The sequence below is a fragment of the Microtus pennsylvanicus genome, chromosome 13, assembly GCF_037038515.1.
Source record: "Microtus pennsylvanicus isolate mMicPen1 chromosome 13, mMicPen1.hap1, whole genome shotgun sequence".
Lineage (NCBI taxonomy): Eukaryota > Metazoa > Chordata > Mammalia > Rodentia > Cricetidae > Microtus > Microtus pennsylvanicus.
Genome location: NC_134591.1, coordinates 53,836,307 through 54,124,664, shown reverse-complemented (window position 1 = coordinate 54,124,664; position 288,358 = coordinate 53,836,307). Strand labels below are relative to the sequence as shown.

At 43.5% G+C, this 288,358-nt stretch overlaps 3 protein-coding genes and 1 non-coding gene across 15 annotated transcripts; 2 read left to right on the top strand and 2 right to left on the bottom strand.

The window, feature by feature from the left end:
* The first annotated feature begins 76,637 nt into the window (after nt 1–76,637).
* On the top strand, nt 76,638–105,360 carry Ctps1 (CTP synthase 1). 2 transcript variants are annotated; one of them, XM_075944747.1, is made up of 19 exons: nt 76,638–76,791; nt 79,982–80,160; nt 81,501–81,671; nt 83,811–83,911; nt 84,812–84,928; nt 88,473–88,556; nt 89,159–89,239; nt 91,667–91,818; nt 93,941–94,073; nt 96,298–96,386; nt 97,350–97,444; nt 98,211–98,273; nt 100,666–100,709; nt 101,755–101,851; nt 102,742–102,797; nt 102,881–102,977; nt 103,504–103,648; nt 104,065–104,153; nt 104,591–105,360. In XM_075944747.1, exons 2-18 carry the CDS (start codon nt 79,995–79,997, stop codon nt 104,147–104,149), a joined length of 1,776 nt encoding a protein of 591 aa, XP_075800862.1. In that variant the 5' UTR covers nt 76,638–76,791; nt 79,982–79,994; the 3' UTR covers nt 104,150–104,153; nt 104,591–105,360. The 2 variants fall into 2 exon arrangements, with proteins under 2 accessions (XP_075800862.1, XP_075800863.1); XM_075944748.1 differs by lacking the exon at nt 83,811–83,911 and having other exon boundaries at nt 76,679–76,791.
* LOC142834520 (small Cajal body-specific RNA 4) lies at nt 85,977–86,104 on the top strand. The gene has a single exon (XR_012907611.1).
* Nucleotides 105,361–107,511: 2,151 nt separating the features above from the next.
* Slfnl1 (schlafen like 1) lies at nt 107,512–111,071 on the bottom strand. Of its 5 annotated transcripts, none has more exons than XM_075945053.1 (5): nt 110,544–111,071; nt 109,769–109,782; nt 108,764–109,279; nt 108,423–108,566; nt 107,512–107,646 (listed from the first exon to the last, which is right to left on the bottom strand). In XM_075945053.1, exons 1-5 carry the CDS (start codon nt 110,947–110,949, stop codon nt 107,524–107,526), a joined length of 1,203 nt encoding a protein of 400 aa, XP_075801168.1. In that variant the 5' UTR covers nt 110,950–111,071; the 3' UTR covers nt 107,512–107,523. The 5 variants fall into 5 exon arrangements, with proteins under 5 accessions (XP_075801168.1, XP_075801169.1, XP_075801166.1 ...); XM_075945054.1 differs by lacking the exon at nt 109,769–109,782 and adding an exon at nt 109,658–109,660 and having other exon boundaries at nt 110,548–111,071; XM_075945051.1 differs by lacking the exon at nt 109,769–109,782 and having other exon boundaries at nt 110,527–111,071.
* Nucleotides 111,072–114,250: 3,179 nt separating this feature from the next.
* On the bottom strand, nt 114,251–243,079 carry Scmh1 (Scm polycomb group protein homolog 1). 7 transcript variants are annotated; one of them, XM_075944740.1, is made up of 17 exons: nt 242,988–243,079; nt 212,777–212,906; nt 197,465–197,527; nt 196,741–196,764; nt 189,267–189,409; nt 188,039–188,109; nt 179,941–180,175; nt 174,284–174,372; nt 167,271–167,514; nt 139,372–139,601; nt 135,075–135,201; nt 126,466–126,666; nt 124,659–124,850; nt 120,427–120,621; nt 117,824–117,889; nt 116,162–116,304; nt 114,251–115,315 (listed from the first exon to the last, which is right to left on the bottom strand). In XM_075944740.1, exons 5-17 carry the CDS (start codon nt 189,340–189,342, stop codon nt 115,190–115,192), a joined length of 1,995 nt encoding a protein of 664 aa, XP_075800855.1. In that variant the 5' UTR covers nt 189,343–189,409; nt 196,741–196,764; nt 197,465–197,527; nt 212,777–212,906; nt 242,988–243,079; the 3' UTR covers nt 114,251–115,189. The 7 variants fall into 7 exon arrangements, with proteins under 7 accessions (XP_075800855.1, XP_075800856.1, XP_075800858.1 ...); XM_075944741.1 differs by having other exon boundaries at nt 189,267–189,406; XM_075944745.1 differs by having other exon boundaries at nt 115,174–115,315; nt 117,817–117,889.
* Nucleotides 243,080–288,358: the final 45,279 nt, after the last annotated feature.

The following is a 288,358-nucleotide window of genomic DNA, read 5'->3' as shown; positions in this document are numbered from 1 at the left end:
TTTTTTTCTTTTCTGTTTTAAATTGTTTTTATTGAGCTATATGTTTTTCTTCACTCTCCTCCCTTCCTCCCCCACTTCCCCTTCTAACCTCTCCCTTGGTCCCCGTGCTCCCAATTTACTCAGGAGATCTTGTCTTTTTCTCTTTCCCATGTAGATTAGATCCATCTGTCTCTCTTAGGGTCCTCTTTGTTGTCTAGGTTCTCTGGGGTTGTGAATTGTAGGCTGTTTCAGAAACCTAATTCTAATGTGCAGCATAGTATAGTTTGAGGCAGGAGCATGGTTGACTTTGCAGTCTGAAAAACTGGGGCTAGAATCCAGACTCTAGGGGTTAACAAACTGTGTGACCTTTGAGGATTACTTAACCTCTCTGTGGTGGTTTGAATGAAATGCCCAGGGATGTAGGAATACTTGTTCCCTCTGGTAGGTGTTTATGAAGGATTAGGGGGTGTGGCCTCACGGGAGGAGGTGTGTCCCTGGGGGCTGACTTTCAAGTTTCTTAGGACTCCTGCCCTTTTGAGTTTGCCAGCTCTGACTTTTACTTTTGTTTCTATATGTGAGCTCTCAACTCTGCTGCAGCCACCAGCCCTGCCACCTCTGCCTGCCATCATGGACTCTAGTCCGTGGGAACCATAAGCCCTAAATGCACTGTTCCCTCTGTAAGATGCCTTGGCGGGGGTGTTTTATGACAGGAACAGGAAAGTAGCTGAACCTCAGCTTTCCTGATCCATAAATGGGACTGAAGGTGCCTGTGATCTGTGACATCATGGGAAGAATTATACAGAGAAGGAAACCAGCCCCAGCGTCTGCTGTTTATCTGGTCATGATTTAAAAACAAACAACAACAACAACAAAACATAAAAAGGCTTTATTTGCAGGGGAGCAGGAATTTAATCGAACAAGCCAAATCCCACGTCGGACCCCTCCTTTTTCTCGTCTTCTCCTCTACTGTGGGGGTGGGGGTGAGGTGGGGTGGGAGCAAAATCAGCCTCAGGAGCTATAGACCCAGGGAGAGCAGAAACAGCCACAGCCCCACCAGCAGGCACACTGGCAAGCTTGCCAACACCCTGGGCACTACCATCCTCAATGTTTTTTCCATTCAGCTCACTGATGACCTTGTTGAGCTGGTCATCATCAGCCTTGATGCCCGTGCCGTCCAGTATCTTCCTAGTGTCTTTGGCACTAGGAGAGGAGTTGCCCCCCCCCCCCCCCCCAGGGCAACCAGCAAATAAGAGGCAACATAGCACATACTTGGGCTACATACTCACTCTGCTCTGGGCTAGACACTTTATATATATAAATGTATATATATGTGTATATATATCTATATATGTATGTATCTTAAGGGAGCTGGGAAGATGGCTCAGCAGTTGTGAATACTTGTTACTCTTGTGGAAGACCAGGGGTCACCAGGTTCAGTTCCCAACACATACATGGTAACTCACAACCATCTGTAACTCCAACCTCAGGGGATCTACCTTAAGACAAGGCATGGTCTTAAGACTATGCTGGTTTCTCAGAATGGCTCTTCCCTTGACTGCAGCCACATTGTCACCAGAGTTCTCAGATGTCCCTTCCTGAGTCTGAGGGAAAGGAGAATCCCTAGGCTAGGAAGATGGGGAGAAGACTGCCCCCCCCCAGCGAAGTGCAGTATTGCCTTTGGGGTTTGGGGGTCAGGGCCTGTGAAAGGTCCTGCCTCTGGTCACCTGGGACCCACAGTCAAGATGAGGGACCTTGATTGTCTCGCTACTCCCAGGACACCAAGACTTTGATGGCACCAAAAGGATAAGACCAAAACCTGGTGAGCAGGAAGTAGCAGGGCCCTGAGTCCCTGTTAAGAAACAGAGACTGGAGATAGAAGATAAGCCTATCTTAAGGCTTATCTATAAGTAGGGTTGGGGACCTGAGGGATGCCTCTGGGGGCTCAAAGGTCAGAAGCAAATCACACAGTTTCCTCCAAAGTGGAAGGAGACCCAGGTACTGTAAGCCCCTCCCACGAAGAGAGAAGTGGGAGGCAGGGACAGTAGGACATGGGGTATTGTGTTCCGCACTTGGGTGTATAGTCCCGTACATTTCCCGAGGAATTCAAGAGGCCTCCCCTCAGAGTTGAGTTCAGAAAGGGAAGGTTCCAGGTGGTGCCGTCTGACCTTGAAGAGCAGGTTTCAGCCTGGTGGGTGTGTAGAATGTTGTACGGAGCCCACAGCAGGCCCCAAACAGCAGAATTGTAGGAAAGCCCCTGGCCTAGCTTATTAAAAAAAACAACTTGATAGAAACGTAAACTAATATACATTTAGGAGTACAATGTAGCGGCTCTTCAAGACACTAAAAATAAAGCTGCCATTGGGGCCAGTTATTCCGCTTCCAGGAACATATCCAAAGGAAAGGAAGCCATTGTACGAAGGGGACATGATGTGCCCATGTTTGCTGCAGCCCTTCACATAGCTTGGCATGTATCCGCTGCATGAATGGATAAAGGAAGTGTGTTACACATGAACATGGAATAGTATTCAGTCATAAAAACTCTCAAAGTAAACCAGAGGACATTATGTTATGTGAAATAACTCAGACACGGAAAGACACACATGAAATGTTCTCTTTGATATGTGTAAGAGAGGAAAAAGTTAATCTGGGCCTGGGGAGACGGCTCAGTGAGTAAGAGTGATTTCCGTACAGGTATGAGGACCTGGGTTCAAATCCACAAAATCCATGTAAGAAACGGCGTAGCATGCACCTGTAACCCAGAGCTGTGTATGTGTGTGTGCACGGGGTGGAGACAGGAGAGCCTCTGGGGTTTGCTGGTTGACAGCCTCTCTTCAGATTCCGTGAGAGACCCTGCCTCAAGGGATTAATGCGAAGAGAGATCAAGACACCATGCAATGTCTTCCTTTGGCCTCTTGAGGTATGTCCACAGGTATGCATTCCTGTACATGCATTTACATATATCAGATATGTGTGTGTGTGTGTGTGCGCGCACACACACACACACACACACACACACACATGCACGCGTGCACGCACACCAAACAAATTTAAAGATACAGGCATGCTCTCGACCTCATTAGATCATTTCACACTCACACAGGTCTCAGCTCATTGCACTCTGCCGCAGGCATACATCCAGGGAAGGCAATGGTAGAAACTAAAATACCACACGGGTCTGCTCCACTTTGTCTGTTTCTCCTTCTCTGTGTCTTTGGAAATATGTTACCCGGGATCTTAGGTACTTAACGATTCAGCTCCATTGTATGCTGTGAAGCAGAGGCTTCTAAACGTGACTTTAGCTTGACTTTGGTGTTTGAGTCCTTTAAAAATATTTTCCAATTAGTATTTTGACATTATTTTTCCTCGCAGTGAAGCGGATCACAGTAATTTCTGTTTCAGAGCAAGATGTGTGTGAAGAAAATGAACAATTCTTTGATGAAAATTATTTTCTACTTAATAACTTTGAATATTTCACAAGAAAAAGGATTCTATGTTAAAAATCAAGCAGGTTTCTTGTGGGATTATATTCTCTATATTAAAAACTTTATGCATCCAAACGATAGATTTTCTAGGTTTTGATGAATGTATTGTCGCCTATAGAACCAGCACCACACCCAGGAATATGCACAAACCTGTGTTGACTAGTTTTATGTCAACTTGACACAAGCTAGAGTCCCTTGAGAAGAAGGACCTCAGTTGAGAGATGTCCCCACCAGACAGGCCTGTGGGCAAGCCCCGGGGTGCTTTTTCTTGACTGATGATTGATTTGGAGTGTTCTGCTCACTGGCGGTGATGCCATACCTGGTCTGGTGGACCTGTCCTGGACGTTATAATAGTCAGGTTGCTGCTCTGCATAGCAAGATCCAAACCAGCCAAGGCTACAGAGTGAGACCCTGTCTTAAAAGGGGGGGGGGGGTGTCACTTACTGGATGGTAGGCAGTTCTCAAGCACCACCCAGCCTGCCACTCTTTCTTAGCTGCGAAAAGAGATTTAAAAAAAAAGTTACACATTTAAACAATTGAAACAAGTCTCATTTATCCCAGGTTGGCCTCAAACTTGCTATTGTAGCAAAGAATGGCCTTGAACTCTGTTTCTCTAACTTCCACTTCCAGAAGGTTAGAATTACAGGCACACACCACTACACCTGGTTATCTAGGGAATCCAGGGAGTCGTGTACACAAGGCAAGGAAACTCTGCCAGATAAAAAAAGAAATATGCGTTTTATGAAAAATTTCTTACTTGGTAGCCTCGGGTTCTGCCCTACTGTCCTATTTATAAATCTTTCCATCAGTTTGGCCCCGCCCAGATATCTGCAGCTTATTTTACACCCAGATATGGTACAACCTGTGAGAGAGAGGAGAAAGGGCCGTCTGTATCTCATTTTTTTGTTCACATAAGCACACTTGTCAGGAACAAAATTTTATTTTCCTTGAAAAACTGAGAGGTTTTGAACCAGGAGTAGTGGCGTGCCTTTCATCTCAGCACTTAGGAGGCAGAGGCAGGGGGATTTCTGTGAGTCTGAGGCTAACCTGGTCTACATATTGAGCTCCAGGACAGCCAGGGCGTCATAGGTAGAGAGACCGTGTCTCAAAATACAAAACCAAGCAACAATGAAGAATGAAAGAATAAGAAAGAAAGTCCTCTTTCCAGGCCCTGTGCCTTCCTGTTTCTTCTCTAGATATTATCTGATTGGGGATGAGCAGGCACTGAGGCCCCCACCTCCTGTCTTCTAGAAACACTGTTTTTCTTACTATGGCTTGAGATCTCACTAGCTTTGTGCAGGTTACTGTTGATTCACTCAAAGCTTGCAATGGCTAAGACTCCTTTGTTTCACACATAATCCTGCTAGCTGTATCCAGCCAAACCCTCTCCACTCACCCTTGTGCACCAATTTATAACACAAACCTTTTTTATTAGTAATTATGTATCTGGCCTCATGCTGGGTATTTTACGTGGTAAATTATTATTCCGGCCGCCACCCACTGAGCACTTTTACTGCGGACCGCCACTGTACTAAGCACTCCCTGCGTACTTCATTCAGGCCTTCTAACCACCACTTAAAACAGGCTTTATTGGCCCCACTGCAGTTGTGAGGCATTGAGGTTTGCAGAAGTGATGCCATTTCTTAAGTCCATCAGTCAAGGTGGTAGAGCCAGAAGCTGACCTGAGGGCCACTCTATCCTGCCTTTCAGTCAGCAGAAATGAGGAAGGAAAGCCAGGCATGATGCCGCACATCTGTAAAGTTGATATTCAGGAAGCAAAGGCAGGAGGATGGGGGGTCCGAGGCTAGCCTGGGATATTTGAGACTCACTGTCTCAGGGAAAAAAAAAGTGACTGAGCATATGGCTTAGTTGGCAGAGTGCTTGCCTAGCATGCACAAAAATTTAGGTTCAATGCCCAGCGCAGAATAATATATATTCAGGCATGGTAGCAAGCATGCCTATAACTCAGGAGTTTGAGGCAAGTCTGGGCTATATGAGGCCCTGCCAGAAGGAAATCAATCATCCAGTATCCGTCAAGCAGTCAATCAGGGGGCTGGAGAAAAGGGAAACTAGACAAGAGGAAGCAAGTGTCAGAGAGGTCAAACACCTTACAGGTCATCCTGACAGGAAGGGGTGGATGTGTGAAGACTCAGGTTTGCCTGGCAGGAAGCTGGACCAGCGCCTATGAGCACTTGGGAGACGGTGCCCCTAGGTGGATCATCCCAGGCTGGACTGAACTCTCAGAACTCCTGCCTAACTCGCCTAAGCTCTGAGATTGCCAGGACCTCTGTGCTGGGCTCAGTGAGAGCAGGTGGTTCTCAACCTCCCTGATGCTGTGACCCTTTAATACAGTTCCTCACGGTGTGGTGACCCCCACCATAAAATTATTTTCATTGCTACTTCATACCTGTACTTTCGCTACTGTTGTGGATTACAATGTAAAATATCTGTGTTTTCCAGGGGTCGTAGGTGACCCCCGTGAAAGGGTTGTTCAATCTCAGGTTGAGAACGTTGTGTTAGATGCTTTTGAATCGTACAGCCCTAGTCAGTCTAAGAAGGTGGCGTTGCTGTCATCAGGCCGGGTTAACTTGCCAAGTCTAATTTGGGAGGCTGAAGGATGGATGGCCTTCACTGTATCTGCCATTGATTTGCTTACGCGAAGCAGACGTCCACCCCAGCCGATCTCAGCAAAGCGTCATTCAATACTTGAGTCAAGGCCATCTTACAGAGCTCAAGGGCAGGCGGGTTACACAGAATCCTACTGGGGAGGAGGGGCGGGGATCCGCAGCCCTCAGAGCAGCTGTTTTTGCGCAAATGCCCGCCTTCCCTGCACTTCTCTAGCACACCAGATCCTTCCTCTCTTTAACTGGGGGTCCTAAGTGGACGTTCCAAGCAAGTCCACATGCGCTGCCTGGATCCACAGCTGGCTGGGCTCTGCTAGTCCTAATCGGAAGTTCAGAAGTCCCATGGCAAGCATGGCTGCTGCTGTGGCCCCTCAAAGCCAGATGAGCAAGCTCTGTCATTTGAGCAAGAGGGCTTGGGTCACAGCGGACAAGACAGGGTCCCAGAAGTTTTCCTCAGGGAGGAAAACAGAAGCTTGTGGGCTGAGCAGGGACCCAAGAAGGAAGTACTTGAGTGATGCAAGCTTGGGTGCTCGGAGGCCATTACCGGTTTTAACTGGTCCGGTTCCTTCTCAGTGCAGTTTCTTTGGGAATAAAATGTTTTTAGCTGAAATTTTAGCCCAGCTAGAAAAGCTGGAAGATTCTGAGAGTCCAATGGAGAGTGTGTGGCTCCTGCTTAAAGGGCTATCTACACCCCTGGGGTCACGTTTCCTTGGTTGTTGTGATGCCTGCAGGGTGCTTCAACAGACCAACCCTAGATGTGGGCTTTGAAGCCAGGGGTTGAGGAGTCACTAACTCCAGCCAGAAGTTATATCCACTGCACCTCTGTTCCTTATCAAAGAAGAATCAGGCCTCAGGCTCCCAGTACTTATGAGGGTTCTACAAGGTCCACAGTGTCCAGAGCTTGGCATTGTGTGGGTCCGCTTGTCTCCCTCGGCTGGCCTATGCTTGCTGAGGGGCTTTGCACCTAAGAAATCTTGCCTCAGCCCTTTTGAGTGGGCTTGTGTTCTTCCAGATCAAAGCCCTCTTCAGAGGGCATCTCTGACCTTAAACTTGTTACTCAGAGAGACAGACAGGAGTAATGGGCTGGAGCCACAGGTGGGAGTCTGAGGAAACCTACAGGGTTGAGAGGCAGCGCTGGAGCTGACCTCTCTTGCCTAAAAACTTGCCCAGGACTAGGTGAAATCCTTCCTCCCTTCTTGGAGACAGGACTGAGTGGCTTCCAAGAAGGTTGGCATTGTTCACCATTAGATATACTGACTCGCAGAATGGCCTCGGCAAGGGTGACAGGGCAGGAAGGCGAGGGCTGGATCCTGGAGCAGCAGTGGAGGGAACAGGTTTGCTCACATTCTTGCCAGGCCAGGATTCCAAGACACCTTTCTGTTTGTGTCACCATCCCATCCGTCACAAGTGTGTGCAGACAGCTCTGCTGTGGGCCCTTCTTAGCCCCAAGCCCCTCTCCTGTTCTCCTCTCTCCTCACAACAACCCCCAGTGGCCATCACTCGCTGCCTTTTGCAGATGAAGAAGCAAGCTTAGAGAGGAAGACCTGAGTGCCAAGAAGGACTGAGAGGAAGGAGTGTATCCTGAAATGAGAACCTGCTATGTGTGCAAGGCCCGGTTTCTGTAAACACACCTCTGCTCCATAGCCTAGCAAGGTCCACTTCACATCAAGGAACTAAAGCCTCTGGAAGCTCCAGCTCAGGGCCCGGAGTGTCACAGAGCCAAGGTGTGAGTGAGCTGAGCAGTGTTGGGTTCAGGACTTGCTGTGCTGAGTTCTCAGTCATGGGAAAGGCGAGAAAGAGACGCAGAGATGCTCAGACTCCTAAGAGTGGCCACCACCAGCACATAGCAAAGCTGGGTTTCCATCTAACTGGAAAACAACTGCCTTTCCCATTGGACTTCCTTTTCTTCATCTTTTCTGGTATGGCTGGCTGATAGGGAATGACTAAACAGAATTCGAAAAGAGATAAAGGGGCCTGAGCTAGCTAGCATTAACAGTCCTTCTGGTTTTGTTTGTTTTTAAGATAGATAATGTCTCTAACAGTCAGACTGACCTCCAACTTGCTGCTTTGCCAAGCGTAGCCTTGAACTTCCCATCCTCTTCCCTCTTCCTCCCAGTGCCTCCAGGAGTGGCGAGTTTATGTGGTGATGAGGATGGAACCCAGGGTAGGGTGTGCTAAGTGGGCACCCTATGGATGAAGCTAGATCCCAGCCCTGGTACTGATACTATTGTTCATGCTTGTGCAGTGAGTTAGCCCCTACACTGCAGGATTTGTGTTTGCAGAGATAAAATGCCATCACAACTCCTCCCCCTGCTCTATTTGAGAGTCAAAATTTATTGTTTGTGGCAATTAAATGCAGCAGATGATCTTGCATTTATTTTTTGTTTGTTTTGTTTTAAAGCATATAAGAGGATTATTGGAAACTTTTAAATAAATTTGTAAGCCGGGCGGTGGTGGCGCACGCCTTTAATCCCAGCACTCGGGAGGCAGAGGCAGGTGGATCTCTGTGAGTTCGAGACCAGCCTGGTCTACAAGAGCTAGTTCCAGGACAGGCTCCAAAACCACAGAGAAACCCTGTCTCGAAAAATCAAAAAAAATAAATAAATAAATTTGTATATTTATTATATTACATAACTCCAAATATATATATACACACACACACACACATATATATATACACAATACACACACACACACACACACACACACAAACGCTCTCTATGTAGAGTCTCAGAGTCTCTCTGGTTGTCCTAGAACTCACTATGTAGACCAGCCTGGCCTGGTCCAAAGTTCAGGACTAGAATGGCAAGAATGGCTTTTGCCTCTGCTTCCTGATTGCTGGGATTAAAGGCATTCACCACTACACTTGGCTAATTCTTATTTTTTTCAAATTTATTTATTATTATTAGTGTGTGTGTGTGTGTGTGTGTGTGTGTGTGTGTGTGTGTGTGTGTGATGTGTGATTGCAGGTGAGGAGAGGCTTCAACATGGAAGCAGAGGTCAGGGGACAATTCTGTGGAAGTGGTTCTTTCCTTCCACCTTACTTGGGTGAACTCAGGTCAGCCTTGGCTGCAAGTACTTCACCAGCTGGCCAGATGTTCCAGTTTTTGATGGTTGGATTGTGGTTATGTCTTTTGGGGGCAATACCTACAGAACTATCTTTTTAATAAAAAAATTTTTAGATTTATTCATTATATGTGTATGAATGTCTTCCACAATGTATACGTGTGCACCATCTCTGTTCCTGGTGCCCTGGAAAGTCAGAAGAGGACCAAGGGGCCCCTGGAACTGCAGTTACTGATGGCTGTGAACCACCATTCAGGTGCTGGGATCTGAACCTGGCTCCTCTGCAGGAGCAGCAAGTGTTCTTAACTGCCAAGCCATCTCTCCAGCCCCCCATATTGAGTTCTTTCATGATAAAGACATACTATGCTAACGACTTTAACTGTTTCAGGAAAGGCTGGCAGGATGGCTAAGCAAGGCAAAAGAGCTTGCTGTCAAACCCGATGACCTGAGTTTGATCCTCAGGATGGATTCACATGGAGGAGGGAGAGAACCAGTTCTGACAAGTTGTCTTCTGACCTCCACATGCATGTGGTAGCACCTGTGCTCCCCACCACAACAAACATAATAAAATACATATTTCTGGAAAATCTGCACTCATACACAGGAATGATACAAAGGCAACATAACAACACTTCGGAGGAACTGGGAGGAAGGGCAGCTTGGAATTCTTCGCACTATTCTTACAATTCTGCTAGCAATCTGAAATTACATCAGAAGAACAAAAATTAAATGGCAATATTTACTTTGGATTAGGACAAGCAGAGCCCACATTCATCTGTGGATCCAGGCAGGGAAGGAGCATGTGGACTTGCTTAGTACATCCACTTAGGACCCCCATTTAAAGAGAGGAAGGATCTGGTGTGCCAGAGAAATGTAAGGGAAGCAGGGCATTTGCAGAGAGCTGGCTGTTCTGAGGATTGCTGATTACTGCCCTCGGTCCCCAGGAAGATACTGTGTAACCCTTTATTTGGAGGTCATCACTAGGCTGTTCATCTGTCAGTGGTGGCTACCCCTACTCCAGTGTGACATCTGGTGTCTGAGGGGTCTGACACATTGTGGATAGTCTGGCCACAAACCAGGCTTCTGGCTCCAAGGCCCTGCTGGCTGCCTCCCCTTATTCTGTCTTTTGTATCAGCTTTTCCCAATGTTGCTTTTCTGCTGGTATAACTGGTCCAAGCCCGCTTTGGACCCTAGTATGTGTCACAGCTGAAGATGACAACAGGGTCACATTGTCAAGGCTTTATCTAAGCCTGCGTCATGACCCTAGGTCTCTCATGGCCATGCCTTATCTGGCTATGACTCCCTGCTAGAACATCTTGTATGTAATCCTGACCCACCAAGGTCTCAGGAGAACCTGGCACTTGAGCAGGTCACAAAAACATTACACTGGTTGTTTTTGCTGCTGCTGCTGTTGTTGTTGTTTGAGAAAGGGTTTCTCTGTAGTTTGGAGCCTGTCCTGGAACTAGCTCTGTAGACCAGGCTGGCCTCACTCACAGAGATCTACCTGTCTCTGCCTCCCGAGTGCTTGGATTAAAGGCGTGTGCCACTATCACCCGGTCACACTGGTTGTCTTTTTGTCTTTGTTTATTGAAGCAGGTTCTCCCTATGTAACCCACGCTGGACCCCAACTTGGGATCCGTCTGCATCAGGTGTCCATGTTTTGGATTATAAGAGTTTGCTACCATGGCCAGCTAAGACAGGATTTACCATAAGGAACTGGTCTAATGGCACTTGGCAAATGGAAAATGGTGAGGTCGCCAGGAGACATGCCACTCCAAGGGATGGGAATCCAGAGAAGCAGCCAGAGACTCAGGGCCCTGAGGGCCTTTACCAGGTTGAGTTGGCATTGTGGAAAGAAACCTGGCACAGAAACCAATGCGTCATGGAATCAATTGCCATAGGCAGGACAGAGGGCTGCTGCTCACAGGAACCGGAGAGCAAACTAATGGTACAGAGGCCTCCCTTCCTCCTCTAGCCTGACCAGCTCTAGTGCCCACTGGGGACAGAGGCTAGTAATGACTTGGCTGGCAAATGGAGGCAAGCTTGATTGAATGCCTGCTTCAGTGTTGTCTGAGAGAATAGAGAAGGGTTTTGGGACTGAGGGCTAATAGTTAATAGGGTCGGGCCCAGAGATGAGAACTTTTCTCTCCCTAATTTAGCCTCATTGCCTTTCGGTCTCTGTGGCCCCCTTCCAGGTCAGGGCCTCTTGGAGGTGTTATCTTTCCATGGTCCAGGCCCAAACCTCTTTTCTTTGGGGTCCTTTTTCTGCTTCCTCTGGGTATTCTGAACCAGCGGATTAGGAGAGAGGCAACCTCAAAGCCATAGCTTCACACCTAGGCTCTTTCTCCCATGCCTTAGTTCTCAAGAACTCCTTGTCTGACAGGAACAGCCTCTTCTTTGTCTTCAGCTGAACTTTGTCTCCATGGGTCACCAAATTTCATTTCCTGATATTTAAAGAGAAGATCAAAATACCTGATGCTCTCTACCTCTTGATTCTTATATTTGAACGATTCTTCAAAAATAATTCTGGCGTCCCTGAAGAGTCTAATTTAATCACCACAAATAATTGGTAACACACGTCTTTAATCCCAGCACTGGGGAGACAGAGGCAGGTGATCTCTGGGAGTTAGAGGCCAGCCCGGTCTACAGAGCGAGTTCCAGGAGAGGCTCCAAAGCTACAGAGAAACCCTGTCTCGAAAAACAAAACAAAGACAAGTGTGTAAGTACAGTGAGGCAGAAGCAGGTAGATCTCTGAGTTCAAGGCCAGCCTGGGTTCACATAGTGAATTCTAGGTTAGCCAGGGCTTAATATGAAAACCCTGACTCAAACAAACAAAACAAAAACAAGCATGTGAGAGAACAGATTTTCTTCTGTGAGCCTGATTTAATCATTCCGCATCATAAGTGTTCAAACAGGGCATTGTAGCCCATGAGTGTATACAGTTATTTATCCATTAAAAATAAAATTTGCGGGGGGGGGTGGCTAGAGAGATGCTCAGCGATTAAGAGCATTGCCTGCTCTTCCAAAGGTCCTGAGTTCAATTCCCAGCAACCACATGGTGGCTCACAACCATTTGTAATGAGGTCTGGTGCCCTCTTCTGGCCTGCAGGCATACACACAGACAGAACATTGAACACATAATAAATAAATAAATATTTTAAAAAAATAAAATAAAATTTGCGGTTGTTAATTTTGTTGACTTTTTTTAAATAAAACTTTTTTTTTGTTTTTTTATTGCTGGGTGGTAGTGGCACATGCCTTTAATTCCAGAACTCTAAAGTCAAAGGCAGGTGGATTTTTGTGAGTTCGAGGCCAGTCTGGTCTACAAAGTGAGTTCCAGTACAGTTAGGATTACACAGAGAAACCCTGTCTCCAAAAAAAATTTGATTAGTTAATTAATTAAAATAAAATTTAAAGGGTTGGTGGTGCAAGTTCTTAATCTCAGCACTTGGGAGGCAGAAGCAGGCAGATCTTTGTGAGTTTGAGGCTAGCCTGGTTTACATAGTGAATTTCAGGATAACCAGGATGACCTAGAGAGACTTTATAAAATAAATGAATGAAATTGAACAAGGGGGCTGGAGAGATGGCTCTCTGTGTATAGAATTTGCTATCTCCCATGAGGACCTGGGTTTTGATTCCCCACGTCCATGGAAAGATCTCGCATGTAATCTCCGGGCTAGGGGTGGAGACAGCAGATTTCAGGGCCCTCACAATCTTGCTGCAGTTACAGTGAGAGACATCGTCTCAGGAAATAAGGTAGAGTTCAACAGGAGGACTCCCGACACCAACTTCTGTCCTTCACACATGCTCTCATAGGCGCACACACTGGCGCACACACACACACACACGCACACACTGGTGCACACACACATACACACACACACGCACACACGCACACACATGCACGTACACATGCACCCCAAAATGAGATTTAACAAAAAGAAACAAAAAATAAAGAAGAGAATTGTCAGTGGGTGCTGAGGTTCTCCCCAGTGAAGGACCACTCAATAGCAGAAACCTTTTGGTCAAAGCTGTCATGGTGTCTCACGCAGGTAAACCCAAGTGGGAGGAAGAGACAGGAGACCAAGGCATAAGCGGATCAGCCTTGGCTGCAGGAGACCACGTCTCAGTTTCCTTCCTTATTTTCTTAGTTTTATTTTTAAATTTTGTTTATTTATGTGTATGTTTGTCTGTATATGTATGCCACCAAGGGTCTGTTGATCCCTTTGGCCAAAAGAGGGTGCTGGACTCCCCCCTAGGACTGGAGTTACTGGTGGTTGTGAGCCTGGAGACCTAGGTGTTGGGAATCCAACTCAGGCCCTGTGAAAGAACAGCAAGACCCCTTTAACTATCTAGTGACCTCCCTCCCTCCCTCCCTCCCTCCCTCCCTCCCTCCCTTCCTCCCTCCCTCTCTCCCTCCGTTCCTTCTTCTCTCCCCCCCATCTTGTTTCCTTCTTTTCTTTCTTGTGAATGAAAAGAAAAGTAAAACCAAGGGGTAGGGAGTCGTGGAGACATGTGATAAGGCACTAAATCATATGGTTAGATAAGAGAAGTGAGTGCAGGTGCTCAGCTGCAGTGGGGTTATTGTAGATAATAACGTGCTTCTATTTCAAAAGCCAAGAAGACATGTGATGTATGAGGCCCTGGGCTTTGTCCCCTTGTCAGGGGGATAAACTAGATAAAAGGGTTTTGAATGTTTTCACCTCAAATAAACGATACTCTAATGGTGAGTGAGAGTTCCCTGTGACAGCTACAAAAATCTAAAACTAGGGGCTGAGAGTGAAGCACAGGGCAGCACACTCTGCCCTGGGTTTGATCCCAGCACCAAAAGCTTAAAAGAAGAGGAAGACTCTACACAGTGTCCTGCTGTGTCAGCATGAGCTGAGTACTTGGCTCATGCCACGTTTGGGTTCCAGTTCTAGCCTTTACTATTTTTTTTTACTACATTTATTTGGTGTGTGTATGTGTGTGTGTGTGCTTATATGTGTGAGCACACATTTTATTGTGTGTATGTGTGGAGGTCAGAGGACAACTTGAGGAACTCAGGTCTCTGCTGTAACTCCAGTGTCAGGGCTCCCTTCTGGCCTCCAAGAGTGCCAAGCATATACATGGTATACATACCTAGGTACGGGCACTTACACATACACATAAAACTAAATAAACATTTTAACATACTACTAACTGACTATGAACTTCATCTGGATTTTACTAACTTCTTCACTGTTGTGTGTGTGTGGGTGTCTGTTCAAGATTCCTCCTAGGCGCCATACACATTGTACCCAGCTGTCAGGCCTCCTTGGTCTTCCTATCTGTGATAATTTCTCAGACTTGTTTTTTTTGTTGTTGTTGTTTTTGTTTTGTTTTGGTTTGGTTTTATTTTTTTTGGTTTTTCGAGACAGGGTTTCTCTGTGGTTTTGGAGCCTGTCCTGGAACTAGCTCTTGTAGACCAGGCTGGTCGCGAACTCACAGAGATCCGCCTGCCTCTGCCTCCCGAGTGCTGGGATTAAAGGCATGTGCCACCACCGCCCGACCTCAGACTTGTTTTGCATGGTCCTGGCACTTCCATTTATCTCTTGAGAAGAGGGTCACACTGTGCAGATCAGGTTAGCTTTAAACTCATAGCCATCTGTCTGGCTTAGCGTCCCAAGTGCTGGGATTGCAGGTTGTGAGCCACCAGGCCCAGCAACCTTGGCCCTGTGAAGACTGCTGCTTAGGTATTTTTTTTTTTGTAAAATGTCCCCCGAGGCCTTATCTAATGTTTCTCAGAATCGGACTGCGGTTACTGGTTTGGAGGAAGAAGGTCACATAGATGACGTGCCCCTCTCCTTGAGTGTGTTGTTGGTACGTGATAGCAGTGTCCCTGGTGGCTGTGACGTTAACCTCGGTCACGTGGTTCCAAGGTCGTGTCTGCTGCCAGGCTTCTTTACTGTAAAGTTATGCTTCTTTTCCTTACTTGAGAATTGAGCCTCAGAGTCCAGTCCTCCTTCAAGGGTAAGAGAATTGACGTCTGCTTCCCAGGAGAGGGGCATCAAAGTGGGGCAACTATTAACTCCACTGTGGCAATTAAGGTCTCCAAGAAGATACTTTGAGGCTGTATTCTGTTTCTCGGTAACATTTCATTCTCTTTTTGAGTATTGGTCAGTGGATCCCGCCTATGGCAATTCTTCAAGTACAAGAGAACACTTTTCAGCTTTAAACATTCATTAGCCATTGTTTGAGAAAGCACGCAAGGTCAATAAGCTATTGTGAAACCAGCCTTTGTGTTGTGGTAACCACAATCAAATCTACACGCTCTAGATGAGCTTAAAGTGTATTCAGAACTGGGACTGGCCGCTGTGACTCTGAATGAGTGAAATCTTGCTTCTTTGCTAAAAAGTTCTCACTCCTGCCTTGCTCAGAAGCCCATGCCACCCTCGGGCTTTGCAACCCTCTTCCCATCACTCCACAGCCGAAACAAAACAGTTAAAAAAGAAGGAAAGAAAGAAAAAGAAAAAGCTTTAGATCTTTCGTTTGTGACTACATTACCATCTAGCTGAAAATGACAAGGTCCCCAGCAGGCCAGCCATTCAGACTCTCTCCCAGAAGGGACATTTTATGGGAAAATGGAATGGCTTGAAAAGTTAATGTGTGTGTATGTATGTGCACCATGGCATGCTTGTGAAGGTCAGAAGACATCGGAGGAATTGGTTCTTTGCTAAGTAGGTTCTGGGGACTGAATTTAGGTTGTAAGGTTTTGTGGCAGCTGCCTTTGCACACTGTGATGTATCTTTAGCACAAAAACTTAATTTTAGCTAGTAGAAAAAAGAATTTTGTGTTATTTCTCAGAGGTGAGGTCATAGGCTTTGGGATATTGTGCTTCTAGGCACTAAAGAACAGCCTTCCTCGCCCCTCCCAGCTTGGGGAAAAGGGGTCGTCTACCCTGAGAGCAGCCATGTGTGGGCATGGTGGTAAATTACTTTAGATAGTATCCAAGCTTTGTGTGAAACACACGGCATGTTAAGTAGTCAGCTGACAGGTGGATCCAGGTATGGATGGGTCAGTTTTAAGAAAGCAGCTCTAGCCGGGCAGTGATGGCACAAGTCTTTAATCCCAGCACTCGGGAGGCAGAGGCAGGTGGATCTCTGTGAGTTCAAGTTCAGCCTGGTCTATATAGCAAGCACCTGGACAGCCAGGGCTACACAGAAAAACCCTGTCTCAAAAAAACAATAAATAAATAAATAAAACAAAAAAACAAACAAGCAAACAACAAAAAAAAAACAGCTCTAAGAGCCATAAAGAGCTGGGGGTTTTTTCTTCACGGTAAAGAGTTGGTTTTGAAACCATATTAGATACAAGTTTTCTTATAGTCTAGTTCACTTTAGACAAGCCAGAAATGTTTTGATGACTTGAAATGATGGTGTAATGTTTTGAAATAGTATCTATCTGGAAAGTAACATGTATTCATAAATAGTAATAACAACCACATAATAATAGTAAAAAATAAACCAGGCATAAAGGAATACCTTTAATTCCAGCATTCTGGCAGTAGAGGCAGGAGTATCTTTGTGAGTTTCAGGTCAGACAGGGTTACATAGTAAGACTGTTTTCAAATAAACAAAGAAACAAGTAATAAATAAAGTAACATCTCAGGCTAGAGAGACTGCTCAACAGGCAAGAGCACTGGCTACTCTTCCAGAGGACCTGGGTTTGACTCCTAGCACCTACAACCGCAGGGACTCCAGTTCAAGAGGATTCAACACCCTCTTCTGACCTCCATAGGCTTTGTGATGCTCAGGTGGTACACAGATGTATATTCAGGCAAAGTGTCTGTACACATAAAACCCAGTACATAAATCATTATAAGAATAGTAGCATCGGGGCTGGAGAGATGGCTCAGCGGTTAAGAGCATTGCCTGCTCTTCCAAAGGTCCTGAGTTCAATCCCCAGCAACTACATGGTGGCTCACAACCATCTGAAATGATATTTGATGCCCTCTTCTGGCCTGCAGGCAGACACACAGACAGAATATTGTATACATAAGGAAGGAAGGAAGGAAGGAAGGAAGGAAGGAAGGAAGGAAGGAAGGAAGGAAGGAAGGAAGGAAGGAAGGAAGGAAGGAAGAAAGAATAGTAGTATCTATTGGCTGGTTACTGTATTGGGCACAGAAGTAGGCATCTTATGCATTTATTTTCCTGTTTGTTTTAGCTATGGCTCTGTGTTGCTCAGGCTCCTCTTCAGCTCATTCGCAGCTGAGGAAGACTTTCAGCTCCTGGAGATGCTCCAGCCCTCACCCTCCAAACATCACAGGCCTTCACCACGCTTGGTTTACCTGTGATAATTATTTTAATCCTCACCTAAATACTGTGAGATAGGTGTCCCTGCATTGCCCTCACTCTGCAATAATGACATTGAGGCTCAGAGTTCAATAACACGCTTCAAGCTCACACAACATGGGTGGGGCTGAGATCTGGACATGGGGAGCTGGACAGCGACAGCTTGCTGATAAACACTGTGCATGCGATCCCCTGCGCTGTTTGAAACCAGCATTGTGGTGCTCACCTACAATTCCAGTGTTTCGGAGGGGGAGACAAAAGGTCAGAAGTTAAAGTCAAGGCCAGTCTTTAAAAGCCAGTCAAAAAAAGGGTCATAGCCTTCTGGGATACTAGGGTCCATGCATGACCTGCAGATCAGCCCAGAGACTTCAGCCAGCTCTGCCTCACTGTTTGGTGAAATATTTGTGATGTCAATGCCATTGAGAGCTATGGGAACAAATGTCAGGTGGGTTCCCATCTCTCGGAGTTTAGAAGGCTTGACTGCACTTGACTGTACATGGTTTAAATGAGAGCCGATTAGGCACTACTCATAAAGGTGGGCTGCTCAAACACCTCACAAGTTCTTTCCCAGGGTCTGGAGAGATGGCTCCGTGGTTAAGAGTCCCTTCAGAGGACCCAAGTTAGGATCACAGCACCCACATCAGGTAGCTCCAGGTCCAAGGGGATTCAGCACCCCTGGCCTCTGTGGGCATCTGCATTCATATGCACTTGTGACCACTGATGCCTGCACATGCTCACACATGCACACACACACACGCACACACACACATGCACACACACATGCACACGTACATACACCCACTTAAAAATGATAAAAAAATAAAATTTAAAGTTTTTTCTATCATTGAAATTAACAATAGTTTCCTGCCACATCATGTCCTGCAGGGGATAGCAGTTGCTGGAATTGCACATATAATCGTCTCTCCATCATCTTTCCACGGGGAACCCACAAAGCCCCTTTGTGTGTGCCAGGCTGGAGTTGTTTGACAGTTGGAAGGACCTAGGAAGGACTGTGTTGTCCTTGGAGGGCCCAGTGAGAGCTGCTTCCATCACTGAGGCAAGAGCCAGGACAAACAGAGCCAAGAGGAAAACTAACCTTGTCACCACAAAGCTCCAGTCTTTTGGAAAGGCAGTGTCACACCTGACCGTCGCTCCTGCTGAACAACGGAGTGTCCATTATTCATTGTGTTTCCAGACACAAGGGCTTTCTGTTTCCATCTTAAGCCAGGCTATTGTACACTACCTGAGGATGGAAATCAACGTGGAGAGCCCCAAACTCTGTCAGCCACCTGCACCCACCCTATAGATGACCTAACACTTCATCCCAGACCCCGGGAGCTAGTGGAGACCAGAAGGAATCCGAGAGCAAAGCCCGTTTCACAGAAGCTCTCGGAGCAGGTGAAAGTCAGCAACTGTACCCCACAGACCAAAGCTGAACAAAAGCGCTGTTTTCTCCTGCTGTCCTCCAGCCTTCCTCCTTCCATGGTTCCGTTCACATCTGTGTCCCCCTCCCATCTCACATGCTCTCACACCCCTCCCACAATCCCAAGCTCCTCTCAAGGAACAAAAGGACAAGCCTGGAAACTGGTTGCATCTAGAGGGATAAGGCAGGGGCAGATGGGACCCTGGATAGAGTGTGTGGAAGGTGTTTCTGAGGAATTTGCTTTTGGTTCTGGTGTGGTGACTTGGGGTACGCCTTGGGTCTGGCCTCCCTGAGCTGGTAGCTGATCAGATGTCAGCAAATGGCTGAGAGAGGAATGTCTCTAGGCAGGCCACCTGGCTGCCTCTCAGCCTCGGTTTCTTCACTTGTGGAATGGGGATAGTAATCTCTTTCCACGCAGTTCTTGAGTCTCAGGTGGAGAAGGGCAGCCCTGGCAAGACTGAAAGCCAGCCAGCTTGGATGTAACTGCCTTCCCCTCTTCTTACCTGCAGAGTTTGCATGTATGTGCGTATGTAAGTATATATGTGTGTATTTTGAGGCAGGGTTTTCTATGCAGCCCTTAAACTCCCAGCCTCAGCCTTTCCAGTGCTGATTATGACTGTATACTACCATACCCATCTCGTGAGTAATTTTTCCCAGTCTTCTCTCTTTTCTGCCACCCCCCCCCCACACTTTCCCTAACAAGATCTGATTTGGTAAAGGACCACTTAGCACTCACTTACACCTGAGTGTGAACTTAAACCCCCACCCCTCAGCCTCAGGTGTCCCACCCTTGTCTCTGACTGATGGGAAAGGCTTTACACTCATGAACCCCGGACTTCAGTAGTCTTCCCATGACAGGTTTTCCTACTGGGTTGTTAGGTTGTGTCTTGTGTCAAGGACTAGAAATCTGCCTCTTCAAACAAGCAGGGTAACTGGGGTTCAGGCGCTCTGCTCATGGAACGTAGGAGAACACTAAGGTCTAGAGCTGGGAGCTTTAGGAAGGTGCAGAGGGGCAAGCAGGGCCCAGTGAACTTGTTCCAACGCCAAAGCCTACCTTCTCTGGAGGGGCTTCATTACATGCCAGAGAGAACTGCTATTTTTTTCCAAAGATGGGATCCTTGATGCCGCTTCACAAAACCCTTCATCCCAACCCTTTCTGAAACCTGTCCAGGAGGGAGACGGAGGAGGTCCCCAAATGCTGAGTGATTGGCCTCAAGCCTTCCCAAGAGACCGCGGCAGAGAAGAACCTGGGCTCAGTCCCCAGAACAGTGTCTCTCTACTGTGTTCCTGCCCAGGGCCAGAGCTGTCCGGTGGCTCTTCCTGGGGCCTCCCTTTTCCTCAGCTGTTCTGGTCTGGTCAGGCATTGTTGAGAAGTGTGTGACAGGAACTCCTCATTCCCCACGGAGTCCTGTCATGTCCGTTTTTCTAGTCTTCATCGCTCCCATTCACATTCTGGGCCAGGGGCCAATCCTGTTCTTGTAGTCTCTCCTGCCCAGGCAATGGCCTCTGGTGCCTACGACCCCTACCCCTGCAAGAACAGGATTGTGTGTGTGTGTGTGTGTGTGTGTGTGTGTGTGTGTGTGCGTGCCAGTACCTACAGAGGTCAGAAGGGATGCCGGATCTCACGGAGTTAGAGGAAGCTCTGAGTCATTCCCTTGTAGTGGGCGCTGGGACCTGCGCTCCCGTCCTCTGGAAGAGCTGTACCAACTCTTACCCGCTGAGCCCCCTCTGCTGAACACATGCCTTTTAAAAATAAGATACTGGAGTGACAATGTGTCATTCTATGCCTTCAGCTCTGGTCGAATCTGTAAACAATGTTCTCCAATCACCTATGGGCTCTCAGGAAGGCCCTGAAGCAGAGTAGCCAGATGTGGCCAGTTCTTCCCGAGCAGCCTGAAGCCACCAGCTTGCCTTCTCCAGGCCGCAGGTGTGGCTCTCCTGGAGTCAAAACATTGCTTCAGGCTTACCTAGCCCAGGACTCTGTGTTCCCACCTGCTGCCCAGGTCCCCACCCTGGCATGCCTGGCTGCTCCCCAGGAAACAGGGCAAACAAGCGGCTATTGATTCCCGTCACGGCTGGGAGAATGCTCCTTTGTTGAGCTCCACACCTCTTCCCTCTAGTGTCCGTGCCCACAGGACAGGTGCTCAGGTAAACAGCAGCCAGGCCATAGCCTTTCCTAGGTATCCAAGAGGGATGCAAAGGACTAGAATGTCCCACCCCCAAGAGTGGCATCTGTGTCCTCCTGTGCTCTCTTCTCTCCTGCCTGCCATCTCTCAAACCTGGCACCCTTCCGTACCTGCTCGTAGGCAGTGCAGCCCCAAGCTGTCCAGCATTAAAACCCTCCCCACATCCTCTAAGCTGTATCAGGACAGAAGCTCACGCAGTGAGGAATCACTGTTATACTCTTGTCTACAGCCCTGTGCCCAGCCAGGGGCTAGATTCAGAGAGACAGGGCAGTCTCAGAGAACAAATCAAGTCCCACGTAGATCTTGAAAGCTACCCTGGTCTGTTATCCACCTCCCAATCCCCACTTGCTCCCTCTCTCTCACTGTACAGCCTAGGCTGGCCTTGAACTCCTAGACTCCAGCCATCCTTCCCTCCCCAGCCTTCTAAAAGCTGGGACTACAGGCACAAAGCACCGGGCCTAGGTTTTCAGGGGTTTTGCTTGGTTTTGTTTTAGGGAGGTGCACATGTGGAGGTCAGAGACAACCGTATGTGGTCAGTTCTTTCCTTCTACTTTTATGTCAATTGTGGGGATGAACTCAGGTCATCAGGCTTCCCAGAGAGTCCTTTCCTCTTTGAGCACCTCATGGCCCTCATGAGATCTTTACTTAGAAGTCACTCAAGCCCCTTAGCTTGGACTTTGAAGCACTCCCTAACTTGAGCATAATCCGTCTCTCATGTGCCCCCTCCCGCCGGTCTTGATTCTCTATAGCCCAGCCACACACTGCTTTACCCCTGCTTACAGAGCTGCTTCAGGGAGCCGGGCCCAGTCCCGTCCCTCAGGGGCTCACAGACCATAAACTCCAGCGTGAAGACTAAGTGATGCAGGGTCAGAATATATGCAGAGTGCCAGGGGTCAGGGACTGAGCAGGAGTGTGTGCAGGGTAAAGGGAGGAGACACTGCAAGGGGTGGTTAACTGCTCATCTGTGACTCCATGTGTAAGGAGTAGCTGGATGGGATCTGATAGGAAGTGTATGATCTGACCCTGGAGCCTAGCTCCATTAAAATCAAAATAAAAAAAATACATCATTTTTCTCCTTTCTTTTCTTCCCCATGTACCTTCTTTCTTCTTCCTCTTCTTCTTCTTCTTGTTTTTGCTTTTTGAGACAGGATTTTCCTGTGAAGTTCTAGCTGTCCTGGAACTCACTACACAGTCCAGACTGGCCTTGAACCCAGAGATTCACCTGCCTTTGCCCCCAGAGTGCTGGGATTAAAGGCATGCACCCTCATCCAGCTCCATGTACCCTCTTGTTCTATCTAAAATTAATAGCCTCTTTTCTTTAATTATTGATATATATATGTGCACAAATATACATACATACACATACACACATCCTAAATATATAAATAAATACAACCTTCTTAGTCTGTAGAATGTTACTTGTGTGTATGTAATTTTAGGGCTGATCATTTGATATTGGATCACCAGTTGGGGGAGTTTTTCCCTAGGGACGACTCTATCCCCCACTCTTGGCATTTGCTTAGTGCTGTAGTTTCTTGTTTACTTTTGGGGCCTCATAAGATTTCCTCCTTCCTTGTTAGCGAGCTAGTGGCATCCCGTTTGTTTGTCTCGTTTAGGCAGCCGTGTTGATGAGACTTCATGGGTAGAGCTTCTCTGGTGGTTATAGCAGAGGTAACCTCACAGCCAATTTCCTGTCCTTTGGCCCTTGCTAGCCTTTGGATCTTTCTTCCACCACGAGGCTTAGGTGAGGGAGCTGTGCTGTAGACGTAGCCACTGGGGCTGGCAGCTACATAGTCACTGTTTCTCTGCAACTTGATCTGCTATGGTTTCCTGTGATGGCCTCGTCTGTCTTTGACGAGGGGTGAGATCTACACTTTTCTGTGGGTATAAGGACAGATATTTAGAACGAAGTTAGGAATTACGCTGACTTGGTAAAGTGGCAGTTATAGGTGCTCCTCCAAGATCAATGTTTTCACTGGACCTGGGTAGTTAGCTTTGTTATCAGTACTGGGCATGACTTCCCTTTGTTGAGCAGGCTTAAACCCAATTAGAGAACTGTTGGTTATCACCAAAGTGTGTGAGCCACTATTGCACCCTTAGGGTTATTGTGCTGCACTGGTCACTATTGTGATTCATGGGCCTTGTAGCTGGGTGAAACTATTGCTTGGTTTACTCCCTTGGAAGACTGCATGGGGCCATCTGGTACCCTGAAACTAGTCCTTTCAAGTCAGATACAGCTCAGGTCCCCCGGATCCTGTGTCCAGAGTGCATGGCGTCATCAGCAATAGGGAATTACCTTCCACCTTTGGGAGGCAACCCAGAGCAGCAGCAATAACCTGCAGTGATTAGAATTCTCTTGGAAAACATCAACCAACAACTCAAAGCAGGGCTTCTCATGCTCGGTGTTGGGGGTTTTGCTGGATGATAGTCTATGGCTCTTGGGGGAAGCACTGTCAGTCCAGATGGGAAATTTTTAAATTATATATGTATGCACACACTTTTATGTAATTTTAGGTAGATAGCTAATGATATTATTTTTATGATTTTCAGCATCCTTCCTGTTACTTACCCTACTTCCTTCTCCTCCTGTGTTGATTCCCTCCCCTCTCCCTAATTAAGGCCTACCTTTCCCATTTCTTCTGCTTTCTCCCTCTCTGTTGCTCTTCCCTCCCACGCATGGTATCCTTGTAGTTTTCTGTTTTCTTCAGGGACTGCAGGTTGTATGTTCATATCTGAAGATTTGGTTTGCTCCATTTTTTAAAAATTATCTGTTTTGCTGGGTGGTGCACACGTTTAATCCCAGCACTCGGGAGGCAGAGGCAGGTGGATCTCTGTGAGTTCGAGGCCAGCCTGGTCTACAGAGCAAGTTCCAGGACTGGCTCCATAGCTACTGAGAAACCCTGTTTCAAAACAACAACAACAAAAAATTATCTGTTTCATTTTGTTTTTGAGGTGGAGTCTCCTGTAACCCATGTTGGCCTTGAACTCACTCTATAGCCCTTTACTTCTAATGCCCCTGCCTCCGTCTCCCGGACACTGGGTCATAGGTGTGTACAGCACACCCAGGTTATTCAGTGCTGGGGACTGAACCCAGGCCTTCATGGATGTACTCTTCCAACTGAGCCACATCTCACGCCAGCAAAGTCTCGGTGACCAGTAGTCACTTCTTTAGGCCATGAGATTCTGGCCTTTGGCTGCCAGTCTGACCCTAATCTCCTTGCCTGTCTTCTCTTCTATGCGACACTCTGCTCCCAGGGCATCATCAATGGCATCATTCTGCCCTTTGCGTTCCTGCCTGTGTAGATGAACATGCCCACGGGAGCCCATCTGGGACAAGGACGTACAAGCGTGGACATTTCCTTCTATTGCAATGGTTTCCCGCCGTTAGAATCCAGAAGGACATTGCTGCGACACTAACTTCCGTGAGCCAGCAGTCATCAAGCCCATCCAGGGACCAGTGCTCATCCCAGGGCTGTGTGCTGTAGATTTCCCTGTTTCCATGGACACATGATGTCATGGAATCAGAAGTGCTGCAGAGGCCTTGGCTACAGTGATCCCTTGCTGGCCCCAGCCAGTTGGAAACCTTCTCCTTTCAGGTTAAATTTGGGGTGTCAGCAGAATTAACAAACAACAGTAGCACTTCATCAGTTACAGATAACGTGAGACCGTCTCTCATCTTCCTACTGATGCCCCGAGGATGCCAGTGTGATTCAGAGACAGGTGACACAGCAGGTGAGAGGTCACCAGGTGATTCTTACTGCCAATCAAGCCCCAGCTCCCAGGCTAGTGGGTAACCAAGGCCTTGATTGCTACTAGCTTGGCCGCTGGGTGCTGCTGGGCTTCATGACCACAGACAGCAGGTGGGTAGGAAGATTGAGGAAACTCAGCCCCTCCGAGAGGAGTCTTTGCCCTCAGGAAACTCAAGGCACAGCGAAGTCATTGGTCTCAGTATTAGGAGTTTTGGTATTTGATGCCCTTCTGAATATGTGTTGTTTTTATTGGTTAATGAATAAAGCTGTTTCGGTCAATAGCTCGGCAGAATATAGTCAAGTGGGAAATTCGAACAGAGATATATAGAGAGAGTAGGTGGAGTCAGGGAGATGCCATGTAGCTGTTGAAGGAGAAAGATGCCAGCCAGAACTTTACCGGTAGGCCACAGCCTCGTGGCGATACACAGAATAATAGAGATGGGTTAATTCAAGATGTAAGAGTTAGCTAGAAATATGCCTAAGCTATTGGTCAAACAGTGTTGTAATTAATATAGTTTCTGTGTGATTATTCGGGTCAGGGCAGCCGGGAAACAAAAGAACAGTTGCCGTCAACAGAACTTGACTCCTGTGTGGGGTCTGCCTTACCTGCTGTGCACCTTTGCTCACATTGCTTACCCTCTCTGTGTCACCACGGAGTCAACCGTGTAACGGAGCAGTAAGTGCCTTCTCTTGGGCCTGCTCTGACAAGGATGCACAGTGACGTCTGTGGACGTGCTTTGATGTTACAGGGTATTCTTATCTGTTCCTGGAATAGCACGGGAACCAGAAACCCTGTGGTGGGGGAATGCTGGACTGGTCTTGTTCTAGGTAGAGGGAGGCAAGTAAACCTACTGCCCAGCCAAACTCAGATGACAAGACAGACCTGCTAAGTAGGTCAGCTTTTGGTAGGAAGAGCTATTCCTGGACCTGCCTGTCAGCGCAGTGCAGGGGCTGGGAGCAGAGCCCAGCTATTTCAGGGCCGCCAGAGAACACTGCTCAACAGCTTTCTCTTGGCTCCTGGCCCTGCCTTTGTGGCTTGGGCCTGAAGGCCAGGAGGCCTCTAGGGTAGAGGCGGTCACCTAGGATTAGTCCAGCATAGCTTTTCATCCCCTAGGCACCACTGCCTAAGCAATGTGGTGAGGCTGAATGACTGCCCTGCAGCCTAACGACTACTTGTATAGGCCTGACTTAGTCACTTAAAGTGTGGTGTGTGAGTCTGGGGGGGGGGTGTTATGTATATGGTACTTACTGTGTGTGGATATGTATGATGTATGTGGGTGGTATGTATATGGTGTGTGTGTATAATGTGATGTGCATGTGGTGTGTGGTATATGGTGTGTATATATGTCAATATAGTGTGTATGTATATTGTGTGTTTTATGTTGTGTCTTTGGGGGTGTAGGAGTGTGTGTGTGTATATATATATATATATTACATATGTATCATGTGCTAATACTTGTGTCCTAGCAGTGTTTATATTATTTATTTATTTATTTTGAAACAGGGTTTCTCTGTAGCTTTGGAGCCTGTCCTGGAACTAGCTCTTGTAGACCAGGCTGGACTTGAACTCACAGAGATCCGCCTGCCTCTGCCTCCCTAGATTAATGGCGTGCGCCACCACTGGCAATTATTTATTTTGAGACAAGGTTTCACTGTGTAACGCTGGTTGACCTGGAACTCACTACGTTCTTTGAGTTGTCTTTGAGTTTTGGAGATCCACCCAGCTCTGCCTCCCTAGTTCTGGGGTTAAAAGTGTGCCCCACCATTCCCTCGCAGTGTCTTGGGATGCGGGAGGTGTTGATACCACCATGTGTGGTGGTGCCTGCTCTCACCTGAACTTCTAGGGCCTCTAGGATGCAATGGTGCCTGTGGGGAGGACCGGAGCACTCGCATAGGGGTGGCAGGGGAGGCATCACTGTGGAAGCTGAGCTTTAGCCCGGTGAGGAGTACTCGGGAGTGTCCCATCCGAGCAGGGTGGCACACTTCTGTGATCCCGGCACTGAGAGTGGAGCTAGCGTGGGCTCTGTGTGAGAAGTGCTCTCCAAACAAAAACAAAACCAAACCAAACCGAAGAATCCCTTCAGGCCCACAGTGACCTCAGGTCAGCCTGACCGCAGGAGTCCAGGAGTGAGCTCCACTCTTCAGCGTTGGAGCTGGCAGGTGGCCCCAGGTGCTGTGTCTGCACAATGCCCCAGTGAGAAGTGAGACAATTAACACCACACCTGATGAGGCTGCTATTGTTACCTGACTTAACCCTAACAGCAACGCAGTGAGGAAAACATAAGGACTCATTTTATAGGCCAGAAAAGGGAGGCTCAGAGGGGCTAAGAAATGCATGCATGGTCTTATAGACAGAAAGTATTTTTACTGAGATTTAAGTTCAATTTGATGTTTTAACCCCTTCTCACTATGCTTGGTGTGTGTGTGCACTCAAGTGCATGCATGTGTGTGTGTGTGTGTGTGTGTGTGTGTACAGCTACATGAAATGTGCCCAGCACAGCCTGTTACACAGTCGATGGTGAGTAGCTTCTGTGTAACTGTACTCATTTTTCTCACACCTATTTCTCAGAATGTAACGGGAAGTGATAAAACTTCAGCACGGCTGATAAAAGTCATAGGTCTTTTAAGATATTAGAAAAATGCAGCAATCTTATTTCCAAGTGAACTGTCAAAAAGAGGAGGCTACCACCTCTTTAATTCCTGGTAGATTTCCCTATAATTATGAAACTTGCCGAAATGTATATATCAAACCATAAAGGAGTGGTTATATAAATTATGGTTGATTTCTTTGCTGGAAAATTACACACCTGCTTAGAACAATGATAATATGACTTAACACGGAAAGTGTTTGTTATATAATTACTGTTACAGAAAAGATGCTGGATATAAAATTTCTATTTTTGTTCTAATTACACCTCTATTAAAAATATCATCTGCATGGCAAGGGGAGCAGAGAGGGAATATGTAGACAGCTGATGTGTTAAATGCTGGATTGAGGGTTTCTCTTTTTGTAATTGATTCAATAATTCGACCATAACTTATTGAGAACTTACAAAGTGTCAGTCATCGAGTTAGGCATAATTATTAGTGCGGGTTATACTAGGCTGCAGGAAGCCTCGAAGAGACAAGAAGGCTTTATTGCCTCCTGAAAGTAGCTCAGAACTGATATGGCATCCTTAGAGTAAGGCTGTCAGCTCTCTACCGGAGACTCTGGAGGGCCACGCCCACTTTCCTGATGGGCAGGCCATGCTCCTTCCCCCTTTCCAGGGAAGGTCTGATGAAAAGTTGTCTTTGCAGGCCGATGCAGTCAGTTCTTGGTTATGTAGTCACCCCAGATGCAAGTTAGAGCAGGACATTTCATTTCTTCTTCTTTTTTTAAAGATTTATTTATTTATTTATTATATATACAGTGTTCTGTATGCATGTATGTCTGCAGACCAGAAGAAGGCGCCGTATCTCATTATAGATGGTAGTGAGCCACCATGTAGTTACTGGGAATTGAACTCACGACCTCTGGAAGAGCAGCCAGTGCCCTTAACCTCTGAGCCATCTCTCCAGCCCAACATTTCATTTCTTTAGCCATCCTAAAGAGCAGGACTTCGCTGATGTGGGAGAGAGGGCAGGGCAGCAATGGGGTACCACATTGGTGTGTGGTTTTTCCTGGGAGAGACGTGAACAGAGGTCTCTTCACCCCAGAAAGGACACTGCTAACAAAGAAACCCTTCCACTCAAGTCCAGCTTGGTGAACCTCTGAGTTCCCTGGTGTTTTCGTGCTGGAGCAGGAGTGAGGAGCGTGGCCAACTGAAACCTACCCCAGCATGGCGGACAACTCACAGAGACTGATGTATCTCTAAAGTGTCCACAGTTCCACCAAAGACAGTCTCCTCCTGCCACTCAGCGGTGGTCTAATGCTTTTACAGCCTTGAGCATCTGGTGGTGTCCTGAGTTTTAAAACAATCATCATTGTGTGCGGGGGGGGGGGGGGGGGGGGGGGGCTGGGGAGTCAATTCTCTTTTCACTGTGGGCTCCAGGCCGTTAGGTTTATGTGATCTCACCCACTAAGACATCTCACAGGCCTGAGTTTCCTGAGTTATGGTGCTCCCTATCCCTCCAAGAGAGAGGCTTTGGAGAAAATAGCTATATAACAAAACACTCTGGGGGCCAAATGTCTCTGAAGAGCCCTGCACTGAGGAAAGGCTTTGTGTGTTAAGGAGTAACTGTGACCACCTCTGGAGAGCTGTGCTGGGGTTGTGGGACCCCAGGGTGTGGGGTAGGGAACCCTGCCTGGAAGGCCTTAGCCTCTCCACCTTTGGGAAGGTTCTGCTTTTACGGAGGGTCGCCATGTCTGAGCCCCTCCCACCCTGCTCATGCCCGGTGGCTGCATGCTCTTTAGGACCTGCCTGACCTCATGCAGGCAGGGGTGAGAGGTCCCTCTTAGCCCAGCTTCTGGGGGCTGAGTGGAGGGGCGACTTCTCGAGCCATGTTTGACTGGCCCATCATACTGACTCTTCATCCAACCCCCCACCTTCTATCTACCTGTTGTGCCCCACAAATCCATAGCTAGCACTCCACCCCCCACCACCTATTTTTGGCTTACGGTAGCTAGTAAGACCAAAATAAACTGAGCTAATTCAAGGGCTGAGGTTAACAAGGCTTCGATTTTCCCAGGGTGATGAGAAGCCAGGAGGGTTTGAAGGAGGGCAGGGTAGGGTTTCCAGGCAGGGAGTCAGCAGTGTATAAATCTGGAAATCTTTTATTTCTGTGAGTGGTTTATTGATTGGACAACAAAATGACCACCGAGAGGAGAAAATACTTAACAAGGCATCAGAAGGCAGGGAGCAGGAGGCTGCTGATGGCTCCTGGGGGAAGCTGGGAGGCCTGCCATCCAAGGTTGGCTGTGTGGTCCTGGGCACACCAGCAACCTCTCTGACCTGTGTCTTCAATTCAGTGAGAAAACTGAGACAAAACACAGCTGGCGGTGGTGGCGCACATCTATAATCTGAGCACTCAAGAGGTAGAGGCAAGAGGATCAGGAGCTGAAAGTTATCTTTGGTTGTTGAGTTCCAAGATAGCTTGGGTTATATGAGATGTTGTCTCACACAAACACACACATACACACACACACACACACACACACACACACACACCACTACAACTGAGCTGGGCATGGTGATATACACCTTTAGTCCCAGTACTCGTGAGGCAGAAACAGGCAGATCTCTGTGAGTTCAAAGCCTACCTGATCCACATAGTGAGTTCCAGGCCAGCCAGGGCTATATAGTGAGTCTCTGTTTCAAAACAAACAAACAAACAAACAACAAACAAATACAAAACAAACTTTGTGGAAATATCTAGGGAGACTTTACTATACTGTCCTCTCCAGGCCTGGCTCAATCCCAGGCCACACTGACCCACCACACACACTCTGTCATGATCTCTCTGCAATCTACCCACCAGCAGCTCCCAGAAGCTCAGCCTGAAGCATCCTCCTCATTCTTCCCACTAATCTGCCCAAGCACATTGAGTCCCTGGAGGCTGCTTCAGTCCTCACCAGCCTTCCTGCCATCATCTCTGCCTCCTTTCATTTGTTCTCTCCAGAACAGATACCAGGACCTTCGAAAAATCCAGAGCAAGCCAGGCAGTGGGGGCATATGCCTTTAATCCCAGCACTTAGGAGGCAGAGGCAGGCAGATCTCTGTGAGTGAGGCCAGCCTGGTCTACAGAGCTAGTTCCAGGACAGGCTCCAAAGCTACAGAGAAACCCTGTCTCAAAAAAAAAAAAACCAGAGGGGAAAAAAACCAATCAGTGTCCTGAACCCTGGCAATCCCCTCATCCCAACCTTTACTATGATAAACACCTTACCCCAACTGGGCTTTGCACTCTCTGCTCTCAACCACTGCGTCAGACAGGCAGAAAGTCCAAACTTAAGCTTCACTGAAGGCTCTTTTCCTTTGCATATAAGTGTGGACTTCGTGGTGTTTGGGGGGATCCCGTGATCTGGGCGTTACACCAACCACAGACCAAGTGTTCAAATGCCTGATCTGTGCAGGATGTTTTTCGGTCAAACCACCATAATACCTTTGTGATTCTATCTATTGGTTGTTCTGGAAAAAGCGATGGAGCTGGCTAAAGGGTTGACAGCTGCCAGGAGCTGGAGGAGAGGTGATAGAGAGAGCATAGGAAGTTTGTAGGGCAGTGAAACTTATTGTCTCACACTGTCTCCTGGAAATGTTGCCAGGAGGAGCCTGTGTTGCTCAGTGACGGCCTCTCGGCATCTCTGTGGAACGTTCTGGAAACTGCTCAAAGCCAGCATAGAGCTAAGAGCTTCTCCTTATCTGGATCCTCTTTACCCCAGGGTCCCTGCCCCAAACAAGCCACTCCCAATCTCTAACTGGATCTAATAATTGGATCTGCATCTTGCAAGGTGGAGACTAGTAACCATTTACCTTATGAGCCTCGGGTCTCCCAACTTTAGAGTAGGAGAAACCATCTGGGTACTGCAGAGCCCTTGTATAAAATGGATGTTATTAAAAGAGGGTTTCTTAGATCAGCTTACAGGGTGCAGAGTGACTAACCCGACAATACTTGTCTCACACTCGAGGGGCTGAGAACCAGTAGTTGCTCAGTCTACAAAACCGGCTGTCTCAGTAGTCCTAATCGGGTCCTGGAGACCTGCCTGGAGGAGTCCCGGAGGGCTGCTCGTATTCAGTCTATGTTGGAACCCCAAAGAAGCTGGCTGTGATATCGGTGAAGGGACGCTGCAGTAGCAGGAGAGGTGGACTTGCAAGCAAGAGTGAAAGCAAGCAAAAAGTAAAAGTCTTTTTTTCCATGCCTTTTTATCTAAGCTGCCACCAACAGTGCCACCCACATTCATTGTGGCTCTTCCGGCTTCAAATAATCTGATCAAGAAAAACCCTCATAGGAGTGTCCACTGGCTTGTGTTTTAGCTGATTACAGATCCAATGGGATTGACAACTGATGATTGAGGAAGGTCATTGGTTAAATAAAGAAACTACCTTGGCCCTGATAGGACAGAAAATTAGGTAGGCGGAGTAAACAGAACAGAATGCTGGGAGGAAGAGGAAGTGAGCTCAGACTTGATAGCTCTCCTCTTTGGGGCACATGCGATGAAGCTCCGACCCAGGATGGACGGAGGCTAGAGTCTTCCTGGTAAGCATACCTCGGTGCTACACACATTAATAGAAATGGGCCAGGCAGTGTTTAAATGAATACAGTTTGTGTGTTGTTATTTTGGGGTATAAGCTAGCCAGGTGGCTGGGAGCAGGGCAGCAGGAATGCAACCCGCAGCTCCGTCAATAAACTGAGATTAGCCATCATAGCCCCCAAAGTACACGTGTATGCGCACAGGTCTAGTTGGGCCAGGGTCTGAAAGCTGGCAAGAACCATCATTCTTCATCCTTATGTCCTTGGGTCCAATCTTGGGTCCTTGCTCACATGGAAGACAGCCTTGCAGACTCAGTCCTGTCACTATCTTGCTTAGGATTGTCTTAGTTAGGGTTTCCATTGCTGTGAAGAGACACCATGACCACAGCAACACTTATAAAGGAAAACATTTAATTGCTGTGACTGGCTTATAGTTCAGAGGTTCAGTCGATTATCCTCATGGCGGGAATGGTGGTGTGCAGATGTACTTGGTGCTAGGGAAGGAGCTGGGAGTCCTACATCTTGCAGTCAACAGGAAATGGTCTGAGACGCTGGATGGTATCGAGCACAGGAGACTTCAAAGCCCACCTCCACGGTGACACACTTCCTCCAACGAGACCATGCCTACACCAACAAGGTCACACCTCCACTCCTAATAATGTCACTCTCTTTGGGGGCCATTTTCTTTCAAACTGCCACAGGAACCTCCCAGCTTTCCAGCTGCTCCGAGGAGAACATGGGGACTCCACAGCCACTGAGACTTCCCTCCTCTGCTCCAAGCCATTTGCCCACCTGCTTTCCCCTTTGTGACAAATATGTGGTCAGGCTAATAAACCATGTCAGAAATATGCTCATAAATCCTTAGGACCCAAGGCATTTCGCCACACCAAGGCTCTAAGCAACTGTGCAGAAGAGTAGCCCAGCCCTGTTAGCCTATTATTATTATTATTAATTATTATTATTTTAGTTTCTTATTTGACTTTTCTAGACAGGGCTTCTCTGTGTAGCCCTGGCTGTCCTGGAACTAGCTCTGTAGACCCGGCTGGCCTTAAACTTGAAAATCCATCTGAGCCACCACAGCTGGCATGGTTAGCCTTTTCAAGCCAGAATTTCCCAAATGGTTTTGATCATAGGGCCTGATTCCTAGACTCCCCCAGCAGCACCTGCTCTTGCCTTCATAGTTCCCTGCCCTACTCCATCTGTCTCTCTCTTCACACAGCCTGGCTTCCTCACTATACAAGTCTCAGAGTTCAGAATTCCAGCTTCCTTAGTGGTACTCACGGCCCCAGTCTGTCCCATTGCCATGAGCACCCTGCCTCCCCTGAACCTCCTTCTCACCCACCTCAGCGCCTTCTGCTCCTGGTCCATGTCAAAGAGCACGTTCCCTAAGAATCTTTTCTGCATCCTTGGGTGGAAAGAAAACCCTTTCCCCTCAAGATGTTAGAGAGAAACCTTGGTAGTGGAGGACAGGACCCAAGTGTTTTCCCACTCCACAGCATCGGGTTCTTAGAAAGCACTGACTACAAAATACAAGGAGACAGATTCATGAGTCCAGCGCACCCTGAGACCCCGTCATGGTCCAGTGCTGAGGACAGGGGCACAACAGGAAGCAGAGAGTGAGACAGAAAGCCAGAAGGGCAGTGAGAAAAGAAAGGACCAGAATCAAGGACTCCTCACTTAAGAGCTGAACATCCCTTGGCAGGACTCTCACCCGTCTCCAAAGGTGGAGTATGTCTTACAGGGTTCCTCTGAGGAGCAGTGCCTAGCCCGTGGCATGGGCTATCAGTGAGTTAGACGTTATGGTTATGGTAGACGGCTTCATCTCATGGAGAAGACAGACATTGAGTTGATGAAGTAATTAGTTCACTATGTTTCCACTAAGTGTCAAAGGGGAAAAGCCAGGGTTGGATGTGGTGCTGTAAGCCTGTCTGAGCCGTCCAGAGGTCAAGGTCAGACGAGGAACTCAAGGCCAGCCTGAGCTACATTAGGAGACCTTATCCTACAATGTTGTACCATGGGAGCATAAAGCAGATGAGCCAGGCTTGGCCAGGGGTTCAAAGAAAGATTCTTAAAGGATACGGTAACTAGGTCAAGATGGGAATGAGCAACTGTGGCTTGGTCAAGGGGCATGCAAGTCATTGCCTACAGTAGGAACAGCATGAGCAGAGATACTGGGCTCCATGATGAGAACATGGAGTGGGGGCGGAGAGCAGGACAGGAGGTGAGTTTGCAGGAAGGCAGAGGGGGAAGGGCATGGTGAGGACTGGGGTCTGCACCCCAGCGTGGGGAAGGAGAAGGGACTCCTGGAGTGTGCAGGGAGGAGAAAGGAGCAGTGATGGGGTGCATTCCGCACGCACACACCACAGTCAGAGCACACACCACAGTCAGAGCTCCCTAGGGTCTGGCGAGGTGCAGCTGCTCCACACAGCGGGTGTTGTCTTCCATCTGGGACATCTGAGTCTGGGGTTGCAGATGGGTTAATCATTTAAGGGAAGTAAAAATAACACACAGAGCCAGATCACACTATATTAAGGATGTCAAAGTGAGCGACGTAATTATAGGTTGAATGGAGACTTTGGGTTGTTTGGGGGAGGGGATATTACCTGAGTAACATCAAAAAGGGCTGGGGTGGGGGATGGGTTATCCCTCTTTTTTTTTTTAAAAAAGAGATTCAAGTAGAGACCAGTTTTAGTACAAAGGAGATAGAGGCCACAGTGGATCTTTTCATGGATCCTGGCAGGCGGTGCAATGAATTGACAGAAGTCACAGGCCAGACATTTTGATGTCACGCAAGATTCATCCACCCACACAAAAATAAACAAATATTTCCTGGTCACTGTCCTTCAGTGACATGCTAATGATCTGAATCCAAGTCCTTTTGTCTTCCTCTGGAAGTAAAAGTGTCAGCGTGAATCTGACAACAGATCAATTCCATCAGTAAATGATTAAAGAGTCTAGACTGAGCAGTGGTAAGGGGACTCTGCTTGGAGTGGTCCTTTGAAGGAGACGTTTGACTCGTGTGTGTCACATGCATGTGTCTATCTATGCATGCATACCTGTGAGGTAGCATGGAATGTGTGTGTCTATGCATGCATCCTCATGAAGTAGCATGGTACATGTGTGTCGTGTGTGTCTATGTGTGCATCTTCATGAGGTAGCATGATACATGTGTGTTGTGTGTGTCTATGCATGCATCCTCATGAGGTAGCATGGTACATGTGTGTCGTGTGTGTCTATGCATGCATCCTCATGAAGTAGCATGGTACATGTGTGTTGTGTGTGTCTATGTGTGCATCTTCATGAGGTAGCATGGTACATGTGTGTTGTGTGTGTCTATGGATGCATACTCATGAGGTAGATGATATTCATGTAAACCAGAAGTCAACTTCAAGCATGACTTCTCAGGTGTTGTCTACCTTGGTTTTAAAACTATATTTGAGGGATATGTGTACGCGTGTGCACCAGTGCAGACCTGCTATAGTCCATGTATCAGAGGACAGCTGTAGGTCTCTGCCTTCCAGCTTGCTTGAGACCGTTTCTTGTTTGCTGATATTAGCTGGCCAGCGAGTTTCTGGGAATTCTCCCGGCTCCGTTCCCCTTTTCACACCGGAGCACTGGATTACATGTGAGCTACGTTCCTGGCTTTGCATGGCTCCTGCGATCTGAATCCAGCCCCGAATGTCCACGCAGCAAGCACATTATCCACGGAGCCAGCTCCCCAGCTCTCCATGTTGTTTTTGATAGACTTTCTTACTGTCCTGGAGCTCATGAGCTAGGCTAGGCTGTCAAAGAGCCCGTGGGTTCTCTTCTCTCTGCCTCTGCAGTGCTGGTTTGCCAGTGTGCGCTCCCAGGCCTGGACTTTTGTATGGGTCTTGGGGGCTGAACTTGAGTCTTCTTGTTTGTACAGGAGACTTTGCCGACTGAGTCGTCTCCCCAGCCCGAAGGAAACTTGATTTTCAATAAGACAATTAATAAATCGTTTTTCTTTGGGAGTGCTAGTTTGTTTTTTCTCTTTCTTCCTTTTTTTTTCTTTTTGTTTTGTTTTGTTTTTGAGAGACAGGTACAGCCTTGAACTTGCTATGTAACTGAACTCCTGATCTCCTTGCCTCCATTTCCCAAGTGTTGGGAATGACAAGAGTATGTCCCCAGGAGGTTTACAGATTTCTGGCTTGGGAATGTATGCAGGGTTACTTTACTATTTGTTAGATTTTATTTTGTTTCAGTGTGTGTGGTGTGTGTGTGTATGTGGTGTGTGTGTGTATGTGTATGGTGTGTGTATGTGTGTGGTGTGTGTGTATGTGGTGTATGTGTATGTGTGTATGGTATATATGTGTGTGTACTGTGTGTGCGTGCGTGTGTGTGTATGTGGTGTGTGTGTGTGCATGTGTATATGGTATATATGTACGTGTACTCTGTGTGTGAGTGTGTGTGTGTGTGTGTATGCCACAGTACCAACTTTCAGGAGTCCGTACTCTCCTGCACACTGGGTTCTGGGGCTCAAACTCAGGTCATCAGGCTTGAGTAGCTATAGTTTTTATCCACTGAGCCATCTCCCTGGCCCCACCTTCCTATTTTTGTGTTTACATGTTAAATACTTGACATTAAGTATTTAAGGCAATAGAAGAGGAAATAAAAGCCATACAGATGAACAATGAGACCATTAAGAATCAAGCGAAAATAAAGAAAGAAAATAGCATTGGAGGGGGAGGGGGAGGGAAATGGGAGGCGGTTGCGGGGAGGAGGCAGAAATCCTTAATAAATAAATAAATTAAAAAAAAATAGCATTGGAAGCACCTCCACTCCACACAGCCTGGGGGCAGAAGTTTCTGAGAGCTTCTGAGGGCTGGGGGTCAGCTCAGTGGGAAAGTGCCTGCCCCAGGAAGGAGCATGGGGACCCAAGTTCAATCCCCACACCCATATAAAAATGCTGCCTATAGGGCGTGTGCTCATAATTGGGGCTCTGGGAAGGCAGAGACAAGAGGGTCCCTGGGACTTGCTGACCGGCCAGTCTAGCCATCAAGATGAGCTCCAGGCCAGCAAGGGGCCCTGCCTCAAAGAAGGTGGGCGGTGTTCCTGAGGGTGACACGTGAGGCTGTTCTTTGGCTGCCATGAACATGCATGCACACACCTACACATTTAGAAAAGAAAAAGGAAAATGGTATGTTTGAAAAAACAGGTATGAGCCAGGTAGTAGTGGCACACACCTTTAATCCCAGCACTCAGGAGGCAGAGGCAGGCGGATCTCTGAATCTGAGGCCAGCCTGGTCTACAGAGTGAGTTCCAGGACAGTCAGGGCTACACAGACAAACGCGGTTTCAAAACAAACAAACAAAACAAAACAACAACAGCAACCAGAAAAACAAAACAAAACAAAGAAGAAAGAAAAAGAACTGCAGGCGTGAGGCGCTTCTGGGAACCTTGATGAAAATAACAGAGACTCTGGTAAGACAAAACTTCAGTATCTTACCCGTTTGCACAAACTACGGAACTGACTAAGAAAGCAAAGAACTCAGGATACACCACTTCAGAAGGACGCTAATGACAAGCTGCGTAATGAGTTCAATTAGAAGAGGATTCAGGCTTAGTCATTGTGCAAGGACACTGGAGGTGTCCTGAGAGAAACTTGGAGGCTTTCCCAAGATCAGCAACAATCCAAAGAGGTTTTTTGTTTGCTTGCTTTGTTTTTTTTTTTCTTTTTCAGACAGGGTTTCTCTGTGTAGCCCTGGCTGTCCTGGATTCCTGGATTCACTCTGTAGACCAGGCTGGCTTCAAACTCAGAGATCTACCTGCCTCTGCCTTCTGAGTGCTGGGATTACAGGCATGTACTACCACTGCCCGGCTATCCTAAGAATTTTTTTTTTTTAAAATATTTATTTATTTATTATGTATACAATATTCTGTGTGTATGCCTGAAAGCCAGAAGAGGGCGCCAGACCTCTTTACAGATGGTTGTGAGCCACCATGTGGTTGCTGGGAATTGAACTCAGGACCTTTGGAAGAGCAGGCAATGCTCTTAACCACTGAGCCATCTCTCCAGCCCCCTATCCTAAGAATTTTTATAACATGACTAGAATGTGCTTTGACGCTAGAAGAAACTTCTGGGAGTTTTCAAGAAAAGAAATTTAAATAAGATATGCCCATAGAGAAGGCAGAGCCATTTTTTTCTGTCTTCAGAAATAAAGAATCACAAAATTGTCATGGAGGAAAAGGCAATCAATAACAGCAGAGTCAAACATGTAAGAAATTATGAGGAAATCAGACAAGCAGTTAATAAGAAGATAATGTATTTTTTAAGTCTGTTCCTGATTGCCAAGCTATTGGTCAACTGTTAAAAATTGTGGTTTATCTCATTGTGATTTCTTCCCTCATTGCCATGGGTCTTCACATTTATCCCTGCGTTTGTCACCTGTTGCACAACCCTTCTGTGTAGCACACTACCCCAGGGTACACGCTCCTAACCCCTAACCACAGTTAAGCATTTGCATAGATCGCAGATTCTCCTCTGGAGGCTGCAGTAGCTGGGGGTTAGGTTATCTGGACCAGGCCACTGGATGGCTCTTCTCCAAGTGTTATTCAGTGTCCGGCAGGGACCAGTGTGCTCAGTAGGTAGGAGATAAGACCTAGCTGTAAGCTATCACTTCTGCCCAATTCCATTGCCCAGAGGAGGAAGTCAATGGCCAAGCCTGGTGTCGAGGAGGTGGAACTGAGCTCTTGATGCTTTAGTGGCCAGAACTGCGGGCTCTACAGTAAAGATTACACAGGTGAGGAAGACCTTGGGGGAGGAGGAGAAGGAGAAGGAAAGGGGAAAGAGAAGGAGGGAGGAGGAAGGAGGAGGAAGAAAAGACCCTTGTTATTTTGAAGTTCCCTTCTCTCCCTCTCTCCTTTCCTCCTTCTCTGCCTCCCCATTTTCTTTCCTCTACACAACACAATATGACCAATAGCATGTTGTGAGGCTAGAAGAACGTTTCCAAAAATTACCCAGAGCCGGGCGGTGATGGTGCATGCCTTTAATCCCGGCACTCGGGAGGCAGAGGCAGAGGCAGGCGGATCTCTGTGAGTTCGAGGCCAGCCTGGTTTACAGAGTTAGTTCTAGGGCAGGCTCCAAAGCTACAGAGAAACACTGTCTCAAAAAAAATTACCCAGAAAAATATTTTGAATAAACTGTGTTGTAAAGAAGATAAATTTCTCTCTAAAAGCATAAAATTCTATCCCTCTCTCCCTCCCCCTTCCTACCTTCCTTCCTTTTGTGTGTGTGTGTGTGTGTGTGTGTGTGTGTGTATGTGTGTTTGAAACAGTCTTGCTATGTAGCCAAGGCTGGCCCTCACCTCACTCCCATCTTAGCCTCCTGAGTCCTGGCGTTACAAGCACAGACCACCACTCACCCTCCTCAGCCTTTTTCTCACAGCACCCCTCTATCCTTCAGATATACGAACCCCAGCTGTCCACACGACTTGGGTCTCTGCCTGGCTGCTCTGTTCTGTTAACGGATGGTACCCGAGGTAGCTGAAGGCTGACTTCCCTAACCATGGACTTCTCTCAAATACACGCTTTATTTATCAGTATTTTAAAATACTTAGTAAACAAAGTTCTATTGAAGTTCACAATCCTTTATATCTTTTCAAGGAATTTCATTCCTTGAAGGCAGATAAGGAATTGCTGTTGGAGTCTGAGAAAAACTTCAATTGTCCTAGTGGCTTAAATGGTTGCAAAAATATGGTGATTCGTAGGTAAGTTACTTTTTAGAGTAAATTTGATGAAGAATTTAGTGCAATCATTTAAGATACAAAATCTGATTTAAAGGTGTATAGTCGAAGGAGCCAACTAGAGGCACACACAAATATACCTTTACAATATATGATTTATGGCAACTCTCTGTTGGCTCATGTAATTTATGCTTATAGCTATTTATGGTAATATACCACCTAAAAACAAAGCTAGAGCCTTGCCCATAGCCATCCCATGCTGGTAATGACTACAGATTCCTGCATCCCGTCACCTGCTCCCCATCCCCAATACCACATTTTTATTTTACTTTATTTTTTTCACTTTTTATTTATTCTTTGTGGCTTTTCGTTCATGCACCTCAATCCCATTCATCTCCCTATCCCTTCGTATCTACCCTCCCTTGCAACACTCCCCCAAAATAAAATAAAATTTAAGAGAAAAGAAAAATAAATGTAAATAAAAATCTCCTCGTGGAAGCTGTAGTGTGACAGTGTGCACACCCTTTAGCCCGTGTATCTTTTCCTGCAAGTGTTCATTGCAAAGGGGCATTGGTCTGGCTCAGGCCTCTGCGTTCTGCTACACTATCAATACCGGTCTCTCATTGGACTCCTCTTGGATATCCTGTCGTTGCCCTGTGTCATGAAGAGCCTGTAGCTTTGGATCTGCAGGACCAGTCCCTTCACGTGATCCAGCAGGTCATAGATGAGGTGGATGCTGGGGTGGGCCAGCTCCTAGCCCTGGTTTCTGGGGCCTCTTTGGTTTCCGGGTTGGTCAATCCGCCTGTTCTTCCCCATCTTCACCACAAGGGGGAGCTCTCCAGCACCGTACCAGCTAGTTCAGCTATGCAACAAGGAGCAAGGGACTGGCGGCTTCTGCTTTCACACGCACTCGGGGCTGGCTCATCCACACCTTCCTTCACCACTAGTACCAGCGCTTCCGTGTTGCCCAGGCGAGGTGCAGGGGCTACTCTCCCAAGTGCCACAACGGACGAGGGGCAGGGCCTGTCCTGCTGTCACGACTTCAGGGCCAGCTCTCCCACCTACCTAACAGGCAGTGGAGGGGGTCGTCTCTCCTTTGTCCACACCTCCTCATTGCAGCAGAATAATGGGGCCAGCTCCCCAGGTTCATGCTCTCAGGGCCCGCTCATCCTTGCCCCTGTTACAGGGTCAGCTCTACTGTGTTGTCCAGGAGGGGTGCAGGCCCCACTCTCCTGAGTCGGTCAGTCCTCCTGCTTGTGGATGGTGGGGAGGGGTCAAGGGGATAGGGCATCTTTCCCTCATCCACGCCACCATATGGCAGACGAGGGGGTCAGGACCAGCTCTCCCACTCTCGTGTCCTCAAAGTCAGCTAACCTGCATCCCCATGAACAGCTCTATTGTAGTGCCCAGGTGAGGTGCAGGTCCTGCTCTCCCCAGTGCTGCAGCCAGTGAGAGACAGGGCCAGTTGTCCCTCGTGTTGCAGCCAGTGAGGGGCAGAACCAACCTGCCTATCCTCCCATGGACATCAACACAGACCGCAGCTGTTGCAGGACCACAGCTCAGGCCCAGACATCACCATGGCCCCAGGTGGTGAGTGAGCCAACCACCTTGGCTCATTCCACACTGCCTTCACCTCTTCCTGGCCATGGCAGATACCATTCTGTTTCTCTCTCTCTCCCATAGCCCATCCCACATTTACTTACCATAATAGTGCCTTATCTGCGCCGGGTGGGTTCACCTGGGTCAGGCCACCCTGAGCAGGAGTGTGGGTCTCCTTCTTCCGCTTAGTCTTAATGGCACTGGGCAAGGTCATGTTTTCTCCTTGCTGCCCAGGACAGGCTGCCCTGAGCAGGCGTCTTTATTTTATTTTTCTTTTTATGTGTATGGGCCCTAGAAAGTATGAAAGGCCCCAGCATGGTGCCCCCTGTGCCCTGTGGGTGAATCGGTCCTTCCAGCCCTTCACCCGTGGGGCCATCGCTCTGGAACCCGTGGTCATCACTCTTGCTTGCCTCTTCACATCATAGTTTACTAAGCCACATGTATTCCTTAGACAGGCATGTCCAAGGTTAGTAACTCTGAACTTCACAAAAGGGCACCATAGAAGCTATTGCATATAATCTTTTGGGACCTGCTTTCTCAATCATTGTGAAATTGGCAAGATAAATTCATGTCCTTTTAATTCTTTGACAAATAATGTATTTTGGTAATTTTCACACCCCATTGTCTTTCCCAACCCCTCTCATTCCCACTCAACCACTTTGTTTGACCAACAAGTTCCCTCCTATTTTCATGTCTTTGCTTGTTTGCGTGTGTGTGTGCGTGTGTGTCCCTATCTGAGGCATGTCTCCGCAGTTGGTACATCTGACTGCTGTCTACTGTGCTACACATGGGAGCACATCACAACCTATTCATCAAGCTCCTCTTAAAAATATTTTTCAGGGCTGGAGAGATGGCTCAGTGGTTAAGAGCATTGTCTGCTCTTCCAAAGGTCCTGAGTTCAATTCCTGACAACCACATGGTGGCTCACAACCATCTGTAAAGAGGTCTGGTGCCCTCTTCTGGCCTGCAGACATACATACAGACAGAATATTGTATACATAATAAATAAATATTAAAAAAATATATTTTTCATTCTTTTTTTAAATATTTAATTATTTCTTAAGCATACAATGTACTGCTGGCATGGAAGGCACCAGATCTCATTACAGATGGCTGTGAGCCACCATGTGGTTGCTGGGAATTGAACTCAGGACCTCTGGAAGAGCAGCCAGTGCTCTTACCCTCTGAGCCACCTCTCCAGCCCTATTTTTCATTCTTCTGTATTGGGACAAACGACCTCACAAGTTTTATGACTTAAAGCACCAAATATGTATATCTACTTTCTTGTTTTGTTCAGGTTGTATGCTTGTGCGCCGTGTATGTACCTGAGGCTACAGAGGACATCAGATCCCCTAGAACTGGAGCTACAGATGGTTTAAGCCACCATGTGGGGTGCTGGGAACTGAACCCAGATCCTCTATAAGAGCGGCCAGTGTTCTTAACGACTGAGCCATCTCTCCAGCCTCATGCCTTTTAATTCTTTTGTCTTTAGAGAAAATGAATCTGACCCGGATCCCTAGGCAGCAACACTTTTGGAGTATTGGGGTCTCACACACACACACACACACACACACACACACACACACACTGGCTCACCTAGCATACGCATTGTTTTCTGTTGAGTTATTTATAAGTTCTCCATAGACCTTGTTGCCCCTTGCTGACATTCTCTCCTTTCTCTTACCATTTCACTTTCTTTGAGGTGTCTTTAGTTTAACATTAATTCTTGGGGGGGGGTGGGAGTGGGGCAGTGGAAGGGTGGGTGTGAGGGTACGGATTGGGGGTGGATGGGTATGGATGTGGGAAGTGGGGGTGGGAGTGTAGGTGGGGGTACGGGGTGGGAGGATAGGGGTGTACACACTCTTATGTGTATCGATGAGTGCCGGTGTGAGAAAGTCTGAAAAGGATTCTAGTGTCCTGCTGTCTTATTCCCTTCGAGACTGTGTCTCTCTCTGAAGCTGGAGCTAGGTGGGGGCCAGCAAGCCCCCGCAATCCTCCTGTCTCTCCTCCTTCACTGCACTGGGGTCACAGTATGGGCGTGGCCATGCCGGGCTGTGGATTTGAGTTTGGGTCTGATTGTGCAGCGTTCTGTACAGTCCAGACTTTCTGTTTAAACCGGTGAGTTTATAAGAACATTGCAAGCAAAAGTAAGAAAAAAAATAAGTAGCAAGTGACAGAGACAAGTGGCAGATAAATAGCAAAACATCCAGCAGATATTCCAGGGGAGCCCAGTTGAGAAGACAAACAAGAGGAGCATCACTTCTGGGGCTTCCCGGCATCCAGCAGAAATGACTGGGGAAACTGGGGCTCTCAGCTGAAGCTCTTGATGGAGAGTCTGAACCAGTGGGTCTTCCTTGTCCCCTCTGGCGATGAACGTCCGGCTTCCTGTTCCACTGACCGCATTATGTTATGGGATAAACAATAATGGTAAACTTGATTGGGAACGGTTTGCCTTCTCGTTGTTCTCTCAGAAACACTGCTTTTAATTTCCTTCTCTTTTGTCATTTTCCTTTCTCCTTGTGTCAGAGCTAGAGGGCCAGCCTGACCCTCAGGAAGTTTTGGGAGAGACAAAGGAGGGTCTCCTTGCTCCCAGAGTCCACTTTTGACAAGATAAACAGCACGGGACAGTTTACCAATAGGATACACTTTATACAGAGCAAGCACTTCGCCCCAGACCCAAACATAAATGCCTAACTTCAGTTCGGTCCAGTTTATCAATTTTGTATTTGATTGTAAATGACTTTTAGGCTTTGCTCAAAAAATATTTCTCTATCTCTACACCTAAAAGCCCCTTTTCTATATCCTGTTATGGTTTTAAAAGTTTTTTCTTAATGTAAGTCTTTGCTGCCAGATGTGATATCATACTCTTGTAATCCCAGCACTTGGGAGTTGGAGGCAGAAGGGTTGGGGAAGTCCTCTGTCATCTGAAGGAGATTTTTTTAATATGTCGGGAAATATATTTTCAGTTGCTCCATACTCTCCCCTTCCTTTGCTATAACATACCACCTCACCCATGCAGCAATACCTGCGTGTGTGGATCGGATTCAGGTCTCTAGTCCTTCTCACAGGCTGATCTATGTGCCGCTATTTCAGATTCCCTGCTATCTTAGCGTGCCTTCACAGTGGCCCAAGGTGCCCTAAGCCACCGCAGGGCTGTAGCTCACATACAAATGCCTGTAAGGAAGGGGAAAGGGTGAGGGATGGGAGATCCTGGCGGCACGCCAGCTCTGCCCCTTCTAAACTAGTGGCTTCGGGCCCCACAGTTTCCTCTTGGCATCTTGGCTCTTGTGGACAAATCAGGAGGAACGGCACAACTTTTGAGGTTCGAGAAAAAGGGTCTGTGAGAGCCGCCCCTGGCGCCATGCCTGTCTGTCGGATCTGCGCTCTCGGGATGGAACCCAGAGTGCTTAGGCCGCACGCTCAAGCTCGCATAACTGGCTGCTCTTTGCTGCTGGAATCCAGAGAATTTCTTGGTGTTTTTCTGTTTCCCAAAGTTATTTCTGCGTTGAATTTCTCGGATCTGGTGGGAACAGGATGAGTCAGACAAGGGTTTCTCCAACACTGTTGGAGATGAAGTCAGCTTTGTTTAAAATTCGCCTTCTTTTGGCTCTGTTAACCCTGGCCCAGCCAACCCATAGCTCAATAAAGTCCAACAGCTGCTGGGTCTGAGTATGGGTTCTAGGAGAGCCCCCGGGAGTGACGGGAAATTGTTCCTGTGTTCACAGAACTCACAGTGGCCTTGAGAGCCACTTTCTAGAATCAGCTTGTGAAGCAAGGCCATGCCTGTGCTCTCCCAGTATCTTCTGAGTCCACGTGGTCCCAAGTCAGGGCAGGTTCTCAGTAAAGAGTTACTGAATGAATGAATGAATGAATGAATGAATGAACAAGATCAGAGATGCCGTTCTCCTTGAGGAGACATTCTGACCTCATTCTAAAGGTGTTAACAGGGAGCTGGAGAGGTGGCCCAGCAGGTAAGAGTAATCGCTGTGCAAGTATGAGGTCCTGAGTTAGGATCCCAGGACTCACACGGGAAAAGTAAAAGCCTAGCCTGGCTGTGTGCTCCTAGACACCTGGCGGGGTGGGGGTGGGGCTCAGGCAGGAGGATTGCTGGGCCTTGCAGGTGGTCAGTCCAGTTCCATATCCATTGGGAGACCCTGTCTCAAGAAATAAAGCTGTGAATAACAGAGCAGGGACCAAGGCCGTCCTCTGGTCTCTTCCCACAACACACGCAGGCTCACATGTCTGCACATGAAAGCGTTCATGTGCACTCACACACACACACACACAGAGACACACACAGGATGAAATATAAAGGTATTCGCAAAGCCAGAGAAGGCTGTGCAGGTCACCAGACAATCCTCTGGCCTATGGTGAGAAAGGCTTGGAAAAGGCAAGAGAAAGGAGAAACAGGAAGGATGCTGATGGCCAACATTCATCTCCCTCCTCTTTCCGACTATGGATATGGGACCAGCCACCTCCTCTTCCCTTCTCTTCCCGACCTTGGATACAGGACCAGCCACCTCCTCTTCCCGACTATAGGTACCAGACCAGCCACCTCCTCTTCCCTTCTCTTCCCGACTATGGATACAGGACCAGCCACCTCCTCTTCCCGACTATAGGTACCAGACCAGCCACCTCCTCTTCCCTTCTCTTCCCGACTATGGATACAGGACCAGCCACCTCCTCTTCCCGACTATAGGTACCAGACCAGCCACCTCCTCTTCCCTTCTCTTCCCGACTATGGATACAGGACCAGCCACCTCCTCTTCCCGACTATAGGTACCAGACCAGCCACCTCCTCTTCCCGACTATAGGTACCAGACCAGCCACCTCCTCTTCCCTTCTCTTCCCGACTATGGATACAGGACCAGCCACCTCCTCTTCCCGACTATAGGTACCAGACCAGCCACCTCCTCTTCTCGCTGCCATGCCATTCTTGCCATGACAGATGAAATGAGGCAAAATAAACCTTTTCTCAAGTTACTTTTGTGATTTTTTTTTTGTGACAACAAGGAAAAAAGCAACTAAGACATATGGGAAAATACATTTTACAGAGATGAAAATAATTTATCCAGATGGCAGTAACTGCATCTGAAAAATGTTCAAATATAATAACATATTCCTTCCTTCCTTTCTTCCTTCCTTCCTTTCCTCTCCCTTCCTTCATCTCTCTCCCTTCCTTTCTTTCTTCCTCCTCTTCACATTCCTTCTCTTCCTTTCTTCAGCACTGGGGATAGAACCTAGGGACTCTGGCTTGTTAAGCAAGCACTCTACCACAAAACTGTATCCCCAACCATATATATACATATGTTTTTCGAGATAGGGTTTCTCTGTTGCTTTGGAGTCTGTCCTGGAACTAGCTCTTGTAGACCAGCCTGGTCTCGAACACACAGAGATCTGCCTGTCTCTGCCTCCCAAGTGTGGGATTAAAGGTGGGTGCCACCGCTGCTCAGCCATCTTTTTACTTTTAAAAAATTAATTTAGGGAGCTGGAGAGATGGCTCAGTGGTTAAGAGCATTGCCTGCTCTTCCAAAGGTTCTGAGTTCAATTCCCAGCAACCACATGGTGGCTCACAACCATCTGTAATGAGGTCTGGTGCCCTCTTCTGGCCTGCAGACATACACACAGACAGAATATTGTATATATAATAAATAAATAAATATAAAAAAATAAAAAATAAATAAAAAATTAATTTAGGTGTGGTGGTATACACCTTTAATTCCAGCTCTCAGCGGGCAGAAGGAGGTGGCTCTCTGAATTTGAAGCCAGCCTGGTCTACACAGCGAGTTCCAGGACAGCCAGGGCTACACAGTTTTGTTTTGTTTCTGAGACCGTCTTTCAGAGGCCTGAACTTCCGGAGATCCATCTGCCTCTGCCTCCTGGGATTAAAGGCGTGAGCCACCACACCAGGCATGGTCTACATTTGTAATCCCAGTACTTGGGAAGCCTGTTGCAGGAGGACTACTATGAGTTCAAGGCTAGTCTAGAGCTACATGGTAAATTCCAGGTTAACCTAGAGTAAGATACTGTCTCAAGCAAAGCACACACACACACACACGACCTTCAGTAAAACTAGTTTATGAACACAAACATAGACCACATGAGCATGCCTGCCAGATTGATGGAGAAAACTTCCTAGAGGAAGACAGAGCGCTGGTTAGCAGGGATTAGCGAGAGCAGGGCAGGAGAAAGGGCAGGTTCGGCACACCAGTTTGCCAGACGGTCTCCTCTGTTTCTTATTAATTCCGTATGTATGATTTGTGGGTATTTGTTTTTATTTGTTTGTTCATCGAGACACGGTTTCCCTCTGTAGCCCTGGCTGTTCTGGAACTCACTCTTTGGAACAGGATGGCCTCAAACTCAGAGATCTACCTGCTTGTGCCTCTCAAGTGCTCAGATAAAGGTGTGCACCACAGCCACCCCATCTGTTCATGGGTTTGTTTGTATGTATGTCAACTGTGCGCCTTGTGTGTGCCCGGTGCCTGTGGAGGCCACAAGAGGGCATTGGATCCACTAAGACTGTATAGGCATCTGTGAGCTGCCTTGTGGGTGCCCGGACTTGAACCCCAGTCCTGGGAGAGCAGCCAGTGTTCTTCCCTCCAGCACCCTTACCAGATGGTGTCTTTGACGAAGAGAGGGGCTAATGGGGCCATAGCCTTCCATCTTCGGAGGAGAGGACAAAGGGGAGTGGGAAGGGAAGACGGGTGCAGGGACATATGTGCCACTCCACCCTGGTTAGTGTTGCGGCTGACACCTGCTGGAATTTGCTTCTTGGTGGAGATAACAAGAGACAGAAAACGCAGGGTGACGAACTCATGTGCTTCTGTTCTCAGCACCATGGGTCAGGCACAGAATAGGAGCTCAGTGAATCCTTGAGAAAGAAAAAAGCAAGAAGGCAGAAGAGGGAGAGGGAAGGGAGGAGACAGGGATGGTGCCCCAAGGACCCTGGTGTCAGGGTGCTTTTGAAGGGCTGTTTCTACTACAGTGGCCTCTTCAGGTTTCCACACTCCTGTGTGTTCGGCAGGTGGGGGAGGGTGCAGAGCGAAGGTTGCACCAGTTCAGTGGTTCTGACCTGGAATCCCAGAACTCTAGGGAGCTCCTAACATAGGCATGTGTCCCAGGAGCTGTTTCAGTATTTCTAAGTGCATGGAATGAACCACGCATTTGTACAGGGGATGATAGCTGGGTGTCCTTCTCTGGGGCCAGGATTCTATCACTCCTGGGACACGGGGAGACATGTGGCTACTGTTTGCTAGCAGCGAGGGCTGCCTTGGGGTAGACAACATCTAGAGATGTGATTTTGGCAAATGGATTTAGCCTCTTTTGGTGAAGGTTTCTTCTTCAGTAAAATGAGGGCTATTAGTGCACCCCATTTATGGTGGTCCCTGGAGCGGTTTGTCCGCACAAGCTTGGCGGTGAGCCCAGCAGGCCAAAGCAGCTGGCAGTTACAATCATTATTAATTCAGAATAGGAAGTCTGGACATCCCGTGCTAATAAAAAACTCTGATTGGAGCTTCGTAAGTATTGATTAATAAGTGGTGGAAATGAATGAATTATTAACTATTGAGAGCTTGTTTGGAAGACAGTTTTCAAAGCCGGAGAGCTGCCTAGAGAAAGCTCCAGAGCTGGCAGGAAGAAGGTTAGGCCCCATGGAGCTGGTGTTTGTCAGGGTCGAATCTCGCTCCATCTTGGAACAGTATCTTCTACGCTTGGAGGAGCCATCTCTTGCCTTTCCGTTGGTGCCCAGGCCTCAGGAAGCTTTCCCTGGCCCTTGTTTGGCTGCATAGGCCTTGCAGGACTCTGCTGCCGCACTTGCTGCGTGGTGCGGTGCTACCAGCGACTCATAACCTCTCGCGCGTGTGCATCACGCTGAGCCTCCACCCGGTACCCGAGATCAGGGCCTGCGTCTGCTTTTCTCATACAAGCGTGAGAATCCCTGATGACTCCAGAAAACACTCTGAAAACCACTGGTCTAGACCCTGGCAGTCATCAATTTCCCGTGTTTCCCAGTGCACCCACCTGCCCAGCCCCAAGAACTCCCTGTCTCAAAGGTTATTTAGAAAAAGTAGCTCAGCTGAGCCAATGCAAATCTGTACAAAGATTGCCCGAGGGCCTGTGCGCTGAATTCCTGTTGGATCACCTTTCCCTCTCCTGACCTCTAAAGAGTCCCCAGCAGGATTTTTAGAGCCAAGAGAGCCCAAGAAGCTGCCTGGTTTGTCGGAGCTCCCGGGAGGCGTAATTAATAAGCCCTAAAGGTGTCTGGCAGTTATAACCAGCCTAGAAAAAAACCAGACTATAAGCCGGATCTGCGTGTGCCCGGGGGGTGCCGTGTCCTAGGCTATAGCGCCCTCTGGTGTCTAGAGCTCAGCTCAGCACTTGACACTAAGTGAGTGAGGCTTGGTAAGGGAACCCCTCGTTAACCTCCCAGCCTCTGATTCCCTCCCCTTTTCTTTTGGTTTTTCCAGACAAGGTTTCTCTGTGTAGCTCTGACTGTCCTGGAACTAATTTTGTAGACCAGGCTGGCCTCGAACTCAGAGATTCACCTGCCTCTGCCTCGAGGATTGGGATTACAGTGCCTGTGTCACCACCGCTGCCTGGCTGGTTTTCTCCTCTTGACCTCACCTATGTCGTTACCCTGACCACGCTCCATCTGCCCCTCCCTCATCTTAAGCCCTACCTGTGACTTTCCAACGCCTCTGAGACAAAAGTGCGTCTGTCAACGTCGCTAGCTATTTCCTGGCTGGGGACACTCCAGTTTGCGTCCTCAGTGGCACAAAAAGAACCTGTTTGAAGAGTCAGAGTCCTCCCTGAGGTAATGAGATTTTGGGAGGTCCTGAATCAACCTGGGTGTCTCTATATGTATGTGGTTTACAGACTCTGAAAATGCTACTTAGCCTCGGTAACACAAAAACAAATACCTCTTGTGCTCTGCCTTGGCTCTCTTTCAAAGCAAGAAAACCACAGTCAAGTACCCAAGCCTTACAGAGTCTCCAGTACCATTCATTTGAAAGACCCTCGACGAGGACCTCTTTTCGGGAGGAGACCTCCCCAACGCCAAGGAACAGGCCGAGACCGCACGGATGCAAATCGCAAGAGGTTTATTGAGTAGACACAGGTACCTGTGGGCAGCAAGATCTCTCGGAAGATTTGTGCACCTGCCAACTGGAGGGCGGGCTTTTTATAGGGAAGAGCAAAAAGCAAGTTTACAGAAGTAAAAGCGTGGTTATCGAACGACCGGAATGAGGCGGGGGCATGAATGGTTTCCCCTCTCAGTATGGGTGTCAGCAAGAAGCAAGTTTACAGAAGCAAAAGCGTGGTTATCGGAATGCGGCGGGGGGCATGAAAGGTTTCCTCTCTCAGCATGGATGCCTGGCAACAATCATCCTGTTCCTATCTTATAGCTAACCTGCTTTGTTGACATCCTATCTTATTGACATCTTGCCTTGCAGTCTTCCTATCTCTATCTCCTGTTCTCTCAGGCACCTGGGATGTTCTAACGGGAGCAGGCTGGCTGCTGATCCGGAGATTTGTTTAAAACAAACAGGACGTTCCCCCGGGAGCATGCTAGCTGCGGGTTTTGAGGAGGGGGTCTGTAGGGTCTTTCACATTAACGTAGGCAATCAAGCTGGGTGGTGGTGGTGCACACCTTTAATCCCAGCACTCAGGAGGCAGAGGCAGGCGGATCTCTGTGAGTCTGAAGCCAGCCTGGTCTACAAGAGCGAGTTCCAGGACAGCTAGGGTTGTTGTACAGAGAAACCCTGTCTCGAAAACAACAACAAAACAACAAAAGATTATACACTCAGCAAAAATACTTGAGACAGACACTAGCCCCAGTGTAGGGTGTACAGGAGAAGATAAATGAGACAAAGGTCTCAGCCTCTGAGCACATGCTCTGGTGTCTGGTGGATGGGGTGGGGTGGAGCGCTGGTAATAAACAGAATACATTAAAAGTTGTTAAGCAGTGGTAAGAGTAGGCAAAGACTAGAGACCAGTGGAGGGGACTCCTCTCAGGAGAAGTCATATCAGAGTAAAGACTTGAGCAAAGATTGGGTTTACATGTGCATATAGGAAAGCCATTGCAAAAACCCTGCAAGGCCAGGAAAGGGAGATGCAGGAGCGGAAGTGAGGAATCTAAATCGAGTACTCCTTTAGGGATGGCTGTCGGGGCTTTGGGGAAGGCAAGCAAACTGTAGTGTGATTTGAGACAAAATCCAGCTGAGGGTGTGTCTCAGACCGATCCCGCAGGGCAGTTTGGGAATTTAAGTTCACGGAAGGGTTCGTCCCACCCCAAAGCAGGCTAAGTGGACTCGCTAATTCCTCCCCATCTGCCCCTAGTGTGGGGCCATCCTAAGAGGCAGTGCGTGTGGGCTTAGTGGGAACCAGGGTTGCAACTAACAAGAACAGTGGCCTCCTCATAGGCAGAACAGGCCCAGGAAGCTGGGACACACACAGAAGGGAAAGGGGAGTGGAGGCTCCTGGTTAACACCCTGCTCTAGGCAAAGAAGTGAAGAAAGATCAAAGGCAGATTCACCACAGTAGGGAAGGTCAGAGGTCTCAGAGGCCCGCTCTGGGGCCAAAGTCTGACTTTTCTCTAAGAGGCACCAGTCTGCTGAGAAAGCGTCTCTTTTCGTCTTCTTCCTTGCTGTTCCTTTCTTAGCTGGAGTTTGAACCTGAGGTTGGAGATCATGCAGCCATCTTGTAACCAGGAGGCCATGAGGAAGTGAATGTGAAAACCGAAGCTTTCGTGCTAAGCCTAGCAAAGCAGAAAGAAGGGGCCAGAGACCCTCGTGAACTTAAGTGGCAGCACCAGGGATGCCTAGCTCCAGGCTTCTTTTGTGGAAAAAACAATAAATTCCTATTAAGGCATTGACTCTGGGGCATACTCCCACCAAAGTGTCTGTCTGTCCACAAGATTCCTACCTGAAATATTTGAGCCTCTGGTTATTATAAATCTTCCTCAAGTTTGCCAATCCTCTGTGTGGCAGGGTCTATTTTGCTTTATTGTGCAATTATTTAGTTATGAGTGCCATTGAGCATTTTACTTTATGTTTTTATTGTGACAGTGTCTAATGTAGATCAAGTTGGCCTCACATTCAGCACACACTGCCAGGGATAACCTTGAACTTCTGCTCTTCCTGCCTCTACCTCTCCAGGACTGGGAAGTCTGCATCCCCACACCCCCTTCACAGGACACCAGAGATCTAACCAAGAGATCCAGGCTGGGGATCAGGTTGGCGTCTATTCCATCAACTGAACTACATTCCCAGCTTCCCACTGAATTTTATTCATTTGTTAACTCAAGATAGCATTTTGGAGGGGGCAGGTGTGGTGGTGTAGTCCTTAACTGGGGCACTTGGGAGGTAGAGACAGGTGGGGGCCTCTGAACGCAAGGCCAGTCTGGTCACAGAGTGAGTTCTGGGACAGCCTTGGTATACAGAGAGACCTTGTTCCAAAACAAACAAACACACACACACACACACACACAAAAAAAAAAAAAACAAACAAGCAAACTGAAAACAGCATCTTGCTACATTTGAATTCAGTATACAGCCCAGTCTGGCTTTAACAAGCCGGTGACTCCCCTGCCTCAGCCTCCAGAGTGGCAGGATTACAACTGTTCATCTCTACCCCTGGCTCCGTGAATATTTGAATACTTGTTGGATATCTGTGTATGTGAACTGTGTGTTTCTGGGCTCTGCCCACTGTTATGTGTAGGTTAAAAAAAGAGAAAGAATTAGCAGGCATTGGCCTCTTAGAGTCTGTGGACATTCCTGCAGAACTGAACCTGCAGTTTTAACTTTGCACCAAGTCTTCAGTCACGTGATCACAATGCGTGTCTTGTTCTGGAATCCCTGTTTCCATTCATTAGGATATAGCTTTCCCCTGAGTGGGCCATGAATGAGCCGGAGGTACGCCGGCCTGTTCAACTATGGGATAGTTACCACAGCAGAGAATATATTTAAGCTCTAAGAGATCGCTCCCTCTCTTCCTGAGTCCAGTGGTAATTATTTTAGCATCTTGGTTTTACTCAAAACCGGCTGCTGGGTAGCCTTCGGGGTGGTCGTGGTCACACTGTTACCCTCGGTCACACTGTTACCCTCGGTCACACAGCAGACAGTTCAAGATGTCGCCTGCAGCAGTTTGGTTTTTTTTTTGCTTTTTGTGTTTTTTTTGTTTTTTTCGAGACAGGGTTTCTCTGTGGCTTTGGAGCCTGTCCTAGAACTAGCTCTGTAGACCAGGCTGGTCTCGAACTCACAGAGATCCACCTGCCTCTGCCTCCCTAGTGCTGGGATTAAAGGCGTGAGCCACCATCGCCTGGGTTTGTGAGGTGATGTAAAATAGAGGCATTTCAAGTTGTCCGTGGTGGCTCACACAGAAAGTTCCGGGCCAGCCAGGCCTACAAAGAGAAATCCTGTCTCAAAATAACGACAACAATAAAAGGCTCAACTTTCAGAGATTTTGCCAGTACTGGGTTTAATATTTAATATTAATTTTTTTTATTTTTGTGGTCATTCTAGAAACACCATAGAATTTAATTAATTGCAGAATTCTCTTTTGTTACATTATAGTCTGTAATAGCCTGCCTGCCTTTCAAATGCGTTGCAAGACTTTGTTGAAATATTGAGCAGTTAGAAAGACTTAAAACTAAACAGCGCTCAATCTCACCACCCTGGCTGTCACCAGCAGAAGAGACAGAACAGGGGCACCCTCCACTGTTCATCCCTAAAGGGAGTGACTATCCAAAGAATGGTTATGTCACATACTTGTTAGCTTAAAAAAAAAAGGTAAAAGTTGAAAATTAGGAATCATTCCCACTTCACAGTATTCTGAAGCCTCAAAATCTGACTTGACATTTTTGATCAAAAATTCCAAGAACCCTGTGAGCAGAGGCGTTTAGTGAAAGGTGAACTTGGGGAGTGGGGGCGTGGGTCTTTACCCCTTCCAGGTGGCCCAGCCCTTGACCAGTTTCCAGAACACAGCCCTGGCAGCTGTGGGCTATCCTGAGGGTGGGAGAGCTTCCCTGTGCCTGCGGCAGTGGACGGCACTGTGTCACTGACCTTTGTGGGTGGTGCTGGGCTGGGGGCTGAGTGGCCCCTGCAGGCCCTGCGTTCCTGTGTGACAGTCCTTGATTAAACCTCCTGACACTGAGGTACTCCTCCGGTTTATAACACATTGTCCATGTTTTTATGTCCGCATTGGGAGAATCCACTGGAGTACGATGGGAACTTGAGCCTGGTTTCCTCTGAACTTATCCAGGCATTTCTCCTTTTCTGACTTTAATCTGTGTCCATTCTCTATTGATGGAGGAAGGTCATTGGTTAAGTAATAAAGAAACTGCTTGGCCTCATAGGTTAAAACATAGGTGGGAGGAGTAAACAGAACAGAATGCTGGGAGGAAGAGGAAGTGAGCTCAGACTCGACAGCTCTGCTCTCTGGAGCAGAGACGCCATGTTCCTCTCTCCCGGGCAGACGCACGCGATGAAGCTCTGACCCAGGATGGACTTAGCCTAGAATCTTCCTGGTAAGCGCACCCAGCGGTGCTATGCAGATGATTAGAAATGGGCTAAATTAATATGTGAGAATTAGCCTAGAAGAGGCTAGATAGAAATGGGCCAAGCAGTGTTTAAATGAATACAGTTTGTGTGTTGTTATTTTGGGCATAAGCTAGCAGGCAGCTGGGGTGCTGGGGACGCAGCCCCACCGCTCATATTACAACACTCTGTGACATCCATAACCATACGGAGTCACGACTATTCTGATCTCTGCCATTCAGCCAATCACTGGGTCCAGAGATAATCTTGGGAGCCCCCCTCCCACCTCACAATGTGAATGTGTGTTAGCAACAGTTACAGATTCGGAGAAAAAGATGCTTTGATAAGGATGAAACTGCAAATGCTTATCTGTGAATCAGCTGGGATTATCTGAAACCTAAAGAAAAATTATGGCAACTACAGAGAGCCGTGTCTGTGTCTGAAGAAAATGTCAGCACGACTGGAAGACATGGAGCCAAAATGCCATTGCAGTCGGAGGCCTTTTGTAGTGTTTCAAGCAATACAGCATTGCGTGTTGTCCATGAAAGACAAGGCAGAGCCATTAGATCAGAGAACAATTACACCAGGCAGGGGAGCTCCTAAGAACCCTAATTCTATTAAGAGCAAGAAAGCCATTTCTGACAAGGGCGGGATGTGATGGATGTTGCTGCCTTCTGCGGGTTCCACACGCGCAGTTTCTTGTCAATGCTCACGGTGACTGGGAATCTGAAGAAAGGATAATTAGAAAAGCAAACTCAAGGATTTTTGTAGCCATCTCAAGCATAAAATCTAATATAGAAAACATATTTAGGGAAGAAAGCTCATTCCTCATAAAAAAAATTGAAAAGCTATTACTTGGACATTTTATCCTAATTAAATATTTACTGAGTTCTGAAATGCTTTTTGGTTTTTTTTTCTTTTTATGTGTACTATAAAGAAAATGTGAGTGGGAAAGTCCTTTGCTGACTTTGAGAAGTCTAGGGTTTCTCTGATGTGTCATAAAATGCTTCCATAGTCCACGCATCCCACCCACGGTGTGAGAAACACCGGGGAGTACTTGTCCTGCCATAAGAAGATTCAAAATAACGATGGCTTAGAACGAGAATTTTCTTTTCCTCTCCATTGACAGCTATACAAGAGGAATCCCAGGATGATGGAGGGACTCCTTAGGACAGTGTTCTGATGACCCCACCAGCAGGGAGGCTGCAGAGCGTCTTCTGTGTAGTTTTCCTTACTGCAGCCAGCACGCATTGCCAGGCATTCCCTAGCTGCCCAGTACTCCACGTTTCCCAAAAGAGCAGCACTCTTAGAGCCAAGTAGACATGTATTGCACCCCATCTCTGGTCACCAAAGCCGGGGATCTGTCAAGGGGCCTATCTATCCTTTCTAAGACTCGGTTTCCACATCTGTGAAATGAGAAGAGAGTCAACAATCTAGCAGGCTTCTGTGAGAACCAAATGAGGAACTGGGGTAAAGCACAAGCAGAGGGGAGCGTGGGCTTTTCCTCATGGTCTAGTGCAGTGTCCACACCAGGGGGGCAGCATTAGTGTCAGTGGAACTGAAAGGAATGGGGTGTTAGTCTCTGGCCCAGTGGCCTCTGGGGTACGCAGGCTCCAGGAATTAACACACACACACACACACAAAAAAAAAAACAACCAGAGGAGTGCTTCAGATCCTGATTTGGAGAGCACCCTGGTGGGCTAAAGGCCTTAACAGGGAATTCACAGCATCTGCCCCACCCACTAATGTTATTTTTTCACATCGTTAGTGAAAACCTCTGGGCAGTTTCTACAGGAGCCTGTGGATGGAAGCAGGGTGGAAACGGACCCTAGTGAGGAGTACTTGCTTCTAGGCCTGAAATGGTAGCCAGGCTGCTGGGAACTTCTGCAATCTGTAGAAACAGAGTTTATCTGGGGCTTGACTGCTTAGCCAGCAACTTTATTTCCCAGTCTCTCTTGAAGCTTAACTTACTGTAAGTGTTTGTGTGTGTGTCTCTATGTGTGTTGGGGGGTTGCCAAGGTGCACAGGCTACAGCAGGCCTGTGGAGGGCAGAAGACAATTCTGTGGCCTTGAGTCTCTCCTTCCACCTTTATGAGGGTTCTCGAGACTGAACTCAGTTTGCTAGGCTTGCAAGGCCTTTATCCTCTTAGCCATCTGCCTAGCTCTGTGACTGCTTGTCCAAACCTGAGCAGTTCAGGTCTGGTATGTCTGGCCGGAAGAGAGACAGACGCGAGGGAGTTGTTGCTGTTGTTCTCTGAAGGGGAGAGACAGTGATAGGACCAGTGGGTGTTGTGGGACAATGGTCTGTACCCTGCCACTTGTATTTTAAATAAACGCTGATTGACCAGTAGCCAGGCAGGAAGTATAGGCAGGGAGACCAGGCAGGAAGTGGAGGCAGGGCAACGAGAATTCTGGGAAGAGGGAAGTTTCAGTCTGGGGTCATCACCCAGACAGAGAGGAAGGCAGACACAGAGCAAGCAAGATGCGACTGCCTCGCCGAAAAAGGTATCAAGCCACGTGGCTGACACAGACAAGAATTATGGACTGATATAAATTATGAGAATTAATTAATAAGAAGCCTGAACTACTGGACCAATCAGTTTATAATTAATATAGACCTCTGTGTGTTTCTATGGAACTGAACTACTGAAGAACCGGGTGGGACAGAAACCTCAGACAATCAATGAGAGGTACCTGGTGGTTCCAGCTTGTCCTGCCACTCAGAATGCTCCTCTTCTCACCCTGGCTCTGCAGGCTACACAGGTCTCAACCAGGCCCACCCTCACACAGGTTACAGCCAGACAGTCTCCCCAGTGGTGCCCTTTGCTGAGGCTGTGCTCATCTGGACAGGGCTCCCTCTCAGCTCCAGTGTCTGCCGTGACAGCTCCTTGGAGAACTGTAGCCAGCCCCTTCTTCACTTCCCCAGCTCTGCTTCATCGTGTGAGGCCTAATTCCAACACCTCCCTAAACCCATCCATGCAAATGGGTCTCATTTCCTGTCGGGGACTAGACTCGACAAAAATACCTCTTGCCTGGGTAGAGATGTGGGGATTTAAAAATATAGTAAAGAATATGAAGATGCAAATGAAAATAATAGTCATAGTCAGAACCTGGAAACAACCTAAATGCCCCTCGATCGAAGAATGGATAAAAAAAAATGTGGTACTACACAGCAGAAAAAAATAACGACAGCTTGAATTTTGCAGGAAAATGGATGGAACTAGAAAACATTATTTTGAGTGAGGTAACCCAGACACAAAAAGACAATTATCACATGTACTCACTCATAGGTGGTTTTTAAACATAAAGCAAAGAAGGCCAGCCTACAAACCACAATCCCAGAGAACTTAGACAACAATGCAGACCCTAAGAGAGACTTACATAGATCTAATCTACATGGGAAGTAGAAAGTAGAAAAAGACAAGATCTCCTGAGTAAATTGGGAACATGGGGACCTTGGGGGAGGGTTGAAGGGAGAAGAGGAGAGGCAGGGAGGGGAGCAGAGAAAAATGTAGAGCTCAATAAATATCATGGAAAAAAAAGAAAATAATAAAACAGAGAAACATATAGGACCACACCACAGGTCTCCGAGCAGTGGCGACAGGCAGCAGGCAGCAGGCAGCAGGCAGCGGGTCTGAGACCACTGTGACCATGGCAGCCATGATGGCAGCTGGGTCCCAGGCAGGAAGCGGTGTTGCAGGTAAGAGACCCAGACAATGACCTTGAGGGAGCAGAACTCTCCCTCAATCTAGGTGGGGCCTTTGAGGTAGGGCCACAACAATCTCGAAGGAACTAGAGGTAAATTCTGACTCTCTGACCTTTGGTCAACAGGGGAAAAGCTCACATTTCCCAGCCTCCACTTCCCTCATTTGTCCTTGGATTTTTTTGTTTCGATTTCTTGCTTCTTGAAACTTTCTCTTACAGGCTCTGCTCTCCTGTCCTCCCTGACTATGAATTTCACTATGACAACAATGAGGTTTCTATGTGAAGAAAATCCCCATTTGTTCAGTCCACCATCTTAATCAGCAGGCTACCTGTCCTCATTCAGTGAAGCGTTTGTTCCGTGAATGCCCTGGGCCTCCTGCCTCTGTGCCGGAGAGCACAGCCACCTCCCTTCATCATACCCTCATTCCCCACTGCACTGGTCGCTCTCTGAGATGACCTTTGCCCCTCACTGGAGACTGCCCTGGGAAGGTGAGGTACATTCCTGTGGATTCCAAGGTCTTCCACCTCCCCACCAATGCCCTGACCTCTGGACCCCAAGCTGTCTTTGTAACTTTGGTGACATAGGCAGTGCCTGGCACAGGGAAGATGCCAAAAAAAAAAATGCTTGTTCAATGAATAAACAAAATAGACACCCATTCTACTGACTCCTTTGAATTGTTTGCATAGTGACCTTCGAAGGAAGATGATTTGTTTACTGAAAAAGGAAGAGAAAAGCTGGGGCTGGTGGTGCTGGTAGTTGGGAGAAGAGGATCAGGACCTCAAGGAAATCTTCAGTTAAGTTGCAAGTTGGAAACCTGCCTGAAAAACACAAAAACTAACTAACCAACTAGCTAACCAGCTAACTAGTAACTAACTAATTAACTAACTAGTAAGTGAGAGAGAGGGAGACAGAACAAGAGCAGGGAAGCCTGAGACTGAGTACACAGGTACCGCTTACAGGCACGCAATAAAATGTGAATATCACTGTGCTTAGCAAATGCTTTTTCAGGGGCTGGAGAGATGGCTCAGAGGTTGAGAGCACTGGCTGCTCTTCCAGAGGACTAGGGTTCAATTCCCAGCACCCACATGGCAGCTCACACCTGTCTCCAGTTCTAAGGCTTTTGGCACCATCTCACTAACACACATGCAGACAAACACCAATGAACATAAAATAAAAATAAACTATTAAGAAATGATTTCTGGGTCTTTAATAACATTATTCTAAGTTCTGCTTTAAAATGAGACCTGATGAGTGCACCCCCCACAAGCACCTGAACCCCCAGGAACTCCTCATCCATACCCACACCTCCTCCCCACGACAAAAGAGCACTGAGAGGTCAAACCTATGGCCTTGGAGGTCAAGGTTGTGGTTATGTTGGAGAGGACTAAGGCAACTTCTAGCTTCTGTTTGTGTTTTCTTCATGACCTGATGTTCTAGTTACACAAGTGGGACAAATACAGAGAATTTATCGAGTTGTGTAGTTAGAATTTTTACATTTGTTTAAAAATTTTAAAATTGGAATACTTTAAGCTTATAATAAATTTTAATCTTTTAACATTTATTTATGTGTTTGTTTGTTTACTCATTTGTTGGTCACGTGTGGTACACACATTCTTTACCTGATGAGCCATCTCACCAGCCCTCCAAATATAATATAACATTAGATTAAAAAACCCCAGCTCTAGACTTCCTTCTTTAGACTCTGTTTAGTCTTCAAAGGAATTCAAACTCACAAACAGATGGGAGCTTTTCCTGTGTCCCTTAGAGCTCAGATCAGTTAAATACACATTGAATGCAGTTATTTTAAAAGGTTGAATCATTTAAAAACTCTTCCATGCAATAGGAACTCAAGTGCTTATTATGTAAACGTGAGGGTTGTTGGACGCCCTGTTTTCTACCAGGTTTCAACAACGCGCCTTTCTTTCATTGTGCTAATGACAGGAGTGTGAGCTGTTGCTCCTGGAGACAGAATACGTCTCTTAGACAGATCCTGGGTACAGATGTCTGGAGCCTGGCCCAGAATTCGAAATTACAACTATTGAGTTTTATACACATATAATAGCTCCAGTGAGTGCTTGGTGGATGCGAAATCTCGATTGTCTCTCCGCTCTGCGTCATTAGATTAGGTCACTCGATGCTGTGACAGCTGGGAGCACGCTGGGTGTGTAGTGAGTACCCAGAGTGTATTGACGTACTGACCCATCACAATCCCCAGGCCACAAACCACCCTTGGGAAACATTGCCTGGCAACACTCAAGACCCTCAGATTATTGACCTCAACTGATGTAAAGATGGTTTTGTGGTGTTTTCCCAGCAACTGGAATACAATAATTGGTTTGCTTTCAAGAATGCTTGTTTGTCTTGGTCAGATAAGTGGATAAAAGCCAGACCACGAAGTTTACAGTCACGAGATAATTTCAGAGCTTTAATTTAGTTCACAATTGAGGGGCTGATATGTGCCCAGCTCTGTGCTGGGAACGGTGGACAGAATGCTATTTCTAAGGCTGAAAGGCTTGGTTAGTACTGAGTTAGTTAGTGCCTAGCACCCAGAAGTCCTGAGGTTTGATCCCCACCACACTCTTGTAATCTCAACACTTGGGAGATAGAGGCAAGAGGATCAGGAGTACCAGGCCATCCTTGGCTACCTAGGAAGTTAGAGACAAGCCTGGGCTACAAGGAATCTAACTTAACAAAAGCAAACAAACAAATGGACTGGAGAAATGGCTCAGCAGTTAAGAGCACTCCTTTTTCTTGCAGAGGACCCAGATTCAGTTCCCAGAACCCATTTGGTGGCTTACAACAAGGGAATCCAACATTCCTTTCTGATCTTTGTGGGCACCAAGGATATCTGTGGTGTACATACATACATACATGCATGCATGCAGGCAAAACACCAAATACATAAAATTAAATAAATATTAAAAAATTAAAACAAAAAACCAAAACACACAAAATACCCCAAAACACAAGCAAAAAGAATGTTGTTTCCAGAGCTGCCATATTGGAAGTGGGGACTGCACACTTGGGGTGGTTCTGGAGGATTTGTGAAGGTTGCAGGGTGGCGTTACCTAGCCCTCCTGCAGCTAAGGAGTCAAAAGGAAGGATTCCCATCCCTTGGTCTAGAAATCCATCTGTAATCTTTTGTGTTGTAGGTGCTGGGATGGAAGCATCGAGAGGTCCTGCAGGTCAGAGCAGCAGGCTACCTACTGCCTCCAATACCTGCTGTCAGGGCGAGAGGTGGTAGGATGGACTTACAGAGGAAGGGTAACTAAGTGGCCTAGGCTTGTGGGTTGACCCAAGCAAGGACGGTCTTCTTTCTCGTATATTTTATCCCAAGTCTGAACATATGAGGCAAAATAATCATGATTGTGTTTACCATTTCTTTTCACGAAGTCTCATCAATTGGTAGCGATACTTCCACTAAAAATAATGGTTCCAAGAAGTTAGAACTGCCTCCCCATGCTTGGGATGTAATAGCACTACCTATGGAATATTTGTCAACTAAGAATCCATTATTGACATTTTTTTTAAAAGTGAGGTGATGTGGGATTCCCTTCTGTATGCTGTGAATACCATTGGTTAATAATGAAACTGTCTTGGGCCTGAGCAGGGAGTAGAGGTAGGCGGGGAAAACTAAACTGAACGCTGGGAGAAAGAAGGAGGAGTTAGAGAAAAGACAAAACTTCTTTTGGAGCCAGACAAAACTTTACCCAGTAAGCCACAGCCATGTGACGATACGCAGATGACTAGAAATGGGTTAAATGAAGATGTGAGAGCTAGCTGGCAATACACTTAAGTAATTGGCCAAGCAGTGATTTAAATAATATGGTTTCTGTGTGATTATTTCAGGGCTAAGCAGCTGGGAATGAAACAAGTGGCCTCCTTACAACAGTGAGGGGCTACTGCTGCCAAGGTTGTGAACTCGTTACGTATCCAACAATGATATCACATTCTAATCCTTCTGCCTCTATCTCCTGAGTGTGGGGTTACAGCTGTGTACCCACCACACCCAGTTTTATGTATGTTATCAGAGATCTCTGCCAGATTATTCTCACACTTGATTGATGTAGGGAGCATCAATTAACTTGAGGTGATATAAAGTCCACCCACATGACTAACTGCTGGTTACAGGCCATCTGCATTTAAGGGGGTATAGAACAGCTTCCTCCCTGTATCTCCAGAGATAACCCTGGATCCACTGCCCTCAGTAACCCAGCATCTAGGAAGAAGCTCCATAGAGGAATAGCAGTGGATACGTTACGCCCGTCCCCAGCAAGCCCGCAGCAGAGTGTGTGCCACCCCTACTTCCTGAGAAGTTGTTTAGTCACATCTTCACTTGGTGGCATGGCCACCAGCTTTAATTCGGAGCCATTATGAGGAGCAGGTCAGAGACTCCTTCCTGTGTGTCCTCTTCATGAAGACTAGAGATCAGTGGCAGGAATGATGGTCTTTTGTTTATTCAGTAACCGTTTACTGAGCACCTACCATATACAGACACCGTGAGGTGCTGTGGACAGACTTACAAATGCAGTAATGAAGACTACTCAATTTACCAATTATTCCATCAAGTGTTACAATTTTGATAACTGTTACTAGAAAGAATAGGAGGGACTCAAGGATGATAGAAAGGGAACCCGAGAGGATGTTTCTCCTGAGCAATTACTGAATGCTTGTTACTCGTTTAAACTGGTTGTCTTCACTTTGACTTACAGAAAGCTTGGGGCTGGAGAGATGGCTCAGAGGTTAAGAGCATTGCCTGTTCTTCCAAAGGTCCTGAGTTCAATTCCCAGCAACCACATGGTGGCTCACAACCATCTGTAATGAGGTCTGGTGTCCTCTTCTGGCCTTCAGACAGAATATTGTATACATAATATATAAATAAATATTTAAAAAAAATAAAAGTTGAAGAGAGAACAGTTAAGAGCCCTGAAAAAGTCTATGATCTAATTTCTTTTCTGGACTTCCTCATTTGTGAAATAACTACTTATTAAAAGCCTACTGTGTGCTGAGACCAGAGGGACTCTGGGCAAACGAAAGAAACAGTACTTGGGAGGCAGAGACAGGCAGATCTCTATGAGTTCGAGGCCAGCCTGGTCTACAAGAGCTAGTTCTAGTACAGACTCCACAGCTACAGAGAAACCCGGTCTTGAAAAGAAATTTAAAGCCGTGTGTGTGTGTGTGTGTGTGTGTGTGTGTGTGTGTGTGTGTGTGTGTGTGTGGGCATGTTTGTGCACAGGCACAGGTCAGAGGACAGCAGGTGTCTTCCTCAGAAACACTGTCCACCTCCTTTGAAGCACAGTCTCTCATTGGCCTAGAGCTCATCAGTGAGTAGACTGGCTGGCCAATGAGCCCAGGATCTTCTTGTCTCTGTCTCTGCAGTGCTAGGGCTGCATACACACATCACCACACTGGGCATTTTTACATGGGCTCTGGGGATTGAACTTGGGTCCTTATGTTTGCAAGGCAAGCATTTTTACCTACTGAGCCATCTCCCTAGACCTACAGTGCGCTTTTTAAAATTTTATCTTGAAGGCAATGGGCTGTTGTTGAAAAGTAAAGTTTGTGGCTTTTTGGAGCCCATTCCCTGTGGCAGGATACCTTGTTCAGCCTTGATGGGGCAGGGTGGGAGGAAGGGCTTGGTCCTGCCTCAAGCTGGTGTGTCAGACCTTGTTGACTCCTCAAGGAAGGCCTTACTCCTTCTGAGAAGTGGATGGGGGATGGGAAAGGGGTGGGGGAGGTGGGAGAAGAGGAGGAAGGGGAACTAGAGTTGGTATGTAAAATGAAAAATAAATTTTTTAAATAAAAAATATGAAAAAAAGAAAAGTTCTTTGGAAGGCGGAGGCAGGTACACCTCTGTGATTTCAAGGCTAAGCTGGTTTACCCAGCAAGTTTATATATATACAAACCATATATACATAAATGATATATATATATATATATATATATATATATATATATATATATATATATTACCACCTTTTGGGGGAATTTATTGGTAAATGCTGATGGCAGATACTATCCAAGAGATCAGATGGGAAAGCTGTTGTGACAAGGGAGCCCGGGAAGTTTCTGGGGCCAGAGCAATCTCCTACTGGGCAAAGCATGGCCTCTGGGCTCTGGGGATCCTGGCAACCTCTGCCACTCACCACCATCCAGATAAGCTTGTCATGGTGGGTGCATCCACTGAGGTCCTCATACTCTTGACACCAACATCTCCTCTTACCCCTCTTCCCACAAAGGGTAACAAGGACAGGACAGACTTCAGGGCCCATGAACGTACCATTCCATTTCTTGTCAGACACCTGAAGGCCTACAACATAACCCTCATGGTTCCTAGCCCTGATTCTTTGCTATAGCCCACAGCATGGGCAGTGGGTGCTCAAAGTCCAGAATCATCTTTTTCGTCTCCTTGCTCTTTGGGCTCATAGGACCTTGAGTACCTGGCATTGGTGTGCTTCTGGCCCAGAGCCCTCATCAAGTCCCCACAGTGGGGGTAGAGGATCTTGTTGTTGTCTCCTCAGTTCAGAAGCTGGAAAACCGCCTTGAATTCTACAGTTTGATCCTTTATGAAGTCACAAATTTTACTGTTCATAGTAGGACTTTTGCTGCTTAAGTTTTCTCTCATATTTTGCATACATTTACACACAGAGTACTTTAAATTCTTTGTGATCAAAGACATTATAAATTGTGATTATAAATTCACTAAATAACGTAAGTAAACAAGTGAACTTAGATGAGGAGACCTGATTTGACAGTCATGTTATGGACAGCATGCAGCCAACAAGAAAGGCTACATATGCATTCACAGGTATCCCTTCAATGGATAAACAAGAATCTGGGAATAGTGGTTGTCTCTGAGCAGAAACTGGGGACCAGGGCACAGGTGTGGCCTTTCCAGGCTTGCCTTCCTTTTGGGCTTCTGAATCTTGTGTCATGCATATGTTTTTTTTAAGTGTATTATAATTTTAGAATATTCTCAGTCTGTGAAAACGGACAACATATTTGATAATAGTTGTCTCTCTCCTGCCCCGTCTCTCACTGAGTTAACCTGTGAGACTGCTAGACAGACTGACAACATGGTGATATGAAGTCAAGGACAGGTTCCAGGCTGGGCAGAAAGAGGGGGACAGCACAGAAGGATGGTTCAAAGAGAATGGCACACTGCCTTGGGAGGCCATTTGCATTCACTGCAGTTTGGTCTTCATAATCTGTACCAGTGGTTCTCAGTTTTCCTAATGCTAACCCTTTCATACAGTTCTTCATGTGATGACCCCCAGCCATAAAATTATATTCGTTGCTACAACACAGCTGTAATTGTGCTACTGCTATGAACTGTAACGGAAATATCTGTGTTTCCTAATGGTCTTAGGTGACCCCTGTAGGTTGCTCACCCCAAAGGGGTAGAGGCCCACAGGTTGAGAACCAATGATCTCTAAGATGGTGGTAATGGTGGTGTTTTTATTTGCATTCATTCACTCCATTCCGGTCTTCATCATCTTTAAGATAGTGATAATGGTGGTGTTTTCATGGGAGGGTACTAGTGAGAAAGATGTTAGATCCTGCTTATTAAAAGGTGAACCAGATGGTACCTGATAAAGAATTGGAGGCAAAGGAAAGTTAAGTAACCTCAAAGAGATTCCAATCTGGGTGGAGGAGCCAGACAAGAAAATAAGCAATGTCAACACACTGCGACCAACACCTCGGGCAGCATCCAGTAAGCTGAGCATGTGTGGGAGGGGTGCTGTCTTAATCCAGTCCCCTGGGAACATGGCCTGAGGTGGGGCTCTTGAGTCAGTGAATGACTGAAGAGTGCTGGAGGGCTCAGCACCTTTAAGCCATGACTGGAAACCTCAGGTGGAGTTGTGTAACTGGATGTGTGTGCTGTTGTAAAACCACCCAAAGGAATTCAACATCAAACATGCGATGAACCTAAGATAACTTTGGGCAGTGCTCAACCTGGGTTGTATCTTGTGATTTTACCACAGCCTTGGTTCAAGGCGTACAACATGTACACACTTTGCACTGTACATGCAAAGCCAGTGACTGTTGCCTGAAACACCTCGGTTCAGTTTTAAATCTGTTGCATGCTATAAACTGCAGAGGACATGCTAAGTCTTCTGCTCTTACAGAAGCCTAGTAGTTTGACGACAGAAAACAAAGACTTTCCATATTTTCCTGCCATCATTCCTTAGCATCAAATCTGTATATATTTGAATTGCATTGTATTAGAACGGGATGCATCTGAGTTGGCAGAGTACATTTCTGTTCTGGAGGAAGCCTTGGGTTCAGGCAAAACAAGCACGGTGGTCCATGTCTGTCATCCTCACCTTTGGGAGGAGAACTAAAAGTTCAAGGTTACCCTTGTACTAAGAAAAGGAAAAGAATGTTTGATTAAGAAATTATTGTTTGGTGAGGTAACCCAGACACAGAAAGACAATTATCACATGAACTCACTCATAGGTGGTTTTTAAACATAAAGCAAAGAAAATCAGCCTACAAACCACAATCCCAGAGAACTTAGACAACAATGCAGACACTAAGAGAGACTTACATAGATATAATCTACATGGGAAGTAAAAAGTAGAAAAAAACAAGCTCTCCTGAGTAAATTGGGAGCATGGGGACCTTGGGAGAGGATTGAAGGGGGGAGGGAAGAGACAGGGAGGGGAGCAGAGAAAAATGTAGAGCTCAATAAATATCAATAAAAAAAGTATGAAGAAAAAGAAATTGTTGTTTGGGGTAGGGGTTGGAGAGACAGCTCAGTGGTTAAGAGCACTGGCTTAGAGGACCTGAGTTTAATTCCCAGCAACTCATAATCATCTATAGTGAGATCTGCTGGGAATCTATGAGCATATCCTCACGCCTGCACAGCAAGCTCTTACCCTCTGAGCCATCTCTCCAGCACCAACCTCAAACCCTTGATCCTCCTGCCTCCACCTCCAAGTGCCAGGATTACAGGCATGCACGTTCATGTTCATATTTGTGTATTGTTTCTTTACTGACTTCTCCCAAGTTCCTCTTTTAGTCTGCCATCTGTTTCCTGCAGAGTGTCCCCAGGACACTTCCTCATTCTGTTCCCCACTGCCATTATGGTCCTCTTGGATTCCCGCTCTCATAGCCAGCCAACTACCTTAACTGTTTTTAAGTGTACAGTCTACACTATAAAGTATAGTCTATGGTTATGAGGAAAAAAAAACAAAAAAGAAACAAAAAAGAAATTATTGTTTGGTGAGGTAACCCAGACACAGAAAGACAATTATCACATGAACTCACTCATAGGTGGTTTTTAAACATAAAGCAAAGAAAATCAGCCTACAAACCACAATCCCAGAGAACTTAGACAACAATGCAGACACTAAGAGAGACTTACATAGATATAATCTACATGGGAAGTAAAAAGTAGAAAAAAACAAGCTCTCCTGAGTAAATTGGGAGCATGGGGACCTTGGGAGAGGATTGAAGGGGGGAGGGAAGAGACAGGGAGGGGAGCAGAGAAAAATGTAGAGCTCAATAAATATCAATAAAAAAAGTATGAAGAAAAAGAAATTGTTGTTTGGGGTAGGGGTTGGAGAGACAGCTCAGTGGTTAAGAGCACTGGCTCAGAGGACCTGAGTTTAATTCCCAGCAACTCATAATCATCTATAGTGAGATCTGATGCCTTCTTCTGGCATGCAGACACACCTGTAGAGCACTCATACATAAAATATAAATAAAAATTATTAAAAATTTTGTTTGGATTGCTGATTTGATTTTAACTTTTTAAAGAATCATTAAATGAATTGGCTTGGGATTAGGATGGATTTACAGCAATTTCTGAAGCAGCTATAAACATAGTCCTGACATTTCACGTTACATACTTATTTAGTCTTCTCACTACTGATGATTATAAAATAAAATCTATCAACTCAGGTAAACCTTGAAGATACCCTATGTCCTGCAGTATCAAGTATTCAACCAAGATGTGGTGTGTGTGTGTGCGCGTGCGCGCGTTCATGTGCATGGGCATATGAAGTGGCTGAGAGGACAAAGGTTGATGCTAGACTGTCTTCCTCAAATGTTTCTCCAGCTTAATTTTTGAGACAAGGTCTCTCACTGAACCTGGAGCTTACCTTTTTGGCTAGACTTGCTGACCTGGCCAGTAAGCCCTAAGATCTACCTGTCTCTGCCTCCTGTCACTGAGATTACAAGTGTGTGCTGCCGTGTTCATCTTTTCATGTGGGTGCTGGGGGTTCAAGCTCAGGTTGGTCCTCATGCATGTGCAGGAAGTACTTTGCTCACGGAACCATCTTCCCAGTGACTTCATTCTTCATGTAAAAATAAGCAAGCTGTCCATTTCAGTAGTATGCAAATGGTTTTCATGTTTCAAATATATATTTTGATATGTTATACATATAATTACCTTAAGTTTCTTTTTTAAAATATTTATTTATTTATTATGGACACACTATTCTGTTTGCATATATGTCTGTAGGCCAGAAGAGGACACCAGACCTCATTACAGATGGTTGTGAGCCACCATGTGGTTGCTGGGAATCGAACTCAGGTCCTTTGGAAGAGCACGCAATGCTCTTAACCACTGAGCCATCTCTCCAGCCTCTTAAGTTTCTTCATGACGTATTATCATTAAATGTTTATTTTATACACCTATGTAACCCAGAGTTCCTTCTAGGGTGAAAAGAGGTTGTGAGTGGAAAATACTTCCTGCTCTAGGCTAGCACCCATGAAGGAGTAAGGGGAACCAACAGGGCAAGGAAGAAGCTAGGAATATGTATGTTTCATTTAGGGACTGCCAAGTTTTGGTCTTCATACTAATTCTGTACTTCTGTAAAGAAAGTTTTATTTAAACACAGTTTTCTTGGGACAAGCCACATTTATTTCATTATGTGTAGTGGAATAGTTCTGTACACTATGTGAAGATGTGTCATTATGATTGGTATTAATTAAAAGCTAAACGGCCAATAGTTGGGCAGGAGGTTTATCAGGGACTTCTGGACAGAGAGAGCACTGGGAAGAAGAAAAGAAGTGTCACCGGGCGGTGGTGGCGCATGCCTTTAATCCCAGCACTCGGGAGGCAGAGGCAGGCGGATCTCTGTGAGTTCGAGACCAGCCTGGTCTACAGAGCTAGTTCCAGGACAGGCTCCAAAGCCACAGAGAAACCCTGTCTCGAAAAACCAAAAAAAAAAAAAAAAAAAAAAAGAAGTGTTACCAGCCAGACTCAGAGAAAGAAAGATGCGCAAAATGGAGATAATCACTGTGTGGAAGAATGTAGATTTAAAAATGTGGGTTAATTTAAGTTATAAGAGCTAATGGGCTTTTTCCATCTCTCTCCCAAAGAGGCAGCTTCTGCCATGCTCCCTTCTCTCCACTTCTCCCCTTTCCCCCTCTGTCTCTATTTCTCTTTCTCTGCTCTTCCCCCTTCTCTCCTTACCCCCTCTCCCTTTCCCTTCCATAACCCACAAAATAAATATCCATCCTTAAAAAAAAAGCTTATAGGGCAAGCCTAAGCTATAGGCCAAGTTTTTATAGTGACTAATAAGTCTCTATGTCATTACTGGGGAGTTGATGGTCCCTACAAAAAAGTCCAGCAACAAATGGCATCCAAAGTGGGGGCATGTATCTCCATGTTTAAGACCTGAGAAGGATTAAAAAAGGGTTCCAAACACACAAAAATGAAGACAAATGTGGATTCCTTGTCCTGTAGTCTCTCATGCAGGCATCGGCATAGAGACTCCTGGCCACTGCCTGTGGGCTTGAGCCAGTGCCAGCTGGTTTAAGGTTTTGCTCATGTAGACATAAAAGGTTACAGATATGATATAAAGACAGATTCAGATAGAAAAACAAAAACCTCTAAATAAGTTACAATGTGTTTAAAAATGTGCATAAGTTTAAAAAAAGAAAAGAAATGGGTATAGACAGTCATAGAAAAAGTAGTTTATAAATAATAAGACCAAGTCTTTAAATAGAGAACAAAGTAATATAAAAAATAAGTTATAGAAAGATGGAAAGTACGTGGAGAGCCTGGATCCTACATGGTGTCTGGTTGATTTTGACTTTTTGAATGCTAATAAACAGGGAACAACAGCTGCTGAGACACATTGGATTGTGGAAGGAACTGCTGAATTAAACTTTAGGAATGCCTTAACTTTAAAATGGAAGTCAGAAAATGAATTGCTTTGAAAAATAAATTACGCTTTTGCTTACACAGAAAATGAAAGGTTGTGAATTTGTTCAAGTTTAAGAAGATCAGGTTTAGTTAGTCATGTATAATGTTTTAGAGTAAAAATGAGTAAAATTCATGCCTAAAGAAAAAAAGAAAAAGAAGAAGATCAGGTTTGATTGGGGAAGACCCCCTGGAAATCCTGGCAACCGGCATACGGAAATAAACATAGAAAAATTACAGGACAGGTGATGTATACTTTACCTGCTCAAACATAAAATAAAAAAAATCATCTTTGGCTGGTTTGTGTACAACACACAGTCTGTACTTGCACTAATGCAGGTATGTATGTGTGTATGTTACCTTTGAAAGTTTGTGTGTTTCCGGAGTAAGGGGACCAGACCCCAAAGAAACAAAGAAGCCCAGGTGCTCCAGCCTCTCGGAGTGCCTTTGTTGCCGTTTCCTCAGGGTTCTACATCCAGAACAGCTGTAAGGCTGCTGGTTGAGATGGTCCAGCCAGGACTACAGATAAGCCTTGCACTTTCCCATTGCACAGAGACTGGACAACAAACATTACAGCTAGTTATTCTAGGACTTGACCATTATCCCAGTTTCCTTAGGGTTCCCCAAAGACGTCATTGCCCCAGACAACAGGAAGTCTAGAGGACACAACACCTATACTCCCAGAAGGTGGAATAGGTGGCTTCTGGTTATTTGATGGGTATGGATATTTGTCATCATTTAGGGGGGGTTGGTTCCAAATTGTTACTGGTCATGGTCAGGGAGAAAGCTAAACAAAGGACCTCTTTCTAAAAGGAAAAAGGGGAAATATAATATAAAAATGATGGGATAAAAGGATGCATTGTTGAGTCTACTTTTGAACAACCACTAGTCTCAAATATTTTACATTGGTATGGAATTTTGTATATTAATACAAATTTAAGGTTATTTTCAATTAGAATATACTGTACATATGTTTCTACTCTCATTTAAGGTTTTGCACCTATGCAGCTCATTTAATAATATAATATAAATTTCTAGTCCTTGAAAGTTATTAAAAATTATTTAGGATAATAAAGAAATGCAGGTTAGTAGGTCCAACATATATTTTTAGATAGACAGGTGGTCTTGAAACACTTCAAAGAACTTTAGAATATGTATTTAAAATGTTATAAGGCTTTTCTTGATAGTGAGACATGTCTGCTCATGGCAACATCAATTTACTACAAAAAAGGATGATGGACATCAAAGAGCCTTCATATGGTGTTTGCTTTCTTTGTGGCAAAGCTAGCCATTTGGGAAAACTGCCCTTGCCTCGACTGCTGATAGTATGCTGTCCAAACTGGATAAACAGAACACAAAAGAAAGCGAACTGCCAAACTTTGCCAAGGCCTAAAAGTAGAGCAGTCTGGTGTGGGACAATGGTCAGTATTCTGTCAATTATATTTCAAATAAATGCAGATTGGCCATTAGCCAGGCAGTAAGTATAGGCGGGACAACCAGACAGGAAGTAGAGGCGGGTCAATGAGAACAGGAGACTTCTGGGGAGAAGGAAGTCTTGGTGGGAGTCCTGATCCAGCCACAGAGCAAGCAAGTTGTGACTGCCTCACCGAAAAAGGTACCAAGCCACGTGGGTAACATAGACATGAATAATGGGCTAATATAAGTTATAAGAGTTAATAAGAAGTCTGAGCTAATGGGCCAATCAGTTTATAGTTAATGTAGACCTCTGTGTGATTTCTTTGGGAACCAGACAGGACAGAAAACCTCAGTCAACGACAGTCCTTCAAAATTCCTGCTTTACGGAAACGTCTATTAGACAGTCTGTAGAGGCCCAAAAATGTGATTCTATTTCCACTTTGTTTGAAAGTCAGAGAGTTGGAACTAACTTCTATTCCTTCAAGGTTATTGTCTGTTTCTACCTCTGACAAAAGCCTAAGGATCCAACTAAGTTCCTACTGCTTAGGGATATGACAATGGATTCTACCCAGGGAGTGTTTTGCCTACAGAATGTTTTTTTTTTTGTTTTGTTTTGTTTTGTTTTTCGAGACAGGGTTTTTCTGTGGCTTTGGAGCCTGTCCTGGAACTAGCTCTGTAGACCAGGCTGGTCTCGAACTCACAGAGATCCGCCTGCCTCTGCCTCCCGAGTGTAGTGCTGAGATTAAAGGCATGCTCCACCATCGCCTGGCTTGCCTACAGAATGTTTTGATCTAGGGTGTGAGCATTTACTTGTCTTGTTCTAGAAAGAGAATGTTTAACTAAGAATGTAGCCCACAACCCTCAACTGATCTGTTCATTTCCTTGTATCATGTTAACGTGTTTTTTTTGTTTTGTTTTTTAAATCTTACTCCTACCTTTTGGGGTCGGGAAATTTTAAGCAAATGGAAATTAAATGTGGGCGATTTCAGTATTCACTGGAACTCCCTCCTAGTACTATCCTATGATTCTGTTTTATTATTTTCACTTATTTTTCTAATCCCCATACCCCTACCATGGTAAGTGGTATACTTGTTGACTCTGGTTTCCAACAACAGTCTAGGCATGTAGGTCAAAGATGGATGCCCCAACACTGCAGAGGAACCTTGGGGTGACTGTCCAGGCAGCCAGATGTCTCTGTTATTTCTACAGTTCTGGAAGTTGTTAGCTCTGTACTTTTTGTTTGCTCAAGTAATATTTTATGCTTCTTGGGTCTCTGGTGGAGATTGAAGACTATGTAGTTATGTTTCCTTGTTACCAAATTCAGATAAGAAACTTACAAGAGAGATGTAAAGTTTATAAGGCTGAGAAACATAAAACCTTAAGTTGTTTATCTAAAAAGATATTTTTAGAATGGTAATACAAGTTATGACAAAAATGGTTTATGTTTACAACTTTGGACTAAGCTAGGATAGATAATGGAATATTTTCTCTAAATTTGCCACATACAAATGGACTGGATATTGTAAATGTAATTCTTACCTGATATTTGTTCTTATTGTATATCGTTTTATTGTGTTAGAGTTAAAACCTTTTTTTTAGACAAAAGGGGGAAATGTTGTGGAACATTCCTTTACACTGTATGAAGATATGTCATTGTGATTGGTCTAATAAAAAACTAAATGGTCAATAGCTAGGCAGGAGTTATACCAAGTACTTCTGGACAGAGAGCGCTCTGGGAAGAAGAGAGGCAGAATCGCCAGCTAGATGGAGAGGAAGCAGGATGGGAAGTGCAGAGTAAAGGTAACCGAGCCATGTAAAAGAATATAGATTAAAGATATGGGTTAATTTAAGTTATAAGAACTAGTTAGGAACAAGCCTAAGCTAAGGCTGAGCTTTCATAATTAATAAGTCTCCATGCCATTTTTTTGTGAGCTGGCAACCCTAAGAAAAATCTGACTACAATTATGTATTATCTGTTTCTGTGCTATGTAGTCAGAGCCCAGTTGTTTGTGCCACACCAAGCCTTGCCCTCTACACAATCTACCTTGATGTCATTCTCTGCTGAGCTGTCAGCTATGAAAGGCGGCACAGAGAGCCAGGCATAGCCAGAGGGCAAGGTGCCTAGCTGACTCAGGACTGCACTAGGAGGGGAATTACTCCTGACGTTCAGAACAAGTTCAGGCTGGGATTAGAAGCCCCAGAGTTGTCATTTTGAAGATGATTTTAGATGGAGACTTTTTGAGTGAGCCCTTTATCAGGTCAGCATTCACAGGTCAAGAAGAGAATCTAGGGAGATCCAGAAGGAGAGGCCTATAAAATTAGAAAAAAATTTGAATGTGGTTTCCTAGAAGCCAAGGGAAGAACATTTTAGGGAGGGATGACCAGCTGGGCCATACAATGTTACAGAAAATGTCAGGTTAGGGGGCTGGTTTTTGGGACACACTATGGCTGAACACAGAAGCTTATAGGAAGACTGGGTCTAAGGTTTGGGAAACAAGCTGTGTGGGTATGTGTGCACACCCTCACTGCACACACGTGCATCCACACCATGCACACATTGTCTTCCTTTGGGGCCTGAGAACAGATGAGATTAGAATCTGCATTCAGGGACTGAGAAAAGGTTTGAGAACATGAACTTGATTTTTGACAAAAACATTTTTGGTAGAATTACAGACCATGAACTGGGCTGGAAAGATGGGTCAGGCCTCAAAGGCTATGGCTCACAACCAAAGAATGTCAAGAGTTCAGTCCACAGAGCATGAACAATGGCTGATTAGAACTCGTACAAGGAAAGGGGCAAAAAAAAATCCAGAGATCTGCAGTGCCAACATTTTCCACAAATTTTTCTGAGAAGTGATAGAAATGGGGGAGGGATTAACCAAAGATGGATGTAGACCCCAAAACCGGGGCTCTGGGTTAACATGGGAGAAATCCTAACATTTATTGCACAGGGGCAATGGAAAGAGAGGGAGACATTCCAGACACTGGTGAGCTGACACTGGAGGGGAGAGGCTGACCTCTCTCTCCAGTGCGGCCGCCTGTCCTCAGGAGGAAAGACAATGCTTGCCTACAAACCAGAAAGCAGGTTAATAGTTCTGGTGGTTTCCATTTTCTTGGTGACCAGCAGCTGGGAGACATTACGGGAAGGAGGCTGGAGAGGAGTGAAGGGGTTCCCCAGAAGGGTGGCTGGGTGAGGGATTCTTTTTTGTGCCTTTGGTAGAGGCTTCCTGGTGTTGAGCAGTTTGGGTGTGCTGGCAGGTTCAGAGTATTGGTTTGGATTTGGAAGAATCCAGAAATCCCCGAGAGCAGTCCCTAGAGAGGTCTCCTAACTGGTTTCTTGGAAATCCACCCGTTTGAGTCATTTTCCTGTAATGCTAGTGTGGGCACGGCGGACATACCTTTTCTTTAACTCTTTCAGTGAAGACAGAAAAAAGTGGTAAATTGCTTCTAAGGAAGGAAACAGGCCCAGCATAGTTCAGGGCATCCTTTGTGTAGTGTTTGCGGTGGAAGGTATTAAAAACTCACATGGGTTTATGTACTTTGCAAAAGACAAAACCCCCACCTTAGAACAGTGGTTCTCAATCTATGGGTCGCAACCTCATGAGGTGTCGCCTAAGACCGTCCATCAGAAAACAGATATTTACATTACAGTTCCTAACAGTGGCAAATCTGCAGTTATGGAGTAGAAATGAAAATATTATGGCTGGAGGTCACCACAACATGAGGTATTAAAGGGTCTCAGCATTAAGGAAGATTGAGAAACACGGCTTTATAAGTTTCTATGGCTTTCCACCCACCTCAGGGGAATGAAACCTTTCGTCTGTAACGCTGTGGCTGGGGCTGCCCTTCCAACCTCTCCAGCCTGCTCTGGCTCTGCTAGGCTCTTCCCGGCCTCGCCTGGAGTCTGCACACAAGCCTTTGCTTTTGCCTCATTTTCTAGTCCTATTTCCCTTCTCTGTTTCAGCCCCCTATACCACACACATGTTCACATCCCCTGGTCCCAAGCATTTCGGGAGGAGGCATTTGTAAAAATCCCGATTAACGGCTAGGAGCCTCCCTGCACTAGTCCCGGTGTCGGGTTCCTGGCTACGGGAGGACACGCCACCGAGTGCGCGCAGCTCAGGGAACAAAGGCGCAGGGCACTCGGCTCGCGACCGTTGTTCCACAGCAGCCACCGTCTGGGCACTCTGGGAGGAAAGGTAGGCTGCCTAGGAGCCGAAGCCGAGCGGCCTGGCCCGATGGGGGAAGACAGGCAGCACCGGGAGGAGGCGACCGCGCGGGGCGAGACCACGAGACGGCCTGGCCCGCAGCACTGGGGGAGGCGGACGGCGAGAGAGTCCACCGGCTACGGCGGGACAAGGCGAAGGCCCTCAGTGTCCTGCTTCGACGTGAGCCACCACGCAGCCGCCACACTCGTGGCGACCAGGCCAGTAAAACCCGGCCGAACCGCGGCGGCCACACAACAAGCCACAAGGGGGTGGGGGACGCGGAGGGAGCCGCCCCGCGCCTGCGCACCATAGCTCCACCCACCGGGCCGCCCCTCCCCGCCCTCTGCGTGCGCACTGCCTCGGATCCGCCTCTCCGAAAGACGGCTGGCGCGTGCGGCCCGGCCGAGCACTGGTTGCCCGAACCTCACCGTGCGCGCGTCCGCCTGCTTGTGGCTGACGTGAGACTCTGAAGCCGGCCTCAGGTAGGCTGACTTCGGGGATCCCGGAGGAATGGCTCCCGGGTGCAGGAGCCCGTGGCGCCGACAGAGCCCCGGCGCGGGCGGCCACGCCACTGGGGTGATAAACGCCTGTCCTCACCAATCAGGGGAGAGACATCCCGGCTCCTGTCCTATGGGCTGCGTCTCTAACGGGAGCGGGGCGGGCAGTCTCGGAACGCGAGGTACCGGCTCCCGCGCGCGGGCCGCGTGGCCCAGCGGAGGGAGAGGGGTCGAGCGGGGAGACCCGGGCAGCCGGGATCGGTGTGGTGGAAAGCGCCAAAGGCCGCCGCCGAGGGGCCTCCCCGGGCCTCAGCCTGCCACCGGTGGGGCCGGCCCGGCGGCCTGGCGAATCCTTCCTGCCCTAGCCCGCGGGAGGAGGGGGTTTGTAGGCTTGCTGGGCCTCACGGGCCTGGCCGCCCAGCCGCTGTCGCTCTTTCCAGTCCTGGGCAAAGATGCTGGCGTTTGGAGCTGGTCTACGTCAGCGTGGCTCACTTACGGCCACGCTCGTCCTTTTGACTCCTCAGCAGCTCGGTGACGCGGCTGCTGCTGCGGGGGTTCTCGTCCCACTTTTTTCTGGCGGCGCAAACCCAGGCAGCGGGCGCCCCGGGGGGCTAGATTGAGATCTCAGCACCAGCGGGTTCTGAGCTTATTTCCTTCCCTCCCTCCCTCCCTCCCTCCCTCCTTTCCTCCCTTCCTCCCTTTTTTCCTTTTTTTTTTCATCTCTTGATCTATATTGCTTTTGTACTTGAAAACCTTTAGTGTCTTGTCATCTTCAGGAAAAAGTTCAGCGTGGACATTCAGCCTTGCCCATCCATGGGCTGGCCCTTTGCCCAACCCATCCCTTTGCCCTCATCCTCTTTCCTTGGTGTATCCCCGGGGCTCACCTGCTTGTTCACGCATTGCTGTTGTTTAGCTTGGTTCGGTCAGACAGCCTTTAAGGCCCATTGCAAGGCAGGTCTTCAAAACGAGTGCCTGGATCCTCCTGACTCCAGGTCATCCCTCCCTGTCCTCTGAAGAGCCCCAAGAGGCTACCTTGCTCCTGTCACTGAAAGATGGGCTTTCTTATTTCCCTTTAAGAGCCTTGGTGTGTTCTCTGTGCTTCCTTCCATCAAACCCTGCTACTCGTTTAATTTTAAGTGTTTTAACCAGCCTGCTAGAAATTTGAAGTGTGGACCCTCATTTGACTTACATTTTTTTGAGGTGCCCCTAGCATGTGAGTAGCTCTCCCATAGTAGGTAGTTTGTAAATGTTAGGGAATGGGCCCTCTCCAACTGGATCTTTGTGGTTGTTTTTTTTTTTCTTCTTGCCAGTCACTGTGGGAAGACTGCCATAGTATTCTCTGGTGGGGGCTAGGTGAGACGATTCTTGCAGTAGCAACTTGTTCTGAACTCATTCAGAGTGGCTGAGGAATCTGTAGGAACATCAAAAATTTTCTCCGTGTGTCTAATAGACTTCGTGAGATATGCCAGGTTAGCACATACCTAAAATAAACCCAAGTTTGGTATTCATGTGCTGATAAGGAACCATTCAGTTATGAGGTGACAGCAAATCTCCCAAATAACATTTAGTGTGAGGAAGAAACTGTGCCATATTTTGGGGTTCACAATCTGCATTAACATATTGAAAACTCCTGAAGATCATGGGTTAAAGATTAGTCAGAATTTCTTTTGATTTTTTTTCCCCCATAAAGTAAGTCTCTTTTCCCTCTTTTGAGATAGGGTCTCCTTATGTTTGTAGAGTGTCTTCAAACTTGGGACAACCCTCCTTCCCAAGAGCACCCTTTTTTTCCCCTCAAGATAGGGTTTCTGTAGCTTTGGTGCCTGTCCTGGAACTCTTATAGATCAGGCTGGCCTCACAGAGATCTGCCTGCCTCTGCCTCCCTAGTGCTGGATTAAAGGCGTGCGCCACCACACCACCCAGCTATGTAACCAGTCTTGAGACCCAAGAAACTAATGGAAAGTCCAGGTCCATAGAGAGCAGACTGCGGGGATGGAAAGGGCTCCTTAATGACCCCAGAGGTCATGTGGAACTCAGATGCTTACTTTTGGCTCATTCCTTACATTTTTTCCAAATGAGATCTTTGGAGACCTGCTCTTCACCACTGTCAATAGATACATCCCCAGAAAGCAGCTGGGCGGAAGGGGTCCAGCTCTTAAATGATGGCTGCCCCACCTCCTGGTGCTGGGACTAAAGGCGTGTGCCACCACCGCCCAGCTGAGTGATCCTTTACAGGCCTTTCTGGAAACCCGATTGCATTTTGCAGAAACATACTTTTGAAACATTGCAGCAGAGAATAGAAAAAGCAGGCTAACATTCCTTGCTGTTTGAGGGGAAAGATATTTCAATCATTATGATTTCCTTGCCAAGTATGTTCCTGGGAGGAGTGGGGCTGGGAAATGCTTCCAGCAAAACTTCCCTGTCCTTGTTCCTTAGCTTTAATTTGGCCTCACACAGCGTTTCTAGAGGGGAAAAAAAGTGTCTTTTTGCTAAAGTGTTTTCCTGCCACAGGGTGACTGAATTTCCTCTTTTTGGTTAAATTTAGGTTTGCTGACCCAGTGGTCTCCCAAGCTGGGGACTGGTGATAAATCTTCTGATGTGTCACTGTCTCCTTGCTTGTTGATGCTGTTTTCCCTGGTCTCTTGATTCTGCTGACCTTGCATCTACAGTACTTGTCTCGAGTGTTTCTTTTACTACGTTATTACTATCTGGGTTTAATGTGATGTCTGTTTGCCTCCTCCTCTGTTCAGTATGGGCTTTGGACTGGATTATTTCACAAGTTCCATTTCCTTCAGCCTGTTTTATCTCTTTAGGGCATACCTGGGAGAGATTGCTGCCAAGAAACATTTATTAAACTACAGATGAGAACTACATGTAATTGAAGGAACTGGAGGTTTTGTATGACTTCTTTTAAACGCTTAACAGTTCTTTCCTGTTGGTCAGTCTTCTAGAACTTAGCAGAGCTTTGTTCTCTGTGTGTTTAGCCAAACATTTTTTTCAAGGAGAATTGGAATGCTCTTTCAAGATTGTGACTTTTTCTCTCACATAGGGGAAATTTTGAGACATTTGCCTGGTACTCAGTGTCTGGCAATGATACTGGCTAACTGGCTGTGAAGGTTTATTTGTAAGATGTATATATAAAAATCTGTGTGTACTTATATGTAAATTTCCCTTCTAGGTTAAAAGGGAAAATGAAGTACATTCTGGTTACTGGTGGTGTTATATCAGGAATTGGAAAAGGAGTCATTGCCAGTAGTGTGGGCACAATACTCAAGTCATGTGGCTTACATGTAACATCAATTAAAATTGACCCCTACATTAACATTGATGCAGGGACATTCTCTCCTTATGAACATGGTAAGCGAACTGCAATTTTCTCTTCTAAATAGTAGCTGTGTCTATGTAAGAACATGCTAGCTCTTGGGGATTAGGTGTACATCTTGCATAATTTCCATTTCCTGCCTTCTAGAATGATCCTTAGTGTAACAGAATGATGATTTTTCTCTCAAAATAAAAGGAGGCAGCTATCTTAATAGATAACTTATTTTCTATAATAGATGTGGAATGTGGGTGGCAGGTGGGTGTGGTGGCAGCGAAATGAAAGTTTTTCATGTCATTTAAAAGAAGACAAAATATGCTGTTTGTGGCCCTGAGTGCTGGGATTAAAGGTGTGCATTACCACTGCCTGGCTGGAGAAGCAGTTTTAAAACCTACCTTAAAAGCTGAGTCCGGTGGCATAGGACTGTAGTAGTTGTCCTAGTACTTAAGGAGGCTGAGACAGGATTGCAAGTCTGAGGCCAGCATGGACTAACTACATAGTGAGCTCAAGGCCAACCTGGGCTACTTGTTCAAGGCTAGTTAGGATTATATAGCAAGACCCTGTGAAAACAGTGAAACTCATTAAGACCCTGTGCCTTCAAGTTTTAAAGTTCCATACTTTTGCTTTTTAGTGTTGAAATAAGAATCTGGAGGTTATATACTGCCGTTTTAACAAGTAGCATCAGAGGATCCATATACTAGAGGAATTTTATTGTTCTCTCAGTTCTAGAGGATTGAACCGAGGGCTTTGTGTGCTAGCATCATCCACCTTTGAAGGGATTTTAATACAAACTTCTTGACCAGAGGTTGGGTTCTCTGAAGGGTGATATAAGATAGTTTCCTGTTTTTGAGCTTGTTCCCTGTGTAGATGGTGGGAATGAGTCATTCTAGGCAGCATTTCCATCATGAAGTTGCGAAGAATAAATGTGAAACAAAGGAATGGGGCAACTAGGACTATTAATAACTGCCCAGAGCTAAAGTGTGCTCCAAAGCTGGCTTTAAAGTCAATGCACCCTTTCTTTATGTCATAGAAGTTTCGAATAGTCCTGCTTCTTTTCTTGAACGTTTGCTGCTTGGGTAGGTCTTTTGTTCAAGATCCTGAGTTACTGCAGCGTCTCTTCACCACAGTCTTCATGACTGGGCTTTCCCCCATTCCATGCTTCCCAGTAGTGAGTGAGTTCAGGTTGGAAGCACGAAGCACTCTTTTGGAGCGTAATTGGCAGTTGTCTTCAGACATTTAGTTTTCTAGAAATAATGTCCTTGTTTTGTAATCTGGTTGTGCAGACTTTGTTCCATCTGAATGTTTATATTTCAAGATTGAAATTGCACATGGCAAATGTGTTTTTCATTTCCTTGAACATGTTCACTCTTCACTGAAGGAGAAGTTTTTGTGCTGGATGATGGTGGAGAAGTTGACCTTGACTTGGGAAATTATGAGCGGTTTCTGGATATCCGCCTCACCAAGGACAATAATCTGACCACGGGGAAGATATACCAGCATGTCATTAACAAAGAGCGCAAAGGAGATTACCTGGGGAAGACTGTCCAAGGTAAGACTGGATTTACCTTTAAGAAAGAAACTATTAACCAATTTAATTTCTTTTGAGTATAAAAATTTATTTTTATGTGATTTTAGTATTTTGTCAAGGTATTATTACCAAAATATCCTTTCGGTTGGAAATTGAGACTTGTCTGGCTATTCCCTCAGAAAATCCTTGGAGAAAGCTGCTATTGGCTCTAGTAATGGCATAGGTGTTGTCAGTCAGCATGGTGACATGGTTGGATTCCGGAGAGCTGCTGCTTTTACATGCTAAGCAGTGAAGGAAGCTTAACTGAGGCATTGTGCTTGGTGGCTTGTGTAAGTGATGGGGAAATGAACTTCCATTGTTTATGTTGGGAAACATACATGTGACACAGGCTTTTCATGTGATGGAAGTCTGAGAAGTGGGCTCCTGGGCCCCTTGGAGTTTTCACCAGCTCAGCTGACATCTCTGTTGGCTGTTCTGAGATTTTCTGTAAGTAGTCATTTAGGAAAAGTGTTCCCTGCTTTGAAATGGTGGCACTGGGACTCCGTTGGTCTGGTGGGATGACAGTAGGCGAGTCTGGGCCATTGCTTTCCTCTGAGTAGAAGAGCATTTTGCTACACTGAGAACCAAGGTTCAGCCTGACTCTGGTCTGGGGCTGCCCTGGCCAGAGTCTGGTCCAATCATTTCATAATTTGGGGCTTAGCTCTGTTACATACTAGCCCTATAAACACAGGAAGGAAAATTCTGTACCCTTTTGAGATGTGGTTTCCTTTTGTGTAAAATGGAGGTGTTAAAGGCTTCTGCTTTTTGAGTTGATAAAGAGTTAAAAGACTGCATCAGGATGCTCTGCTCCACCTTCCTGGCACATAGAGAGATGGTCTGTTGTGAATTAAGATCATGTTGGTTGTGCAGTTTGTTCTGGTGTACTTGTTCCTTTATTTGTCACCATGAAATGTGACTCACTAAGGGTCAGACCATTAGTGGTACACAGGTACACAGGCCCCAGACTACAGGAATCTGTGGGCAAGAACTAGAGGGGAAACTGCTGTGGTTGAGACATTACAGTCTGGGACAGCAGCGCTGTCACCCAGTGGATGTTATGTGAGGCTTTCACTGATTACTAAGGAGTTTAAATGTGGAGTAATGAATTCTGATTAGTGTTTGTAGATCACTTGGCTGCTCTGTGTGACATAGGTAATGGATATTTATGCAAGAGCACTGTTGTTTAACCCCAGATCATTCCAGTCACCTGGGAATTGCATTCTTTTTTTTTTTTTTTTGATTTTTCGAGACAGGGTTTCTCTGTAGCTTTTGGTTCCTGTCCTGGAACTAGCTCTTGTAGACCAGGCTGGCCTCGAACTCACAGAGATCCGCCTGCCTCTGCCTCCCGAGTGCTGGGATTAAAGGCGTGCGCCACCACCGCCCGGCTGGGAATTGCATTCTTGACTCCAACAACTGTGATTCTAAAAAGTGTCCCACAGTAGCTGGTTATTACTGAATCCTGGATGTTCTGCTAGCTTATAAGACATTCTCAGAAGTAGACGTCGTAATTACTTCTACTTGAAGACTCCAAGCTTAAAGATAAAGAGATAATTGACTCTCAGTACAGCTGGTGAGTCGTGAACTGAGATTTGACCCTAGGTGCCGTGCCTTTCACAGCTTTGCTGTGTTATGTCTCTTGCAGTGGATTGCCTACCCTTTGATTTAACTGGAAACATGGCACAGGGTTCTGGTAGTATGTTTGCTCCTGGAAAAACGCTCAGGTGTGATGCACCCACTGCAGCTTCAGCTGAGAGCGGTAGGGGTGGTCACAGGTTTTGTGTCCTTGTGTAGTAGAAGAGTAGACTGCACAGGCCAAGTGTTTGGATCTGCTTAGGGAAGCCACTTTTGGCTTCATTCTTTTCACATGGCTTCCAGCAACAGTCTAGAAGTTTGGAAAGGAGGCCTAGAGAAGTGTGAACCCAAAGATTTATTGGGTAATTTAAGGGCACTTCAAAAATACTATGATCCTATTGCTTGTTTAGGAAGAACTTTTCCTAAGTGCACCCATACCCCATTGCTTGTATATCTAGACAAGAAAGTATATCAATTTGTCTTAACAGTCAATGTATTTGCCTTCATAAATGCTGATTGATAGGTTACAGGTTTCTTTTCTTTTCTTAGTTGTCCCTCACATCACAGATGCAGTCCAAGAGTGGGTGATGAGACAGGCATTAATACCTGTAGATGAAGATGGCTTGGAACCTCAAGTGTGTGTTATTGAGGTTGGTATGATTCTTGCCTGTGTGAACTAGTTCAGTCATTCCTTTCCTTAGCCATCAATAGGACCATGCTCAGTCAAAACCCAGCCTTCCATTTCTGTGCATGCAGTGTGCAGCAACAGATAGAATGGTGCACAGGGGAGACAATATTTTCCCTAACAGTGTTCTCTTTTAGTGTGTGTTGGACAGTCTAACACATACTCAGAGTGACAGGACACATTTTTGTCACTTGTTATTAGTAGCCCTTTGCTTGCCTCTGCTTGCTAGCTTCCTTTGCTTTGTTTCTATTCTACTGTCCGTTCATCCCAGCTCAGGAAGTCCCAGCAGTTTTGTTATAACTGGTGGTTTTTAGTAGAAAGGTTATACTTTTCTAAGGAGATTCATCTAGGTTTGTTTGTTTGTTTGTTTTTCTTTCATTCTCATTCATTCATTCATTCTCTGTGGTTCTCAAGTGAATCAACAATGCCTAAGAATTATAGTCTAGTTTCTGGTTCCCTCCCTCCCTCTTCCTCCTCCTCCTCCTCCTTTTTTTTTTTTTTTTTTTTGAGACAGGGTTTCTCTGTGTAGCCCTGGCTGTCCTTGGAACTCGCTCTGTAGATCAGGCTAGCCTCAGACTCACAGAGATTGGTTTGCTTCTGCCCCCCAAGTGCTGGTATTAAAGGTGTGTGTCACCACTACCTGATTCCAGGTACCTTTCAAGCCCAGTCATTTTCTTAAAATGCTGTGACGATATCTTCAATATTTTTAGGGAAATCAGGAGTTCCTAATAGTATCAACTTTGAGCACAAAGCAGTGTCTGAAGACTGACATTCTGTAAGGCTAGGAGTTTACAGTTAGACTGCAACCTGGGCACTGAAATGATAGAAATTCAATGTTAACCTCTGAGGTGGTGTTTCTTTTCAGCTTGGTGGCACAGTGGGAGACATTGAAAGCATGCCTTTCATTGAGGCCTTCCGCCAGTTCCAGTTCAAGGTCAAGAAGGAGAACTTTTGTAATATCCACGTCAGTCTGGTTCCTCAGGTAAGGTATACAGTTTGGTTCTAAGCTTTCAACACCGGAGGTACAAGAAATAGGAAATAAAGAACTTCTGTGAGTTTATTACAATCACATGCTTTATTTATTTGATGTATGTAGCTGAGTCTTCTTGTTAATCCGTGTTCTGAAAGATTAAATGGAAAAGGTTTGAAAAATGAATCAGGATTCATTGTAATAAAGGTGGTAGATTGAACATGTATGCTTGTCTTTGCTCTCTGTCAAAATCAGAGTGAAGTACTTTTTTTTAAGACAGAAATTCAGAAAAGAGCATGGAGATGAGTTGGCAGTAATAAAAGTAAGGAATTTACAAAGGACACTGACACATAAAAACTGCCTGAGCAATCTTGGGTGTGCACCTGCAGCAGGGGGTGCTGAGAAGCTGTCCTTTTTGCCCTGTGGCCCCTCCAGAGGCTCATGATAGGCAGTGTCAGGCTCTTCTGGGTGTAGGAGGAGTATAGGGCTCACTGCAAAGACTGCTCATACCTGTTTGCTTTTGTGCCCAGCCAGGCATCTGCGTCTCATTTTTTCTATAAGATAGCCCTGGGAAGTGTGTCTGACAAGCAGACACTGGATAGTTGAGAGCAGTGGTGCTGAACCATAAACATGCCATGTTGCTGAGATGCTTACTGTCTTGTACCTATTGGTTCTCAGAGTCTTCAGAGCCAGGCTGGGCCCCTCCACATGGGAAGTCTGAGACTTCTGTTATGTGTGACTAGCCTAGGAGAAGACACTGCTCCTAAGGCTCCCCAGTCACCAGCCTATCTTTTATAGGGAACTTCTAGTTTGCTTTTAGATAGGAGTCAGCAGCCAGTAACTGTATGTGTTCAGCAGGAACTGGATGCCACATGACAGGAACACAGGTAAGAATTGAAGCTAAGAATTAGATAAAACAGAGATGACAGTAAGAAGGAGGGAAGCTGAAGAAAAACCCAGAAGTAGGACAGAGACAGAAAATAGGAGAGAGGAGGTAAGAAAGAGAGGATTGGTCCAGATCTGTTATATATAGCAGGGTATCCTGTAAAGAAATAAGGGAACTGGAGGACCAAGAAGGCTGAGTCTGATGAAGCAGGACTTGGCTGATACACTCCTCCTAGACAAATGGGTGAAGAACGCAGCCCTCACTGGAGAAAACCACAGGGTTGACTGTACTACCCAACATTTTCCAGCACTATCTTTGCTATTCTTTTTTAATTAAATATCAATTGAAGAGAGAAAAAAAAAAGAAATGAAGAGGGAAATGTAGTTTGAATCACAGGTTGTATTTGAGGGCCAAGGGCTATTGATTGGCTTTTTTTTTTTTTAGGTTTATTTACTTATTATATAGAATGTGCTGTGTCTACATGTGCTTACATGCCAGAAGAGGTCATTGGATCTCATTACAGATGGTTATGAGCCACCATGTGGTTCCTGGGAATTGAACTCAAGACTTGGAAGAGCTGTCAGTGCTCTTAACCTTTGAGCCATTTCTCTAGCCCCTAATGGGCAATTTTTTTTTTAAAGGCTTGTTTTATGGAAATAGATCTATATTCCTTGGTTGATGTGTCATCTGTGACTGCTTTTATACTGAAACAAAGTTGAATCTGTATGACAAACTATGGTCCACAAAGCTCAAAATAATAACAGTAGTAATAGTAATGGGCTTTGAGATGGATAATATGCCATGATGTAGCTCAGAGAGGACTGGACTCACTGTAGACTGTTGGCCTTGAACAGCCTGCTAAGTGTTCAAGTAAAGGGCATGAGCCATGATGTAAGACTAAACCCTAAAGTAGTTATTATCTGGCTCTTTACAGAGTTTACTGGCCTCTGATCTGAACAAGAAAACTTTTTAAGACACAGTTTCTAGATTGGAAGAGCCCATTGTGTGCTTACTGTATTGATTCTAAAATGGCCAGACTAAGGTTCAGAGTGATGAGTGTAGCTACAGATATTCCCCGCCTGCTGCGCCCCCTGGACCAGGTTTTCTCTGTCCACCTGTTCCTGAAGCTGCTTATAAATTATAAACCTCTCTGTCTAGGTTGTGGCGGTGCACACCTTTTTCCCAGCGCTCAGGAGGCAGAGGCAGGCGGATCTTTCTGAGTTTGAGACCAACCTAGTCTGTAAGAGCTAGTTCCAGGACAGGCTCCAAAGCTACAGAGAAACCCTGTCTCGAATGAAACCAAAAAACAAAATAAAAACAAACAAAAAAACCTCTGAGGCTTAATATTTATTACATACTCTTTGGTCTGTTAGCTCAGGCTTTTTATTAACTAATTCTTATATCTTAAATTAACTCATTTTTATTATTTTATATTTTATTACAAGGCCTCTACCTTCTTTCTCCCTGCATTCAGTTTAGTTTTCTCGCCTAGCTATATTCTGTCTTGCCATAGGCCAAAGCAGCTTCTTTATTAATCAATAGTAATAGAACATATTCACAACATACAGAGGGAATCCCTTATCAGTGAGAGTATAGAATAATGAAGTAGAAGACTTCAAAGGCCCTACAGAAAAAAATTAAGTCAGTATGACCAAACTGCATTAAACATTCTTTTTTTAAAAAAAAAATATTTATTTATTTATTATGTATACAATATTCTGTCTGTGTGCATATCTGCAGGCCAGAAGAGGGCACCAGATCTCTTTACAGATGGTTGTGAGCCACCATATGGTTGCCGGGAATTGAACTCAGGACCTTTGGAAGAGCAGGCAATGCTCTTAACCACTGAGCCATCTCTCCAGCCCAGCATGAAACATTCTTGAGGCAATGTTTCTTCTCAACCTGCCTAATGGCTGTAGCCCTTTAATGCAGTTCTTAGGTTGACCTAATGTGGTGGTGACCTCCAACTATAAAATAATTTTCGTTGCTACTTCGTAACTGTGATTTTGCTGTTGTTACGATTTGTAATAGAAATAGCTGTTTTCCAGTGGTCTTAGGTGACTGTTGTGAAAAAGTCATATGATTCCACCAAGGGGTCACAGTCCACAGGTTGAGAACCATCATTCTAAGGGAAGGTTCTTTCCAACTGAGAACTCTAAACCTAGCAGATCTGTCTTAAGTGTGGGAAAAGAATAAAGATACTTTATTATAGACAAAGTTTGGCACATGGCCTACCTGAATACTTCATGTACTCAAGAGTGTACACAGCTGAAATAGCATCATGGGTCAGGAGGGAGAGAGCTCAGTAGAGCATGCCTTAGACAAGCTGAGCTGTAGCAGAAAAGCAGGGCAGTAGTTTGGGAGTTGACATGGACTGGGGGCTGTCTTTAGTGTCAGCCAAGCTCTGCTTCAGTTCTGCCCCAAATACAGATATGGAAAAAAGCCCATTATTTGTAGGATTTGGAGAGTGGCAGGGCAAGACCGTGCAATATTGTCTGTTAAGCCAAGCCCCATAGAACCATTTGACCCTAAAATATATGCATGTGTAACTTCAATAAAAATCAAGGCTGAATTGTACAATCAAATTTTCCAATCAGAGGTTTAGAGAAAAGTCCTGCTTGGAAAGCTGTCAGAGAAATGAACCACTTGTTTTTTTATTTTGTAAAACAGCCAAGTTCAACAGGGGAACAGAAGACAAAACCTACCCAAAACAGTGTTCGGGAGCTTAGAGGACTTGGGCTTTCTCCAGATTTGGTAAGGTTTCCTTCAGTGCCTGCTTTTGGTGTTATTGACCACATCTAATTAAAATCTAGCTTCTCGCTGAGAGGCAGGCGGATCTCTGTGAGTTCAAGGTCAGCCTGGTCTACAGAGTGAGTTCCAGGACAGGCTCCAAAGCTACAGAGAAACCCTGTCTTGCACGCCCCCCCCCCCCCCCCCCCAAATCTTGGCCTCTGGTGTGATGGATGTTTGTCAGCAGATATCTAATTGTGGAGAAAACAGGGCTTTGACTGGGATTGGAGTCTGATTTTCTTGCAGGCACATAGGAAGGCTTATACTTCTTCTTGTGTCTTGCGTCTCGCAGTCCTTCACTCCTCCTAAGAACATTGAGGAGGAGGAGAACCAGTTAGCTCTTGTAGTTCACTCTTTCCCCCTTGCTGTCTCTCATGCTCTGCTTGGGATGTAGGAGTTGTGGTTTTGAAAACTAGATAGAGGTGTGTTTGTGGATCATGTGCAGTGTGCTTGGAGCTGACATTTTGGTCCATCTCAGAACATTACCGCTATTTTAATTCCAGTTGCGGAAAGCCCTACTTAGACTCTTCCTTCTGCTCCAAGTTCCTTGTTTTCTTAATTACTAGGTGGTGTGCAGATGCTCAAATCCTCTTGACACATCCGTGAAAGAGAAAATATCTATGTTCTGCCATGTGGAACCTGAACAAGTAAGTACTTTTCACCTCCGGAAATGACTTTACTTCTCTTTACCTTGGGGTAAAGGCATCTGGGTCTGGAGTCACGTTCCTTGTGTGACTCTTAAGCCAGGGACTCCTCAGGTTCTGCTTCACGCTCAACCCATGGAACACAGGATGATTTTCATTTTTTCAGTGATCCTTTATTGTGTACTTTATTTTAGGTACTTCTGTCTTCATAAGTGAAGAAGGGGGAAGATTTTTTTTCTTTAGCAGAATTGATTCTCATAAGAATTACTCTTTGGGCATGGCAGTGCACTGTTTTAATCCCAATATTAAGGAGGCTGAAACAGGTATCTCTGAGTTTGAGGCCAGCCTAGACTACATGGCTAGTTCTAGGACAGCCAGGACTTTTTGTTTCAGAAGAACAAAAACAAAAAAAATAAAAGCTGTGAAAACTCTTTACTGTTACTCACATTTATTGCAGATTTGAATTGCAGGTCTTCTGCCTATTTTAAACATTGGATTGTTTATATCAAGCTATAAGAAGTTAATCTGAATGTAGTCTTTCGTCAGGTATGCAGTGTTTTTTCAGCTTGTGGCTTGCTTTTTATGCTCTTAGTGGAGCATAGAAACTTATAAATGTTCAATGTTTTCTTTTGTGAGTTGTGCTGCTTTCTCTGCTTAATGATGGTCATGAAAATTTTCCTCAGTTTTCTCAAGTTTTATATCATACCAGACCCATTTTGAGTCAGCGTTTGTGTACAGTGTGAGGTAAGTAGTGACAGATTATCTTTCTGTGTATGAATATTCAGGTATCCAGCTCTACTTGTTAAAATCAATTTTTGTATAGTATGTAAGATTTGCTTCATAAACCTTAGATTTATGTATAACTTCATTTTTGTTACTATAGTGAATGATATTTTAAAAAACTGTTTTCTTGATTAGGAATAGCCTACATGCGGGGCACCCTGGTGGTTTCTTTTGATTTATAGTCTAGCAACCTACTGAAATTCTGTTAAGTCTTGTTTTTTATGGGCACATACAGTCAATCATGATGCATGCATGTAGTTCCAGTTGCTTTTATTTTTCAGATCACATTGTATTTCTTGTTTGACTTTAATGGGTGACATTTCCAGGATCTCTGACTAGTGACCAGAGCTATCTTTTCTCTCTCTCTATTTTTAAATTTTATTTATTTTTGTTTGTTTTTGGTACGAATACTCCATCTACATGTATCCCTACATGCCAGAAGAGGGCATCAGGGCATCAGACCCAATTATAGACGGTTGTGAGCTACCATGTAGTTGCTGGGAATTGAACTCAGGACCTCTGGAAGAGCAGTCAGTGTTCTTAGCCACTGAACCAGCTCACCAGCCCTGAGCCATCTTCTCTTATTCTTTTAACAGAAAGCAGGAGTTTTGTTAGACTATGGGTATTTTATATTTTCAAAATTTACCTAGTATTCTTAATTTATCTCAATTTATTTTGAACAGGTTCTGAATTTTTATCGCCTTTATCCACAGAGATCTTACTTCTCTCCTTTTTAATGTGTTCATGTGGCATGTTCCAGTGTTACTCTTATTATTGGCACATACTCATTGTACAGAAGGATCAGTTTCTTTATAACATTTCCATAGTATATATTGTGAATTTTGAATTTACTTACTATTTTTTTATTTTTGGTTTTTTGAGGCAGGGTTTTTCTGTGTAGCCCTGGTTGTCCTGAAACTTGCTTTGTAGACCAGGCTGGCTTTGAACTCAGAGATTTCTGCCTGCCTCTGCCTCCAGAGTGCTGGGATTAAAGGTGTATGCCACCACTGCCCCCCCCCCCCAACTTTTCGTATTTCCCACCTCCTTCTTCTGGTTTTCTACCTTTTACCTACTGTGTGAACCCCCTTCTACTTTCATGTCCTGTATTTGTTTTTAAAAATCTAGATTCCTTATGGGAGAGAAACCAAGGTCCACTTTAAAATGGGCCACTGAGGTAGATTTCAAATTTGACTGCACACTGGGCTGGGAGCCTGCCACTTCCAGACAGTTGGACCTGAGTGATTGTGCAATATAGCATAGACTTAGCAATTCTTACAAACTCCCTCAGAGATTCTTCTGTATAGCTGAGATTGAGAATCACTGATTCTATTAATATATAGGCATATTTTTGTTATTATTTTGAGATAACCTAAGGTGGTGTCTAACTTATGCTTCCTTGCCTTAGCCTCCTGAGTACGGGAATTACAGGTGTGCACCACCACATCTGGCTCTTTTTAAAGGATTTTTCCACCCATGTTCATAGTAGTCTCCATTCACATTTTCTATTCTTGAATCAGTTGCAAGTTTATCTTTCTAGAAAAATCACTTTTTTTGTTCCAAATTAAAGTTTTCCTTCGTTACGATCATGTAGGTGTAACCCTAGTAAATTAGTTGTTTTTATTAACCCTCCCCCTTTTTTTAAAACAGGTGATCTGTGTTCATGATGTTTCATCCATCTACCGGGTACCCTTGTTGTTAGAAGAGCAAGGGGTCGTAGACTATTTTCTTCGGAGACTTGACCTTCCTGTTGAGAGACAGTCACGAAAGATGCTGATTAAATGGAAAGAGATGGCAGACAGGTTTGTCATAAGCAGTTGGGCATGCATATGTCAGTCTTTAGTAGGGCTCCACCATGCTGTCATAATGGGTAGAAAAGGTGCTCATAGAAAGATGTTCAGAAGGCTAACAAAGCATTTTATACCCAGAATGTGGTCACAACACAGAGGAGGATCTAGGTAGTCTAGGCCTGTTCCGAGGACTTCAGGCAGTGAGTTCAGATCACTACATTGTGCTGTACTATCTCATTAGCTCAACAGCACCAACAGCAGCCTGGTGGCAGAGGGGTACATGTATTCCCAGAGCCTACAGGAATGCTGGCCTTGGCGGCAGCACTCTTAATACCTAAGCTGTGTTTGGGAACATGCCATACTCTCAGCTAGAAAATGCTGAGCAGGGATGAACTGCTGCCCCTTGTCCTTAAGCTCCGAGGTTGTCTCATTTCTGAGATACTAACTCCTGGCCTAGAGCAGGGTGAGTCAAACTGACAGGGTAAGCACACACGGATGGAGTGGAGTGCTCGTTGTCTTGTCTGTGATAACTGCTTTCACTTGGACAGTTTCTTTTCTGTTTTTTGACCATTTATGTGGATATCTTTTGTAAGTCTATTTGCATGTAGCTATAAAAATAGTCTATAGTTTTTTAATGACCTTTTTTCATAAAACTTGAAACATTGTTAGTCTTTTAATTGTCTTAGGGTCTCTATTGCTGTGAAGAGACATGACCACAGCAACTCTTATAAAGGAATCGTTTAATTGGGGCTGGCCTACAGTTCAGAGGTTTAGTTTATTGTCATCACGGTGGCAAGCATGGTGGCTTGCAGGACATGGGTACTAGAAAGTTCTACATCTGTATCTGAAGGCAGCAGGAAGAGACTGAGACGCTGAGCCTTAAAGCCTGCCCTCAGTGACACACTTACTCTAACAAGACTTGCTACACCTACTCCAACAATGCCCTATCTCCTAATAGTGCCACTCTCTATAAGCGTATGGGGACCATTTTCTTTCAAACCACCACATTTAATTATGTTTTAAAATAGAAATTTTTGATGATTATGGACAGGCATCCTTTGTGACTGTACCATAATTTATTTGACTTATGTTAACTCTCACGAATTGTTTAGTTTTTTTGCCTTTTTGGGTTGATTTTTTTTTATTTTTAATGACATTTATTTATTTTGGTTGTTTGTGTGCTTGAGCATTTGCATGCCACAGTGTATATGTGGAGATCAAAGGACAACTTGTAGGGGTCTGATTTTTCTTTCCACCGAGTTCTGGGATGGATCTCAGATCATTGGGCTTGTGTGGCAAGCCCACCGAATTTCACCTACTGAGTCATCTCATTTACTCCAATCCTATTCTTTTTTTTTTTTTATGTATTTTTTTATTGATAAAAGGAGAATAAAGAAAAGAAAGAAAAAAAAAAACAAATTTCCACCTCCTCCCAGCCTCCCATTTCCCTCCCCCTCCTCCCATTCTTCTCCCCCTCCTCCCACCCCTCTCCCCTTCCCCCCACTTTTCTCCCCCTCCCTCTCCAGTCCAAAGAGCAGTCAGGGTTCCCTGCCCTGTGGTAAGTCCTAGGTCCTCCCCCCTCCGTCCATATCTAGGAAGGTGAACATCCAAACTGGCTAGGCTCCCACCAAGCCAGCACATTGCATTGGATCAAAACCACGTGCCATTGTCCTTGGCGTCTCATCAGCCCTCATTGTTCGTCATGTTCAGAGAGTCCAGTTTTATCCCATGCTTTTTTTGGTAACAGTCCAGCTGGCCTTGGTGAGCTCCCAGTAGATCAGCTCCACTGTCTCAGTGGGTGGGTGCACCCCTCGTGGTCCCGACTTCTTTGCTCATGTTCTCCCTCCTTCTGCTCCTCCTTGGGACCTTGGGAGCTCTATCCAGTGTTCCAGTGTGGGTCTCTGTCTCTATCTCCATCCATCGCCAGATGAAAATTCCGTCCTGATGAGATTCCTCTCCAATCCTATTCTTTTTCTGAGACTGCCCTTTTGATATAAGGGTTCTTTTTGTTCTGTGCACAGTACTGAGGTGATACTCTGTCGTCTTCCTGGGCGTGTTTCCTCCTTGCAGAAGTAATTTCAGTCTCATAATGGTGTGGATGTTGCAAGTAACTGTCTTGATCCTTATTTGCTAGATATGATCGCTTGCTGGAGACCTGCTCTATTGCTCTTGTGGGGAAATACACCAAATTCTCAGACTCGTATGCCTCTGTCATTAAAGCTTTAGAACATTCTGCATTGGCTATTAACCACAAGTTGGAGATCAAGGTAAGGAAGGGTGGGGTGGGTACAACTAAGGAGTAAATGAAAACAGCTTGTGTGTGTGTTTTATACATTAAAAAATTGGTTGGGTGCAGGTATATGTGGGTACATGTGTATGTGCCATGGTACACATGTAGAGTTCAGAAAATAATTAATACAAGTCATTTTTTTTCTTTCATAATGTGGGTCCTAGGGATTAAACTAGGTTGTCAAACTTGACAACAAATGCCTTTACCCACTGAGTCATCTTGAAGACTCAAGCCTTGTGATCTTGTAGATACTCCATACCTACCTGCTTTATGGTTTTTGGACCTCTGCATTTATTTTTAGGGATAAGAGAGATTCATGTTGGTTTTGGGTTCCAAGGAGACACCAGAGTATTTCTCAGAAATAATGAAGGGGCCTTAGTGCATGGTTCTGAGTGTCAGTCTCTATGGAATGGGAGGGCTGTTGTAATAGGAGCGTTGGGGCTGCATCCCCAGCACCCTGGCCGCCTGGCTAGCTTATGCCCCGAAATAACACACAAATTGTATTCATTTAAACACTGCTTGGCCCATTTCTATCTAGCCTCTTCTAGGCTAATTCTCACATTAATTTAGCCCATTTCTAATCATCTGCATAGCACCGCTAGGTGCGCTTACCGGGAAGATTCTAGCCTAAGTCCATCCTGGGTCGGAGCTTCACCGCGTGTGTCTGCCCGGGAGTGGGGAGCATGGCGTCTCTGAGCTCACTTCCTCTTCCTCCCAGCATTCTGTTCTGTTTACTCCTCCCACCTATGTTTTAACCTATCAGGGCCAAGCAGTTTCTTTATTGCTTAACCAATGAAATCAACAGATTGATATATGACACTCCCACATCAGAGGGCTTGGTGGACATAGGTATAGTGCACAGCTGATGGTGCCACCAAAGACTTTGCCAGTAGCTGCTCTGCTCCCATCAAGTGTCATGATTAAAGGCACAGACTACAGAGCAGGTGGCCAGTCTTGGAGTGCTGGATCTGCTGCCCAAGTGCTCTGAGCTTGGATGTCTTAATCTTCTGCCTGGGTTTCCTTTAAAAGGGGATTGTGATAGTGGTTTCTCCTGTGGTTAAGAACTAAATGGTGCCGGGTGGTGGTGGCGCACGCCTTTAATCCCAGGACTCGGGAGGCAGAGGCAGGCGGATCTCTGTGAGTTCGAGACCAGCCTGGTCTACAAGAGCTGGTTCCAGGGCAGGCTCCAAAGCCACAGAGAAACCCTGTCTCGAAAAACCAAAAAAAAAAAAAAAAAAAAAGAACTAAATGGTTTACTTGGAACTGTAACTGCTGGATGTAGTTGCTTCCTTTGGAAGGTGACTGGTCCATTTAGAGTTCTTGTTCCTGTTACACTGGCTGGGACTTTTCAGGAGGTTGAGGAGAGAAGTGAGAGCTTGGAGCCTAGTGGTCCATGAATACAGGTTCCCACAGAATGGTAACATAGACCTAGATGACCCCATTTTACTATCTGGACTTTTTTTTTTTTTTTTTGCTAGTTCTTTACATCACTGATTAATTTTATCTATTTGAAATTAGTTTGTGGCCACCTTGTGTTCAGTGAATGGAGGCTGAGAGAAGAATAAAGAATTAAAAGCCCCAGTTTTTTAGGAACAGTGAGGCTGTCAGACATAGAACAGCTAGGAAAGATCACTTGCCTTGGTAGATATATGAGAGAGGAAGGCCCTAAGGAGGTTGAGAGGGCTTGGGAAGGCAGAGGGAAGGAAGGGTGTCTGATATTCAGGAAGCATTTTCTCAACTGAGGCTCCCTCCTCTGTGATGACTCTAGCTTGTGTCAGCTTGTCATAAAACCAGCCAGTACAGGGTACTATTCCTAAAATGGTTATATCTTATTTTTTATAAGTCATACTTTGATTCAGGTGGGAGAAAAATGGAAAAACCAGCTAGCAAATAAACCAAAAACCTATGTGGGATGGCCTGTGGAGAGTGTCATTTGAACAAAGGACAGAGCCTTTTCCAGTGACTTACTTGCAAAATCTAAATACTCCAAGTGGAGTGGGTAGAATTCTTGACGGTTAAATAATCTTAAGGGGGACCCTTAATTAAAATATTATTTTTTATTAAATACTAAATTATTGAATTTAATTATGTTCACTTTAAACTGAAATTAAGGGAGATGGAACATTGATAATGTTATTTGAAAGTTGAGAGGTATGGTTGGATTCATAAGCTTCTGTTTTTCTCTCTGCGTGGTGCCCCAGTACATTGATTCCACAGATCTGGAGCCCAGCACCCTGCAGGAGGACCCTGTGCGTTACCATGAGGCATGGCAGAAGCTCTGCAGTGCTCAGTAAGTAGCCTTCTCTGCCAATCCACATAGACCTGTGCTTCCAGTGCTGAGGGAGGTCTTTTGCCCGTTAAAATGTCTTTTAATGATTAGACAGCCTAGTAAATGGAATAATTTGTTTAAAAAAAATGCGACGTTATAGTTGGATCTAAAGAAATAAACTCTCATTTTACTGATGCTTCATGGGGCTTAAATATTGTTTTCATCTGGATCATTTGATGAGTAGCCATCAGTTGAGTCTCATAAATTGTTTTTGATAGCTGCTGCTAATACTAATGTAGGGCAAGTGCTCTGTCACTAAACCACATCCCCAGGTCCTCTTAAGAGAAGGTTTCTCTGCTTAGCCCTGTTCGCCCTAGAACTTTAGTCTGGCCTTGAACTCAGAGATCTGTCTGCCTCCGCCTCCCAATCATTGGTATTAAAGGTGTGTTCCACTATGCCCAGTTAGATTTTTCTTAAAATATAAAAAATAGGACGTTTGAATGCACTAGAGCAGTCAGTGTTAAGAGGCTCTGAACTACTGCTGATTTGCTTGGTCAGTGTGGTGCACTGCAGAGGCCCCTCATGGAAACTGAGAGGAGCACTGGAATCCAGAGGAAACGTGCGCTGACTGCACTTTGAACATACCTATAGTCTGGTACTTAGGAGGCTGAGGCAAGGGGGATTTGTGAGTTTGGAGCCAGGCTGGGCTATACTGAAAGACCTATCAGAAAAGAAATACGAATTAGGGTCAAGGACAGTAGCAGCAGCATCCTGATAGCCCATGTTTCTGTTTGCACTAAGTTATTGTGTTTACATTCACAGAATGTGTACCCACAGTCTTCCAGCTGTAGTCTCAGACCCCCTGGGGGCTTAGATATATGGGAAGTTAGTTCATGGCTCAGTATTTTGGAAGTGGCTTCTTTGGTATGATTACGGGCTGGATTAGTGGAAAAGGGAAGTTGCTTTGTGTTCTTCTCTCTGCAGTGGAGTGTTGGTTCCAGGAGGATTTGGTGTTCGGGGAACAGAAGGAAAAATTCAAGCAATTGCCTGGGCTAGGAAACAGAAGAAGCCTTTTTTGGGTAAGGAGCCCTGCTGTGCCCTCTTCACTCTGGAGAGAGAAGAATGAGGAAGATGCCAGTTTTTGTTTTTTTTTCCTTTTTTTTTCTAGAGAGGAGAGGAATTTTCTGGGGGAAATTCAATTATATTTTCTTATGTGTATGTGTGTAAGAACATGTCATGGCATACATGTAGAAGGCAGAAAACAACTTGTCATGGTTCTCTCCTTCCACTATTTTGTCCCAGGAATTGAGCTTAGGTTATCAGGCTTAGGTTAGCACTTTTATCTACTGAGCCATCTCATTGGCCCTCAGATTCGTAGTATGGAAAGTTTTTGAGCTACATGTAAATGACAAGGAATTTTGAGAAAGTGAACTGAGATAGGAAATGTTTGCAGTGCATGTAAGGCTGGGTTTTGTGTTATCCTCACTTGGCAAAACAGCCAGTAACTGGGCCGAGTGATTTCTGGATGCTTCCTGTTGCTGCACAGTTAAGTGGTTTTCAACCTGACCAACCTGGAAATGAGCACATAATGAGAAAGAATTGGGAGCGTGGATTTTAAGGTGCCGAGTGGAGTTTCATTTCTTTAACTGAGTAGCTTTGCAGAACCCTGAATCTTCATGTGTATATAAGTCCTGGTTTAATTCAGCAGGTAAAGCTTTTGGGTGTTTCAGACATGATGTTAAGCATATGATTTCCACTCAAGACACAAAGACACTGACAGGCTGGGGGGAATGGAGGAGTTGCCCTCTCAGTGGAGATTGACATTATTTTTCCTTCTCTTGGAAGGTGTGTGCTTAGGAATGCAGCTAGCAGTGGTAGAATTTTCAAGAAATGTGCTGGGATGGCAAGGTAAGTGTCTTGTTTAGCAACTCATTCCTGGCCTGAAAGCCATTGTATGCTGGTGGTTGAGAGCTGTGAATATGATGCCTGTTTTCTCAGCAAGTCTCAGTGTTCAGGGAAGAAGGCACCTTAGTCATAGTGGTGCAAGAATCCCTCTACATATGCATGAAGGAGCACTTGAGCGAACAGGTCTTTGGCTGTTGCCCTGCATGTTTTGTCTCAAGATTCTCACTTTGAACACAGTGACCACCACCCAGATGTTGTCCAGCAAGAAGCCACTGATGTACGGAAGGATTGTGTAGTTATAGACTTGGGCTCAAGTTCTGGCTTTATCACTAAATATATAGGTAGTTTTAGGCAACTTAGTCTTTCTGATTTCTGTTGCCTATAGAATAGGCATCACTTCACACAGTTGAAAAAAATGAGGTGAAGCTGAGTGGTGATGGTGGCATATGCCTTTAATTCTAGCACCCAGGAAACAAAGGCAGGTGGATTTCTGTTATTTCAAGGCCAGTCTGGTCTACAAAATAAGTTCCAGGACAGGCAGGGCTACCCAGAGAAACCAGGTCTTGAAAAAAATAACAGCAAAAGTATGTGAAATGCCGGGCGGTGGTGGCGCTCGCCTTTAATCCCAGCACTCGGGAGGCAGAGGCAGGCGGATCTCTGTGAGTTCGAGACCAGCCTGGTCTACAAGAGCTAGTTCCAGGACAGGCTCCAAAACCACAGAGAAACCCTGTCTCGAAAAACCAAAAAAAAAAAAAAAAAAAAAAAAAAGTATGTGAAACACTATAAACAAATAGTCACTATCAGTTCCTGTCAGAAAGTGTAAGATCTACTTGTAACTGGATGACTATGAGAGACTAGACTTCTCACAGTGCTGGCTTTTGAGCTTGCTACAAAATGAAGCATGTAGGTATGAAAAAGCTGTCTGTAGTGTGAGAGCCTCTGGGCAGCTGGCTTGTGGCCAAGGCTGGGTTCCACCTCACAACCCTGGGGACCATGGCTCAGTGGGCATAAGCAGCTTGTCCTTTATTTCTGGTGTCTGAGTCTTCACAAGGACTGTCTGCTCATCACCCAGAGCTGGCATCTAGGATTCTTGGATGCTTTTACACTCAAGCTCAAGTTCCTCTCTCCCCCTGGGGTTCCCAGTTGGGCAAGTGGCCTTATGATATGCTTAGCCTGATTTGGGCCCAGGCAGGAAACAGTACCTTACATTCACACAGAAAGGGATTTGATCCTTTGCCTTTTTGCCTAGTGCAACCTATAGAAAGGTAGTTTATGTTGAAATCAGTTAACTTCCCACCTTTTTCAGAGACTGAGACGGTGAGTTTCATGACGACCTGGACTGTACAACAAGACCTTGTCTCAAATTAAAAATGAAAAAGGGCTGGACATTTTGCAAGGCCCTGGATTCATTCCCAGTGCTGCAAAGAAAAGTAACAGCTCAGCTAATTCCTAACTTAACTGAGGATGACAGCATATTAGATGCTGAGGACGGAAGGCAGAGGGAACAGTTCTTACTCATCTTAGAGAATCTATAACAAAATGAAAAATTAATGTAAAAACTGTTATCAGAGAAACAATCTAAGATGATTTTTATCCACCTTGCAGTTTGACTTCCCAGAAAGATAAAGATTTGATAGGGCGAGTTCACGGGTGTTTAGTCCTATTTTACTGTCCCCTGAAGGGATAAAACTATGTGATTATATTTTAATTATTATAGCCGGGCAGTGGTGCGTCCTCCTTTAATCCCAGCACTCAAGAGGCAGAGGCAGGGAAATCTGTGAGTTTGAGGCCAGCCTGATATACAAAAGCTAGCTAGTTCCTGGACTGCTAGGACTGTTACACAGTGAAACCCTGTCTCGAAAAAAAAAAGCAGACAAGACAAAAAAATTTACTAGTTCTCTCTCTCTCTTTTTGGGGGGTCTTGTTTTTTGCTTTTTGTATTTTGAGACGGAGTCTCACTGTGTAGCTCTAGTTGGTCTTAAACTCTCTGTAGATCAGGACTTTAACTCACAATATCTACCTGCCTTTGTATCTTGAGTTCTAGAATTAAAGACATGTGCCACCACACCTGGCTATTGGTGTTCCATAATTTTGTAATAATTTATTTTTATTTTTTTACTTTGTGCATATGAATGTTTGTAAGTGCATCCTATTTGCCTGGTGTCCATGGAGGTCAGATGGCACTGGATCCCCTGGAACTGAAATTATGGATGGTTGTCAATAGCTGTGTGGGCACTAGGAACCAAATCTAGGTCATCTGGAAGAGCCGAATGCTCTTAATTATTTGGCCATTGACTTTAAACAGAGAAAGAGATCGTGATTTGTTGCTTAGCATGAAACTATAACAGGTTTTGTTTATAGCTATTTTCATAACTCAAGTATTTTAACTTTTCAGATGCTAATTCTACAGAATTTGACCCTAAGACTAACCATCCTGTGGTGAGTCAAGCATTTGAACCTCTCAGGGCTTAGAAAGGGTGGAAGGACATCTCTGAAGCAGGGGATGGCAGACAGGCAGTGACGTCACTGCGTCCCCAAAACCCTCAGATCTCATGATAAGGACTTTCTGAGTTTTCACTTAATTCCTTACCAGTCTTTTCAGGTAACCACAGGAAATCTGTAATAGACAGGTATGGTCCTTGATAGCAAGGAGACAGCTCTCCTGTCCCCTCAGTTCCTGGTGGGAAGTGTGTGGGGGTGGAGGCTTGTTGATGGTAACCATTGTTCTCAGAGTTCCATAAAGCAGTTCATGTTCTCTTGGGTACCAATCCTGAAAGGTAGACAGGCTCAGGGTTGACAAGCTCGGAGTGGTGATTTCTTTAGTGGTAAGCAAGGCTTTTTCCAGACTGCAATACTGCTCCTGTCGATCACCTAGATATGTGGCCTAGACAGCCTGTGATGGTACTGAGTTCACTGGGGAGGAGCTTTGTCTTTGAATCCCTAGCCCATGAGTGACAGGCATACTTAAGCATTTTCTTTTTCAGTATTCAGCAAATGCTAATCATTGGTTGTGTACAAGGGACTGTTTTGTCACTGAGAAGATGGACAGGTTTTTGATCTCAGTGACTTAGCATCTGTATATTAGGTGATCTGAAGTTGGAGTTTTGTTAATGTAAGAACAGTGGGAAGAGGGAGTGGTGCATAGGGAAGCCTGGAGGAGTTTGTAAGGTGCTCAGGCATGCTGGGCCAAGAGGCAAGCCATTTCAGCCCCCTTTGGGGTGCCACAGTCTCCCTGTTCATAAACTTATTAGTGGCTGTTGGTCTTTTGTACCCTTTTTTCAGACCCAGAGGACAGCCATGTCTGACTAGTTAGTCTTGTGGCCATATTAGTGTGGTGCCACAGCACAGAGCCTTTGACCTCCCAAGGGGACAGCATCATGAGGCAGGCTGAAGCACCTTTCTTGGAGTGCTTCACTTGGGGAAGGAGGTCTGACTTTAACAGCAGCAGATGTGGAAGTCAGATTTGTTTTCTGAACATCTCTAGGTCATAGACATGCCAGAACATAATCCTGGGCAGATGGGTGGAACCATGAGGCTGGGCAAGAGGAGAACCCTGTTCCAGACCAAGAACTCAGTCATGAGTAAGTTGTTTCACATGAGTCTGGCTTTTGTCCTGGTTTATACAGGGCACATGGGCTAGGTGGTGCTGTAGCTCCAAAGAGCCAGGCCAACTTTTTCTTGGCCTTGTTCCTGTTTTTGCAATTTTTTCTTCCTCCTTTTCATGCTTGTTTAGGATGTTCTGTGTTAGCTAGATGGTCTCTGGTAATGCAGACAAGCCATTAGGTTAAATCCATTGCAATCTATGGTTACTTTCTTATACTAGTAAATAAAACTATGCAGAATTTGGTGGTTAAAGAAAAAAAATCACAATTTCATATAGTTTAAATACATTTTATTCTAACAAATAATCATGGTTAAAAACTTAGGAGAATTGGAGGAGGAAAATATCGAAGAAAATTAGTAGACATTGCCTTGCCCAGTGGAAACATTGCTTTCTATATCTTGTGGGAGTTCCAGTGGCAGACTAGTTTGAGAATCACTTGTACCATTTTCCAGTTTTTCCAGCTGTGCTGTTATATGGATTTGGGGCCTCAGTAGGCAGTGAGGAGCGAGTCAGTAAGCACCCCATTTCCTCACACTGCTTGTTTATCCACAATCACCAGGCACCAGCCAGCTTTTCATTTCCCTTCCAGACACTGTTCTGAGGGCCTGTCCTGTCCCTGTGGTTCCAGCACCACAGTGCTTTGCATTTAGCAGTGATTGTTCAAGGGACCCCGTGAAAGTTTGTTCCTGTTCTGGTACTTAGTTTGGCCAGAGGAGTCAGAGCCCTAGGAATTGTCTGAATTACATAAATCTAGAGCAGATGGCTAGCAGAATTTTTGGTTGCCTGGTTTACTACCTACATGATGGAGTGAATTGGGAAGTTAGTAGTTTACATAGATTGTCTTACAAATTGCCTGGTTTTCTGTAGGGAAACTCTATGGAGACATAGACTACTTGGAAGAGAGGCACCGCCACCGATTTGAGGTGAGGATGTGAGCCTGCTCCTTCTGTTACTCTGCAAAGAAGGGAATGGAGAGGCCAGCATAATGAGTTTTCCTGCCCCCCAGGTGAATCCAGTCTTGAAGAAGTGCTTGGAAGAGCAAGGCTTGAAGTTTGTTGGCCAAGATGTTGAAGGCGAAAGGATGGAGATTTTGGAGTTGGAAGGTGACTGGGTAGTGATAACTCCTCGGTGTGTGGGAAAATAGAAAAATGAGTTTCCCAGGTGAGGCGGTGTCACACACTGCAGTTCCAGCCCTTAAAGAGTTGAGGGAGGAGGATGAGTTCAGGTTAGCTGGGGCCAGAGCCAGACAGACCTTGTCTAAAGAAAAACGAGGAGGCAGCAGTTTCTGTCACAGTTCTGGAGAGGGGAGGTGCATCCCTAAGCCTGGCTTCCAGAGCAACCATGTAGCCCTGGGCTCTCCCAGCAGGCTCTCCCAGCATGAAGAGCTGGACTTGGTGCTAAATTCCTTTCACATTTCATGTGAACTGTAGGCAGGTCACAAGATACTCAGGACTCTGGAGAGCAGGAGCCTCAGCCCTGAGGTATATGGTATTGAGGAACGTGTCAGCTCCCTCCTGCTTTGGAATTCCTTTTGCCTTGAATTTTCTTTCAAACACTCTTAGGGTTTATTTGTCTCATCTTTGTATGCACAGAATACTAATTTTTCCTTCTGAATTTGTTGTGTTGCAGATCACCCATTCTTTGTTGGGGTGCAGTATCACCCCGAGTTCCTGTCCAGGCCTATCAAGCCCTCCCCACCCTACTTTGGCCTCCTTCTGGCCTCTGTTGGGAGGCTCCCACACTACCTGCAGAAAGGTTGCCGGCTCTCACCCAGGTAGAGATATTAATCACAGTGAGGCTCTAAGAAAAAGCCATTTGGCAGGTCCTTGCTATGCTGTGAAGGTTGAAGGTTCCCGTCCTTTTCCTGGGGGTTTTGTTAGGCTTCCCCTGTCTTACTGGCCAGGCCTCATTTCTATGATTTCTGGTTGTGGGAATGCTGCTGAGCAGATCCTGTCCATGGCAGGTGGGTCACAGCCAGGTGGGCTTACGCCTGATTACTTTTATCTGAAACCAGTTTCTCTCAGTAGGTGGCAACCATATCAGTATTGAAGTACTCAGAAGGAAATCCCTCCACAGCCTCACATGTGTGGTAGAGATTGTTGCCATGTGTGGACATACTATTGTATAACGGGTTACAGAGATGGGGAAGTAAATTGTTAGCTGGGAGATGAGTAAACCTGTATTTCACAGGGACACTTACAGTGACAGAAGTGGGAGCAGCTCCCCCGACTCTGAAATCACTGAACTGAAGTTTCCATCAATAAATCAGGACTGATCTGGTAAGTGACGTTTTTAATGTCTATTTAAAATAGACGGTCTCTAAGAGCTCACTGGCTGCAGAGACTGAGTTGTCTCATAAAGTAAACTGAAAAGTGACAGGAAGACGCCTGCCAGCCTGTCCTCCACGTAGAAGGCACACACAGGTGCATACACCCACACTCCCCTCCACACACACAGACATTTGTTAGTCATTGGGAGTGCCTGTCCCTCAGCAGCCTTGAAACAGGCTGCCACTTTAGACAGAGTGCTTGTATCTGGCTGAGCATAGCACAGAGGGTTGCTGCACATCAAGGTGTGTGGTTCTGTGGAATTGCAAATGCAGGCTTCTGCCATTTTCCCCACAGGAACAGGCCTCGTTCCCTGTGGTGGCTGGCAGCTGACCAAGTTCTGACACTTCTCTAATCATGTAATTCTAGCTTTTTTTTTTTTTAAACAGGATGATTCTTCAAGAAAGCCTTTGACCTGATAGTTTACAACTATGATTTTACACTCTGCTTTTGACACTTCCTTTAAATTATGTTTTTATTAAGATTATTTTATTATGGGGAAAAAGTACTTGGAAAACTTTGCCACTTGCATGTCCTATCATTTATATTGCCTCCTGCGACATACCTGTTTGTGAGACAATTCCTTTGCAGTTGTGTTTCTGGCATGGGAAGTAGGACTCTGGATGGGACCTGATGGTGGCCAGCGGCTGGTTGAAGGCCATCAACCACTCGAGTTACTGCCACTCAAGTGCGTTGCTATTATTTCCCTGGGATGCCAGCTCTTCCAGTGCTGGGCTTCTGACTGTAGGTATTGCTGGAATCTCGGTGCTGCTGAGTTGTGGGGGACTTGGTGCCAGTTGTGGCCCCTGTCATCCAGAGGGATGTTTGGTTCTTAGGCACATCAGACAAGCTCTATGAAGTGTCACATAAAAACCTTGGGGCTCTGGCCGCACTTCCTGTTTGTGCAGCTCAGAACACTCCTTGCATCAAGGGGTCAAGAAATGAGCAATCTTGGGAACTAGTTATGAGCCCTCTCTTATGTATGCAGCATTGGTTTGGGGGTATTTTTTTCTTCCAGAATGGTGTTATTGCAGCAGAAATGCAATTCGAAAAGTTATTTTCTTAATGTGACATAGTAGCAGTGGGTGTGGCCATGTGCCCACACTATGGTGGCTGACTCAATGTATACTCCTAACTTAATAAATAATGAGGAACCATTGATGTGCGTTCTCATTCTGTCACTGGTTGGTGTGTTTTTCCTTGGGCACTGAGCTTCAATGCTGGGCTGTTCCTAAGCCAGCAGTCTGATGCTTTGTATCAAAGTAAGATGCAAGCCTTAGTAGCAACCAGGATTTCTCAGCAAGGCTTCAGTTTGTCATATCATGTACCAAGGGATTCAAAGCCAACTGCTGCTGTGTGTTACTCAGCTGGGGAAAAGCAGAACCATGGGCTACCTGGACAGGATCATTTGCTCACTGCAGACAGGGCACTTCACACATGGAGCCACACAGCTAACCAAGGGCTATTTTAACCAGCTGGTCTTCTTTCTCTCTGTACTCATTCATGACCTCTAGAGTTGAGGCTCAGAAGTTCAAGGTCACAGGGACTAGATTCTTTTCAAAGTCAATTATGAGGTGATGGTGGCAGCATTCACTCACTCAGGCTGCAGGCGTAGTTGTGTATAGGTGGTAAAAGTAATATTCTTCACTTGCTGTAAGTTGAGACATGGAGCCTTGGGGGGAGGGATATGTGTCTCGCCAGTTAGCCCAGCTCCTACCTCAGACTCAAATTTCCTGGTCCAATGCCACTATCATCCTTGAGGCCTCCTGATCAAAAGCATCCTGTCTTTCCCTCACTTCTCAGTAAGCTTATTTACTTCTATGTAGATCCTGTCTGGGTTGTAGCTGATTGTACTTCTAACTCCCCTTCCCCACCCAGTGGTTTCATTTTTCCCCATGCTGAGGCAGTGTGTCCCAGAGGGCTTGGCTGGGTGTGGAGTGGTTTGGAAGAGCTGTTTGGAATGCTTTTCTGATGGAGAGTGATGAAGATGGCCTCACTATTGACCAGTTGCCACATGCCAGCTACCTGTATAACCTGTCAGCAAAAAGAAAAATCCCTGGAGTTTGCCATGGTGCTGGAGGGCGGCCCTCTGTGTCCAATGACTACCAGACCGCAGGCTTCTCCCTAGCAGGAGGGAACCTGGCAGGCTTCTATGTCCTTAATGTGTTCTCCTCAGACCTAGGGGACAAGGGCAGGTGGCAGCTGTGCTTCCTGTGACTACCTGCCTTAGCAGAAACCAGCTTCCAGAGAAAAATGCTTCTGAGGATGTTGCCTCCTGGACCAAAATCTAACATGGGTTGATGATACCCAAAACATTCTCTGGCTTCTTGAGTAATGACTTAATTTTTACATTCATTTATTTTGATTATCCTGGGGCTCAAGCTAGTGAGTGAAATGTTCTACCACCGGAGCCACAACTCAGCCTTAGGAGCGCATTCTTTTCTCTTTTCTTTTCTCCCCCTTTTTTTATTTTTCCGTTCAAATATTTAGACTTCCTTTCCTCCTCCCTATCCCCTCCCGCTCCCCCACACCCCCTTCTCCCTCTCCCTCCCTGCTTGAGAGAGGGCAGGGAACTCTGCCCTGTGGGAAGTCCAAGCCCTCCCCCCCCATCCAGGCCTAGGGAGCTGTGCATCCATACAGAGTGTGTTCTGGCTTTTTAGGAGCGCGTGGAGCCCTGTGAACACCAGTGTGTGGTAAATGTCTTGAACATTTCTAATGATGTTTGGTCCCTGGCAGCATTGTAAGTCCTGGTGGGGGTTGTATTCTGTTTGCTGCATGGAAAGATCAGGTTTTGAGTGGTGAGTGGTCCAGGGAGTGTCCAATAGCTGGTGAGTGGGGCATGGGAGCTGAAATTTCAAAACTCGTGTGTGCACGTGTTGAGGATACAGTGCCTTTCTCTTTGATGCCTACTCTGAATGTGGCTGAGAACCTCAAGAAAGGGAGAGTGGATAACTACTTTCGTTGTCTTATAAAATGTTATTTGTCAGTACTTTCAAAGTACCCTTGATTGTCTCATTAGGGAATTAGGTACCTACCACATGCCTGTGTTCTGAACACAGACCATATCCCTGGCCTGCAGCATGTACTTCAGTGGGAGAAACTGACATTGCTATGGAGAGGAAAGGAAGCCAGACACAGTTGCTCCTCTTCTAGAATAACTAGCCAAGTTTTCCAAAATCGGGGTTCCTTGGTGGTGTGCCAAGAGCTGATCATCAGCCTGTTCGGAGGTGAAGCCACAGCACCTGCGTGAGCAGTGCTGAGGGAGAGAGGTGGTAGCCCATGTATGTTTTATTCCAGGCCTTAGCCCCCATCTTCCTTAACCTCACAGGACGCAGCAGCTGCAGGACAGGGACCGCCGCTGCTGAAGCTGCTGCTGAAGCTGCTCCTTTTCCACTGTTAGCACCTTCACCTTCTCTTCCAGCTTGCCCAGCTCTATCGTCCACTTCTGAGAGGACAAGTGTGGCAGTGATAATCAGGCTGCCAGTCTTCTTTTCTGGGATGGGCCGTAGCCTGGGGGCCCTGGTTATGCTGATGCCTCTGACCAAGGAGCTTGAGGTGCCTGTATACTCCACTGGGATGGAGCCCCCTTTGCAGCCTCCCAAGGGCTGGCACAGGGACCTGATCACCACCTGACCATGTCTCCAGTGTCAGCTTCCTTGCCCTCTGTTTTTCACTACCTGGTGGTTCTCTCAGAAAGACTGCACCATGGGACTCAGTCTGGCTTTCTGTTACCCCCTCACCAGGCTCTACCCAGGGTTTCCGTATAGCACCTCAGTAGTCCAATCTCCCTGATCCCCTGGTCCTCCAACATAATGGCTCAACTGCTGAGCCAGGGTGGGTGGCGCTTTGTGCTGTGGATTTGGGTATAGGTTTTAAAATGACTGCTGGGCCGGGCGGTGGTGGCGCAGCCTTTAATCCCAGCAGGAGGCAGAGGCAGGCGGATCTCTGTGAGTTCGAGGCCAGCCTGGTCTACAAGAGCTAGTTCCGGGACAGGCACCAAAGCTACAGAGAAACCCTGTCTCGAAAAACCAAAAAATAAAATAAAATAAAATGACCGCTGGGACTTTCCCTTTGGCTACTGAGCTGTGGAATTTGGGAGGAGGCAGAGTTCCTTTCATCCAAGCCCTCCCTTCTCCAAGCTTGCCCAGCCCTTTAGGGTAAGTGGCTGGAGAGGTCTGAGTCTGCTTGACCTCAGCCTTTCCTTGGCCAGAGCCTCCTCACCTGCCTGCACCAGTCCTGGATGGCGCCAACAGACAGTGGGCCCTGGATGCTTCCGTCACGCCGTAGAAATACCTCCCCCTGGTCTGTCTCATAGAGCTGTGGCTCACCCTGGGCCTTGGGGGTGTGTACGGTCAGGCGGAGTACCTTAGCAGGGGCAGCAGCAGCTCAGAAGGTGCCACACCTGATGGTGACAGCCCTAGTTCCACTTTAGCAGCCCCACACTTTACCTCCCAGAAGCAGCCTGGTGGGCTTCTGCTTGCTGCTACCCACCCCTGTGCTGCTCAGCAATGTCCCAGGGCAGTCCCCACTGTTCTGAGTGACCACAGGCACTAGTAGCTCACCTTGAGAGGGGTGTTGGCTGTGGAAATGCTTATGACTGGGATGAAGGTGAGGGTGTAGGCATCAGGGAAGACCTGGGGTTTGAAGCCCTGCAGGATGGAGTCCACCAGCAGGCGTGTGCGGTCCTCATCACGGTGGCTGCAGTGGATGCCCTGTACCAGGCCATTGTCCTCGACACCTACCAGCAGGCTGCCACCCTCACTGTTGAGAAAGGCACACACGTAGCGCCGTACGTGGTGCTTGAAAGCCAGGCTCAGGTACTCACCGCTGCCTCGCTTAAATTCCACATTCCGTGTCTCACTGCCAAGGAAGGCACCCTGGAATAGCTGCTCCCGGCCCAAGATCTCCTGGTGCACAATGGCACTATCAGAGCGCACGCCACTGGGTCGGTTCTGAGAAATCTGTCGACGCCCAGCCCAGCACCAGTTAGGGGAAGGGTCTGGCAGCTGGGGCCGCTGTGGGCGCCTTAAGCCTGGGCTGGGGCCAGGGCTGGGACTTGGGCTTGGGCCGCTGTCCTCCTGTTGGGGTGGGGGTCGAGAGTGGGTGTATAGGCAAAGGTAAAAGACAAGGAGCCCTAACCTAAGAGACTGCTAGACCCCCATCACATTACTGCTAGTGGTCCTCTCCCAGGCTGAGGGCCCATGCTAGCTCGTGGGTTGGGCTCTTAGAGTGGCGCCTGCTCTAGAATGCCTGGGTGGGTAAAGAGATTGTCCCTTTGGAGGTGGGAGCCACCCATGGGCCAGTCTTCCCACTTGGAAGTATGCAATAGGTTCCAGGCTCCGATGTTCCTAGGAGGCATCTTGGTATCCTGTAGTTCTCTGGGCAGAGCTGTAGGGAGGGCCTTGAACTGAGGGACCCTACTCTCTTTGTTGTCCCTGGAATGTCTGCCAGCTAACTTGCTTTCTTCTTTCTGAGTCCCTCTGTGGCTCCTGCTTTGTCTCTGGGGCTCTGAGCATTTTGTTTCTGCATGGTAACTTCCTTAGGGTCTTGACAGCCTATCCATTAGCTTCCTCTTCCCATCCTCTCAGGAGCTCTAAATGCCAATCCAGTGGCCACTCCCATTTCCCAGCAGCCTTCAGCTCCCCAGGGAAGATGAACTTAGCCTCAGAAACGAACAGAACTGGCACAGAAATACAAAAGCAGGTGCTCGGGCATCAGAGGTATCACAGAGCTGCAGAGCCACAGTTCATGCCCCATGAGTTTGCCCCCTGGACAGAAGACCCAAGGATATTGGTAGTATAAACTTTCACCCCTCAAAACTGGCCTGGACCCTGCTTTCCTGAGATCATGACAGCTGTAGTGATCTGGACCCAGCCTCTGCCCCAGCTTCTTCCTCAGGGGTGCCTCTGTGGCCTGCAGCCTCAGCTCCAGAGATACCAAACAGCCTGTTCTGAACATCTTTTCTTGGAGGGCCTTCTGTACTCCCAAGCCTGGCTTTTCAGTCCCCTTTAATTTGTCTTCAGTGAGCCGTGAGGGCTTGCCTGTTCTCCCACTGCCACCCCAACTTTGGGACTGGCAGAGTTGGTTCTGCTCCTGAAGGGCTTGCCTGCCTCAGCCTCGCTCTGGTACTTCTGGTGTTTGTCAACAGAACAAATGAGGTAGGCCGAGGAGAAAACTAGCACTTGGTATGTATGTCGTGGGCCTCCCAAATCTGATTGGAATGCAAACATTAGTCCCTCTGAGAAGAGGGGCCAATCATTTGAGTCACATCCCCTGGGCACGCTTGCAGTTCCTCATCTCTTCCTTAGCAAGCCTTTCAGGGGACACTTGGGTAAATGGCACTTACCTCCCTGTGGTTTAAGGACTCCAAGCCTTCACTCAACACCAGTTCTTTGCCACGGGCTGTGAGCTCTTTGAGGATTAGCTGCTCCTCCATGGCCATCTGCAGACGCCAGGGGAGGGAGGCCAGGGCAGCCTTGGGGGCAGCCACCTGTACCAGTGCATAAGTGTTTCGTGGCCGCCTCACTACTTCAATGTGCTCACGGGCCACTGGCAGCTCCAGCCGCTCTAGGGTGTCTCGTAGCAGGCAGGCAAGCACAGGCACAGAGAACTGGGGGTTCAGGTGGCCCACATAAAGAGTATGTGTGCTGGGAACTGCCTTGAGGCCAGAGTCCTTGGGCAAGGACTCTTTTGGAGGCAGCTTTGGCAGGAGCTGCTTGTCCTGGGACTTCACGGGGGACTCCCACATCTGTCTGTGCTGACCTCTTCCTCTGAAGGGATTTTGGTAGTCCTCACTGCTGAACGCTTTCTGGGCCTGACTTTCAGGCTGTCCAGGACGTCCTCACAGGTGCCGAGGCTTCTGGAGGCATATGGACTGGCAGAGGCTAGGCAGGGTTAGAAAGAAAGGAGGGCAGAAGGCCAGTAAGCCGCCCTCCTCCCTTGGTGCCTAGGAAAGAACCAGGTGGACCTGAGCCCGGCCTCTCTGGGCCTGTGGATAGATGAGGGTTTGCTTGAAGGGTTAGGAGGAGTCTTTGAGGTCTCCTTCACACCCTCTAGCTGCCTTCCTAGGACCTCTTAGCTGACGCTGGGGTTTCCTCACACCTACAAGGGTCTGTCTCCAGGTCCTAGCAAGATGGTTATAGTGGGCCTCAGAGTATATAGGTCAAAGTCCCAAACTCTCAGGGCTGGTCTGGCTCTCTTCCACTTGCTTTAAAACCTGCCAGGAGGCTAGTATGGGTCATTCAAACTAGGATTAGGTTGGCAGGTTCATGGCTCAGCGGTTAAGAGTACTACCTGCTCTTCCAAAGGTGCCGAGTTCAATTCCCAGCAACCACATGGTGGGTCACAACCATCTGTAAAGAGATCTGGTGCCCTCTTGCGGATGGTCAGTTGTCCTCATCAACTTAGACCATGAAACCCAATATGGACAAGTTCAACAGAAGCACCATATATGGGCTGCCCATGCATGCTTCAGTATTGCCAGGGCATAAATTTCAATTTTTCATTTTTGGCAGGTTCTTGGGGTTTTGATATACTGACGAAAGTTATAGTCCCTCTCCATGAAAATGATCTTTGCATATATGCATAGAACTTGAGACCAGGTGATGGTGGCACACACCTTTAAAGCAAGTTCCAGGACAGCCAGGACTATACAAAGAGACCCTGTCTTGAAAAAAACCAACCAACCAACCAACCAACCAAATCCAACTTGAGATGCCTCAGTGTTACGGGAGGTCCTCCCACTCCTCCAGCCTATCGCCACAGAGCGTGTGGTATCTCTGCGGCGATAGGCTGGAGGAGTGGGAGGACCTCCTGTAACACCTCAGGAACTAGAACTGAGCTTGCTTGTCGCCCTAGGCGTGGGAGCTCATTTACAAGTTGTGCCACAGGCCCTCCACTCACCCCCACGCCCCCAGCCTCCAACTTGGGTGGCAGGTGCCACCAGCCCGCATCTTTCCAGATTGGACTTTTGAGGTGGTCGGAATCCGAGAGCCACCACAGCTGCAGTGGGGGCATGCAGGGCAAGCCACAAATGGAGGCAGGAGGAGGCCTATGATCTTCATGTCCTGCTGGCTCCTGCGGGAGGCATGGGAGGTGCTCGCCCTGGGCTCTCACAGCTCCCTGGCCTGGGGTATTAGGACCTGGCATGGAGGCAGAGAGAAGCAGGCTCTAGGAAATGGGCGGGGTCTGCACACGAACCTCTGTGATCTCACGAAGGCCAACAATGCCTTCTGATTGAGCCATAGGCAGCAAGCAGGATTGGGGGATGCTGAGCAAGAATGGTCCTCAACAACCATACTCTTGGCCAGACACTGTAAGCAGACGCAGCTGATCAAGCACCACACAGCTTGGCCATGGCGGCCCTTGGAGCAGCTTCCAGAACTGAGGGTCCAAATCCACTTCTTCCCCCTGCACCACGTCTCCAGATCTCAGTGCTCACACAAGCCAATAGTTGCCACCTTTTTGGCTCTGCCGGCTAAAGTCTTTACCTCCTTGGTCCTCAACCCCAAGCTCCACAGAGTGCTTACAGGACCTAGCTGCTTCCAGGAAGAACAAAAATGTACAGGGTGGGGTCCATGGTTCCCTTGATACAAGACCCCTTTCTGTGCCAAACAGTCATTTCTTGTTAGAGGTTATTATCTAGAAGGACCTACAAATCATCTAAGTGACATGCAGCCTCTGCCAATGAGGCCCTCGAGGGCAGCTTAGCTTAGGTAAGCTTTCTTTTTCTTCCTTTCTTTTTTTTCTCCAAGTCAGGGTTTCTCTGAGTAGTCCTGGCTGTCTTGGAACTTGCTCTGTAGACCAGGCTGGCCTCAAAGAGATCTGATCTGCCTGCCTCTGCCTTCCCAGAGCTGGGATTAAAGGCGTTATCACCACTATCCAGCAGGATTTTTTGTGTGCACTGATGTTTTGCCTGCATGCATGTCTGTGTGAGGGTGTCAGATCACCTGGAACTGGAGTTACAGACAGTTGTGAGCTCCCATGTGGGTGCTGGGTATTGAACCTGGGTCCTTTGGAAGAGCAGTCAGTGCTCTTAACTGCTAGGGCCATCTTTCCAGCCCCAAGTACCTTTTATTATTATTAAAAACTGATGTATTGCTGTGTGTATGATATGGGAGAAGGAACACACGTGTCATGAAGTCAGAGGACAACTCTGGAGCTGATTCTCTCCTTCCTCAGGTCTCCAGGCTTGCACAAAAACACCTTTACAAACTGAGTCATCTTGTTGGCTCCAGGTAAAGACTTCATTACACACTTTCCCACTTCTAGTAGCCCTGATTACTGGGAGCAAGGGGGAGACCTTCAATCAAATAGCTGTTTGCCTTCCTGTGGGCAGCCAATTTGAAGGCATGCCTGAACCTTTTGGTGCATGTAGATTGGAGGCAGAAGCTTGGGCGGGGAACTTGAGGGAATTAAGACAATGGTGTACAGACAGGAAGAGGCCCAGTCCCTCAGAGTGGCTGAATGAGGCTCTGTGAAGACCTGACAGGTGCTAAATGGCTCATCCCTGCAGTCACACCTGCCCCAGCTGTCCCTAGTTGAGTCACTCAGCAACACTAAAGCTTGGTGTGCTTCCTGGCTGTTGTCTCAGGTTGCTCTGTCTTCACTATGGCTCCAGACAGCCTTCTCCTCCTTCTGTAAATCTGTTCCCACCGGAAGCCAACAGGCTGTGTGACCCTGGGCTTGTGCCAGGCCCTGGTCAGTGCAATGGGTACCATGCAGGCCTGCCTGTTCTGCCTCTCTTTTCACCTCACAAGAAGGAGAAAGCAGCCTACTGAGGCTTCTGGGAGTTGCCAGTCCCTGGGCTGCTCCTGGCTTCATGAAGGTGCAATGTTGACAGCTGTCTAAATGACAAAGGGACGCAACTTGGGCAGAGGCTGGGGTCCTCAAGGTGCTGGGTGCTGTGGGCACCTGGACTGCGGGACTAGAAGAGTTCCTAGAGATAATCTGGCTAAGGCTCCTTGTTTTACATGTGTAAACACCAAGATTAAATGAAGAGACAACCTTCTTGCCAAGTAATTTGGATGTCAACTGGTTAACAGGACACGGGCATTTGTATTGGTTTTTATTTATAAACAAACTGACATAAAATAGTTCAGATGGCAGTGGGGGGCAGCAGTGCTGCTGGCTTGCTTAGGAGGAAGCACAGAAGCTAGCAGAGGGCAACCCCTCCAGCCTGGAGGTCTTCCGTCCCACCTTGGGGCCACGGCCTAGAGGCATTAGGCCCCATCTTTTGCAGCAATTCTGAACAGGGCAGGGAGCTATGATGTGGGCAGGGTGGTGGGAAAATACATCAAAGAGAGAGAGACTGGGGCTACAAAGGGCCTAATGTGGGAAGAGGGACCCTCACCTTTCCATGCCCAGTCAGCCATATGCCTCTGTCCATCCCAGAGAGAAAGAGGCCTAGGGCAGTGTCCTCTGGAACAGGGTCATACTTCTCTGGAGAGGCCCTCTCTGGAACACAGAGGGTGGTCTCCTTCCCAAAAATGTCTGGTGCAAGAAAAGCATGAAGTCCAAGTGCCAGAAGCAATAAATTAGCAACAAGAAAGGAGCTTTTAAAAAAAGGTCTGCACCATAAGTTCAGAGTCTGGGGATCTGGTGAGAAGGCATGAGCTGGGGGCCATGGGACCCTCTCCCAAGCCCAGGAGGCGGTGAGGGGCCTGGGTGTCGGGGCCTTTCAAGGCCCTAGAGTTGGCCTTTTCCTCCATCTCTTTGCAAGGTGCTCAGTCTAAACTTGTGGGGAGTGGCTTGGCAAGCCTTGAGAAATAAATAGGAGGGGCCTGGGAGCCACCGCAGGCCAAGGGGAAGAGCAGCACCAGCCCTGGGCCCACACTCTTCCCTCCTCAGTCCTTCATAGAAGGACACATCATGGTAGGAGGGGCAGTAGCGGTGGTTCTCCAGCCTCCTGGAGTCCTGAGATCACCCAGAGCCCTATGGAGGTGCCTGGGAGCTGGCTGGCGGCTTCCGGGGAGAAGAACGCCTCCTGTTCAGAACTTGCCCTGCTTCAGCCGGTCAATGTGAAAGGAGAGCTTGAGGGCGGGCCCCAGCTTCAGGCCCATGTACTTCATCATCATGTCACTGCGCAGCAGGAGCAGGGCCTTGCCATCGATCTCCTGGGGTGGGGAGGAGCCACCATCAGATGCCTGGTTGGTCTGACTGCCTCAGGTGCCAATGATGACCCAGAGCAATGCAAGGCACACAGTGCAGTCAGGCTGTCAGGATCTTGAAGCCTGCCTGCCTTTTCATCTCCCTAGCGCTCTATGCATGTCTCTCCAGGCAGGCACTAAGGGGCTGCTCCTCCCACCTTGCTCTTCACCGCTGCTTTCCTGTCCTAGGCCTCTGAGAGGCGTGCAGTGAGTGCACCTGTGCCTTTTGTTTTGCCATCTACCCTCAAGATACACTCTGCACTGAGCCACAGTAGGCCTCTTGGGGGCAGTGGTGACTTTCAGGCTTGCTCTGGAGCCCTTGCAAACACACTTACCTAAAAGATTTCTGTGGTCAGTGAAGGGGCAGACTTTGTAACCACAGGAAGGCTGGCACTAAGCAGCACAGAAGTAGGGAAATGGATGTGAGCCCTAAAGTTGGGGGTGTGGTCAGAGCAGGAAGAGCAATGCTAGGCATTGGTCTCTGGAAGGGAGCACCAGGCTCACAGGTCAGCAGAGGAGGGGCTCCTTTAACTTAGGCTAAAATCCTTGAATCTTGTAACAAAGCAGATGGAGTAAGGTACTCTTGGGAAAAGAGATAGACCCCTCTAACCTAGAACTGAGCCCCAAACTACAAATCCAGTGGGAATCTGGCTCAATGAAAGCCTATGCTAAGAGACTGAGGTAAACACAGCACCCAGTGGGGTCTGCTTGAGATGGCATCATTTATGTTGTTTCAGTGGACATAGAACACAGCCACACCCTTTAAGATTGAGAGGTTGCCACACATACAGGAGGTCAGACAGAGGCACTTACGTGTTTTCGGAAGAGGTCAGCATGGGGTCCGAGCTGAGGATCTGCTTCCCGGACAAACTGCATCACATCTTCCACTGACCATGAAGAAGGGTCCCGGCCACTCAGGCGAGGGGCATCTCTGCTCTCCAGATACCGATCTGACCCTGAAGGACAGAAGGGCACTTACCATAATGCAAGTAATGACCACTGGTCCATTCCCACTAGCCTCCAGGCACACTCCATAGCCTCAAAGGTAATGCTCACAGTGACATTCAAGTGGTAAGAGATGATTGGAGGTTGCCCATGGAATGAAGACTTTTTCCATAGAGAATTCACAACTTCGTTCTGTAATGCAGGTCTGGTTTTGGAGAATTTTTCACTGGGGCAGTGAATCACACTGAACCCGAGGGAGGTATCAACAGGCTTCCTGGGTTTGGTGGTGGGGCAGGAAAGAGTGGGTACTTATTTTTGTCTTGGCTTTGGGGACCAGATAAATAATGGTTTTTGAGTGAAGCAAGAGCCAGTTCTTTGGGGACTGGAGATAAAACTGACAGAGCAACAGAGCATACTCTGGGTCCTCTCCTAAGCCTGGACTAGACAAAAACTTTTTGCCTTGGCTGCTAGGAATCTGATTCACTGCCATGGCCTCCCATTGTCCAGGGAGGGGAACCTGAATTCCTACAGTGCTGATGGAGCGGAGTGAGGTTCACCTTATGTCACACTCCATACTGATCTGCCCCTACTTTCCCACTCTGGAACAAGTCAACTCGTCTTCTGACTTGTCTAGAATGTCCTTTTCTAACCTGACTCTTCACATCTGCAGCTGTCTCAGTTACCTGCCTTCTCTGATCTTGTCACTCTCGGTCGGTTTACCATGGGCACATGTCACACTATTATACTCTCATGCACTCATTTATTTGGTGTGCATTAACTGTGCCCTATATAGAATATAAGTAGTACCATGTTCCTTACACATGAAAGAGTAACTGATCTGACACACTGATGCCTGAGTATGTTTCTCAGTGAGGTGAGGTGAGGTGACTAGCTAAGATTACCCAGCTAGGAAGGAGAAGAGTTAGTTCTTTATCCTTGATTTGTCTGTTCCTTTTTCTGTAGAGAGCTGACCTCCCTGCAGTGACAAGGGGCCAGGTTAGCACACTTGTATCTGATCCTCTGGATTAAACAAATAAGAAAGGAAAAAGACTCAAATTCTTAATTTTTTTGAAACAAGCAATCTATAGCTTATCAGATTGGATTCTCCAGTCTTAGAGGTTCTTCATGGACAAAAGAGTTTTGAATATGAGCTGGCAGAGATTCATTTTTTTAAAATATATATTTATTTATTTATTTATTTATTTATTTATTTATTTATTTATTTATTTATTTATTTATTATGTATACAATATTCTGTCTGCGTGTATGCCTGCAGGCCAGAAGAGGGCACCAGGTCTCATTACAGATGGTTGTGATCCACCATGTGGTTGCTGGGAATTGAACTTAGGACCTTTGGAAGAGCAGGCAATGCTCTTAACCGCTGAGCCATCTCTCCAGCCCTGGCAGAGATTCATGATGTGCTTGAAGCTGAGAGCCCACAGCTAGTAGGAGAGGCAGCCCATTACTATGATCCCTGCCAGACAGGACATTGCCTTGGTGGAGATGGAAATACAGTAACTCACCACATACCTGGGGAATGACTTCGTTTCCAAAATGATTCCATGTCCCTCCGTTCATTTGTTCCTTTCAGCACTCCTGCGGAAAGACCAGGCTGAGATGAGAAATTCTATTCTTCATGAGGAACACTCTGCAGATGGGAGACCTGAGCTGAGACAACTTACTCAAGCCTCAGGGTGAGGAAGCTGAGGGAGCCGCATCTCAGCTCCACCTCTACTTGACAGTTTTCTACTTCATTTAGCCTCTCTCCAGGGCTGGGGTAGAACACAGGCTTCTTCCTCTGTCTCAGTCCTTATGAAAGCTCTCTTCAAAGTCACCTCTCACTTCTTGTATTGGAATCTTTATTTTTCTACACTTCACATACCCTGGGCTGGGGAAAGCCAGGCTAGGGTTTGAGGATAGTATCCTCCTGGCTTCCTGTTGGTGTTTCTAGACCATCCTTCTCTGAAACTTAGAGGCTAACCCTATATGCAACCACCTGCTCTTTCTGGCCACGATTATCAATAAATCTCTGTGTTGCGTTCCCTTATTAAATGAAGACTTCTGGTGCTTGGCTCACCCCTTTCTGTCCCACCCCAGTTCCCACTGCTCTCTGGGGTCAACCCACTGACCTGTCTACAACAGTCAGTCAGCCCACTGACCTGTCTACAACAGTCAGTCAGCCCACTGACCTGTCTACAACAGTCAGTCAGCCCACTGACCTGTCTCCAACAGTCAGTCAGTCCACTGACCTGTCTACAACAGTCAGTCAGCCCACTGACCTGTCTCCAACAGTCAGTGCTCTCACCGCTCTTCTATGTCAGACACCACTGCTGAGGCCACTGGCTGGTGCTTATCAGCACTTGGAACAAATGCTTCAGAATTTTAAGTACACTCTTCTCTGACACCAACTGCTCGCCTTTCCAGCTTGCTTGAGAGGTACCCCCAGAGCTACTACGTTACAATGCTTAGCTGTCAGTGAGCTTCACTGCTCTCCCTCCAGCCCTACTGATTCTTTTATGTGAAGTTCTACTCTCCTGTACTATTTTCTCTCCTGGCTCTTGTCTTTCTAGCTCACCAGAAAGTTCTGAGTCCCAAACTGTCTTGTCTCACCTCATATAGAAGACGCTAAGAAACAAAAGAAAACCACAGCTCTTGCAAACTAGTTTCTGCCCACTGCTGGCCCCTGAGGTTTCTTGTAAACCTTCTTTTCTTGACCCACCATATCTCATCTTCTGGAGGACTGGTCTAGTCTTTCAGATTCATAAGGTCTTCCCTACGCAGTCTTTCCTCTGTTCACGGACGGCTGCCAGAGAAGGTGTATCTACTAATCCGTCTGCCTGTGCTCTGGACTCTTACTACTTCCCACCATTCCTTTCTCCTTTGCTATCATGCTAACGTCTCAGAAGTTTAAGCTGTCTGTTGACAAACATGCCCAAGTGCTCCATTCTGTACGAATTTCTTCAGAATCACAGCTCTCTCTGTTCTTTATTTTAAGTAAATTCTCCCTCAATATTTCATTAACCCATGGCAATCTGCCTTCCCAATGTCTCTAGATAAGATTATCAAATTCTACCTACCAATTATTGAATCTTGCAGATATTCCTCAGGCCTGATACTACTTGAATACTCTTGGATTGTCCAGTCACCATCCAATTAACTTTCCTTCCTCCTCATACTGAGTGCATTTCCTCCTGTGTCAACTTCTGTCCCTGTTTCTACCTTTCGAACTTTGCCTATTAAGACTTCACCTTTGGTAAGCTGCTCTTTTCATCCTTTATTTCTGGGAATTCGTCCACTGTAAAGTTTCAATACACGGATTACTATTAAACACTTAACTTCAGCTCTGTACTTTTCCTAAGATTACTCACGGTACCCCCTTTCTTCCATTTCTAGGTCTTTCTTAGTGAACGGCACCCCATTTAGCCTCCTGCATCTAGGTAGCTAAACCTGGGAGACAGTTTCCACTTCGTCCGTCCTCACATTTACCTAATGAGTAGTTGCACATATACCACTGCCTGATTTTCAGGCCTTTCTCATGGCTGTCTCTGGTCCATCCTTTTAACTTCCTAACTGGTCTGTTAATCCAGCATTCAGTGATATTCAAACAGAGTTCTGTTTGTACCTTGCTTCTGATTAGATGCCACTGGTAATTTAACTCTGCCAAAATGATCAACTCCAAATTCCTTAGTTTGAAAGTTTTCAATAATATAAGCCCTGACAATTTCATACTATCAATTGTGTATCTTTATTGATTTACAAGTATCTTTTAAAAGTTTGTCTTCTGTATAAGACATTTTGAAAGGTAATTTGTATTCTTCTCATACAAAATACAAATGGTATCCAAATAAATGACTAAGGGCTGGAAGAATAAATCCTTGCCTGTCCGTTTTAGTTCTAGGTATCTGGTTCCCAAGTTATGTTTTTTTGTTTCTTTGTTTTGTTGTTTCAAACCGAGCCCAGAACACCAGTTACATGCCAGATGGTTGGGGAAGGCACAATACTGAGCATAGCTCCAGTCCCAATACCATGCAGTAAGTAGGGCAGCAATGCTCGTTTCGTTTTGAACTCTCTGAGCCCAGGAGCAAGGGAAAGGGAAAGGAGTCATGAGAACCACAGAACCCTGATCAGCTTACCCCTGGAGCAGAGCCTACGCACAGCTGAGGCAGTGCTCAATGGGAGGCCACAAGAGGGAGCCAAGGGCCGATAACCAGGAGTTCGAATGTTCTGGGAGGTGCCGACAAGGCTGGCAGGCTTCAAGGCAGTGTCCATCAAGTCTGAGTGTGTCTCCAAGGACCGGGCCAGGCTATTCCCCAGGGCAAAGGATTCACCTGGAAAATAATAAAACCAGGATTAAAGTGAGGACTAGCAGAGTGCTGCTGGCTACAGGTACTTGCCTGAGTGAAAAAAAAGGCAGCAAGACATAAAGTCCTCTGCTTTGATAAAGACCCCAATGAATGGTTATACTCTTGGGGGATTTTTTAAAAATAATGTTGCCCTTTTTAAAAGATTTTATTTATTTAATTATTTATTTATTAAGTATACAGAAGAGGGCACCAGATCCCATTATAGATGGTTGTGAACCACCACGTGGTTGCTGGGAATTGAACTCAGGACCTCTGGAAGAGCAACCATTGCTCTTAACTTCTGAGCCACTTCTCCGGCCTTTCTCTTGGGGGATTTTTGGTAGTCATTTTATTGAGAGGTCTCATGGATAAAATGTCCTCTTTTTTTTTTTAAAGTTAAAATCTGTCTTCTTACAAATTGGTCCCCATGCTCTACTCTCTGTACTCCAAAAGAACAATTCTGAGTCCTTCCTGTCTTCCCAGACTTCCCTGGGAGTATTTGCTATGGTGATTTTTCTCCATACTCCTTTCCCATCCTCTCCCTTTCTGGCTACCTTTCACTGGAAATGCTTATAGGGAATGCTGTGCACTAAGATGCTGTGAGCCCAGGACAAGGGTCTCATCTCTGCCCACTGACTCTTGGAGAGCAGCAGCACACACTCACTCTCCAGCATCACCACAGAAAGGGTAATTTACATTAACCCGATACGACTAGAGATTTTCCATCTCTTTCTTAATTGATGAGAAAGTTGATGCCCAGGACAAAGCACAATGGAGATGGATAAATGATCCTGCCAGAAACAGAACTCAAGTCTGTGAGTCCTCAAACAATGGCACTATTTCCCCTAGAAGGTAACAGTCAAGAAATTTCAAAATGGCAGACCTAGAAGTTACTCTATGCAGATTTCACCTATAGCTAGTGTTAATATCCACAGCAAGTAGCTGAAAAAAATTTCCTGCCTCATATTACCACCTCTTCAGGGAGTCCCCAGGAGCTCTTTAATGTAGCCCCCACTAGTCTGGCACTTGACTTAGAGCAGCACATGCAGTCCTGTAGAAGAGGCAATACCCTACGCTGCCTCCTCCAGGAATCCTCTCATCCACTCTCTTTCACAAGTGGCTGGGCTGGAGCATCTCTACTCCATGCTCTTAACCATGTCTCTTCCCTCTTAGCTTTCAGGGTGCAGAGGTTCAGTCTGTCTTATCTCAGTCTTCTAAAATCCAGGATAGACTGTAGTAAACAGTGATAATTTAATGACCTTTTTGGTGACCTAAAGCCAAAATGCCTGGATTGGGTCCTTCAAAATGCCAATGCAGTCAGAGAAGACAGAAAGAGTAGAGAATGGCTCTAGATAAAGGAAGCGTAGAGTCAGGACAATGAAATGCACCAAACAATCTTTTATTTGATCCTAAATAAGAGAAAATAAAGCAAAAAACAGCTATAAAAGACAATTTTGAGACAACTTGGGAAATTCTGATCTGGATGGAATAGTAGCTCAGGAGTGTTTTATTTACATTAAATTTATTGAACACAAAAATATTATCCTTTCTGTTTCCCTTCTACCCTTATTCTCATCCATTCTCCTTCCTTCCCTTCTTTCCCCTTCTTCTTTCTCTTTCTGATATAGGGTTTCACTGTGTAGCTCGGCTACCCTTTAATTTGTGAACCTCTTGCCTCAAATTCCTATGGGCTGGAATTACAGGTAAGTGCCTATATATTTTGTGCTCTTTAAAAGTATATATGTCACTCATGTGTGGTGTGTATACATACATACACAAATTATTTTACCTAGCAGTTAACTGTTGTGTGCAAAATAAACAAAAGCCATACACACACACACACACACACACACACACACACATTAAGTATATAGATACAAATATATCTGCAGAGAGACAAAGCTAAAAGCGACTCTTGGTGAAGGACTCATTTTACTTTTGTTGCTGCAATTTTACTGTAGGTTTGAAAGTTTCTAAAATAAAGCAGTGAAAATAGAAATTGTTTCAATTTAGGTAAAGAAGCTTTAAGGGATATGTACTTTTGATGGCTATCTGTTACATTGGAAGTACATGGTCAGCTAGGCAAAGTCCATAGAGGGAGGGAAGTGTGGTGGCAAGGTAGGAAGTGGGGGAAAGGGCTCCAGTAAGCAACTCCGTCAATATAGGTGGGACCCATGGATGACACATCAGTAGAAGTGTGTGACTATGCAGATGGGCAGGAATGGCAAAAAACAGGTTCAAAGAAAAGCAAAAGAGAGCTGATACTGATGGAGTTTTCTGCAGAGGGTAGATGTGTAATCAGGAAAATACAGGTGCTGATGAGATATCAGAGGTAAGACAGCAGGCAGGCAGGGAAGACAAGCTACAGAGCAAAGAGGAGTCAGAAGCCCAGACAAGGCCCTGGCTTGTCCGGGCACAGTTAAAATATTGCTTCTGAGAATCCAACGGAAGACAGGATGAGGTGGTGTGCTGAGAATTTCATGAGCAACTGAGCTAGGTGGGCAGAGGCAGTGTAGTCTGTGTGGAAACAGGGTAGAGAAAGGACACAGAGTCAACAGCTGAACGGGACACCCCTGTTCTTTGTCTTTTCTTATAGCTGGTGAGGCAGGAGCATATCTGGTACTGAATTAGAGAGATACAAACCAGAAGAGAAGTCCCAGGAAAGGCTGTACCATGACTGGAAGCCCATTGTGGGCTTGTTCTCAGTAGCCTCTCAATACTGCTGCCAAAGTACTTTCCTTAGTTCCTGAAGGACAGCGTTTTGTTTAAAAATTCTGAGTTTCTGTTTCTTTGAGCAGCTGCCCCACTGGATATGAACCTTCTCTTTCAGACTTCTAGCAAGGCCTTTCAATAGGAAGCAGAGCCCAGGGCTCCTGAATGACAGTGACTGACAACATTTAACACTTTGTCTTTGTCTGTACCAAACCCATCCTATCCAGTACAACATTTTAACTCAAGGCTGTTTTATGGGTTCTGATGCTGAACAAAGCCATCTACAGCAGGTAGTTTAAGAAGTTTCCTGTGAAGGAAAGAACCAGCGGAGGAGCATGGTACAGCCCCAGGACCACATGTTGGTTGCTTGCCACTGCATATGAGGAATTTAGGTATCTTTTTGCCCCTAAACACACCAGCAGTTCTCATGTGGTCACTTCCCTGAGCACATTCTCCAGAAGCGATACTTTAGTCACAAGTCATGAAAAGATCAAGGAAGGGAGTGTGAGGCTTATGTAGAAGATCCCAGAGCACCTCTCAGACTCAGACTCACCCCCACAGCAAACAGAATAGCCAGTACCTCCTCTCCACCCAGGACACCATCTACAGGTCTCTTTTAAAGGGAAATTCTTTCCTCTTAACAGCAACCTACCTCTCTATGTTTGTGACCAAGCTTGTCCCCCTCCCTCGATTTTGCGTCCTGTACTCCAGATCAGAGATGCCGAGTTCCACTCACTCTTCAAGCTCTCTTGGAAGTGCTTAGTCACCGACCCAGCCACGTGGCATCCGCTTTCTCATTGCGGGTCTGGTATGGTTAACTAAAAAGTTATTTTCCAGCCTAGTTGGAAATAGCAGGAACTTGAACTGACTTGTTAGACTGGCAATGCTAGAAGAGTTAGGGCCATGTGCCAAAGAAAAGAATAGATGGCCAATCAACATGGAGCAACTTTCTCAACCTCTAGCCTAAGACTAAACCTTGTTGCTGGTAAAGGAGAGCTATATGAGGCCTTTGATGCCAGATTCACCCTGGGAGATGTGCTGGGACTTCATGGGCTCCACACTACAGATGGAAATCATAGGGCAACTTCTAGAGATAGGGGTCCAGAGGAAAGAGAAATTCCAGAGTGACAGCAAAATCCTGAAGAGCTAAGATGACTGAAGACTAAAAGCCTTAGATGTGACCCAGATGTGGCAAGGGATCTCTGGACAGTGGGTGCTAGACTCACAGACCTGAGGGCTGCCCCTGAGCCCTTGCAGATGCTACTGATTGCCCAGCCCCCTTGCAGCCCAGGCCCCATCCCAGCTCCTACCTGGTAGGTACCTGTCGTGGCTGTGGCTGTACTCTGTGGCAGTGAGTGGTAAGTGAGTCTTTGTAAAGGGCTGGTTGCCAAACAGATTGTCACTCCGAAGGTTGTGGCAGAGCTTCTCCAGGAAGCGGAGGACATAGGTGATGCTGTTGACTGCTGGGAGGTTGAGGGTGTGCTGTTCCCGGTCAAACATGGCTGTGGAGTTAAGTAAACAAAGCAAGTTAGTTGTGCAGTGCAGTGCTTGCCAGAGAAGCCCAGCTCACTGCTTGTCTTGGGATTGGCTGGTTACACAGAGGCAGTGCCCAGGCTGCTTGCCAGTCTGTCTTCTTCCTGCCGCTCTCCCTTGCTCAAGGGCTTTGATTTTTGCTTCTAGCTCCAAAGGGTGTACAATCATGGGAGTGGCCAGGCCAAGTCTGTTGCACCCTCAGGGCTCTGGAATGATTTCACTCAACTGTGAAAACAACTGTGAACATAATGCTATCTGCTTCATCACCTGGCTGAGCTTCCTTCAGGAAATGTGTTCGCCCAGGGTGCTATTTTCACTAGAAAACTGCCCAAGAACAAGTAAGTTGTACAGAAGGGAATACTGCCATTGGTAGTAAGGGCTTAGGTAAACAATTTCCAACTTATATAAGGACACCAGGTTTGGGTAACACTTAGAAATGTTTCATGCTTTTTTTTTTTTAGTTTATGTCCTATCTAGTTCTATCAAAATATTGGCATAATTTTTTAAAAGCAAAAAAGGTTCATGCAATTGTCTTTGGTGGAAGTGAGGAAACAGAGGTCTGGGGAGAAGATTCACTCTAGGAAAGTTCTGAAAAGGAAGAACTCTAGGTAGGTAAGGAGCTCAGACCCTGCACAGTGCTGCAAGGGAGAGGCCAGGGAGTAGTCTGGGCCTCAGAAGGACAGGCTTAATGTATCCCTAGATCCCATTCTCCATGCAGCCAGTTATTGCCTAGATTTGACTCGGTAACAAATAGTTCTCTGTTGACGCCCTTCCACAGACTATTTAAATTTTCTTTTCTACCAGTGCGAATCTGAGCCTATCATCTTCTGTTTTCCTTTTCCTGGCCAGTGTGTGGCAGAAACCTCTGACATATAGTAAAAGGTCAACAGGTATTTGCTAAAAGAACAGTTTGGCTATTTATGCTCCTTGCCAGCTGTTTTCTGAAGCTAGTTACAACAGCTTGCTAAGGAGGAAAGGCAGGAGGCATTAGAGTCAAGACTGGAAGGCTGCAGGTCAAGCCTCTGTAGGCTTGGTGGGTAAAAATAAGATTTCGAACTTAAGAAAATTGAAACAGAAACGGGCACAGCAAGAAAGTATTTTCAGTTACAACTTTTTTTACAACAAAAAGTACTGCACTATTTAACTCATTTTCCCTCTGGCCTGGGATTCATTTCCCTTGTATGGGTCCTATAAACCCAGAAGCTAAGGAGGCAGAGGAATGAGAGGAGGTCAGAGGTCTTCTGAAACCACTTGGGGAAATTCTCTTGTGGCAACAACACAGCCCATATGTAAAGCCTTCCTCTAGAATGGCTTTAAGCCATATACTCATATATTCTGTAGGGACAGCAGAGGACTCTGTTCAAAGGCTGTGTTAGGCAGTTGGCTATTCTTGGCAGAGATGTATGGCATACACCATCTATGGCACATAGTTCAGAAAGTCTGGAGCAGGAAGTGAGGACTCTTGAGGAAAGGGGTACTTCTGCATTCTCCAGAGTGGATAAATGAACTTGGAACTAGGATGTCTCATCAGAATGAAGGCCTGCCTCTCTGGCTAGGAGGCCAAGCCAACCTGAAAGTGTTTACCTGAGATGACCTCACCGCCGTGGCCCTGTTTGAGGAAGCTGAAGACGGTTTTCTGATGATAAGCACAGTCAATGCAAGCCTGGACAGCCTGCTGTAACACCACGGAGGCACGGGCTGGCCCGAAATGATCAGGAAGTCGTTGGATCTTCTTCTTATCCAAGTGGGGGCCTGTGCTGCCACTCTTGTTCAAGTAGATACAAACTACAGGAAACAAAGAACCCAGGAGCCTTACAGTGTGCCTGGCAGAGAGAAGTCAGAGTGCGGCTCTCTTCTATCTGCTCAACTCTAGACTTGGCTCTCCTGAGTTTTCCCCACAACTACACTGCAAAATACTGAGTGATAAAGGGAGGTTTGGAAAACTGCCACTAGTCTAAGCTGCATGATCAAGGTCTCTGGAGACACAGCCGATTAGGAGAAAAACCCAGAACAGAAACCAAAGCACAGAACTTGTGTTTTGTTTTCTGGGCCCTGAAAAGAAAATATAAACTCTGCTCTTTCCCAGAACTTTCTAAGGTGAATCAGACAACAAGCGAAGAGACAGCCAATAGCATTGTGGAAATTAGCAGATTGGTGAGGTAGCCACTGACTTAGCAGACTCTAAGAAGCTTTGTGTCCCAAAGCAGGAAGGAGACTGACTTAAAGACAGCTGATTGGCAGAATAAAGATGCTATGGAATGGCTATAAGGGTCAGGCTATGAAAAGAAGGATCAATCTAGGTCTTCTAAGAAATAGGGACCTGGGGAATATAGAGATGTCCAGTGGATAAAGTACTTGCTGTACAAGTTTGAGGATTAGATTTAGGACCACAAGAACCCATGTAAATGCTAGGTAGGCATGGTGGACCACCTATAACCCAAACAGTTGCAAGGCAGAGAAAGGAGATTGCTGGAGATAGCTAGCTACACAGACTATCCCATATTGGTGACCTTTGGTTGGTTTCAACTGAGAGACCCCGCATCAGTGAATACGGTAGAAAGAGATCAAAGAGGACTATTGGCCTCTCCACGCACGTGTGCACATGTGTGCACACACATACACACACACAAATATACATGAAAAATAAACAGGACATAGTGGCAAACATTTATAATTCCAGCACTCAGGATGTTAGGCACGATTCTGAGTTCAAATTTAAGAAAAACAAACAACAATAACAAAAAAACAAAAAGTAAAAAAAAAGAACCTGGGTGGTGGTTGCACATGCCTTAATCCCAACACTTGGGAGGCTGAGGCAGGTGGATCTCTGTGAACTGGAGGCCAGCCTGGTCTACAAAGTGAGTTTCAGGACAACCAGGGCTACAAAGAGAAGCCCAGTCTCAAAAAACAAACAAAAAACAAAAGTTAAAAAAAAAGTAAAAAAAGGATTTTCATGTTTGGCGGTGTTGCCCTTGTACTGAAATGGCTAAAAATGGAGGGACTCAGAGACAAGACCCTTAACACAAATGTTCATAGCAGTTAATTTACAACAATCTCAAAACCAGCTCAAGTTCCCATCAGCAGGAGAATGAACACACAAACTATGGTATGTTTGTTTAATGGAATACCACCTGGCAGAAAGAAAACCTTGACCTATAGATAGGTACAACAATATAACTGCCTTTCAAAATTTTTATTTGAGTGAAAGAAATCAGATACAAGGGGGCAAACAGACAGCATGGCTAATTTATATTAAATTCAAGATCTGCAAAATCTAATTTATGATAAAAATATTTCAATCACAGTGGAGACAGAGACAGACTACAAGGAGCCTGACGGAACTTCTGGGGTAACAGAAGTGTCCTATGTCTTGATCACAGGGGGAGGATGGAGGAATTACACAGGTGCTGACATTTATTAAAATTCAGCAAATTGACTGGGTGGTGATGGCACATGGTTTTAATACCAGCACTTGGGCAGCAAAGGCAGGCAGATTCCTATGAGTTCGAGTCTAGTCTGGTCTACAGAGCTAGTTCTAGGACAGTCAAAACTACACAAAGAAACCCTGTCTTAAAAAGAATAAAACAAAAACAAAATTCCACAAATTGTATATGAGTATACAATATATTTGCAACTAAGACTTGTATATTTCACAGATGTAAGTCTTATTTGATTATTCTAATGGTGATTTTGAAATGAATTCTACGTGGGTCATATGGTCAAACACCAAAGGCCAAACTACGCAACCTTCAGAAGACTGTTGATTTTAGACATGCATCTTATTGTTCTCTGTCACACTTGACTAACAGGCAGCAGTAGGCATGACACTGTGCCAGTTTCTGCGTCTAGGATTAAGAAATTAGCAGTTTCTATGTCTTGTTATTGGTATATTTATTTTTCGATCCCAACTATTTATTATGTGTAAGAAAACAAGTCATCTTGCAGAGAGGTTAACATGGAGAAACAGGCAGAACTAATATTCCATGTGGGAAAGTAGATCTCCAAACCTAGTCAGCTCCTCTTCCCACCTGGCACTATATGCAATACATGAGCTGTCTTCACACAGTAAGTTCTTAGTGTTTCAAACTAGAAAGTTTTGTAGTTGTTTGTCATATAGCAAAGGCTTATCAGAACAGATTCTGATACAAGGTGCTTTAGAAACAAATGCCAAACACACGTCACAAGCTTTGGAACCAGATGGCAGAAAGCACCACAAGCAAAGTACCAGTGGGAACTCAAGTCTTGGGGTAGTTATTATTTTTTCTTTAGTGCTGGGGATCAAATCCAGGGCTTCATACAAGCTAAGCAAGTGCTCTACCACTGAGCTACATTCCTAGCCCCTTTAAGAGTTTTAATGGAAGCCTAAAGTTTCCCAGAAGGCTACCCATCCAGGGTTTAGAAAAGTGGAGACAACAGTAACTGGAGAGTGAAGGATGGGGCCCAAGTACTAGGAAGGAACTGAAAGTCTGATATGACTGTTGCCCATAACAGCATAAAACAGGAAATGTACTTAATGAGCTCAATTGAAAGAAGTAAGATTTTAAAAGTCATCAAAATGCTACCTGCCTTCTTGCTGCTTATGAAAAAATGTAAGACGTGCGATAAAATCCTTTATTAAGAGGTAAGAAAGAAGGTGGGGTACGGTGGCATATATCTTTAGTCCCAGCATTCATAACAGAGGCAGGTGAATCTGAGTCTGGTGCCAGTCTGGTCTACATCATGAGTATCAGTGAGACTTTGTCTTCTCAAAAACAAACAAACAAACAAACAATCAGAAAAGGTCTAAGAATATGCTTCATAGACTTCTTTCAGACCAAAGATTTTCTAAGGAATTTGCTAAGGGAAATCCTTGAGGACTATTTTCTTTATACAACAAGATTAATTTTTTTCTCTTTAAAAGTATTTTAATTAAAATACAATTACATAATTAACCCCCTCCCAAAGTTTTCTCTCATGTCCCCTTCCTTCCATTCCCTCTCGAATTCATAGCCTTTTTAAAAAAATATTTATTTATTTATTTATTTATTTATTTATTTATTTATTTATTTATTATGTATACAATATTCTGTCTGTATGCCTGAAGGCCAGATGAGGGTGCCAGATGTCTTTACAGATGGTTGTGAGCCGTCATGTGGTTGCTGGGAATTGAACTCAGGACCTTTGGAAGAGCAGGCAATGCTCTTAGCCACTGAGCCATCTCTCCAGCCCCATAGCCTTTTTCTTTAATTATTAAGATTCTCCAGGGTACTTTTAGTTGTATCTGCAGAGGAAGTAAACCCTGATGTTACTCAGAGAAATCCTCACACTGCTAAGAAAGTCTAAGCTATCATTTTGTTATAATGATCGCCAACATGAACTTTAGAAGGTTCAGAGACATACAAAATGGAGAACATTTGCTCCTCCAGCCCCACTTCTTTTTATTCTTCTCTCATATATTACAACCCAACCACAGTTTCCCCTCCCTCCTCTCGTCTCATCCCCACCCCCACCGCCCCAGATCCACTCCACCTCTGTTTCCCTTCAGAAAAGGGCAAGCCTTCCAGGGATATCAACCAAACATGGCATATCAAATTGCAATAAGACAAGGTGTCTAACTATAGTCCCAGAGGATCTAACACACTCTTCTGGCCTGTATAGGTACCATACACACATGTAATACACAGACACATACTTGCAGGTAAATATTCATATACATAACCTGCCTCCACTGAGAGGTGAGCTCTGATTAGGGATTCCTTATTACTGAATTTAGGATTTGTGGCTGACTGATCAATAGAATATGGTTGAAATGATGCCATCTATGCTAAGTTTGGGGCTTGGGCATTAGTCTCTTTCTAACTATATTCTATTGATAGTGTGTATTGTGGCTAGGACAAGTTGGAGTTCTCTGGGAAGAGGTATCTCAATTGAGAAAATGCCTCGACACAACTGGCCTACAGGCAAGTCTGTAGGGCATTTTCTTGACTGATGATTGGTGTGGTAGGGCCCAACCCATTGTGAGCAGTGCTAACCCTGGGTAGGGTAGGTACTGGATGGTATAAGAAAGCAGGCTCAGTAAGCCCTGAGGAGCAGGCCACTAAGCAGCAGTCCTATATGGCTTCTGCTTCAGTTCCTACCTCCAGGTTGTTGATCTAACTTCCTTTGAGGGTGGACAGTGATGTGAAAGTGTAAACCAAACAAACCCTTTCCTCACCAAGTTTCTTTTCACCAAGCTGTTTTTTTGTTTTGTTTGTTTATTTTTGAGACAAGGTTTCTAAGTACAGCCCAGGCTGTCCTGAAATGTACTTGGTAGACCAGGCTGACCTTGAACTCAGAGATCTGCTCGCCTCCCAGAGTGCTGAGATTAAAGGTGTGTGCCCACTACTACTGGGCTTAGTCAGGCCATTTTATCACAGTAATGGGAAACTTTAAGTTAGGATGATCACAGTATCAGTCAACTCTCTAGACAGAAAGAGTACAAGGCCAACTTGGACAATACTCAAAAGATTGTCTCAAAACAAAGCACCAAAAAATCAAAACAAACTAAACAAAAACCCATCAACGAAACTAAAATAATAAATATTAAAAGAAGTCAGGTGGGGCTGGAGAGGTGGCTCAGCGGTTAAGAGCATTGCCTGCTCTTCCAAAGGTCCTGAGTTCAATTCCCAGCAATCACTTGGTGGCTCACAACCATCTGTAATGAGGTCTAGTGCCCTCTTCTGGCCTGCAGGCATACACACAGACAGAACATTGTATACATAATAAATAAAAAAAATTAAAAGAAGTCAGGTGAAAAAAAATCATCTTACCCATAGGATAATAGAAATTATGCAAGCAGAAAAAATATAAGGAAATATATAAATTATTTTGAGAGACGCCTCTACCAACCTAGACTTCTGAACCCCATGAAATTCTCCTTTAAATGTGAAGGAGAAATAAAGATAAAGAAAAATCAAAATAGTATCTCTCAAGAAATTTTAAGTCCTTTAGTAAGAGATGAAACATCAGAAACCTAGATTATAAAATAATGAAGGGCTAAGGAGTGTAACTCAGTGATCGAATACTTGCTTACTACAAGACCCTAGGTTTGATGACCAAAACTATTGAATAAATAAATAAATAAATGAAGAAAAGAGAGGAAAATAGGAGAAAGACTAATGAAGAAAATGTAAACATTTTTATTCTTAATTTACTAAAATTTATTCTCAATAATAATTATCAATAATATATTTGATTACCTATGCTATTATGTGAATATATATATATATTTAAACATAAGTGAAATGATTAGTACTAATGTCTTAGTAACTGTTCTATTACTGTGAAGAGAAACCATGATCAACACAACTCTTTTTTTGTAAGTGTTTTGTCTCTACAGAGCCCTAGCTGTCCTGGAATTCACAACTAGAGCCAGCTGGCCTTGAACTCATAGAAATTGCCTGTTTCTGCGGCCAGAGTGTTGAGATTAAAGGTGTGTGTCACCACGCCTGGCTACAAAGGTAACTCTGATAAAGTATTTAACTGTGGGCTTCCTTACAATTTCAGAGATTTAATCTACTTTTATCATGGTGGCTCAAATAGTGCTGGAGCCATAGCTGAGAGCTACATCATGATTCACAGGGGATGGGAGGGAAGTGCACACACACACACACAGCCTTAGTTCAGACAACCTGAGTTTAATACCTAGGACCCAAACGGTGGAAAGAGGAAATAGACTTCCTTTCTGCAGAATTGTCCTCTGATCTTCACACATGCACTGTGGCATATGTCAACCCCAAGTATATAAATGAAAAACAAAACAGAACAACCAAAAACCCAAAACCCAGAAAACCAGATAGAACTACAAGGAATCAATTATTGTAGATGGAGACTTCAGCAACCTTCTATCAGAAATGAATAGATACAGCAGGAAAATAAAAATAAAATTAGCAAGAATATAAATGAAATCAATAGTACCATAAATCAACTGGCTATAATTGATATCAAATAACTATTTTATCCAATAACAGTAGCTCAAGCCCACAAAGACCAGTGAGAAAGGCAAACCACATCCTGGGCTACAGAACACTTGAACAAATTTAAAACAGAAACTAAACAGTGTACTCTTTCATGTCACAGTAGAGTTAAGATAAGAAATACCCAAATATGTGGTCGTTAAAACAACATATCCCTAAAAAACACATAAGACAAGTAAATAGTATGAGAAATTAAAAATATTTTATCTTAATCAATATGCAAAAAAAATCTTACTGAAACCTGTGAGAAGCAAAGTACACAATGAAAAGATTTAGAAAAGAAAAATCATAGTCAGTAATACAAATTTACACCCAAAGAAACTAAAAAAAAAAGAGGAATTAAACCCAGACTAAGCAGAAGAGAATAAAAATTAGAGAAACTAATGAAATTTAAAGAAAAAAATTAGAAAAAAAACCCCAAAAACCAAAAGTTGGTTTTGTGAAAAGATAAAGGGCACAACACCAGTAACTTCTATCAGAAGCGGTAAATAAGACATTGCTACATGTCATATATTAGTAAAAGGATAATGATATTATGAATCTCCCTGTTCCCTGGCTTTGGTGTGGATCCAGGGAAAACCTAGTTCTCCATAGCCATTCTCATTCTTTCCATATCTAGTCTATCCCCATCCCTGCTGATGTAGAGAACCACTCTCTACAAGGGACACATAGTTGTCACACTTGGTTGGAATCCAAAACTGCTCTTTACCAGGGACCCCATAGATGCTATACTTGACTAGAACCCAGAATGGGGAAACAGCAATGAAAGAACAAAACACACTTGTAGTTGTTTGAAAGAAAATAGCCCCCAAAGGGAGTGGTAATATTAGGAGTTATGGTTTTATTGGAGTGGATGTGGCCTTGTTGGAGGAAGTGTGTAACTGTGGGGGTGGGCTTTGAGGTCTTATACCCAGTGTTTGGTTCACTTCCTGTTGCCTGCACAAGATATAAAACTCTTACCAGTCTCTCCAGCACCATGTCTGCCCTAATGCCACCATGTCCCAACCTGATGATAATGGACTGAACCTCTGAACTGTATGCCACCCAATTAAATGTTTTCCTTATAAGAGTTGTCATGATTATAATGTCTCTTCACAGCAACAGAAACCCTAACTAAGACAACACCCACCCATCAAAGGTAAGGCTAGATATTTATACCCAGAAGCATCTCAAATGTCATAACACTAGCTGCCTATATCCCAGTGGAAACACAAACATGAACAACCAAGACAATACTTCTCCAGCAGAAGCCATCAGACCTATTGTAGTAGGCTCTGAGGACCTTGAAGTGGACATTACTAAATGCCTTGATGAAAACCATGAAAACAGAAAGAGTTCAATTAAATAATGAAAACAACTTAAGATCTGAAAGTACAATTTAGGAAATAAATAGAATTGCTAAAAAAAAAGTCAAGCTGAAATAAAATTCAAAATGAAAAATTTAGGAAGTTAAACAAAAAAAACCCTCAGCAATGAAGGTTGAAGATGAAGACATAGAAGAGAGAATTTCAGGTCTTGAAGACAAAGGGAAAGAAATGGATATGTATATTCACTAAAGGTTACAGGTATTTTGCAGCTACCTTGATAGGTATTTTATAAAATGGGGACACATATGACTTTTGCATGTGCCAACCAGTGTATAGTGTGTGTGTGCGCTCGCACGCGCGCGCATACACACACACCCCAGATTGATTACCCATTCTCATCAGCTACCAGATTTTACTTTGAATCAATCATTCATTGTCTGGTACCCAAAGTAAAACTCATTTTCACTGTATCAAGGTTTGCCTCCACTAATGATTTTTTTTTTAAAACACAGAAGCTTTTCATCTATATTGAAATGGTGGCAGCCTCATGATACAAGGCTTCTGAAAGGTAAAAGGGACCATTAATAAGGAAATGACCCAACTAAGCAAGATGAGTAATTACTCTAAACGGGGCCAGCAAGCTTTGAATGTTTTCCTATTCTTTGCAACCGGCCCCAGTTTCACAGAACAATTACCCCAGTTTTTGTGTGTGTGTGTGTGTGTTTTCTTACTGCTCTGACAAAATGAAAGTTTTATATTTCAAAAGCTATAAGGAATTTTTCTAAACCTAGGTTTACACATGGACAGGGTGAGTTATTGGTAGAAGACAAGAGGAAATGTAGACACTATACCTCAGGGACAAACTGCAGCTAGTTCCATCCTCTGCTCTTACCTGTGGGGGCCTGCATGGCTGAACTGGGGATGGTGGCAGCATCTTGGGGAACAGTGCTGGTATCCGGTTCAGGGGTGCTGGTTGTTGGTGAGGTGGGTGGTGGGCTCAGCAAAGTCCGAGGTTTCCTCTGTTAAAATGGATGGGAAAAGTTTGCTACCCGTGCATGGTACTTTCTCTTTTCATTTCTCTATTCCTAGCACTCACTACACCCATGAAACAAACATATTTATTAATGGAACCACATTTTATTTGCTACTCAGTAACTGGCCCCAAAGTTGTACATATTGAAAGTACTTAATAAACATTTTCTGTTTAATGCACTTTGTTTGTCAAGACAGGGTTTCTCTGTAGTAATGCACTTTTATGCTAGATTCAGTATCATAAGAACTCTAAATCTTTTGTAAATTGGGCAGATAAAAGCAGAAAGCATGCTATGGCTTAATGTTATTTTGTTTCTTTCTCTAAATGGAATTGGACCTTCTGACTCTACCAGATGTTTTCCTCTGCCCCCCCCCCCCCCTTCAACTCATTACCTGCTATTCCTTCCCAGTCCCCAGTTAGAATTCTCTAAAACTCTGTGGTTTTATCTGGCTCACATCTTACAATCTTAAGCTTTCTCTTCAACAGGAAATGTTCTCTTTTCATGTTATAAATTTATGTCCATCTAGAAAGCTCTCTTACTTTTCCTCTTAGCTCCGTACTTTGTACTGTCCATGTGCTACCATTACCTGCTTGCACACTGATGCTCCCTATTGACCTAGGGCTCCGTGAAGGTCTGAGTGCCATTCCTCACATGGCACCTGACATATAAGTATTAATAAATGTTTATCATGAAGCATACAGTATAGAGTACCAAAAAGGGTGTAATTAAGAAGATCTGAGAGAAACCTATTATTGTTATTATTTTTTGCTGGAACTCCAATGTTTGGAATGTTTCCAAAAACAGTTTCTAAAAGCCTTTAGGTATACAAGGAAAACAACTATTACCAAGATCCAAAAATCATCTTTCACAAAGTATTTGTGTAAGGTACTCTGCCCTCTAAGGACACATAATTTAATCTAGAGAGATCTGCTGATGGCAGTGGCCATACATCAAATGGCTTCACATGAGGAAGTCATCATACAAAACCCTTATTAGAAATGGACATATGCTTACAATATCAGGTATTCCTGAAAGTAGAATTCTATGTAAGTAGGAAGTCATGATAGAAGGTAAATAAATACAAGTTCAATGAGTTGGTACTAGGATTTCAGGTTCTCTCAAAGAGCGGCCTGGTGAGCTGAGTACCAGAATGTTGTAGAAGAAAGCAGAAAGATGGAAGGTATCATTAGCATTTTAGATAGGTGTAATTACATGTATTACACAGATTCATGCATTAACTTTGATGTGGGATTCCCCTCTGTATGCGATGAATATGTTTTATTACCATTAGTTAATAAAGAAACTGCATCGGCCTATGGCAGGGCAGAATATATACAGTCTGGAAGAATACAGAGAGAGAGAGTAGGAGGAGTCAGGGAGACACCATGTAGCTGCCTAAGGAGACAGACACCAGAACTTTACTTGTAGGCCACAACCTTGTGGTGATACACTGATTAATAGAAATGGGTTAATTTAAGATAGTTCATAAGAAGTCTGAGCTAATAGGCCAAACAGTGTTGAAATAATATAGTTTCTCTGTGATTATTCAGGTCTAGTTGGCCAGGAATGAACAAGCAGTCTCCACCTACAAACTTAGTTCCACTTAACAGGGGGTAAGGGGGCTCAACACCTTACTGAAAGAAGTTATTCCAAAGTCACACAGTGACCATAAATGGGGATGAGACAAAACCTAAATGTGTCTGGTTTCTAAGACTTTCTGTTTCAAAAGAAGAGGTGTCACCACATGGAAGGTATATACTTTTATATGATTATGCAAAGAGTAAAAGGGGTCAGATGTTAGGACACAAATCATGATACCATGAGAATATTTACTTTCAAAAGAATGGCTACTATGTTTTTGACTTCCTGAAGGGTGCAGAGCAGAGAAATCATAATAACTGAGTTCTCAGTTTTCAAAGGATATCGAAAGCCCTATAATGTAATCATCTTCAAAAACAAACAAAACCACTTTGCTTCTCCATCTTTCTCACCTTTCCATTTGTCTTAGTGGCACAGGAGCTACTGTGTACCATGTAGTATACCCTTCTGTGCAAACAACTTTACTATGTTCACTATGTAATGTGTTGCTGGCCAGGTTCAAGGCCTCTGGCTTTCAGTACACCATGAACACTGGACCCTCACCAACACTCTTCTAAGAGTGTTACTTCCTTGAGTCAGTTTTCTTGTTTTTTTGGGTCTTTTTAAATTTGTTTTTTAGTTAATACTCTTATTTGTATTTATTTATCTCTATTATATTTTTGTTATTTCTTTTAAGGTTTCCCTTGAGGGGCCGTTACAAGAGTGAAGGGCAGAGGGACTGGGAAATGAGTGGGATTGGAGTGCATAATGTGATATTCTTAAAGAATCAATAATAATTATGATAAAAAACTGAAGATTATAGTAATTTTAATATTTAGCATTCTGATTCTATGGTTTTTTTCCTACTTATTCTGTTTTATTTTGAAGAGAAATTCTAGAATATATTTAAATGGCTTGTACTTTGTTAACTACCAAAATGTATGCTAAAACAAATTTAAAAGGATTTTTTTTGGTGACAGGTAACATATAAAAGATTTTTTCTGAAAAAAAAAAATCATCTTCAATATTTCTGCCTTCTTTTTCGTGAAACAGATCCCTGGCAGTGCACCTAGTCCCTGAGAAAACACTTGTAACTACGGGAGCTTACTACTATTTGAGATAGCTCCTTATATACTGAAACAAAGACTTTCTGTTTTAATTTCAATTTGCTCTCTTATTTTGCTTTTGGAGTCTCTCTGATACACACATTCCCTCTTTTGACTACCCTTGAGATATGACCACGTAATCAAAACCAAGCCTCTCTGGCCTTGCATTCTTAGGGCCTTTATTCAGCCTCTCCTCTACAGCAGAGAAAGAGAAGAGGGGTGAAGTATCGCTGTGTGATACAGTAACAGCAGCAGCAGTAGTCGTCGCCGTAGTAATAACACTGCAGGACCAGGGCTAGGTATTAGCAGTGAATATTATACAGAAAGAGTGAGCAGTGACATTGAGAATTTAAATCCAATAAAAAAGGGACAATTAAGAGAGGTAGCGTCACGACTAAAATCATCCATCCATTCGTCTGTCCATCCACCCATCCATCTTACATATACAGAACATCTCCCATGAGAATGAGAAACAAGGAGGAAAAGAGAAGAAGGTTAGGTACTTGACCTTGAGGGGCTTATACTTTACAAGGACTAATGTTAGCTAGAGTTATTAACAAGCATAGCAAATCAGCCAAATAACCAACTCTAGGGAAAATATGGGACTGCAATGGAGGTCCAGGGAGAACAGGACAGCATTTCCACAGGGTGATTCAAGTAATCAAATTCAGAAGGAGGTTTTGAGAAACCCTTGATCATTAGGAAATAAGTGGAGGAGAGATGATTGAACAAGGGCCCCAGAGGAGTTTTTTTCACACCATTGCTTTTGCTAGGGAAGCTATCCATGGAAACACTGAATGATTTAAGAAGTAGTACATTCATTCAGTAACCATGCTCAGTGAAGCTTGCTTGATCTTTTCCTACATTAGAGGAAAGTATATGACCCTTAGGTGTGTGTGTGTAGCGGCGATCTTGGAACTAGATGTAGAAACCAGTCAATGTAGTCTTTGTCATTCACTTGCTATATGGTCTTAGGAAAATCATTTCACATGTCTAACTTTTAATTTACTTCATAATAAAGTAATGCTAATAGTCTCCCAGAGCATTGTGATGATCGTGATATGAATGTAATAGCATCTAATATAGTCTGACATTAAATAATTAAATGAAGTTTTAAAAAGAAATCTTTGCAATAGCAAATGAAATACATTTAAAGAATTAATATACTCTATTTACATGCTAGGCATCTATTTTGTGAAGGTTAATGAGAAGCAGGATCTTTTATGTATGGAAGACATTGGATTGACTCTCTCAAAAACTAAAATTGGTTTCCTATCCCTACTATCCTATCTCTAACATTAGTAAACTACAGGTAAGCGCTAAACAGAGATGACAATCTAGATTTCTCTTAAAAACCACCAACTAGGTGAACAAGATGGCTAGATGTGCTCCTTTTCAAGATGAAATGTGTGGCTGAATTGCCTCTTTGCTGTTCCATACCTCTTTCTGGGAAGCCCACATTTTTACCTACCTTACTGCCAGGTTTGGGACCCCTCTTCTTTGGGAATTTCAAAGGTTCAGCTGACTTGGATGGGGTAGAGGTGGGATGGGGAATAAGGATCTTGGGTGTTCGGCCCCGCTTCTTTCCTGGTTTGCGCCCCCTCTGCCCTGGTTGATGCTCCAAGACAGTTTTGGTGCTGTGGATGCTGGGCTTCTCAGTATTCACATCAGATGCAGGGGAAGGATTCTTTGGAATCACAACTGTAAGAAAAAGACTCATTCTATTATCCCTCTTCCTGTATTTCCACCTGTCTTAATTAGGGTTTCTATTGTGACAAAACACAATGACCAAAAAGCAATCTGGGGAGGAAAGGGTTTATTGGGCTTATACTTTCATACTGTAGTACATCACTGAAAGAAGCCAGGACAGAATCTCAAACAGGGCAGGAACCTGGAGGCAGAAGCTGATGCAGAGGCCATGGAGGGGTGCTGCTTACTGGCTTGTTTCCCATGGCTTGCTCTGCCTTTCTTATAGAACCCAGGACCACCAGCTAAGGGGTGGAACCACTCACAATGGCTGTGCTCTCCCCCATCAATCACTAATTAAGAAAATGCCTAAGAAAAAGCTGGATCGGGGGCTGGAGAGGATGGCTCAGTGGTTAAGAGCATTGCCTGCTCTTCCAAAGGTCCTGAGTTCAATTCCCAGCAACCACATAGTGGCTCACAACCATCTGTAATGAGGTCTGGTGCCCTCTTCTGGCCTACAGACATACACACAGACAGAATATTGTATACATAATAAATAAATAAATATATATATAAAAAAAGAAAAAGCTGGATCTTATGGAGGCATCTTCTCAATTGAAGTTCCCTCCTTTCAGATGACTCTAGCTTCTATCAAGTTGACATAATATCAGCCAAGACACTATCCCAGACAGAAGGAAAAATAACATTTCTGTCCAGGGAGGTTGTCCTAGTTTCTTGACATTTGACCTAGATGCTTAGAAAATTACAAAATAAATTGAATTTATTTTGGCTACAATAGAAGTTTTTGTTTTAAAAAAAATCATTTCTAGTAGATACAGGAAAATATTAAAGATTTCCCTAAGTATCTTAGGGAAGCATTGTGACCCAAGTTCAAGGTGAATCCTGTGGCTAGAACCAGAGGCTCACAACTGGGACAGATCTCAGGAGTCTATAGTCTTTTTCTGATGAGAATTAAGATATAATAGAAGAGAAGTGGTGCCTCTCCCAGGCTACTCAGTGAGGCAAGAACTTTTGTTTTCAAAGTGAACCCTGACAGCCAAGGTGACATCAATGTGGCTGAGATTTTACCATGATTAGTGCAGTGTGTGTGTGTGAAACATGAAAATGGAAATCATTTCTCCTCAACTTAAAATGTTTGCTCTTAATTTTTTTTTCTTTCAAGACAGGGTTTCTCTGTGGTTTTGGAGCCTGCCCTGGAACTAGCTCTTGTAGACCAGGCTGGTCTCGAACTCACAGAGATCCGCCTGCCTCTGACTCCCAAGTGCTGGGATTAAAGGCGTGCGCCACCACCGCCCGGCTAGGTCAGCACTTCTACAGTATTCTGTGGACTACTTAATTTTATGTCATTCATTCATCTTCTCCTTAAATTTAGACCATTTAGAGATAAGGAATACCTAATTCATTACAAAAATAATTATTGAGCACTTGCTATGGGTTATATACTGTTTTGAGTCCTGGGAATAGAACAGTGAAGAGAGCAGACATAGTTTCTACTCATCAACTCAGTGGGAGAAATGAAAAGTGAACAATATTTATCAGAGTACCAGGTACTGACAAGTGCTATGATTCATGTAGGGTAAGGATACTACATTGTTTGGGAAGCATTCTTTTAAGAGAAGAGATTTAAGCACTGTTCCAAAGAGCAAGCCTACAGAAGAGTTGTCAAAGACTGTTTTGGTAAGTCTAATGTGTAACAAATAGGTATTCTAACGTGGAAACATGTTAGTGTTTGAAGTTAGCATAGCTGGACATGAGTTTGCAATGTGGAGAATAGATTAGAGAAGAAAAGCAGTAGGAATGAACAGATCAAGCTGGGTAGCTAGCTACTAAACGCTTCCTATGCAAGCACAAGGACTTACGTCTAAACCCAGGGTCCTAGTGGTGTGCACCTGTGACACTAGTGGATTCCAGAGACTCATTAGCCACTCAGTCTAGCCTAAAAGGCAAGCTCCACGTTCAGTGAGAATCTGTCTCAAAAGGGGGCAAGTAGAAAGCAATAGAAGAAGACACCCGAAGTTGGCCTCTGGCCTCCACATGTGCATGTATGGGTCAGGTAACCATTATACACATGTAAATACGTGCACACATACCCCACCAAAGTATAATGGTGCATTGAAATCTTGGTATTACTAGAGAAACAGTGATTGGATTCAGAGTACATTTGAAGGAAGAGTTGACTTGACTGGATGTCAGGAAGCAAGAAATTAGCAAGAAAACCACAAAAGCATATTGAACACATCCAATTAAAACCATATCTAATGAAAAAGAGGAGTTATACGTGAAACAATGTTACTAGCTGGGACAGTTGGGAGATTAATGATGCCTTTTATTGAGGTGGAAAACACCAGAGAAAGAGATCCAGAATTGAGATTCTAAAATTGTTTCTTATGAGCTGTCTATTAGATATTAAAATACGGAGATGTTAATTAGGGAGTTATATATCTGAGTCTGGAATCCAAAGGAGATGATAGAATCGAAGATAAAAATTTGAAAATCATCAGTGTGTTTACTGGTATGTAAAATCATTTCACTAAATAAGATTTTGTTGAGTATGAATATATAATCAAGAAAAGAGGGAAAAAAGATAGTTTCTAACTTTAATGTACATCAGTTAGACAGAAGAGCTGGCAAAGAGATTAAAGAGTGGTCCAAAAGTGAATCCAAAAGAAAATGAGTGTGAAGTCCCAGAAATCAAGAGAAGTGTTCTAGCACCTCAACCTGCTAACCAAATATCACTCCACCTGGAACACGTCTAGTCTATCTTCTAACTTGATGGACTGAGAATACCACATATTTATCATCTCAGCTTCAAATCAATTATCTTGAGGTCAGACACACCAAAATTGAGATTCAGTTAACAAAACAACTAGCCTGGTCAATGTAGAGAGAAAAATACAAGAGCTATTCTAGATTCTGAAAGTGAACATGACATACAGTTAATGCAATATATGGTTTGGTTTAGAGCCTGGGGGATATATTTTGAAAAGGAATATTAGATCAATTGATAAGATTTATATACTGATTCTGGTAATATCTGATGTCAAGTGTGGCTTGCTGAGTCACGAGTAGGGCATCATACACATTACTGAATAAATCAGAGGATGTATTTATCCCTATGATTTAGCAATTCCAACCACAGGTATAAATGCCAGGGAGGTTCTTACACACACACACACACACACACACACACACACACACACACATATCAGCATATGTATATTAATGTTCATAGTAGAATTATTTTTAATAAATGGCAAGTTTAAATGATCCAAATACTCACTATTAGTAAGATGGGTCTAGGCCGGGGCACAGCTCCCTGGCAAAGCATGTGCTCATGGGCATCATGAGTCCTGGGTTTAATCTACAGCACACATACATTTAAATAAAGGAAGGGGGAATATTTTGTATGTTATGTAAGCTAAGAATGGTGGCTTATGCCTATAACACAAGCACTTGGGAAGCCAAGGAAGGTAGACTGTGGTGAGGTCAAGGTCAGTCTGAGCTACAGAATGAGACTGTCTCAAAAAGGTTATGAAGATAGTACTCATAGTGTGTGGTCTGGAGACTTCTAGGGAAACAGCTTAATTAGTGAAGTGTTTGCTGCCCAAACATGAGGATCTGAGTTTGATCTCCAGAATGTACATAAAAAGCCAGGCAAGGTGATATATGCTTGTTACCACAGTGTTGAGGAGAAGGAAGCAGATGAATCCCTGGGACTGGCTGAGAAGTCAGCCTAGGTTAATCAGATAAGCCCTAGGCCAGTGAGAGACCTTGTTTCTAAAACCCAAGATAGTGCCTGAAGAGGAATGGTAGCCAAGTTTGTCCTCTGGCCTCCAAAGTCATGAGCACATATGCATGTTCTTATTTGTACATATAAACATGCACACACACAGAGATACAAAAAGAAAAAAATAAAGGAAAAATCCTTGTATAAAGTACAAATGGTTTCTAATGGTGATCAGTGTTATTTTCATAGAAAGAACCTAACCCTCATTAAATTCAGCACTCTACTTATTTTATACCTTAGCTTGAGTAACTAAACCAGCCAAACGGCCTCCCTTTAAACTGGTTTTTATGAGTCCCAAGACAGTGAAAGCCCATGAACCTAAGTGAGGTAGGGAGGTAATGAATCACCTGACAGACAAGGCTCTCAGTGGGTACCTAGTACATGGCTACAGAATAGAAATAAAGCCAGATGGAGACCTTGGGGGAGGGTTGAAGGGGAGGGACGAAGCAGGGAGAGGAGCAGATAAAAATGTAGGGCTCAATAAAAATCTATTAAAAATATTAAAAAATAAAAAAAGAAATGAAGCCAGATAACAAGAGAAGAGCAGTTCCCTGTCTCAGCTCTTTTTAGTAGTACTAATAGTTTGCTTCTCTCTTTCCCTGAGGGTTAAGCATACATAGTGTGGTGCACAACTATGAAACTAGGGAAAAAGTTGCCTTCACTGGACTCAAAGATCTGGACAGAAGAAAACAAATGATTTTATTGGACAGCTCTTAAAAACCATGTTATGCATGTCTTTTGTGAGCAACACTGAGGTGAGGCTTCAGGAGAGTTTAACAGCTTCTTAATAACTAGATTTGAAGAAGCTATCTCGAGGGAAGATGTGGAAGCTCTTCCTATTAGGAAGCCCTGATCTGCCTTGCCACATTCTAACTTAATTATCCTGCTTGAAAAAAAAGAAAGTAAAAAAGGATAGTATCAAAGAATTAGGGATCTAATTTTAGTTCTGTCCCTTATGATGTGACCTTGAATTTGTTATTTTTTCTCACTTTTCTAGATGTAAGTGATTAGTCAATTTATGATTGTCTTTATCAGAGAAAGATGAAACACATGAATATAATCCAACACATTTTGGTGTTACTAAGGTGGAAAGAATTAACTTCCTAATCAACAATACTTAAGTTCTTATACACTTGGGGTTCCACTTGGCCTTCATGACAATCTTGTATCACTGACAGTACCTCCTCTAACAAGTGAGGAAAGCAAGCATCATCAAAGTTGAAGTGGAAGAGCTGGCCATGATTCTAGTTTTTAGTACTGTCATGTAGCCCAGAAGAAAGAAATCTCTCTCTGGGCTGGAGAGATGGCTCAGAGGTTAAGAGCATTGCCTGCTCTTCCAAAGGTCCTGAGTTCAATTCCCAGCAACCACATGATGGCTCACAACCATCTGTAATGGGGTCTGGTGCCCTCTTCAGGCCTGCAGGCATACAAACAGACAGAATATTGTATACATAATAAATAAATAAATAAATAAATAAATAAATAAATATTTAAAAAAAAAAAGAAATCTCTCTCTGAATAAAAGGGAGAGCGCCAGTGAGCACCAGCATTCACCTTTCTGCTCCTGACTGTTGTGGCAATGTACCTCTCACTCCAACTAACAGCTATAACTGCTCTCACCAACACATCTTCCTCATCAAGGAAGCCCTGGGAGCAGCAATTCATGTGCTAATTAACTTGATCATATTAACTTTTGAAAATGTAGTAAAAGCTGTCAAGGATCTACACTGAAAACAAAACAAAACAAAAACCAGCGTGACTCTAAATGATCCAGTTTCAAGAAGACTGGTAGAATTTTGCATAACAGTTTGGTGGGTGTGGAAGATACAAGGTGGCCTGGACATCTAGATCAGAAAGAACACATGAGTACATCACAAGAAGCTTTTACTTACTAAATGGCGGACAGCCTGAACATCTAAACAGTTGACAGTAAAAAATTATGACTAGTTAAGTAAGTAAGAATCCATGAGTTCACACTGATGTAACTAAATAACTAACTAAATAGGGGAAAGGGAAAGCTCTTATTGCGTAATTCAGCTTAGAACTATGGTAATGCCATCCTAGCCTAACTTTACTTCATGCCCGCATGGTCACTTATCAGCCTTCCACCCTTTACAGCCACATTTGCCTGACCTTGACCATGGCCCAAATGTTTTATGTAGTATCTGGAAAGTATCACTGAGCTTTACAATAAAAGATGTTACTAGTCCCCCCGCTACACACACCAATTCCTTCCCCTAGCCCCCACTGATGTAATTGGAGATTTGTCTTTAAAAATGCCGTATCTCTGAGCTTGAGTACTAAGACTTTTCAGAAGTATGAGCCCACTCTTGGTCTGGCCATTGATAAAAACTAAAAATTTTAACTGGCTTAATTAGCATGGTTGTCAATAACTTTCTTGTGGGGATCATTCAGTTAATGAGTACAAATAAAATAAGAAAATTAAAAATTGGGAAATAATTAAGAAATAATTGATTTAAGCAAGATGTACCCATAGATGCTAAAACTTGAAAATTTGATGAAAAAGAAGATATTTGTGGAAAGACAAATACTGCATATCCTCTCATATGTGACATTCAGATTTAAATCTAGGTTTAGAATACAAAAAAAAATATATACATGACAATGTCATAATGGAATCTATTATTCTGTATGATAACTAAAATTAAGAAAAAGTAATGAAAAAGAAAAGCAGGACATTTATAATCTCTAAAAATTTTCTCTCTTTTTTAAACCATTTATTATTTAGTATGTATATAGTGTTCTGCCTGACATCTATGGCTGCAGGCCAGAAGAGGGCGCCAGATCTCATTACAGATGGTTGTGAGCCATCATGTGGTTGCTGGGGACATGAATTTAGAACCTTGAAAGAAGAGCCAGTGCTCTTTACCTCTTAGCCATCTATCTAGCCCTAAGAATTTTCTCATAAGACAATTACAAGGGAAAAACAACTCTGTGGTAAAGAAATGGATAATTACAGCCTGAATCACATAATTAAAGTTATGATATATAGTAATGAAATGGAAATATCAAGAAAAAATATGCATTATATATTGAGAGGTTGATGCAACAGTAATTTGGGGAGAATCTTGGTTAATGATATAGGAAAATTCTTTGTATTTCTGCTGCAAATTTCCTATTAAGACAGAATTATGTTAAAAGATTTTTATACTGAAAATCTAATAGCATCAGTAGGAATCAGAGACTATCAGTAGGAATAGATGGACATATGAGAATCAGAAAAACAGAACTTAGTCTACTCAGTTAAGCAGAAAACTTCTAAAATGAAAAAGGAAGAAAAGTACAGACATTATTCGAACCAACTAAATTATAAGAGCCTGGAAATACCTCTCAACAATAATCTTAAATGTCTTAATTCTTTAATTAAAAGATTCAGGTTAGCTGACTGAAGTAAAAACAAGGCCCAAAGTCTTTGTTGTCTGCATGAAACCTTACAGGAAAAGACAGGCACAGATTGAAAATGAAATAATGTACCAAGTAAATCAGTTTGAAATTAACAAAAAAATGTTAACACATTTCATGAAAGTTGCTGAATTTATTTTTCCTAAGTATTGTTGCATAACAATTCCCTCAGAGATGGAATTAATCCCCCTACAAGGAAGCTTTTTAAGCAGGGAGATAAACAACTCAAAATAGTTTCAGGAAGTCCCTGAAACTGACCAGATTTAGTAGGCTCCTCCCTCCCAGAATAAACAATAGACTGCTGAGAGTAGCTCTCAGAGGAGGCAAGTCATAATAAAGATGCTCAGACAAGCCAAACTGGAAAGAAGATTCTGAGACCAGACCAGTTGCCCCAGTCTGTTGGGCTGTCTGTAGGCTGTGAAGTGTGCTTTAGGTTTGAGCTGTTACCCATGCTGGGGTGGGATTTGGTGATGCTGCTGTCACCTATACTCCTATAAATAACCCCAATAAAACTTATTGGTCAACCAAGCTGGATTTTTAGGGATATCTATACGTTGGACTGTTGTGGGCTCCCTATCTGGAGTGAGTAGACCTGTGTGCTGCATCTCCCCAGGAAAAGTCTTATTGCACAAGTATCAATATATCTGCCCAAACAATACCTTCTAGTAAAAGTTCCCATGACCATTTTATATAGAACAAACCTCTGGCAATAGTTATTTCCCATTCTCCTTTATCCTTTTTTTTTTCCCTAGAAAAAGTATTAGTATGTGCTTATTTCTTTTCTCGTCTTTCTTCTTTTGTGGATTTAAGTCAGGGCTTCACACATACTGGCAAACACTATACAACTGAACTTTTCTTCAGCCTCTTGCGTATTTTTTTTATATTATGAGGAAGATAACTTACTAAGGACAATATTGTTACCTATACTTCCTAAAATTGTACTTCACCCATTGTAGGTGTTAGGTGAATAGCTATGATATATAATCCAGTATTTCACTTCAGGATTTTGCTGTATGTTGGGGGCTTTTTACAGTTCCTTTTCTTTTTCTTTTTTTCTTTTTTTTTTTTTTGAGACAGAGTTTCTCTGTGTAGTAGCCCTAGCTGTCTTAGAACTCACTTTGTAGACCAGGTTGATCTCAAACTCAGAGATCTGCCCGCCTCTGCCTTAGAGTGTTGAGATTAAAGGTGTGTGCCACCATCACCTATATAGTTCTTTGTTTTTAATGTCCTTAGAGGTTAATCTACATTAAATGCAGTTCCTAAAGCATTAGGCACAGGCTTTGGATAGATTACATGCATTCTCTTCCTTAAGGAATACTTTTGAGCTCCAAGTCACAACTCCAGATAAAGTCTGTTTCTGGATAATAGAATACATATAAGAATAGTAGAAAACTGGTAAAGAACAAACAACCTAATTCCCTCTGGTTTACAATAATTCTAGTTAGGAAGGTTATATCTGTATGCTATATAATGCTAGCCTCTTAGATCCCTGGATCTGTGTTTCCCATATAAAAACATGATGGTAGCAGGCAAAATGCCACTTAGATACTTTTTCTTGGCTGGTCTTAATAGAAAGATTCTTGGTTAAATATGAAAGATACATTTTAAAAATGAGAATATTTGGTCTGCAATATTAAGTCAAGGTTCTTATATCTACTTCTTTGACAGTCATGTATTTTTGTGACCCTAACTTAAGCCTCTACAATATGGCATAGAAAAGGATGCCTAAATATGTTTAACATATCATTAATTAAAAAGAAAACATGGAACATAAAACTGAAGGAAGAAAGACCTGAAGGAAGATAAGGAATTAAACATGTCTATTATGTGATAATAAAGAACTTTGGGATTCTATACTTCCTATGTTTTTCTAAATAATCCTTAGTTAGCAGCCATAGCTGTCCCAAAGAAGGAGTTATCATTAGTTTTATTTTCTCTATAGCACCAACAAAGCATATGGAATTAGAAAAAGATGACTAAAATGTAAAACTGTGTGTGTGTGTGTGTGTGTGTGTGTGTGTGTGTGTATGAAATGGGAACAACTGAAGTAGGGAGAAGCTGTCTGGCCTAAAACTGTCTCTCCTCACCCTAAGCATAGTGATTCAGAAGCTGTGTTCTCTCTTAGCTTTGTTCAGCTTGGCTGGGCTCTGATGTATGTTACCAGCTGGGCTTATGACAAGACGGAAACTCTATTACTCTGAACTTCAGTTTTCTTACTAAAGTCTGACTGCCTCCTGCTTCCTGCTAGCTAAGCCTCAACACTCCATGTCCTAGCTTTTTATACAGCTGATTCTCATCCCTGTGGCTTGGGCAGAAGACTTCTGCAACTATAAAGCACCATATTTTCCCAGAGACTTTCAAGTGGGTAAGTAGAAAGATAACTAAAATCATTCATGATGGGGTCACAAGTCAACTTCAAAAGCTCAAGTTACCAAAACTCAAAGGCATGACAGACTTGGCCAAAGCTAAAAGTAAAGAGAGCAACTCAAAAAGAAGAGGGCTGTAGTTTCTTAGCTGGGCTGCTCAACTGTTTGGCCAAGCCCGTTCAGGCTCCTCTGAAAGGTCCTCTGCCAGAACACTGTGAGCAAACGTCTGTGGATCAGCCACTGTCATACAAACACATTCCAGCTTTCCTTAGCCTAAAAACAATTTTTTTTTAAATGTGGATTTAAGGAATCCCAGCCCAGGACTTTTTACATGCTAAGCAGGTGCTTTTCTATGGAGTTGTATCTCCAACCTCAAGGCAATGATATATTAGGCCATTTATTATGGTGCCTTGCATCTACAGACTTGCCTTTCCATTTCAAATTTCAATCTACCTTTACTGCTACTAGGAGATGCGTACTCATGTTGGGGAGATGTGCAAATAAAGGCCAAGGTCAAAGTGACAATGAAGTTCATCTCTGGGTGTGATGATCACAAGGCTGAAGCTAGAATACTGACATATTATGTGTTTTGTGTGAACTGAAGGAGAAAATGGTATATTAGTTCAGGGATACAGTGGAGACAGGTAGTTTATTAGCTATGACGTGTCATGTGCTGGAACTATAAAACGTCAGGGGTAAAAAGAGAAAATCAACTGTTCTCATTAGGGTATAAAAGAATTCACCTTATTCATTAACCAAGATTCACAGACCTTTCCCCCATTTTTTTTTTTTTGGCAAGACTACTGAATGCTTCCTAAAGAGACTCAGAGGAGCATCCTAGCTATTAGAAGTTTCCTGCAGAGAGCTTGTCTTATAGATTATTAGAAATGGAAACACAGTAGAATCAGGAGGTAGTCCACATAGAGAGATGTACAAGTATTTATAAATGTAGAGGTGGTGTGTGTCATTCTTAACGCTGGCCATTGAGTTCCCAATGTTAGAAAAAGAACACTAGTTAAATGGCTTTTAATCTGCTAATACAATGTTAGTAAATAGAAGCAGTACTGACGACTTCACATGAAGATAAACTGAGATGGAATCAGAACATACAGTAGTATAACCTACCTTAGCCCTCCAAATTACTAAGTAATCACGTTGTGGCATATGCAAGGGAAATTTAATTTAACATAGATTCAAGTTTAAACCTATATGATTTCACAGTATACAGGGACAGTTTCTTAAATAAACCACTCTTAAAATAGGTGTGAAAATGTCAAGACTTTACATCTTAGTATCATTAATAAATAGAGAGATGACTTCAGTCTTTCTCTTCCAGTCACCTTTTTCTCCCTGCATTGCTTCTCCTCTGTTGCCTGGAATACTAGTGACTTTAGTGGCTTGCTAGTTGACGCCTCTTGCCGTCAGCCCTTAATACCATCCATTCTTGTGCTGCCAAGATAGTTCTCCTGAACATGAATCTGACCTGTAAGTTTGCCATTTTCAACCATTCAATAATCTTCAAGGCTTATAAGATAAAGACCCAGGTTTGGCAAGTGGAAAACTATGGAAAACTTTGCATTCATGTGCCTTCCTTTTTAGTCTTATCTCTGTCCCTCATCTTTTTTTGTTGTTGTTGTTTTTGTTTTTCGAGACAGGGTTTCTCTGTGGTTTTGGAGCCTGTCCTGGCACTAGCTCTTGTAGACCAGGCTGGCCTCGAACTCACAGAGATCCGCCTGCCTCTGCCTCCGGAGTGCTGGGATTAAAGGCGTGCGCCACCACTGCCCAACCTCTGTCCCTCATCTTACCACCATTGGAGCTGGAAAGATGGCTCAAGAGCTAAGAGCATTGGCTAGTCTTCTAAAGGACCCAGGTTAACTTCTCAGCATTTACATGGAGGCTCACCACAGTCTATAATACCAGTTACACGTGAAGGCAAAATACTTACACAAATAAAAAATAAAATAAAAAACATACTTCACTAAAACAAAATTCTGAGCCTCTACTCATCTGTTTCCACTGCTAGCTAGAATTTGCCTCTATTTTTCCATTGCTCAGGTTTTAGTTTAGTTGTTAATTTGGAACTTTCCTGATCTTCAACCTCCAGTCCTGTAGCCTAGGGATCCTTTGGCAAATTGGTTCTCTAAAGTTATAACAGGTCTATTGACTCACAAAATTGTGACCTCTAAAAGCAGGGTCCCCTTAATCCAGCTAATAACAACTCAAATATGACCTGAAGCTGGCCTTGGCTATGGTGTTCTTGTCTCTATCCTTTCCTATCTATAATCTGGGATTATATTTTAACCAACTCCCTTTGTGTCTCAGAATCTGTAAGTGACTATAGCATTGTATGGTGGTTTGAATAAAAATGGCTCTCATCGTCTCATATATTTGAATGCTTACTCATTAGGGATTGGCACAATTTAGAAGGATTAGGAGGTATGGCCTTGTTAGAGGAAGTGTGTCCCTGGGGATGGGCTTTGAGATTTCAAAGCCCATTTCAGGCCCAGTCTATCTGTCTCAGTCTACGAACAGGGGATCATAATGTCTAGCTCTTAGCTACTTATCTAGCACCACATCTGCCTGCTGCTATTTTCCCTGATGCATATTCCCTGCCATGATGACAATGGACTAAGCCCTGAAAACTGTAAGCAAGCCCCTAATAAAATTCTTTCCTTTGTAAGAATTGCCTTGATCATTATGTCTCTTCACAGCAATAAATATTTACTTGCTATATAGTTTTACAAAAACAACAAAAAGAGAAAACACTTTACAGGAGAAAAAAAGTAAGATATAGTCTGACGAATTGGTATATAAACAACTGCTTACCACCCAGATGAGGGTAATAATGAACCTAACCAAAGTTGAGTCATATTTTTAAGTTTTCTCTTTGCAAAGTGAAACCTGTCACAGGTAGAATAGGTGAAATGATGATGGAAGAAGCCTGGCTAACCATGTATATCAACAGGTATGCTCAAAGGTAATATCTCCACTGGACACTGGACTTGAGTAGACAGTCCCAATAAACTGACTAATGTGTAGTATAATCCAGGATAACAATATATTATTTTTTAAAAATAAATATATGGGTATGATGTAGGATGTATGTGTTTTCTTTATCTTATAAAAGTACTTAGGAAGCCATGCTTTATTGAAACTGGCATCAAATCAAAGCAAGAAGAAGTGAAATGACATGATGACTGAAGCCTGATTACCATCACAGTCTGCTAAGTGGGATGAATTATTTCTTATACCTTTTGCATTTAAAAGTAAAGCATGCACTATTTTAGTTTTGAGTTGTTTAAAAATGATAAACTAGCCAGGTGTGGTGGATCTCTGTGAGTTCAAGGCCAGCCTGTTCCAGGACAGCTAGAGCCACTAACACAGAGAAACCCTGTCTCAAAACAAAACCCTGAAAACCAAAAGATAAGCTAAAAACCAAATAAAGCCTTTGCTTTTTGTTTGGTAGACACCTCCAGCTCTTTCCGTCATGATTTAATTTGGGAAGCCTCATTCCTCACCCCACCCTGTCTCCAAATCCAGAGAACCTTCGAACAAAGGAAAGGTGCCAAAAAGTCCAGTCTGCATTCTTGGTGGCTACTGCAATTTCCTCCCCTGAAGTTGCCAGCTACCCAAGTCCCCACCGAAAGTGCTCAGCTTTAGACCATAGTTGGGCACAAACCCAGCTTGTGGCCAACATGTCATCACGCCTGGCCTTACAACCTATAAAGTCTCCCAGCTTTCATTTGTGGGCTTCTTCAGCCTTGATCACTGGGACTGAAATACTTGCCCCAAAGTTGCTTTGCTCAAATAAACTTGTTATACTTTTTCAAGTCAACTTGACCTGGCTTACTGCATTGGCAGAGAAACTTATTATGGGGGCGGGAGGAGGGCAAAAAACCTATTTCTTTTTATAAGCAAGAACCTTGAATTAGTTGGCTACTTGGTAGCTGTAGTCATGAGTTTAGGAGCTAACAGGCACATTCCTAGCTTAGTAAAGGGGAGAGGAAGAGGTTATGAACAACATGTAGGATTTTCTTTACATAGGCACTAGAGTTGAGCAGTACACGAACTGACTCTCTGGAATCAAGTAGGGGACAAAGTCATGAGTCACTCACTACCTGTTTCCAAGATTGTTAATACATAGAACTTTTAAAAGACTAAGTCTCTTCAAAGTCCTAGTTAAGTCTCCCTCATTTAGGATGATTCCTTCAAAGACAAAACAGGTTTGTGGTCTCACTGAGCATAGAACCTACTTTAGAGCCCTGTTAGTATAAACACTATCTCTTTGCTATTTCCTGCCAGGGCCTGGAAGGCCAAATCTAAGATCTCAAATGAAGCTTTGAAAAATACAGGCCTCAGTTGTCATTAGAGAGGCTTCACCTAGCTATGGATGGAAACAGATATAGAGACCCACAATCAAATCTTAGGTGCACCTCCAGAAATCCTGTGAAAGAGGAGAAGTATTATGGGAGCCAGAGGGGTCAATGACACCATAAGAAAACCCACAGAATCAACTAACCTGGGCTCTTAAGGGCTCATAGAGATTTAACTGCTAACTAGAGAGTCTACGTGGGACTGACCTAGGCTGTCTACATGTATGCTACAATTGTGTAGCTTGGTCTTCTTGTGTGACTCCTAACAGTAGGAACAAGGGCTGTCTCTGATTCTGTTACCTGCTTTTGGGACCCTTCCTTCCTACTAGGTTGTCTCATCCAGCCTTAATAGACGAGAAGGTGCTTAGTCTTACTGCAACTTGATATGCCATGCCTGCACTTTTCTGAAAAGAAGAGTAGTAGATGAGGGAGGGGAAGGGAGGTTATAGGAACAGACTGAGAGGAGAGAAGGGAGAGAGGGAAAACTTATTTGGCTGAGAAAATAATTAATTAATTAGTTAATAATTTTTTTAAAAAGTACAGATGTGTGGAGAACTAGGCATGGGGTAAAGGGTGGGGCTTATGTGTAAGGGGGGTGTAGCTCAGTGTACTGGCCTGACAGTTGTCTTTCCTCACATATCACATCCCAAGTCACTTTAAGTTTCAGTTTTCTCATAAGTAAAATAAAGCTGAAAATAATCATGCCTACTTAGAGTTATAGGAAAATAAAATGAAACAATAAGAAGTGTGAAAGAACATTAGGTAAACATTCCTTTTTCTTACCACAAGAAACATTTCTATTTTGCTTAGAATTTTTAAACATTTGCATATTAATGACTAGTAGGTAGGAAATATGGAGGAGATATTACAATCAGAAAGGGAACAAACAGGCTTACATGCCGGACACATCTTGCTTTCTGAAGTGGATTGCATAAGCGCATTCCTTCCACATGTGTCACTTGCTTCCTAGTCAGGGCAAGAAGCTTGCTAAAACTCTCACGCTGGGACCCACTGAGGCAGGAGACAAAGAAGCATTATTGGAGGGAAGAGGAACGGTAAATGCTGGAAATGCTGTGGAAGGTATTTGCCGTCTTGGTCTTTCTGGCCATCTGCTATTGCAAGGCTATGGCTTTCTGAAAGACACATAAGAGCAGATAGCCCACTCGCCTGGAAGCATCAACTACACAGTGAGTCATGCTTCTTATCAGCATGGATGCAGTCAGGAGATGTGTGGCTTCCAGTGGCTCCCAGCTTGGGGCTCTCTAGTTTGGCTCTGTGGCCTGCCTGGTTGGCCTAGATTTTCCAGTAACAGAACTTTTGAAGGAAGAAGGTATGAAATCAGTCTAACTTCTGAACAAAATCTGGAGAAAAGACATTATCTTGTTCTAGCCTTAAGTAAACAAAAATAATTCCACTACTGTAGGAGCCAGCCATGATAAGCTAAACATGAACAAATCACCCAAAGGAAGTTCTTTATTTCCAACCATTATCACCTGCCAGTGTAGGATCAGCCACCAATAAGTTTAATGGAGGCCTGAGTCTCAGCAGTTTACCCTGAAGCAATACCTGGTTGTAGGAAAGACTACAAACTAAGATTACCTGAGCACCACCCAAGAACAGACCATCCAAAGGAAATGCCTAACGTTCCAACCACTGTAGATAGGATCATCTGCCAGCACACATTCACTAGAATACCCCTAGACAAATGTCAGCCAATCAGGGGTCCTGAACTTCAGAAACCCTTCAAACCCACCTTTACCACTATAAAAACCTGTTGTAATAGGAGCGGTGGGCTGCGTCCCCGGCACCCGGCCGACCGCACGGCTAGCTTTACCTGAAATAATTACATGGAAGCTGTATTCTTTTAAACACTGCTTGGCCCATTTCTATCTAGCCTTTTCTAGGCTAACTCTCACACCTGGACTAGGCCATTTCTAATAATCTACTGTAGCCCACAAGGTGGCTTACCAGGAAGATTCTAGCCTACGTCCATCCTGGGTCGGAGCTTCATCGTGTGTGCCTCAGAAAGCAGAGCTCTCACGTCCGCCCGGGAGCATGGCGTCTCTCTGAGGTGTCAGCTTCCGAGAGGAGAGCTGTGGAGTCTGAGCTCACTTCCTCTTCCTCCCAGCGTTCTGTTCTGTTTACTCCTCCCACCTATCTTCTAACCAATGAGGGCCAAGCAGTTTCTTTTTATTTAACCAATGACCTTCCTCCATCAAAAACCCAATTCTAATTGAGCTCGGGGCTCTCCATTTATTCCAATATGTTGGACATGCGGAGAGACCGAGTGCAAACTTGCATAAAATAAAGGCTCTTGCTTTTACATACAGGACTTGGTCTCCTTGTTGGCTTTTGGGGGACTTCACAGATTTGGGTATAACAACTACCAGTTCTAAGGCACTTGCTGCTTCCCAGAGCCTTGCAGGCAAGTAGGGGGATGGTAATAAATTTCTTACCCTGATCCAGGGCATACATTTCTTGCAGCATATAGAAGAGTGGTACTTTTCTGAGATAAGAAGCCTGTTTCCTCTCACCTCGCTCCAAGATCCTTCTACTTCAGCACTACTGACTGAAACCAAACCATCCTTATCTCACTTAACACGACTGTCTGGTATGGCTCTGCTACAACACAAGCAGCAATTTATTCCTTTTTTGTTGCCAAATAATATCTTATTAAGTAGATATACTGAGTTTTATTTATCTGCTCCTTGGCTGGTGAGTGTTAAGGGTATTTCAACTTTTGAGCTGTAATAAACAGTGCTGCCAAAACACTCATGTTTCATAGGGATGTGTTTTCTGTTTTGCGGGGGTGGGGAGATATATACCTATGAGTGGAAATTCTGGGTCATACAGTAACTACATCCAGCTGTTATAACTTCCAAACTGTTTTCTGATGTGTCTGAAGCATTTTACCCCTTACCAGTAATGTATAAAGAGTCCAATCGTTCTACATCTTCTGTAATATTCATCACTATGTTTTGATTGCAGTTGTATGAGTGGGTGTGAAGTAGCATCACACTGTGATTTAATTAGCATTTCCCTAAAGACAATGACACTGAGCATCTTTCCAAGGCCTTATTGGCTATTTGCATATATTCTCTGGAGAAATATCTACCCAAATAATTTGCCTGTTTATAAGTTAGCATATGCAGTAATAGGTTTCAGTATGGTATTTTCACACATGTGTATAATTATACTTTGTTCTTATTCATCCACCTCCCCTAGATCATCTTTACATCCCCTCTTGCTGGTTTCCTTACCCCTCGCAGCTTCTGTTTTCATGTTGCATGTATTACATTATTGCTACTTTCCCCTTATTCCTTCAGCTTAAGAACTTTTTCTCACCTCTCAACTACACATACACACACAAATCCAGAGTCCACATAAAAAATATGTGCATTTGTCTTTCTGAGTCTGCTTTGCTTAATATCATAAGCTCTGGTTGTATCCATTTTTCTACAAATATCATGATTTCATTTTTTATTATGGAGGAATAAAATTCCATAGTGTGTATATATAATTTTATTTAATATCAAGCATGTGCAATTATAACATTATAACATGTTATAATATTTATATATATTTATATTTAATATATATGTTAGATATAATTCTCTTTATCATTCATTTGTTAATGAAAATTGACTGTTTTAAAATTGGGTTATTTATCTTTTCTATAGCTGAGCTACAAGTGTTCTTTTACATTCTGGAAAATGATTTCAAACAATAAATGTCTTCACTCATTGTAGGCATGTCTGATCGGTGGCCAGGCTGCACGTCTCCCAAGGTAGTTGTGAATGGAACTTAACATATTTTTAGATAAAAATTTGAAAACATTGACATTCCTATGTTGTTCTTCAATTAATTCAGAACAAAGTCCCAAACTGTCACTCTGGCTTACAAAGCCCCACACGATAGGCAGCTGCCTGCTTCTACAGCACCTAGTAATATCACCTTTCCCCTCAGCCTACAAGCTTCTTATATCTTCATTTCGCTCATGCATGGTAGTAGCACAGTGCCAGTGGCTCTGTCTGCATGTTTGTACTCTCTTTCCCTAGCTGGCGCCTTCTTACTCTCCAGGTCTCAATTAAAATAGCAACTTCACAGACAAGTTTTCCTGAAAAGAAATTCTGAGTAAAGAAGCTCTCTTTACACAAAGAAACTTTGGGGGAATGACAGACACAGCCACTATTTTGATTATGGTAATGGTACCATGGATATATATTTAAGTTAAAACTTTTAAAAAATGTACATTTAAAATATGACCTTCTTTGTATGTTTTGAAGACTGAAGCTAGGACCTCGCTTATACTATAGCACATATCCTACCATTGAGCAAGTGGCATCTCTAGCCACTGAAATTACCTCATTACTTATTATAAATATTTATGTCTGTCTCACATCACTAGAACAGAAGTGCCATGAAAGTGAGAAGACTGTCCGTTTGTGTCACTGCTGAATCCTCAGCTTGGCTGAGGCATTCAGTAAATATTTGGTTAATTAATGAATGCATTCTATAAATGATTAGAAAAGAAATTCTGATACAATAGAGAGTAATTTTCCATTCTTTTAGATTCATTGCTATGCTTTAGACTTAGAGAATGGATGGTGGTGGCACATGCCTTTAATCACAGCATTCGGGAGGCAGAGGCAGGTGGATCTCTTGAATCTGAGGCCAGCCTGGTCTACAGAGTGAGTCTACACTGAGAAATTCTGTCTCGAAAAACAAAAAAGAAAAGAAAAAAAAATGTTAAGAGTACCTATTGCAAAATCTCCCTTGGATATGATGAACCAGCCTGCCTCCATCTTGGGTTTGAAAGTCATTTTATAGTAAAGACAAACTAGGCTTATTCCTGCTTATGACTAAATCTCTGTTTCTTAAGGATTGGGCCATGCTGCACCTGTGACCTTCACTACAAATGGTTCTGTACTGTCTCTTCCAGGAAATGGCAACCATGCCTTTGCTTCAGAAAGTTGCTTATAAGCATCTTACAACCCTACTCTTTTTCAAAAAAAAATTGTTATGACCACCTTGCAACCACATTTTTATTTCAGGAGGTTGTTATGACCAACTTGCTATGCTTATGTTCTGCTTCTGTAAGTCTGCCTATTTGCCTGCCAAATCTCCTACTCCTGAACTAAACTCTTATCTTCCCAATGTCCAATACTGATCTCTTAAACTCTACTTTAGGGAGAGACATCTCATGTGCAAGAATTAAAACAAAGCTTGCATTAATTAATCTGGCCATGTGATCTTTCTCCTCACATCTGTGGAATTAACAGAGGATCTCCATTATTGTCATTAGAAATATCATTTATGTTTCATTTAGTCTGTGACACTACTGTAGTATGCTACATATACTCCCCCATTTATAGTGGCTACTTTTATAGTGATAGTATTATAATAATGGCAGTGTACTACAGTAATAGCCTAGTATATCATATATATATAGTAATGATAATATAGCACATTGCTGTATTATAGAATAGTCACAGAAACACAACAGAAATTGTCTTAGAGCTTTCTATTTTCAAGACATGAGCATTTTGTCCATGTGATTTCATTTATTTCTCTCAAGAATTTTTTTGAAGTAGGTATTCTTTTATAAATGGGAATTAGGTAGCAGACAAGTCTCCTAAGGCCAGGCAGCTCTACCACCATCCCCAGCTGCATCAAGGAAACACAGCCCCAAACTGCACTAATTGGATAAAAAGGGGAGTGGTAGCTTTCCCAGTAGGGACAGCCCTGCTCTCTAGGTAGGAGGTCCATGGCATTGTCCCTGCCCCTCCCTGCCACATCCCTGTCCCAGCAGCTGGTCAGCAGACAAGTCTCCTCCAGCCAGGCTGCTTCACCACCATCCCCAGCTGCAGCTGAGGGCACCTGACGCACAGCCCTCACCTGCACCGATTGGAGGGAGAGGGGAGTGGTGGCTCTTTAGGCTGAACAGCCTTGCTCTCTAGGTCCTAGGTCCGGGGTACTGCCTGTGCCCCTCCCCAACCTACCCCTTACCCTGCATCAGGTCAGCAGGCAAGTCTCCTGTGGCCAGGCCACTCCACCACCAGCCCCAGTGGCATCAGAGGCTGCCCTGAGGCACAGGCTCCACCTGAACCAACTGGAGGAAGGGCCAAAGCCTGTACCTTTATTTACTCCAAACCCAGATGAGTAGAAGACAGTGTAAGAACACATTCAACAACATAAAGAGCAATACGGCACCACCAGAACCTACTGGTTCTTCAACAGCAAAACCTGAACCTCTCAAAACAGATAAAACACAAGAAAATGACCTTAAAAATAACTTTATGAAGATGATAGAGGCCTTTAAAGAGGAAATGAAAAATTCCCTTAAAGAAATGGAGGAAAAGACAAGCAAAAAATTGGAAGAAATCAATAAATCCCTTAAAGAAAGCCAGTTAAGTCAAGAAAAAAAAAACAATTAAAGAGTTGAGGGAAACAATTTAAGACTTGAAAACTTAAAAACAGGCAATAAACAAAACACAAACCAAGGGGATTCTGGAAATGAAAAATCCGAGTAAAGGAATAGGAACCATAAATGCAAGCATAACCAAGAGAATACAAGAGATGGAAGAGAGAATTTCAGGCACTGAAGATAAGGTATAGCTAGTTCAAGGACAGTTAGGACTGTTACACAGAGAAACCCTGTCTTGAAAAAAAGATCCAACAAATTCTTAACACAAAACGTCCAGGAAATCTGGGACACCACAATAAGACCAAATCTAAGAATAATAGGGATAGAAGGAGAACTCCAGCTCAAAGACACAGAAAACATATTCAACAAAAAATCATAGAGAAAAACTTTCCCAAACTAAAAAAATCCATCAATGAAACTTACAAAACACCAAATAGATTGATTAGACCCCCCCCAAATCCCTTCACCATATACAATCAAAACACTAAACATCCAGAATAAAGAAAGAATATTAAGAGGTGAAAAAAAAAAAGGCCAGAAGGTCCTGGAAAGACGTTTTTGCAGACACTAAGAGACCATGGATGTCAGCCCAGATTACTATACCCAGCAAAACTTTCAATCATCATAGATAGAAAAAAAAAACCACAAGATATTCCATGACAAAGCCAGATTTAAAAAATACCTAACCACAAACCCAGCTCTATAGAGAGTACTAGAAGGAAAATTCCAACCCAAGGAAGCTAACCGCATCCAGAAAAATACAGGCAATAGATAATCTCACACCAGAAAATCCCAAAGAAGGGAAACACAAACACACTACATTCACCACCAACAAAATCAGAAAATAACAGGAATTAACAATCACCGATCATTAATATCCCTTAATATCAATGGACTCAATTCACCTATAAAAAGACACAGGCTAACAGAATGGATATGAAAACAAGACCCATCCTTCTGTGACATATAAGAAACACACCTCAACTTCAAAGACAGACATTACCTGAGAGTAAAGGGTTGGGAAAATATTTTCCAATCAAATTCACCTAAGAAACAAGCTGGTATAGCTATCCTAATATCTAACAAAATAGACGCCAACTAAAATTAATCAAAAGAGATGGAGAAGGACATTTCATATCCATCAAAGGAAAAAAAATCCAGCAAGATTTTTAAATCTTGCTCAAATCTAAATACAAATACAAGAACATCCACATTTGTAAAAGAAACATTACTAAAACTTAAAGCACAAATCAAACCCCACACACTAATAGTGGGAGACTTCGACACCCCATTCTCACAAACAGATAGGTCTACCAGACAGAAATTTGAGACATGAGGAAACTAATAGATGATGTGACTCAAATGGATTTAACAAACATATAGAACATTTCACCCAAACACAAAATATACCTTCTTCTCAGCACTTCATGGAACCGTCTCTAAAATTGACCACATATTTGGTCACAAAGCAAATCTCAAAAGAGAAAAAAATGGAATAACTCTCTGTATCTTATCAGATCACTGTGGCTTAAAGTTAGAATTCAACAACATTAATTGCAGAAACCTACTGACTCATGGAAACTGAACCATGCTCAACTGAATCACCACTGAGTCAAGGAAGAAATAAAGAAATTAAAGATTTCTTTAATTTAAGTGAAAATGAAGGCATAACGTACCCAAACTTATGGGACACTTTGAAAGCAGTGCAAAGAGGAAAATTCATAGCACTAAGTGCCCACATAAAGAACCTGGAGAAATCCCACACTAGTGACTTAACAGCATACCTGACAGCTCTAGAACAAAAAGAAGCAAACTCACCCAGGAGGAGTGACAGGAAAGAAACTGAGGGCTGAAATCAATAAAATAGAAACAAATAGAACAATAAAAAGAATCAACGAAACAAGGAGTTGGTTCTTTGAGAAAATCAACTAGACAAACCCTTATCCAAACTAACCAAAAGGCAGAGAGAATATCCAAATTAACAAAATCAGAAGTGAAAAGGTGGACATAACAAAAAACACTGAGGAAATTCAGAGAATCATTAGGTCATACTTCAAAAACCTGTTCTCCACAAAATTGGAAAATGTAAAAGAATAAAGGAAGGTTGGATAGGGGAACACTGAAGCACAATTCTTAGTTAAGGGAGCCACCTTAGGGTTGGCAAGAGACTTGAACCTAGAGTGGCTCCCAGGAGCCCAAGCTGAGGTCCCCAGTTAGTTCCTTGGGCAGCTGAGGATAAGGGAACCTGAAATGACCCTAGCCTATAGCAATACTGACGAATATCTTGCATATCATCATAGAATCTTCATCTGGTGATGGATGGAGATAGAGACAGAGACCCACATTGGAGCACTGGACTGAGCTCCCAAGGTCCCAATGAGGAGCAGAAGGAGGGAGAACATGAGCAAAGAAGTAGGGACCACGAGGGGTGCACCCACCCACTGAGACAGTGGAGCTGACCTACTGGGAGCTCACCAAGGCCAGCTGGACTGTGACTGAAAAAGCATGGGATAAAACTGGACTCTCTGAACATGGCTAACAATGAGGGCTGATGAGAAGCCAAGGACAATGGCACGGGGTTTTGATCCTACGTAATATGCTGGCTTTGTAGGAGCCTAGCCAGTTTGGATGTTCACCTTCCTAGATATGGACGGAGGGGGGAGGACCTAGGACTTACCACGGGGCAGGGAACCCTGACTGCTCTTTGGACTGGAGAGGGAGGGGGAGAGGAGTAGGGGGAGGGGGAGAAGGGTGGGAGGAGGGGGAGGGAAATGGGAGGCTGGGAGGAGGTGGAAACTTGTTTTTTTTTTCCTTTTCTCAATAAAAAAATGTATATAAAAAAAAGAAAATGTAAAAGAAATGGACAATTTTCTGGATAGGTATGACTTACAAAATTAAATCGAGACCAGATAAACAACTTAAACAAACCAATAACCCCTAAGGAAATAGAAGCACTCATTAAAAGTTTCACCCCTCCCCAAAAAAGTGAGGGCCAGATGGTGACAGCACAGAATCCTACCAGAACTTCAAAGAAGAATACCAATATGCCTCAAATTGTTCCACATAATAGAAACAGAAGGAATGTTGCTAAACTCTTTTTATGAGACTACAGTTACCTTGATACCAAACCACACAGACACAACTAAGAAAGAGAATTACAGACCAATCTCCCTCATATACATTGATGCAAATATACACAATAAAATATTGGCAAACCGAATCTAAGAACACATCAGACCCATCATCCACCATGATCGAGTTGGCTTCATCCAAGAGATGCAGGGATGGTTAAACATACGAAAATCTGTCAATGAGCCGGGCGGTGGTGGTGCATGCCTTTAATCCCAGCACTCGGAAGGCAGAGGCAGGTGGATCTCTGTGAGTTCGAGACCAGCCTGGTCTACAGAGCTAGTTCCAGGACAGGCTCCAAAGCCACAGAGAAACCCTGTCTCGAAAAACCATAAAAAAAAAAAAAGAAAATCTGTCAATGTAATCCACCATATAAATAAACTGAAAGAAAAAAACCCATATGATCATCTCATTAGATGCTGAAAAAGCATTTGACAAAATCCAACACCCCTTCATGATAAAGGTCTTAGAGAGAGCAGGGATACAAGGAATGTATCTAAACATAATAAAAGCAATATACAGCAAGCCAACAGTCAACATGAAACTAAATGGAGAGAAACTCAAAGTGATTCCACTAAAATCAGGAACAAGACAAGGCTGTCCACCCTCTCCATATCTATTCAATACAGTACTTGAAGTTCTAGCTAGAGCAATAAGACAACAAAAGGAAATTAAGGGGATATATGATGGGGGGGAGAGTCTTCTGTTTTGTGTTAATTTCATTGGTTAAATAAAGAGACTGCCTTGGCCCTTTAATAGGACATAAAATTAGGTAGGCGGAGTAAACAGAACAGAATGCTGGGAGAAAGAAGCTGAGTCAAGGAGTCATCATGATTCTCCCACCCGACACAGTCGCAGGTTAAGATCTTTCCTGGTAAGCCAGCTCGTGGAGCTACACAGATTATTAGAAATGGGTTAGATCGATATGTAAGAGCTAGCCAATAAGAAACTGGAACTAATGGGCCTGGCAGTGTTTAAAAGAATACAGTTTCCGTGTAATTATTTCGGGTAAAGGTAGCCGTGTGGGTGGCTGGGTGCAGGGACGCAGTCCACCGCTCCTATTACAACAGATATAAATTAGAAAGGAAGAAGTAAAACCTTTGCTATTTGCAGATGATATGCTAGTATACATAAATGACCCCAGAAATTCTACCAGGGAATTGGTGATAAACACCTTCAGCAATGTGGTGGGATACAAAATTAACTAAAAAAAAAAAAAGAAAAAAGAAAAAAGAAAAAAAATCAGTTGCCTTCCTATACACAAATGATAAATGAGCTGAAAAAGAAATCAAGGAAACATCACCCTTTACAATAACCTCAAATGACATAAAATATCTTGGGGTAACTCTAACCAAACAAGTGTAAGACCTGTAAGACAAAAACTTTAAGTCTCATAAGAAAGAAATCAAAGAAGATATCATAAAATGGAAAGATTTCCCATGCTCTTAGATAGGTAGGATCAACATAGTAAAAGTGGAAATCTTACCAAAAGTAATCTACAAATTCAATGCAATCCCTATCAAAATTCCATCACAATTCTTCGCAGACCTCAAAAGAATAATACTCAATTTCATATGAAAAACAAACAAACAAAAAACCCAGGATAGTCAAAACAATCCTGTACAATAAAGGAACTTCTAGAGGTGTTACCATCCCTGACTTCAAGCTCTACTATAGAGCTATAGTAATAAAAACAGCCTGGTATTGGCATAAAAACAGACACATGAATCAATGGGATCGAATCAAAGACCCTGACATAAATCTACATACCTATGAACAACTGATTTTTGACAAAGAAGTCAAAATTGTACAATAGAAAAAAGAAAGCATCTTCAGCAATTAGTACCAGCATAACTGGATGTTGATATGTAGAAGAATGAAAATAGATCCATAGCTATCATTACATACAAAACTCAAGTCCAAGAGGATCAAACACCTCAACATAAATCCTGCTACACTGAAACTGATAGAAGAGAAAGTGAGAAGTAGCCTTGAACAAATTGGCACAGGAAACCACTTCCTGAATATAACACTAGTAGCACAGACACTGAGAGCAACAGTTAACAAATGGGACCTCCTGAAACTGAGACGTTTCTGTAAGGCAAAGGGCATGTTCAATAAGACAAAATGAAAGCCTACAGAATAGGAAAATATCTTCGCCAACCCTACATCTGATCTCCAAAATATACAAAGAACTCAAGAAACTAGCCATCAAAACACCAAATGATTCAACTAAAAAAATGGGGTACAAAAATGGGGTACAGATCTAAATACAGAATTCTCAACTGAAGAAACTTAAATGGCCAAAAGACATTTGAGGAATTGCTCAACATCCTTAGCCAGCAGAGAAATGCAAATCAAAACGACTCTGAGATACCATCTTAAACCTGTCAGAATGGCTAGAATCAGAAACACTGATGACAGCTTATGTTGCAGAGGATGTGGGGTAATGAGAACACACTTCCATTGCTGGTGGGAGTGCAAACTTGTACAGGCACTTTGGAAATCAGTATGGTGGTTTCTCAGAAAATTGGGAATCAATCTACTTTGAGACCCAGCAATACCACCCTTGGGCATAAAAGGATGTTCAATCATACCACAAGGACATTTGCCCAGCTATGTTCATAGCAGCATTATTTGTAATAGTCAGAACCAGGAAACAACCTAGATATCCTTCACAGGAAGAATGAATAAAGAAAATAGGTATATTTACACAATGGAGTATTACTTAGCAGTAAAAACAATGACATCTTGGAATTTGCAGGCAAATGGATGGACCTAGAAAAATACCACCCTGAGTGAAGTACGCCAAACCCAGAAAGACAAACAGGGTATGTACTCACTCATAAGTGGATATTAGACATAAAGAAAAGGATAACCGGGAAACAACCTACAACCCCTGAGAAGCTAGCTAACAAGGATACTAGAGAAACATGCATGGATGCCCCTAGGAAGGGAAATTAGGTAAGATCTCCTGACTAAATTTAGAGGTGGGGTGAAGGGAAGGGGAGGAGAACATGAAGGAAAGGGATGGTTGAGTTGGGGGAGGGCCAGAGAAGGGAGATCAAGGAAAGAGATATCTTGATAGAGGGCACCATTATATGGTTAGGGAGAAATCTGGTGCTAGGAAAACTCCCAGGAATCTACAAGGATTACCACAGCTAAGATTCCTAGCAATAGCAGACAGATAGCCTGAATTGGTTTTCCCCTGTAATCAAATTGATGACCACAGTAATTGTCATCATAGAACCTTCACCTAGTAAGTGATGGAAGCAGATGCAGCGATCCACGGTTAGGCACAGAGCAGAGCATCCAGAGTGCAGCTGAAGAGAGGGAGGAGCAATTATATGAGCAAAGGGCCACTGGTAATGGGACCAGGATTTATCCCCAGTGTATGAACTGGCTTTTTGGAGCCCATTCCATATGGTGGAATACCTTGCTAAGCTGCAATTCAGGGGGTGGGGTGGGGAGGGGCATGATCCCGCCTCAACTTGATGTGGCGACTTTGTAGACTTCCTATGGGAGGCCCTACCCTTTCTGAGTAGTACCTGGGATGGTGGGTTGGGGGAAGGTGTGGAGGTAGAATGGGAAGAGGAGAGGGAGGGGAACTAGTTGGTATGTAAATTGAAAAAAACCTTTTAAATAAAAAGATAAAATAAAAACAAATGGGAATTTGAGGTTTAGATAGGTGAATTAACTGCTGTTGAAGAGAAGAACTAACGCCTATCCTCAATTGCCTTATTTCAAAGGCTCTACTTTGTCCACCCTGTTGCAGTATTTCTTAAATGTTCATCAACAGTGTTACCCAGCTCGTTACACTACTCTCAAGGCTTGGGGGAAACATTTGTCCTGAGAATGACACTTCCTAACTTTGAAAAGGGTTAGGTGAAAAAGTAGGAGTCGCCAGAGAATAAGTTGAGATATCTAGAAGAGAGAATGTTGTACTTTATCCCAAACTTCATGCCTGGCTTCATTTGATTTTACTTCTGAAATGTTAGTGATTATTCTCTGGCAGCCCTCAGTGTATACTTAAGGAGCCAGCCCTCATTTTTCCCTGCCGAAAGTGAAGGATGCCAGTAAAACACATGACCACAGCAGACCGGGGCCATTTCTCTCACCGTCTGAGCGCTGGGTTCAGGGGATTAATAGGCTCTTTACCTTTGGTGCCAGGTGGCTGCAGATTATCTCCAGTCAAAGAACACCAGCCCACAGGAAAGATGTCCCGGGAGTCAAAGCGGCACCAATAATCAAATGCACCTCGCCACCCATCAAAAGTGACAAGCACCTCTGAGCCTCGAACTTCTCCAATAGTGGCTGGGCAAATGAAATGAGGGTTCTTTCTGTCTACAGCTTCTAACTTCATTCCCATTTTGAAGAAATTGTGAGAAGGTGATGGTGGCTCCTAGATGAGAAAAAGAAATATTCAGACCTACCTCTAAGTTGTGAGGTGGATACACAAATCAAACTTCAAATAAATTCACTGCCCACTCTATTCTTTTCTCTTAGCAATGAGTACCTGGCTGGAAACAACCCTCTACTTTGCCATCCTTTCAGCATTATTTTGAGGTGTTCTTTCTCTTTCGTCTTCAAATGAATTAATCAGCTTTTCAAGATAGATAGAAAAACTATATTGGATTTGAACTGGAACTGCAATGCATTTAGACTGACTTGGGAAAAAATAACATTCATTACTGATAACATTAAACCTTATCTATGAACATGATAGCCTTTTCCATTTAAAATTTCTTTAATATAGATTTCTCCTTTATATAAAAATTTAAATCTCCTTTGTAAATATGTCACACTTAAAATTTTTTGTTACATTTATTCATTTTGTATGTGGGTGTGTGATGTATGTGCTATGGCACATATGTAGTTAAAATACAACTTAAGGGAGTTGATTTTTTTTCTACCATGTAGGTTCCAGGGATAAGACTCAGGTTATCAGGCTTGGCAGCAAGCACCTTTATCCACTGAATCATCTTGCCATTTCTTTGTGCTTACTAACATTTTTTAGGCATATTAATATTCCATTTTAACCATGAATGGTATTTTGAAAATTTATTATCAAACTATGGAGGCTGGAGAGATGGCTCAGCGGTTAAGAGCACTGGCTGCTCTTTCAAAGGTCTTGAGTTTAATTCCCAGCAACTACATGGTGGCTCGCAACCATCTGTAATGAGATCTGAGGAAGAGACTTGGTCAGTCATCCTCATCAACTTAGACCATGAAATCCAATTTGGACAAGTTCAACAGATCCACCATATACGGGCCGCCCATGCATGCTTCAGCATTGCTAGGGCATAAATTTCATTTTTTTTTCATTCAAAATTTCTAGCCGGGCGGTGGTGGCGCACGCCTTTAATCCCAGCACTTGGGAGGCAGAGGCAGGTGGATCTCTGGAAAGTTCGAGGCCAGCCTGGTCTACAAGAGCTAGTTCCAGGACAGGCACCAAAGCTACAGAGAAACCCTGTCTCGAAAAACCAAAAAAAAAAAAATCTGTAAGGTAGGAATAAATGATGCTTTAAAAGTTGATCAATATACTGATTAATAAATGAAATTCTGTCTGATTTATTTATCAATCACTGAGAGATAAACATAGAAATATTTCCTACTGATTGCAGGTTTTCTAGTTTTGTTGTGTGTTGCAGAATGAGGCCCTCCGAGCAAAACAGCTGCCATCTTCAGAGCAGCTGTGTCTGCTTACAACAGATCAGCACTAACAGCCCGCCGGTGTTCCCTCAGAGAAAAGGTCACTGGGCCCTCTCCTGAGTTGTGGCTGCTCTTTTAGGGTCTAGTGAGGTACTAGAGTACATAGGCTTGGAAGGCTCTCTGGAGAGAGGAGCTCCACCTACTTATGTAGCTACGGGGAAGTCATCATCCATGCTGGATCCAGGGTAGCTGCTGTGAGGTCACGAAAGCAACCCTTCACTGTGCTCTGGAAGTTTGCCCAATGAACTCACTGAGTTCCCTAGGATGAACTTTGCTTTGTCATTGGGCCTTATAAGGAAAGGCTAGACAGTGCCTACAACTTCCTAGTGAAGGAATTCCCACACCTCCATTGATTGTCATTTTTTCACCTTCATGTACTCTGAGGCTATTTTTATGGAGCACATGTACTATGATTGTTTTGTTTTCTTGGTGAATTGTATGTTTTAATCATCACCTAGTGACTTCTTCAGTATTTTTTAGTACCAACATCTGACTTAAGTATATATCAATTTTATCTTTTATGCTCCCCCCTCTTTATATATATGCACATATACACACACCACACACATATACATATATTTGATATAGAGTTTTAAAATGGATCCATGACTTGCCTGGAGCTTGCTACATAGACTACACTGTCCTTGAATGCATAGAGATACACTTGCTGCCTCCTCTACCTCCCAAGAGTTGGAATTTAAGGCATGTGCCACCCTGTCTGGTAACTACTATAAATATTTTTATGTTATTACATTTAAGTAGTGTCTGTTCCAAATGGTATGTTGTAATTAAAAAGTTTCTCATGATAACCAGGGTATCAGAATACTTATTTATTTACTTATTTATTTTTTGAGAGGAGGTCTATATTTTCCAAGTTTGACCCAAATGTCTGGGTTAAAGAGATTTTCCCATTTTAGCCTCCTGAAAACTTGAACTGCATACCAGTAGGTACCACTGAGTCCATTTTCTTTCCTTCTTTCCTTCCTTCTTTCTTTGTAGCATGAATTCTAACTATTCTTAATAAAAGCCTGGAGTCAGATACTAGGGGGTGAAAGCTGAGGGATCAGAGAAGCAGTGCAGCCAGTCACTAGAGAGACCTTTTACCCCTACTGAATCCTCAAACAAAAAGGGTGATCCTGTCCTCAGATTGTGTCCTCTGATGGACTGCTTCAGACTGCATCTCGAGACTGCATCCTCGGATTGCAACAGTGTCCACCAAACCTCAGACTGCATCCGAGCTTGTCTTCTTCAGATTTCTCTCTCTGCCCAGCCATATCTCTTCCTGTCTCCACTTCCCACGTACTGGATTAAAGGTATGAGCCACCACTGCCTGGCCTCTAGTGGCTTAGCTCTGAACTCTGATCTTCAGGCAAGCTTTATTTGTTAAAACACAAACAAAATATCACTGCCTTTATTTATTTATTAATTCATTCATTCTTTTTGGTTTTTCAAGACAGGGTTTCTCTGTTTAGCCCTGACTGTCCTGGAACTTACTTTGTAGAGTAAGCTGGCCTTGAATTCGGAGATCCACCTGCCTCTGTCCTCCAAATGCTGGAATTAAAGGTGTGCGCTACCACCACCCAGCTATATTTATTACAGATATGTTACTGTCTATGTTTATATTTAGCTTGATTTATGGTTTACTTTTAAATTAAGTTTCCTATACTTTTCCTTCACTTACTGAGAAGTTAAACATTCTATTTGTAAGTGTTTTGTGGATCCCTTAAGATTTTAACTATATGGCTGATACACAAATTCTTAAACATCTTTCTTTATTAAAAGTTCTTCCCTTTTTCTCCTTTACTGACTCAGAAGTTATTCTATTATAATTGTTTTGTGGATTCCCTTAAGAATGTAACTGTATAGATGACATACTCTAAACCATCTTTATTTCTAGTCCTAGACAATGGAAGGACTTTAGATAGTTTTAAACTACTCCTGGGTAATACTGTGATAAGTAATTACTTCTTACATTGCTTTTACTCCTGATTAACAACTTTTGTTATTATTATTAGAGTACATAGAATCTACATGTTAACAAACCCATTTCCTCCCCAATTCTTCTTATATCTCATTCCTACTTGTGGTTCAATTGCTTTCTTCTTAAACACACTCAGAAACTATGGTAGGCTCTGCCTACACTGGTCTGTTTGATAGTCTGATTTTTAGCTCCATTCTGAAATGGGAGTGTGGTTAGATATCAACTCCAAGGTAGATGACTTAGTACTTTGTAACATAATGTATCGCCTTTCCTTTGAACTGCTGCTGTGGAGAAATGTGCTGTGGTTAAAGTAACCCCTATGAAGGCATCCTGCTGATTGCTTGCTCAGACCTTATGTTTTGACCTTAGTTTCCTACAGTTTTAAGACTGCCTTATTCTTATAATGCACATTTGCTTTGATTATACATGCTGGGAAACTCATGATCTTTTCAAATGCAACTCCTTTTTACTCTTTCTAACTAGTCTTCCTGGGTTTCATGATCTCCAAGTATGAAGCTTCCTTATATTCTCCTTGTTTTATCTCCTTGGTAAGTACTTCCATTTCTTTATTTCTCATTTTATAGTCTGAGGGGGAAACTCCTTATAGATAGTATATTTTGGTGTATGTCTTTTAAGTTACATATGTGCTATTAATCTTTAATACCAAAGGTTTAAAATGTCTCAAGTTTCATTTTCAGATGTTCAATTTGGTCCTTTTAAAAATGTGGCGTTTAAAAAACTCCCAAGGTCCCAATGAGGAGCAGAAGGAGTGAGAACATGAGCAAAGATGTCGGGACCACGAGGAGTGCACCCACCCACTGAGACAGTGGAGATGATCTACTGGGAGCTCACCAAGGCCAGCTGGACTGTTACCAGAAAAAGCATGGGATAAAACTGGACTCTCGGAACATGGCGAACAATGAGGGCTGATGAGACGCCAAGGACAATGGCACGCGGTTTTGAACCTACGCAATGTGCTGGCTTGGTGGGAGCCTAGCCAGTCTGGATGTTCACCTTCCTAGATATGGATGGAGGGGGGAGGACCTAGGACGTACCACAGGGCAGGGAACCCTGACAGCTCTTTGGACTGGAAAGGGAGGGGGAGAGGAGTGGGGGGAAGGGGAGAGGGGTGGGAGGAGGGGGAGAAGAGTGGGAGGAGGGGGAGAAGAGTGGGAGGAGGGGGAGGGAAATGGGAGGCTGGTGGGAGGAGGTGGAAATTTGTTTTTTTTTCTTTTCTTTATCCTCCTTTTATCAATAAAAAAAATTTAAAAAAAAAATGGTGTTTTGAGCTATTGAGATGGCTCAGAGGTTAAAGGCACTTGTTGACAAGTCTGATAATTCAAGTCCCATCTGCAACATGAGGACTCAAAGAGTGGAAGGAGAGAACCCACTCCTGTAAGTTGTCCTTTGACGTCCATATATGTATGTTATGATAGGTACCCCTCCCTACAAAATAAAATAAATATATAAATATAAGTTAAAAATAAAAATTATTTCATATTTCTTCTAGTTCTTCAGGCATTTTCAAATACTTAGGTTTTACCCTATAGCTGATATTTGTATTGTCTGCAACTACTTGGGGTGTCTCTATCATGTGAAGTCTAGACAATCCAAACACAAGGGAGATGGCTGCACCCCAATTTCTTCACAGTCTCTTCCTGAGAAATGTCACTATCTTTTTCACTAAGGGCTAAAATGTAAGTGATTGGGCCAGGCCCTAAGATCTACTTAAGCTTGCATGGGTCCAAACCTCATCTTGTGTTTTACCAAGATTCTATAAAGTAAGATTGGCAGAGCCCCCATAACAGCTATTCATTTAGCACATATGTTTAACACTGTTGTTTTTCTTATTTTCTAGTAAGCTCCACAAAGCACGAAGGAGAGTATTGATGATTCTTCCCCATACACCCACCTCACAGTTTGAGGTATTTCTCATTCTCAAGTGGCCCAATATATTTGAAAACCAGAATGCTCTTATGATTTAGATTTAATTACCAGCACAGGCAAACTTAACTCAGTCATGTCCACAGTAACTCTCACCCTACTGGAGAACTTAACTACCAACAGACTGACTTTCTTCTTGAGGCACAGAAAGAATAAGCACAGGTTATCCATCCCTGTTCTGTCCCTTACTAGCTATGTGATTTTAAGTAAATTCCTTACTCAGAAGCAGCTAGCTCAGCAGGTAAGAGCACTCACTGCGTACTCTTGCAGAGGACCCAATTTTCACTCCCAGCACCCACATAATGGTTTACAACCTGTATTCCATTTCCTGGGAATCTGACACCCTCTTCTGGCCCTCATGGGCACAGGGCATGCATGTGGTACAAATGCATTAATATGAGCAAAACACCCATACACACGAATAAATAAATGCAATTAAAAACTTTAAAGTATGCTTCCTTAATGATTAAGTGAGTTGAGTAATTCTTCATACATATAAGCTAGATGTGGGTAATAAATATGATAATATGTATAAGGCTACAAACATATTATAGATAATTCACATTTTCCCCTATTTAGAACACAGTCTACAGAACTCTGTAAGAATTATACCTTTAGGTTTACACTATATTTCATAGTTCTAATAAACACATCTTAATTTTTTAGTAACCCTGTTACTAGACATAAAGATATCTATAGATAAAGTCAGAAAAGATCTTACCAGATAGATTATCTTGTTATTGATAGCTAGAACCTCCAAACCAGAAATCCTGTCTCGTTCTTTTTTTTTAATTAAAATCTCTTTTTTAAAAAAAATATTTATTTATTATCTATACAATAGTCTTTCTGTGTGTATGCCTGAAGGCCAGAAGAGGGCACCAGACCTCATTACAGATGGTTGTGAGCCACCATGTGGTTGCTGGGAATTGAACTCAGGACCTTTGGAAGAGGGGACCATCTCTCTAGCCCTCCTATCTCGTTCTTATAGTCTAATACAATTCTCTGAAGATAACATTTGCTTTATAGATTTTTTAAAAATATTTATTTATTATGTATACAGTGTTAGTTTCCATGTCTGCCTACAGGCCAGAAAAGGGCACCAGATCTTATTATAGATGGCTGTGAGCCACCATGTGGTTGCTGGGAATTGAACTCACGACCCATGGAAGAACAGTCAGTGTTCTTAACCTCTGAGTCATCTCTCCAGCCCTGCTTTATAGATTTTTAAATCTTCTGCTGAACTAGTGTCTGAGAAGCATTCTCATGCCATAGAAATAAAAGAGACAGTAGAGGTTCAGTAATTGATAGAAAGCAAAGGCAAGTATTTGATTTTTTGTTTGTTTGTTTTGGTTTTGTTTTTTCAAGACAAGGTTTCTCTGTGTAGCCCTGGCTGTCCTAGAACTTGATCTGTAGACCAGACTGTCCTCAAACTCAGAGATCCACCTGCCTCTGCCTCCTGAGTTCTCACCGCTGCCTGGCTAGTTGTTTGATTTTTAAGAAGCTTGCAGATCGTGATAGCTGAGGGATAGTATACCTTATGGAAAATCTTGATGGGAGCCATCTCTGCTCCATTTAGTGTCTTCAAAAGAAACATGGGCCAAGAGGAGGCATTCAGTCGAAATCCTGCAGTGAATATAATGGAGATCAGGTTAACAAAAAATGTTACCAAAGGGCAAGGTGATATCAAGTTCTCCCTCCAGAATCTTGCTACTCCTGCCACACCTATGCTGTGACACTCATAGGCCCTTGAAAAGGGTTTAAAAATTGGACAAAGGAAATGGCTCATTAGACAGATGAGGAAAAGAGGCCCTTTGGAGAGAATGTAAATTTATCCTAGGTAATGCAACAAGTAAGTGGTACAACAGGGTCTCCAAACCAAAGACAAATATAACCATAATTCCTCAAATGCTTTCTTGCATAAATCCAAGACAGATATAATATAGGAAAAACAGATACTTGGAAGTGATATAAACAGTACACTATAAAATTGGATTTAACAGTCTCTTAATAAAAAACAGTTGATTAAGTAAGTCAGTTTGTTAGTCTAAAAACACAAGTAAGCCAATCAATCACTATAAAACAACTCACTATTTTCCTATGGCTCTCTGAAGACAATCACATATGCACATATACTTTTGAACTTCTTGTCTTCATAAATAACTAAGATCAATGAATGATGAAACAGAAAAATCATTCTACCCTAAATTATTCATTTCGCCAAAAAGAAGCCTAAACATTTAATTGTCCATTGAAATCCACAAAGTCAGTGGGAATGTACCATTGAATTAGTGAGTGGTAAAAATTAAGATCATTATTAAATTTGGTCTTCTGATTTGATTCTCAAGTCCTCCTTTCAATTTGGCTTCAAGCCCCTATACTGAAATGATTTTAAAACTGTCTCCCAACCTCGGCCTTATCATCATAGTCAGAGGACAGTCTGTGTCAATGCTGAACATATGGAACTAACAGCAGAAAGTTGTTAAGTGTGAAGCTCTGTGCCAATCACTTTCCACTGACTGCTGAATATTTAAGCAGCCTCAAAACATAGACAGTATCTTCATTTTACAGATGAGGAAGGAGACAACAATAAATTATTTAAGGTTTCAAATGTGCAAATGACACAATCTGAGTATGCAATCTGATACCTGATCCTATATGCTTATGCACTATGTTGAAATAAATATGAAAGTCAAAATTAAAAATCACCTTTTGGGATTAGCATTAAAAACTAGTTAAATTCATGAGAAAGAGAAAATGAAAGTTAGGAAGGGGCAATACCTTCATATGATTTACATTTTCTGTCCCAATCTAACTCTACTAAGTCAACCTTCCTAAAACAAGTAGGTTCTTGGGAGAGCTCATTCCTATCAACAACAGCAATAGCAAGGTGGGCATTTTATTACTTAATCTGAAACTGCCATCTCTTACTCTTTTGTTGCTTAGCCACTTTGTTCTTTTGAAAAACAAAACAAAAACAATATTCTTAACTCCACATGATTTGGTGGGATCTCAATCAGGTTGCCCTATCTACTTGGCCACAGGATGGAAAATAATTCCATGTTGGAGCATCAGATTCTTTTAGATCAAAATTATATGTGTAAATGTGGGTCAATTATCTTGTGGCATTAAAAGTATGCTAAAAAGGGTCATAGCTGTAAGAATATATATAAATTCAGCATTGATACATAGAAAACATTTCCAAATAAGACCAAAGTAGGGCTGGGATGGAGAGAACTATAGCATTTAAAACAGCCTATTAAAACACAATACTAGATCATTTCTTGGCCTTCTTGGTTATAAGATTAAATAACTCTTGCCTCCTTTTTGTCCTTTTCTAATCTGACTTGAACTAGGTTTTTGACTACTTCATTTGCTTTGGTCATAATTGTTTGTTTGCTTATTTGGTTGGTTTTTAAATTCAAGTCCTCCAGAAACTGAGGACTGGTGTGTGTATGTGTGTATAAAAGATAGGGATAGCATGGATGCACACTCAATTAGATTAGATGCCTGCGCAATTAGGAAATTCAGGTTTCATACCCTCAGTTACCTGTCTGACCAGGTAATTTAAACATTTTTAAAGAAAGGGTCTTCCATTTTGTTTCGAATTTGAGGAGCTAAAAAATCCTCCCTGCCATATATGATACAAGGGTATCAGCACAATAGCTAATGTGCACTGAATGTATTACCCATGTTACATGCCATTTCTTATTTAACATTCTAACTGGTAACATAAGGCAGACACAATTACCTGTACTTTACAGAAGATGAAATGTAGATCAACTAGTAGGTTGTCCAATGTCACATAAGTGTGGTGAGGACAGATTTCAGTATGTGATGGTTTAGCCCTGTATCTCACAGTTCTTTGTTTATTACCTCCTAGCAAGCATCTTTAGAATTAGAAGTGCAAGATACACAAGTTAGAGTGGCAATACTAAGAACTTTAATTCCATGGCCTCCAAGGTGATGTTGATCTCTTTCTCCATCCAAATTCAAGAGAATAAGTAATTTGTATTAATGTTCTTGGAAATCATAGATATGAGTTTCACATTGGAAAGGAGCTTGAAGGTGAACTACCCAAAGATTTCATATTGTAGAAAACAAAGCTAAAGTAAAGAGAAGACAAGAAATTCTTCATGGACAATGAAGCTGCTTGTGGTCAGGCTGGGATCCTGGGACTTATTTTAATATGTGTTTATATGTTTATGTGTATGTGGGTGTGGGTGGTTGCATGTAAAAATGTTGGCTTCATGTGCATATGAAGGCTGGAATTGGGTTTTCTACCTTATTTTTGTCATAAAAAAACACCACGCCCATGCTTTTATTCAACCCAACGAGACTATTTGTGTCACAAATAAATAAGTTAGAGACATTAAAATAGAAGGAGGATTAGTTGGGAAAGAGAAAAGTAGTAATGGAAAGGGCAGAATAGAGGTGAATATAATCAAAATACATAACATGCATGCACGAGTCAGTAAAATCTGGTAATATATATATATATATATATATATATATATATATATATATATATATATATAACTAATACATCCTAATAAAACAAATGACAATAAATTTTAACATATATGTTTTCTTCAACTAGAGTAAGATTGATGGCATTTTACTGAAGGGAAAAGAACTCCAATTGTTAAGTGGGTGTCAAAAATTAATGGGGGGCTGGAGAGATGGCTCAGAGGGTAAGAGCACTGCCTGCTCTTCCAAAGGTCCCGAGTTCAATTCCCAGCAACCACATGGTGGATCACAATCATCTGTACCGAGGTCTGGCGCCCTCTTCTGGCCTGCAGACATACACACAGACAGAATATTGTATACATAATAAATATTAAAAAAAATTAATGGATGGTTCATCATGTTACTCCATTTGTTTGTCACAAAAGCCACAAGAGCTTGTTAATTATGTTTCAGGTGAAGCTCAACTGAAACTCAAGGTTAAAAGCAAGGTAAAGTAAATTATCCTTGGCCACACAATCTTAAATCAGTCCTGGCGCAGTCTTACATGTGCTCTGTGCTCACTTGCTAGGATTGTTTTAAAATCTTCAAAAAGAAGCTGTTCTGAAGAGTTTCTGGGTGTTCCTGGGGTTGTGAGAATCACTGAATAAGCTGTCCAGTGAACTACCAAGCTGTGGATTTAAATGTGGATCAACAGAGCATTATTCCAATCATATTTTGCACCCTCTAGTGGCACAAAATAGAACATCATTCACTGCAGGTAACAGGTGAATCCACCCCAGCTAAGACCCTAAGAAGTAGAGGAGAGGGTGCCCGAACTGGCCTTGCCCTGTGGTCAGACTGATGGCTATCTTAAATATCACCATAGAACCTTCATCTAGCAACTGATGGAAACAGGGGCAGAGACCCACATCGGAGCACTGGACTGAGCTCCCAAAGTCCAGTTGAAGAGTGGGAGCAATGAGAGTGTGAGCAAGGAGGTCAAGACCATGATGGGTACACCCACTGAAACGGTTTACCTGACCCTAATGGGAGCTCACCAACTCTAGCCAGACTGGGAAGGAACAAGCATAGGACCAAACTAGTCCCTCTGAATGTGGCTGACAGTTGCATGGCTGGGGCAGACTGAGGGGTCACTGGCAGTGGCACCAGGATTTATCCCTACTGATTGTACTGGCTTTTGGGGAGTCTTATTCTCTTTGGAGGGATACCTTGCTCAGCCTATATATTGTATGGGGGCCTTGGACCTTCCCCAAAGTAATGTCTCTTACCTTCTCTAAGGAGTGGATGAGGGTGGGGTTGGGAGGTATGTAGAAGGATGAGAGGAGGAGAGGAAATAGGAACTTGGGTTGGTATGTATAATAAAAAATATAGTTCTTTTCTTTTTTTAATTAATTAATTAATTTAAAAATTTCATTTTACATTCCAATCACAGTTCTTTCTCTCCCACCCCTCCTCCTGCCCTTCCTTGCTGCCTCTCCCAGCCCACCCCCCATCTACTCCTCCCAAAGGAGTTGATTTCTCATGCACATTAAGTTGAGGCACATTTGTAGAATTTGCTGAAGGAGGCGGAGGCAGGAAGATCATGAATTTGAGGCCATCCTGGGACACATTCTATTTCATAATAAAGTGGTACTATATTTGTATTTTAAGACAGACACAATCAAGTACATATAAAATAAAATTGAGTACACGATGATAATTATAACAATAGATGACAGACTGCCATAACTGTGTTGTTTACTTTTCTATATATTTGAAATTTTCCCACATAATTTTTATATGGAAAAAAATGTTAAACTGATGGAGGAAGGTCATTGGTTAAATAAAAGAAACTGCTTGGCCCTCATTGGTTAGAGGATAGGTGGGAGGAGTAAACAGAACAGAACGCTGGGAGGAAGAGGAAGTGAGCTCAGACTCCACAGCTCTCCTCTCGGGAGCAGACACCTCAGAGAGACGCCATGCCCCGCTCCCGGGCAGACACACGCGATGAAGCTCCGACCTAGAATCTTCCCGGTAAGATCGGTGCTCACAGATTATTAGAGATGGGTTGATCAGAATTAGCCAGTAAGGACTAAAGCTAAAGGGCCAAGCAGTGTTTAAAAGAATACAGTGTCCGTGTAATTATTTCGGGGCATAAGCTAGAGCCAGCCATGTGGGCGGCCGGGGTGCCGCCCTTATTTCAACATTAAACTCTTTCAAATGATACATATCCCTGAAGCTCAATTAACATAGTTTAGCATCTTGAAGGGAACATGGCCCTGAAACCATAACTTAACACTCACTGCAATCAATAGTAACTGTCAGTAACTGATGAGATGGCCTGATTTCCTCAGGTATTGAAGCAGAAAAAAAAGGAGGAGGATGATCTAAAAAAGGAGTGTGATTATTAGTTTAACTAAAAGAATAGATTTCTTTAATAACAAATTCTTAATAAGAAAATTCCAAGGACCAGGTAAGCACTGGGAAAGAAGAACTGGGGGAGGATACATAAAAGAAAACATAAGTGAAACAGTTGAGGAAGAGTACGGTTTCTTGTTAGGTTAAAATAGAGTGTGTGAGGACCAGACACCCTATACTAATGTAAAGATAACTTACTTTATATTAGGTAGGTCTTTTAGGGAAACTACTCTGAAAAACAAAGGGCAGTCATGTGTTCCTGGGCTTCCCCACAACAGGATGTATAATTTTTGAAAGCCAGGGAGAACAGGGTATATAGCTACTCACCTAGTGGGGGCTGCAGCATGCCACCATTCTTCTCGCAGTTTCCAACTGGCTGTATCTCAGAGGAGTCAACCAGTCTCCAGAAGTCATTCTTGTTGTCACTGCCATCAAGGCGCAGGCGCAGTCGGGCACCTGTCAGTCCAACTACTGTGGCAATACAGGTGGATGTGGTGTTCCTGGGGTCCTGGGCTTCCAGTTTCATGCTGATCTTGAACTCATTGCTTGGAGGTGTGTAGGACTGAGAAGAACAACCCAAGCAAATTAGACAGACTAAGTATAAACTGCATTTCAGTAGAAATATGAAAGAGGTGAGATTTGAAAATGTATGGACTGGATTCAAATTGGTTATAGATGGCCAAGGATAACCAATCTGGCGTATTCCCTAACCTTTAGGAAAGATGTTATGCAAATGAAGCATTAGAAAGTAAAAGGAAGGAAAGGTTCCTTTCCTCTGAAGTAGAAATGCTGACTCAGACCAGTACAAGACAGGGTAGGAGTGTATGATGATGTCCGCTGCTCATTTGCTCTTCTACAGCTAACTCACAGACTACTAGGGGTTGACGTTCTTATTTTAATGTTAATTCATACGTCAACTATCACTGACATACAGTAAACTGTACACTTTGGTAAGTCTTGACATATGCCATTATATATACTCTACCTTTGAAAGCACCATTATGATCAAAACAATGACCATGCCATCAGCCTCAAGTCCTCACATGCTTCTCTGTAATTTCCTTCTCCAGCCCCTCTCCTTCTAGTCTTAGAATCATGGAGGAGTACTGTTTTTTATTGTCTAGATTTTTTAGTCAGTGTAAATATTATGATATTCTCAATATTGTTGACCTTATCGGTACAGTTGGAGTATATCTCATCTGAAATTATGAAATTCAAAATGAGAAGCTTTGTTACTGACATGCTGGTACAAGAAAATTCTGTATTTGGCATTATATGATGTGTTGAAGTAAAAATATCATTAAAAATATTATATAATTACCTTCAGACCATGGGCATAAGGCATGTAAGAAACAATAATAAATTGCATGCTTAGATGGGTCATATCCACAAGATAGTTTACTATATAGGAAAATATTCCAAAATCTGAAATCTAAAACACTTCTGATTTCAACTTAATATCCCTGGATCTGATACGCATTTCTCTTTGTTGCTGAATAGTAGGCCATTTGGTTCAAATCTAGCTTTTGGCTTTTATAAACATGCTATATACATGCACAAACAAATATTTGTATGAAATATACAATAGTACATTGGAAAATACCCTCTATATATGTTAGAACAGGAACCCTTTTACCTACCTACCCATTTTTTTTTTGAGGTAGGTGTTTCAACCATACCTCCAGCTGTACCTAGATCTCACCATGTTGTTCAGTTGGGCTTCTAATACCGCGGTCTTGCCACTCAGTCCCCCAAGTGTTGAGACTAGAGATGTGCATCACCACACCTGGCTTTTCCTAAACATTTCTGGTCTGCTGTTGACTAAATCTACAGATATGGAAGCCAAAGACCCATAGATGGAGGGTCATTTTCTTTTCTCTTGCATAAATTTCTAACAGTAGAATGGCTGGCTGATGTGGGTATGTTTGTGTGTAACTGATACACCAAAACTTTTTAGCATATTCATAGTTGACTAAATACCATATCTATCCATTTCATCATCATCCTTAAAGAAATTCTATCATTGTTAGGAGTTATCTTCCATTTCCCTCTCTGCAGAGACCTCAGACACTATTAGTTAGCCTTGTATGGATGCACTCCATTTTGCTTACTTATCATTGATGGATTATTTGCATTGTTTTTTCTTTGAATATTACACATGACTGATATTAATAAAATTAATTATAATTTTTCCTTAGGAGGTTCATAGCCACACTTCAGTTTGTCTCTCTCATACATTAAGACTAGATTAAACTACATTTAGTAATAAAAATACACACCTGTTTAATAATACTTAATTCTTATTTACTACATCAAAGCCAGGAATCAGTTTGTCTTGAGTCAAGGTCCTTAAAGGACTAGGAGACCTCCTCATGCTGCTAAGAGGAACAGTGTAGTGCCTCTGTCCCTTCACCACTGGCAGAATTACATCATTTTTAAAGAGTGATAATTTGGCTTTTCTTTCTTTCTCTTGCCAAACTGTTCTAGTTAAAATTTGATCTAGTTAAAATTTCTAATATTATACTAAATAAAAACTGTGACAATACAAAATTTCAAGACACACTAAGAGCTATACTAACCACAACAGCAGGATATTTCAATTCTTACCTGGGACAATATGTTTTCAGTTTTCCTCATTCAGTAGGATGCTGCCTAAATGTCTGTCATATACAGGCTTTATTATGTTAAGGCACAATTTTTCTATACCTAATACATTCAGGAATTTTACTATGAATAAATGTTATCACTACTGTTTCTGTATCTATTGAGGCAATCATGATTTCTATAATTCATTCAATTTATGCAAGGTATTATGTATACATTATGTAATATGTAGCTGATTTATATATTCTGAAACATTCTTGTATCCCTGGAATGAAACCAACCTGACAATAATGTATGATCTTTCTGATAAACTCTTGATTTTAATTTGCAAGCATGTTCTTGAGGATATTCCCTTTTTTGCCCAGTAGGATTATTGCTCTGTAGTTTTCTCTTGTTGTTATGCTGTCAGACTTTAGTAACAGATATTTCAGACTGAACAGAATAAGTTGAGAAGGGTCTCCTCCCAACTTTCAGTTGTTTTCTACGTTTTAACGATCAGCACATAACGTTTTAATGATCAGCACATAGGTGCTAGAAAACACTATAACTTTTTCACAGTATGCTTTTGCTCTTCTTCCCATCTCACCCTTGTTCCTCTGTGTAGTCACATCCACATATACCTATGCACTCCTACATACAATGATTCTTGTCTTCTTCTATGATTTGAGAAGCATTAGTACTGGTTCTTTAGAAGTTTGGATAAACTCAGGAGCTTGGGATGTGGTTCAGCTGATAGGGTGCCTGCCTGCTGAGTACAAAGTCCTGGGGTTCAATCCCCAATTCTGCATAAACTGGCATGTGAATGCAAGCAGATCAAAAGTTCAAGGTCATCCCCAGCTATACAGGGTGTTTGAGACTAGACTGGAATATATAAGACCATCTCCACCTCCTCCCCATACACACGCACATGCGCGCGCGCACACACACACACACACACACACACACACACACACACACACACACACACACAAAGAAAGCAAGAGAAAAAGAAGCAAAGAGATAACAGCAATGTAACAATCTGGACCCAGGATCTTTTTAGTAAGACTCTTTATCACTGATTCAATCTTTCAATATTACTATTTCTTGTAGATCTACATGTACAGGTATGCCTGTGGTGCAGGTGCACACGCATAAGTACACATTCATACAGAAGCCAGAAGAGGCCAGTAGGTGTCCTGCTGTGTCATTTTCCAACTTATTTTTTTTGAGACAGAGTCTCTTACTGAAGCTGAGGCTAGGTTGGCAGCCAGAGAGACACAGAGATCCACAATGCAGAGGTTACATGTTGGTGGTCATGCACAACTTTTGAGTACTCGGGTCCTCATACATGTGCTCTTATCCACAGGCCTTAATTTTTTTAAACTGATTTATAGAACTTTTCATTTTCAAGATTCTGACTTATTCTTTTTTGAAATCCCCATCTCTCTGCTAAATTCCTCATTCAGCATTGTCTTACTAATTTCACTTAACTGCTTGTCTAATATTCTTGAGATTTTTAGAAATAATTCTTTTGAATTTTCTAACAGCTATTTCATCTACTTTGATCTCTTTGGAATATCCTACTAGAGTGTTATGAATGGACTTTAGGAGATGTTGTATTAACTTGTTTTTCACAGTTCTTGTATTCCTATATTAAAGCTTACATATCTGGTAGAGTGGATACCCTTATCACTTTTATGGAATGGACTTAACGTTTTCCGAAGATGTACCTTGTTCATTGACTTATTGATATTCAATGCCAATGCAATTTCCAGTTGAACACCATAGTGTAATCTCTCTGAAGCACATTTGTTTATGATCAGTGAGTTTGGATACAGTGTGTTAATACCAGTTATATCTGTATTATATCAGAATCAGAGAGAACTACTATCTCTCTGGGTGATACAAACAAGACTGGAGATACTCAAGCAGTTCAAGCAAATGTGATATAGAAAGCAGTATGTGTGGTTATACTCTGTGCCTACTCCTATAATGAAACTTGTGACTCCTACAAGGTGATTTGTTTCCTTAGGCAATGATGGTATTCATTTTATTACTTGAACCCTCTGGCATTTGCTGTTCCAGTAATGAGGACCCTGAGGTATTTGTCCTCTGATTTGATATTGGCATGGGTCCAGTACTAAACAGAGAGGGTGTAACAGGAATCTCTGTCTGTGGCACTCATACCCTGACTTAAAAGGAGGGTGTGGTAATACAGAGTGATCAATGTAATGATCAGTGAGATGTAGGGAACGTTGGTTGTTCTGTGGTGAGAATGCCTGCCCTAGAGTGTTACTTCAGACCTGAAGATGTATGGGGACCTCCCCCAGTTTTTCAGATACAGTGCCTAAGAAGGATACAGTGGGGATGGATCATGACTGAAATCTGGCAAATTCCTCCCAGAGAGGTGCTAACAGAAGGGAGGGCAGAATGTGGCTGATATTGGCTATAGTTTCCTTGGACTTTGATAGGCATTGTACCTTGAGGCAGGAGTACAGCTGGGACCATGGGGATGCTCAAATATTTCCAGCACATCTCTGTGGCAGGGGAGTAGTAGAGACCCATTAATTGTTTTTCTAAGTTATAGCAACAAGTTACTGTGGGTAGTGGTGGGAAAGAAGTGTCAGGAACAACATGTACAACTATTTCAATCCTGATACCCATGTGAAACATGTCATATGCCACATTTCCAGTTTCAGAAGGTAGTATTAATCTCACGTTTTTGCAAGTGGTAGCCTCCACTTTCCTCCCTGTTATAACATCTGATGCTCAGCTATGTAGGTGATTTGTCTCAGAATCAGTCTAACTAGCCATGTCTGACAATGCAAAATGCACTGAGCCTGTACAGTAGAATGTCTACCAGTCCCCAGAATTAGGATATACAGAGTTTCTGAATCCAAAGCAGTTCTAATTCAGACAATAGGTTTCCTTTCAAGATATTATTTTTAATTATGTGTATTTCTGCATGTAGATATGTGTACATGAGTGCAGGTGCCTGCAGGTCCAGAGGTTTTAGATCCCTTGGAGCTGAAGTTACAGATGGTTATGTTACCTGATTGGAATGCTGGAACTGAACTCAGGTCCTCTGAAAGAACAGTTAGTGCTCTTAACTGTTGAGTCACCTTTTCTTTCTTTCTTTCTTTCTTTCTTTCTTTCTTTCTTTCTTTCTTTTCTTTTCTTTTCTTTTCTTTTTTTTTAAGTTTTGGATGAGTGAGTTTATTCAAAAGCATCAAGCAAAAGAAGTGAATAAGAGACAAGTAGCAAATAGAAGATGCCAATATATAGCAAAATGTCATCAAACCAGGGGGAAAACATCTGGCAGAGAAGCCTGGAGTTGTCCAATTGAGAGAACAAACAAGGTAATTTCATCAAACCAAATATCTTGCAAAAATTAGACAGCAGCCCTCACAAGTATCTTTTGAGGAACAGAAGTTTATAATTCTGAAATTTTCCTTTTTTGTGTGTTTTTGTTTGTTTTCATGTTTGTGCATGTGTATGACCAGAGGTCAGTGTGAGCTGTCTTCAACTGCTCGTTAGTATTGAATGGGTGTGTGCTTGCCTATATGCATGCATGTGGAAGTCAGAGGATGATATCAGGTGTCTTCGTCTGACACTCTCCACCTTAAGTTTTGAGACAGTCTTTCACTGAACCTGGAGCCTAGGGCATAGCATGGGCTGTTGTGCTTGGGTGCTAGGGATCCAAAGTTTGATCCTTGTACTTGAGCAACAAATATTTTATTGACTAAGCCATCTCCTCAGCCCCTCCTTTTATGATTTTTAATTTTATAGAGCATTTTTGGCCTGATAATTTTCTATATGTAAGTTTTGGACATTTATAAGTTCACCTTGCCCCTTCACCTGCTATTTTAAGTCAGAGTTTCACTTCTGTTATATATTGTTGTATTATTTTAAATAATTGACTAGAATGCTAATTTAATACCGAGGCACATTTTCTAGGATTATATTATTCTAGTCTAACAGTTCTTTTTCCTTCAGTATTATGATGTTTTTCTGCCAAGGATAAGACATTGTTTATTTCTGCTAGCAGCTAATAAGAGTCCCTTTTGCTCCATATCTTTTCTCCACTAAATGTGTCTGTCATCTTTTAAATCATAGCCACTAAAAAAATGTATGGTAATATCTTAGTCATCATTACCTCACTTATTCCTTTCTTTCTTCTCTTCAGGAACACCAATTACACATTGATCTGGTAAGCAGAAGCTACGGTTTGATGTTCTCTTTTCACTTGTATCTGAACTGATTCACTCTGGATACTTTCTGTTTCTGTGTCCCAGAGTTTGGTAATATTTTCTTGTAACATTAATATTAACCAGTGTATTTTTAATTTTGCATATTATGAGTTGAGAGTCTTGACATCTTTCATTTCTCTGCTTACATTTTGAACATATCAAATAATTAATAGTTTAAGGTGTATATCTTCTGTTCTGTCTGCTGCATAGGTCCCAAGTCAGTTTGAACCAATTGATTATTCTCCTTACTACTGACTGCACTCTTTGCATGCCTACAATCTTTGACTAGATGTTAGGTATTGCCTATTTTATCATTGGGTACAAGATATTTTTTGCATTTCTATAGATTTTCTTGTGATTTGTTTCTAGATGAAGTTTCCTGGGGGACAGTTTGATTGATCCCTTCAATTATTACCTTTATGAGTTTTTTAAATGCATGTCTGGACTATTTCCCATTATCCAAAGGGCTTTCCAATGTATTCTCCCAATTCTCAATTTATGAAGGGATTTTCCAGGAACTGTGCTCAGTCTTGTGTTAGTATCAAACTCTCTTCTAATATTTTCAGAAGGATTTTTATTGGCCATAAGTAGTTTCCTGTCACTCAACAGCAATACTTTCCCAAATAAAGATGATCCTCTATAGACCTTTTGGGTTTTGTTATGTTAAATGTCCATCTTCTCTGACACAGTGACCTGTAAGTTTTAGCTACTTTAATGCTTCTGAACTCTCAGTTCCATGTCCTTGAATTAGGGAATTTGATGGCTCAACCTAAAGTTAACCTTCCTTGGAATATGATCTGGATCCAAGAGGTAAGCTGCAAATCACACAGGCTTAACTCATTTGTTTCTTATTTCTCAGATCACTGTTTAGTTCCCTGATCTTGGTGATTCGAGAGCTATTGCTTAGTATATTTGACTTAAGAATGTTTTAGGTAAACATATGAACTTAAGACAATATATTTCAAGTAAAGAGAATATGTACTTTTACTTAGAAAGTAGATATAACTTAAAGTGAAATGTTGATTAGGAAATAACTGAGGACCGAAGGAAGAGTGATATAAAGAACCTGTAGCATCCTGCTCTATTTAGCAACAGTGAACTGCTTAGGTTACCAACCTTACTACACATTGACATGGAATCATCACCACACATTGTCTAGAACACTTAATTCTATGCAAGAAGCTATGAATGACTCAAAAAATGTCCCCCAGTAAGACTGGGTTCAGTGTTATTAAAGAAAGGTAAGATTGTGACAGAGGTGTTGAACACAGGAAAAGGCTCCACATTCAAAAACCATCTAAAAACCACAATTCTCTTTCCTATCTCTCTACATTAAGAGCTCCAGGAAAAAAAAATACCCCCCCCCCTCCAGTAACAGAATAACCTTGGAGGAAAGAAGATGTTCTGTGGAATGAAGTTTGGGGGAGGCCTGGTGCTAAAACTCAATGACCAACTTTTACTTGAGCTCCTCTCATACAACTTTATCTTAGGGTCCTCAGGTAAGAAGTCAAAGGCTCCTACCTCATGTTCTGATTACTCAAGCACCAGAAAACACTGTCTCCCACCTACTAACCATGTTGAAAATCAATTACCTGCTTGAAGCAATGGACAGGCGCTGGGACTGAACATGTTTCTTTTAGGTATTTGTCCCAGGTAAAATGACCTGTAAAGGAAATAGAAATCTCTATCACAGTCAACTTCCTAAAAAAAAAAAATGCTTTTAGGATGTACTCTACACTAAATATCAAGCAATTAGTCGAACGGTTTTAACTTTTTTTTCCGTTTGTTCTTGATCAAAGGTAATCTTAGAGGGAAGAATCTGAGTGCCCTGGATGAACCTTTTTAAACTAATGTTTTAAAATCATAGTCTTAGATATGGACGGAGGGGGGAGGACCTAGGACTTACCACAGGGCAGGGAACCCTGACTGCTCTTTGGACTGGAGAGGGAGGGGGAGAGGAATGGGGGGAAGGGGAGAGGGGTGGGAGGAGGGGGAGAAGAGTGGGAGGAGGGGGAGAAGAGTGGGAGGAGGGGGAGAAAAAGGGGAGGCTGGGAGGAGGTGGAAATTTGTTTTTTTTTTCTTTATTCTTCTTTTATCAATAAAAAAAATAGCAAATAAAAAAATAGAAGCTTATGAAAAAAAATCATAGTCTTAAGATGACCAATGCTGTTTTATAAGTTAGTCCCTAGACTGACTAAAAATTCTAGAACAGAGTATATTAGCATTTAAAAGAGATACCAAGAAGCCATGGGAAGCGGAGAAGACTGAAGGTAGTGGAGAAATTGTTCTTGAACAATCTGACTACTCGAGAGGCCCTGCACTGCGGTCAGGGAACATGATTTAGTACCCAATATGGTTTGATCCCACACCTCAACTTAGGAAGTATAAAGCAAAGACTGTCTAGAGAAATGGGCAAGCGGATTTCAGGGGAGGGAAAGCAACAAGAGTGAGATAAATATTCTTCAGTCCTCACCTTTTAAATCGCCACTCCAGGTACAAAATGTTGTACTGAGGTACAGAATGATGGGTATGTGATAGTCTAGCTCAAAGTAGGGTTTGAAAAGCAATTCTGATGACAAGGAAGAACAAACCGGGTTGTCTACAAAATCTTTTAGTCTCTTGATGTTGCCTCAAGTATGTCAAAGTCTAAAGAACAATGAACTAGAAGGGCAGTCTTTAAGGTGGCACTGACACTGTTCTGGGGCTAGGACGACATGGAAAGGCATATGCTGTTTTATACGAGTATCATTAGCCCACAAAAGATTACCAAGTTCTTTATTTCAAAATTAAAGCAATTTACAGTTTTCACCTAATACCCACCTAGAGGTGACCCCATGATGGAGCAGGGAAGGTCCCAGAGACTCTCACAAGCTAAAACACTGTAGCAAACCAGCATTTCTTGAAGTTTCCTCTGTAGTGGACCAGCACAGGGCCCATTTGGGCAATGCAAAAAGCACTAGCTGCTGGAAATAAAATGAATTACTGAATAATGATATCTAAGTCACAACAAATATGATGCCAAGACTTTACACTATTCTGACTTTATAGCTTCTGCTTTAAAATCGGTTCCTTTCCCACCATTCTTAACTAAGCAAATAGGTACGGCCAGAAATCTCAATCAGTTCTGAAGTATTTCAAAAGCCAGTCCATAATTAAATAACATGACCAGACAGTCCATACAGTAAACGAGAGAGTTATGTCCTGGAGTGAAGATTTAAAGAGGTTATCAAAATTTAATAATGAATTTGCTTGCTATTAGTTGAGAAAGTCTTAAGTCAAGGACTGAATAAATGTTATCATTATTTGCTATTAGAAAAAGAAAACATTGAAATTATTACATTTTTACAAATGAAAGATTAAGTAAAATTTTAAGTCTTGGCTTTCACTGGCCTGAGACCCTAGAGCAGCAAATCCAGTTTAACTTTTCTGTGCTGACAGAAATGAATGGTGTATCCATGTTATCCAATAGGCTAGCATATAACTTTTACATATAACTTTTGAAACTTTTAAATGTGACTAGTGTAAGTAAATAAATTTTAAATTTTATTTAACTTTAAATAATTTTACAATGTACATATTACTCACAGCTAATATTCTAGAAAACAAGGTCTAAAAGCTTAGCCAATTCTGAGTAATTTCTTTTATTAACTTGAGTTCTGATCAAAAGTACCCAAGAGACTTCGATTTTAAGAATTATGGCAGCATCAATTACAGTTGTCTATTAGGCATATCAACCATGTTAATCAACTCCTGCGCTATAAGTGTGTTACAAGGTAAAAAGGCCAGAAACCTCAGGCATATACGATGTAGGAAACCTCCTATTACTGATTAAAAAAGAATATGTGAAAAGCAGTCCAAAACATCATAATGACTGATTTGAACCATACCTTTTTTCTTCATCAGGTAAATTTAAAAATAAGATAGTTTTTTATTAAACCAATCAGATTACTTAAACACATTCTTTCATGTTTATCATAAAGTCAGATATCATATGACTTCTGAATCTGCAAGTATTAAAATAATCACAAATTAAACAGTAGAAAGCAAGGTATGGATCAAGAGTTAGTTTGATAATAAAACTATTAAGCTTTATAAGACACATAGTCCATATCATAGCTGTTAAACTCAGTCTTTCTGGTAGTGGACTAGAGGGTACAGACAGTAAAAAGTGAAAAGAGAAGAGAAAGCTTGTGCTCTAGGAAACTGACAAAAGCAGATAGCAGGCTCAGCGTGGCCCTCCAGCAGTAGTTTCACAACACAAGGTCTAAATTGCTGATTCCAAAACCATATTCCTAAGTGTTCTCAGTTCTTCAAAGTTCATGGAATCAGCTTTAAAAGTTTTCACTCAGTAGCTTCAAGTTAAATCTGTGTCTGTAGACTACTGGTATTTTTTAAAGATATACTAAAAATCAAAACATGTTGCTTAAGTCTATTTTTATAGCAAGTATCTTAGGCAAATTCAACCTTCCAAGCCTTGGTTTACTCATCTGAAAGATGGAGATAATTATTTATATAATGAATACAATTTTATCTAAATTCTTCATCTGATAAATGCATAATATCCTTCAAAGTGTAAAGAACTGTATTAATGGTGGACCAAGATAGGCAGAGTTCCTACACCATGACACTTTTCAGTCACTAGACAAGCAGAAATATTAAACTTGCACAATAATATTGTAATTAAAGTAAGTTTAAGTCAGCAAACTGGATATTTTAGGTTCTGACATAATCTGTATTGCTGAAATATCCTCTAGAAAGAATATGACTGATGTAGGTGGGTCTTCTGTCTATGAGTTACTTTCATTTGTTAATAAAGAAATTGCCTTGGCCTTTTGATAGGGCAGAATTTAGATAGGTGGAGTAGACCGAACAGAATGCTGGGAGAAAGAAGCAGAGTCAGGCAGTTGCCATGAAGCTCCGGCCCAAGATGGACGTAGGTTAGAATCTTCCAGGTAAGCCACCACTTCGTGGTGCTACACACATAATTATATATGGGTTAAAGCAAGATATGAGAGATAGCCAAGAAGAGGCTAGATATAATGGGCCAGGCAGTGTTTAAATAAATACAGTTTGTGTGTTGTTATTTTGGGTGTAAAGCTAGCCATGCAGAAGCCGGGTGGGACAAAAAGCAGGCCTGCTCGCCTCATCACTACATATGACAATCTTTATTACTATCAAAAGTACATGAATTAAGAGGAGGTATGACCAAAACACACTGCATACATGTGTGAAAATTTTAAAGAATAGGTGAATGAAATGAAAAATAAAGTATATAAGTATGTATTTCATGCTTTCGTTAAAAGTTATATTTTAACAATTTCTAGATTTTGGTATTTTTTTTTGATATAGGGTTTCATTTATAAAGCCCAGTCTGGCCTGGAACTTGGCTGACATCAAACTAGCAATTGTGCTACCTTAGTTTATCAAGTGCTTGGAAATTTGTTAAGTCTAATAGTAAACAAACAAACAAAACAAAAAACCTTGCTAATATATGTTATGGACAATTCTTTGATCACTATTAAGGTGAAGACTTTCAGAGGCTTATTAACTAGTTCTTATTTTTGCTATCTTTCAGTTAACATAAACTTCCAATTCTTATAGATCCTAAGGTCTTTGAAAATTCATATAAGTCCTTCATGTATATGATTAAGATGCTTGTCTCATTTGGTAGGGTTAGCTCTCATGTTTCTCTGTCACCCTGTTTATGGTTTCTTGATTTTCATACACACTTTCCTCACTTAGATATTATAAAAATATTAACCATATTTTCTTCAAGAATGTCTCTATTTCATTTTTTACATGTAAACATCTGATCTAGCTGCAATTTAATTTATAAAATGAAAGAAGCAAACATCTAGCTTTCTCTTTACACTTTTTTTTTTTCAATAAATGTGCTCCAATACCATCTATTGAATAAAGCATCTTCTCTCTATGGATTTGCAATCACCTTGATCTTGCATTGATTTTTTTTAAATAAATTCTTAGATCTATTTCTGGATTACATTTTTTCTTCTCATTAGTCTGTCTATCTCAGCATCAGGAACACTGTTTCATGTAGTCTCATAAACAATTTAAGTAATTTGTTTGAGTGAGTTCTTTTCATAACTCATATCCTCCACATTATGTGTTCTTGGTATTTTTCAAATGATTAGTAAATGGTAGCATATATAGCGCTTAAAATGCCCAGTTATTTTAAAATATTTAATGTTAAATAGCCCTCTAAAACGTCATCTAGAACCCTTTAAAATCACTAGCTTTATATTTTAATGGATCACTTAAAAATAAAACATCAAGTCAAAAGATAATTTCTGAAAACAAATAAGAGGAACTGAATTATATTATTAGTGTCCTATAGTGTTCTATACCACAAAGAATTCTCTTAGCAAAACACAAAGAGCTCATCAAATACCCTTGCTAAAAAGGGAAGTTTCAAGAGGAAGCTCAGCTCCCAGAATCAATGCAATAAAAATTCATTAATATACATTTAAACCATCTGTTCTGAGGTTTTAAAAAATTCATGCACACAGAATTATGAGTGTTTTAGTATGTACAGTCATCAAATCCCTGAAGACTAGAGCAGAAGATTGGGTAAAATAAAAACCAAACATCCAAAACAACAAAAACCTCAAACAAAATAAAAAAACACAAACAAACAGTTTCAGCTATGATACTAATATTTTTATATAGTTTCTTTACTGAGAAAAAAATGAGAGAGAAGTCACCTAGGTACTTTAGTAATAAAGTATCTAGAGCAACATTATAGTTCTTTTCAGGCAGTGAGGAACAGAGGCTTTTTAGGGCTTTCTGGACAGTTAAGGCAGGCAATCTGCAGTGAAAAAGACCTGGGCTGGGGAGGCTTTACAGGTCCAGAATCATGACACTCACACTAAATGGGATTTCCTCCAACAAACTTTTAGATATTTTGTTTGGCCTGTACCTTTGCCCAAACCTCCCATTGACACTCAACAAAAACACTATTTTCTCTGCAAAGCTTTCTGTTTTTTCCTCTCCCCTTTAAGACCCTTTCACACTCGGCCCATCATATCACTGTGATAAGCTATTTAAACTCTGCATAGCTAGAGACTGTTAATTTCTTTTCAACCTTTGCTGTTTAATTATAGTGCCTTGAAGCTTAGTATAGGCTCAATCAAAGGTTTTGGGTGAATGAAAGCAAGAAGAAGCACACAAGCCCTACTTCTACCTGGACTATTAACATCACATGTGGGCATTAAGTTTGGCCTGACTCTGAGAGAGATACAGCACACAAGAATAGAAATGGTGACTTTGTGGTAAGGAGATCCAAAACCATGTCACCTGTGAACCAACTGAAGGAACAATCCATTAGCATTAATCATGAGTAAGAAAGCAAAACCTCAGAGCCATTTCCTCACCCATTCTTCCAAGAATTATTTACAGTATTGTGCTGGGTACTGGAGACACAACCATTATCAAAATATTGCCCTTGTTCTCGTGAGCTTCAGTCTAGGGAGGGACAGAAACTAAATGATCCATGGCAGAATGGTGTGGTGAGGGCTGCACTTGGAGAGGTGGAGGGTGCTGTAGGAGCACGCAGAAGGTTTGTGGAAGGCTTCCCAGAGGCAATAACATTCGGGTTCCTAAGTATAAAAGGATAAGATAAGCAGGAGTCAAAGCGAAAGCAAACTGTTTCAGAGAAAAGTTTTAAAAGAGGTTGTAGACAGAAAAAGTATCTGGGTATCAAAGCAACCTTTATACCACACTGTTAGTATAGTCAACCCAAAAGGACCTAGAAGCACCTTAGAAACAAATCTCTGGGCCTCTGGGCATGTCTGCAAGGGTTTATCTGGATTAGGATAATTGAGGTGGAAAGACCCACACTAAATGTGAATGGCACCATTCAATGGGTTCCAGACTAGTAAGATGGAGAAAGTTAGCCAAGTACAGGCACTCATCTCCCTCTGCTTCCTGGTTGTGGACATGGCTAGTTGTCTCAGCTCCTGACACCACTGCTGCCCCACTCTCTACATGACCTGCTCATGAGCATTGTCTTAGACTGAAGAAACCCTTCTTTCTTCTTTAAGCTGCTGTTGTCAAGTATTCTGCTACAGCATCAAGACAAGGACCATGTTTACAACTCACCATGTTTATGAGAAATAGAATACTAATAAATTTAGGGTGCAGTCATTCTGACCACAGTGTTAAAAATGGACTGGAGAGGAATAAGGCTGGAGGCTGGAAGAATAGTTAGGGAGCCAAATCTAAAACCTAGGTGGGAGATGACAGTGGCTGCACTATAGAAGTGGCAAAGCAGCAGTGAGAAGGTCGTCCCTGAAAGCGCCATCTAATAGTCAGAGAGCTAAACCTCTTCTGTTGGCCCTAAAAGTTAGGATGTGGCTAGCAGAATACATATTTGGCTCAATATAAACCTGTCTACTAATATGATACAATTTGCCTAAAAAGGCTATTAAATTCCTAAAAATCTAAGGTACTCAAGAATTCAATAGGCAATTTGAAATACCAAATTTTGAAATGCTACATAAAAACAAAAGATTATTACTATTATTATCAGACCCAGGGCCTTGAACATGCTAGGCAAACACTGTATCACTGACTTAGAGCCCCAGACCACCAAAGCAGATTAATTTAGTTCAGAATGAAGGCTCCAGGAGTCTTCTACTCTCAATTCTCATTAGGAAAAATTGAACATGCAGCCTTAATGTATATCAGAGAATATATATGTGTGTGTGTGTGTGTGTGTGTGTGTGTGTGTGTGTGTGTGTGTGTGTGCCACCAATTACTCTCATGAGGAAAATTGTACTTTCAAATTATGAACTCTCTTGATAACTGATATATTTCATGTAAAATGAGTAACTAAACTTCCTATCCACAAACATATTGTTTATAACATGCCCAAGGCTGTCACATGAGCTACAGTTGTTATCATTATTCATATTAGCAACAAGACCAACATCAGCAGCAGCTATAACTATGCCCCCTTTGCCTGTTTGTGTCAGATTAGCTCAGCATCTCAGTTTCATGTTCATTTTAAAGATGAGAAATTATGCCAGAAAGATTAATTTGGTTGAAGTTATAAAACTGATGAGTGGGGAATAGGACTGAACCAAGCCTGTCTGAATCTCTGCCCATGGTTTTCCGCTTACACATTAGTACTATTGCTTAAGGAATATCTATCGTTTGTTACCAAGTCCCAGGTACTTTGCCCTTCATCATTTCACTTCATTCATTTGTTCAGCTCACATTCATAATGCTTCACCTCAAAGGAGGTCAGACTGGACTGAAAGTGTGAGCTCAGCTACCAAGAAGAATGAAAAACATTACAATTCTCCAGTTTTAAGGCAAATGCAAGCTTTATGGTGTTTTCACATTCATTAGTTTTTATGTGAGCTTCCCAACCCTGTGAAGTAAACAGGATGAGATTATTATTCTCATTTAAGTCATGATAAAATTAATGATCAGAATCACAAAGTAACTAAATGGCAAAGCCAGCTCTCCGCAACCCAGGAATTCTGTTGGACTTCTGTAGTTTTCTATTTTGTTATTTTCTGTTTTGGAATTGACAGAAAATAGCTTATAGAAAGAAATGGTAAGAGGAAAGAAGTAGATAATGATTATAGTATCGTTGAACACATGGAATTATGGTAACAAAAGATATCAAAATACTTGAGAAAAATTTGGTAAAAGTATGAGTATGTGAATATGTAATACACAGGCATCACAGGACACTAAGAAACTGACTGGAGTTTATGCAGAAACCACTGACTAAGAACTATGAGTATTAGTTTTATTCCTCAAATCTTATTCCTAAAATAAACTATGGAGGATGAAAACCAAATGTACTATCAGTTTGACTTGTTACTTAAATAGGTATGTTTGCATTTTTCTGTAGTTTATAAATGAAAGAAACCTTTACGTTTAATTTTGGTTCAACCTATCTTATGAATAATTTCTTTTAGAAAAATGCCGCTAAACATATTATGAACAATGGCCAGGTTTGTTTTAGCTAAGACTTGGAAGATTAAGAAGTTACTTCCAGTTTGGTTAGTTTCCTGTTTAACCTATACTCTAGGTGATTAACCACACCTCTTCCCTTTTGTTATCTTGCTCTATGTCCTCCTGATAAGAAGGGCCTGATAGGCCATCTAAGGTAATTACACACTAATTAGGCAAAGAGTGATTTCCTAGATTATGAAATAAAGACATATGGAGTTCTTTTCCTAGTGGATTAAAAACTGCTTACAATCAAATCTCTGGTCTAGTCAGTCCCCTTATTTAACAGAAAAAGAAAAGACCTTACCTATCTCCAGGATGTTAGCAGGTCCTATTCAAGAAAACAAATGTTAAACCATAGGTCATCATGATGATTTTAACAGAATGATAGAAAGGTAAAGTTCAGGCACAAAACAGTGGTTTGAAAACTTATCTACTACAATCATCTCATTTTAAAAGAGTCTCTTGATAACAGTAGAAGTATGTAGAGCATTTGTGGGGGGTTGAAAGAAAATGGCCCCCAAAGGAAGTGGCACTTTGAGGTCTCTTTTTTCTCAAGCATCCCTCAGTGTGATGGTCAGATGTAAGACACTCAGCTATTTCTCCAGCACCATGCAAGTCACTAATCTCCCATCATGATGGACTGAACCTATGAACTGTATGTGAGCTCCCTCGATTAAATGTTTTCTTTATAAGAGTTGCTGTGGTCATGGTGTCTCCTCACAGCAATTCAATTTTGCCCTAGCTAAGACAGCATTCAATTTTGTCTTCCTTCTGAGCCTAAACAAAATAAAAATGCAGAGGCTGAGCAACTGTGCCTAGAGCAGTAACACTAATTTGGGATTATTTATACTCAGAATTTGGGTTTCCAGATCAAAAGAAAATATATTGCTTTTGACAAACACCTCTATAAATGATCATATATTCCTTTGATTTAACCAGTAAATTAATTGTAAATCAGACATTTAAGGATAACTATTTTATGGCAAGAGATTGGATACAATTTTTCATACTAACTAGTTTTTTCTTACCTTGATACTGAGATGCAGACTCTGACAGCTGATCATACTTATGTTTTCTCACATCATTCCAGTCTATTGTTATAGAAAGAGATAAGGATAAGTCATGAGGAAGGAAAATACAAAATTCAATACTTGAGGCAGTATGCATTAATAGTTCTTAATAAAGAATGCACCTTGGAGATTTCATTCTAAGCAAATAATATAAATATAGAAAAAGGTTTTATTTTAAAAGGTTCAGCATTGTTTCTAAGAACAGAAAAAGACACGAGTTTCAGGATTTGGTATCATCCCTTGGTTCAGGTTTGCTTGAGTTGGCTCTTTCTTTTGGTATGCTCCTGTTCCCTCCTTTTGGAAAGGGAGTACTTTGTTGTAGAACACTATTTTAAGGTGTCTTACTTTTGTTTATGCTCTGGTACATTTGCTTAATGATGTAAAGATGTGTTGCTTTTGTTTATGCTGCATTTGTTAACTCTGTGAAGCTGTGATTCTTTGCCTGTCTAAAACACGTGATGGTCTAATAAAGAGCTGAAGAGCCAACAGTGAGGCTGGAGAAAAGATGGGGGGGGGGGGCTGGCAGGCAGGCTATAAATAAAAGGAGAAATCTGAGGAAAGGGAAATAGCAAGAGAATAGGAGAGGAGGATGCCAGGGGTCAGTTACCTAGCTACACAGCAAGCCACAGAGTAAAAGTGCAAGTAAGATATATAGAAGAAAGAAAAGGAAAAAGCCCAGAGGCAAAAGGTAGACCAGATAATTTAAGAAAAACTGGCAAGAAACAAGCCAAGCTAAGGCAGGAGATTCATAAGAAAGAATAAGACTCCAAGTGTGATTTGAGAGCTAGGTGGCATCCCATCCCCTGCCCCCAAAATGCCAAAAGAGTAAAAAGAGTAAAACAACAAACTTTTGGCATTCCAACATGGGCTAGAGTAACAGAACACACTACAGCAGTGTTTACTATGTGCCACCGTATATTGGAAATACATAAGTTCTTTATAGGCATTCACAGTAAGAGATTGCATGAGTCTCAGAAAAGACTGCACTTACTCCTTTGAACAGCTTTAGATCTATCTGTTAAAGACTAGGGGATGTTTTTGAAGTTGGACTAAATGTATTCTGCCTTATCAGATTGCCAAAAGCCTATGGGAAGGCTTAAAGTAATATATTTGGATGTCAAATTGGCAAGGGGTAGACTGTCAATGGTATTATTGTCAACTTTATTAGCTCCAGGGTCACTTAAAATATTAGGAATGTCTTTTGTTTGTTTGTTGTAGATCGGGTTAAGTTGAGAAGACTCTCCATCAACCAGCAACAAATGTGGGTGGTACCATTCTATGGGCTGGTTTCCTAGACTGAATGAAAAGGAGAAAACAAACAATGGCTGGCAGTTCAGGCCACACCAGTCAAAACAGGTATGAGTCCCACCTTTACTTGGAACCCTTCTATTCCCTCGGTTTGGATCTCAAAGACTCACTTCACAGACACCCCTTTCCAACTTTATAGCCTACTGCTGCTGCTGTGCCCCTACCCTAGTCCATCTCTGGCAGATATCTACTACTAAGGTATAGGCCACACCAGCCAGAACAGTTAAGAGCCTAACTGTCATCTAAACCCTTTCACTCCCTGGGTTCTGAACCCAAAGACTGAAGTCACACATGCACGTGCAGACACACGGACGCACATACACACCTGCCACCTCCTATAGGGGCAAATATCCAATGCTCAAGTGAAGGTAACATCAGCCAGAAGAATAGAGATCCCTTTGACTAAAGGCCACACCAGGCTAGCTATCAGAAGTCTAGTCACCTATCTACAGACTTCCTGCTGGATCAGAGGCCATGTTGACTGTCAGAAATACAACCAGAGAGCAGAAGACCAAAGAAGAAACAGAAACCAAGGAACAAAACACCAATCCAACAAAAATAAACTCAGAAATTGGCTCCTAGACCTATATTAATCTCAAACCCAGATGCCTAGACACTAGTGTAAAAACACAATCAATAACAGTCATGACAATGTGGTGCTACCAAAGCCCAGCTATTCCAACACAGCTGAAGCACAAGAAAACAATTTTAAAACCAATTTTATGAAGATGATAGCACAGCAGTCCTTAAAGAGGAAATGAATAAATGCATTAAAGAAATACTGGAAAACACAAACAATTGGAGTTAATGGATAAATCTCTTAAAGACACTCCCCCTTAGAAAAACCCAAACAGGTAAAGGGAATGAAGAAAATTGATCAAGATATGAAAATGGAAACAGAAGCAATAAAGAAAACACAAATTGAGGGAATCCTGGAGAGGAAAAACCTAGGTAAGAGATGGGGAACTACAGATGTGAGCATTACAAACAGAATACAAGAGAGAGAAGAGAGAATCTCAGCCATAAAAGATATGACAGAAGAAACTGATACACTGGTCAAAGAAAACATTACATCTAAAAAGTTCCTGACACAAAACATCCAGGAAATCTGGGACACTATGAAAAGACCAAACCTAAGAATAATAGGAATAGAAGAAGATAACTAGCTCAAAGGCACAGAAAATATTTTCAACAAAATCATAGAAGAAAAATTTCCTAACCTAAAAATGGAGATGCCTAAAAAACACAAAAAGCTTATAGAACACCAAATAGGATCAGGAAAGAAAGTCCCCTAGCCACGTAATAAGACACTAAACATATAGAACAAAGAAAGAATATTAAAAGATGCAAGGGGAAAAGGCCAAGTAATATATAAAGGCAGACCTATTAGAATTATACCTGAATTCTCAATGGAGACTCAAGAAGCCAGAAGAGACTGAGACCACAGATGCTAACCCAGGCTAGTATACTCAGCAAACTTTCAATCACCACAGATTGAGAAAACAAGATATTCCATGACAAAGTCAAATTTAAATAATAGCTATCCACAAATCCACTCCTACAAAAGAAAAACTCTAACCCAAGAAGGTTTACATTCATGAAAACACAAAATAATCTCACACTAGTAAAACCAAAAGGGAAGAGCACACACACACACACACACACACACGCACACACAATCAACATCACTAGACAAATAACAGGAATTAACAATCATTGGTCATAATCTCAGTAACAATGAACTAAAATTCCCAACTAAAAAGACATAGACAGAATGGATGCAAAATTAGGATCCATCCTGCTTCATATAAGAAACACTCCTCAACTTCAAAGATAGACATTACCTACGAGTAAAGGGTAGAAAAAGATTTTCCAAGAAAATGGACCCAAGAAGCAAGCTGGTATAGTCATTCTAATATCTAACAAAATAAACTTCCAATTAAAATTAATCAAAAGAGATGGGGAAAGATTACCTCATATTCATCAAACAAAAAATCCATCAAGATGATGTCTCAATTCTGATTATCTATGCCCCAAATGCAAGGGCACCCATATTTGTAAAAGAAACATTACTAAAGTTTAAATCACACATTGAACCCCATACCTTAATAGTGGGAGACTTCCATACCTGACTTTCACCAATAGACAGATCATCTAGACAAAAACTAAACAGAACTAATGGAGCTAATAGACGTTACAACTTAACGGACCTAACATAACATTTCACCTAAACACAAAAGAATATACTGTCTTCTCAGCAACTTTGCAACTTACTCTAAAACTGACCACATACTTGGTCACAAAACAAGCTTCAACAGATACAAGAAAATTGAAATAACCCTCTGTATCCTACCAGATCACCAAGGATTAAAAGTGGATCTCAACAACAGAAATAACAGAAAGCCTACAAATTCATGAAAACTGAGCAACTGCCTACCGAATGACTACTGGGTCAAGGTAGAAATAAAGAAATGAAAGATTTCCTAGAATTCAATGAAAATAAGTGCACAACCAATCCAAACTTATGGGACACAATGAAATAGGTGCTATAAAAACAAATAGGAGGACCAATGGAACCAAATCGAAGACCACATATCAATCCACATCCCTATGAATACCTGATTTTTTATAAAGAAGCAAAGAATATAAAATGGAAGAAAGAAAGCATCTTCAACAAATGGTGGTTATAACTGAATATCAACACACAGAAGAATGAAAATAGATCCATATTTATCCCCATGCACAAAACTTGAAGTCCAAATGGATTAAAGACCTCAATGTAAATCCGACTACATGTAACCTGATAGAAGAGAAAGTGGGAAGTACACTTGAACTCATTGGCACAGGAGACCACTTCCTAAATATAACCCCAGTAGCACAGGCACTGAGAACAACACTTAATAAATGGGACCTCCTGAAACTGAGAAGCTTCTGTAAAGCAAAGAAAGGACACTTAAGACAAACAACAAGACAAAATGGCACCCTACAGAATGGGAAAAGATCTTCACTAACCACACATTGAACAGAGAACTGATCTCCAAAATATACAAAGAACTCAAGAAAATGGTCATCAAAAGAACAAATAATACAATAAAAAAATGGGGTACAGACCTAAACAGAGAACTCTCAACAGAGGAATCTATAATGGCTGAACGATAGTTAAGGAAATGCTCAACATCCTTAGCCATCAGAGAAATGCAAATCAAAATAACTCTGAGATTCCATCTTACACCTGTCAGAATGACCAAGATCAAAAACATTGATGACAACTTATGCTGAAGGGTAAAGGGAGGGAACACTCCTCCATTGCTGGTGGGAGTGTGTAGACTGGTACAGAAACTTCTGATATCAATATGGCGATTTATCAAAAAATGAGGAAACAACCTACCTCAAGACCCAGTAATACCACTTTGGGTATATATCCAAAGGATACTCAATTGTACCACAAGGACATGTGCTCAGTTATGTTCATAGCAGTATTATTTGTCAGAGCCAGAACCTGGAAACAACCTAAATGTCCCTTGAGTGAAGAATGGATAAGGAAAATGTAGTACATTTACACAATGGAGTACTACACGGTGGGAAAAAATAACAACATCTAGAAATTTGTGGACAAATGGATGGATCTAGAACACATCATATTGAGTGAGGTAACTTAGACCCAGAAAGACAAGTTATCATATGTACTCACTTATAAGTGGCTTTTAGACATAATGCAAAGAAAAAACCAGCCTACAATTCACAATCCCAGAGAACCTAGACAACAATGAGGACCCTAAGACAGATATACATGAATCTAATCTACATGGGAAATAGAAAAAAGACAAGATCTCCTGAGTAAATTGGGAGCATGGGGACCTTGGGAAAGGGTAGAAAGGGAGGGGAGAGGAAGAAAGGGGAGTGGAAAAATATATAGCTCAATAAAAACAATTAAAAAAAAGAAATTGGCGCTAAGAGGAAAATGCATAACACTAAGTGCATTTATAAAGAAATTAGGGAGATCTCCTACTTGCAATTTAACAGCACATCTGAAAGCTCTAGAACAAAAAGAAGCAAACACACCCAAGGAGTAGACAGCAGGAAATAATCACACTGAGGGCTGAAATCAATAAAACAGACATAAAGAGAACAGTAGAAAGAATCAATGAAACAAAGAATTGTTTCTTGAGAGCATCAACAATATAGACAAACCTTTTTTCAAACTAATGAAAAGGCAGAGAGTATACCCAAATTACCAAAGTCAGAAACAAAAAAGGGACATAACAACAGACATTGAGGAAAGTCAAAGAATCATTAGGCCAAACTTCAAAAATCTGTACTAAGATGGGTGGTGGTGGCACATGCCTTTAATCCCAGCACTTGGGAAGCAGAGGCAGGCGGATCTCTGGGTGTTGGAGGTTAGCCTGGTCTACAAGATCTATCCCCAGGAGAGCTAGAACTGTTATACAAAGAAACCCTGTACTCCACAAAATTGGAAAACTTAAAATAAATGGACAATGTTCTTGATAGATACCATTTACCAAAGTTAAATCAAAATCAGATAAATAATTTAAACAGATGTATAACTCCTAAGGAAATAGAAGCAGCCATTAAAAGTCTGCCAATCAAAAAAAGCCCAGGGCTATATATTTTTAGCGCAGAATTCTACCAGTCTTTCAAAGAAGAATTAGTACCAATACTTCTTAAATTATTCTACAAAACAGAAACAGAAGGAGCAATGCCAAATTCATTTCATGAGGCTGCAATCACCCTGATACCCAAACCACATAAAGACTCAACAGAAAAAAAAAGGATATTACAGACCAATATCCCTCATAAACACTGAAGCAAAAATACTCAATAAAACCCTGGCAAACCAAATCTAAGAACACGTCAAAAAGATCATCCACCATGATCAAGTAGATTTTCTTCCAGAGATGCAGGGATGACTCAATATACAAAAATCTGTCAATGTAATCCACATGTAAACAAACTGAAGGAAAAAAAATACATGATCATCTTATTAGATGCCAAAAAAAACCTTAACAAAATCCAACACCCCTTCAATGATTAAAGTCTTGGAGAGATTGGGGATATAAGAGACATACTTAAACATAATAAAGGCAATTTACAGCAAGCTGATAGCCAACATCAAATTAAATGGAGAAAAACTCAAAGCAATTTGGCACAGCCATATCTGATGGGAATGGCAAAAGTCATAAAGCCAGAATAGCTGCTTGACAAAGATCCAGCAAAGCTGAGCCTCACAATGGCCACTATGCCACTTCTGGTTTTGATCTCTGCATCTATCATGCTTGGAGAGGGGCATTTTTAATATTTTTACACTCTCTTTATGAGGCTCTAAGGTATTATTAAAGTGTCTGTCCCTGCACTTACTCAGGAACAAGATAATCAGAACAAAGTAAACTTTAAAAAAGTTAACAAGATTCAGTGGGCTAGTGGAGCTGGCCACAAGATCTCTTCCCCCAATACACTAATGTGATTATGTGGCATATACAGCAACAAAGTTAGATTAACTCTGCCCTACAGGGACATATATTGATAGAAAGAATGGTGTGGAAAGATGATAAAAGAATGAGGTGTCAGGACTTGCTTTCTTAGAAAAGTTAGCTCATGCAGAGTCACTGTGGTGTCATATGAGCAAGGAACAAAAGAATGACAGGATTAGACATATAAATAATTCCTATAAAGATATAAAGTATAAACACTGTATTGTGCCAGAAATTTAATAACTGGAGCAACTTTGGCCTGAGGGATTTTTCTTGGGCATTCTGACCATTAAGAGTTAATAATAGGGCTGGAGAGATGGCTCAGTGGTTAAGAGCATTGCCTGCACTTCCAAAGGTCCTGAGTTCAGTTCCCAGCAACCACATGGTGGCTCACAACCATCTGTAATGAGGTCTGGTGCCCTCTTCTGGCCTGCAGGCAGACACACAGACAGAATATTATATACATAATAAATAAATAAATAAATAAATATTTTTTAAAAAAGAGTTAATAATACAGCTGGGCAGTGGTGAGGCACACCTTTAATCCCAGCACTCGGGGAGGCAGAGGCAGGCGGATCTCTGTGAGGTTGAGGCCAGCCTGGTCCACAAGAGCTAGTTCCAGGACAGGCTCCAAAGCTACAGTGAAACCCTGTCTCGAACTGCCCCCCACACACAGAAAATAAGTTAATAATATACTGCTTGGGACACAGCAATCTGCCTGGGATGGGTTGGAGATTTTCTATCTAGCATCCTCAAAACCGCAAGAGCTAACTAGAAGTTGGGTCATAGGGTTCATGAGTAAAATGATTGTAATAGATAGATCTAGATCCTCCTGCAACCTTGGAGTAACTCTAAAATATCTAACAAAATAGACTTCAAATTAAATCAATCAGAAGAGATGAAGAAAGACACTTTATACTCCTAACAGGAACAACCCATCAAGATGAAGTCTCAATCCTCAACATCTATGCCCCTAATACAAGAACACCAACATATGTAAAAGGAACATTACTAAAACTTAAACTGCACATTAAACCCCACACACTAATAGTAGGAGACTTCAACACTCCACTCTTGCCAATGGACAGGTCAATCAGACAGAAACTTAACAGAGAAAGAAATAAGAGAACTAATAGATGCCATGAATCAAATGGACTTAACAGACATCTATAGAACATTTCACCCAAACACAAAAGAATATACTTTCTTCTCAGCACCTCATGGAAACGTCTCTAAAATTGACCACATACTAGGAAACAAAGCAAACCTCCACAGATACAAAAAATTTGAAGTAACCCCCTATATCTTATTAGATCACCATAGTTTAAAGTTAGAATTTAACAACAACACCACTCTCAGAAAGCCCACCAGCTTATGGAAATTGAACAGTGAGCTACTGAAACACCTCTGGGTCAAGGAAGAAATACAGAAATTAAAGACTTCTTAGAAATCAACGAAAATGAATGCACAATGTACCCAAACCTATAAGACACAATGAAAGCAGTGCTGACAGAAAAGTTCATAGCACTAAGTGCCTACATAAAGAAAGTGGAGAAAGCTCACACTAGTGACTTAACAGTATACCTGAAAGTCTAGAACAAAAAGAAGCAGAGTCATCCAGGAGGAGTAGAAGACAGGAAATAATCAAATTAAGGACTGAAATAAAAAAAATAGAAACAAAGAAAACAATATAAAGAGAGAGAACATCCAAATTAACAAAATCAAAAATGAAAAGAGGACATAACAACAGACACTAAGGGAATTCAGAGAATATTAAGTCATACTACAAAAACCTGTACTCCACAAAATTGGAAAATGTAAAAGAAATGGACAATTTTCTGGATAGATACCATATACCAAAATTAAATCAAGATTAGGTGAACAATTTAAATAGACCTAACAAATGGCAAGGAAATAGAAGCTGTTATCAAAACCCTCCCAACCAAAAAAAAGCCCTGGGCCGGATAGTTTTACTGCAGAATTCTACCAGAACTTCCAAGAAGAGCTAATACCTATACTCCTCAAAGTATTCCACATAATAGAAACAGAAGGAAAATTGCCAAACTCTTTATACAAGGATACAGTTAAGCTGATACCAAAACCACACAAAGACTCAACCAAGAGAATTACAGACCAATCCCGCTCATGAACGTAGAAAATAAAATACTGGGAAACAGAATCCAAGAACACATTAAAAAAAATCATCCACCTTGATCAAGTTGGCTTCATCCCAGAGATTCAGGGATAGTTCAACATATGAAAGTCTATCAATGTATTCCATCATGTAAATAAACTGAAAGAAAAAAGCCATATGATCATCTCATTACATGCTGCAAAAGCATTTGACAAAATCCATCACCCCTTCATGATAAAGGTCTTGGAGAGATCAGGGATACAAGGAACATACCTAAACATAATAGAAGCAATATACAACAAACCAACAGCCAACATCAAATTAAATGGAGAGAGACTCAAAGCAATTCCACTAAAACCAGGAACAAGACAAACTTTCATTATTTGCAGATGATATGATAGTATCTATAAGTGACCCCAAAAATTCTACCAGGGAACTCCTACAGTTGATAAATACCTTCAGTGATGTAGCAGAATATAATATCAATTAAAAAAACAGTAGCCTTCCTATATACAAATGATAAAGAAGCTGAGAAAGAAATCAGAGAAACATCACTTTTGACAATAGCCACAAACAGCATGAAATATCTTGAGGTAACACTAACTGAAGAAGTGAAAGACCTATTCAATAAGAACTTTAAGTCTTTGAAGAAAGAAAGTGAAGAAGATACCAGAAAATAGAAAGATCTCCTGTGTTCTTGGACAGGTAGGATCAACATAATAAAAATGGCAATCTTATCAAAAGCAATCTATAGATTCAATGCAATCCCCATCAAAATCCCAATACAATTCTTCACAGATCTTGAAAGAACAATAATCAACTTCATATGGAAAAACAACCCAGGATAGCCAAAACAATCCTGTACAATAAAAGAATTTCTGGAGGCATCACAATCCCTGACTTCAAACTCTACTAAAGAGCTACAGTACTGAAAACAGCCTGGTATTGGCAGAAGAACAGACAGGAGAACCAATGGAACTGAATAGAAGACCTGGATATTAATCCACACACCTATGAACACCTGATTTTTGACAAAGAAGCTAAAGTTATACAATGGAAGAAAGAAAGCATCTTCAACAAATGGTGCTGGCATAACTGCATGTCAGCATGGAGAAGAATGAAAATAGATCTGTATCTATCCCATGCACAAAACTCAAGTCCGAATGGATTAAAGACCTCAATATAAATCTGACCACATGGAACCTGATAGAAGAAAAAGTAGGAAATAGCCTTCAATACATGGGCATATGAGACCACTTCCTAAATATAACCCTGGCAACACAGACGCCGAGAACACTTAATAAATGGGACTTCGTGAAACTGAGAAGCTTGTGTAAAGCAAAGGGCACGGTCAAAAAGACTAAAAGGCAGCCTACTGAATGGGAAAAGATCTTTACCAACCCCACATCAGACAAAGGACTGAGCTACAAAATATATAAAGAACTCAAGTTATTAGACATCAAAATTCCAAATAACCCAGTTTTAAAAATGGGGGTACAGAACTAAACAGAGAATTCTCAACAGAATTATCTCAAATGGCTGAAAGACATTTGAGGAAATGTTCAACATCCTTAGCCATCAAGGAAATTCAAATCAAAACAACTCTGAGATACCATCTAACACCTGTCAGCATGGCTAAGATCAAAAACACCAATGATAGCTTATGCTGGAAAGGATGTGGAGTAAGGGGAACACTCTTCCATTGCTGGTGGGAATGCAAACTTGTACAACCACTTTGGAAATCAGTATGGTGGTTTCTCTTCAATGTAAATTTTTATAATCAAATTATTTTATGACATATGAAACTAGCTGTAAAGCAATATATTCTTTTTAAAAATGTTGAATACAATAAGATGGATGAAGTGCTGCAGATACTCTCATCCCTGCTGACATGTGGTGGCTGCCAGCAAAACATAGGGGACCACTACTTCCTGAAAGCCATTGACCAATACTGGCATGAGGATTGCCTCAGCTGTGACCTCTGTGGGTGCTGACTGGGAGAGGTGGGGCGGCACCTCTACTACAAGCTGGGACAGAAGTTGAGCAGCAGAGACTATCAGGCTTTTTGGTCAAGATGGTCTCTGCGCTTCCTGTGACAAGCGGATCCATGTCTATGAGATAACAATATGTGTGAAAGACAAAGTGTATCACGTGAAGTGCTTCAAGTGTGCTGCCTGCCAGAAGCATTTCTGTGTCGGCGACAGATACCTCCTCATCAATTCTGACACTGTGTGTGAACAGGACATCTACGAGTGGACTAAGATCAATGGGATCATCTACGCAGAGTCCCCGACACCTTTGGGGAGGTGTTCGGTGAAAACACTGGCTCTGTTGGGTTCATTTTTGGGCACTTTGGTAACCTGAGGGTCGGTGAGGCATGACTTAGGAGACTGGACTCTCCTTGAGCACTAAGACATAGCATCCACATGACAAAATGCAAAGGCCAAGACTTCAGTGACAAAAGGACCAACTCTTAGAGAGAATTTGTGGTCACAGGCTATCCACAGTAACTGACAAGATTAGTGGAGGAAACGTTTGGGGATCAGTATGCACTGCGCCATCAAGATAGGATTTCCCAGATAGGCAGTGTTGGGTAAAGACTAGATGTAACCATGGCATTTATGGACTAGAGATGTGCAATTGACTTCTTCCTGGCTTTGTAACTACCCTATTCTAGTCACTGTCCTTTACACAAAAAAAGGAAAGAGAGAATAGCAGGCATTCTTTTTTTCTTGGTCATCTTCCCATGGCCTAAAGCTTTGGAGCCAAGGGAAATTGCATGGAAATACATTTCTGTTGGGAATGAAATACACACCTTTCAATCAAACAAATATTTAAAGCAAAGTTGATTAATCACAACCTGATAAATCACAGGGAGCATAGCTGGATGAAGGAAGGCTTTAAGGTTTTTATATTAATTTCATTTCAGATTCAACTAATACCTACTATACACAAGTATTAGGCCAGTATAATTGTCCCGTATATATCATATCAGGTATTATCAGTATCTTTTTAAAGGTGAGAAATTAGGATGTAGTAAGGTTAATCATGCCAGAGAGGAGAAAGATTTGTTGGTTGGACCAGAGCAAGAAAAGATAAATATACAATAACATTCTACAAAAAAGTTAATGCACAAATAAATTGAAATAATATCTGGGGGAACCTCCTTACTAGCTGTTGGTCAAAAGACCCCTAAGGTCCCTAGAACAATACAGATATTTGGCCACTGTTCTACAATGCTCATCAGAACTTGATGGGAAGACCATGTAAGTTTAACCACATTTACAGAACACAGAGAAATCAAGCTGGACCTGAGCTGGAAGCTTCCTTTTTGCTGGCTACCTCTCATGCTATCAGAAGGTGCCATGAAGGCTACTGGGGGAAAAATATTCAACAAGTCTTACTCAGCTGTGAACCCTGCAAGCTACAGTAGTGACCTGCCAAGAGTCATGCAGTGGCTTTCTGATTTGAGGCCCAATCCACAGAAGGGAACCCATTCTGGTACTGTAAACCTACTAAAGAACCCATGACTGGGGAGGGTCATAGGCCTTAGTATTGTTTTGCTAAATGGACAAGTTGTCAAACTGCCTTCTAACTGCTAGAGTTTATACCCACAGATTGGTGCTGTTCTCAAATTTTGTCAGAGAAGCTTCTCACTGGTGCTGGAAGCAGTTAATGAAGAGATTCAAAACAAGTCAACACTCCAAGAATAAGTGACAGCGCTCTACCCTAAATAGAACATCTACATAACTCCTTCCAAGACTCAGGGAACATTTTCGGAGAGGGGGGCAGAAAGAATATAAGAGCCAAATAACGGGGAAGTGTGCTGTGAAAAGGGTCTTAAGAATACAACATGGGGCCCACAGCAGCTGTGGTTACATGCACAAGACCAGCCAAGACTGGGCCGGCCAGCATTTCATCATGGATGGAGGGGGGGTTCATACGGCCTCACCTGTCATCTAAGGGACTACTGGCAGTTAGTGGCTGCTGTGAGGGAAGTGTCATTTTCTTCAGTGGAAAGTTGCCCACACTACAGTAAATAACACCCTGCTTATGCTCGTGCAAGCAAGCAGAAAAGACATGAAAGGAGGAGGGGAACTTCTTGGGAAGAAAAAAGGATTCAGCAGAAGATGAAGGGGGAATAAGCAAGGTAAAAGGGGTGAAAATAATTAAAATTAATTATATACATATATGAAATTGTCAAAGAAAAATAGAAATAACACTTGTAACCCTGCTTATGTAGGTTTATTCATTCAACAAATATTTATCATTTACTAGTCACTATTCTAAATATTGAGATTTATCACTGAATAAAGAAGACAGAGACTCCAGATTATATTCTATGGTGTGGTCATCAGGGATTTCAAAAAATCTTTTTTTTTTTTTTAAAAAATTAGAGACATCTTTTCTTGAAGATTTTACTATTTACTTATATGTATGTGTGTGTACATGTGCATGCATGAATATGTGTGTGTGTGTGTGTGGCTTCCTATGGAGGTCAAAAGGGGGCATAAGATCCCTTGGATCTGGAGTTATGGGGTTACTGGAGTTACATATGACATGGGTTTGAAATTCAAACTGGAGTCCTTTGAAGAGTAGCAAGTTTTCTTAACTGTTGAATCATCTCCCCAGATTCTTATCTGAGGCATTTCTTTAATTAATTAATTTTTCATTTATTTTATATACTGACTGCAGTTTCCCCTTCCTCCTCTTACCCCGCCCCCCCGCCCCATCTCCTCTGTTTCTGTTCAGAAAGGGAAAGGCCTATCATGGGTATCAATAAACCATGGCATATCAAGTTGAGGTAGGACTAAGCTTCTCGTTTTGTATTAATGTTGGGCAAGGCAATCCAATATGGGGCATAGGTTCCTAAAAGCCAGCTCAAGTGATCTGAGACATCTTAAAGAATATTCATTGCAAGGAGGTACATGTCAAAAACTTTTAGATAATGGCATGTGCCCTGTGGTTACTCATACCCTAAAATGAGCAAGCTGAGTACTTACAATGTGGCTATGACAGCTGAAGAAGGGAATATACACTTTTGGGTATTTTTATTCATTTAAATTTAAAAAACCATGACTCCCGAGAAAGCTTTATGTATATTTGAAAAAAATTTTAAAGATATTTAGAACAAATCAGTATGTGAACTTACTTTTCCAATTGTGATATCCCCCCCCCCGCTTCTTTTAGATTTAGTTTATATGCACGAGTGTTTGCTTGAACGTTTTTACAATGTGTGTGCCTATAGATGATTGTAAGCCACTATGTGAGTACCAGGAACCATGGCTATGTCCTAGAAGATCAAGTGTTCCCAACTGGTGAGATATCTCTCCAGCCTGTAATTATTTTTAAAATATAAATACAAGTTAAGTATTTCTGATAAAACTTAGGACCTGAATTACAATGTGCTAAATAGATTGTAAACACCTTTTCATTAGACTTTTATGTTGATTGTGTAAAAAAATGTTTTAGATATAAAAAATTAAGTGCATCATTAAATTAGTTTTTCTTGTTTCATGTCTTTTTTAATGTGACTGCTGGAAAATTTGAAATTATATATATGATTGCACTGGTCTTTACTGGCGAATGCCATTTTGGACAGTTATGGTTCAGTTTGGCCAGGGAATAAGACCTATGTGTAAAAGCATGGCTACACATTTTAATGATACTTAAACAAGTTGAAACAAAATGACCAGCATGAAAGGCTGGGAGTGGAGGAGCATCCCTTTAATCCTAGTAATTGGGAGGTAGCAGCAGATGAATCTCTGTGAGTTTAAGGCCAGCCTGGTCGATAAGGCAAGTACCAGGCCACCCAGGGCTACAAAGTGAAACCTTGTCTCAAAAAATAAAAATCATTAGAGTTTAGATCTTTTTTCCATTCTTAATAATCTTCAGTCTGGCCAAAAGACAAATAGTTTCAGCTATTTAAAAATTAAACTTCCAATCTCCTCTCCCAACTTGGAAAATTCATGATAATAACACAAAAAAAATGGCATTATAGGTATAAAGAGAAGGAAAGAGAGCCTAGAGAGATGAGTCAGCCATTAAAAACACATAATACTCTTGTAGGAGACTAGACTTTGGTTCCTAACACCCATGTCAGGTGGCTATACCTCCTGTCACTCCAGTTCCAGGACATCCAATGCCCTCTTCTGAACTCCACAGGCACCTGTACTCATTTTCACAAAACCACATGCAGATAGATATATACACCAAATTTAAAAATAAACTAAATGGAAAAGGATAATGACTTTGGTTAGTAACAAGGAATTTCTTAAATTCACTTTTTGTTGGCCTCCTTAATTCTATTTACTGTTAGAATGCATAATGAACACTTACCACTAGGCTGCATAGTCAATGGACTAAAAACTAAGCAAGCAGAGAAGAGGCTTCAAACTTATTCCTGGATTCACCTATATCTTGCTCTGACCGCTGACAAGTCAGTTTCTCTGTATATTAATTTCTCCATCTGTAAAGAAAGGGTGTGGAGAGAAGACAGTTAAAATTCTATGGTGAGACCTTTAAGCACTAATATTAGGCTGCACTATTAAGAAAAAATATTCAATGCATAGTTTTACTATTAGAGTATCTCAGAGTGGGAAGGTAACTTATAACAAGTACCACAAGTACAACGGAAGCCTTTATATGCATAGAAATAAATATAAATATTTTCTATATTTGTTCATATGCAAATATTGAATATAAACAGTTTCCAACTAAACAAACTGAAAATTCAAAAGTCACAAAAACCATTAATAAGGATTATAAACTAAATTCTACCATACATATTTTGAAATCTTAGCCCTATAATTTGAATGTATTTATAGACACATTTTGTAAGTGGGTAATTACTGTAAAGTAAAATCACAGTAATAATAGGGGTTAGTGTCCACTGTATTGGATAGTGCAGATATACAGAATATAAGGGGAACACTTCCCCATTGCTGGTGGAGTGCAAACTTGTATGGCCACTCTGGAAATCAGTATGGTGGTTTCTCAAAAAATTGGGAATCAATCTACCTCAAGACCCAGCAATACCACTCTTGGACATATACCCAAAGATGCTCAATCATACCACAAGGTATCTTAGCTTCAAAATTTGAGTCTAAGGATATGTTATTTTGGAAAAGAGGTTCTGTTTTTGTTCCACAGAAGATGAGAACCTGTGAATTCCTTCCAGATTAATGTGGTCTGATAGAACAAGAGCCCCTGAAAGGTCTCTATGAACCCTAAAAATACTTTGCCCAACAAATAGTAGGAAGCAGTTTGGAGAAAACTATGCCCAAATTCCCAAAGTGATTGTTTATAAATGTTTGTTTTCATTTAAAAGGGGATATGATATAGAGATGAATACTTTGCATTGATATGGCTCTTGGTCTATTGATACAGATTTAAGGTCAATGCTGTTACACTGTATGTATTTCTGCTCTTGTTTATATGTTGTATTATGTTTATACAGTTCATTTAAAAATGTAATGTATAATTAAATTTAATGGATTAATACATAGCCATTTATAAAAGTCAAACCTGTAGTCATGTATTCATTAGGTTTTTCTAGATATACAGAGATATATTTCAGCTAGACAGATAATCTTCAATGCTTCAAAGACCTCCAGAATATGGCATTTAAAAGGTTTTAAGAACTTAAACTTTTCTCAACAGTGAGACATGTCTGCTTCTGGCAGTACCAATTACTTCAGAGAGGTTGACAGGCATTGAAAAAACTTGTTAAGGAATTTTCCTTCATTGTGATAAGTTAGCCATTTGGGCAAGAAACTGCTCTTGCCTAGACTGCTTGATGATATGCTGTATGAACTGAACATGTAGGACCACAGAAAAGTGACTGCTGAACTTTCCAAAAGATGGGATGGTCCTTCAGGGTTCCTGCTTCACAGAAGAAACTTCCATACATTCTGCAGGACATAGAAAAAAGCAACTAGCCGAGCGATAGTGGCGCACGCCTTTAATCCCAGCACTCGGGAGGCAGAGGCAGGCGGATCTCTGTGAGTTCAAGACCAGCCTGGTCTACAGAGCTAGTTCCAGGACAGACTCCAAAGCCACAGAGAAACCCTGTCTCGAAAAACCAAAAAGAAAGAAAGAAAGAAAGAAAAAAAGAAAGAAAGAAAGCAAGCAACTAATGAACTTTGTTAGTACAAGGAAGAACATCTTTAAATTTCCTGCTTCATGTAAAAATCTGTCAGGCAGCGAGATGCCTCTGTCAACTCCAGAGTTCTGGAAGTTGCTTACAATACACTTCCTGTTTACTTAGGTAATATAATATCCTTCTGAATCTTTGGTGGGGTTAAAGAATAGTTATACTTTTCCTTAGTTATGATAAAATATAAATTAGATATAACACTTTAGACTTACAAAGAAATATTGTAACTGTAATTCTTGTTTGATAACTATTTTATTATATGTAATGTTACTATATTAAGTTAAAAGCATCCTTTTTATTTAAGCAGAAAAGGGGAGATGATGTGGGATGTCTTTCTGTATATGTGTTGCTTTTATTGGCTAATGAATGAATCTACTTTGGCCTATGGCAGGGCAGAATATAGCCAGGCTGGAAGAGATATAGAGAGAAAGTAGGCAGAGGGAATGAGACATTATTATGAGACATTATTTAGTTCCTGAAGGAAAAATCATCAACAAAAATGCACCTTTTCATATTAAGTCTTCAAAATCTGGTATGTGATTGTAATTCGTATCCATTTAAATGAGAAGTTTTAATTAGAAAATCACAAACTGTATTTCAGTATTTTAAAGTTTATAGTTGAAAAGCATCTCACTCAAGTTATTCAAATCATACTTAAATTTTTCCAAGAACTTAAATGAAGATTAGTTTCTGATTTAAAGTTATAGTAAGTTTAAAAAATAGTATTTCAAGTCACACCCAACTGCACATCTTATGGGACAAAAGCTTGAAAGAATAAATATTAATAGACCTCTATTAAGTGTTTATCATGTGCCAAATTTTCTCTAAACATTTCACATGTATTAAGATGTTCAATTCTCCCTATTCTATAAGGTCAAGTATTATTGTTTTCACAGTAGTAATGAAGAGAGCATTGTAAAAAGAGGTCTGAAAATTTGTTCAAGTTTACACATTTAGTTAATGGTACAATTACTCACAAGCAATAGAATCTGCTCAAATTTCTTACCTCTATGGTATGATGGCTTTTTTTTTTTAAAAGAAAACTAGAACACTTCATTTTACTTAGCAGAAAATGCAATCTCTTATATATCCTCTAGTTAGAAGTTCTCAGTATTGACCACCTTATAGTCTTGTCTTGATTATATGTCAATGTAAATTTGACCATGTCATTCTCATTTAAAATCTTTCAAAGGCCTGCAGAGTACCATGTGATCTGGCCCTGAGCTACCTCTCTTCTGCCCCATCTCCTAGCTCTCATCACTCACTCTAAGCTCCAGCCATGGAGTCTTCTCAGCCTCACTTGAGAGGCCAAGAATCTGCATTGCTTGGACTGTTTCATTCTTCTAGTCACACTTGGCAAACTTTTTATTTTCCAGATCTCAGTTTAAATGTAAGCCCCTCAGAGAAACCTTCTTTGGCCTATCACTCAAGCCTTCTATTTTTCTTTAGTTATCTACATAGTAATTAGCACTATTAAATATTTTCTACACCTATTATTTGTCTCTCCCAACAGGGCCTTTGTCTTTGTAATTTATTCAGTCCTAGAGCTCAACCCCTGGAATATGTTAGCATGGAGGAGACAGTATTTATGAATTAAATGAAAGTATGCCAATAACCAAGAAAATAGTATAAATTTTTAAAATATAGGATAAGAAAGAAGAAAGTAATCATGCTTGAAATCTTAAAATATTTTACTTGGAAGGATTGTAATTAGAACCCATGAGTAAATTTCTAAGAGAATCACAGTTAATGAAAACCTCCTAAAATTAAACAAAAAAGCTGAATACTTTAGTATCTATCTGTAAGTCACTGAAATTTGATAGGATCATTATTTAAAGATACATTCATGATGGAAGGAATTGAGAAATATAATTTAATTCACTTTTACAAGAACTTATTAAGGAAATCTACATGACTCAAGACAAATTCTAACTGATTAAGAGTCATTTAAAAGCCATGCATTGAAATGTTGAAAGATTTTAAAAATATATTACATGGTTGCTTAGCACTGGAAACAGGGAAGTGCCACCAAAAAACTGTAAACTTGGAAGAATTTTCGTAATATAAAACACAGATTTCTGGAGAAAATAATTCAAAGCTGATTGTCTCTAAACAAATACAGAAAAGCAAAACAAAACTTGTTTATTACTTGGATACATTAGAAGGTCTAATTTTCCTAAGGAGTGGGGATGGGAAGAACTAAGATTCCAAACCCCATGCTAGCACCCCACTCTACACGCAAGTTCTAGCTGCAGAGTTGGTCATGGGGCTACTAGGTCCAAATCATGCAATATTGTTTTTATTAATTTTAAAAGTTCTTTAAAGGGAAAAGGCAAAAACTAAACTTTAAAACACCTATTCTAAATGTGATGGACTAAAAAGATCAGCTAAAGGTGTTCTACAGAAAGTGCAATAATTTCAGAGCACAGAACCCCCCACAAAATACAAAACAAAACAAAATACCAATGACAACAGCAACAAAACAGGGTTTCTCTGTGTAACCTTTGCCATCCTAGAACTCACTCTGTAGACCAGGCTGGCTCCCAAATCCTAGGATTAAAGGTGAGCGTCACCACCATCAAGCTTCAAAAATATGTTAAACTGAAACAATGAAAGAACACAGCAGAAGCCACTCCCATCTTTCCCATTTCCCTCCTCATCTCTGGTCATAAAACCTGAGGTTTTCTTACTTTCCTCAACACAAAGTCCTAAGACCATGAGAATAAAAGGTGCCTCCTATACCAGAGGTTAAGTTATCAAAGGCAGAAATGCCAGGAAACATTCGAACACTCTGTCAGGGTCTAGTTGCTGAAGCCTCTAGGTTATGTTTATTATACCTCATCCTTTTTGTTCAATTTTATTTCTCCCTGACTACATCACTAAATGTGGCATAAAAATACACAAACCACTAAGTATTATGTCACCATAAAACTTAGCTAAGTTAAATAAATGATCTTATCTTGCCAAAATGTCTTTCATTTTGTAGAGGCTCAGAGTAACTTAACCAAATTATTTGGGTATCTATATTAAGCCTAAGTTGGAGATCAAAATACACACAGAGACTTAAACACATGAACACTTAAATCATCTGTATCATTTACTTTTGATGTTTTGGTTGAGAGTCTAGCCTTCAATGGCTGAGCTCTCTCTTCAACCCTTTTGTCACTTATGTGAAAGGTATCCAACAAAGTAGTAATCGGACATACATGGAGAGGCACTTCAAATAATGAGCATAATTAAATACACTTATAAAACCTAACTATATAAATATATCATCCTTATAATTGTATAAATAAGTGACCCAAAAAATTCTACTAGGGAACTCCTACAGCTGATAAACAGCTTCAGTAATGTGTGACATGGCAGGATACAAGATTAATGCAAGAAAATATCAGTAGCCCTCCTATATATAAAAGATAATCAGGCTGACAAAGAAATCAGAGAAACAACACCCTTGGGTAACTCTAACCAAACAAGTGAAAGACCTGTATGACAAGAAAGTCTTCGGAGATAGAAACTAAAGAAGATATCAGAAGATGGAAAGATCTCCCATGCTCTTGGATAGGTAGGATTAACATAGTAAGAAAGGCAATTTGCAGAAGCAATCTACAGATTCAATACAATCTCCATCAAAATCTCATCACAATTCTTCACAGACCTTGAGAAAACAATACTTAACTTCATATGGGGAAAAAAAAACAACACAGGATAGCTAAAACAATCCTGTATAATAAAGAAACTTAGGAGGCAACACCACTGCCAACTTCAAGCTCTACTATAGAGCTATAGTAATAAAAACAAGTTGGTACTGGCATACAAACAAGACACATGGATCAATAGAATCGAATCAAACACCCTGACATAAATCAACACACCTAAAAACACCTGATCTTTGACAAAGAAGCCAAAATTATACAATAGGGAAAAAAATTTCAACAAATGATGCTGGCATAACTATATGTCAACATGTAGATTCCAGATTCATATTGATGCATATCCATAGCAGTGCACAAAACTCAAGTCCAAGTGGATCAAAGGCCTCAACATAAATTCAGCTTCGCTGAAACTGATAGAAGAGAAAGTGGGAAGCAGCCTTGAACAAACTGGCACAGGAGACCACTTCCTGAATATAACACCAGTAGCACAGACACTGAGATTGACAATTAATAAATGGAAGCTCCTGAAACTGAGAAACTTCTGTAAGGCAAAGGACATGGTCAATAAGATAAAACAGCAGCCTATAAAAAGGAAAAAGATCTTCACCAACCCCACATCTGACAGAGGGCTGATCTCCAAAATATATAAAGAACTCGAGAAACTAGACATCAAAATACCATAATTCAATTTTAAAAAATGGGGTACAGATCTAAGTAGAGAATTTTCAACAGAAGAAAATGGCTGAAAGACATTTAAGAAAATGTTCAACATCCTTAGTCATCAGGAAAATACTAATCAAAATGACTCTGAGATATTATCTTATACTTGTCAGAATGGATAAGATCAAAACCACTGATGATAGCTTATGCTGGAGAAGATGTGGAGTAACGGGAACATTTCTCTATCACTGATAGGAATGCAAATTTGTACAGCCGCTTTGGAGAATCAGTTTGGTGGTTTCTCAGAAAACTGAGAATCAATCTGCCTCAAGACCCAGTGATACTACTCTTTGGCATACACCCAAAGGATGCTCTATCATGTTCATAGCAGCATTATTCATAGTAGCCAGAACATGGAAGCAACCTAGATGCCCCTCAATGGAAGAATGGATAAAGAAAGTGTGATACATTTACACAATGGAGTATTACTCAGTGGTGAAAAACAACAATGGCATCATAAAATTTGCACGCAAATAAGTAGAACTAGGAAAAAAAAATCATCCTGAGAGAGGTAACCAGATCCAGAAAGACACACATGGTATGTACTCACTCATAAGTGAATACTAGATGTAAAGTAAATGATAACCAGGCTATGTTGTGATGCCTCATTCCCTATGTTGGGATGCCTCACTCAGACTTGATGTAGGCGGGAAGAGCCTGGATTTCCCTCAACTTGATAGACCATGCTTTGTTGACTCTCATGGGAGGCCTTACCTTTTCTGAGGAATGTATGAGAGGGGGTAGGAAGGAGGTGGGGAAAAGAGAAAAAGAAAATAGGAAGGAGGGGAAACTGGTTGGTATGTAAATTTAAATAATCCAGTTTCAAAATCCTTTATAATTTTCAGTCATCTAACTCACATATTGACCTATTTGTATTATTTATTTGTATATTGGTACAGGAAAATTGTCTGTATTCTGTCTATCATGTTTTAAATAAGTGCTGATTGGCCAGGCAGGAAATATAGGTGGAAAAACCAGACAGGAAGTAAAAATGATGCAATGAGAACAGGAGAATTCTGGGAAGGAGGAAGTTGATTCCTCCCACTCCTGCCCAGACTCCAGAGAAGCAAGATGTGAGCTGCCCTGCTGAGAAAGGTACTGAGCCATGTGGCTAGCATAGGTAAGAACAATGGGTTAATATAAGCTCCAAGAGCTAATACGTAGCCTGAGCCAATGGGCCAATCAGCTTTATAACTTATAGAGATCTCTGTGTGATTTTTGGGGGGGGGCTTGCTGGCTGTGGGGTACCGGGCAGGACAGAAACCCCAACAAGCAAGACCTACATGTTACAGTATATTTATATGCACCAAACTTAAAGTTTTAAGATTTGCTTCAAGATATTTTCCCAGATCATTTTCTCCCCTTTCTTTTCTTCCTCCAAGTTGTTCTAAAAGATTCACAACACTTTGACTCATCTGCTATAGATGAACTCTAAGTTGCTAACTTACAACTCATCCTTTACAGTTTCACTGAAAAATCACTGAAACCTCTTTTTCAGCCATCCTGACTCTTTTCCCTTGGTAAACAATTCCTCTTCTATACTACATTATAGTGGGTTCAAGCTTAGAACAAATGTAAAATTTTTAAAATAAAATTTCAAATACACTCTTACTAGCACATAGTACTCAAACAGCATTTGGATTTTGCAAAGTATGTGTTCCAAAGGGAATAAAACAGAAACCTCAAACCTTTAAACTAAGTTGTGCACAACAACGGCAGTTGCCATGAAGGTTCCTGTTAGCACTCTGTGCTCCAGCTGGCCTCTAAAGGTTCATTAACTTTCCTATTACCACTGTGGCAATTTATTAATGTGTTCAATGCAAATAAAATAAATTGAAATGACAGTCCCGGCAACCATTTCTTATCGCTAGAGCTTTTTCTCACCAGTAGTGCCATGGATAAGTCTTAATACAAAACAATTTTATATAGTTTAAGAGACTTTCAACATTGATGTTAGTACTAAAAAGAATAAAACAGACACACACACAGTATAGGTCCTCATGAAAACAGACAAAGGAACTAGGCATAGAAGCACATGCCTGTTATCCTAGGACTCAGGAGGTTGAAAGCCCTCTAAACAGACAGCTACTTGGTACCCATTGCCTTGCACTGAAGAATACAGTACCCCAGGTAACAATCCTATTTCCTTTTTCCAGAGCTGCTACACTCTACAGCAGTCACACAGTATATCATGTTACAGAGAGGCTGATGTCTAAGGGCAAGCTGTTGAAAGGCCTGTATACTTTAAAACCTTGCCTTCTTTGCCTTTCAGCTCTAGCAGCCCTAGGGAACTAATAATGATCTTTATACCTAAAATGGAAAGCTGCTCTAATTAAGAGAAAGAATTGGAAGAAATTTAAAGTCCTCAATAGAAAACACCATAACTTAATGGAAGAGGCAGTTAAAAATGTGAGCACTAAAAGTATTTCTGGTGGAATCTTAAAAGGAAATAAAGTATAAGTTTATTGGACACTTTTGAGAAATCTGTTATAATCAAGTGGCAGAAAACTTTGAATTGTGTTCAGCAGCTGAATTTTTCTAGAAAGTAAAAATGACTAACTGGGATGCCTATTTTATATTAGAATTAAAATGTGAAAGGGCCTGGAGTCTTCTTGATGCTTGAAGAAAAATGCAGAAGACAAAGCGAGAGGGCTGGAACTGGCGAAACTCAAGGGATTGCAGCCTGGGCTTTCTAGTCCATGTTCCCAAGAGGTCTCCAGCAACATCCTGGTCCCATGCCATGAGACTGGGGTCGGCAGAACTCAATGGATGGCAGCTCAGGCAGTTGGGCATTATTGTGATCTCTTTGCTATAAGGAAGCATGGTCTTGCCCAGGGCCATGACTCTCTACATGGGGTAAGGACACCCACAGGTGAATCTGGGGCATCTGTCCCAGGTTCTGAGAAGAAAACACTGGCCCACTTGGTACCACTTGGTACTTTGCAGCACCAGGCATATGCTCACTATAGTGAGCAACTGTATGGAACAATATATGTGGGAGGAGAGAAACAAAACGGTTCATGTCCTGTGAACAGAGGCATATCTAAAGAGGGAAAAGAGATGAGCAGTGGGCTGAAGTGGGTGGCTTCATTGCCGTCCAGGTGATATCTGATTGTGGGCTTCTGTCTGGGTTCAGGTTCTGATGCAGTCGCAGTCTCTGTTGATGTTTATGGCTCCTGATACCACCAAAGGCAGAGAGGATAGGGCTGTAAAAAGGTTGGCCCCACCCCTACTGACTGCAACACTAGAGAGAACTGGTTCTGCTCCTCACTAGTTGAAGCACTCAGAAGAGAGCATCCTACACCCCTCCTGGGCTGCACAATAGAGCCGACCCTGTTCACAGGGGCATAGGCAAACTGGCCCTGGGCATTGAGAATGGCAGATCAGGTCACATCCCTCTCATATGCCATGTGGTGGCATGGGTGAGAGAAAGAGATTCCCTCCTCCCCTCACCCCTTGCCAACTACAACAGGTGAGCTGCAGCACTTGAAAGAGCAGGCCCTGCACGGGCCGCACGATAAAGCCAACCCTGTTAGCAGAAGTATAGATGAGCCAGCCCTGAAGTTGTGAGCATGGGAGAACTGTCTCCACTACTCATCTGTCTGTGACAGCATAGTCAGGAATAGATCCCCTACATGCACCCCCCCAAGCCCCTGGGTCCATCAATGCCTGATCGTAAGAGCAGAACAGCTGTCCCTGCCCCTCATCAGCTGCAGCACTCGGGAGAGTGACCCGTACACTGGACAACATAGGAGAGCTGGTCATGAAGATGTGGGTGTGGGAGAACTGACTCTGAGGATGCGAAAGTGGGAGAACCAGCCCCACCCCTTGCTCACAGCTGCATGGGGTGAACTAGTCAGGGCAATGCTGGAGAGCTCACCCTGGTGGCAAAGACAGGTGAGAGCTGGTGGGCTGACCAGCCCCAGAACTAGGGGTATGTGTTGGTCCAACCCAACATCCACCCCATCTGTGATCTGTTGGAGCATGGGAGTGGGGGCAGGGTGAGGGAGGTCAGTCCTATGGACCCAGGGCTGCATAATCTCCACACAACACAAGCAGCAACAGGATGTGAAGGAAGAGTTCCAGTGAAGATCCAGCATCGATGGTACAGCAGAGACCGGGGGCCTAGAACCTGACCAATGACTCTTTCCGATAATACCTGCATGTAAAAATATATGGATAAAGGGGTTAACTGCATGACTCACTGCGTCACAATGCAGCTTCCCTGACAAGACTTCTCCTTTTTCCTCTTAGATGTTATTTTGATTTATTTTGGGGTGAGGCAGGAGATGGGTGGGATTGGAAGGCATGATGTGAAAGACACGAAGAATAAATAAATTTAAAAAAACTGAGGAAACAGTAAGCAAAAAGAAACTTGGAAAATTCTCTGCTAATTCAGGCAGTGTATTCTGAAAACAAGGTAAAAAAAAAAAAGGCTGGATAATCATTTGTGAGTGATTCGTTCAAGCATCTCAGCAAAAGCCAGACACAGGAATACACTACACAGGAAAAATACATGGAGCAATCTCTTATCAGCTGGCTTGGGTACTAGTACATGGCATGGGAAGACTGACAAGGTGCTGGGAGTTTCATACCAGTAGAAATGCCTCCAGACTGGAACAAAGGGACAGAAATAGAACTATATATATGGCAGTTACAGATACAGAGATATAGGGTAATGACATTCTCTTGGGATGGAAAGATAGGGCTATCATAGCAGCTCAGAAAACACAATTTGACTACAAAGGACTATTTTCATATCTTGGAATTAAATAAAATGTCTCCTGCAACTTGCTCTAGACCACTGATACCTTTATCTCCAGGTCCTGGGGAATTAGTCCAGCACCTTGAGTATGTTCTTTTTTTAAAAATTTATTTATTTATTAAAGATTTCTGCCTCCTCCCCGCCACTGCCTCCCATTTCCCTCCCCTCCCCCGATCAAGTCCCCCTCCCTCATCAGCTCGAAGAGCAATCAGGGTTCCCTGACCTGTGGGAAGTCCAAGGACCACCCACCTCCATCCAGGTCTAGTAAGGTGAGCATCCAAACTGCCTAGGCTCCCCCAAAGCCAGTACGTGCAGTAGGATCAAAAACCCATTGCCATTGTTCTTGAGTTCTCAGTAGCCATCATTGTCTGCTATGTTCAGCAAGTCCGGTTTTAACCCATGCTTTTTCAGAAACAGGCCAGCTGGCCTTGGTGAGTTCCCAATAGAACATCCCCATTGTCTCAGTGTGCAAGCGTTCTATCACTGTACAATATATCCCAGTCCCCAAACCAGTGGCTCTTTTATTCTTATAAAATTTTCTCCCCTTTTCATGGAACTCTTTCTCTCCTGTGACTGCCCTATCACTGTGTCTTGGAAGCAGGTAACTTGCCTTCTAGTCTTCACACACATGTCAATTCTGTCTCAGGATTGACCATATCCAGGGGCTTCCTCATACCTGATTCAGATAATTAGAAGAGATTTGCAATTTTATTTAGAAAAGATCCTGTCTCAAAAACAAAACCAAAAAAGATGGAGGAGGGTGGCGGACAGACAGTTCCTGAGAATCCTGAGAAACAACACCTGAGGGTATAGTCTGACCTAAACACACACATACAGATTATGCGTACATGTGCATGCACATACACAATGTGTAGAAAAGAAATTCTACACATGGTTGGGAGGCACATAAATAAGCATAACCATTATAGGCTGTACATAAGTAAAGACAAATGACATAACTTTCTTAATCTTCCCAAATGAAAAATTTCATTATGTATAAATGCCACATTTTCCTTATTCATTTCTCTCTTGACAGACATCACTGCCAGTATCTTAAAATGTTTTCTGTACTTTTTCCTCTAAAAGTTTCAAAGCTTTAAGGTTTACATTAAAGTCTTTAATCATTTGAAGTTGAGAAATGGGAATCTAGCTTCATTTATGTGTGGTTAGCTTTTTTATTTTTGAGACAGAGTCTCACTATGTCCCCCTGGTTGACCTAAATTCTCATCACACTAAGTGAAGTAAGCTAGATACAGAAAGACACATATCATATGCTACCATATACAGATTATAGAGTTTTAAGAAGACATGAAAGTAGGAGGACTGCTTGGGCAGAAGGAGAGGAGGATATAATGGGGAAAGAAATGATCAAAGTATGTAACACACATATGAAAATGGCATAACCAATGCATTATTTCCTACAATAAATGCATACTTGTCAAAGAAAAGTAGATCTAGCATACAAGACAGCTGTCCCAATTCTGGATACACACTGGAAGGAAATGTGATTAGTAAACACGGGGATACTTCCATGTCTATGTTCATTGAGGTGCTATTCAAAATAGCAAACACCGAGAATCAACCTAGGTGCCCATCATGAATGAGTAAAGAAAATATGATATCTGTGCTGGCTAGTTTTTGTCAGTTTTACATAACTAGAATCACCTGAGAAAAGGGAACCTCAACTGAGGAATTAGCTCTATCAGATTTGATCTGCAGGTTAAGTCTGGAGGATATTTGCTTGATTAATGGTTAATGTGGAGAGCCCAATCCACTACAGATGATGCTACTCCTGGACAGGTGGTCTTGAGTTGTGTAAGAAGGAAAGTTACTCAGTGAGCAGCATTCCTCCATGGTCCCTCTGTTTCAGTTCTTATCTTCAAGTTCCGCTCTTGAGCTCCTGACGACCTTGCTTCCTCCAAAGATGGGGGGGGGGCTATAAACTGTAAGTTAAAATAATCCTCTCTTCCCCTAAGTTGCTCTTGATCAGTGTTTTATCACAGCAATAGAGAATCAAACTAGGAAAGCATCTCATTTATCCATCAACCCGTGTGTGTGTGTGTGTGTGTGTATAGATACTTTCAAGCAATGAAAAAGAATGAAATCCTGTCATCGGTAGCAAAATAGATGAAACTAGAAGATATTTATTTAGTGAAGTAAGGCAGGCACAGAGAGACAAGTACCACATGTTCTCTCTCATCTGTGGGAGGGTAAAAAGTAAAGAAAAGGGAAACATGGCAGTCTTGACTATAGAATAGTGATTTCTAGAGGGTGAGAAAGGGGATCAGCTAGATAAAAAGAGCTGGAAATAACATATTGAACATAAAAATGTGTAAAATCAATGCATGCTAGTGAATAAAATAAAGCCAATTATTTTACATTTACATTTAAAAATAAAAATATTCAAAACTTTCACTGAATTAAAAAGAAACTTGTATTGATTTAACTCTTACCTCAACTCTCATTTCAATCACTTATTTACTTATTCATTCATTCTAGAAATTAAACTCATTACCTCACATATACTAAGCAAGTATTCTACTATTAGGCTATACAATCCCTGCCTTGTTTTTAAACAAGTAAAATAAAATAAAGGTAGGAAAAATAAAGATACATTTCAAAAATTCAACTAACAACTCTCAAGAAGTTAGTGGAACAACTAAGTATAAAGATCAACATAAAAACAACCCTACCCATTAGCTCAGCAGTAGGCTTTGCCCCTGCAAATCCTTGCTTGGTCATTAATTGAAGCTGCTTTAAATCAGCTGCAAGTGTGATGAAAATCTGAGTTGAGCTGAAGGATTTGGGGAATGAGTTCTTAAACAAGAAAAATTTCTAGCTCTATAGACATTTGTTTAGCAATAGTTTTCTACAGCAAGAGGTCTTCTGAGGTCATTATATAATATTTACAGAATACACACTGTAAGATAGAGTTCTACAAATAGTTTTCATTATATAATCAGAAATGATGAAAATAATTTTTAGTAGAATACAAACTCTTTTGAGATTTCTCAAAAGATAACAATTCTTTGATGTGTTTGTATGTGCTTGGGTGTGTGGTACATGCATGTGCGTGCACATGTGAACTGGGATGTGTGTATATACACAGGTGAAAGGTAGATGTCAAAAACCTTACTCTGCGGATCTCCACTTTATTTTTTCACACAGGGTCTCTCACTAAACCTGAAGATCATTGTCTGGGCTACTGTCTTCCAGCATGTACAGGCATCAGACACACATGTAAATCACATGTAGGCAAACACCTACACATATAAAAATTAATTTCTTTAAAAGATCTTATTGTAAGCATCCCTGATGCTCACTTTGCTGTAAATGAACAAATATATTAAGGGATAGGGCAATGTGACCCTATAATTGAACTCTCCTTGTTTCCCTGGCTGCTGGAAAAGGCTCAAAGAACCAGACTACTCTTAAAGGAACACTAGCTGTTTCCAACACTCCATGGATACTTTGAAGAAGAAAAAAAAAACCTGTATAAAGAATGCAGCTGATTGCTCTGGCTCCTGAAGGTGCAGACTTAGCCAGGACTATTTCAGTTTGTATCTGTCCTTTAGCTATCCTCACAATCCTCAGTGAACTCCAGATGACCCTGTAACCATTTCCAACAAAGGCAGAACAGGGAGCATTTTTCTTGGTGGGACTGCTGTGACAGGTGCTGAAAAGACAGTGCTGCAATTGGTATAAAACAAACCTTCATCTGAATGCCAGGTTTGCTATGATTGAAGAAAACACCCATTTTCTGGTTATATGAGCAAAGTTTGGTTACTTGGTAAATTGGCTGGGAGACAACTCTTCTGCCAGTGCAAAAATTAGCTTCTTGGGTGGTCTTTCCTTGTCTACTACTAGTGATGGGAGCTGAGCTAGTAACAGAAAGAAAGAAGCAGCAGAGAAAGTACAGCAGCAGTAACAGCAAGGCAGCAAGCAGCAGAGGCACAGCCAGAACTCTGAGACAAAAGCAGGAGATCAGCTGTCTGTATAGACATAGGACCATAAGACTGGTGACCAAGTCAGCAGAAGCAGCAATGGCAACAACAGCAGAGGAAAAGCTGTGGGAATCACCTCCTGAACAGTAGCAACTGGGAAAGGGGTCATAGTAACAAGAGGGAGCTGAAAATTCAAGAGGCCATTTAGGGCAGAAACAAGGAGAATGACAGAGATAGAAAGAGGACAGTCTTGAGGCCGACAAAGAACAGAAGGTTATAAGGAGCCAGAGAGAGAAGTTGTGGATACCTTAGTCACCTTTAGAGTTCTAAGCTGACAAGCCCTTAGGAACAAGCCAGGGATCTTAAACACCCCAGGCCAGGATCTCTAACACTGATGACTGCTAAGGGATAAGGAATCTCAACTTCTGAAGCCTATGCAGGAGCTGTAGCTAAGGGGCTGGTTTCCTGATGCCTGCAGGAAAGCCATAATACTAGAAGGTACTGTCAGCTGCTTCTCCACCTGCCTACTGCCATGCCCTCTGCTGTCAAATGCCAAGAGATACCAAAGTTACCAAAAACTAGAACTTGTGCTTTGCTTTGCCTAACCACTATTTCTATCCTAGTAGAGCATAAGGGCCCCAGTCAGTTAATCAGTAGCAAAGTCACCAAGGGAACAAACCATCTAATCCTCCTTTTTATCATTAGGAAACAGTTTGTAAATGAGTTTGAGGTGATGAAATGGATGCAGACCAAAGGCTGAAAGGGTACAGACATTTTGGAACTTATTAAAACATGAGCACTGACTCTTTTAAAAAGAAACAAATCATACATTTTCTCAAATTCAAAATCAACCTTAAGCTGAAGAAATAACTCAATTGGTATAGTACTTGCCATGAAGCAAGTTCTAATCTCTAGAACCCACATTTTTAAAAAAGCTAGACATGGTAATGTGAACTTTTTTTTGGGGGGGGGGTGTTTCGAGACAGGGTTTCTCTGTGGCTTTGGAGCCTGTCCTGGAACTAGCTCTGTAGACCAGGCTGGTCTCGAACTCACAGAGATCCACCTGCCTCTGCCTCCCGAGTGCTGGGATTAAAGGCGTGCACCACCATCGCCCGGCGGTAATGTGAACTTATAATCATAACACTGGAAGGCAAAGACAGGAGGATCCATTAGGCTTGCCAGCCAGCTGGCCACCCAGCCTAGCCTAATAGGTGCGCTCTGGACCACTGAAAGCTCCTGTTTTGGAAATAAAGTGGACAGTATTCCTGAGGCTTTCCCTCTGGCCTCCACAGGCATGCAGACCGCCTTGCACGGGCATCACCACACAAACACAAACAATCTTGATTGATTCACTGAAGCATTTCATTCTTCTATTTAGATGTTAATCAATTTTCTGTCATTCTAACAGATACCTGAGGCAATCTACTAATGAAGAAAAAATATTTATTTTGACTCAATTTTAGAGAATTCAACCCATATTCAATTGGCCCTGTCATTCTGGGCCTGTGTGTCAGCATAGTGTCAGTGTAAAGCTGTCCACTTCGTGGCAGGAAGCAGGAAAAAATGAAAGATACTGTTTTTGACGGCATGTCCCCAATAGACCAGAGACACCCCCCCCCCCAGTCGGCCCATATCTTAAAGGTTCCAGTAGCTTCAAAAAGCATCAATCCAGGGACCAAGTCTTTAACAAAGGGGCCTTTTGGGGGGACATTTAAGACCCAAACTATATCATCAGGATTCTAGTATGCCTAGACTGATAGATGAAATATGTACTCAATAAACATATATATGATAACACTCACAAATGGACTGATAAAGCCTTAAAATTATAGAACACTGCTGGGGATAGTGTTCATGGTAAATGGAAAAGGCAATGGGGTTAAGTTAGGCTGGCCTGTGTTTGAAACTGTGTCCTACCCATACATTTTAAATTAGGTCTTTGGTCTTTTTGTTGTTGTTTTTACATATAAAATAGAACTAATAATACTTACATGCAGTTAGTGAAAATGTTTTCATGTATCTGGAAGATACTCAAAGGTTCTTCTTCTCAGTATAGCACCTTATATGGAAGAGGTGTCATATAACTACATTCTAGAACAAGGCAAGATATTTGGACAAACACACACAGAGAAGATCTGGTTGCCACTTTGGTACGCTGCATAAATTTTAAAGCAATTTCCTAAGCCTTTTTTCATAGAACTAGCTCATGCCTGATATTTAGCAGTAAATCAAAACTTGATAATTCATTTGTCAAATTTCGGGTCAAGAGTCAATAGAACCAGATTCTAGTTTTCATGCCCTTGCCAAGCTTATCCCTTTCTTTGGGAATAGTTTTGCCATTGAACAACTGATTTAACAGTTCCAGAAACCTGAGTTTGAAGAGATCTTAGATATCACCATTGCAATGTCCTTGCCTAAATCACAGATCCAGCAAATAAAAAACTAGGATTGAAGAAGGACTTTCTAACTACCAGGTCACACAACCATTTCCAGACTGTTTTTGTTTTAATTAGGTATATGGGGGGTGCACACCAGTGTGGGTGTCCTCAGAAGTCAGAGGCATTGGATCCCCTGGAGCTGGAGTTATAGGAGACTGTAATCTACCCAGTAGGTTCTGGAAACTGAATTCAGGTCCTTTGTAAGAGCAATATATACTCTTAATCACTCAATCATCTCTCCAGACCTCAATTTCCAGATTGTTAAACTCTGCTTCTAAGCTCTCTTCCATATTCTCATCTGTGAAGTATTTAAGGCTAAAAAGTTCTTGAGAGTATCTGGAAACCCTGTACTTTGTCTTGAAATACACTAAAAACAACAACAGGATAAGTCCTATTTTTGTTAAAAATCAGAAGGTACCGAGAAAACAAAACTGTCAATATCAATCCTGGTTGATTGAGAAACTAAGATTACAGACTGCAAAGGATAAAAAGTCCTTTCTTCATGTTGACACACCAGGCACTTAAATATAGAGATGTCTTTTGAATAATCTCTAACTCAATCATCTTCTCCATTAAATTGAATTATAGTCACCAATCAAGTGAACTGGTAGGTTGAATAATTAGTATTCTAAAAGATATTAACTCTATTATCTTGGTGTCCTATATTTAAAGCATATGAGTTTTTTTTAAGTCAATGCTGTCTTTTTAATATTTCTGTTTTGACCACCTTGGGTTTTGCACACCAATGACTATTCTCTTTTAAGTTACTGTTGTTCCTTTGACATTCAAAACACCATTTCCTACCAATTTTGCTTATAAGCTTATTGACCATATGCACAGACTCTGGTCCCAAGTTGCAAAAGTTCAAATCTCAGTTTTATCATTAGCCAACCTTGTGACCTTGGGCAGATTGTTTTAAGTTCTACAGCTGTTCAGTGCTACAAATAAGTGCTGTTATACCTGTTCTTCCTCTTAATCCTTCCTCCATGGCATTTCTTTGGCCTCCACTATTCCATTCAAAGGGGTCCTTACCTCTTCCTATCAGAAAAGCTGTCTTTTCATTATCTCTTTCTCAGAGTCCATATTGCTATTCTCACTATAGAGGCTCCAAAGTCCTCTTCCTCTTCTGCCTTGGCAGATTGCTGTTCTCACCTTTGTGCTCATAGTAATTTGAATGTATTTCAACCAAAGCATTTGTTATGTTAGATTCAAATAGTTTAGGTAATTTAAAACAGCCTGTATTAGGCTATTTCAAACCTACAAAATTATATATAATTCAGCTTAATTATATCTTTTTATACTCCTGCTATCTTCTTCCTGTGCTACACTCATAAAAAGGGTTGAATACTGTTATTTAAAACACAAATGGTAAGATCAGATTTTTATAGTGTAATGAATAGATACATATATTCACTACACAGTTGAAATACAACTTTAAGCTTGATATGCTTATTTTCTGAAATTTACTCTATATTCAAACTCTTATGAGGTTTACTTGAGTTCACTCATTTTAATTATCATATGTATTATATTAGGTAAAGTTTCAATATTTTATTTTTTATTGAAAGATATTTGAACTAGTTTTTTGTTTGTGTGCTTTTGAGACAAGATCTCTCTACATAACCCTGGCTGTCCTGGAGCTTTCTATGTAGACCAGGCTGGTCTTGAACTCACAGAGATCCACCTACCTCAAACTCCCAAGTGCTAGAATTAAAGGCACGTGCCACTATGCCTAACCTTAGTTTTATTTTTGCTATAATCATGTGTGAATTTTTTGTATATTTCCTTTTTCTGCTTCTTTAATTATTTTATTTTTTGAGGTTATACTATAATTACCTTCCCAGCCACAAAACTTTTGACCTCCAATTTGTCCTGCCTGCAATATGTGCTGAGGTAAAGGTGAAGCAAAAATTGTGGGAGAGGCCAACCAATGACTACTCCAGATTGAGACCCACGCCACAAGAGGAGCCAGGAACCAAAGGCTAGACAGTCCAGAGATGTAGGATAGAACCAAACACACTGGTGGGGAGAAAGTCAATGAGATGATTCCTAAGAACACTCTGCTATACTTGTAGACAAGAACCTAGCATAATCGTCATCAGAGAGGCTTCATCCAGCAACTAATGGGAGAGGGACCCACATTAGATGGAGCTTGAGGAATGCTGTGGAAAAGGGGGAGGAAGGATTGTAGGAACCAGAGGGATCAAGAAACAAAACAACAACAACAAAAAAACCCAAAGAATCAACTAACCAGGCTCACAGAGATTGAATCAACAATCAGGGAGCCTGTATGGATCTTCTGCATATATATTATGGCTATATAGATTGGCCTTCTTGTGGTGACTCCTAACAGTGGGAGCAGCGGCTGTTTCTGACTCTTTTGCCTGCCTTTAGGACCCCTTTCCTCCTACTGGGTTGCTTTACCCAGCCTAATTTATAAGGGAAGATGCCTAGTCTTATTGCAATCTGATATGCCATTGATGGAGGAAGGTCATTGGTTAAAAAAATAAATAAACTGCTTGGCTGGCCCTCATAGGTTAGAACATAGGTGGGTGGAGTAAACAGAACAGAATGCTGGGAGGAAGAGGAAGTGAGCTCAGACTCGACAGCTCTGCTCTCTGGAGCAGAGACGCCATGCTCCCCTCTCCCGGGCAGACGCATGCGATGAAGCAAGCCGCCAGGTCAGACATGCTGAATCTTTCCCGGTAAGACCAGTGCTACACAGTTTATTAGAGATGGGTTGATCGGGATATCAGAATTAGCCAGTAAGGGCTAGAGCTAATGGGCCAAGCAGTATTTGAATGAATACAGTTTCCATGTAATTATTTCGGGTAAAGCTAGCAGGGTGGTGGGAAGCAAGCCCGCCGCTGCCATTACAACATGCCATGTTTGGTTGAGATCCCTAGGAAGCCTGCTCTTCTCTGAAAGGAAACAAAGGAGAAGTGGTTCTGGGGGAAAGGGGACAAGAGGCTGGAAACTGTAATTAGGATGTAATATATGAGAGAATTTTTAAAAACATTATTTCTCCCTTCCCTTTCCTCCCGCCCATATATACCTCCTTACTCCTTTCAAAGTCATGCCCTTTCTTCATTAATTGTTGTTATGAACAGGCACACACACACACACACACACACACACACGTACATTCCTAAATACATAAATACAACCTGCTTAGTCTATATAATGTTATTCATATATATATGTTTTCAGAACTGATCATTTGATATTGAGTAACTAATTGGTGTCCTCTTCCCTGGGGAAGACTATTTCCCCCACTCTCAGCATCCCTTAGTTGTCTGTAGTTCTTTGAGTAGTGTGGAGGCCTTTTGAACTTCCCTACTCTTTCACCCACCATTCCACCCCTCTGGCCACGTTAGCATGTTTCTTGCTATCCTTGTTCAACTCATGTTAGCCTGCCATGCTGGTGAGACTTCATAGTGAGGCTCCGAGGCTTATTTTACTTTTAACAGGGATTGACAAACTGTTTAATGCTGTGGTTGTGAAATTACTAGTCTCACCAACAGTATCCAAGAGTTCTTTTAGCTCTCCATCACCACTAATTTTTGAGATTGCAAGGCTTCATTTTTTGCCAATTTGATGGGTGTAAAATGGCATCTTATAAAAATTTAATTTGTCCAGATGACTAATAAACAATCTATTTTGTATACTGATTTGTCTTGTTTTAATAGACTAAAAGGGGTTTTATTATTTTATTAATATTGACTATTAAGTGTACCACAAATATATACTTTTTCAACTCTATGACTTATCTTTTTTCTTATGCAAACCAGTTTATTATTCTTAAAATTTCTCTTGTCAACATTTTATTTTATTTTATTTTTTTAGTTGTTGCAAAAAAAATTTCAGCCTCCTCCCCGTTTCCCATTTCCCTCCCCCTCCTCGCACACATCGCTTTCTTCCCCCACTCCTCTATCCCTCTCCCCCCCACTCCATTCTCCCTCCCTCTCGAGAATGAAGAGCAGTCCAGATTCCCTGCCCTGCGGGAGGTCCAAGGTCCTCCCACTTCTATCCAGGACCAGGAAGGTGAGCATCCCAACAGGCTAGGCTCCCACAAAGCCAGTTCATGTATTAGGATCGAAACCTAGTGCCATTGTCCTTGGCTTCTCATCAGCCTTCATCTTTTAATTTTTAAAATTATAGCATCCACCTTTATCATAGTGTACTGGCTAGTTTTATTTAAATTTGACACAAGCTAGAGTCACCAGAGAAGAGGAAGCCTCAATTGAGAAAAGCCCCCATACAATCCTATTATAAGGCATTTTCTTAATTAGTGATCAAGGAAGAAGGCCCAGTCCATTTTGTAGGTGGTGCTAACCCTGGGCTGGTGGTCCTGGGTTCTATAAGAAATCAGGCTGAGCAAACCATTAGAAGCAAGCCAATAAGCAGCATTACTCTATGGCCTCTGCATCAACTCCTGCCTCCAGGTTCTTGTCCTGCCCTCACTGCTTTTGATGATGATATGGAACTGTGAGCGAAATAAACCCTTTTCTCCCAAGCTGCTTTTGGTCATGGTGTTTCATTACAGCAAGAGTAGCCCTACCTAAGACAAATTTTAGACACAAATATTTGTTGGATTAATGAACAAATGTAGCCTGGACAATAAAATTATGTGTCTAAATTAAAATATTCTCTTACTTTGGGATTATTAACCTTTAATTCCTTATAAGTTTTTTTTAAAGATTTATTTGTTTATGATGTGCACAGTGATCTGCCTACATGTACACCTGCAGGACAGAAAAGGGCATCAGATCTCATCACAGATGCTTGTGAACACCATGTGGTTGCTGGGAATTGAACTCAGGACCTCTGGAAGAGCAGCCAGTGCTCTTAACCTCTGAGCCATCTCCAGCCCTATGTAAGTTTTTATACTCCTAATTTTTTGGAGGGACAGTATTTTACTAAGAATTGGAAGCCTAAACTTCTAAATTATCTGTTCAAGAATTAATATATTGGCTCTTCTATTTTCTATTACACTTAACAGAACATCATGGTTAAAATAGTCTATTTCTACTGTGTTAGAATGCTCCAGAGGAAATGTTTATGTAGGTGTCATAGTTAGGATTTCTACTGCTGTGCTAAAACACTGCCCAAAAGCAACTTGGGGAGGTCAGGGTTTAATTCATCCTACACTTTATTATCACTGACCATTATCAAAGAAAGTCAGGGAAGGAACCTGGAGGCAGGAACTGATGGAGAGGCTGTGGAGGGATGCTGCTTGTTGGCTTACTCTCTATAGCTTGCTTAGCTATTCTCTTATACCACCAAGGACTACCTGCTCAGGGATGGCACTGCCCATAGTCTGTTGGGCTCTCCCATATCAGTCATCAATCAAGAAAATGCACCACAGGCTTGCTCACCGATCAATCTGATGGGAGCATTTTCTCAACTGAGGCTCCCTCTTCCCAAATGATTCTAAGTTGTGTCAAGCTGATATAAACTAGCCAGCACAATAAGCATGGTGTAAATCAACTCTAATAAAACAGTCTAAGAACATACCTGGGAATGTTGCTATAATAAGTCAAGCAGCAAAACCATTGGAGATAAAATTATATATATATATATGCTTTTATTTTTAAAAGCAACTAATATTTATAATAAACATGGAGGGTAAAATAATACAACAGACTTTATAGGATCAAAAATTAAGAAAATGAATTTATGGTGACTTTCAGGAGAACCACCATGAGGTTCAATAATACACACCAAGTTTTTAGAAAGAGGTCAAAAGAGGCAATGAGTCACTCTAGACAAAGTGTAGAGTGCAGTAAGGCCTGGTTTTGAGGAGGCATTCTGACACTTCCTAGCTGTTCAAAATTGGGTACATCATTTCCTCCATCTGCACTGTTCCTTATCAGAAAATGCTGACAACGTCTAGCATCCCACTGACAGGATTAATACACACTTTAAATTTAAAAACATGTACACAACATCTATCAATATTTTACAGTTATAATCATCTGTCCTTCTCCACCTTCTTCCTTCCTACTGTGACTGACCCACAGAACCTCTGATACTCCTAGGCAGAATAGGATACTAACTGCTCTGAGGCAGATACTAATTTGCTAGTGCTGTTGTAACAAATGCCAAAAACAAGGTGGCTTACTGACTGAGGGAGAGATATGGCTAACAGGTTTTGTGACGCCAATATGGGTAGCTAAACACAGGCTAACACTCAGAAGAAATATCAAACTGCAGAAGGGTTTGAGTTCTGAGTATGCAGGTGTACTTGGAAACCAAATGAGCAGCTGCTTGTTAGGAGAATGTGGTGCAGGGCAGGCAAGGGAAGAAAAGTTCTCACCAAACACTGCATGCAGTGATGTAGTCAGCAAGGGACCCAAACACTGAAGGGCACTGAAACCCAAGGAGAAAAGAAGATGTTTTAAGGAAGAGGAGATATCACAAAAGTAAAAGTAAGGCCGGAACCTGCTGCTTTTAATACCTTTGCCCACTTCAGCACAAAGGAGGAAACTGATGACCTTGACTGGAGCAGTTCCAGGGCCTTTGCCACTTTACTGTGGTGACTGGGACAAATTCCTAAACCTTTAAATGTGTCTTTTATTTTTGAAGTAAGAAGACCAATATGTCATTTATGTAAGCAGCAATAATTAATATATACACAAATGTAACATGACAGTTCTACAGTGTTTCAGACACTGTACAGAGCTTCTTCATATAGGTTATAAAAAAAAACCTTAAAACTAACAGAAATCTTAAGATGCTATAGCACCTAATAAGTACTCTATTATCCTCATTTTCAGATAAGGAAACTGAACCTTATTAAGTTAAGCTACAGTGAAACATAAAGGTGGAAGGCCTGCAAGATGGCTCAGCATGTAAAGGTACTTGCTGCCAAGATTGATGAGATGAGTTCAAATCCCAGGACCTCTGACCTTCACGGGTGCACTAACACACATACACACATGCACACGGGGGGGGGGGGGGGGGGGGCGGGGAGAAGGAGAGAAGAGAGAAAGAGACCTGAAATAAAATGTAAATAAAGGGTAAAAGTGAGAAAGTTTATATTCCCAGTGTATATAACTTAAGTTTATAAAGCATAAGCATTTTACAAGATTTATTTCACTGATAAGATGTGTGTGTGAAGTCAGATGAGAAAAAGAGGTTAACAACTAGAAAAGACAGGCCTCAGAGATTTAGTTTAGCAAACAGGAGATGCAGGAAAACACATATATAGTTTAAAGCAACTTTGTTAGAAGGATATGAGACAAATACCCCTTCTAAGCAGTTGGTCACAGGTTGAGACTAAGAAGAGGCATTACAGAGGTCAGAAGCCTGAAAAGAGTATTTTTACACACAACATCACAGAATATAGGACAAACAAATATGTACATAGCAAAAGCCCAATGGCAGCAATCAATTTAACAGTGTGGTTTGTCTCATGCTCAGTAAAACTGATACAATGAGAGAGGTTAGTTTGAGTCAACAAGGTTATGACTTCAGCCAGACAGGGTCAGAAAAATGGGGCATGGTACTAGAGGGTAATGGCAAGAGAGTGAATAAAAAAGGCACATGAAGGAACACTGAACTGGAAAGGGAAGGGAATGAAAAGATCAAGGGCCATATCTAGTGAGAATAACCAAAGGCCAGGTAGGGAGAAATTCTGCAGAAAACTGTCCACCTTCATTTATCATTTCAGAGGTGGGCCAGCTCTAGGTGAAATGAATTAGGCATAGAGATGATCTCCTGAGTAGAAGAAAACAGTTTTAGAGGGAAAAAAATCATCCATATAAACACTGAAGTCACTCAGAATGAGGAGAGTAACGGAGATTGTAGGAGACAGTGTGCTCCAGATCCTAAACGATAAAGAAGATCTAACAAGGGTAATATAATACCTATTCTAGAAAGCCATGGGCATTTTAACAAGAGAGAAAAGACATGATCTGGAAACAGTGGAGGAAGAAAAATTAAGTATCTGTGACTCTCCCACTGCGATGTTTGTAGGAGAAAGCACTGTATTTAAAAGGGTTACAGAACAATTAATACCCCCCCCCCAGGATTCCAGGAGGTATACACCACCACCAGCAAAATGGTTAACAATACAAGAAACAGTAGTTAAGGAGAACAAGAAGAAAATACGGCTTAGGAGAGAAAGGAAGTCAGGCCAGACAAGAATAAAAATACCAAAGATGACAAATGATTGAAGAAGCTGGGACACCAAGAGTTCCTGGATTTATCCAACCATGAAGTTATCAGAACAATTAACTCTAGAAAGTCCTTGATAGCTCGAGTTAGCACTAAAGCTTTGACCAAGGTATCAACCATAGATGAGGAAAGAGGAACCCGGCACTTGAGTGCGTTGTGACCAATGACTACCTGCTCTACTACACGAACTCATAGTTCAACCTTAGCATATACCTCCCCTCACTTTATAAAGAGGCTGAGTATATGAGAATCAAAGTAACCTGTATCTATGCAGTTAATATTTAGCAACACTGAGAGCTCTGAGCTTTGTTTTAATTCTAAATCAGTACAGTGGGAAAGAGAATCTTTCATCAAAAAAAATCCAGAGTTTGACTGAGCCTATCTATCAAACAAGGTCATTACAAGGACTAACTACAGCTTCAAAACAAACCACAATAGTTACTTTGCTAACCTAAAATCTGCCTACATGGTAACTTATTTTCAGATGTGGAATTTATTTACTTCAGACAAAAATCTGAATTTCTGAATTAATATCTATAAATGAACACATAGTAAACTGAGGTAGGTAGAGAGGATGAACAACCCATTGCTCACTAATATGTCTAGAAGCAATTCCAAACTCGATAGTCAAGACTTTCACAGACCAAATCCATCACTTTAATCTCATTATTGACTTAAATACCATATTCAAATTTATGTCAAAGCTAATAATTTTAAACAAAATACTTTATACTTGAAATACTGGGTAGCTAGACATAATTATTATTTAATCTACTGAAATTTGATCTCCAGGATCCAAAGAAAATTATTTTGAATGTGAAGACTAAACTTGTTTTCAAGTATTGAAAAATGATCGTTCTCTCCTCTGAACTGCTATACTACTCTACTTTTACCTCCCTAAGGTAAAGGAATACTTACTGTATTCTGTCTAGTAATTTTGGTTAAGTGTGGAGGGAAAAGCTTTATTTCTGTAAGCAGAGTATAAGCCCATTAAAAGTAGGGATAAGAAAATTAGCATTTACTTCACATCTATGAAGAGTCAATTTCTTTTCTAGTGACTGTTTTTCATGCAAACGTTGTGAAACTATGAAATAGTATTTATTTACTTATTCTATAGCTTAGGGTATGTTACAGCCATAAGGCTAGAAACAGAGCCTAAATTTGAATCCTGGTCTTTCTAAAGCCAAAGTCTAGGCGTTTTCTACTAAACTCCCCCCAAACCATAGATTAATTTCACTGCTTTATCTAATTGTTTCTTACTCACCCAACCAATCGTCTGAGAAAAACCCTCTCTCACTATATATGGGCAGAAAGGATTCAATATAGGGCATCTGCCCTTATTTTCAAGACTTAAAACAATCTCTTCAGTGCAAATAACAATTGATGTGAGTCCTGAATGAAAATGAAGAGATCAGAACCCTACCTGTAAGAAGGAAAAAGTAAAAAACCATCACCCACTCCTGTGTTTAAAAACTCCTCCTTTGAGATTTGTACCATCTGGCCATACCACTTTCTGCCTCACGGCTTCACGTGTCATCTACTACCTCAATTAAATCTTTATCCTTATGGCACCTGGGTCACAGTTTTCCTCTCTTCCTCATCCCATCATCCTAAATCACTTTGCTATACACACACACACACACAATGCATTCAATATATACTAGCCTCACAGCTCGTCACACTCCACTTCCCTTTGCTTCTGTTGTATTTTAGTTACACCCCTCCTGTATGTGCATGCATGCGCGCGCGCGCACACACACACACACACACACACACACACACACACACACACACACGCCTACCTTGCTGTCATTTAGAACAGCTCCATATCAGACAACTCTTTTATTATTAATAATAAAGCAATATTTCACTTTTTGACTTCAAACTCTTTTCCCTGTATTTGTTCCCTGTTCTACCTCAAGAAATTGCTAATCTAAAAATAAGCAAATAAACTTAAATTTAAAAATTCTCATCTTCAAATGTTTCCTCTTTCAGTTAATCATTGCCTCATAGATGTAAGATCTCATAGGTTTTCTCAAATTTCTTTCTTTTCATCTCTATTTTTAATGTTACTTAAACTATGTCTAGATTTTTCTGTATGTCTTTCAATGATTAAAAACATCACCCACTAAATTAATTTCACAATGTTTATGTATATAAGGTTCACAACATGGCTTCTGCCTGGCTGATGCCTCATAATTTACTGTTTTATCTTTACTCTTATTGGCACTCATAAAATCCTGTGACTTTTGTGCTGATTGCTCCTTTTCTCACACTTTTCCTTTACTTATGCATATTCTACTCCTCTTGGCCCCCTTATCACAGAGCCCGGACCCACCCCTCCACAAAACATTTCCTCAAAGCCTGGCTAGCTTGAGAGCCCTCACTATCAGGTAACCAGAGCATTCTACGCATAGTTCTTAACTTTTATTGAGATAACCTAAGTAAGCAATGATTAGAAATGTCTCTTATCTCTGTGTAGTCAGTTTAGCTCCACACTTAACACCCTGCCTGACACAGGGTTGTATATAAGTATAAAAGTTAGAATACAGCAAGTTTAAATTTCATTGTAACAGTCAAGCCAGTGTTTTGTTTTTTGAATTCTTACACTGGAGGGTTCAGAGACTTCTGTATCTATGTAGTTCTGAAGAGAATGGTGCCACACAAACTTTTTTTTTTTACTAATTTACACAAAAGTGAAACAGCATTTGTACAAACATTCCTGAAATTAACCCTGGCATTTGCATGGGGCTGGAAAGCCAGCTCAGTGATTAAGATCATGTAGCTCTCTTCCAAAGAACCCAAGCTCAGCTCCTGGCATCCACCTGTCAGTCATCTTACAACTGCCTGCAACTCTGTAACTCCAGCTGTAGGGCACTCTGATCCCTCTGGCCTTTGTGGGCAACTGCACTCGTGTGCATGCGTGTGTGCGCGCACACACACACCTAAAAAAAATCTATTTAAAAATTTTGACATCTCTGCTACAAACTTGAAAGCCACTAACCAAGTCAAGAAACGAAGACGTAAGAGCAATGATAAAGGCAGTACTGACTGCTGAGTGCTTGCCATAGTTATAAAAACAGTGAAACTTTGCTTAGAGCAGGAACAAGGTCCAAGACACAAAAGCATTTTATCTACAAGGCCATCATGCCTCTAATGGGCTTAAGAAATTATTCATTTGCAGGGCTGCTTAGGCAAGTGTTTAAGAAATTGATAAAAGATCCTTTTTAAGTACTTTAACCCTAAGTACCACCAAGGCTAAGTGGCTTAGAAAAAAAAAGAAATGCTTTAAAATGAGCCACAAAAAGTGTTGTTTTTCACAGCAAGTTGGGGCCTTCTGTTGGCAGAAAAAGCACACGGTTCATTGTAATAAGGCAGTTCTCTCTCCAAGCAAATATTAAATTGCAGTTTGGCACCAAATTAGGTCTCACTCCTTTCTAGAGCAAAAATAATAAGCTCTTTTATTTGCATGATATATTACACTGTAAAATCTTTTGATATACATTAGCTCACTTGATGAAGTGTTCACAGACTTTTTTTTTAAAGGAAGAGAAACCACAAAACAGGATGAGAATCTCTTCTAGCTTGGGTGAACACATGCTACTAGACAGCTTTCCCTCATCCCCACCCTCAGCACAGAAATGAGGAAGGGAGAGTACTGTCTATTTAAGAAGGTCAGTCCTTGAGGGTCAAAGAACTTCCTTCAGAAACGACCGAGTTTGGTCTCTCGGCTCACAATAAGTTCTTCTATGAGGGCGACGTGGGCATCAAAGGCGCGGATCAAAGAGTAACGGAGTAAGAGAAACGACTAAAAGAATTGGGAGTTAGCCAAAACAAGACTCGGGGGACGCGATAACTATCTTCACTCTCCACAGCTGCCCACAGGGGAAAAGAAGAAAAGAGACGGGAGACAGCCGGTTCTTCCCACCTCTAACCAAATCCATCCAGGGCCAGACTAAGTTACCTTGGAACGGTATTAGGACAGAAAGCCCTCCTAATAGGTTCGCCAAATTACTGAGGTTTTATTTGGGATATTAAAAGATAACTTCCGTTCCGAATAGGCGGAGAGTGGAAGATCCTGGAGGACTCTCAGTTCTCTTCGCGTCTGAGATGTTAAGGGGGTTCACCCATTTGCCTGCGAACCCCTTTCCCTGCTGTGCTCCCCGGTGGTCCGCCGTCGTCCCCCTCCACCCCGCCCCCGTCTGAGGTTCGAAACCTGCTGCAGCCGCCGGGTGCTAGCCAGGCACGAGCAGGTGACACACGCTGAGATCTCCCCGCCCCGGGACGCCGGCAGACAGACCGCTCCAAGCCTCTGCACCCTCGACCCTCGGTCCTCCGCTGCCGGGACCCCGGAGACTCCCCCGCGACGCGCCTACCAGCCCGAAAAAAGCCTCCGCACCGGGCCCGAGCCAGGCTTCCCGGTTCCGCCCCAGCCCTGCTGTCCCCTCGGAAGGGGGCCCCCGTGCCTGCTGCGCTCGCGCGCCGCGCCCCCAGCCGACCCCTGCGCGTCAGGCCGCCGCCGGACACTGGGCCCGAGCGGATGGCGCGAAGGCCGCCGGGGCTCGGGCCGGGCTGACACAGCCGCCCGAGGGCCGCGGGGTCACCGGGCGGGGGGCTCACTCTGGCCGGGCGCCGTTGGCGGCTCCTCCGGGCACGGGCTCGGCTGGCGGCGGCTCCCAGGCGCTTACCTGAGGGCGACCGCGGCGCGGGGCGCGGGGGCGCGGGCGGCTCACTCCCTTCCAGCCGCCATGTTTCCGCTGCGCAGGGAGCGAGCGAGGACGCCGGCAGGGGCGGGCGGCGGCTCAGGAGAGCGGCGCGGCTGAGGCGGCGACGGGCGGCGAGCCGCGAACGGCGGGGGGCTCCACCGAGGCGGCGGCGGCGGCTGAGGGGCGGGGGCGAGAGCTGCCCAGCCCCGCCCGCCAGAGACTCCTGCCGCGAGGTGGCGCGCGCCGGGGCCGTTGGGCTCGCGCGCGCGGGGCGGCGGGAAGGAGCGACCCCGCTCGCGCCTGGCGCCTCCCGCCTCGCGTCCCGCGCCCGCCGGCCCTAAGCGCCCGGACCCGCTGTATCGCTCCGGTCTCCCAGACCAGGGACGTCCTCTGAAGGCCCGGGTTCGAATCCCGTCGGCCCTCAGCCCCCACCCAGCCGGAGGCCGACGGTGGGGGTGACCTTACAGAGAGTTCCTTCGCACCTTCTCCTGACGCGCTGGTGGGAAAAGGCATGAGGAGAAAATGAGTGTTCCCCGAGAAGGTGCAACAATGCAGCAACGCTAATGAAATCAGGCCTTCTCTTTGCCCTAGAATGGGCTTTGAGCCATCGTGTTCCAGGCCTGATGACCCTTGGGGTCAGTCTTCCAGTGATACTCAGCACACACACTCCCACTTCCACACACCATTGCCTTTCTTGGACATAATGTTTTAGCTGCACGGAAACTAGTCCAAGAAGGTGAAGTTACTCACGCAGCTTCAAAGGTTGTGCTACTGCCTGAGGGCCAGGTATGGGGGAGGGGGGTGTTTTTGTAAATTTGAAACAAACCTAGACATTTCTCGGAAGAAGGAATCTCAATTGAGGATTTATCTCCATCAGATTGTTGGCAGTCTGTGTGGGCATTTTTTTGATAAATGATTGATGTGGGAGGTGCCACTCCTGGACAGCAGACATAATGGACAGGGCTGTGGAAGTGGAGCCGAATAAACCCTTTCCTCCCCGAGTTGCCTTGGGGCCTGGTCTTCATCACAGCAGAGGAACCAGAACTAGAACCGGAAGATTCCAGGAGAGCAGCCCTCCGGCCAAGCTCATTCGAGCTCCTAAAGAAGCTGCAAGGGAAGGCAGCTCAGGAGACAGGCAAAAGTGTCAAGGCGTGGCACGCGTGACTCCAGGAGCACGAGAGGCTCCAGGATTATGGTGGTGATGCTGTTAGAGAGGGAAAGAGAAGCCAAGACGTAGGAGTTCCGTGCACATTTAGATTAGAGCTTCGAACTGGTTTTCTTTGAAGTCTATGGTAATGTATGGTCCCTGAGATCTGAGGGGCCAGTGATCTGAGGTGTCTTTTCCCTACTAATTTAGCTTTCTTGAGAGCACGTGTGAAGGGTCCTTGTGCCCAAGATATTCAGGAAAATCAGAAGTGTTAAGCCAGTGAGCAGCATCCTTCCATAGCCCGTCAGCTCCTGCCTCCAGGTTCCTGCTTTGAACTCCTGCCCTAACTTTCCTCAGTAATGGGCTGTTAAGTGTAAGCAAAAGAAAAACCCTTTCCTCCCCCAGTTGCTTCTGGCCATAGTGTTTCATCACAGCAATAGAAACGTCAACTAAAGTGTAAATAGTCTAAATTTCCCAGAATCTCACCGAATAGCCTCTGGTCTCTGTGAGGTGAAGTGCTGAGGCTATCCCGGGAGGCAGTTAAGAGCTGACCTTACCATCTCTGGCTTCTGTGTTCTTCTCTTTCAAATGTGGTGGCACTTTCAACACTTGAGAGCTTGGGACAGAATATCACCAGCTCAGATCCAGCCTGGGCTACATACTGAGACCCAACGTTTTGCCTCAAAAGCAAAACAAGAAAACAAAGAATAAAGAGCTCTTTAGAATAGGGGATTATCAGGTGCCTGTTGTGGGGAGGATTAACTCAAGGCATTTGGCTTTTCTCACCCGCCCTCTGCTCAGACTTGCTTGTCTGAGGCTCCACTTCTAATACAGTTCCAAGTGGAGCCCTTCAGCCTCCCAGGTTAAGAAGTAAATAGTGACTTCATAAACCTCCTCTGTCTTGGTTCACTGCTGCAAGCAATAGCTCCAGCATGCTGCCAGTCATCCAGGGGTAGAACCATCGTAGCTGCGTTAGTCTGCTCTCTGCACTGTGACAGTGCCTGCGAGAAGACAGAGGAGCAAAGGTTTAGTGGCTGGCGCTTACAGTTCCAGAAGTTTCCCTGCACTGCTGTGTGTTCCATGCATGTGTGTGTTTGTGTGTATGTGTGCCTATAGAGGCCAGAGGTTGAGAGCCAGTGCCTCTGTTGCTTTCCATACTGTCTCTTGAACCTAGAGCTCACTGGTTAGCTAGGCTGGCTAGCCTGTGAAAGGGAGAGATCCGCTTGCCTTCACCCCCAGGTGTTGGGGTTGAGATGCGTGCCCCTGTACCAAGCTTTTACGGGGGTGCTTCATGCTTTCACGGCAAGTGCTTTACCCACCGAGCCAACTCGCTAGCCCCTAGCCATTTGCTTTTATGTGTGTGGTAAGGAAGCAATAAGAGAACTCACTTTTATAGCAAAGCCCTCCTCCCCAGACCCATCAAGTTTTGAATCTGTCCATTGATTTATCCATTCATGAGGTTAGATCCTTCATGGTCCAATCACCTCCCAAAGTCCCACCTCTGAACATTGCTACACCGAGGACCAAGCCTTCCACACGTTAATTTTTAGGAGGCATTTAAGAGCCAGATCATAATCATGGTTTTGAAATGACTTCCTGTACTTATCCAGGTCCAATAAAGTAACTATAGGGGTTGTAACCTAACTCCAGGCTGTGTTCTCTCCAACTTGCCTCCCACAGCTGCCAGATCCTGGCAGCATGTCTCCTAGTTCATAAAACTTAATAAGACCTCATTAGCAACGGGACACAATCCAAACTTCTCAGCCTGGCATTCAAGGCTCTCCATGGTGTAACCACAGGCTTCCCTCCTAATTTATTACCCACTATCCTTTCCTCATCTTTGATTGGCGTGTTTTCTAATTTGCCCTTTGTGTTGTATAGGCTTCCTCATATACTCTCTATCTTAGGATGCTTTTCTCTCGTGTGTCGGGGTCTTCTCTCTCTGGCTTAAACCCCCTACTTAGCACTGCCTCCATGCAGTCTTCCATGATCTTAAGCAGCAAAGCATTTCCAGTCTTTACTATGAGCCAGGCACTCATCAGGTGCGTCACGTGTTCTGTCTTCACCCATTCACAAGACCCTGGCTTTCACAACAAGCCTGTGTGTGCAGTGAGCAGTGCTGTGGTTCATAGTTTAGAGACAAGAAAATTGAAGCACAGAACAAGTGAATTGTCCCAACCCAAGGCCGTTAAGTGGTGGATACCCAAAGGAACCTGAGCAGTCCTGTTAGAGCTCCTTTCTCACCCACTGTTTCAAGGCCAGCTGATCTTTCCCATCCCCATTGGCACTCACGGCCTGCCATGTAATCTCCTCTAAGGTCAAGTTAATACTTTTTCCTTGTTACTGGGTAACATGATTTACTTTACCTACTTAGAAAGTAAGTTTATGTATACGATTACTGGTAGACAATTTATAAGTATTTCTAAATGAACGGATAGATAGTTGTAAGGAAAAAAATGAGTGATCTGGAGCAAGATCAGTTGTCCTTGGGCTAAATCTGGCCCCTCCTATTTGTGTTTGGACAGAAACTAAAAATGGCTTGACATTTGAAATTTTATTATTTATTTATTTATTGTGTACGGAGGAAGAAGAAGAGACAGGGTAAGAGGAGAAGGAGAGAGCGGGCACATATGTGCCATAGTGCACTTGTGGAGGTCAGAGGCCATTTGTAGTGCATTGGTTCTCTCCTTCCACCTTGTTTGAAGTAGACTCTCTGTTTCTGTTGCTGCACCTGCCGCATACTTCCAGCTAGCTGGCTTGAGAGCCTCCAGCTCACTGCCCTGTTCCTGCCTCCCATCTTTTAGTGGGGGTGCTGGGATCGCTGAGGTCACTACCACGTCCAGCATTTTACCTGTGTTTGGGGCCTCAGGTTGTCAGACTCACACAGTAAATACTTTTACCTGTTGATCCACATCCCCAGCTTTGTTTTTATATTTTGAATCATTGAAAGAAAAAAAAATCATGCTGGATATGATAGCACACACCTGTTACCCAGAATTTAGGAGGTGAAGGCAGGAGGATTAGAAGTTCAAGGGTGAATTTAGTTGGCTACATAATGAGGTCTAGGCCAGCCTGTCTCAAAAAACCAACTGAACAGACAGAAGGAATCAAGAGTAGAATCTCACAGCATAGGAAACTCGTGTGACAAAATTTTGACACAGTTCAACTGGGCTTCCTGTGAAGCCTGTGTACTGCAATGGGCTTAGGACCTGCAGAGCCTAAAGAGAGCCCTGATCTTGAACTATAGTACATCCTAACATGGAGACGTCTCAGAAAAGCCTGGACAGATAGGTTAAGCAGTATGATGCTACTGATAGCATACTAAAAGTAAATGCCAGCCTTGTTGAGGGACACACCCATAATAAAAATTCAAAGACATGCATGAATACAAATACGTCCCATCAAATTGAGGTTGTTGGGGGCTTAGGAGTGGGCATGTCCCTGGGAGAACTCCAATGGGATTTTAACTGTTCTAAGCATTTCTAGTGGCTGGCTTGAACAGTTTATGTCAAAAACATTAGAAAATAATTCTTAAGAAATTAATAAATAGAGTTCAAAGACCTTTTAAGCAAAAGATTCTGCTTTAGCCACAAAAGAGTATATGTATAGGTAGTGAGTTATAGGGAAATAAAATCCTGAGACTGCAGCTCTACTGGAGTTGTGATGGATGTAAACATCACTCAGAACTAAATTCTTGTGTGCGGGGTGGAGCATAGGGGGGTGTGTTATGCATGTGGGATGGGAGTGGAGATTAGTGACAACTTTATGAACTTGATTCTCTTCTTCCAGCTGTATATAGCTTCTAGAGATCCTGCAGTATCAAACACTCCCCTGAGATTTAGCTATTTATATAAAAGTGATCTATTTTTGTCTTTGATAAACGATAAGATTATGTTTACAAAGAATTGTTGCAAAATAAATTTCTTTACGATGAAAATGTTTGATTTGTATGCCTGTTTTATAGACCTAGCTATAGCTATCCAAGCTCTCCTAAGACTTTTCAGGCAAAAACAGGTTGCAAGTAGAGAAAGTTTATTGTCACAAGAGGTGTCCTGTGGATGTCCCTGGAGAGCAGAGGGCCTTGGAAGGAAGTCCTTCTGGCCCATGCTTGGGGTCCTTGAGGCTGATTACTTGCTTTACTCCTGGGCCCAGGGCCTGGAATATAGTACTGAAGGGAGTATGGGTGCTAGTCTCTGTCCAGGTATCCTTCTGTGTAAGGTCACTTTCTCTCATCTTCTCTCATCCTCGGGAAAGCAGAGTAGACACAATGTGGCATCCCTGAGCCTAACACTTTAGTTCAGTGGAATTTTATTTAGTACCTAGGGATAGTTACAGCCTGAATCTGTGATGCTCCTCGTCAGGGAAGGAAGTGTATTAATAGCTATGATAGCAGTGCTGTTGCTGCACGAGCAGTTAACACCACCTTGGCAGCTTTAAACAATACCTACTGATCAGCTCTTAGCTCTGGAGGTCAGAGCTCTGGCCGCTGTGATTGTGTTCTCTGCTCAGTGTGTCCAAGGCTGAAATCAAGGCAGCTGGAGCCCCCGTGAGGGAAAGGTGTGCTGCAAGCCCCTTCGGGTTGTTGGCAGAATTCCTTTTGTGTGTGGTTGCAGCGCCAAGGTCCTCCATGTTGTGCGCTGTTAGCTGAGAACTGCGTTAGGGTCCTTGCCATGAGAACCTCTCACACATCAACTTCCCCTCATCTTTCGAATCACTCTGATCTCCAGTCCGAGAACACTCCAGCCTTTCAAAAGACCTGTAGCTGGCTGTTTGTAAACGTTCTTTCTAGGCTGAAGGGTCCTTGAGAACCAGACATGCCATTCACACCTGTAGCTCCAGTGCTTGGATGAGGCTGGTGGGGAGGGGGGGGCGACAACACGGTACTACTTTGCTAAAAGGTAAATAAAGCTACATACTGTTCTTTCACTCCCTGCTTTTCTCTTAGATGCCAGAGCATCTCTGACATGTCTCAGAAGGCTCCCTGCTCCCTCCTCCCGGTGGTCACTCAGTAAATAGCCACATGTGAAATGTATTTCTCTGTAATATTTTTAAGTGAGGCTGGTTTCCTTGGACACAGCAGCTTCATTTATATTCCACACTCACCATCCCAGGATACAGCCATCATAGCTGTCTTTCATTGTTTAATGTTGGTTTTTTTTTTTTTTTAAAGAGGCGATCAATGGGCTTTAAAGCTCAGGAAGCAGCTGGAGGGTGAAATTGGACAGATGCTGTAACCCTTGAGGTCATAAGTAAGAACAGAGGCAGTGGGAGAAGGATAAAAACAGGCAAATTAATCAAGATACAAGCTTTTTTTTTTAAAGGATGCTAGAAAGTCCAGGTCTGATGTTCTGTGTATTACATTAAGGAATTAAACCTGGCAGAGCCTTCCAGCAGGATTAGCAAACAGGAGTGATTGTTATGTCACTGCCAATTGAAAGAACGGTATTTTACTTTTATTGTGTTCTTGATGATCCAGGGCAGAGCTGGTGAAGGCAATGAAAAAGCATGGCTTCTGGTACTTAGAGGGAGGGGGTGGGAAAAGGAGCGGCATGGTTGGTAACCTCCCCCCGCTCACATCTTCCTGTTTGTCTTTCTGCTTCGAGGCTGTCTGGGGTCATTAAATGGGCAGTTTAAACCTATTGTCTGGGGTTGGAGAGATGGCTCAGTGGTTAAGAGTATTGCCTGCTCTTCCAAAGGTCCTGAGTTCAATTCCTGGCAACCACATAGTGGCTCACAACCATTTGTAATGAGGCCTTGTACCCTCTTCTGGCCTGCAGACATACACACAGACAGAATATTGTATAAATAATAAATAAATAAATATTTAAAGAAAAAAACCCTATCATCTTGTGTTCCAAATCTGGATCTGAAGAAGGGTTGGAAGGGTTTTTTTTTTTTGTTTGTTTGTTTTTTTCGAGACAGGGTTTCTCTGTGGCTTTGGAGCCTGTCCTGGAACTAGCTCTGTAGACCAGGCTGGTCTCGAACTCACAGAGATCCGCCTGCCTCGGCCTCTCGAGTGCTGGAATTAAAGGCGTGTGCCACCATCGCCCAGCTCTGGGTTGGAAGGTTTTTAAATCTGATTTGCTGGGAACTCTGGGCCTATTGTCCCCTCACAAGAACTGTGATGTGAACTGCCAGGTACAACACAGTGGAGAAGGCATTAGCCCTCACTCCGTGATATAGCGCGTGACAAGGACTGACAGCTTACTTAGACCTCTCTGAGCCCCAAGCCTCTCCAAGCCTGTTCCTCTGTAAAGGAAGAACAGTGTACCTACATCACAACTTGGTAAATGTTGGCCCAGCAGTGTTCACAAGTTTTCTTTGCAGGACCATTAAGTTAGATGGTTTTGTTTGGAAATAGTCTAACCAGATAGCATTGGATGATGACCTTGAATTCGGGTAGCCTAGGTTGCCTTGAACTAATGATCCTCTTGCCTCTACCTTCCTAGGACTGAGATGATGGGCTTGTGTCACCATAACCCCGATTTTATTTCTTATCTATTCATTAGACTCAAACATGCTCCTTACACTCTGCCTATACCTCTCAGGCAGCTTCATCCTTAGACACCCACCAGATGTGTGTAGGAGGATGTCAAAGTTTAACCACTTCTGATGCTAGAACTGGAGGTGACCTGGCCTGCTAATATGCATGCTTGAGTTGAGGAGGCAATTGCAGGACTAACCAAATAACGATAAAGCAGGAATTCAGGTTGCCCTGAGGTACATTTCAGGAAGTTCACTTAGTCACTCTGTGTGTGCAGAGCCCACATGTTTCCTGAGGAGCTGGTTCTCTCAGTTACTACTGAGTGGTCCCATGCTTAAGACCATTGAGAGAAATGTCAGTATAGCATGGACTTCTCAAGGCTTTTAGAGTCCAGTGGTGACAGACTATGAAATAAGACAGAAAAATGTAAGTACACAAGGGGTATATAATCAACATGCTGTTGTGTGTGGAAAAGACCTAAGAAGGGTTACGAAGGCAAGGTGGGATTTCAAATGGGCCTTCAGAAATGGGAAAGAAAAGGCCATTAGAGGCTTGAGGTGGGGTTAAGGGAGTGGGGCCTCGTGTGGATAGGTATAATAAGGATAGATATAATATATATAACACAAATATATGTACAAATATATAATACACACAGATATATGTAAAAACTAAGGGAATCAATTAGAAGATGGCAAGTGGTTTTGTGTGGCCAAAACAGAGGGTCCATGTAGAGGAGATCTAGAACCATGAGCTAGTTGTGAAGAATCTCAAATATCAGCTGAGAATTTCAAAGGTAGAGCAAGTGAGCAGAGAAGGGGTAGGTGCAGGGAACGGATGGAGAGTTTCTGGTAAACTTTGCTAGGCTCTTAATGTTGCCTTTAACTGGAATGCCCCTGATCAATCTCTGGCAATACTCTGCACAATGTGGCCTACCACAACACAGTCTCTTTCAAGAAGCCTTACCCTGTCCTCCAAGCCAGCTAGGCAGGCTCTGCTCTAGCTCTGTGACCACAACTCACCATCTGGCTCTTTCCAATGGCATTAATCACAATGCACCTGCCAGGCAGGGATTGTAATCTACTTCTTTCCGAGTTCTACACGTGTTGTGTGCTTAACAAATGGTGTTAAGCTTTAACAGAGACCTCGAATACTCTGCCTGCAACTTCTGGGTACAAGACCACCATGATGCCCAAATATCACTTCAGTTAACCTGAGACATGGTAGATAGATCACAGGCTTGGATGTCTTTACTCAGAAATACCATATGTTAAATGGTGCCTTAGATTTCCCTAGTCCTCATTGTTTGCCTGGGAGTTGCCTCAGTCCAAACTCCACCTCTGGGAAAGCCCACCCAGGGAGGGTCAAGAAAGCCTGCCAAATGGTAACCCCTCCCCAGAGAAGGTCAAGACCACTCCCATAGGCTACTTAAACTTCCCCCCCAGAGAATGAACGCGTGGTCTCGGGGTTTCTTGGGTTCTCCCCTTCTCTCTCTTCCCCTCTCCATGTTTTCCCAGGTCCAGGAGCACTCCGTTAAACATGGACATCTCTAATTCAGTCTGATTCAGTCTGATTGGGATTACTTACATCTGCGGAGAGCTTCATTCTTAAGAAAATACTTAACACTCATTTTACCAGAGAGGCCCAGAGAGGTGCAGTAAGATCACGTGGTAAGTTGAAGTTTAGAAATAAAGCACGTGTTTGCCACAAGGTCTAACACTCACCAGACACTTAAACCTGTCACAAGGTCTACCTCCCCAGACTCTTGAACTTTCAGCCTTGAGCTGCTTGTAATTCCTCCCACACTTAAGCAAAACTTCATTCTGTTCCTGGTTTTGCCATACCTGGAAGTTTTCTTCTTTCTGCTTTCTTCACCAGGTTAACGCCTACTCGTGACCGAGGAGTGCCTTCCCTGGGAATGCTGAACGTCTCTTGCATCCTCACCTGGGGGTGTGTAGGTCTCCTCTTGCTGTCCTGGTAGCCAGCACACACACTTTCATTCCTTAACTAAAATGGGTGTCTGCTATGCTCTAGAGGGTGGGAGCTTCACGGTCACCACGGCCCCACGTGGAACTTCTGCTCAGTAGATGTTTATAAAAGGAGATAAACAGCAGGACCCTCTCTCTCCCAAGCCACAGGCTAGAGAAGCAGTTTCCTTATCGCCTCCCAGGCACAATTTGATAAGCACACTCCGATAACACAAGTGCTTTCCAGAGATGAGCCCAGCCCTGGACCTCACTGTTTATCTAAAACACTTCTCTCTCCCCCTTCTTGTAAAATACCAAATAAAAATAGTTCCAGGAAGCTACGTGGTTGAGAAACTCCAGGCTCTGCCTAAGCTCTTAGATCAAGGCTGTTATTGTTGGGCAGCTGGTCATTAATCCAACATGCCTTTTCTCTGTGCTTTGGTTTCGTACCCTTCTAAAGACACTGATCCTTTTTGTCCTTGGTTGCCCTGAAGTCTGCCACTAGCTGGTAACTGGAAAAAACAATAGCTTGACATCAGTTGATGTTGAAATGATTTACAGGTATCAGTTGGCCACAGGCTCATTGTGCTCTGGGCTTGTGATGCTAACCAGATGGCTAGGATCCTAAGTTTTAAAGCAGGAGAAAGAACACATACCTTATCAGATTATTGTGGGGCCAGCAGGGAGTGGGTAAAGCCGGAACTGGTTCCCACACAGGCCAGTGTGTATAGGGAGCACTCCTTCCACATACAGATCAGAGTCCTAAATCAAACTTTGCTCTTCTTGGCTGTACTATGTCTAGGCTGCTGACTGTTGCCCCACGTGTCATATATAAAAAGAGGAACATATATATATACCAGTTGATACCTGGAAGCAGATAATCAGCTAAGGAATCTGGACATGAGACTATCTAAGAAATAAATGAAATATTTGAGACTATTCATCCTGCATAATCAAGAGTAGAGTGTGGGTAAGACCTTAGGTCTTCAAAAAACTGAAAACAACTATGGAAAAGGATTAAGTCTGTTCAGCTTTAAAATGTTGGTGCTAGGAACTGAAGATGCAAAGTAAAATAGGATGCCTGTCCTTGAGGCTTGCTTGTAGACCTCAAAAGACCAAGAGACAAGGCCAAAAAGGCTCCTGCAGAAGCCCACAGAATATACTAGAGAAAGTAGAGAAAGGGATATTTTGCTAGAAGAGAATGAGCAAGCTTCTTTGGGAAAGTGACATTTGAAGGATCTTAAAGGACAATCATGAATTCTTTAGGCAGAAAAAGAGGGCCAGGGCAGGATGGCAGCAAGCACAATCCATACAAAGACACAAAAGCATCCTCTTGGGAAACCTCAGGGCACTGGAAGAGTGGCAGAAAGTGGGCCTAGGAAGTCTTCTTAGAGTCAGATTGTCAAGGGTCTTAGTTGTTCAGCTAAACAGTTTGGATTGTTTACCTCAAGTGGGCGTTGAAGAGCCATCGGAGGTGTTCAGCAGGGTATTTGATTCTAAAAGTGAAGCTTTAGCACAGGCTGCTGTCACGGCTGCACAAAAAAGCTGCATAGCAGAGGCAGGAAAGACAGAAAGCACACACATCGAATCTTCTGCTTGTCACAGTTGAACTTGAGTGTGTTCCTTAAACTCTTAGAACCTTTCGGGGTTTTTGGCTTATGAACTGGGATGTGGGTAGAACACCCCTGAACTGAAAACCTGAAATACAAGCCTTCTCTGAACACCAACATGCTATTCAAGAAGTTTTACATTTTAGAGCTTTTGTAGCAGGCTTTCTTAGACAGTCAGCCCCTAAGTCATGACATGGAGATTTATTATTAATTATGAATGCTTGGCTTTATCTTATGCTTGTCCCACTAGCTTTTATAACTTAATTTAATGTTTCTCTTCATCTACATTTTTCCCTCAGGACCTTTTACCTTTCTTTCATCTTGTATGTCCTACTTTCCTGCTTCCTCCATGTCTGTCTGTCTGTCTGGTCCCCAGCTGGCTGGCTCCTGGCTCTCTCCCCACCAGGCCTACCTATCCCTCCTATGCCTAGCTATTGGCCATTCAGCCTTTTATTAGACCAATCAGATGCCTTAAACAGTCAAGGTGAAATAGCAAGACATCTTTACATAGTTAAACAAATGTAGCATAAACAAAAGCAACCCATCTTTACATAGTTAAACAACTATGTTGCAACACAAATAAATGTAACACATCTTTACATAGTTGAACAAACATTCTATTCCACAACAGTTTCGGGTTAAGGATACCCAACCAGGAAAGTCCATACAAATATTCTAAAATGCAAGTGTAGTGATGAGGCGAACAGGACCTGCTTTTCGTCTTGCCTGGCTCCCACATAGCTAGCTTTACACCCGAAATAACAACGCACAAATTATATTCATTTAAACACTGCTTGGCCCATTAGCTCTAGCCTCTTACTGGCTAACTCTCACATCTTGAGTAACCCATTTCTATTAATGTGTGCAGCACCACGAGGTTGTGGCTTAAAGGGAAGATTCTAACCTGCGTCCATCTCGGAGAGGAGAGCTATGGCATCTGCCTCACTACCTTCTTCCTCCCAGCATTCTGTTCTGTCTTCCCCGCCTACCTATGTTCTGACCTATCAGGCCAAGTAGTTTTCTTTATTAATTAACCAATGAGAGCAACAGATAGATAGAAGACCCACCTACATCATGCAAGAAACTCTGAAGTCTGAGACTTCTGTTCCCTGGTGCTTTAGATAAGAGTACCAACTTGTAAGATCCCTACTCTATAAAAGCGAAGTGAGTGGTCCCAGTTCTGTTTCTGTGGCTGTGATAAAGACCCTGACAAAAAGCAACTTAGTGGAAAATGGGCTTATTTTAGCTCGCAGTCCCCACTCCATTACTGGGGGAACCTGAAGCAGCTAGTCACAGCACACCCACAGCCAAGGGCGGAAAGAAATGAGTGTGCGTATGTACAGCTCTCAGCCAGCTTTCTCTGCTCTTCAGTGGGTCAGGGCTCAGAACCAGGCAATGGTGCCACCCTGGGTCTCCAGGCTGGATCTTCCCACATTGAGTCAGTGATGATATGCTCACAGGCCAACTTCTCCCAGGCAGTTCCTCACTGAGGCTGTCCTCCTAGACGATTTGAAGTTGTGTCAAGTTGACAAACTAACCACCACCCAAGAAATGATTTATCCAAGATGCATGGTGTGTGTGCTCAGAGAGTGAGCGCCATTTCCCCCTTTCCCTTCCTCCCAATAGAAAGGTCAGAGGAACAGAGTTCTGCTCACTGAAGTGTAGAGGTGTGGTCAAACAGTGGCACACATTCCCTCAGAAGGCCTGGATACCCTAATGAATATGTTCGAGAATTTGTTTGTAGAAAGGGAGTTAGACTAGATAAATACCTGAAATTCATTTCTTACTCTTGGAGTCCATTTCTACCACCTTCAGGGTCCTAGTATTGGGAAGATTGCCAAGAGCCTAGGAGATTTTAGTGTTGGTCTTACTTAGAGCAGCCTCTTGGACCCAAACGGAAGGTGTCTTACTTGAATGCGCACCCAGGACTGCAGTGTAAACTCTGTACAGACCCCCTGTAAACTTCCCAGTCTCTTGGGAGTAACTATAGTACAGAAGCAAGAACATTGGGTCGGAAGCATAGAGGTCTGCACTCCAGAGTTGGAAGTCAAGGATTTTGCTCTGTGGTCTTAAAGAGGTCTCGGCTGTGTCGGAGCCTCAATGTCTCCATCAGGGATTCATCCTTGAAAGATCCTCTGGGACTAACCTTTTGAGATTTGAGGAATCAAAGTTACTAAGATCATGGGACTGTGGCTATGGTAACACCAGGGGATCCCAGGTGTTCCTACGGCAGCCATATGACTCCCGGTTATACGCACGTCTCAATCCCCCAGTGTCAAGTCCCATCTAATGCATTTTCCAAGATGTATCACACGCACTAGGGCAAGACTCGCTTCCTGTGCTTCCTAGAGTCAAAATCTGGAGATCCCATGCATTTCCATTCTCAGCGTTAACTCAGCTGAAATTGGGTTATTTCATATTTCTGGTTGAGAGAGAAGGCACTTTCTCCAGTACGGCATGAAAATAAAAATGTCAGTCATCTGTCACAGAAGGAAGAGATTGTTTTATCCCTGAGCTAACTTCAGGGCACAGAAGCTGCCTCGCTTGGAAACAGGCAAAGAGACAGACGAGGAGTAGGAGGAGGCTGCCTTTGCGCTGCAGTCCCCTTCCTGCTATGGAGTATCTCCTCCGGTCCCCTTCCTGCTATGGAGTATCTCCTCCAGCTCCCGCTCCTCCTCTGATAGGAGCTGCCCCTCCCCCGTGCAACGCTTTCCTTGCACGTTCTAATGTTATAGGGCGATCATAGCATCAGTGTGTAATGACTAGCACCTGTAATACCAGTTCTCTTGGAAAAGTAAAGGGTCGGGCCACGGAAGTTTGATGACCTCCTGCAGGATGCCAGGCTACGTATCTTACATCATCCATGTGAAGCTGCTGGTTTTTTATTTCCTGTTTACCCAAGGAAAGTGATGTCCTGGAAGTTAAATCACTTACTTGGTCAAGAGCAAATGGTCAGTAAGTAACTATGTCTGGCTTTGAATTGGGCTGTTTTAGGTTCCAGAATGGGCTGGTGATTATTCACGCCCCTTTCTTGTTGTCTTGCCATCTCTGTAACCTGAGCTCTTATTATGGGGTGAGCCTTCAGTAGACATCAATTACCATTGTTGAATGACAGCCCAGTTCTGCTCAATCAGTTGGGAAAGATTTCCTGAATGGGGCAAACCTCTCGGGGAGCTACAAAGGAAACTGTAATTGGGTGGGGATTGAGCTAGCCTTTCCTTGACTTGCAATGAGCTTCCAGAGACATCTGCTTTGAAATAAATACTCTCATTAGCCTTGTTGGTGTCTCGCCTCAGCGGGAAGCTGTGGTAGTCTTTTGACAGGGCCAGCTGGCATGATAGATTTGTTTAAGCCAAATTAATTTCACATCTTTTTAACAATCCCACTTTAAGGTTCTCATGTCATAGAAAAAGCAGGACTCACACATATGAAAAAAAACAAGTATCACACATATGAAAAGAACTGTGTTCAAGACGGTATGGCTCTAGGAGTAGAATGGGAGGGAGCGATTCGTTCTGCCAACAAGGGTTAGAGGTTCTGTTGCTGCTTTTAAGAACATTAAGGAAAGATTCTGGGGAAAGGTGACCTCTGAGATGAGATTCAAAGGACAATCAATTGTGTTTATTTTCCGAGGACAGAAAAGAAAGGGCATTCCTGGTGAAGGCTATGTAAAAGAAGGCAAGCGCCACCTGGAAATACCAAAGGTCCTCTTTGGTGGGGCATCGACTATGAGGGGGCAAAGGCAAGAAAAGAGGGAAAAATACTTGCTTGGTGTGGTAGTTTGAGTATAATTGACCCCAAATGCTCATAAGGTACTATTTATTGGGAGGTGTGGCTTCGTTGGAGTGGGTGTGGCTTTGCTGAAGAAAGTGTGTCACTGCTGGGCGATGGTGGTGCACGCCTTTAATCCCAGCACTCGGGAGGCAGAGGCAGGCAGATCTCTGTGAGTTCGAGACCAGCCTGGTCTATAGAGCTAGTTCCAGGACAGGCTCCAAAGCCACAGAGAAACCCTGTCTCGAAAAACAAAAAAAAAAAAAAAAAAAAACAAAAAAACAACAAAAAAAAAAAACAAAAAAAAAGAAAGTGTGTCACTGTGGGGGCGGGCTTGAGGTGTCTTTCTTTACGCTTCACTCCGTGTCACAATTCACTTCCTGTTGACTCCTGATCAAGATGTAGCCAAGCACCACGTCTACCTGCACAGTGCCATGTTCCTCACCATGATGGTAATGGACTGAACATCTGAACTGTAAGCCAGCCCCAGTTAAATGTTTTCCTTTGTAAGAGTTGCTGTAGTCATGGCATCTCTTCACAGCAATAGAAATCCTAACTAGGACAGTTGGGGCAGAGAATCCAACAGCCTTGAATGTTGGATTTATTTTGTAGTTATCCCAAGACATTCAAATGTACCCCCAAGCTACTGCTTCCAGATGTTACTCAAGCTTATTATATCTGTTGTCCCCAAAGTCATGATATTAAGCAGAGCTAGCAAAAGTGCGAAAATGGTAGAAATTGAAATTCTGGATTCTATTCCTACAGCGCTATTTAATCCCACTTGCTGCTGGCTCTTACTAGGCTTTCTCCTAAATTAAGCAAACTAGTTTATTTATATATACATGTAAATGTATATAGTATATATAAACACACACACACACACACACACACACATACATATATAATTCTAGGGCTTACTGTGCCCAAGTATGCTTGGTAGTTTTGCCAGTATAATCCCCTAAAAGGTTTGCCTCCGCTCCTGCAGTGAGCAAATCTCCTACCATCTCCCTCTCTTCTACAATTGTGGCTTGCGTAGTTTCTTCCACGTTAGTGTACCTGTGGCCTGCGACTTGCTTCTAACTGGTAGAATCAGCTCAGGCAGTAGAGGGGTAGCAAAGTCCTATCACCTGAAAGCATGGCCCCATCTTTCAGAGCCTCTGCTACTCCTTGGTTTTGAAGAAGCAAGGTGCCCCGTGCTGGGCTGCCTGTGGTGGGATACCTCCAAAGCAAGGCGCAGAGCTGAGGGTGGCCTCTCTGATAGCCAACAAAGAAACCTGAGCTGTCAATCTTGCAACGGGAGGAACCGAATTCTGCCAAAACCACAAGTCTACATGGGAGTAGATCCCTTCCCAGCCAAGCGCAGAGGGGACTCCAGCCCTGGAAAGTGCCTGCATTGATTCCTGACACACAGAACTCAGACTTGTGGGTTTAGCCTCTGAGCTGGTGGTAATTTGCTGCAGAAGTGCATTCAATTCCTGACCGCTGCCTAATGGTTTGTTTAGAATTCCATGCTGCCTCCCTGTGGCAATCCCCAGTCAGTAGCTCTGTGTATCTCTGTGTGTGCTTTTTGCTTAGGTTTTTTGTTTTGTTGTTGTTACTTGTTTTGTTTGTTTGTTTTGTCTCCCTGTGGCACATACCTGCTTATGACAGCCAATGTTATATGTTAACTTGATGGCCTATGGGACGTCTGCTTAACTGGTTGAGTATTATTCCTGGGTGTGTCTCTAAGGGTATTTCCTGAAGAGACCAGTATTGAGACTGATGGATTGACTGAACCATTCGCTGCACTGACTGGGCGGCACATATGTTGTTGAGGGTCAGAAGAGACCTGGAAGGCAGAGGAAGGTTGTTTCAGCTCTCCTACCCACTGTCTGTCCTGGGACACTGATGCTCTCCAGCTTTCAGTGTCCCTGCTCCTCACACAGGTCTGTACTGAAGTCACCTCAGCTCTTGGGGTTCTAAGACTCTGAGATACGCAGGAAGCATTCCTCTCTCCAGATATTACATAGCAGAGTGCGGAACTCTTCAGCTTCCAAGACCTTCTCTACATCCATCTATCTATCTATCTATCTATCTATCTATCTATCTATCTATCTATCTATCACCAAGATAGGGGGCCTGGCTTCACTCACCCTTAGCTAGCATGTCGCAGGCATTCAGGAAATAGAGGTGGAATTTTTATCTTTTTTTGGAGGGAGGTTTAACCTTTGCTGTGTGTGGCTGAGGTGTTCTTTGATATGACAGAGAGGACAATGGCTAACCCATATTTCCTATTGATTCTGTTCTCTGGAGCACCCTGACACCTAGGGTTTATATTCAGTATTCCGATTCAAACTTCATGCTTTATAGGAAATATTTAGCATGTTTCCAGCACAGTCAAAGACAGTTCCCGTGACACTGAGAAGAACCACTAGCAAGGATGACCTAGCTGAAGAAAGAGCATGTACCCAGCACTCTGTGAACAAGTTGGCTTTCACAGCACTCTGCTTGGTGTTCTCAAATCTCTAAGCTGAGAGATAGTTTTATAGAGGGGACAACAAAGCCTTGGAGAGGTTAGGGGACTTAACTTTTATTACACACATCATATCAACTAGATCCAGGCTCTAACTCAGTTCTTCCAACTTGAAAGTTTAACCAGTTGAGAATCCACTATGCATTTCCATCTGTTAATAGATTCTGTCAGAAGATCTAGTAGGAACACACCCAGAAAATTTTGGAGGTGATGTGGGTGGGAGTCTGTCTGATTCCAATGTCTATGCATTATTGAGGTTCTAACATTACCTCAGAGGTGTAGAACCAATGTGGGGGTCTGGCTTCACCCCACCCTCAGCTAGCATGTCCTCAGCCACCATATGGCAGAAAATCAGGAAACAGAAATGGGATCTTCTACTTATCTTCTTTGAGGGTCTATCCTTGGCTGTGTGTATCTGAGGTGTCCCTTGGTATGACAGAGAGGATTAAAACAGTTGTGACAATCACACTCTGAAGCCAAAGCATCATCTCAGGAGCCCTGATGGAAAATGCAGATTCCAGGGTCTCCCTTCACCAACTCCTGACTCAGTACAGTCCAGGGTGTATTTTCAACAAGTTCCTCTGGTCGCCCTGACACAAGTAGTCACAGATCACATAAATATTAACGGCAAAAATCACAGTTTGCCTGTTCTCTGACAGGAGATGTTCCCTAACATCCCCACTCATGCTTATTGTCCCTTCTCCTCGTGGAGAGAAGAAGCCTACGGTGTGCTGGCAAGTGCTTGAAAATTAAAATCTTTAATAGCTCGAAGTGAAAAAAGAAAAAAATCCTCTCTGTAGCATTTCCTAAGATCGGCGGCATAAATTCATACACCAAAGGCTGGCATAACTACCGTTGGGTCGCCCCTTAACACAGGCTCATCCTTGTGCCTTGAAAATTAGAAGACGCTGGCTTCCCACCCATTGGAGGAAGTCCAGAGAAAAACAAGGATTCACCTGCTCTGGCCCCAGTTTCTTCGCAAAATTAGACTTCGTGACAGGCAAGAGTGCTTTCCTCAGAATGAATGTTCCATCTTAGTCTGTGGGTTATGTCTGGGGTAGAGGAGGCTGCGTTGAGGCAGTGGAGTTTCCTGTACAGGGTGGTCTTGCTTTGCTCATCCCTGCTTCCTGGGAAAAGCGGGGTGCCTACAGTCTGGGTAGGCCAGCCAGGGGATGAGGGGACAGTTCTGCTTCACAGCCCCACCACACTCACCTCTGTGGGCTTGTTTCCTTGTCTTCAAACTGGGAGCCATAGTGCTGTACCTGCAGGGGGCCTGTAGGGAATGAACTAAAGACTGGCGTCCAGCCAGGTTTCTACAGATCCTTCTCTCCCCTTGTCCTCATTTCGTTCCCTGACCATGAAGGCTCCTGCCCAAATTTTACAGGGGCTCAGTTTCCCTCGTTCCCAGGGTAGCAAGTCACCCACTGTATAATTTAAAGAAAAGATCTTGTGACAGAAACTGTGTGCGTGTGTGTCTATCTATTTCTCCACTATTACATAGTCCAAGCTGAGCTTCCACCATTTACATCTTTGTGAACATCCCACAACAAGACTCCCCAGAAACACATCCTGGACGCAAAACTGAATGACCCAACACTGTTCCAAGGCCGTGGCACACCATGGGAGCATGTGCTGGCAGTGGGCAGGGGCAACTCTGCAGGTAGTGGTCTTTTTCATTCCTAGTAAGAGAGGGAAGAATGAAGCAGGGCCGAGGCTGGAATTGGTAGAGTACTTGGGACTCTACCAATTGTTGCTCAAGGGAGGGGGGTGTTTGACCATTTTAATGATTTTACCCAGTGTTCTTTTTTTTGTTTTTGTTTTTTGTTTTGTTTTTTGAGACAGGGTTTCTCTGTGGTTTTGGAGCCTGTCCTGGAACTAGCTCTTGTAGACCAGGCTGGTCTCGAACTCGAACTCACAGAGATCCGCCTGCCTCTGCCTCCCAAGTGCTGGGATTAAAGGCGTATGCCACCACCGCCTGGCTTACCCAGTGTTCTTGACTGTTAGGACTCAGGTGCAGTTACAAGGTGGTGTATTTTTGTTTCTACGTCTTGGAATGACAGCTATCTTGTCTGGCCTAGTGTTCTGAGAACTCCCGAGTATTCCACAGAATTCCACAGCCTAGCTATGAGTGCTGGGCCCGTAAACTGCTGACATGGTGGCCTTTTCCTCCTTCTTCACACACCAGCTGAGGCCTTAGGCACAATTACACACCTCACTACACCTCACCCCCATGACAGCTCTGAGCAGCACCTTTGTCTCTGTTTTATGAATAGAACCCTAAAAGATGAATGACTTTTCCAGTTCCCCCAGTTCAACAAGAGGCGGTGTCCAGCCAGATGTGGTGATGCACACACCTTTAGTCCCAGCTCTTAGGAGTCTCTGGCAGGTAAGGCAGGTAGATTTCTGTGAATCTGAGGCCAGGTCAGTTACATAGTGAAACCCTGTATGCTACAAAAACAGTGCCAGTGGGCATGTTCCTCGAGAGTCCAGGAGGACCCGAAATCTTCTCTCCTTGTCTGTAAGTGAAGCTGCAGCTGCCTGGACTGGCCCACCCTGTCCAGGCCTTGACTCCTAGCAGTGAGTCAAGGCTGCCCATTCGTCAGCACGGCTCTGTGCTATTGAGAGAGTGGTGGTCTTGAGTTACAGGCTTGCCAGTGACTCCCAAGTGTGACCTCGAAGGGGTGAATCTCCCACCTTAGGCCCCAGTGTCTTACCTTCTATTTCCCCCCCATACACACTTCTTTCCTTTCCTCTTCTTTTTCTTCCTCCCCAGTACAGGATGGAATGTCAGGTCTCCAACTTCCTAGGAAAACGCTGTGCCAGGTAATTATGTCCCTAGCCCCTACATTCCTTGTGGTCTGTAGTTGAGCGGCTGTCTGGCAGAAATGGCTTTCTGAATGAGGACTGGGTTGTTTTTTTTTTCTGTTTTCCTCACGTGGATGGTTCTATGCTCCACTCCCACCCACTCCTTCCCTGAGTTCCTCCCTCTGTGGTGTTTGTGGCCTCTCCCTGACTAGGGCTCTGGATCTCTTGAGCTCTCCTGGCCCAGTCACCCAGCAGCAACAGCTGACACACTGCGTTTCCCAGGAGCAGAGCCCCATCGTCTCAGCTTCATTTCCAGGCATTTTGCCCTTGGGTGATGGCCAGTTCCAGCCACTGCTCCCAGAAGCCTCCTCCAGGGTCTTCACCTCTGCCTGCCCAAGTTACAAGGCAAGGCTCTCTCAAGGCCCTGTCCGCAGAGGACCTTGATGCTTGCCTTAGAAATGACCCTTTCCAACAGCCTCAGGCTCAGAGAGGGGACACAGTTTCCCCACAGTCACACAGCAACTTGGCATGAGGTAGGAGCAGAAGCCAGGCGTCCTAGTTGCTAGCTAGCCCTCCCTCCCTCTTCTGGCAAGGCTAGATTTGTGTAAAGCCCATGAGTTCTGGTATGTTTGATTGGCTGATTTGTTGAGCAGCATTGTGCGCCTGGTCCTGGAGACAGGAAGAAAAAAGCCCTGTCTATGTGTGTAGAGGATACTTGTCAAGTTAGGGAGGCAAATAGATACAAATGACATCATAAGTTCTCTAAGTAAACACAGCTACGCAGACAAAATCCTGCCAGCAGATGATCTGAGGGAAAGGAACTAAGAATGGGGGGATAATCATGGTGTCTGCACTGGGCCTTAAAGTCTGAGTTCACCTTGCTATCTCAGATGCCATGACTGTGTGGGTACGGGTCAGAAGAAGGCTATAGTTGGGGCACCTGCTGAGCAAAGGAAATCTCCAAGCATGCAGTGGCCATGATGCTGTGAATATGAGCTCACAGAATTCCTGCAAACCTCCAGTTCCAATTTATCCCATCTCAGGTACTTTCTGGTTTCTGCAGGAGGATGCTCATCAACCTATGGAGCCAGAACTGCTGTATGCAGCCATCAGCTATAAGAGACTATTCAAGTTTAAATTAGTTAAAAGCAAATAAAATCAAACTGACCACTGTTAAAATGCTCCAGAGCACTGGTGCTTCCTGACCGCTATACAGTGCAGTGTAGACGCCAGATCTCACGTCTTCCTGACCACTGTACAGTGCAGTGTAGACGCCAGATCCACATCTTCCTGACCACTGTACAGTGTAGCGTAGACACCAGATCTCACATCTTCCTGACCACTGTACAGTGCAGTGTAGACGCCAGATCTCACGTCTTCCTGACCACCGTACAGTGCAGTGTAGACACCAGATCTCACGTCTTCCTGACCACTGTGTGGTGCAGCATAGACCCCTGATCTCACGTCTTCCTGACCACTGCACAGCACAGCATAGACACCAGATCTTACATCTTCCAAGAAAGTTCTGCTCTCCTAAGCTGCTCTGCAGCCTGAAACTCTGAGGAAAGAGGCTGAGTCCCCACACACGGCAAGGTGTCCAGCAACCCCACCTGGGAGTTCATGGGAAAACCTCAAAATAGGGTAGAGAAAATAATCACCATTCCACAGAGTTAGTATTAATAGTGTACTTTTGTCCTGTGTATGTATTCATTCATGAGTGTGGAAGTTTCTATGTGTAAATGTGTTCATGTGTGTAAATAGGTTCATGTATGTGGAGGCTTCTGTGTTTGTGTGTGTTCATGTGTGTGAGGCCATGGGACAGACTGAGGGACTCCTCTTCGGGCCCTATCTGCCATTTTTCATTTTTTTTCTCTATGTAGTATTATCACTAGTAGCACTGACTAGAGACAGGAACTCCTGATGGCCTGGAGCTTGCCAAGTAGGCTAGGCTAGCTGGTCTGCAAGCTCCACCCACCTATCTCCAGCTCCCTAGAACCACACTGCTCGTACTTATCTGGGTTCTGAAGATGGAACTTAGGTCCTTCTGATTTCAAGGACCTTGGTAAATTATCTCCCTAGCCTGGTACCTGTCATTTGTAACCCAGGAAAGGCCTGGTACCTTTTCCCTTTGCCAATATATGCTGTATTTTGACTTACCTATGTGAAAACCTACTTAGAACCTGGCTTATATTAAGGCGTCTGCGAGTATTGGCTGGTCTAGTCCTCAGCTTCACAAACTGTACCCCATAGTAGCTTGGTTTAGGACCCGAGTCTGCATATTATAGCCATGGAACTTAGGATAGAACAATGCTCTTTGGATTCACTTCGCCTTAGAAATGTCAAATTTTATTGACATTGTAAATCTGGGTGATCAGTGTGGAATGCATGTGTCAGACAAATGATTCTAACAGCTGCTTTGTCTGCAGCTCTGTGTGTGATGGTGCTGCAGACTTACCTTACAGGAGTCAACACAGTCCTGTATGTAATGCTCCAGACTTTCACATGATCGGATTCGGGGGCTTAACAAAAAGAATTAGGAGGTGTACGGAGTCAATATGTTTTAAAAGATGAACACAAATTGCCACCTATTACGAACCAAACAGCTTGCAGAGGTGCTTATAAATGCATACTTTCATATTCTTATTTTGAAGAGAGGAAAATGTAGCCAAGATGAATAGCTTACCCACAGTGGTACAGCTATTCAATGACAAATCCGGGGCTTGTGCTGGCAATAGCCTTGGAGACCACTACCTTAACTGTTCAACGTTAGTGTTTATGGGAACCTTTTTTTTTTTAAGATTTATTTATTATATGTACAGCGTTCTGTCTGTCTGTATGCTTACTGGCCAGAAGAGGGCACCAGATCTCATTACAGATGGCTGTGAGCCACCATGTGGGTGCTGGGAATTGAACTCAGGACCTCTGGAAGAGCAGTCAGTGCTCTTAACCTCTAAGCCATCTCTCCAGCCCTATGGAAACCTTTGAGACCCCTTACTCAATTCTTTTTTTCCTGGTGCCGCTGAAGTCCACTGAGGGTCACTAAGATTACTTAGCCAGTTCTTATGACAGAACTTGACCCTGGGTGTGGGTTTCCTGACCCTGCTCAGTGGCCTCTTTGCTTCATGACTTCAAAAGACTCTAACACACAGGACAGGCCACAGAGCGTCCCAATGCCTAGTTTGTGTTAAATGCAGCTGTGGAAAACAAATCCTTGGACTTGGGCCAGAGAAACGACTCACGGAGTAAAGGGTAAAAGCTCCTGCCAGCGGGCCGGACGATCTGAGTTCCGCCCCTGAGCCCTCAACATAGGAGAGAACTGACTTCTGCAAGCTGTCCTTTGGCTTCTGCATGTGTGCTGCACTTGTGCATGCAAACACACACACACACATCACACACACACACACACACACACACATCACAGACACAAATAAATAAAGAAAAACCAAACAAACTTTTTAGAGCCTTGCACTTGCAGAAACAGGCTCTAAAACCAAATCTTACCTCTATTTCTCATCTTAGAAACCTCAAGTGAACACCATTTTCTGTGTTTCCGCCTCCATTTTTCCAGATAAGGAATAAGGACACACAGAACTAAGGACCAGAAGGGAAGTAGTATTGAAGACACAGCTCCCTACCTTCTGCTCTCTGTCCTCAGGACGCACAGCGAGGCTGGCACATAGTGGGGGCTGGAGGGCAGCAGAGAGTAGTTGTTGGCAGGCTGGACAGTAAATGTTAAGACAGTCCTTGGCTCCATCTCACAGAGGAGCTCTTCTTAAGGCCATTTTGGAATCAAGCAATCCTCCCCAGAAAGATTGACCTGCAGAGACAAATGGTGGACACTAGGTGGCGGTAGAGACCTTCCAGGAAGGGGAGAGGCCAGGCAGCTGGGAAATCTGTAGCCAGAGGTCTCACTCTTGTTACTTCCAAGAAAGGAAGGGCTCTGGAGACTGTGGGTCAGGTCATCCTGCTCCTGGGAAGGGGAGGCACACTTTTGGCAGACGGCATTCACAGCCGTCCTCTCAGGTCTAGCTCTGGATTACCCTGAGTGGGAGAAGTTAAATCATTTCCCACAGGGATACAGTTGAGAGTTGGCGCCAACGAACTCCACCGCTTCCAAGTTCTGCTCTCATCCCAGAGAGCAAGCGCCTTCCAGCCAGTGACTCACTCTTACAACACAGCCTAGTGCTTGCAGCTCTTGAAAGTGGGCGCTCTGGTTTGTAGAGTTTAAGGGTGATGTGTGTTCTCTCTCTGGGGCGGCTGATTTCAGTCTTCCAGGGGACATCGCCGAGCTCAGAACTGAGAGGTGGGCAGTTGTGCTCAGGAGTCTGAGGGGCTCCAGTGCAGGGCTGTACCGAGGGTCCGCATGCAGAAAGAAGAAACGCGGTCCTGGACGGCTTCTGACGGCTTCTTCAGGCCAAGTGTGGGTTTACTTTTCTTTTTCGTGTTCATCCTTGAGTACGCATTTCAAATCCTCCTTTAATCCTGGCAAAGTCTTAGTCTTTGCTGCTTTAATCTTGCTTCTCTGGCAGCCCCTCCATTCTGGAACCTCTCCACGCACCTGTCAATCTGTGTATCTGAGCTGCTCGGGCTATACAATGCCACTTGCCTCCCAGGAGCCAGCCTCCTTTTTCCTTAACAAATAAAAACTCTGTCTTTTAATTAGACACAACATTTCTCCAAATAAAGACCACACTTTGGAGTCTTCCACTGAAATATCTGTGGGCAGGAAATAGTTCTAGACTGAATACAGACAGGAACCTTGTGGGAGCATCTTTAATGTAAAGGAGGGTGCCAGTCCTTGGCTTGGTCCTCTCTTATCTGTTTGAAAGATGCATGAAAAGGCTGTCATTGGAGCAGCCTTTATGGTCCGCGAGGTGCATGCATTAGAAGACTTTATGCAATTGTCTTAGTCTTCAAATATATAAGGCCAGAGCACTCCAGGAGAAAGTTGCATCTTGGTTAAGCTGTGGTTCATTTTCTTTTTGTCTCTCTTTCAGTTTCCAAAAGCAAATCCTGGGACAAGGATTTGCATGTAAGTGGTTTATTCAAGGGATGAACATGGGAAACACAGCTAAGAGGCCCCATAAGACAGAAAAAAAAAAGACTAACAAAAGACATGAGCAAGTTGTTGCCGGATACAACTGAGACTGTAATCTGCCAAGATAAGAATAAGGAATATCTTAGTTAGGGTTTCTATTGCTGTGAGGAGACGCCATGACCGCAGTAACTCTTTTAAAGGAAAACTTTTAAATGGGGCTGGCTTAAGGTTTCAGAGGTTTAGTCCCTTATCATCATGACTGGAAACGTGGTGTGTAAGCAGACATGGGGCTGGAAAAGTGGCTGAGAGTTCTACATCCAGATCAGCAGGCAGCAGGAAGAGAGACTGACACTGGGCCTGGCTTGAACATTTGAAACCTGAAAGCTCACCCCCAGTGACACCCTTTCTCTAACAAGGCCACTGTAGGTGGAAACTGCTCGCTTGTTTCCCAACTGCTCAGACCCGAATAATCACACAGAAACTACATTAATTACAACACTGTTTGTCCTATTAGCTCAGGCTTTTTATTAACTGACTCTTACATATTAAATTAACCCATTTTTATTATTCTGTGCATCGCCACGAGGTTGTGGCCTACTGGGGAAGTTTGTGTTCTCGTGTCTTTCTCTTTCGGCAACTACATGGTGTCTCCTTAACTCCACCTACTCTCTCTCTCTCTGTATCTCTTCCAGCCTGGCTATATTCTGCCCTGCCATAGGCCAAACCAGCTTTATTCATTAGCCAATAAAAGCAACACATATGCAGAAGGATATCCCATATAGGCCATACCTACTCCAACAAGGCCACAAATCCTAAACCTTTCAAATAATGATGCCATTCCCTATGAGTCTATGGGGGCCATTTTCATTCAAACCACTACAAGGACCCAGTACCAAATGGGCTACATAATTTATCCACCAGTTCAAAGGAAGCCAGAGCATCGAGCCATGTTATTGTTTACCAAAAAACTAATATATATATATATATATATATATATATATATATATATATATATAATTTTCGAGACAGGGCTTCTCCGTAGCTTTTGGAGCCTGTCCTGGAACTAGCTCTGTAGACCAGGCTGGTCTCGAACTCACAGAGATCCGCCTGCCTCTGCCTCCCAAGTGCTGGGATTAAAGGCATGTGCCACCACCGCCCGGCCCTTAAAATGTTAAATGTTTAAAATGCTTACTGTTTACCCATCTTTATCATCTACTATTATTATTATAATGAATGTTATTATTGACTTTTTATAGTGTGTGTGTGTGTGTGTGTGTGTGTGTGTGTGTATGCCATAGCATGCTTGTGGAGATCAGACAACAGCTTATAGGAGTTGATTCTCTTTTTCCATGTGCGTTCGTCAGTGTCAAATTCCTGTCACCAGGCACTTGGCAGCATGCCCCCGACTGAGCCATCTCACAGTCTCTATTCTGGACTTCAAGGAGCTTGAGCATTAATTCTGAAGTTGTCTTCATATAATCCCATGACTTACTTTTTGTCTGTAATCAAGTCATTCCCCAAGCCATTGATTTTGTTTTCCCCTTTGTTCTGGAATTTTCTTTTACAGTTTTTCTGTAGCGGGATTAATGTTCTGTGGATGGCGGATCCTTTCTGCACTCCTGGGTCTCTTCCAGTTTCTTCCGGAATCAGTTTTTAAACAGATGGCTCAATATTCTTGTCCTGGGGTGTGAGTGGGGACTTCACACACCTGTACCGGAACAGGTGTGAGCTTTGTACAGTCTCACACGTAGCTCACACAGCCTCCTTGGCCATAAGGAACAGGTGCCTGGAGAGTCCCCTGCTGCTGGAGTCCCACCCTGGCTGAGGTTCATTCCCCGTGTTTCTGGTCCACAGAAAAGTTTGGCGTAGGACTGCAAACATGAATTTGCAGTGCCTTCTTGAACAGAAGTTTTTGAATTCCTTTATCTGTACAGGGAAGATCCTTACCCCTGGCTAAGGGTAGGGTTGTCCCAGGAGTTAGCATGCAGATTCAGAGAACAAAGGGTCCTTCTAGAAATGTCTGTCCTACTACCTGAGAAGACAGGTCTGTTGTGCATTTGAACCACTAGACCCCCAGGTTTGCCGTTCATTGCACCCCACCTCTTCATAGTGATCTTAGCCTGGGGTTCTCTGCACTCCACCTCAAGGTCTCCTCTCGCTGGGGCTTTAGGTGTTCATGGCCGTATTTGCATTTCAAGAAGGAACTCAGGAGGATGTTTCCGTCTTTCAAAGGTGCAGGAATGGAAAGTAAATGGCGGGCTGACAGGCTGTGTGTGGGGTTGATTGGCTGGGTCAGCGCCATCACACCTGGCTGGCCCAGCGAGCCTCCTGACAACAGGAGCTGTCCAGCACTGGGTGGGCTGCTGTCACTGGAGGAACTCAAGCGGTGGACAGCTGACCTTCCCCCAAGCCTGGGGGCCCTAGGCAGAGGGAAGCTTAAGGCAAGAGTGAGAAGCGGAGGAACAGCTCTGTGATAGAAATCGGTGTCATGAGACGTCATGAATGCAGCTGCTGTTCCCGGAGACTGTGCTACTCCCCAGAGCTGGCCACACTCCCCATGGTGATAAATTTCCAAAAGGAAGGCCTGAGAACTTGGGGGCACAGGCTTCCTGTTCTGGGGGGTTCTCTTCTGTGAATAAAAGAATTGTCCTTGATGCTGGGCAGTGGTGGTGGCGCACGCCTTTAATCCCAGCACTCTGAATGCAGAGGCAGGTGGATCTCTAAGTTTGAGGCCAGCCTGGTCTACAGAGCAAGTTCCAGGACAGGCTCTAAAGCTACATAGAGAAACCCTGTCTCAAAAAACAAAAGAAAGAAATGCCCTTGAATGTGGTGGCTTGGAGATTCTCTGAAGAGCTTCCATGCTGCCCAGGGTCCTCAGTCAACCCACCGTGTCTGCCTACCTGTGTGGCCCCTCTTGACAGGTGACTTTCCTGCCATCATTACTGTACTCCCAAACAACAATAGCAAAACATGTTTCTGGTACATTCAACAGTATTTAGGGAATTTTCTAAGTAATGATGGCAGGAAAGTCACCATTCAAGTGCTGCACAGGTCCCCTGTGTGCTACACACACAGCCTCACCCCCCCCTCTCTCTCTTTCACACACACAGACACACACACACACACACACACACACACACACACACACCATCCCTGGCAATCACTAGTCTGTTCCTCAACTCTATAATTTTGTTATTTCTGGATTGCTATAGAAATTGGACAATACCGTATGTAGCCTTAGAGACTGACTTTCTTCACTCACCCTGCAATCTACTCAAGTTGTTAGGTGGATTAACATATTCCTTTCGGTTCTTAAGCAGTATTCCATGAGAATACTTTACAGAAAGTACTTAGAAAAACACACACACACACACACACACACACACACACACACACACACACACCCCACAGCACAGAACAGTATAAGAAAACAATTCCAAGTCTTCAGAATGGAGGAGGAGGTCTGTTGGGTCCCGTCTTGATCAGGTAGGGCCAGAACCAGCCCTGGGCTTGCTGTCCTGACTCTGCAGACAGATAGCAGACGCAGGCCAGATGCAAGGCTATCCTACTCACCCACTGCTCCCAACATGCTCCTCACTAAGACTCCCTCTGGCTGTCACCGCTTTTCTCTGCAACTGTCCACTCTTCCCTCCTCCCACCTTTTTCTTGCCCTGTGTGTGTGTCTCTTGCCCTGTGCGTGTGTCTATCTGTATCTTCTTGCCCTGTGTGTATCTATCTGTATCCTCTTGCCCTGTATGTATCTATCTGTATCCTCTTGCCCTGTGTGTATCTATCTGTATCCTCTTGCCCTGTGTGTATCTATCTGTATCCTCTTGCCCTGTGTGTATCTATCTGTATCTTCTTGCCCTGTGTGTATCTATCTGTATCTTCTTGCCCTGTGTGTAGCTATCTGTATCCTCTTGCCCTGTGTGTAGCTATCTGTATCCTCTTGCCCTGTATGTATCTATCTGTATCTTCTTGCCCTATGTGTCTATCTGTGTCTATGAGTGAGTCTTGCTTTTTCTCAAACCACAGAACATAGCCAAATGCAATTTCCACAGAGTACAGTCTTGTGTCTGGATTGGTACATGTTTCCAATTGTACAGTTCCCTTCTTCCTCATTTGCTCCCCAAGACTTTCTCCCACATTATATGAGTATTCGGGGACCTGCTTTTGACAGCTCTGCTTTTGAATGCTTTGAAAAGTAGAGCCAGTACCTCTTTCAGTCCTGCCCCACCAGGAATGCTTGGATGGCAAGTTCCCTGGGGTTCCTGTTGAGTTCATTCTTTGAGACCAGTCTTGGGGAAGGAGAGCTTCATTGCCTGCATTCCCAAAGCATCTGCCTTGAAATGATCCAAGAGCCTTCCGATGGCCAGCTCAGGCCTTCTCTTTCTGGGTTCAGACTCCCTCCTCAACCCAATGCATTTATCTGTTCTGTCTGGTCTTTCATTCACACAGGCTGGGTGGCACTGTCTCTTGCTCCAACAGCCACTGAAGTTTGGAAATGGGTTTAAGACAGAACAACCCGAAGATGAACCAGTCTTTAGCCACACCCACCTTAGATATTCCTGGTTGCATCTAAATATCCAACAAGCAGAGAATGGCTAAATTTCTATGAGATGTCCTAGAGAATCAGATGTCACAAAGTTGTTAAATCATGGTTTGGAGAGCTTTGAGGATGGAAAATGTTCATCATATATTATTAGCTTCCTAATTATATAAAAGCATATAAGTGTAGGAAAACAACTCAGAAGCCCCCATAGTGCTAACAGTTCTTATTTCTGGATGGTGGGATTATAAAAAACTTACTATTTTTTTCTGGTTTTTGAGACAGGGTTTCTCTGTAGTTTTGAAGCCTGTCCTGGAACTCCTTCTATAGACCAGGCTGGCCTTGAATTCACAGAGATCCACCTGTCTCTGCCACCTGAATGCTGGAATTAAAGACTTGTGCCACCACTGCCTGGCAAATGACTTACTTAAAAAAATTTTTTTTGAGGCTGGGGTGATGGCTCATTGGATAAGAATATTTGGTGCATAAGTACAAGGACCTAAGTTCGAATCCCAGGCACCCATGTAAAAGTCAGTGTGGGTTTGCAATCCCGTGCTGAGTAGGGGGGAGGGCGGAGACAGTAGGACCCCCTAGGACTTGTTGATCACTAACCTCTCTCACTTAGCTTCAGCGAGAGACCCTGTCTGAAGTGCACAAGGCAGCAAGTTACAGAGCAGGACACTGACATCCCTCTCTGGCCTCTGTCCACATACACGTATGCACACACATTTTTCTTAATGTTTAGAACAAGCATTTTTCCCTTTATAACTGGAAACTAGTATGCCTCATTAAAACTAAATGAGATCTGCAAGCTACAGGAAGTCACCTCCGCAGGTTTCTGCTTGAGTGGTGTCACAAAGATCCCACACTGCCCCCCCCCCTTGGCCGGAAACTCCCTGGGAGGCAGAGTGAGTGTCCAGACACTTTCCCTGGCAGCCCCTGCTGTGGGGCGGCCCTCATGGAACCCTGCTCTTCCCTGCAATGGGATGGCTGCTTGTCTGTCCTCTGAGCATGGTTTCAAATGACATTTGTGGAGTAGGCAGGCCCGACTTGATGCCCCCATCTCTCTGCATGAAGCCAGCCTCGGCCTGTGTCATCCCAAGTAGCTCTGATGATTCTTATGCCCCTCATAATCCCCGCACCAGGCCCTGTACACAGCGGCCTTACACCGGCCCTGCCTGGGGTGAATGCCAACACTGGCCTTCCACATCTTCTGCTTGGGACCCAGAGCTCTCAGCTGCCAGCCCATGGAGAGTTCAGGAGGTGAGAACTCTGCCATTTACTCTTTTTTTTTTTTTTTTTTGATTTTTCGAGACAGGGTTTCTCTGTAGCTTTTGGTTCCTGTCCTGGAACTAGCTTTTGTAGACCAGGTTGGCCTCGAACTCATAGAGATCCGCCTGCCTCTGCCTCCCGAGTGCTGGGATTAAAGGCGTGCGCCACCACCGCCCAGCTGCCATTTACTCTTGTTGGAGGGAACAGACCGGTAGTCCGGTTGCCTGAGGGGAATTACTGGGGGCGCTGTTTGTTTCTTTGATTCTTTAGTGCTGGGCGCAAACCCAAGTGCAAAGTATGTTGCTGGCCACATGCTCTCCAATTCAGCTACATCTCTGGACAATTGCTTTGACAAAGGGATTTTAAAGTCACTCCTGGGTGTTATTCAGGTTATGTCCCTGATGGTTTGGGGCTAGACTTGGAGCCAGTCTGTCTTGGCTGGGATTCCACCTCTACCAACCCAGACAATTTTTCTACTTCCTATTTGTCTCATTTTCTCATGTGAAAAGGAGGAGTAATGAATGATTTGACCTGCTCTGTCAGGTCCTTGTGGGAGTCTTTGCAAGTCCTTTCACGGGGTCTGGAGAAGAGCGCCTGTCTAGGCAGAGCGCACAGGGAATGCCAGCCATCACACTGATTGCTCCGAACTGTGTTTATGGGAATGAGCATGCAGGATCTCTGACACTGGGGCTCTCCCAGAAAAGCCCAGATGTGATGAATACCAAATGAGACTCACCAATTAAAAGCCCTGCGTTGTCTGTTCCTTAGTGAGACAAGGGATAAAGAAATGTATGCTGCTCTGTGAGGGGGCCTGGAAAGAAGAAAGCGTCCAGGGGCACCACTCAGGAGTCCTCCATCCCCACCCCCATGGCCATGGCCAGTCTGTACTTGGCCTTGAAGGAGAGCAGGAGGCTGATGAAGGGGCATGGGCAGGAGGAGAGAGCACCCCTGGGGACAGAGAGACCTATATTATAGCACAATTCTTCAGTAACTGAGAAATCCCAGCTGGGTTTGGGGAGTGGTCCATGGATAAGACTGGTTCAAGAGGTGATTTTGAATCCACCCCTGAAATTCTCACCCCTTCTCAGATGCTGTTTTCTCTGCTACCTACAGGGTAAGCCTACATGCAAACAAAGTGACGTCTTGAGTAATGGCTTGCTCAGGACTCGGCACCTGGGATGGGTGGATGGATCTGAGGTTTGAACCCAGGGCTGTGCATCGCAAGCCCTCAGCTCCTGCTTTGCGGGGATCATAGACCTCTTCACTGCAGGGGTGGGGCTGGGAAGGCCAGAGACCTCAGAGGTGACATATGGCTGCGAGGAACAAGGCGAGGTGGAGGGAGACCTGGTCCCAGGTGTACTAGAGACCCAGAGCTGCTGGGCAGCACATGGGAAAGAGCAGAAAGTAGGTCAGTCACGCAGGAGACAGAGCGTGAAATTAACGAGCACATGGGATCTGGAGTAGTCACCTTCCAGGAGGTCAGCAAAAGGGGTGGGAAGTCCCTCTGGGAGAGACAGTGGGGCCTGAAGGGTTGGAGCAGGTGGGAAGAGGCTGGGCCATGGGTTTCCTTTCTAGTCCTGGGTATTGGGGGGCACATCAGTGGGACAGGAGAAGGGAAGGATAGGGTTCTGAGGGGCACAGACTGGTGGTACTGAGTGTCAGACATGAGCTCTGTGGGGGCAGTGACCAAGAGTGTTCTCTAAATGCTGATATTCCTGCTGCCTAGGGCAGTGCCTGGCACAGGACGGACGTGTTGAGGGCTTATGTGAGGAGAGGACCCTCTCTGCCTTCTACATTGCTGTGTAGCTCGGGGTGGGGAGCAGCAGCAAGGGCTCTGCTCCTTATTTGTGTTGCGAAGCTCCAAGCTGAATTCAGTAGCATCCGCTGAGTGCTTGCCAGGTCCATCTCTGACCCAGGGCCGGGCACACAAGGATGTGTGAGGGAGGGCCTCTCCTGGGACTCTCACCATCTAACAGCCAGCCAGGCTGTAAATGACTTTAGCAACATGTGCTAAGCACAGAAATGGATGGCTAGTGGGGACCGAGAGATGTTCTGTGACACTGCTTTGAGCCAGGGGTTACTAGGGAAGGGGAGGCTGTCAAAGCTTAAGTGCATGTACTAATATGTACACACACACACACACACACACACACACACACACACACACACACACGGGTGTAGTGGTATAGCCCCCAAAGGCATGGGCCCTGGGTGTCAGGAAAAGGAAAATCACAAGTTCAAGTTTAGCCTTGGCTATATACAGAGTTCAAGGTCAGTTTAGGCTATATACAGTAACACCCTGTCTTAAAACAAAACCAACTAAATTCTAAGTTTATAGATTCTGCTACATTTTGCATATTGAATGTCTCCCAAAGACCCATATGTTAGAGCCTTGGTCTCTTATATGGTGGTCTTAGGAGGCGTTGTGAATCCCTCAGGAGGGGGACCTATTGGGTGTTTCATAGATCATGGAAGGGTTGGTTCCAAAGGGAACTGTAGGGCTCTGGCCCATTTCTCCCCTCTCCTTTGGCTGCCTGGGTGATAAGGTGAGTGATTTTGCTCTGGCGCACACTCTTGCCCTGCCTGGCTGTGGGCCTAAAGTAACGAGGCCGATGGATCATAGATCAGAACTTCCAAAAGCAGTGAGCAGAAACAGTCCTTTTCATGAGCATTATAGTGCCAGAAAGCTGTCTGCTCGGCTCCCTTCTGCTTCCTACAAGGTGACATGGAGTTCATTTGGGTTGAGGGTCTTCGCCTTGAACTCTTCTTGGAGGAGGGGGAGGGTGGTTAAGTCGGGAGGCTCAAAGCACAAGATACCACTTGGGCTGCCTCACCTTTGCGCCCTTGGTTCCATTAGGAATGCATCTTCTAGAAGCAGGACAGTGACAAGTGTTAAGGGGACTGTTGAGGACATTAGGACAGGATGCCGACCTGGTAGAGTTCCCCTGGGGACAGCAATGAGTATGGCAGACTCAAGGAGATGAGCTAGCAAACCTGACAAGTGCTGCCCTGCTCAGAAAGTTCACTTGGTGCCCATGGGCATCTCCCTGGGTTTCAGATCAGGTCTACCCGCTGCTGACTTGGGTTGGACCCTGTTCCTGGGGCACCTTTGTTGGTTCTGGCTTCACCAGCCCATGGTAAGCAGAGTTGTCCTGGTGAGCTGTACTCTCCAACCGGGCCCTGGCCATCAGAAGTCTCCAACTGAAGCGCTTCACTTTTGTCCTGCTTAGTATAGACACGTGTCCATGCCCATTCAGCCCTTTATGTGGACTCACAGGCTTTTGGAGGCAGGGACCTTGGCTTGGTTTTCAGATGAGAAGGGAAAATAAAGTGATTCGCCACGGCTATTCAAAGGATGTGTGTGTGTGTGTGTGTGTGTGTGTGTGTGTGTGTGTGTGTGTGTGTGGAGAGCTCAACTTGAATTTATGATGGACTAATCCCAAAGCAGGTAAGAGGAGGTGTGTAAAAGCAGAGCAGGGACTGGAAACTTTGGGCGTGGGGAAGGAAAACATGTATGAGAAGGATTTGAGTCCTCTGTTCCTGGGGATACTTTTGGCCTCTAGCACCAGATCCGTCAGCCTGTCAATGAGAAGGTTATATGAGGTCTGATGGTAAAGTCAGAGGGTTTGAAATCACAGGCCCAGAGCCAGGCAGACCCTGAAGCTTTCTCGTCTGGCCCACTTCCATCAGCGAGCATGCACAGATATCATTCCAGGCACAGAGCACTGTGTGTGCACGTGCACACATGCGCACACACACGCGCATGCACACACACGCATACATACCCTGCTCCTCCAGGACTTGGGTCTGGCAGGTTTTTCTACCTTGTCACAATTGACCCTTCAGGCTAGGTAATCCTTGAAGGGCCCCATGTGGCACAGGACATTACTGTCTAGGGATAGTAGCATCCCCCCAAATGTGGCAATCAACGAAGTCTCCAGACATTGCCAAATGTCACCTGGGGCACACATGCTAATGAGGTTTGCTGAGTGCTGTGCCAGAGATGAGCCCAGGGGCCAGAGTGGGTGAGAGAGGTAAGACCCCTCAAAATTGGCCAGTGGAGGGAGGCCTCTTGCCAGAGAAGATTGGGAATCAGTCCTAGAATCTCTGTACCTGATCCCAGTGCTCCACGGCCCATCCCTCCCTGCTTCTCTCCAGGTCCATCCACTGCCCCAATAGGACAGATTCCGCTCTGGGAAGCCAGCCCTGCTGCGTAGAGCAGTTTGCCCTCTCTGCCCTGGACTGTCTCTTCGTTTGCCGTAGGACTGGTGGCTAATAAGCTTTCACGCATGTTAGGAAAGGCTCTGTCTGTCCCTTGAGATGGCCCTCTGAAAGCCGACTGGGTGGCCACTTAAGTGCTGTGCTTATGCGAAGAACAATACTTGAGCAGAGTGCTTCAGCGTAAGTACTTCCAGGTCCCCCACTCCACAGAAGCTGCAGCGTGGGAAGGAGATGGCTCTGTAGCGGGGAAGACTACAGACTGGGCTCTCAGCAATAGCCCAAACAGCTGTGGGCCCCACTCCAGCCCTGGAGCCTGCAAAGCTTCCACTTCGTTATCTGCAGGGGGGAGGGGCACTGCCATGCCTTCCCTTGTCTCCCAGTGCCCTGGGTGGGGGCAGGGAGCGGGGGGGGGGGGGAGGAGAAGGCGTGTGCACTCAAAGGCAAGAGTTTTACAAATGAATTATTTACGTTAACTCTTTTCTGAGTTTGCAAGGGTAGTTTGTGGGGCGGGTCAGTGTTCTGTTCTTACTTTCCTCTTAGAATTACTGCTTGAATAGTCATCCACACACTTAATGAGTGTTTACTAAGTCCCTTCTCTATGCCAAGAGCTCAGCAGTGCCTCACTGAATGGAGGCAGAGAGTAAACAAAAGTACAATCAGAACAATGCTGAGGCTGAGAAAGCAGGGCAGGTGCCGAATTTCAGGTAGAAAAGATCTCTCCAGAAGGTGACGTTTAATTAAAACCCTGAAGGCAATTGGAGGGAGGGTTACACAGAAGGTATTGCAGACAGAGGGCAAAGCAAAAACTCCCCCTAGGGTCCTAACAAGCGGTGAGGTGGCCAGTAGCAGTTGGGGGTGTAGATGAGGGACAGTGGGTGGGAAGGGAGGGTGGAGGGCGAAGGATAAAGGACAGGGAGGGGAGAGGAGGCAAGGATTTTGGCTCTTGTCCTAGACAGGTGGAGGAGGGGCAGGTGGCTCTATTGGTTGCTTGATAGACAGAATCTTAAGTCAGGCAGGTCACATGCTTGCTTTCAAAGTGTATTGTATTCAGGAGAACCCAGAAGAAAGTTGACTCTACTTCGCCACTTTGCTGGAACTTTCTCCTGGCCAGCAATCAGATTCGCACAGCCAAGTCCTTGATGAAGCCAGGCCCTAGTTTGTCCCCTCCAAGCCCTGTGGTTTCCATCAGGCTATTCCCACCCACAGCTTACTTCAGCCCACTAAATCTTCATGGAAACAAGCAGAAGCAGTTCCTAGTGGTTTAAAATTATTTCTGTGCCACGAAGAAGTGTCATTAAGTCTTACTTCTTATGGATGAATGTTGCTCTACCCAGATGTCCTTGGGGCAGGGAAATAAAGGAAAATCTTGGTAGATTAAAAGGCCTGAGATCTGGTCTGGATTGTATCATGTGTTGCTGTGTGGTGGGTCTTGAATTCTCTTAACTTGAATTCTCTTCCTCTTCTATCATGCTGCAGTGGAGGCCAAAGGCCCCTAGGTGGCACAGTTTCCTAGGTTCAGCCCCCGAGAGCAATTGCTAAAGGAGGCTAGAAGATTGGGGGAAATAGAGGGGCAAAGACGATTCAGAGAGTGAATTAAACAGAAGATAGAGGCAAAAACCCAAAGCCAGAGAACCTTTTTGCTCCTTCCCTGATCCCTGTGGGAGTTGGCGGCACAGGGTACACCTCCCACTACTGCTATCAGATCCTATGGGACCCCGGAGGCTGTAGCCCTTAGAGGTAAGGGGCGAATGTCTAGGGATAGATACCACACAGTACTTATTCTCTTTTTGCAGATGAAGATGTTGAAGATAGAAGGGCTTTCCCGATCACCTGGGGACCCAGAAAACACAGTGGTTGTTTAGCTGGCCTCAGCTGATGAAGGCTTCCATAGCAGGGCCTTGGGCTCAAAGCATGTGGTGGTATCCCTTGTTTGCCCAGTTCTTTTAGCTGGTGGCCTTTTCTCCTCCCTGCATTTCTTCTTGGGCTTACCTTTTTTTCCCCCCACAGCCGTAGATTTCTCAGGGAATCCTGGGAGAGGAGTTGTTTGCTCTTCATATGAGAGCTGTGTCTCAGGGCAGTTGTAGGACATGAGGTGAGGGTCAGGAGACTTTGTGTGTCGCCTGCTCCTTCTGGTTTTCTTTCTCCTTATAGATAAGGTAGAGCAAAGAAAGAGGGAGCTGGGCTAGATAGCCAAGGTCACAGTCCAGTTTGAACCTTCTGAGTTATCACTGAAGCCCTCTAATGTCCACCAGCAAGCTGGAGAGTCACGCAGGGCTCCACTTTGCTTACTTAAGAAGAATGCGGGGTGTGGCATAGGTGATGTGTCATTTTGATTCTGACATCTGGCTTGGCACAGATGACAGGCAGCCACCAAGGTCAGAGTCCTCCTCTCTGAGTTCCCACAATGACCACCTTGTCTGGGGAAACGCAGATCTGCCTCTCTCAGCCTCCAGAGGAAGCCATGCAAGAGTTTCATGGGCAACCGGAGGAAAGCTTGATCTCCCGCTTGTGCCCCTGAAGATGTCCTTCCTGGCCTCCATCACTGACTGTCTGACTCTCTGACCTTGGTGTTTTTTTTTTTTTCCCAAAATCAAGCCTTCCTTAAAGGAAGGAAATGGGTTGGCACTGAAGAAATTCAGAGAACAATGCTAGAGGAAAAGATGCGAGAGGAAGGGAAAGAATGCCCACTTCTCATTGGCCAGCCATGTGCTAGCTACTAGATGGTCCTCTCTGTGTATTAACTCATGGCCTGTTGTCAACCGTAGATTAACTTCTCTGCTCTCCTGTTGTCTGAGGAAGAGTCTCGGAGGGCATGCGTCATTCTTCCTGCAGTTGTGAAGCTGTGAGTGCCCCGTGCCCCACTCTTGCCCCCTGGAACACAAGAACCAGGGAAAGATAATAGGGAATGGGCCAAGACAGCCAATGCTAATTTACAGTTTCCAAGTGATCACCAAATCAATGTCTGATTTCATTCTCACATCAGCCTATAGTCAAATGAGGAAACTGAGGCTCACACAGGCCTAAGGAATTGCCTAGTTGTGGTCACATAGTACCTGGGCTGGCTTTAAAGCATGTCTTTGAACCCAAAGTCTGTGCATCTCATAAAGAAAGCTAATTCTTTGACAAGGTAGGTTTCTCTTGCATTCATTTCTTTATCTTGTGGGATTAGAGGGTCAGAGTAGATGATTAAGTAATCACGAATTCTTAGACTCTCTAAGAAATGGGATGCCAAGAGTCCAGAGAATCAGATAACATGAGATTGTTTTGTTGTTGTTTTCTCAGGACAGAATATTTTCCCTCAAGTTTACGAAAAAGAACATTTTGTGGATTGGGTATGTAGCTCAACTGGTGGAGGGCTTGCCTTGCATACACCAAGTCTTGGTTTCAATTCCCAGCACCTCATAAAACAGGCATGATGATGTAAGTCCATAATCCCAGAGGTGGGAATTGGAGGAGTTGATGTTCAAGTGGAGTTCAAGGTCATCTTTGCCTACACAGCAAATTTGAAGCCAGCCTGGGCTACATGAGATTTTATCTCAAAAAAGAGAATATTTTACCTTCTAAAACCTAGAAGAATATAAATTTAGCATAAAGCAGAGAGAAAACCAATCATAACTAAGAAAATAATTCCTCTGCAGAATTAACTAAGCCAATATAACACCTTGATGAACCATTGTGTTTGTAGCAAACACTTGATACCTAGGCCTGGTTGGAGTGAGCCAGGAGGCAGATAAAACCAGAATAATTCCTTTAACAGACTTGATTTGTATCTAGGGACTAGGAAGGACAAACAGGCAGGTAATCTGAAAACAGAAGTGTTAGAGACCCAGAGACCATTGGCAAAGGTCCCTAGGTGGAAGACAGAGAATGTCCCAAGGACTTTCAGGGAAAGGATAGCCAGTATCCAGCTTTGATTGGCAGGTGTCTTTTCCTCCAGGACCTTCTGATCCTGGGGATGTCTACAAACCCTCAAACTCAGAGCATGCAGCTTTACCTATGCAAACAGGCAGACCGCAGTTTGAGATCCCACTCTGCCACTTGGAGGTCATAGGAGCTGTACACGCTCCAGTTTTCTTCTCTGTGAAATGGATATGATATTCCTGGTGGGAGGTTGATAGAGGAAATAAGTAGGACCGAGGACTCAGCACAGCACCTAGTGCTCAAGTCCTCAGTAAACAACCACTCCGCTGCTGGTTATGATTAGACCGAGTTATTTGGATATTCACAATCTTGTGTACTGTGGCAAGCATGTGGGAGGTTTGTGTTTGAGGAGTGGGGTAGGCTTTGCTGCTGTTAAATCCAGCACAGGATCAGACAATATATCATCTGGGGGGAGGATGGAGGAATATAAAATCTCCAACTTTAGCCCTTCCTGCGTTCTCAAGGTCAAGTGTTGTCTGTGCCGAAAATCTGTCCCCTTGGAAATGACATCTCCTTCAAGGGCTGAGCCCAGAGGGCAGGACTCCCGACAAGGACAGGCTAAGGGCTGAGGGTAGAGACACAGAGGAGGGTGAGGGAGTAGGAGGAGGCAGGAGGAGGGAGAAAGTGCTTTCAGAGCCTGACAGTCATTCACAAAGGCAGAGGGAATATGCTTGTGCCTGTTTGCATGCGAGCGTGACTGTGGAATCGCGTGTGTGCATCAGGTAGCAGGTGCATGCAGAGTGTATGTGTGTGGGTGTGTCAGTGTATGAATGAGTGTGAAAGCTGCCAGTGTTTGAGCTTGCCAGTGCATGACTCTGCATGTGAGTGTATGCTGTGTGTGTGTGTGTGTATGAAGTTCATAAGCACATGCATCTTGGGTGGGCTTGAGTGTGAGGCTGACTATGTGACTCTCTGAATGACAGTGAAGGAGAACAATCTTCTAACAGTGCCTGGGTAGCACGTGGAGTACACGTCTGCCCCCATGCATACAATATCTAAGAGGAGAAATGTCCGCAGCTTCTGACTCCCCTGACTCCCCACCCTACCGCCACCAATCTAGCCCCCCCTCTTCCCTGGTCCATTCTGGCACTCCCAGCACCAACCTGCTGATCTCAACTATGGGGAAGGAAGAGGAGAAGGACAGGGGAGGGGGAGAAGTGACCAGCCCCTCCCATCCCAACCCTTGGTGCTGCCAGGGAAACGTCCTCCTCCACCCCCCACCCCCCAATCACCGTGATTCCTGCTGTGAGGGAGAGAGGAACCCTCTGTTTCCATGGCAACATAGCAGCCCTGCTTCTCAGCCTGAGCCCAGGCTCCTCTGAGCCATGGAAGGAGTGGGAAGAAAACCCTTCCTCAGGCTTTTGAGCCCCCACCAGGTGTCCTGACCTCTAGACTCCCCACCTTCACCCTGAAGACCCCCCAAGTCTTCTTTTGTGTTCACAAATCCTCCAAGACTCCCTAATGTGTGTCCACCATTTCTGCTGCTTCTAGGGTCTGGGGACCTGTCTTGTCCTCACAGGAAGGACTAGTCCTGAGCATGAACCTCAGATAGCGGCAAGATGAGGTCGAATTCCAGACTTCACCTGAAAAAGTTACCTGTGTCACTGCCTCTCTGGCTTCTCATGAAGAGCAAGCAAGTTCAGATGACACACAGGTTCTGTGTGTCATGCCACTGGCAGGGTGTAAATTAGCCAAGCAATTTTTGCAGGGGCACTATCTTCCCTGGAATTTACTTATTTTGTGGTGCTGAGGATAAAACTCACAGCTTTGGTCTGTACTAGGCAAGTGCTTTAGCCTTGAGCTACCTCAGCATCTCAAGTTCCCTCTCCTGTAGAGACACACAGGTTCACAGACATGCACTCAAGGGCACTGATTGCAAAGTTTGCTCTGATAAGGAAAATCTGGATAGTAATCTGATGTCCAACCAAGAGAGGTGATTGAAGGAATGTACCCACAGTCTCAGAGATCTTAAAGTGGAGTGCACATGTCTAACCCCAAAGATGGATGGCCAAGTAAAGAAGTATCAAGCTGAAGAGACTGGCTACTCAGTGGTGAGGAGATGAACTCCAAGGATAGGGTCCTGAAGAAGGAGGACGAACCAAGAAGAGACAGCAGAGGACAGTGACCGATCCCCGTCACGGCACACCCTGGGCACACCATTCACTCTCAGTGTCCTATCCACAGGTGTGGTGGTGCATAGCTTCCTAGATGGACTGATGCCGATGTAGAGGAAGCTAGAATGTAACGATACAGAGACGAGGAGAAGACAGAATTGACAACAGCCTAGTTATGTTCCATCCTTTAGCAAACCCTAGTCAGCCAGGCCAGGTTAAACCTTGCATGTAAGATGGAGGGGACCCCGAGACAGGAGAGACTCTGAAACAAGAGAAGGAGGGTAAGATAGAGACAAGTGACAAATTGGCTACATAGTCAGTTCTAGTCTGGACTACAGAAGACCCTATTTCAAAAAACAAAACAAAAACTTTTATCTAGGATCCATAGCATGCCAATCATGAACTAGATATTTTAATGTATTTTTCTCATCTTCACTGATATTTTAGGAGATAGCTATGAGTTCAGAGAAACTCATTCACATACCCACCCACCTGCCCACCCATCTATCATTCACTCATCCATTAGCCATTCATCCATTTACCCTCTCATCCACCTACACACCCACCCATTCATTCAATCTATCCATCCTTTATTGACCCCTCCATTCATCATTCACTCATCCATCCTTCCATCCATCCATCCACCCACCCATCCACCCACCCATCCATCCATCCATCCGCCCATCCACCCATCCATCCATCCATCCATCCATCCATCCAACCATCCACCCACCCATCCACCCATCCATCCATCCATCCACCCATCCATCCGCCCATCCATCCATCCATCCATCCATCCACCCATCCATCCACCCATCCACCCATCCATCCATCCATCCATCCATCCATCCATCCATCCATCCATCCACCTATTTATCTGTCCACCCATCTAATCTCTCAGCAAATACTCTTTGTGCCAATTCCATAGTAGACACCATTCTAGTTGCCAAGCGATTAAAGAGTCCTGGTCTCATGGAGCATATAGTCTGGAAGAGGGATAGTCAAAGCCTAATAATGTTGAATAATAATGAGTGCCGTGCTGAAGAGAAACCAAACAAAGAAACTTAGAGCATCAGGGGTTGGTGGGACAGGTTGCTCTGATTTTTAATTAAAAAACTCAATGAAGTAATGTAGAGCCATTCCAAGCAGAGACAAGCAAAGGCCCTGGGGTGGAAGCTTGTCTTCTGTAATCAAGGGTAGACAAGAAGGCCGATGTGGTTGTGGGTAAGGACTGGATGAGAATGGAAAGGGGCGACAGGTCTAGAAGCACAGGTTTTGTGAGGTTTTCCAGGTCAAAGCCAAGGCGGTGGGTGTGATTCCACAGTGTGTTGTCTTAACTGGGATAGAATCTCAGTCTTGCAGTTGTAAAAGATCACTTTGACCACACAGTGAGATAGGGTCATAGGTGGCAAGACAGGAGGCAAAGAGTTAAGTAAGGAGCCATTGTACAAGTCCAGGTGAGAGGAGATCTGCCGTGTGGAGCACAGTGGCAGCCTCAGAGTGTAAACAGAAGTCAGCCCTAAAACGCATTTCAAAAACAGAGACAACCATGTTGCCTGTGAGATTGAATGTGGAGATGAGATCAAGGGAGAAGCCAAGAATGACTCCGAGACTTCAGGCCAGAGTGACTGTGTGACTGTGAATGCTGTTTGCTAAGAGGGGGCCTATTGAGCAAGGACAGGTTTGGGGACAATGAGGGTTGACTTTAATTTTGAGACAGCTTTAGACATCTAAGGGGGAATGTCAGCGAGGCAGCGGGATGTATGAGATGGGAGTTCAGGGGAGATGTCAGGGCTGAAGGTATAAATTGGGAAGCTGTCAGTGTGAAAGTGCCTCTGAAAGCCGCCCGGTGGGATGAGATCACCGGAGGGAGCACAGGCAGGAGATAGGCTGCTTCAGCTTTGCTAGTGTAGGTGAGAGGAGTCAGCACGTCTGAAGACCTGTGGGGCCTCCCCTGGAAGCTCTGCTACCCCAGGAGGGAAGCACCAGGTCCTTGATGATGGGCCTCAGAATCATTCAGGCTTAACTCACAGGTCGGCTCCTCCTTTTCCTCTTGAGACAGGAACATACAGATTGGGCCTCAAGTATCCCCAGCTGGCTTCAAATCTGCTACGTAAGCAAGAATGATCTTGGACTTCCGATCCTCTTGCCTCTACCCTCTGAGGGTTGAGATGACCGATGTGCACCCCCATGCCCGTTTAGTGTGCTAGAGATGGAACCGAGAGCTTTGTGCATGCTAGGTGAGCATGCCTATGAACAGAGCCACATCCCTGGCACAAGGATTGCGTTTCTTTCTTCCTTCCTCTCATGTGTATGCACGTTCACATATGTGTGGGCCCACATATATGTGCAAGGACCCGGGTACATGCGTGTGCATGCATATGGAGGCCAGGGGCTGCTGTTGGGGATCTTCCTATTGCTTCCACTTTGTTCTTTTGAGGCAGCATCTCTTCATCAGACCCGGACATTGCTGCTACAGCTGGTCTCACTAGCCAATTTGCTCTGGCAATCACCTGTGTCTGCCTTCCAAGGCTGGAATTAAAGGCTGGCCATCAATCCCACCTGACATTTACCTGCATTCTGGGGATCTGAACTCTGCTCTTCAAGTTTACATGGCAAGCGTTTTAACCCCCAAGCCCTCTAAGATAAAAATTACATATCTAGTAGGTTGCCTGGTGATGCCACCATGAACGTAGGGTCACTTGGTTGGCCCCACTTCACCGTGTAAGAAGGGAAAGAATCCTACAGCAAGAACCTGGATTTTGGAGTCAGCTCAAATTGGTTGTAAGTCTAGGCACTAACACTAACTGTCTGTGTGCTCTAGGATCAGATACGATGGCTTTCAAGCCTCCATATCCACATCTGTGAAATGGGAACAGTCTCTCTGAGCCCCTGGGGTTATTCTGAAGGTAAGCAAGTCACATCTTCAGTCATTCTTGACAAGTTCCCAGACAGCTGGGGTGAGAAAACAATTCTGTATTACTGTAGCATCCCTGGGCAGGCAGGGATGGTCCAGGCCTCTTCAGGTTCATGGGGCTCTAGGTGCTAAGCTAGAAGAATGATAGAGGAATTGACCTCCACACTGGAGCCTTGCTTGCTCCAGGATGCCTGATATCAGGTCCCACAAGAGAGGCAGAATACTACAGGGTCACCTCATCTCCACCCTGATGTCTTCTAAGCTCTGCCCACCACCTTCCCTCAAACGTCACCACCAAGGCCCCCACCCCTGTTGAATCTTGTCTCTTGTCTCCTGTCTTCAGTGACCAGTGACAGCTTCTCTGTACACCCTGGCCCTGTATCCCATCTCCACAGACATTACCACCGAGCCTGCCCCAGAAGGGGATGTGACCTGATGGGAAGAACCTGGCCTGGGATCACATAGATGGGGCACAGCCTTGGGGCAGGGGAGCCACGGGAGCCGAGCAGCATGTTGCTGGCAAGAGTGTAGGAAGCTTGGGGCTCACAGTAGATATGCTCTGCGTGCTCCTTTCTCTTCCTTGTGCCAAGAGCACCACCCCCCACCCCAGGCCTGGAGTGCTGAGAAGAGCAAGGAGGCCGCCTCCCCTCCCCCCTGTTGCTATTTAATGCCGTTAACAATGGATTCATTAGCTGGGATTAATCTCATACACCAGCTCTCTATCCCCCTGGCTATTAATCACTCACTTCATTAACAGGACAGCATTAGCCAACCTGGGAGCCAGGACATGGTACCCATACCAAGTACCTGTGCCTGCACCTTCTGGTCTTTGCTCCTGGCTGGTCCAGCCCTCCCTGCCTCCCTGCCTCCCTGCCTCCCTCCTTGTCTGGGCCCATTGCCTGTCCACCACCCACATCTGCAAATGTATTTGCCTCTCTCCCTGTCTTTCCTGCTGTGGTCTTGTCTGTGCCCCATGCCTTTCCTCCCACTCCAGGCCCCACACACAGTAGGTTCACCTTCTAGGCTGA

What these genes read in the sequence shown, in the direction of transcription:
- Slfnl1 (XM_075945051.1), bottom strand. Translation starts at nt 110,949, where the DNA reads ATGTGGGAGTCCCCCGTGAAGTCCCAGGACAAGCAGCTCCTGCCAAAG. An exon ending in TAAGTGCCATTTACCCAAGT is followed by an intron (nt 109,280 to 110,526) that starts GTCCCCTGAAAG and finishes CCACCCCAACAG; the next exon opens with GAGGACAGCGGCCCAAGCCC. An exon ending in CAGCCAACACCCCTCTCAAG is followed by an intron (nt 108,567 to 108,763) that starts GTGAGCTACTAG and finishes GCCCCTGCTAAG; the next exon opens with GTACTCCGCCTGACCGTACA.
- Scmh1 (XM_075944740.1), bottom strand. Translation starts at nt 189,342, where the DNA reads ATGCTGGTTTGCTACAGTGTTTTAGCTTGTGAGAGTCTCTGGGACCTT. An exon ending in CATCATGGGGTCACCTCTAG is followed by an intron (nt 188,110 to 189,266) that starts GTGGGTATTAGG and finishes TTTCCTTTACAG; the next exon opens with GTCATTTTACCTGGGACAAA. An exon ending in CATGCTGCAGCCCCCACTAG is followed by an intron (nt 174,373 to 179,940) that starts GTGAGTAGCTAT and finishes TATTCACTGCAG; the next exon opens with GATTTCGACTGAATGCCTCC.
- Ctps1 (XM_075944747.1), top strand. Translation starts at nt 79,995, where the DNA reads ATGAAGTACATTCTGGTTACTGGTGGTGTTATATCAGGAATTGGAAAA. An exon ending in CAGAAGCTCTGCAGTGCTCA is followed by an intron (nt 96,387 to 97,349) that starts GTAAGTAGCCTT and finishes TTCTCTCTGCAG; the next exon opens with TGGAGTGTTGGTTCCAGGAG. An exon ending in ACAGAAGAAGCCTTTTTTGG is followed by an intron (nt 97,445 to 98,210) that starts GTAAGGAGCCCT and finishes TTCTCTTGGAAG; the next exon opens with GTGTGTGCTTAGGAATGCAG.